This window comes from Gouania willdenowi, chromosome 5 (assembly GCF_900634775.1).
Source record: "Gouania willdenowi chromosome 5, fGouWil2.1, whole genome shotgun sequence".
NCBI lineage: Eukaryota > Metazoa > Chordata > Actinopteri > Blenniiformes > Gobiesocidae > Gouania > Gouania willdenowi.
In genome coordinates this window covers 18,558,325-18,813,961 of record NC_041048.1, presented here as the reverse complement: position 1 = coordinate 18,813,961, position 255,637 = coordinate 18,558,325, and the positions used below count along the sequence as shown (strand labels likewise).

Here is a 255,637-nt window from a genome sequence, read left to right as displayed (position 1 = left end):
GTTTGGATGCATGCAGAACTGTTGTTGGCTCTACGTGAATGGGTTCCATCGTGGGCATCCAGATTTCTCTGCAGAACAAAAGAACGACGCTGAATAGGATCAGAAAATCTACTCGAGTGCACTTCTGCAAACCAACTAAGAATCAAGGGCCATTTTAGAGCCGTCTAAGCATTGTAATTTGATTCTTGTCAAACACACTTAAAACCTACACTTTCTTGTTTTTCGTTCCTGTTACACATTAAATGTGAGGGACAGAATGTCCACTCTGTGTAATATATTCCACCCACAAACAGTGTCACTCAACCTGTCAGTGTGGTCATAATACTGTGGCTAATACTAGACGCTGTTTGTTGTAGTTCTCAACCTATATACTTAAAGATTGAATTTAAACTGGAGCTGCTTCACTTAGTTGCCCTTAACAGTTGTTCAGACTATGCTATATGCACCATTTAATGTATTCATGCAGTGACACAAGCTAAAAGCCTTTTTATTGCAACTCTTTGAAAGGCTGTGAGTAATAAAGCTGGGCTGACAGCAGCTGCTGACTCCTCTCCACTCTGCTGCTCTCACTTGGCACCAGTGCAAACATTACATTAATGTATCTGAATGAACGATAGAGCTAAATAATAACCATAGGCTGCACCCGTAAGACATTCAAGCGTCGCTTACAGACATATATCAAACATTGGCGCTCTTCTTTTTAAGTCACAGATTCAATTAGGCCCAACAGAGAAGCCTTTGTTGTTTTACATTTGTCACACATTCCTGAGGCCAGGAGGCTTTCAGGTCATGTGTTCAAATCAGAAGAGTCTGAAGATAGATTTGGAAGAAAATGTATAAACTTTAGATTGTTTTATCATATAAACCAGACATCGTGGTCCTCGGTCTAATTTTGTGCAGCTCTCTAAACAAATACACACAATGACAACAAAAACACAAAATGTAACTCCAAAAACAAACAAGACAACCATGAATATACACCACACGTGTCAGACTCAAGGGCCAGGGGCCAAGTTTGGTCCACTCAAGAAAGTAAAAATGATCCACAAAATTTGCACAGCTCAGTTTTCCACTTCTTATATCACATGACGGCTGTCATTTTTAATCTCAAATTGTTTGAAAAATAAAATTTTTCCAAAATCTGGCAAATTTTCCTCAAATTATTTCACAAAATTTCCCAAAAATCAGGGAAATTTAAGTGAAGTTTCTGCAGGGAGTGATATACTTTATATACGTTGCACTTTAACATTTATATGTGGAAGTGCAAACCAGGACATGTTAATGAATTTGTTCTTGTTATTCCCACATAAGGTCAAAATAGTCCGTATTTGGCCCCTGAACTAAATGAGTTTGACACCCCTGATATACACAAAGTGACCCCAAAAAACGGCAACAAAAATGCAGTTACTCCATGCATACAAAACTACAAACAAATGCAAAAAATGACTCCAGACAATAGACAAACTGACTTTAGAAAAAAAAAATACACAAATAACTCCAAAAACACACTATATTATCAAAAAATACAGAAAAATACAGAACAAAAATATTATAATAATGTAAATACACAAAACGACAGCAAATACAACCAACAAAACACACTAAAGTACACTTAATGATGGAAAAAAATACAAACAAAACAGGAAGTACACAAAACAGAAAAATTCACAAAAACCTTAGATCTTTCCCATGTTAATGGTGTTGGCAGCGTAGAAGTTTGTCCACTTCATGTGCATTATTAGGGAAATACTGTTGCATGTGAAATGAAAAGAAAACGCATATTATCAGTTTTGTCTTTTGTTTTAATCATTACAGTCTGACAAAACTCATGTGACCATTTACATGTATGACATATCTTTACAGTACAAGACAGAACTCCAGGGTAATCGATGCCAGTGGCATGGCCACAGCTGACCACTAAAATAAGGACATTCATCGTCATTAGATTGTTCCAACTTTCACATGTAGTTTCACAAATGTGTTTTGCTCTGGATTACCTAGTAAATTCTAAAGACCTTGATAAAAACAGCAGAGTAGAAAAAAAAAACATTGTATAACAAGCAAAGTTCCTGATTTTATCCAAATGAAAGATGTACAATATATTGCTTTTAGGTGCTCAACTCGACATGGGTAGTAGAGCACTTCTCCCATTGGAAAAAATGAAAATAACATTCTTCAGTATCGCCACCTGCACTCCTGCTATTCTTATCTCCTGCAGGTTAAAAAGGACCTATGAGTGTCTTGAACTACAAATGTTAGAGAAGCCACAGGTAGAGCTAGCTCAAAGTGCAGAGAGGCAAGGCCCATCATCAATCAACAGCCTCAAAGCCAGACTTTTTGCTTCCATTTGTAGAACTGAGACAGAATGAGTACGAAAAATAACCCAAAATCATTAATTGTCACAACTACCTTGAGCCTAAATCATGCTGTTACGTCAACACCATAGCTACGCAAAACCCTCCGACACAGACCACTTTGCCATAACGTGACGCGTGCCTCCCAAAAATTCTGACTACGAGTTGCAATGACGCAGATTGTGATTGTTCCGGTCTTGTCCAAACCTCATCCCCGCTCAACATAGCCGTTTCTCAACTCTTTGCTAAACAGTGTGAGTGTTGTTTCTACAATAGATCAAATGAAAAAGAGAACCGAGGCGACCAAAAAGTCTCAACATGATATTATTTCCTTCTAATCGCAGACAAACGGTGTGTTTTCTGTTATTGCTGCTACTCTGCCATGTCTCTGTACCTGTGTGTGTTGCCATAAAAACAGATATGAGTTTCATTCACAGCAAACAATGACAGAAAGCAAAACAAAGTCTGTGGCTCGAGCCACGACAGTGTTACGCTTTTATTCTTTGTTTGCATGTTGCATATATGTAATAACAATTAATCAAGCGTACTTCTTGAAGTTTGTTTCTAACACCACACACACATGGATAAGTAGATGTTCAAAATATGAGACATTGGGTAACACTTTACTTGAAGTTTTATACATAAAGACTGACATTATTATGACATGACACCTGCCATTAGCATGAATAAGGTTTTATGAAGGCTGTCACTAAGTGTCGTTCGTTACCCTAACCCCACTAAATACCTCTACCTAACCCAAAAAATGCCAACATAGCTTCAAAGGTGTCATCATTTAGCGAACGACACTTGATGACAGCCTTCGTGACACCTTATTCATGCTAATGACAGCGTAATGTCAGCCTTATGTATAAAAGTTCAAGTAAAGTGTTACCAAACATTGTTTACTGGGACCAGAAGATAAACAAGGGCTTTTTATGCTCCCCTGAAACCACACAAACACACCTCAATCGACATGGCAGTGAAATGCAGAACTTTTGTTGGTCAACCACTGGCATGATTCAGGCTCTAGAGGCAGTAGCCAGTGAGGGCAGTACATCTGAGGAGAGGACATGATCAAATACAACGAACATAGAAATGAGCATCAAAGGTTTCCACAATAAAAAAAAAAAAAAAAAAAAAATGTAAAAATTGCTGAGCAGGAGGAAAAACAAAATCTGGACATCAATTTGATCACCTGACTCCTTGAAGCAACGTGATGCTGGTGAATCATCACTTCACTACTTGGTAGGTGCATCTGCAAACCTAGGCTGCATTTACATACAAAAACACATTGTCAAAATAAAACCTGTGACTAAAAGATCAAACTCTACAGTTCAAATGGCCTTTGGAGGTAAAATGCTGTGTCAGGGGAACTTGTGGTTGCACCCAGAAACACATCCAACGATTTAACTACACAGACGATCAACTGTGTTCACCGGGACTGAATCTGACCTGCTACCAGCGTTTTTTGGCCATTTCACCCACGTGCCAGTCCTGCAGGCTGTGAAACCCGTGGCCTCATGTATGAAAATATCAGGATTCTTTTTCACCTTCCAGATCTCTCTTTATGTTTGCTTTCCATCGAACAAAAGCAAAGCTACTCAGTTCTATCATGGCTGTCTTCAGGATGCTGCTGCTAATGCTTCACCTTGACTCATGAAGGTGATCACCCCCCTGTCCACATTTCCATTATAGAAAACTAGGAAAAAGTGATTCTCTGATAACATCTAGGACAACATCAGGTCAATGTTTTCATCATTGCAGCCCTAGGTTGACGCGTACAGGTCAACATCACAGCTGAAGGTGTTTATGCAGACCGCTGGGTATAAAACAGAATGTAGGCCTGAGTGTTGCACACTTCCTCTACACTGCACACCTTCATATCAGAGTCATTACAGTGGACCCAGAAACCTGCAACAACAACAAGACAAGCGTGTTAAAGATCCAACTGACTGTGAGCGCAATAAATCCTAAAGATGCACGTCCTGTTTCTCCCTCACCTCCTTCAGTGTTGTAGCAGTATGCCGTGTAGTGCCCTGAGCCGAAGCCTTTGCCATGATGCATGACCACAGCAGACAGGTCGTAGGTGTAGCCTCCTCTGTGCACAGACTGACCTGAGCTTGTGCAGCAGTACGGTTTGATGTTCAGAATCTGGTCAAAGGCTACGTGGACGCCAATCTTCTCTCTATGGTTCCTCCCTGACCATCTGTCACATAACAGGGGTATGGTTACTGTTAGAAACTGATCATGAGAACATAAAACCCTGAGTGTGTGGTTCAATTTGAGCAAAAATTAAAAAAAACCACTGCAGGTTTTGAAAATTACTTGGTAAACCTTAATATCTCCACCATGAGAAACTTGCCTGAAGCGTTTGAGGTGCAGCCGTAGAACCTGAGGTAAACAGTAGATGAGAAGCTGCTTACGCGCCTCTGATAGGACTATGGGTTTGTGGGACGTCTTTCGTCTTCTTTCTGAAACATGAAAACAATGTAAACTTACAGATATCTGGATCAGTGATCCTAATCATTTTAAAGGCTTGGAAGAATTTTATATCACCATTAATAAAGATACAGTAGGTCTAAATGTACAGGCACCACAATTTTTTTTTAAAGTTTTGATGCACAATCCAGATACAATCTGTTGACTGAGGAACCAAAACAAAACTGAGTCAAATTTCAAAAAGATTGGTCAATTATATACTGAGATGATTTTTTTCAAATTGTAAAAAATTGAAGCGATAGGATCTTTTTTAAGCTAATCCAGAATCAATATATTGATCCGGATCACCTCCAAAATTTAATGGAGCCTTCCATGGTGTAAAGTCTATCTTTGGTTAGAACTTTGTCAAAATCCATTACAGTTTAATACACCCCAAAACTATTTTATATAGAAATGTGGCACATTTTGTTCTAAAATGTAAGAGTTATTGCCCTCTATGGGTTGAAACCCGCTATTACAATCAAATTTTGCTATTGGCTGAGAATGGTGGTTTGTGACATTTTGGTGGCTTCTGACCTCAATGTTAGCCCCACCCCTCCTATATAAACTACCACCTGTGGACTCTGCAGTGAGCAGGTTGGATTGAGAAAACTGTTCATAGAGAGATATAATGAGTATTGAGTAGCAAGTTAGCATAGCGTAGATTGTTCTTTGGAGATTTTATAGTATAAACTGAGCGTGTCTGAAATGCTCCAGGAGCCCCGGCCATAATCACGGTATTTTTTTAATAAATTTTTGGTGGCAGGTCAGAAGAAATGTGTACTTGCACTTTATCACTTTTGAGTGATAAAGTGTTTATTGATGATCAGGAAAAATTAAGATGTTTCAATGACCTTGTTGCCTTGTGTTAACTTCAGCATCTCTTTGACATGTCTGGCATTAAACGCAGTACTCACTGTTGCAGTGGTTGCAAGCGTAGATGCTGCCTTCAAGAGCCTCCATCTCTGTAAACTTGGACAACATCTCTGTGAGGGTGCAGCTCTGCTGGTATGCCGCAGAGCCTGAGCCTTTCTCTGTGCTATGATATCTCTCTGGAAACTCCAAAGACAAATCCCAGAATGGCTCAACTGTGTTGGACTTGTGCTTACAGGACAAACAAGTCACCTAGACACGGAAACAAAGACATCATATTAAGAAGGGAGATTGTTAATCATACTACAAATACATTTGTTTTTAATCTTATTCAAAAATTTGTATGAAACTTCAAGGTGCAAATTGCAGAAAACTAATCTTTGTTATATGAATTAATCAGGAAAGTCCTCAAATGTTGCAAAGACTTTTCACAGAATACATCAAAGTGCTTCACAATAAACCAAAAACAAATACAGTAGACTAACGCATTACAACTTAGAAATAAAAAGTTTAACAAAATAAAAAAGGGATCCTTTTCACATATTTTAATGCAGTTTACATTTTTTTTTATGAGATTATGTCCCACAGCCAAAAGTGATCAAATAAACAAAAAAGAAAAGCCATGCATTTATTGCCTGTAAACCTGCTAATGGGGAGAATTTAAATACACAAAATATTTTTGTTTCTAATGAATTTACTTGTCAATTGAATAATGTTGGGAACTTTCATTGTGAAAAACAGCCCACGTTTTAAAACCAATGACACCACTATTGAACGCTTTTGGTTTTTAATATGCGTGCAGAAAAGCTATTCCAGGAAAGCCTTAAACCTGCCAATATGTCTTTGTTCGACGTGTTCATACAAATTCACTTTGTGTGTCAAGTGAGCTCAAGAGGAGAAGGTCCAAATCATTTGATGATGTAGTGCTGTAGTACTCAGTATCACCTAGAGAGAGTTCCTGGTTTGACATTCTTTATACGCTGTCCTTCCCCCAAAACTATCCATACTCAAACAGATGCATACAAGCCTTAGAATACGTAGGTGTGTAACTGAGCAAAGCATTAACACTTATCCATGTACCAGCATGCACCGTCTTACCTGGCTGAGTAGCTGCCCATGAAAGATAGTGTTGAGAACTTTAAGCACTTGTTTGGAGAGCTTCCTTTTGGTGATGGGGATGACTATCCGCCGTTTGGAGCCCTCCGTGTCCAGCTCCTGCTGTACCTTGTCCAGCAGCTCACACAGGAACTCCTGTGCATCCTGCTGGTCATACCCACGAAAAGCTGGGATGAGATTCCAGACAGAGTGCAACATGGCAAAGGGAGAAACCAAAGACCACCGGCCAGACCACATGACCCTGAAGAGAGTGTGTAATTCATGGCACAAAGACATCTGCTGTCGGGTGGAGCAGCGAGGTTCTTTGGGTTGGACCAACTCAGCGGCTTGAGTGGAGGGCGGGACACTTTCTTTCTTGCCGACGGGCAGATTCCAACATCCGTCCTTGCCCACGCGTCTGAGGGGACAGCCTGACAGCACAGTGTTAGCAGTGGTCACTACACCTCCCGTCACCCCCTTCATCGCCTGCGAGTGATTGGTCTTGGCCAGTAGCTCCTCAGTCTCACACAGGTCCAAAGTGAGAAAGCACTCCCTGAATTTCTGTAGGTGACTCAACACCTGCAATATTGAGTTCATGTAGCACGTGTTCCCCAAGTTGCGAAGCCCGGTAACACCCGGAGCAGGTCTCCGTCGCGTTACAGACGGTGTTGAGTAATATTTCCGCAAATTAGCAGCTCGACCATTCTGAGACTTTCGGGCCAGTGTAAGAAGAGGAGACTTTTTGGGAGGATGGGGAGGAGGTAGGCGTTCAGGTGGGTCGCGAAATTTGCGAGGAATGAAAGTGATTGCAGAACGAGGTGCCTGAGTAAGAAGCCGTGCACTCTTTCTGGGAGGAACATTCACAAGCTCTTCCATTAGTCTTCTTTTGACCTCTTTCCTTTTCCTTCTGGCTTCCTCAAGTTTCTCTTTTCGCTGATTCTGAAGCTCCTGGTGTCTGTTGATCCACACCTGGAACATTTTACCAAGAAGGGCTTTCCTCCTGTGACGCAAGGCTAACTGCATGGCGTGCTGGTGTCCACTATCCCTGACCGAGGGGGTGCACTCGCCCCCTGTTGAAGACCGCAGTGAGCGTCTACCCGGGGTTCGAACCGTAGAAAGTGCCCCTCTGAGAAGTTTGAGGTCTCCCTCTGGGTTATCATTGAGCACATAGTCTCCACAGGCGAAGCAGAAGACATCCAGTTCACGAACCTCCATGGCTAGTGGGTGTTGGGACTCCTGAAAGTGTTTAAGCGAGTGCTCCTCTATGTAACGCCCACAGGCCACGTGGGAGCACTTGAGGCAGGCCCACACTGAATCGGTGGTGCTGCAGTCCACACAGTGCCATTTCTGTGGATTTAGGATGGAATGGTCCTGGCCCAGACGAAGGCGTCCCACGTGCTTACAACGATCCATCTCTCCACACACACATGTGGCCTCAGTGAAAGGACGCAAGTCCTGAAGCCAAGCAGCAACTCAGACTAAGGAAAAAGTTAAGAGAAATTAGATAAAGATTAGAAAATTAACAAACTAACACCTAAAAAGTTTCACTGTTTTAGAAAAAATTGGGAGCAATTATTGCATGTAGGAGTCATTGGTGAAGATATTGTCTTACATCATTATGGAAAAAATGATATTTTAACCTTAAACAGTAGGGATTAGAGATGGGCGATATGGACTAAAAAAAAAAAAAATCCTGATCATTTCTGGTATTTATCACGATAACGATAAACATCACGATAAATAAAAAAACTATAAATAAATAAAACAATTCCCAACTTAAAGAGTAAACAGGTTCCTTACAAACACAAATAAATTGAATACATCAACACTAGACAAAAAGGTTACAATAACTGCCGACTCAAAGAGCTCATGAGCTGATATTTCATGGAATATATTAGTGCAGGTGGATCACTATATTAGTGTTATTGTATGTAATTTATTTATTTCCTCACTTAAAATGGAATTATTTTCAAAAAAAAAAAGCACATGAAAAGGACAAATAACATCATTAGTGTTTTTACTGCTGCTGAATCTTGTTTAATTTATCTTATAAGTTACATAAAGTTATGATTGATAAATATTTCTCTGATTTCCTATAAATAAACAACAGATCAACCTGATGATTTAATCATTCAGTTAATTTTGGTGTAATAATCTCAATAGTTACATTAGTCTAATGGGACCAGCTTTGTCTGTGAACACGTGAAATATAATTAAAACATAGTAAATAGTGATATTAGTATTTATGCTAACATTTATTTCACACAACGTGTGACATGTTTAGCTTTTATCCTTCCATACGAGTGTTAAATCTGACCATAAACTAATTGGTGGCTCTCTGTGGCTTTATGACAGTAAGACGTGTTCTTTTTACTGGGTCTATTTCTTATATGGAGTGGTTAGCTTTAGCTCTTAGCCCAGTCTGTGTGTCGGTGGGTTAGCTTAGCATAGTTAGCTTTAGTTGAGTTTTCAGTTCATAATCAGTGCTGCGGGTTCATCTCTGTCAGCGTTTTTTTGTGGGAACTTTGGGTGAATCTGACGGAGGAACTTGAATCGGTTCACTTTGTTGGAGGGTTGTCTTGTAGCGGTCCATGATGTATCGCAGCTCAGCAGCTTCAGGTAGCCGAGACGACCACCGCCGTCTGTGTGTGTGTGAGGGCTGGGGGTGGAGGCTTCGCTGCGGAGCTACCGTGAACAGCACTCTGCTCCAGAGAACAAGTTATTGACAGCAAACTTGTGGGCAATTTTTGGCCCCTGGAACAAAGTTTTTATGGGCAAATTTGAAGGAGAAATGGCCCGTGGCCCTCGCTAATTTCCGACATGGGAATTTATCGTTTCTATCGTGGGATGACATTCTTACCGGCGAAAATGTTTTTGGCGATATATCTTGAATGCGGTTGTTAAGTTTTTCACTATTTTTTTTAATAGTGCATAAATAGCCTAGAATACATTTTTAGACATATTTTTGGTAAATGTTTATTGAACACTGACATTTTTTAAATATTGCAGTAGCCTTTGCTTTTCAAAAAACCACAACAAAGTTTTTAATTTATATTAGCCCTTCAAATAAAACAAAACATTCATTCCAAAAAAAAACTAAAGTGCATTAAAGGGGAGGTATGATGAAAAAAAAAAAAAAATCACTTTATAATGTGGCTTTTTTTTTGCAATATTCGGCCTAATGTATTTTGTTACCGAATGTTTGGTGCATCCTTAACAAACAGGCACAGTTTGATTTTTAACAGTAACACTTTGAAAGCTAACAGCACGATAGAGCAACTTGGAGTGAGAAGCAGTAACCCATTATCCTCAAGTTGCATTTATACATTAGTCTGTTAAATAGAAAATACTTAGAGCTGATTTAACTATTTACAGATTACTACATTACAAAATCAATTAATTTTGAATAATGTGTTGCACCATTTACTGTATGTTGGGTATAAAAAGTTCAATTTAGTATCGACTACCATCTTTTAATCACATGTTAAAAGTTGAGGATAAAAGAAAAATACCTAAAATGACAAGTTTCCTTTTGCTTTTGTGCTCCATTTGTACCAACAATGAACATGTTGTTACAATAGAATGGGACTTTTCAAAGTTTAAGTATGGTATACTTACAGCATAAGTAGGTTACTTGATCCAGTGTGGAGCAACACATCACAGCGTCCATGCAGAACTTTGCAGCATTCAGTTGTATCCACATGTCTGCGGTCAGCACAAAGGCTGACATAATATAGCTGTCGAAACATGCAAGAACAAATATTAAAAAGGACATTCAAATGAAGATTCAAAATGAAAAATTGGCTTCATGCATTTTTGCAGATGTCACAAAAAAACTCTAGACGTTGTCCTGAAAAATAATGCAAATTTTAAAAAGTATACTAAGTGTTGAACCTCAAAGAGAATAATTCACATTCACTTTCTCTTCTCTTAAATTTGTGTTGAAACATCTGTTGTATTTTAAGAGTCTTATTGACCATCAATGGCCAACATGGATGACAAAAACCACTGGGAATAATGGGCTTTCAACAGACCATTGTTTTGTACCCTTCCATGCAGGTTTGTCAGTTAAATAAAATTGTCTGTGGACTTTTTAAACACTAACTTTTGATATGATTTTTTTTTTTGTTGCCCAGTTGTCTGCAGGTTATTGATCTGTTTGTAGCTGCTGTCATACATTTAATGCTCCTTGTTGGTTACTAAAGTTTTTAAAATCTGAATTGAATTTAGACGATCCAAAACCTTGTATGTGGGTTAACGTACGGAAAGTACTAAATAGTCTCCTGAAACATACATACAATGTCATTATGTGGCCCAAAAGTGCTTTAAATATTGTAGTGAAAGCATTTTTTAATAGAAAATGAAAAGTTAGAAGGGCTAATGTGGGGCTCAGTGGAAGAGTGGGTTGTCCAATAGGGTTGGGGGTTCAAAACCAGCTCTAGCCAAGTCATTGTGTCCTTTGGCAAGGCACTTCACCCACATTGCCTAGTATGAATGTAAAGTGCGAGTGAGTGTTGGTGGTGGTCAGAGGGACTGATGGCGCACTATGGCAGCCTCGCTTCTGTCAGTCTGCCCCAGGGCAGCTGTGGCTACTATACTAGCTTACCACCAATGTGTGTGAAGTGAAAGAATAATGCACATCAATTAGTGCTTTGAGTGTCTATTAAAAAAGCACTACATAAAATCCAACGCATTATTATGATCATTATAACACTTTCCTAGTTGTGACCAATGGGTTTAATGACCACATCAACATGTGGCTGTAAGGTCTGTTCATTTGAGTTAAAATGGTATTTCTGTGATGTGACGTGCCTCTCCACCGAATTGTTTTTCTCAAATTCCTTTGTGTCATTCGTGTGTTATTTTAAAAATAATTGTGTACAAATTTAAGACACACTGTCCACTTTCTAGTCAGATTAACAGGTTTCCTTGTTAGTTGTCTGCATTGATCGCAGTGTTTATGTCTGCTGCACCTCCACCGTCTCTTATAACCTATGGACTCTATTGTTAATCCGTCTCCGTGTTCTGTCGGCGTGTTAAAGGAGATGTTGGGCTGAGGCTGACTGGCTCCTAACGCCATGCTGAGCAGCCCCTTCATCACCGTGTTGAGCCAGAACAAAGAGCAGTCAGAGCCCCTCACTCCTCCAACTTTGTTGCTCAGACACAGGGCTCTAAGTTAGCTCCCTCTGCTAACCCTGAGCTGTGGCAGCTCAGCACTGACTTAGCACCGCTGACCTAGTCTACTTAATGATAGTCTGCTGTTACACACTAATTAGACTTATTGTAACAGGCAGCTAACGGGGGAGTTATTAGCATACCGGGGTGGCTAATGTTAGCTTCACGGCTAACACGATGGTGGAGGACAATTGGAAGTTATCCTAGCGGCTGCAGTCGGTTGTTTTAGGATAACCAACACCGCGCAGCTCATTTCAAACTTAGCCATTCGTCGTTTATAAGCTCCTCTTTCACTAATGTAGCTAAAAGCCGGTTTATGGTCTTGTCCTGCAGGGCCTGCGCTGGTTCACAACAGGGACAGCTGATAAAGGAAAGGCTGGGTAACGTTACCGTGGGATGAAGCGTCCATCCGTCCGTCTCTCCGGTGCACCGGGAGGACTGTTGTTTCCGCACAGACTGAACAACCAAACCCTGATCCGCCAACATGGATCACGGACTCTGATTGGCTCAAAGCTGAGCACCAACAAGGCTCTGATTGGCTCAGAGCTGAGCGCCAACAATCACGGCTCTCACTGCGCTGCCATGACCAAAGGTTGGCCTCGCTTTGGGCTGATGGGCTGAGGTTTGTGCCACTAGAACCGGGGTTACACATACCCCAAATTTAACTACAACTGATTGTAAAAAATGATGATAAGCACCAAAATAAAACACTTTAAACCTTGTTTACACACAGAAATGTACCTGGGATTATTTACAGTAAAGTGTTAGTACATTTGCGCACTAGAAAACCACGTGTGGCTGATTTGACCAGGCTAACGCGAACCACGGCTGGGTTTGTGCGTAATTTTTGTACTTGTTTCCGTGTTGTGTTGCAGTAGTATGGCTGGCATGCTTAGGCATTGGAGTTGTTTCAGTTTAAGACACGTTTTCAAGTGAATTAGACGATCAAAATGGGAAAATTTTGTCTGTAATTTATCAGTTAAGTTGTACGTAGTCCAACTTACTGCTTACACGCTAAAATCAGTGCATGTCACATGCACACTGCTTATGAGCTATATGCAGCATGTGAGCTAATGATGCTAATGGTGGTGAACAGCTACAGTATAACAGTGTTTATTACACGCATAGTGTGAGGAAGTTTTTCTGTCCAGGCACGTAATTATACATTTATAGTTTAAATAGCCTTTTCATTCATATTATTTACAGTTAAAAAGCAGTCAGCTTTGTTCACTAAATTCCTGGAAACCATGGATTTACAATCATACAGCTTGTTTTTGGGCTTCACTCTTAAAGTTATATATGTTGTACAAATGTTAAGGAGGAATTAAATGTGTCTTTCTTATCTTTTTTTTAATTTTTTTATATTACAGATGTCATTGATTCACTGAAGCAGATGATGAATACTGTAACTTCCAGTGGGAGAAGTGCTCTCACGCCTGTGTGATACACAATGGATCAAAGTTTACTATGTTGTTCCTTTAAATAAATGACTTTGTCATCTGCCTTGGTTCAGTTAATTTGGGGCCATCATTGTTGAATTGATTATCACTTAGATTTGTCACTACATAGATATATGTATGACTGAAGTGCTTCGAGTAGAGAACGTCACATCTTCATGTAGGTTTTGGGTTCTAAGAAGAAAGATGCTGTGGTGGAAACAGAGCTGGACTCTCTGGTCTCAGAACCTGGAGAAGACTCCTTCCATCCTAAAGAACACACAGCACCCACTGCACCGGAACATGATCAGAGGAACATGTTCAGTCCCTGAACTGCTCCACAAACATTAAGATTATTATTTTTATTCCACTTGACATCAAACTACAACTGATCAATGTGTAACGGGGGGGCATAATCACATTCACTATTCACTGCACAATATCATCTTCTGCTGTATGTAACCTTAGAGAGAGAGATAGTTTATTGTCATTCATACATATACACCATAGGCGTATACAGAACAAAATTCTCCACACAAAGCTTGGCTGTTAGGCTTTAAAAAAAAAGCATAAAAAAACACATTTAAAACAGAGATAACAAGTTATAGATTGTTAGATTTCATTGCAGTTTAGAAGTCTTATAGCCTGAGGGATGAAACGGTGGCAGAACCTTGTTGTTCTACACTTCAGGCTACGGTACCAGTGGCCAGCAGAGAGTAATGCTCATGGTGTGGGTGTGTACTGTACTGGTTATAACACTGTCCCAGCTGGTTTATTATACTATCCTGCCTTTTTGCATATATGTAGCTGCTCAGATTTAATATTTACAAATTCCTATACAATTTCAGTTTTAAATATGTGTTCACTATGACTATGATGAGGCAGCTCTTTTGATCCACCAGTATTAAATTACACTGATGCAGTAACGCTGCCATGTTATCAACAACCTATGTTTTAAGAGGTCTTTGTAGCTCCTGTAGCTCTGTTCAGCAACAAGTTCAGGCTGCTGCGATGCAGAAAACAGGACGGAGACGTGTTTATCTTTCCTTCTTTTTTCTTTTTTTTTTTCACTTGTCTGCACATGCTGTCAAAGGTCAACACTACAAGAAGTGCAATCATTTTGAGACAGAAATGAGTGTTTTGTTATTGCAGTGAAATAAATTAATTTATTTTATTGCATAATTGTGACCATCACCAACCCTGCCCAAGGAAGGGTAAGAAACATTTTATTATAGGGAGGATATAAAAAGGAAGAGCAGTGTTACACCTGTGAGGGGATGGTGGGGGAGGGGGAAGGGAGCAGGGAGGAGAGACTCAATGCAGGAAATAGAGAGGGTGGGGAAGAATTGATTATTTTAAAGTGAAGTTGTAGTATGTGCAAAAACAGCTACTGCAAACCCAGGCCACCCCCAGCCCTTCAGAAGCACTTTTTTCAATCTGCCAATCCCAGATTGGCTGGAAAAGAACTGTCCATCTGCCAGGCCAATGTGTACACCGGAGCGGCAACATTTGAAGGAGCAGTCAGCCGGAGCTGATGCTCGGGGTTTTCACGGTGTGTGGCAGTGAAGAACAGCACACATGAGCCCGGAGGCGTCAAGTGGTGAAGTCTGGGAGCTCTGGACCTGTCGGTGCAGAGCTCGGAGCGGCTAACAGACACCATGAGTGAGAGAGCCGCTCGAGGACCAATGTGCGCCGAAGCGACAATGTTGGAGGGGAGTCGACAGCCGGAGCTGGGGCTCTAAATTTCACTTACCTGTGAAGGAGCAGCACTTACCGAAATCCTACTTTAAGCAGTGTTTGAATGCCTCATTTCACACAGTTTAGACAATCATATCCTTTACACAATAAAACCTTACTGCTTTGGTTACATTAGGCCTGGGTGATATGGACCAATATTCATATCTCTATATTTTTCCTCAAAATGGCAATAGGCGATATAAACCATTTATTTTTTATCAATAGTTTTACAAAAAAAAAAAAATAATGGGTCAAAGTCAGTGGAGCCACAAAGACCCTTTTATTAATCACTAGCAGCAAAATAACATTTTGTGTCACTTTTGACTTTTTCCTTCATTAAGGCTGAAATGTAATTAAATGATGTAGTGTTGCTTCTTTCAGGGTAGCTCTGAGTTGCTGAAAGCTGTTTTAAAGAAAATCACAATCAGGACACTGTCCCTTTAAGAATGTGAAAATAGCCCCGTTAGCTGCAGTAGCAGCAGCTCTCTGCTGAGGAGCGACAGAGAGTTAGTTAGAGAAGAGAAGGGAGTTTTTTTTATTTTTTGCATTTCTTCCTTACAGATATTAACCTAAACACGGGTTTGTATGTAGTAAAAAAAAAGTCATAATTATGAGATACGTCATAATTATAGATAGTGAGATATTTAGGTGACAGTGCATAACAGCTTGCGCACGTTCACAAGCTGTTTTGTGAACATGATTCACTGGGAATGTGTAGATGTTTTGGCACCCCACGGGAATCTAAAAGTGAGCTTCATGAGGGTAATGTTGTGTACTTGTGCATAATGCAGTGAAATAATGTGAATTTTTATACATGCTACAATCAGTCGCATCAGTTTATGCACAGTTTCTCTGTGAGTAATCCCGGCCATCCAACATTTTTTGTTGCATCCATAGGTAGCCAGACGTTTGCAACTGACAGTCTATTAAGCCCTATGTTACAAATCTAGATAATTATATCCTGGATTAATTTCCGTTAGCAGGCTTCAACTAACCAAACATTCCCTGTCAGAGAGAGCTGTCTTACGACAGTCGATTACAACACGCTAATTTAAGTCAAGTGTTTTCAGCCTCTTTTTGTGCTCGTTCACATGAAACGGGTGGAGATTGCAGCATCTGACCAGTCAATGGAGAAAACTGACAATGGAGGAACAGAAGATATTTGTCATCTTAGACAAATATCATGAATTTATATCCATGATGACAGCGAAGAGCAACAGTGGTGCTGCCACCAGGAGGCGGAGCTTTTATACTACCTCAGAGCTGATCCACTTCATAACGTGGTCCCGACTAGGTTAGGTGTTGCTTAAGTTTAAAATTATGAATAATTAAAATCCATAATTCAGACCAAAAACAACTATGTTGTTACAGAAAAGGCAGGAATAAAAGAACCCAGGCAGGAAGCTGCTGTGCTGACACTATTAATGCGTAAAAGCGTGATATTATTCATCATATTAATGATGGGATATCCCATCCAATAGATTTTTATCATAAATAATGTGACGCATTTACGCATTCACAGTCACCTGATGAAGCATGTGTCTCGATCCGTATGCGCAGATGAGTGAAGTCATATTAATTCATTCATTGAATTAATATATGACTTCACCCATCCGCACAAACAATCAAGACACAGGCTTCATCAGCAGATTGTAGATCAGTCCATCAGATATACAGTAAATCTATATATTTCCTATAGGATGTCATCAGTAAATGAAATGATGTGTGGATCATGAGATCCACACAGTGACATGTTCACACATCACCTTTTATTCGACAGCTCGCTTACTAAGAAAACTGATTAGTCAGAATCCAGGACTTTACCACTTGCTAAAATCCTAGCCAGAACAAAACCTGCTCTCGACCAGGCTAGGTGTTCAGCATAAGTTTCCATGGTGATTTAGTTCCATGAGACGTTAGTGAGCTTCGTAGTCCAGCACAAACTTATTAAGTCCTGGGAGTTAGCACGATAAGAGGTAATCTTGCTTCGTAACATATCCCCTAAAGGCTGCCACTTGAGCTTCATCTGTTTTATTTAATCTAGCTATAGTTGTAAGCAATGCTGTTGTTCCAGTGAGTGTCAATGTTATGCAGATGCAGCCGTTTTCCACAGGACTTTATAGAACACAAGTGCAATCCTTTTTGTGTTTTGTTTACACAGAGTGTTGATTTATAACAAGAAAGAGTACAATGTCTTTACTATAATAATAATAATAATAACAATTGAAACAAAACTATAGTTGATAAATGCACGTTGAACAAAAAGAGTGAACAACTGTTATTTTTCGTCAATGCAATTTTTAATACAAAATGTTTTTGCAGCATTAAAAAAATGTCAAAGTTAAAGATAATGGTGAGGCTCTTGCACAGATCCATGGGACCAGAAATAAAACAAAATCAATACAAACATTAAACAAACACATGTCCATTCCAAACTCAGCGCACATTACTTCCTGAGATTTGCAGCTTTCGGAGTTTGTTGAACAGCTCCAGATACTGAGTCATGGTGTCAACGCAGTCTGCCGGAGCGAAGAGCCCTTCAGGCTTGGCTGCAAACACAGACGGCAACTCTGGAACATTTGTGCCAAGAAATGACAGCATGAACTCTTTCATGAGGTTCCAGCAGTCTCCTGGGACAATGCAGGGACAGTACTCCACCTGAGGAGACACATAAGGGATTGTAGCAGTTAACCATTCTACCTTCTGCATCACCGATAGGATTTAACGTACCTCTACTGATATCCCTCTGGCACTGGAGCTCATTGTCACGGTGCCAACTTTGATCAGGAAGTCACAGTAGCGATATCTGGAGCCGCGACACTCTACTTTGTGGCCCTTGGCATTCTGGAAGTGACTCTTTAGCTTCACCATGAGGACGTCAAAGTTGGCGTCAGCAATCAGACAGGGTCCGCCCTCGAACAGCGCCATGCAGCTCAGGGGCGTCTCAGAGTTGTGCATCACATAGAGAAGCTTGGAGGGTTGGCCTGAAACAGACAAGATGAGTTCAATTAAGAATACAAAAATATAATTCCTCCATATTTAGAGTTTGGCCATGCAACCTTGTCAGCTTAATATAGTTACTGTAAACAGCAACAGAAAGTGTTAATATGTATCCCAAATCATGTGATGAATGGAAGAGATTAAGGAAACGTGATTAAAAAAAAAACGATTTATAGCACTGTATAAGTTATAACAGCAGCTGACTCAAAAATAGAACCCATTTAACTCAATTTCTTACCATTTCCTAAATACCTGATGAAGACACACTTATTGAAAGTTTCATGACATTAAAGGATTGATTATTATATTCCAAAAATCAGGACGTGCTACATTCTTGCTGCTTAATTCATATTTCTATTCAAAATAAAAAGTTACTCTTTATTTACTGTAAAATGTGTCAAATAATTTGAGACCCTTGAAGACAGACAGACCAACGAATGAATCAAATTGAGATGGTTGACAGGGTAATGATACAAGCCTGATGCATTGGGCAAAGCTTAAAGTTGAGGGGGGATAATGATATGGCCTGCTGAGATTTCATATTTGAATCCCATTAAAAAAAATAAAAAAAAATTCAAGATTTTTTAAAATAGGGCTTTCTTTTTCATAATGTATCGACCTCACAGACGCATGTAAGAATTTCCCAAAATATTTATTAAACAAACTCCTTACACTTGGAAAAAGCCTTCTCAGAAGAGTTTAGGCCTTTTGTATCTGTGACAGGTTGGCCAACTTTAAGATAAAATCCTAAAGTTGCTTTCATGACAATGTTACTTCTGTTAACACAAGCCAGAGAGACTCAAAAGCCACAATTAAGGAGATTGCAACTGTGGTGCTATCACTGAAAGATAGAAAGTGGAACCTACCAGAGAAAATAAACAGATCATTTTACAGTTGGGCCTAAGTATTAAGTAATTTTCTTCATTTTGTCACAATATATTTTCAGGGTAAGTAAGGTTCTCCAGATCATTTTTATTCTTTACTATGTAAAGCTTAACTGATACCACTGAACAGATGTAAACATACATTTAAGATCATTTGTAGTTCCAGATGATTATGTGATGCATAAGGAAGTTTCCACATTACCGCTGGCATTTCCTGTGGCATGGTACGTCTCACAGTCCACACAGAAGCTGCCGTGCTTCACAGCCCCCAGCTGCTCCAGTTTCTTATGCACGATGTCCACTGTCTGCTGGACACTCTTCCCCTCTGCCACAGGCACGTGGCACACACTGCATGACACAAAGTTAACATTAGAGCCAATGGAGGCATAACAAGCTTGTACTACAACGTAAATAATATTTACATCCCCAAGCCGTGTAAGTTAAAAAAAAGTAGTTAGTGGGATTATAATACAAAGTGGCTATTGATACGTTTCCGTATCAGTAGCCACACCCATAACAATATACTGATAGACTTTACTACTGCTTGCATGATGTTTTCCCCCCACTATTGTGTAACCAGTTGCCTAAGAAAAGGTTAGTGGATGAGTGTTACTGTTTTAGCAAACAAGGATATTATTTAATGAAATTTGTAAATATTGTCTTAGGTAACAAATTATTAGTACATGTATAAAAAACCTTTTCTACTTTTTGGTTATTAACTTAAAAAATAAAAAAAAAATTACTGCTTGTTTTGATCACGTTGAAAAAATGTTTTTTTTTTTTTTTTTAAGTGTTTATTTTCCATAGCCTCTAAGATAATTAAAAAAAATAGTTTAATACGGAACATACATGATAGCAATTACCGACTTCTCCATCAATGAATGACAAACAAACAAACAAATTAAACATGTGTATATATTATCTGTTAGTTTTAATGAAGTAATTTGTTTTAACTGTTAAACCATAAATATAATATATACAATCACGTTACATTATATGTACATATACTCATATAAGTACACAAAAAATTATAAATGGGCCACACATAAACCCAAAACATACAAAGAATACAAATATACATTCGATTTAACTGAAAAACACAACAATGATATACAATCTAGGAATAATTCTGAAAACGCATAACATTTAAATATGCCCTATATCATAAGTGTATATAGGCCTATATACAACAAAGAATAAAGAACAAAGTAAATTAATTCATTTGTTTTGAAATTAATTGAGGAAAACAATTGTTCCTGAGTTTACTTTAATGTCAAACAGACCAGTAAACCGTGGAGCTACACTGACAGGAGAACCAGCTGTTAGATGGTTTATCATACATACATGTTCTTGTTGGGGGTTTAAACCCATAATAAACGACAGTAGCCTCCAATGTTCAATAGAAGAACAAGGCTAAGCGTTTAAAGTAACATTTAAGATCCTTAAGGTAGTTTTTAGAAGTAAGAATTAACAAAGCAGAAATAAACTTACCATGTAACCCCCATTATAGATTTACATCAAGTTGTGATACAGTTCACAAGTTCTTCCGGGTGACAAATTTGTTTTCCGGTGCAGACAAAAAAAAGTCAAGTTATATGTATTATTATCATTTACCTTATTATCTATTGTATATTGTGTTTGTTTTTTATTTACGGTTATTTTGTTTATAAATGAACACTTCAGCTTTTTATTGAAAAGAAACGTAATAAATGTTTGGTTTTTTGTTTTCGTTGCAGACCAGTGGATATGACGTAACATCCTGTCGTCACTTCCTCTATCCGGTGCCTCCCCACGTGTGGAGCGTAGTGTTTACTGTCCTCTCCGGGCTGTAAAGTTCTTCATGTGATTACAAACCCTGATATAAGAGTCTCAGACGGTGTCCAGCCGCACTCATGCCCAAAGTGAAACGGTCCAAAGCAGGAGGAGGAGAGAGGAGCGGGCCGCTGGCTGACCAGATCCTGGAGGAGGACACGATCCGATCCCGAGGCCGAATGAAGAGTAGAGACAGCCGTGCAGAAAACGAGGATAAGTATGTGGACGAACGCCTGTCCAGGAAAATCCTGCTGCAGGCCCGCATCCAGCAGGAGGAGTTACAGACGGAGTATGGACTGGAACCGGAGAAAAAGAAGAAGCCCCCCGTCACTGTCCTCGGTAAGCCTGGGGTTCAGAGGAGGCTGATCAAAACATGCAAGATAGGGACATTAGTAGATTAGTCTACCCCTTTCCGCTCAGATAAATTGCAAAAATCGAGCAGGAAACAGAAAACAAAAGGAATTAAAAAAAAACAACTCTGTGTACAAGGAAACTCCAACAGAGAAAAACAATCAGATGTTCAAAATAATATATAAGATCCATCTACACTCATAATTGTACAATATCTGCTCTAAAAGGAGTGGGAAGAAGAAAGACTTATTGAATCCCAACCCCATTCCTTAATCTTACATTTTTCATCATATTACTTCTGTTTCAACTTCTAGAAATACACAATGAGTGCTAAATAGAATAGGGTAAAAAAAAAAAACCTGACTGACTAATAATCAGTAACTTAAGATATTCAATGCAAAATGCCAACAATAGTAATCAATTCACATTAAATTTGCATGTAAAGTGACGTGGATTATTCTGACTGCTCCTTTTTAATAATTTATATCTCATATAAAGATGTATGAGAGCAGCATTAATGTCATCGTATTTCAAATTCTCCTCAGGAATCAGTGGTTTACTGAATCTGATCAGGTTTATTGATTAAGTTTTGATGAACTTGATTTAAATTATGAAAATTTAAATGATGACACAATTCCAGACCGTAATTATTAAATAATAACAAATGGACGCAAGGATGCATCAGTTATTTCACCACTAGGGGCCAGAATATTTTACAGTATCAAAAGCTATAATTAACCTACGATGTTTCAGACTCTACAATCCCTGACATCGATGGTATCAACTTTTCTCATAGATCTGCTGTAGCTCTGATAAGATGTTGTTCAACACTCTGAGCAGATTAAGCTGGGTTTAGGAGTCACTGATGATTTGCGTAGTTTTTTTGCAGTTTAGACGGTGTTTCGGGTGGTTTAGGCTGTGTTTAATGCAGCCAGGATGGGAGGGGGGGCGGGCGGAGCACCTACTGAGCGGTCCCCGGAAACACGATGTCTCACGATCATGGCATTTCACACAGTTTTATTGGTCGATTCCGTGATTCCTTCCGCAATTCCATTAACGTCGATTTCATAGGGCCCTAAATAATAATGTATGGTTGTCACAAAACTAGGGGCGTACCGATCCGATATTGATATTAGATTTCGGTCCGATATCAGCCAGAAAACGAATTTCGGATTTTATCGGACTGCATCTAAAATCTCTAATATATATTATATTTATTCAATTGTAGAATACTGTAGATATTATGCTGAAGGTTAAAATGTATGTAACCAATTGGTTAATAATAAATGGGTCAGTTTTTCTCATACATACTGTTGCTGACTATTGTTCTCTGTTTGAGTAACATCACTTGATCAAGCCTTTTCTAACATTCCACACTACAAAATAAGTAATAAAAGTATGTATTTTCCATGCAGGTATCGAATCGATATCGGTATCGGCCAACACTCGAAGTGAAAAAGTTGTATCGGGACATCCCGACACAAAATCCCACTGCACACTGTTCTAACTGATGACATCATCACTGTAGAGCTAGGACTGATGACATCATCACTGAGTCATTTCGACTCAGGAGGTGGGGGTGGGGCATCCAAACAAATCTGACATTGCACACCCTTGAACCAAGCAGCAGCCATGTTGAAACTCTCGGGTCAGTCTGATCCTGATGCACAGAGATATTTGAGGAACATACAGACGCACAGACAGATTCCTTGCTTTTATAGAGATTAAACTTCAGATCATAACTGATTATCTGGGGAAAAAACAGAATTGTCATACATACATACTGTACACACACACACACACACACACACACACACACACACACACACACACACACACACACACACACACACACTAACTGTGTTGGCCTTAAACACTCCCTGAATTAAACAAAATGTTGCTATTTCATCATTGCAGCCCCAGTGTTAAGCTCCTGCAGGATTCTCTGTGCATGTTTTGTTCTTTCTTCTGTTGTATTTATTTGCTTCACTGTATTTTAGGCTCGGGCTCTCAGGATGCAGACTCAGATGAGGAATGGCCAGCACTGGGAGCAACAGCTGATGAAGAAGCAGAGTGTGATGCAGACATTGTCGTTGATCCTGAAGATGAAAAGGCCATAGAGATGTTCATGAATACCAATCCGCCAATGAGGCAAAGCAGAGCAGGAACTTTCCAATTTTCCAAAACATTCAGATTTAAGTAAATAATGATAGCGTTTCTGTTTGTACTTTCTACAGGCGAACATTAGCTGACATCATTATGGAGAAAATCACAGAGAAGCAGACAGAAGTAGGAACCATGATGTCTGAGTTGTCCGGGCGTCCAATGCCACAACTGGACCCGAGAATCATAGAAGTCTACAAAGGTGTGAATAAGGTAAACCATTATAAACAATATAGTCTATTTGTGAATGTATCTGTGGGTGCTTCTTCCTAATAGTCTGAGGTTAGATTTCCAGAAAGTACCAACAGCAATAGCCATGATATAACATCTTCATTATTGTAACTATCACTGGTTTTGAACAGAAGTAGTGACGTGACGTAACTATTGTTTTTTTTTTTTCTTTTTTTTTCTCGTATAGGTTCTGTCCAGATATCGCAGTGGTAAACTGCCAAAGGCTTTCAAAATAATTCCTGCTTTGTCAAACTGGGAGCAGGTTTTGTATTTGACTGAACCTGAGACGTGGACTGCGGCGGCCATGTACCAAGCAACCAGGTGACGACTTTCTTTCTAAATATTATGTTTCATGTTGATTGAAAAGCTCAACAACATGTGATTAGGTTAGTAATGTACTGGGGATGTTTGTGTTTATTTTTCATGTTTTGGTTCCAGAATATTTTCCTCTAATCTGAAAGAGCGAATGGCCCAGCGTTTTTACAACTTGGTGCTGCTTCCACGAATTCGAGACGACATCGCCGAGTATAAGCGGCTGAACTTTCACCTCTACAGCGCCTTGAAAAAGGCTCTGTTTAAACCAGGGGCTTGGTTTAAAGGTGGGTCCACAACCTGAACACAATGGTTTTCAGATAATGATGCATTAAGAGGAGTTCATATCAGAGCTTATTCAAAATTACCCAGACAGGGCACCAGCAACAAAATAAGAAAAAACTTATTTTGTGACGTATTGGACGCTATTTTTTTTCATTGAAAGTTGAGTGTGTGGCCAATGTGGCGGTGCGCTTTATGTGTGAATTTTTCAGTCAGTTGCACACGTGTCCAGTGAAAACGGGTGTCGGGACGCAGAATATTACTGACAGTCCCCTCTACAGCGGAATGAATTATTTGTAACAGACACTGAACATCACGGTGAACTGAACGTTCAAAAACGAGCTTAGGATAATGTGGGGAAAGTGATGCGCTCACTGCTTTGATAGGCCTGAGGCGTCATGGTCTGCAGGACTGCGTCCAATTGTGGAGGGAAGTTTCTTGGGAACGAGTGACAGCAGAAGTCATAAATCTGTTGAAAATTGTTTTTATTTATATATAAAATAAGGTTGCTGATTGTTAAAATAAAATTCAAATACCGGTAATACATTTAAGTTTGTGGAGCGGGGAGTGGTGCTGGCTTCTATGCATTTACGGTGAGAAGAGCTAATAAACAGTACAATAAGGTTTAAAATGTAAGATATCTCAGCCAGTTTATCAGGAACGATCGCACACATGACTCTCAGGCTGCCAGCTGACGTAACTGACACACACAGAGATAATAATAATAATTACTGCTTCCAGTAAAAAGTGATCATAAGAAGCTGTAAATGGACTGATAGGCAGACGCGGGGCAGTGAGGAGGAGACTTTATGTGGAGATAGAAACTGGTTCATTGAAACTGATCAAAATACGTAGAAATACACCAAAACCTCAATTTTCAGGAGTGCAGCAGCCCGCCTACCTGTCTATTCTGATCTGCCGAGTATTTTGAAGGGCACCCTCATCAGCCAATAGCGTACGGCCCAATTCATGGAGTGGCTTTTACGTGGATTTTTCTTGGAAAATTGCTAAATCATTGGAATGCGGCCAATACAGCTGTGCGTTCAATAGCCCGGAAAATACGGTACTTTGAAATCCTTGAGTTGAAGCTAGTAGGGCAAATATTCACTTATACACTTAGCTGCTGTTAAATAGCAGGCAGAGTCAAGGGTGACGTCATGCAAAAATATGCAATCACTGCTAATGAAAAGCATATTAAATTATGGCTGTTTTGCTTAGACTAATTCACCTGAATTTATGAAATCCACTATTAACCTATAAGAGATTTTTGGCAGCCATTTTTAACTACAAAATCAAATAAACAGTGTCAAATTATTGTCATATAGAATTACCAGTACTAAAAAATCTCACCGTCTGCTGTGTAAATGTGTAGGGTTGGTGCTGACTCATTAATAAAGCATACATTTTAACTAATTTATATAAGTTTTTTTTTTTTTTTAATAAATTGGTAAAATTTGTAAAGGTTTACTGCTATTTAACCACCCTTTGACCTACAGCAGGAGTGTCAAAGTCACTCAAACTGAAACTTGCATCAAACATTATTCTAGAAGTGTCAAGTTCCACCTGGTTTGATTATAATTGCAGGACGACAACAACAAAACTCCTGCTTAGGCTGGCCAACCAAACATGGAATACACACACATGCACAATGCTGCAACATCAATATCAACAATACAGTGTATATATGTAAAAAATTACCAATAGATCAAAGTGAACTTGCTCTAAAAGAAAAGTTTTAAAGTCACAGACATCTAAAACAGAAATTTGATGTTGTTTATGTGTTCCTAGTAATATCCACTCCATGTAAAATAATTGTTGATGCTATAATTCACTGCATTTTGCCTTTAGTTTAGTATCTGTTATAGTTGCAGGGTTATTTTTAAAATTAGTTTTATGTTTAAACATTTATTTATGATGTGATTAAAAAACAGCTTTACTTCATTCAGCCCTTTTTCAAGCCCTGTGCCTTTTTTTTTGGTTACATTTGTTGACAGTTGTTTTTGTTTGTTTGAAATGGATAAATAAATATAAACCATCAAGTTCTGCTCAGATATCAGTCTCTAAATATCTAGTCAGAAATCCTAACAGATTTATCTACAGTTTTTTTTATATGTGGTTAAATCAAAGGCACTAAAATGATACAATTGCACCATTTTTGTTGAAAGAAATGCTAGGATTTAAAAGCTAAGTGGGACATGGTCCCTGAAATGAAAATGAAATTGACAGCCCTGACCTACATGCAGTATGAGATATGACCGCTAAGGGGCAGTGTTGTACACAAAACACTGCACTGTGGTGCATGTGGAAAGAAAGTATTTTATTCAGTTTATGCAGTTATTTGAATTTGTTGTATGGAGTTAGATGAGTACTTAGGTAAACATCTCTGACATTTAAATAATTGCATCCATTTTAAGATGTTTTCACACTATTTTATTGACTGTTATGTTTATAATACTTGTAAATACATCCTAAAAAACTATGCTGGGCTTAATGTTACTATTGCATCTAATGGTTCTCATAAAGTGATCACTGATTTTTAAACTCCACATGCTCAGTGAATGTGTGTGCCTGCAGTTATTCCTTGTCCTGGGTATATCCTGCCTCCTGCCAGTTAAGGCTCAAACATAGTCGGGCGGACCCCACGCACAATGGACTCAGCGCGGACTGTCCGCTCTCCTCAGAGCTTACATACTTGGGCGCACCACCGCTTAATGATTTTCATTTAAAATCCTAAATGTCCCATGACTGTAGTCCTTGTACTCATCTGCAAGTCTCTCCTCTAAACTCGTGTTCATCTCTCCTGCTCTGTTTCGCCAGGCGATGAAATGCAGGTCTGTGTTTCATTTAATGCGGGTCGATACAATGCCGAGCAGTGTTTTGTGTGACAATAACGACGCAGAGAAGTCAGCGCGGTCGTAAAAACTGAGCTTTTAATTGGCCTGGTGAACTCCTCATTGACTCCGTTTTGTGGGTGTCCGCTCGAGTATGTTTGGGTTTTTAACTGTAATCAGGATCAGGGTTGGACGTGTCCTTTCTTGATGAACTCCATCAAAGTTTTACAGTATTCATACTTCTAAACTAAACGAGAGCAACGATAGAAAGTAAACTTTCCTAGTTTGAACACCGCCTGCTCTTTATGGTGGAATGACCATGTTTTGTGTCCATGTTTCATTAAATAATGACCTGCAGGTATACTGATTCCTCTGTGTGAGTCTGGGACGTGCACTCTCAGGGAAGCCGTTATCATTGGGAGCATCCTCACCAAGTGCTCAATTCCCGTTCTGCACTCCAGGTGAGATTTCCCGTCAGACGCTCTGACCAAAAGCCAAATTTCCACAGAAGACCAATTTGTTCTTGAATGATTCACATTGTGTAACATGTACGTGTCACAGGAAGTTCACGGTTGTATAATGTATTGTTTTTTTGTCTTTTTAGCGCTGCGATGCTTAAGTTGGCAGAGATGGAGTACAACGGTGCCAACAGCATTTTCCTGCGCCTGCTGCTTGACAAGAAGTACGCCCTGCCTTTCCGTGTTCTGGATGCCTTGGTGGCTCACTTCCTGTCCTTCCGCAATGAAAAACGTGTTCTTCCTGTGCTGTGGCATCAGAGCTTGCTCTCCCTGGCTCAGCTCTACAAGGCTGACCTGGCCTCTGAACAGAAGATGGCACTGATGGAGCTGCTGAAGATACAAACGCATTCAAAAATCTCTGCAGAGATACGCAGAGAGCTGCAAAACTCAGAGTCAAGGGACATTGAGATCGGACTGCCAGTGACACTGGAAATGGACTGAGTCAGCCAGGAGGACTCGTGTGCCTCCCTGTTATTCATGATGAGGACATTTTGAAATCTTTGTCTTCATCCTGGCCAAGGGAAGGGCTAAAAAAGCACCTGTTATTTAAACTTCCCTGTTTGTAACAGTTCACACATTTACACTGATACATCCTAGTTCTTTGAAGCTAGGTCTGTGCTATTGGGTATTTCAATTTACATGTTTCTAAAACTCCTCAAATAAAAATATATGGTTTATAAAAGTTAGTCCCTGCTCACCTTCTTGAGTTCCGTGTTCTGTAGCTGCTCTGACTTCAGGATCCACCATTGGCTTTTAGGCCACATCGTAAATCAAGCATGAAAGCAATGACTTTGATTCTTTTGTATTTTTACATGTTCTCTGTGTGTGTATGTATGTAGTTTTTCTCTGGATATATTGAACTTGATATTTATCCTCACTTATTGACATATTTATTTAATGACGCCTAGCTGAAAAAAACATATTTCACTAGTTAAGACTTCTTTTGTCCCAATGTCATGATTAAACTAACCAGGATCACAGCTGTGAGGGATTGCTCTAATTTGAGTTGACTTATTATTAACAGTCACTCAAATTAGGTTAAATGTCTGACTTGCCTTGGTTATGCATATTTTCTTAGAACAGCAACATTTATATTAGTGTAGAAAACAATGAAAAGTTTAATCATGATATGTTTAACTTGAATTTAAATATAGATAGTTTATTGTATTATTACAACCATGTTGAATGTGGATCGATTCTAGGACCGTAACTGTTTCTGTTGTACATAAATGACTTGATTGGTGTATCTACAAAGTAAAAATGTATATTATTCGCTGACGACGTCACAATACTGGGCTCTGGCAAAGATTTACAGGTACTCGCTACCATTTTCACAGCAGAATTATAAAAGCTTAAAGAACGGTTCGATAGAAGTAAGTTGCCGATAAACATTAGGAAAAAAAGATGTTTTTTAGTAGGCATAATAGTGATGTACAACTTCAAATAGGAGATATAATGGCTTAGATTTATATAGCGCTTTTTTCAAGGAGACTCAAAGCGTGCACAGAAACCATTATTTATTCATATCAGTCATACCGGTGGTGGTAAGCTATAATGTAGCCACAGCTTCCCTGGGGCATACTGACGGAAGCATAGCTGCCATTACGGCCCCTCTGACCACTACCAATATTCACAATTCATACGAAGCAATGTGGGTAAAGTGCTCAAGGACACAATGACAATGACTCGGCTAGAGCGGGTTTCAAATCTCTCGTCCTTCGGTTATTGGACGACCCACTCTACCACTGAGCCACGGTCGCCCAGATCACAAGTAAATAGTATTTGCTGTAAAGTAGCCAAAAATGTTGCTATAAATGCAAGGTGTAGATATTTGCTGAACCAAAAAGCTCTCTTTATCTTGTTCTGTTCTCTAATCCTACCTTATATCAACTATTGCTGGGAGGTCTGGGGCAATACCTATAGCAGTCATCTGCAAATCTTATATAGACTTCCAAAAAAGGCCATTCGAATTGTGCACAATGTAGGCTATAGGGACCATACAAACTCACTGTTCTTAAGATCTAACACTAAAACTTGATGAGGCCAGATTTAACCAACTTCCTCTAAACATTCAACAAAAGTTCACTAATAGAGAGAAGAGAAACTACCTAAGGGGAACGCTTAATCTGAAGGTACAGTATACTCGTACTAGCCTGAAGAGTCAATGTATCACACGATAAGGTGTCAACCTATTGAATAGCTTAGATGAAAACCTGAATAGTGCTGCTAATCTGCAGAAATTCAAATAATATTATAAGAGAAGTGTTTTGGAGAAATATGCAAATGACATTTGACCATAGCTCTTTTTTTTACCTGTAGATAACCCTGTAATATTTGGAATTAGTATAAATGTTATATCATGAACACCAAGATAATATATGTATAAATGTTTGTAGATTGTGATAGATCTGTGTGATTTCAAAATGCTTAAATGCTTTTCTCTTGTTTATATTGCTATTATTAGTATGTTTGTAATGATAATTGAATATGGGGTATGCGTCTATAAGCTTGTATTTCTTCAGCCTACTCCTTTTGAGCTTTCATTACCGTGTAATGATGTATCTTGTGTTTTGTAAATATTATGAATGTAAATTCCTCACATCAACCAAACTAAACTAAAATTAAATAAATTACCACATAACATTTGAACGTTTAACTGGTAGGGTTGAAACAAAGTTCATTTATTTCTGAAAAATGTTTACAAATGTTTAAAATAAATAAAAAAAAAAAAAAAAAAAAGTTATTTAGTGTAGTGGTTTAAAGGAGTGGAAGTTGAGAAAGTGTATCCTAATAGTGTTAGCTAACGCGGTGGTTAGCCGCTAATGTTAGCAGCTAATGTTAGCCCATGGTTAATTGCATTAGCTAGAGAACATGGACAGCTTTGCACCGGACTCAATAAGTTATGATCACAATGATAATGACCTAGACGTGATACATCGGTCGGGCAAAGACCCTGCATTGACCGGGGACCTCAGGGTGCTGCATAACCTGCGGGCCTCGGAGGGAAGGAGCACCCTGAGAGGGAAGCAGGGGGACATCCAGCCGATGTCGTTGGGGATACTGACAAGATGGATGTTTCAGGTGGCCATGTCTCATTTGACTCATTTATACAGGAGGACCTGGGCAATTTATCAAGATTTCTATTTTGACGATGAAGAAAATGACAATATTTTATTTTATAGCTTATTTTGTATTATAAACTACTAATTTTAGGAGTTGCTGCTTTAATTACTTCTCAAAACAGCATGAAAAGCATGGTTTACTCTGCCGAAATTAGTCAGAGAAACCATTAGGCATTTTCTAATGGTTCGGTTTGTTTTTCTAATGGATTCTTTTATCTCGTACAAAACTCCCTTTTAACAGGAAGAAATCTCCAGCAGAACCAGGCCCAGACTGGTTAAACAGTAATTACACCACAAAACCACTCTTGTAAACCATGTATTTGGATTTGAAGAAGTGTTGTTGATTGATTCTTGACCAACTCTGGATAATTTAGTCAAAGTATTTCAATTTGGCATGTTTGGTTGTAAAAATGTTAGAGTGACTGCCCTCTCTGGGTTGAAACCCAGCTGTTACAGTCGAATGTTGCTATTGGCTGAGAATGGAGGTTTGTGACGTTTTGGTGTCTTCTTATTTCACGAATCAGCACTGTTAGTCCCTGCCCTTCTATAAAAACTAGCATCTGTGGCGAGTATAGGTTGGGTTGAGAGAATTGTGAATAGAGAGGTTGTATAGTGAGTATTGAGTAGGTAGTTAGCAGCATAGATTGATCTTTGGAGATTTTATAATATAGAATGGGTGTGTCTTTAGTTCTCCAGGAGGCCCGCCCATAATCAAGGCATTTTTTAAAAATTTCCAGCCAAGACATAGGTCAGCTAAAAACTCAGGGTTTAGTTACTCTTTAAGTTTTCAAGCAACTCTAAAATCTTTCATAATCAAGGATTGAAATAAATTCCATGAAGCTATTTTTGTAGTCAAATAAACCTCTTATTCGATTCAATTCCATGAATTGTTCCATCCCTTGTGAAGTCATTATAGTGATTAGAGTTCATCTGAACTTTATTATATATGTCGTGACAATATGAAACTGTAAATATTTGCAACAATCAAAGATGTACAATAGTCAGACCATCTTTAAGATCAAATTCATTGACCTTTGGAGCTAACAATGATGCACTTGTGTGGCAGGTGTGTGAGGAGCAGAAATGTGAGAAAGAAGTATTTCCACAAGCCGTACAGTACCTGGACTTGTATCTGAACCAGTTTGCTGTGGAGAAGTCCAACATGCAGCTTCTGGGAGCAGTTTGTCTGTTTCTAGCCTCCAAAATGAGAGAAGTTGTTCCTTTGACCACCAGCAAGCTCTGCATCTACACAGACTACTCAGTCTCCATCTCAGATATTCTGGTAAGTCCATTTTCTCACAATAAACATTGAAACAAGGATAAATTAAGTGAAATGATCGGGGAGTAGTGATCTTTGGTTGTGTCTAGTAACACATTTGCATTATATTTCTGCTAGCACCTTGTAAACTGCAGAATGACATGTAGCGCCTTAGGAAGAGATAAGAATCAGACTCCAGAAAGCATAAGATCAGATGAGAAGGGATAGCCTTAAAGAATACAACCACGTGAAAATGTGTAGAACCTCAGCAGACAAAATGAGTTCTATTTTCATGTAAGTTTAACTTTTTATAACGTTCAGGTAACTTAAAGGCAGGGTAGGTAATTTTGAAAAGCTAGCTTGATTTTGAATGTAGCATCCTCCGAGGGCTCCGCCATTAAAGCTGATATCCGGAGTTTCTGAGAAACATCTCGATGTCCCGCCCTAAATAGCCTCGCTTCCTCCCACTGCCTCTCCCAATCTACCAGAAGCCACACCTCTACTTTTCTGCACGCGCATCGCGGAACATAACAAGGTTGCATCGGGTCACATTGATATATGTCTATGGGTCAGGTAAGAGGAAAAATCATATTTACCTGTTTGCTGTTGTGACGCGGCCTTGTTTCCATGCACAGTTCTACATTCACTTTGATTGACAGTCTCAAAAACAGGAAGTCGAAGCCTATTGGCTGGGCACACTTGGCGATTGTTTCCATTTGTATAGGGGTCTATAGAACGAAGGAGGGACTTATATACATTAATGTATATGAATGACCACTGGCAGTAGACCATAATAAAAGACTAGTTAGGTATTTTTTCGCATTTCAAAAGAATGATACATAAACATAGATTTCTCAGAAACTCCGGATATCAGCTTTAAGGTAAGGTTTGGTTAAAAAAAATTAAAAAATTTTTCATCGGTCAACGTTTTTACAGGTTTACAGCCGCTACAGATGACAGATTTTCTTCGTTTTTTTTTTTTTCAGAGCACACAATATCTTAATTTTTAGGACATAAAGACAATTTAAACAAAAAATGACCTACCCTACCTTTAATTGATTACAAACTAAATTACAATTTTCAGTTCTCCTCGGTCACTATTGAGTTGATTTTGTTGGAGATGTGAAGTAATCAGATCGCACAAAGGTTGTAAAGCAGATCTTCCCTCTGTGTATACTGTGTGATGACTGTTTAAGGAGCTATTGGTTATATGGTTAACCCTATCTATAATTTTAAAGAGCTTTAATTTACTACATAATGAGTGTTAACACATACTTAAGACATTCTTGCCATTTTTTGGATTCCTTTAAACCGGAGATGAACACAGGCAGAGAGCGCAAACCTCCGCCAAGTGCCACGTCTAATCTTTGACAAATATTCACACTTCTCTGTATCAATGATCCTGATCATGGTACTATGATCATTCACATTTTAAAGGCTTGGAAGTTTCTATCCCCATAAATATCAATTTTGTAGGTTCAAATGTATGGGCACCAACATTTATTGTTTTAAGATCGCAATGAAATGCAAGATCCAAATCTGATCTGGATGAAACTACGTGGGGGTAAAATTTCATCAATGATGAGAAACTGATCCAGGATCAGTATATTGATCCGGATCCCTTACAATATTCAGTGGAATTGTCCGTGGTGTAAGGTTTACCTTTTCTTAAAAAAAAAAAAATCTAAATCTGTTTACTACTTTTGATGTAATCCTGCTAGCAGACAATCAAGACATAATAAATAAACTTCATGTGCATTCTTAAAGGGTTCAATGAATTAAATGCAATGGCAGAACAAATGTTGTCTTTTAAAGCATCACCATATTGGTTAATTTATTACATGTATCTATTTTTCATCTATCTACGGTACATAGTGTACATGAAAGCAACATTTCCAAGAGACAATGCGGAGGAAGACTTGACTCAGAGTTGACTGCCATCAGTGAAAGGAGATGTTTAATGCATTAAATATTAATATTCATGAAGGAAGATCTCAATGATGCAGCCCAAATCTAAAGCAGCATGACTAAAATAAGTTTAAGTTTAGGATAATCTGAGCACGTCTTAACTATACGTCCTCTCATAAAGGATTTCATATAGTTTTAAAGCTTTTTCTATTCAGACTAAACAAGTACCGTACATTAAAGGTAGGGTAGGCCATTTTCAAAAGCTAGCATGATTTTGAATGTAGCCTCCCTGATGGCTCCGCCTTTACCCCTCCCCTCTGTGCTCCGTCTCACTCGCATGCACACGCACAGCTGCTGCAGAAGAGGAGCTCAGCTCATTGCTTGTATTGTGTAGAAACTCATGTCTCATTCAGCAGTAATTAAACAATAAACTTTACCATCATATATGTTAAAAAACATGACCAAAAACTCTGTTTTAACTCTGTCAGCGGTGACGCGCTTTCAGTGTGAGCTCGTGCATGCGTGGGGTCGAGAACGAGCAGGGAGACAGAGAGACGTGATTGGTTAAAAAAAAAAAAACGTTTCGTTATTACAGATTTACAGATTTTCTCCGTTCCTTTTTCAGAGCACATAACATCTTAATTTCTGTCAGGACATAAAGACAATTTCAACCAAAAACTTAAAAAGTGCATCTGGCGGAAATCGCCTAGCCTAGCTTTTACTCAACTCAAATTATTGGACATGTTGATGTCAGTGAATCAGTGAATCGTGATTTTGGCCATAGATGGTGCAAGTTAATGCTTTAAGTCATCATTTCCTCAATAAACTTTTATTGCTTTTCCTTAAAAATGTTGGATATGAATAGCACTCTCCTACCAAAAATATCTCAGGGTTTATCTTGGTATAAATAGCTTTCTTTAAATGCCAGTGTTTATGACTTTTCTCCAAAGTCATTGAGGAAGAACACATGCCTTTGTGCGGACCGTTTCAGATGAGGAATTCAGGTGTTTTCACAGCTTATTTGGTTTAGTCTCGGCCTCCCTAAGGCATGCTGGTATGCATGGCAAACAAGATTTAGACTCTCAGGAGGAACTCTATGTTGTTTCAGCCAAGGCTGAGAGTACCAGCACTCATGGCCACGTTGGTATGAGTGTCCCTGTGGTAGGATTTTGATGGTGGATTGGTTCTGAGGAATGTGTATGTTGTCTGTGTTACAGCACTGGGAGGTGATAGTGGTTTCTAGGTTGGACTGGTGTCTGGCCTCTGTGGTGCCTTCTGACTTCCTGGAGCCAATTCTTCATACCCTCCCCTTTGTTCAGTCCCAGCACCATCAAATTATACGACGGCATGTTCACGCCTACATTGTTGTGGCAGCTTTGGGTAAGTTATGTAATGGAGTTAACGACAAATGAATGGTTTTCTCAATTAAGTGGGAGATTTTTATTCAACTTTGAGTCATATTGATCCCTAAAGAATATACAAATAGTATTTCTAAACAAGAGACAGAATAATTGAAAGACACAAACATTTCTGTTATTATAGTATTATTACAGTGTCATACACTTGAGGTTCTTTTAAGTTTATTAAAACTTGCAAAAAATGTGTTTGTAGGTGTTAACTTTGTCCCATGCAAGCCCTATTTCTCAAACAATGATGGCAACATTTGATACCTCAATTGTAATAAATAGTTTAGATTTAGAATATAAATATAAATGAACACTATTTAATTGGAAATTCATAAATGTTGCGGTGTAGAATTTAGATCCAGAGGAGACACATTTGCATTAGACTAGAGTACACGTGACTTTATTACAGATATTAAAAATACATTTTATTGAAACAGATGAAAATAATAAGTGTAACTTGTGAACTACATAAATTTCCTAGTTTGTATTTCTTATTAATGTTTTCATCTGTAATAAATGTAATGATTTATGGACATGAAATGATGTTCTAAACGATGAACAAAGGGCACAAAGCAGCACTGACTTTCATCTCGATGTGTCAGCAGTTCATTTTGGAGACTGAGCTGAGTTTGTGTAATCCTGCTTTGTCTGCAGTGAAAGACTCACATTTGACCATTCAGCTGGCTCATTTCCCACGACTCTCTGTGATGTTTCCCGAGGCAACGTGTTACGTGGATACGAACGGCCAGTGTAGTCGCAAACACACTATAACATTACAGCTCTTAAAATTAAGATGGTTTCCAGTTCTCTAGTCTGTAACTCATCCAAAACAACATCAAATAGGGACTGAATGTCAGACTTTTGTGCCTCTCGAGCCTGAAGCCATTGACGTATCAGATGATCAGATTTTTTGAAGTGTGTGCCTTTCAGCACATGGCTTTGTCCATCAGGGTGTGTCTGCTTTGGTTGGGTCTATTATTCAACTTGCGTAGGCTTTCCATCTGTTGTCTGTGTTAAGTAATTATGAACACAGTACATGTCATCCTATCTTATCTGCAGGGGTGGGACACAGTGAAGTAAGTACACATATGGATTTCTTTTCAACATACCAGTGAGAACATTTTGCATATATTACAAACATATAACTCACCATTTTCAGGCTTTCTATACAATTAGACTGGTCCAACTGGTCATTGTGTTGGCCCTGCAACAGACTGGCATTCTCCCAGCTTTTGAATAGGCACCATGACTTGTTGTAGAGCATAATAAAGTCGGTAGAGAAGATAAATGGAATTAATTATAGGAGATAGAAAGATTTAGAGTATTTTTAAAGAAAATGGAGCAGACTGAAGTATAAATAGCAATGATAATATTAACATTATAGCTGCTGCACAGCAATGGTCAGGGCCAGGCCATTTTAGGCAAAAATAGGAGATTCTGAGCAACAAGCAGATTGTGGAATGACGAAAAAAGGTGGCATCCTTAAGTGGATTTGACCTCATTTGAGGCTCGAACTCACAATTTTTGGCAAGTCAACAAATTACGCAAACAAACAAAAAATCACACAAATCACACAAATCATCCAACAATTTCATGATGGAACATCGTCTATGTCACTTAGCTAATTAGCCCATGGAAATGTCACATGTAGCGTCACTACCTGTGGTCAAGACAGCAGCTGTTAGCATTTAATGAACATTGCAAATGTATTTAGCAAGAATCTGTAAGTGTATATAAACAAAACAAACATTTTGATGTAATGTAGACTCAGTTTTTGATGAATCCAAAATCTGTGTGGATCATTTGTGTAGGACAGTCTGAAGATGAGCTGGAGCAAGTTTAGTGTCAATGGGGTCGACCGTGGATCAATGGTAGAGTGGGACTTCCAATAACCGAAGGGTTGGGGGTTCGAATCTGGCTCTTTCCTGGACTTAGATAGACTAGTCATGGATAGACTATCATATCAATATCAAGTAATTGTCATTATGTTCTTGGTCAAGGCACTTTACCCACATTGCCTCGTATGAATGGGTATGAATTGTGCATGATGGTAGTGGTCAGAGGGGCTGTAGGTGTGAAATGGCAGCCACGCTTCTGTACCACCACTGGTATGACTGGTGTGAATAAATAATGGGTTCTGTAACTTCTGTAATGCTCTTTGAGTTTCCTCGAAAAAAAGGGCTTTAAAAATCCAAACAATTATTGTCAATTGAGCAGAATTTGTTGGAGGAGATAGGTTAATTATATTTTACACCAATATAAATGATAATGAATCAAAAACTATGGAAGGAGATGGATCACACAAGTGGGAATGTGACAGAAATGAGATCTAAGGCTGTTAATGTGAGTGATCCTTATGGCTGATCAGCCAACCACATGACTAAAAAGGAACCAGATTACACAAATGATGAGGAACATTCAGACTTCTCTTATTCTGACTAGCCTAAAGAGGAAACAAAGATTGTTTTATTTTCTTTGAATAAGTGAGGTTAATAGATAATCGTTTAAAGGTTGATCAGTATTTGTACTTCTGTTGAAGTGGGAAATGTATGTGCTTTTGTTTCTACCCAGAATGCAGTTTGTCCCTCTTCTTCCCTTCCACTGTTGCGTGTGCCTGTGTGAGCATCGCCGTGCAGAAGCTCAACTTGTTTGACTCGACCGTCTCCTCAGATTCAATCATCACTTTCTTAGGCAAACTTCTGGCCACCAATCCGGTAAGGGTAATGTTTAACTGATAAAGATAATATTTTGCCTGTTTGCCCTGTGGTTAACGAGAGCAACTCCCAATGTTTGTGATCCTTGTTTGGAAGCACCTTATCAAAGAGGCTCAAAGTACAACATGTTGAAAAAGCGTCTGACTATGGACTGATTTTTATCCCTCTCATATGAACCTGAACAGCACACGATTCTCCAGTGCCGCGATCAGCTCTGGAGTGCCGCGGAGCACACCCTGCCCTCCTGTTTGCAGCTGGAAACACTTCAGGGATCAGATCCAAGTCTGCTGACAAGCAGGATGTTGGACTGACATTGGTGGAACCACCCAGTAAAGAAGTCAAGCAGCTAAAGCACTCCACCCTGTCATAAATATGTCAGATATAATGTTACTGTGCTAGGAAACAAAAGTTAAAATGAAATCCTGTTACATTAATCTAAACTATAGTTGAATCACACTATATATACATTTAGCAGAACATATGTAGGTTTGTGCATTTACATTATACTGTAACATTAGTACATGCCTTTCTGTTGTGTTGTTTCAACACTACTCACTGTTTAAAAAAACAAGCATTAGTCTGTCATTGAGTTCTTTGCTTTTGTTTATTGTTGTCTCACAAACACATAATACAGTAACGTTGCACAAAATGGTTTTCCTTTGCTTTTATTGGGAAAATAAATTGAAGGTACATAGTTGCAGCATCAGGAATGAGTTGAGAGGCTTAAATTGAGCTTACTTTCCCAGTTGCTCATTAAATCATTCAAAGTGTCTTTTCCATTATGCTACACTTAGTAATAGCAAATAGCACCGAGTATAGTGAGCTGTACAAATAACCATTTTATTTGTACAGGTTCAATGATTCACTAGGAGGGTTGTAGTGTGTAAATAAGAGGACGCTCAAATCACCCTCCAGTTTTGGGCTCAGTGGAGGAAATCCTATGTTTTTAATCCAGTTCATTTCAAGAGCAACAAAAATTTCCAGTTGTTTGCATCAGAAACCTGTACAATGAAAGATTAGGAACTAAACAGTTACCTTTAACCTGGCTCAATAGCATCTATAAGCAAAATTTGTTGGGTTGCAAAAGTTTAATATGCAACTTATTTCTGATTAATTATATTGTGTTTTGCATTTTCTCTGTTTAATTTCAGCATGCAGCTCAAATACTCAGATTTTAATGAGTCAAATACTTAAGCAATTGCATGGATTCATCACTGTGTTCATTAATCATAATTACTGTGCAATTTAAGTAGCAAATAAAAAAAAAATAGATCTTTGTATTCAGCTTTACACGTGCTGCACCATCCCACATATGGTATTCATAACTCAGGTAGGGCACAGCAAATTCCAGTTAGCCACGTGCACACAAACAGACAAAAACAAGGCTTTTCTCTATATCGCATCAAAACAAACCGCTTCCTGAATAGAATCACCTGCTCCTGGATGAAGGCAACGTAACCCGGTTGAACAGGTAGCGCTCATTGTGAGTCATGGTCACGTTTATTATTCAAGTAATCATCTAAGCTGCAAACAAGTCACCGCAGAAATAAAAATAAAAAAACACTGCAACACTCGGTAAAGTCCCTTTCTTGGATTCATGTTGACTTGGCACAAAAACAACAATGACCCAAAACACAAGTTTGCTCTTTGGTATCAGTGAAATGTCACATTCGCCACAATATAAACATCAATACAGCCTTAGGTAAGATGGAAAAAAAGCAATTCTAACATTCATACAAAACCTGTGAGAACACAAAGTCATTAAGTTAACAAATTATTCCAAATCAGGACTAAATTATTTGCTGATTCTCCTATTATCTGTAAATATTTGTAACGTAATTTTTAAGTAATTTCCTGCAGTTGAAAAACAGAAAATGTTAAGCTACTGAGCGTTGCTGTCCCTGAACCTCTTTAAGGTCAAACTGGTTTTTTGGCTTCAAAATAAATTCCAGCAGCTTTTTGTCTTTTTCACCTAAGAATTATTAACTGCATTTTGTAACATGTTTTCATAAAAACAGGTCACCGGATGGTGAGTCCGACATTTTTTGACATCAGCATGGAAAAAAGAACAAATAGGTCATCCATTTACACATGACATCAAGTATCACCATTTAAAATGCAATTTGGTTGACATACAAAAAAAAAAAACTCCTATTACTGAACCTCAACATACAGTCTCTTATTGAAGCTTTTGGTGTAATCGTTTTACAGACAATAAGAAGCCATTGTGTGTACTTCAGCTCAGTGGTGAACCTCTGATGGCCTGTTTGTAGGACTCTGTGACATTATCACAGTCTGTGATAGAGAAGGCACTGTCAGCCATGCCTGCCCCGTAACAGTTCCAGGTTCTCAGCAGCCCGTCTCCCAGAATCCCATCCTCTTGGATGTCCAGTAGGTTGTCAGCAGAGACACAGCCTCTCATGGAAGCTTTGGCTGGTTTTCCCACCTGGGGTGGTGGTCCAACATGGTCTGGAAGGTCCAGCTGATCGAATGACTCTGAAGACAGAATGCTGTCTTCACTGATTGCCCCACTTGGTCTCGACTTGGTGCCTCCACATGGTAGAGATGCTGCCAGCTGGTCCAGAGAGCCAAACTCCTTTAACCCACCTGAGGAGAACTTCCCATTACGCTTCAGGATGCCCTTTCGCTGGGTGGGTGCAGAGGGATACTCTTCAGTTTGTGTTGCTAGTGCAGAGTCACTGTTCTCTGGTGAGGAAGAGTAGTATCCTGATTCTTGCTCTGATGGCTTCTTTAGGATACCTTTCCTAGGCAGCAGTGAGGCCGATGGGTAAGCAGTTGGTCCAGACAAAATGTTCTGTGGATCGACTGAGGCTGTAGCCGAAGTTTCACAGGTTGTCTTTTGTTTCCCACTGTTGCGTTTCTTCAGGATTCCCTTAAAAGGGAGAGAGTCTGAGCTGCCTTCATGAACTGTCTGGGAGACGTTATTCTCCTTCCGTGACCTTCTGAGGGAACGTTGCCGAACTACATCTCCTCCACTTGCCTGTGAACGGAGCAGGCAGCGCATCTTGGATCCGTTCTCCAGTAAAGGTCTCGATGTACGGCGCAGCCAGTTGGCGACACTGGAGAGCCCAGCAGGATGTGATGTTGATGGTGACACTGGAGCAGGGCTCTGCTCCATAGTGCTGCTCTTTCTCTCCGAAAGTAAAGGCTGTTGATAGCCCCAGTTAAGCCACCAGTGTCCAGCAATCTCCTCAATGGTAGCTCTGCGCTCAGGATTTACCATTAGCATCCAACGGATGAGTCCACATGCATCTGACAGAAAAGGTAAACAGTGTTAACCTTAGAGCCTAAACACAAAACAGAGTAGATGTGGTTTGTATTTGTTCAGTTAAAAAGAAAACAGAAACTAAAGATAACTTACCAGAGGGCTTGTTTGGTTTGCGGTAGTTGCCGGTGCTGATCTGCTGGACCAGTGCCTTGTGGTTGAATCCATCAAATGGCATGGTGCCGTGGACTAGTGTGTATAAGAGCACACCAAGAGACCAGGTGTCCACTTCCGGTCCATGGTAAGGCCGTCCATTGACAATCTCTGGGGAGGCATACAAAGGACTGCCACAGAAAGTCTGAAGGTACTCGTCCCCATGGTAGAGGTTCGACAGTCCAAAGTCAGCAATCTGCAAGATCATAATTACATCAGATGAGATTAGGGGAGGGATTTCCCAGTAAACTGAGAGCTAAGCGAACAAAGACTGACCAGGTTAGAAAATAACTGTAGTGTAGGGGATTCATTGATATACTAAGTCTTTTGTACATTTAAATAAGAACCAGTGCAGTAAAGAAGCTTGTGTGCATACCTTAACATTGCCGTCGCCATCAAGTAAAATATTCTCCAGTTTTAGGTCCCGGTGTACGATTCCATTCTAGAACACAATAAACAGAAAATGAAATAATGATGTGCATTCCGTGTGATCTGTGTTCACTTAAAGTTGTCCAGATGTGTTAAAACACTTGTTTTACTGGGTCCAGTGTTTTCTTCCCTTAGAAAACTATTTCCAGCCTGTTAGCTATGCTTCATTGTGCTCCACTCTGCAGGGGGGAATACCAGTGACTCAGGGGAGTTTACATTGGCCTCGTTTGCAGAAATGCAGGTCAAATATTTCTTAAGTGTAGGGACTTTGTACAGTCAATCCTGTTGTGTAGTAATTGTCTTTTATCCAGAAGCATTCATGATAAAATGATTGCCTACAAAACTAGACTTAGTCTCTGCTAACCGTAAGAAGTAAAACAAGTGCTTAGATAGCGGTTTCTCCTGAAAAACTATAAAAGCATAAACTTTTGAGAGACAGCACTCAATAAAAGTGAAACCAGGCTTGCAGTGCACGATGAGGTAATTTACTATGTAATTATTATCTAGAGAATGTACTTAACAGCCACTCTAAAACACAACATGCTTGAATAACTGCTTATGATTACACATCTCTGAGCTTTGGGAACATTTTTGTGTTTGTGTTGTTTGTTGACATTAGAATAGCTGGCCTTTAGCCCTGATGCTAGCTGTGAACAGGCTGTTCATCTCGCCCTGCATCTTTCTCACAAGCCCCTGTTCAGAGTAGATGGCCGGCCGTGAATAATGGCCATTATGTAACTTTGGAGGTGCCTGTGCTCTGGGGAAAAAAAGGAAAACCACTGAGTGGGGCTTTAGATCATCACCGGCACCACAGCAGACGAACAAAGACAATGTATTTCTATTGTGAGAAGCTGTAGAGAACAGAGCGGCCTCACCTGATGGCAATAGTGCACAGCTGATACAATCTGCCTGAAGAAGTGTCTGGCTTCACCCTCGCTGATGCTCCTCCGGTCACAAATGTAGTCGTATAGGTCGCCTTTGCTGGCATACTCCATCACAATCACTATTTTGTCCTTGTTTTCAAACACTGAAAAACGAAAAAGTTACTTTAGGCCAATGAATGAATCCCTTTGAAACACTTGTGTTGTGAGCACTTTCTCTCCCTCTGATTAGGATAATTGAGGAACTACAATAGATGGGCTCAGCAAACAAACACAAAATGTTGACCATCTCATCAGGCGTGATGGGCAGTGGGAGGCACGAGGCCCTGCACATTACTCCGCAGTGCTGCAGGCGTATGCCAGGATAACAAGACTTATGCAACCAAACCCACAGTAGTCTTTGGCACAAAGAATTGCGTGACCAAACCCTGAATCTCAAACAGAGGCTGAATTGAGATGCTGTTTTTGCCAGGTGTCATGTTTCAGTGCAGCGTGTGTTGATGAGTCTCTGTTGTCCCTGAGCTATAAACAAAGAAACCAAGTCTCTCACACACACACACACACACACACTCACACTCACACTCACACTCACACTCACACTCACACTCACACTCACACTCAAAGCTCAGACATTCTGTACCTTCATAGATTGTGATGATGTGCGGATGACACAGTGAGGACATGATCTCGATCTCCCTGCGAATATGAACCAGATCCTGCTCATCTTTGATCTTCTCCTTACGGATGGACTTCACAGCGACCTTGGAAGTAAAAAGAAAACATTACAAAACAACATTGTTATCACACCAAGACCTTTCAGATTAACTAGGTGTGAATTTACTTCCTGGGAAACAATCATGAACCTAAACAAAGTGAGAACTGGAAAATGGTGCGTGCTACTACTACTACTTTGACTTTAGCCCAGCCAACACACATCGTGGATAAAGAGTTCAATGATCAAACCAAAAGGTCATAAAACCAACTCAGAAACTTTATTATTTAATTGAAGGCTTAAAAGGGGAACCTGGATAAAAAGTTCACAAGTTATAAAAAAAAAGTTTGCAAAATAAATCTGCCATTCTTTTCAAGCCTGTATAATTGAAAGGGATGATCAGAGGAACCTCTGCTCGACAGGTTGTGACGATGCACATCATCGGAGTATTTTCAGTCTTTAAAGGGTAACAAAGCCTCCTCTTATTAGTAAAGTAGTAAATATCAATCTGGACAGCATCTTGTGCGTCTACGGTAACAGTGGTGCTTTTGTTAAGCTTGTTTTCTTTTCTTTATGAGGTGTTTTGTCTATTGGAGCTGCAGATGCCTGGAATTCCTTCCTGTGCTGCCGAGTGCGTCACTCGTCTCCCCCATGGAAGTTTGTCATGTATCAGATGGCAGGCCTGTCGGTGGTGGGGATGTCCTTGCTTCCTGCCATGTTTAAGCTGCCGACTACAGACACAGGAAAAGTGAGCAGTGACTCCTCCCATCAGTCACAGCACGGGCCTTAAAGCCTGTCATGAGTCACTGTCTGCCTGCACTAAAGCTCCCCGGTCAGCACTGTCTTCTTCACACCACACAGAGCTTTTCCTGATTCTGGGAACTGAGGTTTCCTGTGGTTGTTTGTATAGCTATCAGACGGGCTGACCCCACACTCATGATGACTTCACACCATGGTGAGGGTTATCAGTGTGTGCGCGCAGCCTACGTCAACGTTGGGCTGATCCAAGCAGAAAGTACCAGGAAGCTGAAAGATTGGATATTTTGTCTAGGGGTGTCCCGATCCGATATTGATATCAGCCAGAAAACATATCGGACTGCATCTAAAATCTCTGATATAAGCACGGCGATAAGTTTTTGTTGTTTTCCTCCCCGTCCTCAGTTGTTCCCACCATATACTGACAATAAAAAATGATTGAATTGAGTAACATCACTTGATCAAGCCTTTTCTAACATTCCACACTACAAAATAAGTAATAAAAGTGTGTATGATTCGCATGGATAACATGTCGGATTGATATCGCTATCGACCAACACTCAAGGCTGCAATATCGGTATCGTATCTGAAGTGAAAAAGTTGTATTGGGCCATCCCTTTTTGTCTCTAAAGCTATGTTCGTAATGCAGGTCAATTATGATTTTTTTTTTGCCCATATCTGATTTTTTCATGTTAATGTGAACAATACAATTCTGTTTAAACTTTTTCAAATCCGACCCAGGCCCAAGGATGTCCAGTAGCGTAGACGGCGGGCGGAGTCGCCTACTACCCTCCTGGCAATGCGACTACTGTATGAATGGCCAGGTCGCATTCTATACGACCTTTACATCATCAAAATGGTACAAGGAGAATGAGTTCTTAAAATTAATAAACAGTTATTACAAATTATTAGTGCCACACACACACACACTGAGACAAGATGCCTCCATAACAGAGTACCTCAGCCCCTCTTTTGCGCGTGCGGGAAACTTCAGGGTTGCATTCCGTTCATTCTCCAAAACTGATAGAGGACGCATTAAATGTGTAAATATGAACAAGCACACACAACAAAAATTCAGAGTCTTCCAAAAATATCTGGATCGAGCAATAAGACCTGCAGTGTGAACGTAGCCTAAGTGTCTGTCAATAACCAGCGCATCACTATTTACCTTTACGGCTGTTCACAAAAAAAAGGACTGGTTTTGTTGTGCATCTAAATATGCATCTAAAATAATTATATAGCTAATTTTGAGGAAACGCAAAAGCATAAAAACAGGAAGCAAGCAAATACAAAAAAACAAAAGAGTAGATGATTTAAAGATCTATAGTTGACACAATAACTGACTAAATCCACTGATGCTGGGTGAAAGTGTGTTTCTTACTGTGTGACCTGTTTGTGTGCACCTTCAGCAAACTGTAATATACTCCTGCACCATGTGAACCTAATCAGGAAAAGCAGGAACAACGCACAGGTGGAAGGATGATTGCATCATTTAGTGGCTATACAAATAAGTATGGTACACATTATAAAAGTGAATGTGGAGCTGCTTTTCAGCATTTGAAACTCTCCTTGAATCTACTTTTGAAGAAATTTGTCTTTTTCTGTCATTTTTGGGTAAAATTTACCTTGTGGATAGTTTGCAGCCCCGGGGGTTCAGGACACTGTGCTGTGTGTGACACTCATGTTTGAGGCAAGGATGCACCAATACTGATACCGGATGCAATACTGATGTGTGTACTCATTAAACATGCTCCGATACCGATGAGGAAATTATATCTTTAACCAATTAGCTTTGTTTTATCAGTAAAGGATTTTAGTAGGATTTTGCCTTGAAAATGGACTTAAAAATGACTGCAGACATCAGATATATTGTCAAAAGTGCTACTTTATTGCTGTGATTGTCCTCAAGAGTTAAAATGCATAGAATAATGCCAAAAAATAAAAAGTAAATGAGGCTCTGTTGTGCCATTATATCTGTAACTATTTCAAGCTTTAACCCAGGTTTAAGCAAAAGTGCAACAGTAACTTCACAGGAGCTTACATTTTCTGATTAAGAAATCAGATAACTACATATTCTATAACATATAACATTACAATTAAAAAAAAATAATAAACTCTTCCCATAGCATCTCAGCATAGTGCGAATAAGAAATTGAACATGCCTGTGGCACACATATAGCCTACTCAAAGGGTAAACAAAGATAGGGCGGGCTCACATTGGAACGTTAAGTCCGAAAAAACTGTGGTGGGAAAAATAAATAAATTTAAAACTCGAATTTGCAAAATAAAAATCGGTTATATCTACAAATTCGATCAAATCGATTTTTTTGCCCAGCCCTAGATTTTAGTTGTGAAAGAACACCGGCGTTATCCTGCCTTTGATCAATTTATTTTGTTTACATTAAAGACGTGACATATGTTAATCAGCCTTGGTGACCATTGATCAAATTACATGATCTACGGTAATAAGATGCACATTTTGAGCAGACAATGGGAACAGCAACACGTGCCGTACCATTGCATGTTTCCAATTACACATGCATCGGGCTGAAAAACATCTGCAATGATGATGTTGCTGCCTTCCATTCTCACTGCTATGAAAAGGTATTTTATTATTATTTGTTTGAGGCTCGTAGGCTCAGACTGTTGCCTGCAGGGATGGATTTCAGACGCTAACTGTCCTTCACATGTCTGTAGAACACTGAAGGAAAGTGTTGTCACGCAGTGAAACAGCAGCGTCGGGCGAGAGTGGACAGGAATGAACTTGTATCACAACATGTTTACTGCAGAGCGTAGATACCCACGGGGAATTCCTGGCTATTTTCTTTCTACTTCAGAAGACTTTCACTGCAGCTACGCATGACCTTAAACTACAGGTATTTCTAATAATAAACCAAAGTAGCTAAACCAGCTTTAATTATCAAAGAGTATAACCAACATCATTGTTCCAAGGAGTGGCAGGATTTTAATACACTACTTGGTTAATTTGACTCATTTGACAATAATTGTCCTTCCCTAATACGTTTGACGCTTTTCGATGATAAACACATACCAGAAGCTCATGTAATTTATTCCTATTGTTCACGAAAATTTATGGCAATGACATGGAGCGGCACTGAATTTTTCTATAAATCTTGATTATAGTGCTGTTTTTAAGATTCCAAACCAATTTCTATAATGAAGAAATTGGTTTTTAGATGAAATACAAAGCATCTAATGTGACTAAAACTGTTCTTTATAGAAAACAGGATATCACTTCTTATTTTTTGTGAATTATTAAATAAATCAGAGAAATATATTAATTTTTATTTAGGAAGCAGTAACCATCAGATAATAGAGTAGAGTAGGGCGACCGTGGCTCAGGTGGTAGTGGGTCGTCTTCTGATCGAGAGGTTGGGGGTTTGATCCCAGTACCTGACTATGTGTCGAAGTGTCCTTGGGCAAGACACTGAACCCAAAGTTGCTCCCAGTGGTCGACTAGCGCCTTGCATGGCAGTCCTGTCCCACTGGTGTGTGAATGTGAGAGTGAACTGATATGTAAAGCGCTTTGAGACTGCTTCAGTGTGGGGATAAAGCGCTATATAAAATCAAGTCCATTTACCATTTCATGTCCATTTACTAGATTTGTGTGAAACCAATAAACATTTACAGTAATATTTTATTTAGCCACTATAAACGTCACATTTACAAAAAGATTTAGATAAACGTGTTAAAACGCTGACAGTGCTGGAGTGTATGTACTCCTTTATAACCATTGCTTTCAAATGCTTATCTCTGACCAGTCTGCCTCAAATACCTCCCATTTCCCCCTTAGGTCATTGGGAGCTGGAATTCATCACAGAGGCTGGTTGGTGGTTTTCCATTTACCTTTAAGGTTTTTGTTATCACAAGTCCAGACTGAATGTTACCCAACTTTCCTGTCTGGAACTCCCACCTGAGACAGGGTCAGCCAGTCCTTCCATCAAAACACTTTCTCCTTCATCATGGATGTGACAAATCAAAGAGATCATGTAAAACTTCCTCTTGGAAATGCATTTTAACCTTTGATGAAGCAGAAATTACTGCAAAAACACTACAGCAGGTTAAGGCATCCAATCCACTAACATCTTAAAGCACACGTTGTGTATAAAAGTAACTTATCATATACAAATTAAAAGCCAGCACATTGTTTAACGATTCTAAATCGAAACCATCTCATTTCGGAGGGGGCGCTACTTCCTGATTATGGGTGCAACTTCCTCTCTGATAAAATAACACTATTTGGTTAAACTAATATGCTCTACACACATAGTCAGCTGCTGCGCACATGCACAAAAACTTCCACTAAAATAGTTAAACGCTCACTTTTATCGTAGAAAGTAAAGACACCTATAATTAGAATGTGTATTTTCCTAAACATCTGCATGCAGGAGTAACAGGAGCTCCATAACCAACAGGTGGCCTGCAGAGCAAACACTGAGCGCATGGCTGATCATGGAAGGAGGATGTAGGTTAGTATTAATCCTTACCAGTTTACCGGACCTCTCCTTGGCCTTCTTCACTTTGCCGTAGGTCCCTTTTCCCAGAGTCTCCAGGAACTCGTACCTGTGCTTCAGGTTGTGTTTGTGGTGGTGTCTCTTCACGGCTTGTCTCTTGACGCCCGCCTGGCTCGGAGCTCTCCCCGAAGGAGGGTGTCCATGTCCATCGGGGAAAGCTCCCCCAGCAGGCGGTCCGCGGTGTGCGGGCAGCTGGGCAGCGTGAGCAGGGTCCATGGCGACAAAACGCGTCGTCCGGCTCTTTGTCTCTTACCGACAGAAGCCAGAGCTAAAAACTCATTAACTGTTTGTCTTCACTTTCTCGTGTAAAGTTTGAACAAAAGTGGAACCGATAGCGGGATGATACAGTGTTGTCTAAGGACACGGAGCTGCTCTCCGGTCCCGCCGAGCTGAGCTGAGCCGCTGTGACTGTGAGCTGAGAACCGCAGGTAGGAGCGGAGGACCGGGAAGCCCCGCCCACTGGATGACACGTCACAGAGGTAGAGCGCGGAGCCAGGATTCACTTTGGTTCCAAGGCAAATGTATTTGTATAGCGCATTTCATACGCAAAGCAACGCATTGTGCTTTACATGATCAAAAAGTGCAACAGAAAACATTCAACTGCTTAAAATCAATAAGAACATTAAAGTCAGCAAAAAAACATTTAAAATCATCAGTAAAATCATTAACAAACAGATCATCAACAACATGACCAATAATCTCCCTCTCAATCATACGCAGTAGAGAAAAATAGTGAATTTAATTTTGATTTAAAAATGTTCACATGTGATGCTGACTTCAGCTCTGTTCTCAGTTTGTTCCACTTCTTTGCAGCATAACAACTAAAAACAGCATCGCCATGTTTACTGTGAGCTCTGGGCTCCACTATCTGACCTGTGTCCATAGATCTGAAAGACCTGCTCGGTTCATACCTGACTCACATGTCACTGATGTATTCTGGACCAAACCCATTCACACATTTATACACCAGCAGCAGAACTTTAAAGTCTATTCTGAGGCTGACTGGGAGCCAGTGTAAAGACACAAACTGGAGTAATGTGTTCTGACCGCATTGTTTCCAAGAAAGAAAGAAACTTTTTTGTGCTTTTATTACTTCATGAGTTCTATTTTTTTCAATGTCTTTTTCTCCCTATTTACTTTCTTTGATAGAATAATGTATTATTAGTTTACAACATCAAAAAACGAATAAGAAAGAATATTAAGATGACAAAAAAAAGCCTAAATTTTAATGCAATTTTCAGTATTTTTTTTAATATATATCTTAGAGGAGAAGAAAACCACTTTACTTCATTGTATCATTCATTCCATATTTTTACCCTTACGCCATACACATTCATTTAGTGCTAGTTCTTGCTTTACTATTTTAATAGATACAAAAACTCCAATTATATATTCCTGCTCGTCACTTAAATAACGTTGACTACAAACACAAAGACTTCCATTCTTTATTAATGTAATACGTTTTTTGCATACCACCATGCCATAAACATAATTGAATTAAAACTGTAAGATTATTCTTATTGTTTCATGAGAACTTGGCAATGACATGGAGCAGCACTGAATTTTTCTACAAATCTTGATTATAATACCTAAGTTGTTTTTAAGATTTCAAACCGATTTCTAGAATGAACAAATTGGTTTTTAGGTGAAGCATGTTGAAATTCACAAAACTAAAATAGCTCAAACAAAATCTTTAAAATACATTAATATGTTTTTTTCTCATTAAGAGTTTAGTAAGTACTGCAAAAAAAAAAGTTTTTCTATTTCTATTAAACCAAATTAGTACTCATTACTAGTGTGAATAAATGGTTTATTTTTATTAAAGAACAAAACAAAGAAAAAAAAATAGAAATGGGAAAACACTGTAAATAATGATTATATCCTGTTGCCCTGAATAATGCTCTCAATGATCCATTGAAACCATCTGTGACCTACTCACTGCTCTCCACCCACAAGTTGAAAACCTTTTCCTTTAACTGTCTTTTTTTAATATTTTTTTTTCAAATTTTTTAAAAATGTTTTTTTTTTTTTTTAGTAAAATAAAAGTACACTCAGCCCATCCTATCAAACTTAACATTTCTTTGCTTTTGGAAAAACCTCTGAGTCATTGCATCAGTAATCAGAACACAACAGGGCTTAAAGCACAATTAAGTTGAACTGATATCAGTTGATATCACAATGAGTAGCTCTGATGATGTTATGTAATCTTTTGATTACAAATGCACAGCCTATACTTAGCCTTTGAGTGTGCACTGCATTAGAGACATGACGTTGTATGTTGTATTTTATATGCCTTCTATCACACAAGAAGCAGCACCCACAGTCAAAAAAATGTGACCCTGGGAATAAAGTGAATTACATTTTAACTGGTATTTAATTTGATTTGTCTAACTGAGAGCAAAAAACTAAACACTAGATAACTGACAGACGTGTGGCTGAAATATGCACCTATTTTTATAAAAAAAATTACAGAGTGTGTTGCCAGATATTTATAAATATATATTCCTATCGCACCATTTTTTACTAATTTCTTCTGCAACTCTTTGAAAAACACAGAATACATCACTCTATGAAATATTAGGCCATTATAATGAAACTGTTACATTTCAAATCTGTTTTATTAATCTTTTGTAATCCCACCAAAGTTCATATGCAAATTCAGATCTTTTTCATTACCTAATCAAAGTGGACAATTGCTATGCCTTTATACAATGAAAAGATGGCACAAAGGTAAAAACCCACGATGACGTGAAGTATTGTTTATGTAATGCATAACTTATACCGGCAGATGGCAGTCTTGAGTCATCCTGCTTATGATTCTACTGCAGTGTTCACTGAGCCTGGGGTTAGAAATATCAAATTTCACGAATGAAAGGTTATTGAAAAAGCACAAAGTATGATAATTGATACTCTGGAGGTTGTTACTTAAACAATGCTGCAATCAAATCAATCTAATTATCCTTTTTTCTGTACCCATCTTATTCTGTACAATGTAAATTGAATTTATGAAAATCACACAGGCAAGGGCTAATTATTATACAGAAAAACTCATTTAATTGTTACTCTGGAATTTGTGGATTTGTGTTTTCATTATCTAATAGTATTTTTAAATTAATATTAATACATTAATTCAAGAAAATCCCTTCAATCAGGAAAAAAAACTTTATTAATCAAAGAAAAAAGTGTTCAAATGCAAAAAAAATATCAATATTTTTTATATTATTATTATTATTTTATTTATTTTTATGATTTATAATTGTTTTTTATTTAATTGATTGAAGTCATCTTTTTGTATTTGGGCCATATTATGGGTAGTACATTTGTCTTTATTATTCAATCAAAAAAAATAATAATTCAAATATATACATCATAGATATCATATATAAATTGTAGATATCTTTACTTCCTGTTATCAACTCCATCTAATAACATGACAGAAAAAAGTGTTCAAATGCAAAAAAAAACAACAATTATATATATATATGTATATCAAAAAAAAAAATTCTTTGATTGAAAATGTGTTTTTATTTAATTTATTGAAGTAATCTTTTTTGTATTTGGGCCGTATTTACTTCCTGTCATCAACTCCAACTAATAACATGACTTTATAGTATCTCCTTACATTATAGCTAGATGCTGCATGTACCTGTGCTCATATTGAGCGTATGTAAAGCCCGCATTACACCTAAAGTCAGACAGTGTGTGTGTGTGTGTGTGGGTAGTGGGTGTGAGTGCACGATAGGGTGAGAAATCTTATGTCTTTGTGTGAAAGCATGTGTGGAAACTCAACTGTTGTAAGTGTCTGCTGCAGTTATTGCTTGTTTTGTTGTATGCTGGTTTGTTTCTTTTGAATTGTTCATTTTACTTTAAAGTCTTTTAAACATCTTTTTTCATGTTTTGGGGTTCATTGAGTATAATGGCTTTAATGCAGTAGGCTAATGTTTTCTAAATGCCTTTTTCCAGCTGCTTTTATGTGTGTATTGTTAGACTTAAGTAGCCTGGACAAATATATCTATGATATCTCGCTGTTCGTGGGCTTCACTTAACCAAACATTCGCCGTCACAGAGACGGTACTACGAAGCTGGTTATTAACATGTGAATGTGATTTCAACCTGAATGTGTGCATACTCACATTAAAAAGGGTGACATTTGCAGCGTCTGATCAATAACAAACACAGAGAAACTGTGCAGAGCAACTTATGTCACCACAAGGAAGAATTCCTAAAAAATTTGAATAATTGAAATCCATTATTCAGACCAAAAACAACAATGTTGCTGCAGCAAAAGCGGAAAAGAAGAAATGCTGGCCAATAATTGATGACTCTTAATGCAGAAATCTGTGAGAACAACCTGTTTCTATTCAATATTCACATATCCGCCTCATTCTGGGTGCAGTCTGTGGCTCTGATGCTGTGTTCATACAGCATTGCCAACATTATAAGGTGGACAATATTTGTATTTTATACAGCCTGTATTATCTTATGAGACTGAGGCTCTCAGCGTCACCACAGAATACATGAATGAATGAACATCATAGTCAGAGAGCAGATAAAACTATATACCTCTCCCAGAGGATGTCATCGGGTGAATGAAAGGATTGCATCAATCCATTTGTTCTCTCCTGTCAGCTGTCTGATCAGATCACGCAGAGAATGACCCGCCCATTCTTGGGCAGATCATTTTCAAAGAGAACTGATTGGTCAGTATGCGCTGCTTTTATACTCGCTTATCTTATCATAGCACTTAGCCAGGTCCTGACCAGGTTAGCCATTCAGCTTAAGTCACCATGGTAAAATCCAGTTTAGTAGTACAGGCCCTAGATCATAATATAATATCTTTGGGGCCTGTACTACAAAGCTGGATTTCCTCTTATCAGGCTAACTTCCAGGATTTATTTGGTGTGTCCTGTACTATGAGGCAGGTTAACTTTTTACGAGGATAAATCATCGTGGTTACTTAGGCTGAACGCCTAACCCAGTCGGGACCATGATAAAATCTGAGTGACTACAAAAGTCCTGCTTCTTGACCAAATAATTCTCTTGGAAAATGACCTGGTCATTGTTAGAAGATCCTGGATCCTTTATGTAAAGTATAGATTTACATCTGATGGACTAATCTACAGTTAACTGATGAAGCCTACCGGGCGCTCTCCGCATCGAGGACGGATCAAGTAATTAATTTTTTCATTCATTCATACATATGCTATAGTGATGCTATCAGCCTTAGCAGGAACATACTACAGTGAACCAATGCACTCTCATCCCAGTGTGTGATAAATTGAGGACTACGTCAATAGAAACATGTCTGTGCTGTAATAATGTGAAACTGATCAGAGCGCTCTGTTTATCATCTGATGGATTAATATTGTGTCAGCAGCTCCCAGCGTGCATTCCTTTCTTCCTGCTTTTCTGCAACAACAGGGTTGGTTTTGCTCTGAATACTGGATTTGAATTCTTCATATTTTTAAAGAAATATTTCTCAACTGCGACGTAAATTGCTCTACACAGTTTCTCCGTGTTTGTGATTGGTCTGATGCTGCAATCTCCTCCCTGTCACTGGAGCGCGCACCTCACCACGCTGAATTCACCTAGGTTAAGTGAACGTGTTGATAAGCAGCTTCGTAGTACTGCTGTTCTGTGACAGAGAATGTTTGGTTAGGGTAAAGCCTGTTAATCAGTGTTGTGGAACAGGCCCTTGGAGTTTATTTGTGATGCATTTTGATGTTTTTGCTTTCCGTCATTTATAAAACATTGTTTGCCCTATTACGTATTGATTTTTAAAGAAAGTGTCTATACGTACGGTTGCTGTGCGGACAGCCCCCGGTGCTATTGGTACGTTTACCGAAGTACACGTACCTGGTTAGGGTTAGGATTATAACCCTATATCGCAACATTTTTTAGGGGTTAGGGTTTGTTTAGGTTTAGTCTTTATCTCGTGATCTAAACTGACCAATGAGAGGCGCTGCGTACGGATAGAATCGCAGTATATTGATACGGCAACCGTACGGATAGCCACTGCAATTTTTTAATGTTTGAGACAATGGCGATCCCAGAATGCCATCGTATTATTAGCCTTAATGTAGGTTTTTATGGGATGATTATAGTCATTTGTTTGCTTTTTATTTATTGTGTGTCTTTGGAACTTTATTTTGTTGAGTCATTAAGGCAATGATACTACATTTCCCAGGGTTCCCTTCCTGAGGGCCCCGCCCCTCTAACCGTGCCCAACTTTAGTGTCAGACCGAAGACGGACTTTCTGTTTAGCTGTGATTTCATTACGTCCCTTAGCTATGTGATCCAACCCGGACACACCGCGTCCTCCTGCACGGACCACCATCCCCACCACCACAGCCTGGGCCTCTCCACCGACTCCGTCAGTCCACGCTCTGAAAGCAGCCTGCCTTGTTTTCAGGCTTTGAAACGTCTCTGCGGGTTTAACCCGGACCGTAGCCGCTTGAGGAAGGGTTTACCACAGACGGTCGTACCTCGGTTTCCTGTGCCGTCACAGTCGGGTTTAGGTCGGGGTTGCATGGCAGCAGTCAGAGCCGCGATAGAGTGAGGCTCAGCGGGATGGACGTTGTTCCGGGCCGAGGTGGACACGGAACCGAGATGCCCTCTGGCTAACAGCGCTAAGGCTTTCTGGACCACAGCTAGGCTGAAAACACACGCACATGTGCACAACAGCACACAGAAACACTCCGTTTTTACTTCGCTTTTGGTTTAAAACCCAGTACTGACCCGACATAATGAAGTAAGGGTTGTTTTTTGGTCTTTTATCGAACCTTTTTCTTATCCTTGCTAGTGCAAACAGCTAGCTGTGTTATTGAATGCCATATAAACAAATGCCCACTTATTCACTCTCACAAGAGACAATGGATACTGTTCAGTTCCAGTGATGTTTAGTTTATACATTAATGGACAAGGCTGTCTCTTTTGGGGTTTTCAGTAACGGGGTACACAAACATGACAGCTAACTAACAAACCAACCAGTCACTACACGATAAGGGTTTGATCAGAGAACCAAGGGTTGCGTTTTTCAGGGCGTTTGCACACGGTTAACACGAGTCTCGAGTGGACAACAACCTAAACATGTTGACCATGGAGGGCAATGCACAGCAACAACAGAAGACCACTCCAATGGCCCGGGAACTGACCAAGATATTCAGCAACTACAACAGGCACTCGGTGCAGCAGAAGAAGAACCTGAAGGAGACCAATGCGTTCTTCAGAGAGATCAGGCAAAACTACAGCAATGCCTGTGCATCCACCATGAGCTCAGATTCAGCTTCTCTGGAGGCAGGTAGGTTTGACCACTCCAGAGCATCTCATCTACATCTACAGCACGTGTCAAACTCAAGGCGCGGGGGCCAAATCCGGCCCTTTACACCATCCAATTCGGCCTGCAGGAGAAAGTTGAAAAGACAGGAAAAAAAACCTAAATTATTGTCCAAGTTGCCAAATAATTCAGCCCTTCTAAATACACAAATTCAATGAAATTCCACCATATTTGGAGGATCACATATTTCCAATGCTTTTGTGCATACCATTTTAAATCTCAAATTGTTCAAAGAAATCAATTTTCCCCAAACTTATTTTACATAATTTCCCCACATAAAATGAAAAAAATCTTACAAAATCAATGAAATTTTAAAGAGACATTGATGCTGAAATGGTTTGTTGTCTGTGGCCCACTTGAGATCAGACTGATACGTATTTGGCCCCTGAACTACAATGAGTTTGACACCCCTGGTCTACAGCTCACTCAGCCTATAGGTGAGAACAGAGGAATTTTGGACTATTGTTCCTTCCAAATGATTGCCCCACAGCACACAGGCAGGATAAACCCACTCACCGAGGTCTAACTAAAGAGATTAAACCCCCTTTAGAAGTGAGTGCACCAAACATGCTGAGATTTTTGATTTTTCTTTTTTGCACCAACCTGATTACAAGTCAGACCTTAAAAAAAGTTGTTTTAAATGAGTTATTTCATTTTAAGCTTGCTTAATATTTGCAAACGACTCTGTAGGATTAGGTTCTCTGAGTTTTTTAAATCCCATTCACCAGCATTGATTAAACATGCTGCAGTGATTGTTTTGCTTTTTGAAATACCCCCTCGCATCATCTGACACTCAGCAGATGACAATCATTTTCCATCTGTCCTAAATAACAACGTTAAGCTGAAAATAAGCAATACTCATCAGGAAAAAGTGTACTCTAATGGTACTAAATAGGAGCAAAGCACATCTGCGATTACTGCCGTAAAGCTGCTGCACATTTTTCTCTTATCAGGACAGAGGTTTTCCTACAGAATAGGTTTTGATATGCACTGATATATGGAGGTTATTTAGAGGCCGATGCAGTAGGGGCTTAGTGGGGTATATTAGGGAAAGGAATCTGATCTGTAGAGAAACGTTGCAGAACAGAGCATTGTGCTATAAAACTAGCTTTGGAGATGCAATTTGAATCGTAGATGATTACTGCTCTCTTTATTGTTATATAACCGAGACTATGACTCAGCATCACTAAGGATTATGTTTGATCCCCACAATAATAAGGCTGATGTTCTGCAGTGCGATTCACAACTTTTAAAGCAAATAACAGACTGTGAAATTATATTAGATACAAGAGGATTTATGTCAAACAATGATCCACTCTCTTGTATGATGCTTCTATTAAAAAAAAAAAAACCCCCCCAAAAAAAACACCATCTGTCACAGGTTTACATGGCAAGAGGTTCACATGTTATCACTAATTCCAAGAATGAATGTGACTGCTTGCTCACACTAATGCTTGAGTTAATTACTTCATCTACAAGACCATTTACAAACACTTTTGAACGAACACTTTTTTACATTACACTCTGCTGTGACCACATGTTTCTGAGCATTCAAAGAATCCGCTTCAATTTTTTTAACCTCAGTGGTTAATACCTACTTTGCCAATTTTAGGAATTGGCAAATGTTTCAAAATAGATAAGTATCTGAACCAGGATAATACATTTTGACTTTTTGAGATGTCATGCTGGTAAATTATTATTCATGTCTTTGTGCCAAATATTCAAGCATCACCTTTTTTGTGTAGGAATGTGGAAGGAATTTCTTCATTTTAGAAATCAATATCTAAAACTATTTGTTTTAGTGCTGCAAGATGGTTTAAATAAAACATTATAGGATACTTTTAGAGAAAATACAAGCATTTGCAAACCCACTTTGTTGTCGTGGTAATGTTGTTACTGATGCTGGAACGGTCCCATAGCTTCGAGGCACAGTGTGGGCTATTAGGTTTCCAGTCAACCACAATGGTAACATAAACATGGTCATTTTTGACGCATCATGTACTGGTTTCATAGACACTTCACTGGAGGATCGTCCTGGAGTTGCGTCTGCTTTTCCTCATAATGGGACAGGTACACAAACTCGTCCCTGTGGCATTAACAACGTATAAAGTGAAAGGGAAAGTGTGATTGTGAATATTGTGCCACAACAGTTAGTTCGGACAAGTCCAGGCTGCTTTTTTAGGAGCTTTTTAATCTTTTATTTATTTATGTAATTATGAGTATGTGTGTGGAATGTATGGGACACTGTATGCTACTGGACACTTGAATTTCCCCTTCTGGGGATGAATGAAGTATATATCTGTCTATCTAAAGGGCGAATGGTAAAACAATAAAATAATAATAATAATGGTAAACTTGTGCTGCGTTTAAAGGAGTAGCAGGTGCAGTAGTTCATAAGGCAGACGTCCTCTGCCAGGCAAACGAACACAGATTGCAGCGTGAAACAGTCACGTTAAACAAGAGCCAGGCAATGGCAATTTTTTTTCTCTCTCAAATGTCACACACTCACTTTTATAAACAGCCAGCTGCACAATATCAACATGTTTACCCAATTTCCCTCATAAGGGACAGCACGTGTGAGTGAGCTCTGGAGCATGGCTTGTTTCAGGGCAGAAGCCTGGAAGGATTTCACTGTCTCGGTTCCAGCAACAGTTTAACATGCTCTTTGTGTTGCACCTTATGCCACTTTTGTAGATTGTAGTGGAACACTACCTTGTTTTTGGCTGCACATCGAACACAGACAGATGCTTTTCTTTCTACACACACTGTCCATCCGTATGCCAACATGTATTTGAAAAAGGTTTACGTTCTTAAACAAAGACATTACAGGTGGAAAAAGATATCGCTTCATGACATATTGCGTGTTTTGTGTAACAATATAAAATATTAACATAGATGTATTATTTAAAAAAAAAAAAAAAAATGTGACCATGTATGGCTGCATACATCATCATAGGTTAACAGTACATGTAATGTTGTCCAGTTTCGTGTGCAGTTGAAATAAATTTCAGAGCAAGTGATGTGCATTAAAAAAATAAGATGACTCCTATACTGTTTCTAAGGTGCATGATTTAACTTTTGTTGTTTTGATAAGGAAAATAGAAGATAAATTAGCAGTAATTATTTATATCAAATCAGCACCCAAGTACCGTGATGAAGGTTAATCAAGCCAAAAGCATACACTTCCAGACATATTTCTGTAATAATTGCTTATTATCTGACTTTTTAAATGGTTGTTTTCCCCAATACTTAATAACATTGAAATTCATATTTATGAGTTGTTCCTCCTGATAAAATCACGAGTTTTTTTTTAATTGTCCCTTTGTTTCCCTCAGGCCAACTGAGCTGCATTTCATTCCCAAGTCATGAGGAAGAGTTCCTTCGAAACACGGTGGGGGCTGCCGCACACATCTTGATTCTGGGTCAGGACTGTGCGGCTCGCTACCAGCTGCTAAACTGTCTTCTTGGTGAGAGGCTACTGCCGCTGGGCCCAGAGGCTGGAGAGGCATGTGAAGGAGTCCAGGGCACAGTTTGCAAGAGGCGGAAGCTATGTTTTACTCACGGGAAGCAGACACGTTTGAGCCTATCGCTGCCCGGTCAGTATGAGCTGGTGCACCAGTTGGCGGCCAACCGTGGGCGCTGGGATACGGTTCCCAGAGAAGACCTGGAGATCCAGGATGAATGTGAGGATCCTGCTCACAGGCTAGCAGAGCTGGAAATCACCCTGCACCATCCAATGCTTCAGGTACTCTCATTTCTTTCTGCAAAAAGTAAAACGATACTTTACGTCTTTTGGTACTTTTATTTTTGTTTTGTTTTTGTATTTCATCAAGCATCTCTCAGCCCAAATGCATTTCAGAGGCATTTTATTTTAGTTTGTTTTGTTGTTTTCATGTCTGTTATTTAACTCGTTCAACAATCCATATTATTCCCATATAGCACAAGTTTTATACATAAGGCTGACATTATGCTGTCGTTATTATGCCATGACACCTGTCATTAGCATGAATAAGGTGTCACGAAAGTTGTCTTTAAGTGCCATTCTTTACCCTAACCTTAACCCTACCTAGCCCTACTAGATCCCTCCAATTAACCCAAAAAATACCAACACAGCTCCAAAGGTGTGACTTAATGACATCCTTCATGACACCTTATTCATGCTAATGACAGATAATGTCAGCCTTTTATATAAAACATCAAATAAAGTGTTACCAAATGTTTCAACTATCCAGCACTATAAACTGTTTCCATAGAATGAGAATGCCAGAAAGGAGAGTGCTGCTTACAAGCCCACCGACACAGAGGCGCGTGAACCCATGATGGATTCACAAATCTTTCTTTGGGGTACATTTGCCATAGTGACATGTTAATATAATAGTAACTCACTGACATTTTTATTAGTGATGCACTGAAATTCTGGGCCCAAAAGTGCATTTTCAGCTTCTCACTAAAACAGGATGTTGATGACGCAAGCAAACACTGTGGTGAGCCCGCACACATGTCTAGAAACAGGCGAACTTGTCTTGGACTTGCGGAGCGTCTATTTCTATACATCTCAGCACTAAAGTGGGTTTTATGTTTTCAGTTTCAGTCTGTCAGCGCGTTTCTCAGAGATGCTCTTTACTACATCACAACGGTACTTGGTCCGCGTTATAAAGATCATTACTTGGATGGGATTAAACCAGCACAAAAAATGTTACACGCCGCAACCAGAGCGCGCACACAGCACACAGAGACGCACGCACTCTGTGACTTAAATGCACTTTGTGTTTTAATTAGAAAACATATCTATTTTGACTCTCTTCCAACAGCTCAGTCAGTTCTTGGCCTTTATAATAATATTTAATGTATGTTTTATTTTATATTGTGCATTGTTGGAATGTCAGTGCTAAATAAATATGTTCATATTTTGAGTTGATTTATTCTTTGAAGCATTAATATTCATTTATGCAATTGCAGTGTTTTAATTTTAGTGAGGTTAGTACACATTTAGAGGCATAAATGCAAATAGGTGATTTGATTTTTGGCCTTTGTTTTTTGGTTTTTGGCTTCAGACATTTTGGGGCATCCCTTTTTTTTTTACCGTTGATCATGGCAGGAAAGCCGAGGGAAAGTAATTTCAGAACGAGAAGGTGTTTTTTGAGAGATGGTGGACAGAAAAACAGTATTTTTTTTGGTGGTCACAGTTGTGGTATAAATGAAGTTGAAGTTATTTACAGCTGTCGTCACAGCTGTAATCAGTGTGATTTGTGGCAGAGATGAAAAGACGGTCTGAGCAGCATGGCACGGTCAGAGCATGTCTATAATCTGTTGCAGATACTGCCGTGCATCAGGATAAATGGACAATGAGTCGATGCCACCGTGGACCAAGTTTGTCCAATTGCAGATTGATTGCATGCACATTTTACGGTTCACATACCTGCATTCATTTTCATTCAGAGCCTTAATATGAACATATTAACTTTAAGTTCATGGACTGAATGTCGACTAAAAATGTTTGACCGAAAATGCACTTTTGGGCAATTTTTGGCCAAAAAACACCTGTAATGTAGCACGCTGGGGTATTTATCATTACATATTTCTATAACTCTGATATGTAAGGACTTCAAATATAAGATTATTTTGGTTTTAACTCACCACCTCGCCGCCACCACTTTTTCGCCACATCGTCAAAATGTTAATGCACCAGGGTCTGAGTTACCGTATCGTAATGAACGATTAACTTTAATTGCATCGATATTTATGTTTTCACTACTGCGATAACCTAACCTCAGATTCTGAGGTTTTTTTCTTCCGTCTCCATCATTTGAGTGATATATATGTGTTCACCAATCAGAATGGCCAAGAACCTCCTTCCTAGGCTGCTGAGCAATCAGAGATGGTTACAGGACACAAGCTTGTATGCGCTGCAGCGAGTCTCAGTTACCCCAGAGTTGAGTGCACAAAAAACAACTACACTAGGGCCCTATAAAATCTACGTTAACAGAATCGTGGACGGAATCACGGAATTGACCAATGAAAATGTTATCTACCGTTGAACACAGAAATGGACAGAATCGGGTTGAAACGCCGTCACCGTGAGGAAAAGGACGTTTTTTATGGGGAAATGTTTCGGGGACCGCATATTAGGTGCACCATCTGCCCCCCTCCCGTCCTGACCACTTCAAACACAGTCTAAACTGCCAAAAAACTATGCAAATCATCTCTGACTCCTAAATCGGAGTTGACCAGTGCCTGCTTAACTTAATGTGTCTGTGGAGCTCCGTCCGTTTCTCATGCAGTGCTGCTCATCAGAGCTACAGAAAATCTGTGGGAAAAGTTTTTCTGTTGTTCTGGATGAGACCATCGATCCCAGAGTCTGAAACATCGTAGGTTAATGATAACTACTAATACTTTAAAATATTATGGCCCCTAATTATGAAATCACTAATTTATTTTTGCTTCATCATTGCAGTCTGGAATGATGTCATCAGGATAAATTATATAAGGTTAATTTAAATTAAGTTGATCAAAACTTAATCAATAAACCTGCTCAGATTCAGTAAACCATTGATCCCTGATGGAGAATTGGGTGATATTAATGCTGCTTTCATGACATAAATAATTAAAAAGGAGCAGTCAGAATAGTCCATGTCTTATATCTAACTTTTAATTGTATCTTACTCATTATTTTAAATTACATTTTAATATGTGAGATACATTTTAGTTTATTTATAGTTTTATTTTCATTAGTATGCATTTTGTTTCCTCACAGTACAAGTGAGTTTTTTATTTATTAGTGTTTGTTTTGTTTCCACGAGTTTCCACATGAGTTAAAAACGAATATTTTCTGATAAAATGGATTAATATTTCTCTCCTCGGAGAGATTGGAAATAAATACAAGCCTCTGACGGAGCCAACTGACAGTTGGCAAGTAAAAACTACCATACATCATTAAAAACGCCTCGTATGGAGACGTGAAGCATTGAGGAGGGGCAGACGTGTGTGGATGTTTGACAAAACTCACAAGAATGACCAGGATTGAACATGTTAAGCGGGATGAAGACGACTATGACCTTTAACAGCTGGGAGTGTGCACACATGGCTCTTTGACTCGCTGAGGAGAAGCTACTGAGGGAGTCTCTGACTTGCTTTATCTTTACTGTACAACACCTTTGGCCTCAGCTTGCTTTCACAATTTCATAGTCTTGGACTAAGTAACTTTTGCTTTTGAGAATAAATAAAAATGATAATGTATTAGATTTTATATAGCACCATTCATAGACACTCACAGCACTTTTACATTGCATTATTCATTCAATCCACAATGCCTTTGGCAGTTGCAAGTTTCACATTTCCATCACATACCAACCAGCCTACTCTCTCTCACTATCTCTTGTGGTTAATTAAGAGATTACCATAAACTATTTGGAGGGTTGGAGTAAACGCGCCAATTGGTAGAAATTCAGTACACTTTAACGCAAAACCTTCAAACTCGGTGCAAAAAAATCAGTGTGCAAACCAAGACATTTGCCTACAAGATTTGAAAATGTTTGGGAGTAATTTTCTTGCTCAATAAACCTGCTTATTTTAAGTACATCTGAAATGTCATTGAAAAAACATTTATTCATTTATCCTGCATCATTACACAGTTTTTTCTTTTCATCTCTTTCTTTTCTTTGCTCTCTTGAACGTGCCTTTGCTCACATGGCTGAGCTCACCAACAGATTACAGAGCAGAGCTGATTATTATTAACTGTGTTGTTCAGTGATTTACTTTTACCGGATTTGTGCCTCTCTTTAGAGATGCTAGTTTTTCCACTCCTTTTTTACTTCCTGTTTGTTTTTTTATGGAGTCACAAGGTGACGTTAAACGAATTGCTGAGCCTGTTGCTGCTGCTCAGCTGGTGTGACCTAAAAATCCCAATATCTGGTGCGAGTGAAGTGATTGGTCACAGTCCAAGGATTGCAGTCAGTCCTTATCTTGTGTGACACACTGGAATCAGCCTCTAATCATTTAGACTAAAACGCCTTATAAAGCATCACATAGCCACAGAAACTAGGCCGACCTCTCCTCTCAGCCCACCCGCCCAACCCCCTTACGTAATGCCACTGGTCTGGTGCAATTCACATGACTTGGTCATTTAAAGAAAGGGAAAAAAAAACCTCTTTATCATGATCGAATCAACTGAGTCACAACTCGACTCTGGTACTCCGCTATTTAACACAGGCTTTCTATGAATATCTTGATGGATTAAAGACAGAATAATAAAATGTGACATTTTATCATTACACACAATACAAGGATTTTGTCTATTTTTCCAATAAGGAGTTGGGATTCTGTCCACTGGTATGTTAACCACTGGGATTATGTCAATTGGGATTTTGTTTGGATTTTATTCTATAATTGTTTTGGGAAAGGAGCCAAAGAAACGCTAATGCACGGGTGTCAGACCTGGTCTTTGAGCGCCACCAATGCAAAAGGTTGAACATCTGCCTGCTCCAACGCAGCTGGAAGGCTCGTTAGCAGACTTTCTGCAGAGCTTCATGATGACATGGTGCTTTGCTGAGATTAGGCAAATCCCCCAGTCCTTACAAAATCACTTGTTCTTTGGTAGAGGTAATTATTATTTTTTTTTAAGGAATAATTTGAACATGAGAACAATGGTGAAGTGATTTAGTCATGCCCAAACACTTATTTCTAGACAAAAAGGCTTATCACACATTATAGTTTTTTTGATCTCCTCTCTGACAGGGGAAAGAAAATGCTGCTTATGCCACTCATTAGCTAATGAGTTTCTTTTGTTGTTTCCATGTGTTTGGTAAATGAAGAACAGATCAACCTATTTGCATTTGGAGTAACTGAAGACATAGAATCTCTCTGTTCTCTGTGGTTTTCACACCCTCCTGCCATAATCACAGCAGCCTGCTTCAGAGGTCAGTGCATGAGAACTGACTTGTTTATTGGTCTTCTGTTCATCCTAGGGTTTACGTACTGGTATACCTCCTACTTCAACATAACCACAGTTGTGAGGATGAACAACCTGCAACTACCCAAACCTTGCCTTGGTTTTTTCAGGGCGTAACTAATTTTAATATGAGTGTTTGTTGACAAAGTACTGTGAGGTTAATGGTTACTCTCAAAATATGCTCAAAGTACTCATTTCTGACATGTCATTAGTCTACTCCTCACTGGGTTATAGGAGTGAGCCCCTTTCCAAACACAGTTGTAGTAAATGGGAAAACTTTGTTTGTTTTTTGAGATCAGGCAATTCCTCTGTTTCACTAGCGTGTGATTGGCTGTGAAGAAAATGCTTGCAGGCTATCTCTGCTCTGATGAGTCTGCTCAGGCGGCTCCGCCTCTTGTTTGTTGGCGATGGCACTGACTGTCGCTTTTGTATTGCAGTTGCTCATTTCTACTTATTTTTCTTTGACTGTGTGTCCGCTGGCTGTGCTTCCCCCTCCAGTTCCCTGCAGGGCTACTTTGGTTGATGGTTGTTATAAATAATATACATAACTTTTAGTTTACTACTTCGACACAGACATTCTCAAGACCGTCACAAATATTTATGTGCCATTTTGTACATGGTAGTGGAAGAAGCATGTGATACTCCATGTTGAGGTCTTGAAGCTGAGTTTTTTTTATTATCATACAGTGTTTGATTAAATTGAAGAGCCTATAAACCCTGCATGTCCAACTTTGTAGTAGGAAAGTTGCAAGTGCTGTTTTCTGGCTAGAGCACCAGAAACAGAAAGTGCCACTGATGCATCTTAAGAGGGTTTGGAAGCATTTAGTTGTGGTTGTAAACGTAACGCTCCTCATTAGTCTAGTTAAACACGAATGCTCTGTCATTGTTCTGTTAATGGGTGTCTTTACAATGTGCTTTTAATTTGTTCTGTAGTGTTTTTTCATTTGACTTTTAAGTTGAGGCTAAATCACCCTGATAAGCTGTGATATACAAGTACAACCCTCTGAATTAGGCACATATACTACTGACAGTATATTGGTAAAGGCGGTGTGAAGTGTTGCCGGTAGTGAAACTCAGGCTGTGAAACCACAGTAATGATTTGAATCACCTAAAAATGTCCACAGAGAAATGACAGAGATGCAGAGTTTCATTTCACGTTTTCATTCACAGGTGCCACTTCTAAAAACTATTTTCATTTTCATTTATGAAAAGCTTACCCCCCCCAAATAATAAGGTTGTCCATTAAAAACATATGTTTAGCTGATTGATACACTTTATAGTGTTTTTACATTTTTTTTTGTCATTGTGGTCCATTTTCAGGAAGCAAAGGTGGTGGTGGTTCCTTGCCCGAGTGTACAGCCAATCGAGGAGGCTTTGGAAGACTACACTCGTAACGTGACCCCTATCATACTGTACGCCATCAACACCGACTCCCTGAGCTCAGAGCAGGTGGCCGAGCTGTGGAAGGTCAAAGAAATGCTTTCCTTTCCCATCTGTTTCATCCGTATTCCTGACGTAATGCCAGCGGCCTCCCCGGAGCCCGGACGCCGTGTCGACAAAGAGAAGGAGAGAGAGAAGAGTGCTCTCTATAAGCAGCTTCTCACCCTGGGCTTCTTAAATAACATTACTGGAAATTGTTCCTGTGGGGCGCCCACACAGATGCCCTCCCCAGGTGCTAAACCCCAGAGCATGTTGGGAGAAACTTTTGAAAGACTACATCGGTTGCTTGTGCCATTCACTCGCCAGGTGCTCCAGAACCAGCAGGTGGAAGCAGCTAACTTGCTGAATGGTGTTCACTGTCGATGTTTAGATCTTTTCATCAACCAGGTTAGAGGATGTTGATCCTGAGCATGTTGATCTGTATTTCTACGTGTTTAAATGGATGTCAATTTACCCACTGGAACCACATCTGACTTTATACTTCTGTTTCACTCACTTTCAGGCTTTTGACATGCAGAGGGACTTGCAGATAACGCCTCGTCGGCTGGAGTACACCCGTGAGAAAGAGACTGAACTCTTCACCTCTCTTATGGCCATCGCTAACCGCAAGCAGGAAGAAATGAAGGACATGATTGTGGAGACACTCGATAGTATGAAGGAGCAGTTATTAGACGATGCCGCCAAACTAGAGTTTACAGGTTCGTATTCGTTACAACATGAAAAAAGTAATAAATCACCAAGATCAGTTAGTAAAGAAAGGTACATTTCATCCACGGCTATTTGCATGTATGTATTGCATTGTTGTGTTTGTCATGGACATTTGAGTTGATAGTTGATTTCAGCTAAATTAACTGTGCAGCTGACTTGTCTTCAATGACCAGGAATAGTTTTCTGTGGGTTGAATGAATTTGAAGGCAGTGCTTGTCTGTATTTTTGATTTTGACACCATTTGTCTTAATTGAATGTTTAAATTAGATAAGTCTTTCATCAGAAGTTACAGTATATACCTGTTTATGTGTAGAAGTGTCCTTGGGCAACCTAAGTTGGTCCCAGTGGTTGACCAGTGCCTTGCATGGCAGCTCAGTCTCATTGGTGTGTGAATGGGTGAAAGAGTTGATATTGTAAAGCGCTCTGGGACTACTTCAGTGTAGGTATAGAAGCGCTATATAAATCAAGTCCACTTACCGCTATTCCCTAGAGGAAGAATGTGTGTTATTGTGTTTAAACAGACAACAGTAAGCTGTGCCCACGGTTTGTCACGTGTTTATTCAACGCAAATGTTTTGTTATGTTTCTTAATGGACAAACTGTTTTTGTATACTTCAGATGTCATTGTAACAACCAACGGAGAACCTGTTACATCAAGGGAGATAAAATCATGCATCCACCAGATCCAGGAGCTCATTGTGGTGCGCTTGAACCAGGCCGTAGCCAATAAACTCATCAGCTCGGTGGACTATTTGAGGGAGAGCTTTGTAGGAACCCTGGAGCGATGTCTCAGCAGTCTGGAAAAGACCAACTTTGATTCAGTCCACAACATTACTTCTAATCACCTCAAACAGGTGATCGTCTCTGAAAGTTGTTGTGAAATCATAGAAGGAGTTAAAATCTGCTTAGAAAATGAAAGCTACTTTATTATTGTTGTACACTTTAAGGTAGAAACGTTATCTCTACATCTGTCAACATATTTTCTTTTAAAAAAATCACTAAATACAGCTCAGACATTCTTAGACTACAGTTACATATTGCTCAGAGTATTACTGTGTTTAAGGTATCAAAAGCTGCTAAAGTATGGTTACAGTGCACTGTTTACATTTTTACTGTTTTCTATTTGGTCTCAGTTATTAAATGCTGCCTATCACGTAGAGGTCACCTTCCATTCAGGATCTTCGGTCACGAGATTCGTCTGGGAGCAAATCAAACAGGTCAGGCTCATTAGAAACTGCATCACCTGTGGATCACCTGTGGGAGGATGGATAAGGATTCCTCATGTGCTGTCTCTTCCTGACAGATAATCCATAGGATAACGTTTGTTAACCCTCCGCAAATCACTCCAGAATGGAAGCGTAAAGTAGCCCAGGACGCCATAGAAAGCCTCAGTGCTGCCAAGCTGGCCCGAAGCATCTGCTCCCAGTTCAGGACCCGACTGAACAGCTCCCATGAGGCTTTCGCAGCTTCTCTGCGCCAGGTTAGTTATATCTTCTCCTTAAACCAGCACACATATATTTGGACCCAATCTAATTTCTGTCAGAGCTCCTTATCTTTCACATTCTCATTGAGTTCTTTTTGAAGGCCGTTAGTAGGGGTGTGTATTACCATGAATCTGACTATTTGATACGATTCACAATTTGCATGTCACATTACGATATATCCCGATACAAAACACTACAATATATATATCGCAATATCAATAATTACAAATTTCACCTATACAAGTACAAAATTTTATGAAATAAACTTGCGAGAACAAGTAAATGCTAACTAACTGTAAATCAAGAACAAGTGGTATGTTTATCAAACTGTCAACTTGTGTTTTTCAAAAAGGTTTCACTTTTGCTTCTACAACAGATTCTGGTTCTGTCAAGTTCTTTAATGCTTTTTTTTTTTAAAAAAAGTAACCAGATACATCTATAAAAAGACCCAGTATGTTTTATGAAAAAAAAGTGCAATCAACTTCCAAGCTAAAATGCATTCACTGACACCTAGTGAATGAGCATTTACATGCTATGCATATGTTAGCGCAATTACATTTTTTTTGTTTAAAAACATGATTCAAAAAATCAATTTGTATTTTTTTTGGATTGATACGATAATCGTGCGGTGAAATATTGCCAAATCGATTTTTTCTTACACTCTTAGCTTTGCTGTTAGTGTCCTGATCTTGTACAGTTCCAGTATCCATGTGCAGCACATTAAAGGTTCAGTATTATGCTATTTTTCACCCATCTCTATTTGTTCGAAGAACCCCAAAAACATAATATTTGAGGTTTATTTTCCCAAACTCGCCTTTTTTCCAAAGTTTTAGCCCTCTGAAAAGTCAATTTTGTGATGCTTCTAAAACCAGGCTATTTTGGGGCCTTCATGCCTATGCATGAGTGGGCGTGTCTGTAGACGCAGATATTATGCCACAGCTTTATTACAATAGTGATTTTTAGGCGTTAAACCAATCTGATTGGCTGTATTAGATCGGCTGATATTTTGCATTTTATGTAATTGTGATCCGATCAATTCCGTCATTGTCGTGATGAAACTTTGTGTAGATGCTCCCATTGCATTGTTTTTTTTGTCTTATTTAAAAAGAAGAGTTGTTTGCTTTACGTGACACTGCTTTATTTGCTTTATTTCACTCACATTTGTAGGTGACAACCTATGAGCAAACGGCAAAAATGTAGATTGGTTGGAGCAGAGCAGCTGAGTGCTGGATTTCTTCCCCAGTCTACTGGCTCCGAAAGTGCGGGCAGTGTCTGCTGTTAGCGTCTGTGTGTGTTTATGTGTGTGTGCGTCGTGCGCGCTTGTTTTGTTTATTCAGCCGAGCCTAGAGCGGCGTGATGCGCTCCCGTTTACTTCCGCTTTCATACCAGAGACTTCTGGTCGGAATTGACAAAGGATTCTAACTTCACTCTGGGGGCTGAAGCTATCCTCAGCTTCGGGTTTAATTCCCTTGCTTCACAGTCATTGAGTATGACATGGGACTCCGGTTTAATTCAACAGCTGCAACATTTATTTTACCAATCACTCAGAAAACGGCATACAGCTTATAATCAATCTGCTCCGGTCACACGCGCTCCCTCACTCCGCACAGTGGTCGAGCGACCAGCGTATTAATTCGCAGTTAAAGGGCCACGCACCCACACACACACACTGACAACAAATGTTATGTTCAGGTCCTGAAATTGAATGGAAATTCTTCAACTCTTCCACTCCCTCACAGTCACAAGGCTGATTTAGGTCCTGAAAAATGGTACCGTTTAATTTTCCATGAATCTGTATCAGGTAGTACTGAAGGATTATTTAAGCGGCTATTGTGATTGTGAGTCCAACAAACTCTGCTTTAGAGTGTGTTTATCACATCAGCAGCGGAGTCAGTTATCTGTTTCAAACACTCACTGGAGTGTTCAGCTGCTAAGTCACGTTCTTCTCCTCCTCACCTCTCCGAACAACAGGAATGGTGCATTGAAGGTGGCAATAATTTGTTCTGTCTAACCGCTGCGTCGCATTGGGTCACAAACACGTCAGATCATATCAAGTTGCCCACTGCTCCTCAGGGAGGGGTTGAATGCAGAGAACACATTTTGAGTATGTAGCTTTACATATATGACAATGAAGTATAATCTGTATTAAACCGCAGTGTTGGTTTCACCTGTGAGGTAGTTTGAGAGGGAGGAGCTCATATTCCTATAGGGTAGGAGAAGCCAGGATGGAGTTTCCACAATGTGATGTCACAACGCGAGAAAAATCCTACTTGCCCGTTTGGACCTGACTTTTTATAAAATGTGGAATAACAAGGGAGGGAGGAAACAGAACTTTCAGTCTGTAGTTATATTGATGGTTTCCTTTCTGTCCGTCTTTCATGATCACTCCACAGCAGTATAGTTAGCTTCTTCAGCCAGTAAGTATGGCTTTCTTCTTCCCCAGGAATCTACCACTGAGATGGTTACTGGTACTTGTGTAGGGAGGTTGCTGTGCTTAGCTTTTCATACCAGCTTTTTGTGTGTCTAACCTGCTGTTATTTACCTGTAAATAACAAAAACCTTTGGTCAGTTCTGTGGAGAACATCCTGTTTATTCTCCCGGTTTTCAGTTCTTATGCATATGGCTTCATTCAGGTGGTCAGATAAGTTTTGAGAGGAATGGGAGCTCGTTGTTACACTAATTTGCACAGAAAGACTTCATCCTTTTCATCATGTTCTGAGAAGAATTTGCTGAGTGAATTAAGAGCACTGTGCTCTGATTATAAGCTGGGTATTAGATCAGGTTGTTTGGAAGACGGACTCAGTAAAACATTTTTATTGTCATAACACTGCGTTTTGAACAATTGTTTCTAAGTAGGTTGGACATCTGATGTCCATGACTGTGTCAGTTGTGTGAGTCTTATGATCTTAGATTCCTTTGTCTTTGACAATTTCACGTTACTTTAAGTCTTTTTGTTCTTCGAGCAGTTTCCCTACTCGTGTGGCTCAGCTGGAGTGGTGGAAAACTTACATTAGTGTTGTCATGGTGGAATCATTAGAAACTATTCAATCTTTGTGTTTTTGTCTTTTTATCTACCGAATGCAAAGAGCAGCACTACCTCTGATCACATGACGCATGCCATCAGCAATCACATTCCCATGGTAACTACTACACAGCTCCTCCATGAATGCAGAGATGGGTTGTGACGGGCCTGAAGAAAACTATATTTGGGCTTAGATGAGCTGAGAGGAGTCAGGAGCTCAGCCCTAATATGAAAAGTGTGATTTTTAAAATGAATTATAGTGATTTTGTTGTGATGTGATATTGATGGGGTGTCTCATAGTCTCACACATTGCTCGGGCCATGTTTGTCCTTTTTGCCTTCAGAGGTCTTTGTTGCATTGATTTATTAAAGTGGTGGTAAACTTTCCTCTGAGATGTTTTTGTATATTGACATGAGAACATGATACTGCGGCTGCAGATTTGACGTTCCTGTGTACACGTAAAGGGAATGTGCTGCATTAGATTGGTTCTCATATGGGGTATACATAATTCAAGTAGTACAACTCTCACACCCTGGAATGTGTGAGAGTTGTTTATTTTTTTCAATGTACTGTGTATTTTAACAAATAGCATTGAATCCACTAAAATGGACATTGTATTCTTATTATTTGCAATTTTATTTATTATTTTTTCCTGTTAAATAATACCTGGACTGTTAAAATCCTTCATTGCCTTTTTTGTGTCCATACCTGCTGCTGTAAAATGTTTGGTATATTGGTAAAACATATATTTCATACATTGTTAAATTGGTTTTGGATTTTTTTTTTTCATCACTTTACTGTACAGTCTAATCTAAAATGTGAGTAAAATTACAGCAGAGCCTATTTTAGTAAAGAAAAAATAAGCAGAAATCAACTAGGATCACTTTTTGTTTTGCTACCCCAATTTTTTTATTTTTTATTATAAAACTGGTTCATGGCTAGAAATAACTGAAGTGACAGAATGCTTGTAGAAATGTGAAAAAATAGGTTATTGTGTTACTATAACAACAATATTTACACTGCTCAAAGCAAGGTGAAGGGGACAAAAGTTTAAAAGTACTCGTGAATAAGAATTTTCTTCAATCTTTTGTCAGACTTTAACTTATTCCACATAATTCACAGCGTTTTGCTGCTTGATTTATTTAGAGACGAGGGAGTGTTTATTTACATGCAGCTGATGGTGATTATTCACCTTTAACTCTGTGGGTTTGGAAAAACAAGACCACCGATGACCTCACCACAGAGGTTAAGGTCACTTTAGTCATCTTTAGGTCCGTTCACATGGGGCCCTATTCTCCCATGCGCATAAGTTTAAAAAAAAAAAAAAAAAAGCCGTACAACGGCGCAGTTTTTGGCTACATGCTATCCTCCCCCTGTGCTTAAGTCAGTCACTGCGCACCTCCATCCCAGTTAAGGAGTCTTGGTGGAGCGGCCCTGAAATGTGGGCATTCCCATTCAAATCTGGCCTTGCGCATATTCTCCCGTCTGCTTAACTGAACCTGGAATAAGCGCAACGCCCCGATAAGGTGAAACATTATATTACACTAGAAGTTTAGACTTGGTTACATTTGAAGCCACACCCACTCATAATATTGCAGAAGAGACTCCCAGAAAGAATCTATCCAAACTGACACTGTCATAGGGGTGGCAGGGGGAGTCACACAAGCACGCCAAAGGATTGACCATCAGCATTTCTACTATGTTCACATTTACCAATCTAGACAGAACAAAAAGTGTTACATTTAATTATATTTTATCCGTGCCGTCCACTCCTTGTCCTGGAAGGGTGTGTGTCGCGGAGCTGATCAGCTGCTACAGCTCAGTAAATGAAACAAGACGTCAGACTGATTAAACTATTTTAACAGTGTATAACGTAAAGCCACTTTTTGATTCACTACAGAGTAAATAACAAGTGAAACATTGATGACAGATGATGATGATGACTAATGCGCGCTGATCATTTCTGAATGTAAGAAGTTAATAAAATCAGGCTTTCCACACAAACAAACATTAATTTGGCGTTAATATTGAGGGAAAAAGAGATTTTAACTGTGGCTCAGACAGAAAAATGTGTCCGATCTTCACCCTGCAGTAATCTGATCAAAGCAACCTGTTACATTATTTATCAACGAAGGCATTTTAAATTAAGAGTGCACTTTATCATTTTCACGGATTGTTAGGAAAACTCCAAGTTCCGAGATTTGTAGACGGCCCAAAAAAATGACATCATGGTCCAGTCCGCCTCCTTTGCTTCAGACTGCCTTTATTCACAGACTACGCGCTTTTGGTTGATTTACGCACGGTGGGCATGTTAAGAGCCTGGACTGTAGAATACACTCAGGAGAGAGGCGCTTAACTGCAGGCACGCAAAAAAGCACTTAAGTCTAGACCGGAGAATAGTGGTGAGGCTGCCCTCTGACGCTTTAATAATGTTCAAACAGGTCAGACTGGCATAAAGATTCACGAAATAAAATGTGCGTTTCACACTGACTTTGATTGTTCAGGATTTCCTGTACAAAGTGGAACTTTTTGTTTAGACAAATTAAATTAAAATCCGATATCTCAATAATTTGAAGTATGACCTTTTTCTTGAATGTCTTGCCAAACGAGTTCTGTTGTGAAACCTGTTGTGTTCATTGTGCTGCAGCTGGAGGAAGGACACACGGGGCGTCTGGAGCGCACGGAGGATCTGTGGCTGCGTGTGAGGAAAGACCACGCCCCTCGGCTGGCTCGTCTCTCTCTGGAAAGCCGCTCCCTGAGAGACGTACTGCTGCATGGTGAGTCACCAGTGTTTGGGAAAAGTTTAACAAAGACGAGTTAAAAATTCACTTTTTTAGTCTAGACTCGAGTAGTGTTCCTTAAACTTTTTTGGCTTAAGTACCCCCTTTGTCTTATTTCTGAATCCAAGTACCTCCTTTGTCCAGCTACAACATTTTGCTTAGAAAACTATTTAAAAACAACTATAGAGCATAATGATGGAATAAACGAGTGAACACACATTTGAAAGAATCTAATTTTGTAAATAAGTGGAAAGAAACCGCATTTAGTGCCGTGGTTTCCAACCTAGATTTATATTTCACAAAGTGAAAAAACAGAAATACAGTTGTTTAAGATTGTGTGTTGTTTTAAGAAAAAAAAATTCAAAAACCTATTTAAATGTTTCAGAAATTTCAGGCGACTCCATTTAAACTCCAGGCGACCCCACATGGGGTCCCGACCTCAAGGTTGAAAATTCCTGATTTAGTGGCTTCTGATTAGATTTATTTCTATAGTTCTTATCATATCCGGTCATCTTGGGACCAAGACTGACACTGACATTTGTTAATTGTAGTGCCATTGCGTACGGGTACACGTACCCCCATTTTAGAAACACTTTTCTAGACTTACCTGTCTTAGACGTCTAAAAAAAAAATCAGTTGTCATTTTAATTGTGTGTGGTGCGTTCTCTGATTTAGAACGTGGTGACTCAGAGGTTCAGGTTTCAGACAAGTTTATGTAAATATTTACAATAAGCTTTTGTTCTGTGTATGAACATTTCCTTGTTTCTTAGTGTCTGCATCATTTACCACAGGCAAACCCAAGCTGGGGAAAGAGTTGGGGAGAGGGCAGTATGGAGTTGTGTACTTCTGTGACAGCTGGGGAGGACATTACCCATGTGCCCTGAAGTCTGTGGTGCCGCCTGATGACAAACACTGGAATGATTTGGCGTTGGAGTTTCACTACACAAGGTGCGTTTGATTAAGATGCCGTGACACAAACTCCTCCCTGCCCTGAGTGTGTTTTATAGAAATGGTATTAAAAGAATGAGGAACATTACATATGGAGACCTGTTGATTTATACGATGTGACACTGTGGCTACACTGCTCCCAGGTTATATCAAAGCAGTTTGGGCTGTTGGGATCACCTTAATATTGCTCAGTGGGTCCGACAATAAGGTTTTGACCCAATATGAAATTGATATTTAGGGATATGCTAATGGTGTTTCATATGTCCTGCCTCAGGTCTCTGCCCAAACACGAGCGTCTGGTCGACCTGCACGGCTCTGTGATTGATCACACGTATGGAGGAGGATCCAACATCGCTGTGCTGCTCATCATGGAGCGGCTGCACCGAGACCTCTACACAGGCCTTAAGGTGACCTGATGGAGTGAATAACAAAGGGAATGGTGTCATAGTGACCAATGAGCTGCATGTTTGTCTGATACAAATGAAAAGGTTGTTGGGGTTTCTCACCAGGAATTTTTCACTGCATAGGGGATCACGTGGCGTGCGACAGATGGAAAAATTTGACATTTTTAACTCTGAGTGCCAAATTTAGTGAAGTAAAGCTAAAGTTGGGTTTTTTGTTGTTTTTTGTTCTTTATTCCAGCCTTACTTCAAAGCTAAAAGTTATTTATTGAATTGGTGAAGGTGATGATGAATGTAGTTATGGAGTTACTCATGCTTAGTATTAGTCCTCCACTAATAAATACTCACAGATACACTCTGTCGAGACAAGAAATAAAATTTTATTCAAAAGACTGATTCCAAGATACGCTTTTCAAGTGTAAATGAGGTATTATGTGGGACCTGCAGTGATATTGGAACACACACACACAGAGGACGCAGGCACTCCTGTGCACGAAGGATACACACAGAAGAGCTTAATCACGCTGAATAAAGAAGACACTGCCCGAACCTGTCCAACCCGAATGAAGCCGATCTTTCTTTAAGGCTGAACTCGTCTCGATCGTATTCACATCCATGCGTGCATGTACAATGATCTGTTATGAGTTATAAACATGTCGAGCAGCTTCATGTGCTGCTGACGCTACATCCGGTTGAAGCTCTGTTTATATTGGATGGTGCATACAGGCAGCATTGGGGGCAGCTAAGTGGCGGTAGGGGTCCTCAGATGAAGACGGGGCATCCGAGCAAATCGCCTGTATTGAATATATGGTGCGGCTGATGTATGTGTTTTTCGGTTATGCAGATTAAAAAAGAGTTCAAACAACCCGTGCATGCCTGGAAGTCCCTTTTGTGTCTAAGTGTGCAACAATTATTACAACAGTACCAATTAAAAAAGGAAAAAAACAACAGAAAATCCCCCCACGTTGCTGGAAACTGAACAAAGAGGGCGTCATTACTTCGTAGGGGAGCAAAATTACAATGTCGGGGGCCCCTACGCTCAACAGCGCTGGCGAGAACCCTGTTGTTGCTAGATTTTAGCAGTGCAAGTTTTTTGCTCTTCGGTTAACTGATTAACCAATATTTTTTTGGAATATTGTTCTAATCCCCCTTTACTGCTTTGTGCCACATTTTGAATTTATTCATATCTCCATTTCCAACAGGCTGGTTTGTCGCTGAGGGAGCGGCTTCAGATCGCTCTAGATGTGGTGGAAGGGATCCGGTTCCTTCACGGTCAGGGTCTCCTACACAGAGACATCAAGCTGAAAAATGTTCTTGTAAGTTCAGATTAGTCGTTAGTAGCAGGTGCTGAGGTTTGATTATTTAAAGGTCCAGTAATATGTTATTTTTCACCAATATTTATTTGTTCTAAGAAGCCCAACATCATTGTATTTGAGGTTTATTTTCCCAAACTTGCCAGTTTTCCAGAGTTTTAGCCCTCTGAAAAGTGACTTTCTGAGCAGTTCTAAAAACAGCTGTTTTGGGGCCTACTTTTGCATATTAATGCATAAGTAGGCCCCTTATATCACACATACATAGCAGGCTTAGTAAAGCCGGCTATAGCACTATTCCCACGGGATTAGTTTTACCCAGGGACCACATGTAATAAATAAATGACCCCCCAACGTCTGCTTTTTATGTGGCGCATTCGCACGGGATAACCTAAGCCTGAGATTTTGCTGAAATTTACGGACATCTGAAAACGTGAAACTGTGTGTGAGTTGATGTTAAAACAACTTTGCAGGCTTTTGACCACAGCTCAGTGCTGTGTTACTGCTAGTGCTAGCCAATTGTATTAAATACAAAGCTACAAACAGAAAGAAAAAAATGATTCTTAGCGCTGGACCGAGACACAAAAGGTTTTGTAAACACTCCAATGTAGCCTCCATTCTTTGCCAAAAGTAAATAAACGTGTCCCGGTGTCACGGTTTGTTTACCTCGTACTGAGATCGATTATGAGCATATATGCGCACTACTGGAAAATGAATTTTTGCTAAATAATAATTATGTTTCAGTTTTGTTTATTTCTGTTTTCAAAGTGAACGGACATGTGTTTTATTAGTTTATTGGATTAGGTTAGGGTTAGGGTTGGATGCTCGCATATATGCTCATAATCAATCTCAAGTACGAGGTAAACACAGACACCGGAAACAAAACAACGCATAATCACACATCAGATCCCGCCCATTTTTGTCCAAGTCACAAAGAGATCTATTTTCATTGGATTAGTATTATCACAGGACCTCAGAGTTCAGAAAAATATAGAAGGTAATTTGCGGGGGAATTTTTACTTCACAAATTTATTGACACCGATTTGCATGGGATTAACATCAGACATTCTGTGGTCCCTGGGTAAAACTAATCCTGTGCAAATAGAGCTTATGTATTTGTGATATAAATGGACTAACTCAGTGGTAGATTTATTGCCTTCCATAAAAGAGACCCGAGTTCGCATCCCGTTGAATGAATTAAGCTTCTTTTTTTTGTGAATATCCCCTCTGGGAGATCAATAAAGGTCTATTCTATTCTATGATAAACTTAAAAAAAGTATATATCTATAATTTAACAAAAAAATTTAAACATAACTCCAATAATCAGTTTAAATCAAACCTCTGACAGCAATTCCACAAGCAGGATTTATTAGTATTACAAAATAGCTTGAGGCCTGACAGAAAAATAAATGAAAGGAGTTATTGTAAAGTTAAAAAGTGAAGTCAGAAAAATGTGAAACCCTTCAGATCCAGCAGTACAGTATTCATTTTCTTGTTTTTAGGGACATACTTGAAAAAATATCTTCTATTAGTTACATTGCAGTCATAATGAGTAAAGTCAGATTATTCTGTATCTTTTCAAAATTTTCAAACGTCAAAGGACAAATGAAATGACTATAATATTTGGGTGATGAAACATGTATAAAAACTGTAAAACTCTCATTTCTCACAGCACTGACAGCAGAGCCACAGCGGGGATAACTTTATCCTGGTTTTTAACCTGCTCTGCAGGAAGGTTAGTTGTAGAGGCTAAATCACCATGGTTACAGGTTAGCTGTAGAGGCTAACTCACCGTGGTTACAGGTTAGCTGTAGAGGCTAATTCACCGTGGTTACAGGTTAGCTGTAGAGGCTAACTCACCGTGGTTACAGGTGAGCTGTAGAGGCTAAATCACCATGGTTACAGATTGGCAGTAGAGGCTAACTCACCGTGGTTACAGGTGAGCTGTAGAGGCTAAATCACCATGGTTACAGATTAGCAGTAGAGGCTAAATGGTTACTGGTCCTGCATAAAACTGACTTGGGGATAAGTTTACCAAGGATAGCTGATTTTTTCACACTATCCTATCCTGGTTTTGTGCAACGCCCCCCAGGAGATGACCACTGCTAGTGATCTTTTACCGAGATTAGAAAACAAAACTAAAGCTGTAAAATTAAAATAAAGAGGTGTCAGAGTTGTTACATTTTTGTCCTCTAATTTGACTAAAACTGAAAAGAAAGTATTCCAGGAAGTAGCCACAGTTAAAGTGATCTGAATTCAACTTAATACATTATCTATTTCATGTGTCCTAAATGAATGCACAGCTTGAATTATGGCTTTGTGGATATAGGCCGTATCTTCACCCCTCCTTTATTCAACTGGTTATATTGCAAGGTATGTTTCTGCATGGTGGGTCCATGTGCCCCCTTTTAACTTTGAGCACTTGCCCCTCCAAAGGTCTCTGCACGGCCCTGATCATGTTCATCAAGTGAACAGTATTGTTCATGGATTCCATTACTTGTTTTTCAACTCAAATTGCTTATTTGTTCTATGCTTTCATTTCAGAGTGCAATACACTATAAGCTAAATAATTTTCAGTAAAAAAAATTGAAAAAGTGTGGTGTTCTAAAACTTTTGACCTGTAGTGTAAAGTCCTGAAGAGAATAAACCCCACCAGGTGAAAAAAGAAGGAAAACTACAAATTAACAATATCCTATATTTTAATAATATTTTAATCATTTAATAAATACATTAAATAAACATTTACATCAGCAGAAAACTGAGTCAGTGGCCTCTGCATTATTTATCAAGGAACCATTTTTTTTAGAATAAAGAGAATCTATTAACGTAGTCGCTTCTCCTGTCCTCTCATAATTTAATCCAGCTGTTTTCACTTTAAATTAAATATGATCCAAAAGTGCAGAGTCTGAAAACTGTAGCCACTGCCACCAATGTAAGATTCCAGCTATCAGATATTCTGGCAGTCGTGTATTCTATCAGTTAATTGAGTAATCAGATAAAATGTACTTTTGCTTATCTAAAGCTCAATTTTAATTGTACAATAGAAAATAAGAGGGATCACCAAATAATACTAACCATTTTTTTTTCTTTTTAAGAAAAAAAATACATTTAGTTATTACTACGTATTATGCAAAGTAGAAAACAAAAAAACATGTATGTTTGTCTCGAAAACATGGCACTGAATGAGACAAATGCGGGCATGGAAAAGAAAAAAATTACATTTAAAACCAAAAACTATTAAGATCTCTGAACAAACAGCTGCTGTATGTAGATGCTACATTTAAATACAGAGAACACAACTGGAAGAAAGTGTTCTAAGATATGGATCGACGCCCATTTTACCAGATTTTACAAATGCATTGATTTGCAACAGGACCTGATTAGCTCATAATTAAAAACAATTGTTGTACATTGATCAACATTCACTGGAAAAGAGTGTATAAAAATCTGTAGTAGTATTTAAAATGCACTGCATTTACACCAGTGTGGTAGAATTTAAGGAATCATAGCTTGGACTGGTACACACTTGTCGCTAAGGTGACTAAAGAGAAGTTTATTATTATTATTATTTATTGTTATTATTCCAAAACTGAAATAATTTAGTTCACAAACAAAGGATGATTTAATCCTGGCCTGTTTCTTTCAGCTGAGTAAACAACGTTCTCCCTTACTTTGATTTTCTTCTAGTTGGACAAACAGAATCGGGCAAAGATCACTGACCTCGGCTTCTGTAAACCAGAGGCTATGATGTCTGGCAGCATCGTGGGAACTCCCATCCACATGGCTCCAGAGCTCTTTACTGGTAGGATAACACTAAGTAAAACATCGGCTGGGCTCATTTTACGTCTACGTGTTATTGAACCCAATGCTCCACGTTTAGCTACTTCTAACTCTCCATCATTTGTGTTCACAGGAAAATATGATAATTCTGTTGACGTCTATGCCTTTGGAATCCTGTTCTGGTACCTTTGTACTGGTTCAGTGAAACTCCCAGAAGCCTTTGAGAAGTGCTCCAGCAAAGACCAGCTGTGGAACAATGTTAAAAAAGGTAAAGTGTCATGACTCCTAAAGAACTCAGTTTGGACTCATTTTATGCTCTACCTGAGTTTTTATAGAAAATGTACCTTTTAGTTGTTCCATCTTGGACGACTCCGTAAAAGATTATTTATGCACGGATGGGCCTTTAACTGAGGTCTGGATCAGGGGTTTTTGATCTTGGGGCCAGGACCCCATTTGGGGTCGCGAGACACTGGAAGGGGGTTGTCAGAAGCCTTCAAGAAACTAAGACTATTTACTATCATAACAATTTGAGACAATTTTTCCTTATTTTTACCCGTTTTCTACAGCTACACCAAACTTGCCAAATTTTAACCTATTTTCATCGCTTTTTCTTTTTTCGGGACTTGTAAAATCTTTCCACCAATTTTCCCACCTAATATCATTATATCATTATTGTCATTATTTTAACTTCTTTTCAACATATATCATGCTTATTTTTTGCCAATTTAACCAAATTCACGATCCGTCATGGCCATTATTTGCCAGTTTAAAGGTCCAGTATGATGCTATTTTTTCATTTGTTCTAAGAACCCCAACAACATAGTATTTGAGGTTTATTTTCCTAAACTTGCCTGTTTTCCTGAGTTTTAGCCGTTGAAAAGTCACTTCCAGAGTAATTTTCAAAACGGGCTGATTGGCGGCCTATTTATGTATATTCATGAGTGGGCGTGTCTGTAGACGCGAGCCACACACAACAGCTGATCACTAGTGATCATCTTTTTCTATGCACACACTCTTGCACATTACAGTAAAACACATGGCTATTGTGATTACGAGTCAGACAAACAATGTTTTATCATCCTGTCAGCGGCTGAACATCCTCTTCCTCCACAGGGTCACACACATCAATGTCCTTACTACAAAACAGCCAGACCCCCTCCTGTCCGCTTACAGCTCTCCGTCGTCCTGTCACCGCGTAAATATTGGAAGCCGTCCACAACCGAGTCCGGTGTTAGCGCTGTGAGCTTCTCATGCCGAGTTAGTGCCGCTTTAGTTTTGTCCATTTTATTGGAGATGGATCTAACATTCCACATGATGATGGACAGGAGGACAGGGGTTCCGGGTATTCTGCCGGCATTCCGAGGTAATTCCGAGGGTATAAATATGCATATGAACACATATTACTGGTATATTAACCCATATAAACCAAAAAATATGGAAATGGGACATTTTACTGCTGCAAATGTATAATATATTACTGGTATTTTGTGAACAGGACACATACGGAATTCCGAGCGATTGATTATAGTTGTGCAGGCATCCCAGGAACTCCACATACTCAAAACTGGTATTGCACGACCTAAGAAGAGAACTAAAATAGATTTTTTTAAAATAGTTGCAATGTTTTTGCAGTTTTTTTGCAGATTCTGCTGTCATAATATTCCCATCCTTGTCCTCCCAATGTTTAAATCTTGTTTTGTTTTTCAGGTTCATGTTAAATTTTGCAACGGGTTGCACTTTATTTTTGGCTTATTGATTTTTGTTTGGTTAAGTGTCACCCTCTCTTTCAGGCATTTCATTTATTTGGGCTTGTATTTGTGATGTTCTGTTTATGGTTACATTTGGATAAATAAATCAATACAGGACACTTTGCTCTCTAAGAGACCGTGTTTGTTTTTATTCCTACAGTTGGTGAGTATGTGTCCCAGAACACTTAAACACCATATAGACACATTAATACACATTATTTATACATATTTTCCATATTTTTCTGTGTTATCTAATATCCAACCACATCTGTCCTGTTCACAAAATACCAGTAATATGTTGTACATTTGCAGCAGTAAAATGTTCCATTTTCATATTTTTTGGTTTATATGGGTTAATATACCAGTAATATGTGTTTGTCTCAGAATTCCAGCGGAATTCCGAGATAAACACCGTTACCCCAGGACAGGCTGATATCTTCTCCTCCTTGCACGGAGTGCTAACAGCTGATGGGTGTAAACAATGGGTTTGTGGCTCCGAGCAGTGACTCCCAAAACGATCTCAGACACAAGCAGCAGAAAAAGAAGTGCAGTTTGGGCGTCCAGTCGTGCAGTTTGCATTTACATATACGGCAATAAAGTATTATATATATTCTATATTAAACTGCAGTGTTTGTTTTAGCTGAAAGGTAGTTTGAGAGGGAGGAGCTTACATTCTAGGAGGCGTGTATTATGTCCATGGTAGGAGGGGAGAGGATTGTCAGGAGGAGTTTCCGGCAGGTAACGTCACACGCCGGGCAAAATCTAACTTGCCCGTTTGGAGCTGACTTTTTACAAAATGTGGACTAACAAGGGAAGGAGAAAACAGAACTTTTTGAACTTTGACCCTCTGAATGAGGCTAAAGGGATGTATATCACTGTAGCAAATTCATTAGAAAGTGTTTTTTTTTTTTTTCATCATACCTCCCCTTTAAACTAATTGTTTCTACTAATTGTTCCAATATTGACTTCAAACCCTTTTTACCACTTTTCTGTCAGTTTTTGGCAAACTTATTTGCAACTTTTCATCAATTTAATCAATTATTTCACCACCTTTTCCAATCTTTTTTAAACCCATTTCTTTAAACCCATTTTATTTCTGATTAAAACAAGGGCGTACATCTTTAAGATGACTATTTATTATGGCGTAAATGATGATAAACTTCCTGGATAACAGTAGATATTATTCAGATCAATAATATAATAATGAATAAATGTTCATTGAACAATGGATCATTATTTTGCTGACTTTATAGATGGGCCCCAAAACTCTCTCCCCTTTATTCCCCCTTATAGATGGCTCTGTCTCTGTGTTCAACCACATTCAGGTACAGTGGGGGTCCCCTTTATTTTGGGGGTCGCAGGCTGAAGGTTGAGAACCACAGTGTTAGATTCCTGTGTTTGAGATGCACAATAAAACGGACCACATGGCTGCAAACCTTAATACAAAGGAAACATTGATCCAAAGTGAACTCCCTGACGTTAAACCTGGTTTCGTCCACAGGTTCCCGACCAGAGCGGTTGCCTATCTTTGATGAGGAATGCTGGCAGTTGATGGAGGCGTGCTGGAACGGCGACCCTTCCCTAAGACCCCTGCTCGGCATCGTGGAGCCCAGCCTGCAAAGCATCATGGTCCGTCTCTGCAACTGCGGCTCCGAAGAGAAGAGCAGTAGCCTCGAGGACTCAAACTGAAAACACTCCTGAAGAACTAACACACTGGGGACCGTTGAAAGTATATGTTTGTTGTATTTTATAAGGAACCAAGTTTAAATTACATTAAAAAAAAAAAAACAAAAGAAAAACTAAGAAGTTGCCGAGGGATTTTCTGGCTCCCTCACAGTCCTTGGATTGACACACGCACAATTCTGCCCCACGTGTGTTTTAATGTTTGTGTGCGAGCTCTACGACGTGTCTCTGTCCCAAGCTTGCAGTGTAATTGCTTCTTTGTCTTAGGAATGCTACTACATGAAAGTTGTTTTAAAAAACAGTTTGTTTGCAGTATTATGAAAATATAAGAGTAATTTTAGACTGTATTTAAGCTTAAAGTGTCTATAAAAAAAAAAAGTGTTTTTTTTTGTTTCTTTTTAAATAAAATGATCTGTTACAACAAAGGTGTGTCATCTTATTCCCATAGTTTGAGTTATTGTCTAATGGCTTCCTTCATCTTTCAATCACGTCCTTTGTGGTGAGACGGTGGGTTTAACTTTATCAAAAGAGATTATAAAAAATTCCCCAAAATTTCAGCAGAATAATGAAACACTAAAAAGACGAGCTGATTACAATTATGTTGTAAGTCTTTTATGTATAACACAACACATAACATTGGCTTGATTGTTTTAGTACTTTGGATTTAAATTGTTTGAGTTGTTTTTACAAATGGCCCAGGACGATGTTCACAGTCCCATGAAGTAAATAAATGACCACTTGTCCAATAAAGGTTTAAAAGGCAATATTTTATTTTCTGGTTTTTTGCTATCACATTTTTATGCCCCAATATTGCAGAATCATTGTTAATCTTCATCTCCTCCTCCTCTTTAGGACACAACAGCGCACACATTCCCCTGTCCATCACAGGAAACACATACATAGACTCCATTTAACAGTAACCCAACCTTCTTATGTTGTGATTGTGTGAGGAAACCAAAAAAAGGAAGAAAAAGGGAAATATATGGAAATTCCATAGGAACTTTAATCTGTCCCTCCCATTTACAAAAGCAGCACAACTTTAAATGTTGTGCTCTTGAAAAAATAATACGTTTTAATTAGTTTTATCCATGTCAGTGATAATTCTCGTTTATCTTTTTTTTTTTTTTTTTTTTTAAATAAAATAAAACGAAGTATAAATAAAGGTTAACCTAGGTTAAAAGGCGCCAATTAAATGCATGAGTATACTGACATCTGCTGGCCAATTGTATACATAACATGAGTATGAGCAAGCTCGATTCTTTTTTTAATGTTATTGATTTTAATGTAAATCAAAATGTTGTTGTTCAAAGTAATCTATATTTTGTTTTCCCATAGGATTAGTAGCCTATAATGTACACTATTTGGACAAGCTAAAGCTCATATCCGGAGTTTCTGAGAAATCTACGTTTATGTATCATTCTTTTGAAATGCGAAAAAATACCTAACTAGTCTTTTACTATGTCTATGGTCTACTGCCAGCTGTCATTCAGATATGACAATGTATATGAGTCCCGCCGTCGTCCTATAGTACGATGAAGCATTGTAGTACGTAAAAAAAAAAAAGAATTAAAAAATATTATTTTTAAACCCGTTTTCCGAATATATTTTTTAATTCGTTTTCCACATTAATTTAAATTAGTTTTCCGAATTAATTTAAAAAAAAAAAAAAATCAGAAATCCGTTTTCCGAATTAATTTTTTTTAAATCTGTTTCCGAATTTTTTTTTCAAAATATATTTTTTTCAAATCCTTTTTATGAATCAATTTAAATTTGTTTTCCAAATTATTATTTTTTTAATCCGTTTTCCGATTTACTTTGTTTAAAAAATCTGTTTTCCGAATGTATTTCTTGAATCCGTTCTCCGAATTTTTTTTTAATTTCCGGATTAATTTAAAAAAAAAATTTGAATAGGAATATTTGTTAATCTATGCTCATTAATTCCTAATACTTGAAGTTTGAAGTGCCAAACCTCAAACTGTTGCTTTGTTTTAGCTTTCTTCTGCTGGTAACACACATGGTGAGCAGCACCACCTAGTGGCTAGGAACTCCACTCCACAAACCTGAAAATAAATAAATAAATAAATAATGCATACCTACCTTTTTTTAGCTAGCTATAATATTAATATAAATAATAATAAATGTTAGCATTAATTTATAATGAAAAAAATCAAAGTGGTAGAAAAATGTTTATTAGGTAAAAAGAAAGCGGCAGAGCGAGAGAGAGACAGTTTGCATCTCTATGAGACAAAGATTTATACAACATATTCTTGTGGCAGGTAAAAATGGCTTCCACGTCGTCGCGTCCCTCTGCTTTTCGTGTCCATGTTTGACTAAAGTTTACATTAAAACAAATGCTCTTAATTCATTTACAAGCCACTGTACAGAAACAAAGTATTACAACTTAATTACATCACATTTGTGTATTGTTGCTTTCACTTAATAAACCAAAAAAGTCCCGTCACTGATCTAAAAACACAGCAGTTTAGTGACTGAGGAGAAATGAGCATCTCTAAAACAAGGAGATGAAAGATGAGAAGGGTTTTTTTTAATGTCTGTGATCCAAAGGGACTTTGGATCCTCTTCAGGTCTGCACACGCAGCTTTAAAGGCTGTGGATGTGTGGATCCTTCATAGCTTATGTGGAGCATTCAGTTCAGCCTCCCCAGGCTCATCCTCGCCACCCCGCCCCCCCAACAGCCACAACACAAAACAGTTCACACATGAAATGCGGCAATTCCCTGAATGTTTAAGTCTACAGCTACCTGGCCCACCCACAGAGCACCCCACCCCCCCATCCCCCCACCTACCCAAACACATCCCTTGACAAACAAACAGAACTACAAGATCAAGTCGGCAAACAAAAAAAAAAAAAAGTGCATTCCTTCAAGTATGTAAACAAAACCATTTGTTTTCAGGGGTAGTGACACTGTTGTGAGTGTGAGCAGGACTCATGAAGTTTGGCACACGCACACGCACGCGCACACGCACACTCAGTCCTTCTGAGGAACACGTTAACAGCATCCTTTCCCTTCTCTCCTGGTGATTGTTTCCTCCAGCGTTTGGTGTTTGTCCGTGTAGAAGCTCTAAGACCTGCAAAGACACAGCCCTCCATCAGCGAGGACACATGAAGGTGTAGCGGGGGCTGCTGGGAAAACAGGATAGAATGAAGGGAGGGGGTGATTCAAGATGGATGGAGACAAATGCTGAACACAAAATATACAAAAAAATAAAGAAAGAAAAGTGAAGCAATGACACACACGCACACACACACACACACACACACACACACACACACACACACACCCACTGGGAGGGCTGGTGAGCTGTGAAGAAGATCAGAGCTTCATGGGTCAAAATTAAAGAATAAAAATCTATGAGTTTTGGGAAGAGAAATGAAGGCAGAGACGGTCGATTAGTAAATGTTTCCACTAAGATTTCATTTTCTTTTAGATGCACAAGAGCACATGTTAGTCCTCACTGATCTGAGTCTTAAATCTAAAATACACATTTTGCATCTAGACAGCACGGAGATGTTGGTAATGTGTTTTAAACAATTATTTAATGTAATAAATAAATAAATATATAAACTAACAGAACAAAAAACGCTGAACATGCAATTTTTTGCATTGACTCAAATTGTTTGCATGAGAACAAAATTCAAAATGATGAAAAAAAAAAAGGTAAAAAAATCAGCTTTTGAGGATTTTTAAAAAAAAGATATTTAAACATTGAATTTGTGTTTAGAAATAATTTGCAAGTATGTTTACACCACCGTTTACAGGCAAACATTTTGAGGAAGTGTAGGCTCAATTTTTGTTAAATCAAAAATCTCTGAGTATCAGACTTAAGATGTGATTCAGCAAGTTTGGAATCAATGAGTGAAAATTGAGTGAGGTTTGTTTTAAAATATAAAAGCAGAATATTGGACTTCATAAATTGCAATAGGTAAATAGGTAAATGTACCAAAGTTTCTTCAGTATTGGGGCTACATTTTGGTGAAAGTTGCTCATCTGTAGCACATAGGGTTGACTTGTTGTGAATTTTTAAAATGTTAAAATTTAGAGGCTTGTCGTAGCTCCACATTTAAGTCGATTGGCCTGTTTTCCCAGCTGAGGCAATCTGGTATGGGACTGGACCATTGTGCAGAATTTGGTGATAGTTTGCGCATGGGAAGAAGAAGAGGAAGAACATGCAGGATAACAGTAGGTTCCTGGCAGCATAGTTCACACATGAACCCTTACTGATGCCTCCCACCCTAAACTACCACAAGTCCTACATAAAATCCTCATTAAATTACATCAAACCTATTTATCTAACACTGTTTTGTGGTCATAAAACACAAAACGACAATATTATTATTGCTGTTGATTGATAACCATTGATAAATCACTTTTCTCCTGGTTGTGTCTCACTTTTGTGTTTGGATGTATTAAAGCGTTAAAACAGGCTGCTAGTTTGCATAGATGTCCTTAATCAAGTGAAGTTTGGATCTCAAACCATCATGGATGACACTTTCTGTTTCTGAAGGTGTGTGTGTTAAACAGGACAAAGTGATGACAGTGGGAATCACGTAGGACACACAGTCAGCAAAACGCTGACAGACGTTAAACACAAACTATGGAACAAACAGCGCAGATGTTTCGCTGTCATTATAACCAACTGTTGATGTTACTCTGAGAAGCTTCGTCTACTCACTCTGAGTCTGACGAGTCACCATCCACCGTCCGCGCCTTGATGCTGAAAGCAACACCATTCAGCTGGTCCGGCTGATCGGACTTGCCCGACCCTTTGCTGGACGAGGATCCCTGGGGCGACGTGGTGCCCGGGTCGTGCTCACACAGCTTGTTGTGGATGCGGTTAACACAGTTTCTCTCTACGATTGGGGAAAGCTGCTTCTTCTTTAGGATCCCTGGATGAGAACAAATGCATGGTTTTTTAAAAAAAAATAATTTCATCAATTCATCTTTTTGCAAAATGAATCCATTAAAAAGTTTTTTTCTTTTTTAACGGTTTTTGAGCCCCAGCTTTAAATTTCAGCTTATCTGTTGTACATAAAGTGAGAGAAACAATACAACTTGTTTCTTTTTCATTAATTCCGTTCACTTTCACTTGATTGGATACATTTGTGAGGGTGGAAAGCACAGTATCTGAATGAAGTTATAGAGAAACGGGACATTGATGTGACACCTAAATATTGCGTCCAGTTGCATTTATAATAAATACCAAATATGTAGTAACTGAGTATATGCACTCACTTTGATTTTTTTTTAATATCACTTAATAACTTCTGTAATTCATTCTGTTATTCAAAGTGTCAAAATATCATGTGGTGCGACTGTTTGGCCATGACTGCTATTCTGAAAAAATCTTTAAAATAACTCTAAATCTATTCAAATTTCTTTTCTTTTCTTTTCTTTTTTATATCATAGTCCTGCATAAGATTTCAAAGCATTTCTATTTTTATTTCCATCATAATATTTATGCAAACTTTACCCGATGATGCAGGTTTTATGACATATCATGCAGATAAATCCTTATGCGTCATTGACCCAAATCTGACTTGACGTACTTAAAAAGAAATTGCCTTGAAATTCCCACATTTTAAGATGTACAGTAACACCAACGTGTGCATTTATTAATCTGCACGATGGAGTCTGCCCAATTTTTTGTATGTATTACTAATGTAAATGTGAAAAATCACATTTGTCTTAACCTTCACCTTTGTGTGGGTGTGTGCTGAAATTTGGAAGACTGGAGAACAACATGGTGTCCTGTACGCGCTCATCAGATGGGCTTAACCCTGGATCTGTCAACACTTCTGTCTTTACTCTGTCTCCAGCTGCGACCTCGCTGTCACTAGTCGCAGCTGCGTGATCTCCAGCCCAGTACATCTTAGCAGGACTCGTGTCTGGGAAACAGAGAATAACCAGTGAAAACAACACATACATTAAATTGCTATATTGAAGCCTGTGAATGTGCTTAAAGTCTCAGCACTTGAATCAGAAGACGACCCCTCAACCACCTGAGCCACTCCACTATATAAATGTAAATCAATAGTCACTCCACTATGATGAAGAAAACTATGATCTCAGACAGAACTAAAGCATTTAGGTGTGATCCTGACTCTCTGACTCTGACTATAGGGTCCCAAGCACCTTTTAAGTAACTTTTTTGTACACCTTACACAGCGTACTAACAAAGGAGGAAAAAGGAAACATTTCACTATTTCTAATATTTTGGTTAATGTAATCAACTTTCAAGATGAAAAAACATCATTTTGAGGGATTTGAGATTTTATTGATTTTTTTATTTTTTCAGTCCTGTAAAAAAAACATTGCAATTAATGCATAATAGATTACATGAAATAATGAAAAGCAACCCAAAGTCTTAAAACAATTTTGTATTGAAGCCTTAAAGATATGACTTCACAACCTAATATTACATTTTTATAGGAGTGTTTTTTCCCTCTGTGTGCAAAAAGGGGATTTAAAGTACAATCTAGTAATATAATTCTTGGATTGCATGCTTAATTAAATTGTATTGCAAAGATATGTTATGATTTTGTTTATTCAGACAAGGTTTTTAAATATAACTGAAGAACCTGAACAATTTTTGGGTTTCGTAGATCAGCTTTACCGTGAGGTGGAGGTCTTTTAGTAATGTTTGATGACAGGTTTTCCCAGCATTCCTCTGGTGGAAGAGGGCCCTCCTCATCCTCGCTGTCAGAGGAGTGGGTGGAGGCGTAGGAGCCGCTCTGGTCGTCTTCTAGCGAGAGGTCGCTGTCTGAGTCGCTGTCGTGATCTGCACAGCATCAGGAGCGGAGCAAAGATTCAGGTGAGTTTGATGAGTTGGCGTGACTGATCACAGGTGAGGAATGAACATGTTACCGTCCGGGTTTTCCTTCGTCTCATGGAAGAAAGAGGCGTGATCGGTCAGAGCGATGTGAGCCTGGCTGTTGTTTAACCCGTCGTCCCTGATCAAACAGAGGAAAAAGGACGTTTAGCTGCCGACAACAAAGCGTCACAAATCATTTGATCCAGTTTTTGTTTGCTCACCGCAGGACAAACGGTACGTAGCTCTGCTGGCTTTTGCTGCTCTGCATCGTGCCGTTCAAAGACACGCTGGAATCTCCAAAGGGAAGGTGATACAACTTTCCATCCATGTAGTTAGTGTTTCCTTTATAGCTCTAAATGTACAGAGAGAAGACAGTTTGATCAGCAGAGCTTAAAGATAGAGACAGAGTCAATGTTTAATCAAAGTGTCATCATTCATTTCTTCTTTTTTCTGTACTTTTTTTTTTAAGGTCCGCGTTTATCGCTTTAGGTTGTCACTACACGTGGCGCAATCTTTTCATGACAACTATGCATGTTTTTTTTCTTGCTAAATAATAAATAATTTTGTTTACGTTTTTGCACAATTGTGACCGTCACCAGCTCTCACTAAAAGAGAGTGAGCTAGACTTTATTAGAGGGATATGTGTAGAGAGGGCAGTGTTACACCTGGGCAAGGGGGGGAAATTCAAGGGTGAATGAGTTAGGGAGCACAGAGAAGGACAAAAGCATGCTGTTGGTATAACGAATTGCTACTATTGTGCAGAGGAGTAAAATCTGCTGTGTCAGTGTAGTGATATATGTAGAGAGAATATTAGGGGGAAACGATCCCATTGCTCAGATATTATATAAAGGTAAGAGTGAACAGAGGGAGTGAGTGTGTGCTTACAAATGTGACAGAGCTATCGTTTGGAAGCAAGAGATGACATTGAGAAAAATGAATAATGACATCAATCTGCCTGAAGAGATAAAAATAAAAATATTCTAAGAAGTCAAATATGATACAAAAATTAACAGATTTTTTAAATAGAAATTTAGAGCCATTTCGACATTATTGTATCATAGTTATCCAAGTCACCGGCTACAACAAACTAAATATAAAGGAATAAGTTGCAGACAGAGACATTTTAAGATTTGACTTGCAAGTAAGTTACAGGAATTCTGTACAATATTAGAAAATAGAAAATAGAAAATAACATGTACTTAAATGTTACTCAATCATGTAGGACACAGGAACAACAGATGATAGTTTTTTAGTTGAGCTGTCTTTGTAATTCAGTGTTGATTATAATTCATTGATCCTTATTAAACTTTTTCTAGGATTTTGGGACGTAGCCTATAAACCAGAAATGGACACATCCTGTAAGCGGTAATCAAAGTTTTCCACTGAATGCACTGATAAGTGGGACTCACCGGCGCTTTAGATTTGATCATGTGATCGGGGCGTTTGCGGCTGCAGCAGTATTTCATGGCATCCCTCGCTTCTTTGTTGAAGACGATGCGGAAGAAGAACACAAACGGACCCTGCAGCAGAGCAACACACGGGAGTGAGAACAAAGGCAGAGGCCAGTGTGTCGGGCGTGCTTCACCCGGAAACAATCAACTCACCTGCACGCAGTTAAAGCCAGCAAACAGGTAGTGGAAGATGATCATGTCACTGTTGACGGAAAGCAGCGCCAGGAAACATGTGACTGAAACCAAGCAGAGGACTCCACCTGCAGTCTTCAGACCTGAGCTGAAGCACACGGAGAAACTCCTGTTCATGTTTGTTCTGGAAAGACCTACACTTTCACTGTAGTTTACACTGAAAACATGAAGTGTCAAAGTCATTTTTAAATGTATTATGTATCAGTGCACATGCTCTGTGGATGCTGAGACACTCACACACGAGCCTCTTTCTTGCCAATGCTGAGGTGTCTCGCTGAGCAGGAAGCTCTCGATGACAGGATGTAAAGGAAGATGTTCATCTGTGGACAAACACACACAATCATCAGGGCCCCAGGCTTCAGATGAATTCATCTGAACCACACATGTCAAACTCCTGGCCCGGGGACCAAATCTGGTCATTTGGAGCATCCAATTTGGCCTGCAGCAGAGAGCAAATAAGACAGATAAACCTTGTATCATTGTGTAAATTACCAACTACTTTAGTTGTAGATAATACAAATTCACATGATGGCAGTCATTTTTAATCTCAAATTGTTAAAATAACTCTCAGGTAACTTTTCCTAAATCCTGCCGTTTTTATTATTATTTAATTAATCCACAAAATGTCCTCAAATTACAACAAAATTGGCCAAAAAATCAAGTAAATTAAAGTGAAGATTCTGCAGGGACTGAAATCTGTCACTTATTGCTTTAATATTATCAGTGCTGTACATAATTCATAATTTATTTATACATGGAAGTGCAAACTAGAGCACAATATTGATTAAATGACTAATTCTGACTAAATTCTGTGACCCACTGAAGATAAACTGCTCCTTATTTGGCCCATGAACTAAAATGAGTTTGACACCCCTGGTCTAAACAGTGTGGACAACTGTGTCTGATAAGATTTCAGGTGTAGCTTTGAGCGTGTTGTTAAGACACACATGTGGCTGTTATTATCAACGTAACAGGGACAGCCACAGAAACTCACAGATACTGCGAATGCGATTGGACCTGCAAAGCTCCAGATCAGAGTGTCGTACATGGACAGCCAGCAGAAGTCTGGGTTACCGTAGCCTTCAGGATCCAGTCCCACAGCCAAACCTGCAAACACGCACACACTCGTATGAGCGATGAGTGAATGAACAGTCTGTTCTTATTCTTTCTTTTTTTTTTTTTTTTTTAGGTGTTAAGTTGCCAACCACGGCTTTTATTACGCAACAAAATCAGCTCAGGTAAAAAAGTGTCTTTATGTATAAAGAGGGATTGTGGTGCCTAAAATCTAAGGATGGCACATCCAAACTTAAGCAATGAATATAATTATTGTATATTTGTATAAATTGGATATATATGTATATATTTGCCAAAGTTATTTTCACAACTTTTTCCAATTTCAAAGAAACTTTAAATAATTAGAAAAACAGACTCAACACTAAAACCAATGATCCAAAGAAGCAGTCATTGTCAAACAGGAAGTACACATTATATCATCTAATCACCTGTTTAGGTACTTCCTACACCTATTCACACCCTGAGTGAACAGATATGAGACACGACTCATCCATCATTATCTTAAAAACCAGGAAAAAAGTGAATGAACACCAAATCCATGCCTCTGTACATCCTACAAACTGTATTCTGTCATCTTAAATCACTGAACAACGGTAAACATGACCTAGACAAGCGTAAGTTGCATTATTTAACGCAGTAGTTCGCAACCCAAGATCTCTGAAGGCTCTGGAAGCCTTATCTCATCTCAAGCTATGAAGTCGTTAAAATCATATTGCCTATGCCTAAAAAAAAAATATATATATATGTGTGTGTGTGTGTGTAAAAAAAAGTCCCAACACATTGGCGTAGTCTAAATTAAGTAAAAGCCCATCTAGAATCTTTATGTCTACTTTAAACAACAAGAAGCTATTAAGTAAGCCACACCTCTGTGACGTCTGTTTGATGTTTTGATCTTCTCATCTTTTTAAAAGAGATATTTATCAGAAATGTCTAATTCTCCTTTCCATTATCATTGTAAATGAAATAATAAGAAAATGTATTTAAAACAAAAAGCGAAAAAAACATGTAATGATTGACTAAACACGTAAAAAGGGATAAAGAATAATAACCTACAATAGATCTTCATTTTTGTATTTACTTTGCAAGGAGTCAGTTTTTTCATTTCTGATATAACAAACCACTCCTCACACTGAGAGGGACTACACTAGCGTAGACCAGTGTTATTCCACCTCTTGAGGGCGTCACTGCTCATGGAAACCTACACATGTGAGTGCTCATCCCGACACCATCTAATCATATTTATTTAGTGTAGTTGGAACTGCATTTTCATCAAGCTGATGTCTTTGTTTGAGTGTTTGGACAGTAATAATCAAACAGAGTTCCAAACCTGTGATGAAGGCAGGGACTCCCCATCCAATCAGGTAGTAGAACCTCATGGGTCCGTAGTTAATATCCCGCACTTCACTGATCATTCTGTACACGTGCAGCCCCTCCAAGAAGAGCCAGGAGAAAGCGCAGAGGTAGAAGAAGTGCAGCAGGATGGCAATGACCGTGCACACAAACTGTGAGGGAGAGAGGTGGTGAATTTTAGTCCTCAATAGTCGCTGTCCTGCATGTTGGCGTTGTTTCTTACGGGGTTGTCTGCCTGGTTTATTCCAAATATGAAGATGAGCTCAGAGCAGAAGAGGGCAAGGGCTCCATTATTGATGATGCTGGTCTTGTTGCACTGCATGGCTCTGAGGCAGAGGAGGAAGACGCTGGTGAGGAGGAGGAAGCCCAGCGTCACACCCGTGGTGCTCCAGGTCAGGATTCTAATAGGAAGGATCTCTCCATTCTGACACAAAGCACAGACGTGAGAGTTAAAGAGCAGCTTCATGGGTTTCTATGCATTCAGACGCTTCACCAGGGTTGGGGTCAATTACATTTTTCAATTACAATTACGGTGACCAACGTCTTTTCCAATTGCAAATAAAATTACAATTATCATTTCCCCCTGAAAGTCAAATACAATTACATTCTCAATTACTAAAGTTGAATGACAATTAATTACTGAGCCTTTGATAAATAATCCTCTTATTTTTTTGTTTTCTTATGATAACAGGTCAGTTATGTCTTAATTCAGCTGTAAAATACACTAAAAATATTATCTATCATCTAATTTGTTTTTCATCTCTTGGTTACCTTGTTTGGCGTCCGACTCCTAATCAATGAAAATATTGGTATTAATATTTTTTGGTGTGGATGTATGAGCCTTTTTTCTGTCTGTATACCCCTATATTTATTTTTTAAATGGTATTATTGATCCTATAGAGAAGTAAACATGATATGAAACATAATTGAATAATTGTTAATTACATTTGTGTAAGCCATAGAACTATAACGTGGTTCCCCAGTTTTCCATTTAATTAAATTATCGACAGTTTTTATAGAATTACCATGCCAATTACAATTAGAAAGTCAATTATCTGAACTAAATCGCAATGAAATTGATTGACTTTTCCAGTTCCAATTACAATTATGCGATTACAATTGTAATTGACGCCACCCCTGGGCTTCACTGTGTCACACCTCTCTCCTGGACACGTCCATGAGCACTGCAAAGCTGGTCATGTGGTAGCACTGACAGCTGATGTGGGTGTCGTTCCTGAACACCACCTCACAGCCTTTCGCTGACCAGCCGCCGTTTCCACCTCTGACACACACACACACACACACACACACTCATCAGCTCCATGCTCGTCCCTGTGCTAATGTTGGTGTTGTTGCAGCACTCACAGAATGCCATGGTTCCAGAACACACAGATGGGCTTGGAGCGCTCCTCGGTGGTGACCAGACGGAACTGCACAGTGATGGGTTTGTCCAGCACGTGCTGCAGCAGTTCTTCGTTGTCGTACACTGTGATACTGACCACTGGTGTGTTGATGACAGGACGCTTTGGGACGCTGGGTGAAACATTGAAAGATTACATGAAAAACGTTTCAGTCACACCCAATCATTGTAATGGATGTAATAATACATGTTTTAGACGGAGGGAGGAAACCATTTGTACTGAAATATTGGTTATCGTTAATCAATTGTATTTGTTTATAAGTCTTAAGGAGAATTATTCATACCTTTGTTAATTTTTGTGTTTTTGTGATTAAACCAAATGCATTTTGTCAAGTTTGATTATGTGACTAACAAGTGATAGAACATCAACAGGATTTCTAGAGTTTTCTTGATGCATTTTTAAAATTCTCAAGGTTCTGAGTCCAATGTTCTACTTTAAAAATCATTAGTCCAGCCTTTGTTTTCATGACTGCTTCTTGATGATTCGACTTATTTCTTTCTTCACAGTTTGGTTGATCCAGTTGAAGCTGAGCTAGGGTTTCTTTGCAGATTTTATTTCTGTTGTCTTAAGATTCATAATTCCTTGGACCTTGACGAGGTTCCCTGTGCTACGAGAAGAGAAGCATCACCATAGCATTATGTTACCACCACCATGCTTAATGATAAGGACAGTGTTCTTTGGCTCCTATTCTTCTGATCCAGACCACGGCTCACAGAGATACATCTGGAGGCTCATCTGGCCTTTGCTGGAGGCCAATTGAAGGCGAGATCCAGCTTTTTGGTTAAACTCCTGTCTGATTAGATGAAGGTGGAGTTATTTGGCAATATGGATGCTGAGTACACCTGGATACGACTGAATATGTCTGAAAATGTGCTAATAAAAGTTCCCTGAGATGAAGTTGCTCTTGAATTACGTGCTGTGGTTATTCTTTCACTTGCAACTCACAAAGTTACTTGACAAAATGCATTAAAATCACAAACATGTACAAGGCTATGACGTTTTTTTTTATTGCAACTCCTTGTCCTATCGATAGCTATCCGTCTTTTCCCATCAGATAATATTTTATTTCCTGTCCTCACCGCAGACTCCTCTTGTCGGGGTCGTAGCTCTCTGGCAGCAGAGAAGCCAGGCTGTAGAAAATGATCACGCTGGCGATGGCGTCCTGCTGAGTGTCATCAGGGTGGCGTCGCTTCCGGTGAGATGATCGGTTCCTCTGCGAGGAGTCTGGAAAGACGTCCAGATGTCTGTGGCCCTTGGTTTCCACGGGAGGCTGAAAGACGGAGTCAGGGAGCAGGACAGTCGTGTCCAGGTCTGCAGGACGTGGACCCCTCAGGGACTGGTATCGTGGCAGCTTGGCTCCAGCAAAGTTCATCTTTTTGAGGCGGTCTACTGAGATAACTGCGTAAAGAAAGGAGCAGAGTCAGTATCGGTAAATGAAAAATTACAAATCTGTCAGGAGATACTGAGCTGAGGCTAACGCTGCATGGGATCCAGGTCTGAAACATTTTCAGCTGCCCAGTTGTAATACTTTGCATTAGCATTTATTTATTTTTATTTAGAGCTTTTCTCCACATTGTTCTTAAATATTATCACACACTGATATTATTTTTCATTGTAATAAAATACTTACACATGTGGCATGTCAATACCAGGTGCTATATTATTCAATTGTGTAATGACTGCACATTGTTACTTTTGTGCCTCATAGTCACTCACGATGAATGTAACACCATTAAATACACAGTAGTTTTAAAAAATGTCTTATTAAGAAAAAACAGAAATGTTCTGCTAAGAAGCCATGCAAATTGATTAGTTATTATCATTATTTTTTAAATACTTACTTTATATTTTTGTGGCTTCTAACAATAAAAGTAAGGGAAAACTTGGTTATTTGTTTCATTAATTTACTATTCTAACAGGTTTCTCAACAGAAAATGATTTTCAACAGTTAAAACATCACGTGAAAAATGCAGCAGCATTAGCAGAGGACGATAAAAGTAATTGATTGTTGCTTTTGTCCTTCTCTGCTAATGCTGCTGCAGTCACTACTGACATTGAGAACAGGATTGTTTGTAAACTGCAATATTTTATGCTACAAGACTAAATAAGCCGTACAATTATAATTAATATGACACATGAAACAATAAACATAACCTTTTATTAAAAAAAAAACTTGACCTCCCCAGTGAATTTCCTCGCCAAAGGCAAAAACCTTCTCCTAGATGCAACTGTGTGGGATTGTTACTTGTTATGGCAACACAAGATTTTTCCCGGGTCAGGAGACTGTTGCGTGCTTTACGTATTGTTATTAGACGTGAACGTTCAGCTGTGTCTGAGTAAATGGCAGTGATCATTTTCACGCTCTTCACAGGCCTCACCTATGTTTGGTGTGACGATGGTGAAGGGGCTGAGGTAGGTCTTCCTCATATTCTGTGCCAGCGTATTAGCGTAGTCTTCGTAGTGTCGGAGCAGTGCTGCCGTGCCTCCCTCCGTGTGCTGGATCAGCTCCCAGTGTGGACGAGTGTCTGACGACAGAATGGCGCTGCCCACACGGACCAGATTCTGTGAGGAAAACAACAAGAACTCAGCGTGACAGGAAGTGTCCGCGGGGAGAAACGTGAAGTGTGATGATTTCCTCTGCAGATACAAGCACACACACTATCTGAGGTCACTCACCTCTGTGAAGTGCACGTCCTGCGTGGCTGTGAGGTTGAAGCCTTGCTGGTTGCTCTCGTGCTGCAGCAGAGTCTGCGTGAGTCGATAGGCCACTTTCACATCGCTGCCGTAGTATTTCTCTGTCTGCATGGTGGCATTGGCCAACATGGCTGCAGTCTGCTGCACGTGGCCAGAGTCCAGCAGGGATGCATTATAGAAAAACTTCTCTGACTAAGGGTAGAGAGTGCGAAAGGAAACACTCAGTGCCTATTCCATATTTGTTCTTCGAGTTGGGCACAGGCAAATAAAACAACAATGGAACTAGGGGTGGGGAAAAAAATCGATTCACATAAGAATCACAATTCTGAATCAATTAATACATTTCAAAAATCGATTTAAAAAAATTAAATAAATAAAAATAAATATATATATATATATATATATATTTTTTTTTTTTTTGCAACATACAAGACAAAAGACAGGGACAAAGAACAATGTGATAACCCCACAGCATACACCCAGAGAACAATGGGATGAAGAGAGGAACAATGTATATTAATAACGAAATAAGATATAATAATAATAATAATAATAATAATAATAATAATAATAATAATAATAATAATAATAATAATAATAATAAATTCTAAATTGGCAGCCGGCAGCTCTCTTGAACATCTTATAATCACGTATTACATTTATTCCAGGATGACAAATGAATAACTGGCCAGTGACTGCAGATGAAAAAAGGCACCATCTTGGGCCGACTCTGGCTTATATACAATTTATTTCGGTTGATAAATGAGCGTCGTTCCTGATTTATTAAATTAATTAAAAATAAAAATAAAAATTCAAATTCAACACAGCTCTAAAGGTAATTGAGTCTGATGCATGTCTAGGGGTGCAATATTTCACAATACACCGCAAATGGTGGCAAACATTTTCTAAAGTCTTAGATATAATTTAAAATAAATGTAATTTCATTTCATTCTAATTTTGAATAAGGAATGTACTGTAAAAAAAAATAAAATAAAACAATTAAACAAACTAAAAGTCAGTTTCTCAAAATTAAACAAAAAGCATAAAAAAAAAATTGAATTTGTATCATGTACAGTCTGTTACACCACGAGTCCTGTTTGAGTTTACAAAGGTTTGCTCATTCTTCACTAATTCAGTCTCCACTACTCCATCGTGAACGTGTGTCTGTTTGAGTTGTATGCTGACGCTGAAGGAGACTACACACCAGAGCTTTGAGTGAGCTGAAGCTGACGGAGGTGCAGTTGAAGAGGTTTGGAGGCAGCCAGCCTTTGTGCTCATCACAGTGTCGGATAGCGGTGCCTGGAAAGCAGGACAAAGGTAGTTAGAGGATGTGTCTGAGAGAGGCTGGAGGCAGGTTTTATATCATTGCCATATCATTATAGTGATTGCTGAGCTGCCAAAAAGCCATCATACCTAACGTTCCCCTGGGGCAGGGAACTGCAGCAGGGAGGCCAAACTTCGTCCGAGGCCACCAAATCCCAGCCTCGATGGCCTGAGGGCAGCTGTCATAGATTACTGAGGGCGATGGTAGGAGAGGAAATACCCACGGTTCATCATCATTCTAGTCCATCTCTTTCTGTGTTGATTTACAAGCTTTTCATTCAAGTGACACATTCTGACCTTCACAGCCACTCGCTGAGACCTCAGCGAACGGGTTGTCACAGCGGTCGCACTGACGCCCGATGACGCCGGGTTTACACTGACACTGGCCACTCTCGCGATCGCAGGCCCTGGAGAAAGAGCCGACCGGGTAGCAGTCACACAGCTGGCAGATGTCGCTGCCATCAGGACGGTAGTGGTTGTCCTGGAAACAGCCAATGACAAATCATCTCACAGCTCATGAGCTACCTGAGAGGCTGCGTGCACAAGGCTTGCAGAACACAGGAACACACGAAAATGGAAAAAATATGACGTTATACATGAATTTTACTGCACAAGTCAAACATGGAAATCATCACTCCAGATGGGAAACGTTTCTGATTCAAGGGCCACATTATCAACATCTGTGTCAGTATTTACATTAATGACCAATCTGAGCATTAAAACAGAAAACAACAAATGATTTATTCAATTTTTGCTGTCATTCATTGTCTTTCGAGTCATTTGGTGTGTTTTTGGAGTCAAATTGTGGGTATTTGTTGACAGTTGTGTTTTTTGTGCTCATTATGTGTATTTCTCTGTCATTGTGTGTGTTTTGCTGAAATGTATGTGTTTAGAGTAAATTTGTGGATATTATGGATATTTCTCACTTTTTTGTGTGTTTTGGAATGATTTGTGGGTCTTTATTTACATTTTGTAAGTTTTTGAAGAAATATTGTGTGTTTTGGAGTCAAATTCTGGGTAATTGCTGACAATTTATGTGTTTTTCATGCTCATTATGTGTATTTCTCTGTCATTGTGCGTTTTATGCAGACATTTCTTGTGTGTTTATAGTCAATTTGTGGATATTTGTCAACTTTTTGTGTATTTTTTGGAATCATTTGTGAGTCTTTATTGACATATTGTAAGTTTTTGAAGCCATTTTGTGCTATGAAAATCTTGTGAATTTTTCTGTCCTTTAGCGTTTTTGTAGTTATTTTTGTATATTTGTGTTTGAGACGGCAAAGAATTACAATGAGGGCCATTGCTCACGTCTGCTAAAGACCATAGAGCTAGAAAGTTAGTGAATGTTAGGCTCACCTTACAACGACACTCCCCGCTTGTCTTGTTGCAGTCTGAATCAAACCCTTTGTCTGTCTGACAGTTACAGGGGCCGCAGGTCTTATGACCCCACCAACCTCTGGGACACGGCAAGTCAATCCTGTGCGCACACACACACACACACACACGCACACAGACATTTTAAAGAGTAAAGTTAGAATTTTCAGCTGAAATACGAAGCAGGAGAAAGGAAGAAGGGCCACACTTTTTTTCGCAGTAACGGCCAAAGTAGTGGTTTCGACAGTCACACGTGTAACCGCGAGAAGAGCCTGGCCTTCTGGTGCAGGGCGACTCATGCTCACATGGGTTCAATGTGCACACATCAGTGCAGTTTGTGCCGTGATAACCTGTAAACACAAGAATCTCCAGTAAGGTGTGGATAATCACAAATGAATGCATCCTTTCAAAGGACAAAACATTTGTATTCATTCTGATCCCTATGTGTGGTCACATGGTCCTAAAAGAGGAATAAAAGAAACTTCACACTACAGAGAAAAATGATGACTATTGCAACAGGTTAAGAACAAAACAACCAACCGTTGAGGCACGTGCAGGAGTAGCTGTCCCAGTCGTCGCTGCAGTAGCTGTGGGGGGGGCAGGGGTTGGAGCTGCAGGGGTCAGGCACGCTGCAGCCTGGCTGCACGTTCACCTTCCTCGCCTGAGACAGACTCAGAGCACCACCGACACGCAAACCCTGCACAGATACATGAAAAAAAGCAGTTCATACGAGACATAGACCTATCTGTCTTTTATACCTGCTTATCTTGTACAGGGTGACAACTCGACAACTAAACACCCCGGGACAGGAACCTACCTTTGTAATAATGACAACATTACAATAACCTTCACACATGCCTCACTTACGTATTATCATTAGGCTAAAAACTGTTGTTAGACAATAAGACAGCCTTCAGAACCGATACTATATGTGCAAATTATTCTCTTCACTTCTGCCCTTTTAAAACCCATCCCTTCCCATTTAAACTCCTGCTGACCCACTGCCTACATACAGTGAAATGCCAGTAGCTCAACTGGGCACTACTGCTGAAAACACTAATAACAAATAATAATGACATGGATTTACATACGAGCTTTTTTTCTATGAGACTTAAAGCGAGTGATAGAAGCCATTATTCATTCACACCAGTCATACTGGTGGTGGTAAGCTACATTGTAGCCACAGCTGCCCAGGGGTGTACTGACATATGATTTAGTGGCTTTGCTGTAACTCTCCCATCTCATTTCTGTCATATTCAGAAATGTCTCTGCCTCTTTCACAACTATCTTCATCTTTTCTGTTTTTTGCTTGTCCTGATCCGTACAGTTTATCACATACAGTATGTTCTGAGTAAAATCAATCCATCCATTGTTATGTCCAAATATTGTCTAATGCTGATTTTGTCCTTATTTCATGTCTCTACACATGCTTAGCTGCTTCTGCTTAGATTATGTTTTTCTTCCTAATTCCTTTTCTTCTATTTGTTCCTGTACTAATTTGACTGCTTCTGTGAAGCTGATTTCATTAAATGATTTAATTCTGTCGTCTTTATCTCACAGTCTCCACATGTCACGCTGTGCTCTCCTCCAGTTACAACATGTGAGCTACACAGTCATACGTGTGCTGTCTTTTTACACTTTTGTCTTCAATGCACACTGCTACAATGTGTCTATATCTAACACGTGGTTGATACCTCACTAATGCATTCAGTATGACTTCATATTCCTCTAAGTCTTGTTTATTTTCCTACTTGTTCCTCTCTTGGTTCCACGTTTTCTCTTTTCCTTTCCCTACATGAGTCGACCCTGTTCCAAGCACTGTGAATCTATCCGTGACGACTAAAATGTTCATTCTTCTGAAATTATAAATCTGATCCTGGCTTTTTAGAAACAATGGCTAAAGTTGAGCTTTTGCTTCCACAGAATGAATGCTTCTAAGTTAAAGGGTTAAATGGTTTGGATCAGCAAATTTAGTTTTAATCATAGAATAAAATACAATTCAGTTTTAGTCTAAATTTAGTTATCAGGACTATCTCAGTTATAGACTAGTTTTAGTCAATTAAATGACATTAATATTTTAGTTGACTAAACCTGTTACATACAGTATATAGTCAACTAAAACAATTTTGTGCATTTTTTTCTTTTCAAAAGATTGAATTACCATTTATCAACCTGATAAGGGATGGTATTATGGCATTTGAAGCTTTTCAGAAAAGCTTTCAGTTAATGGATTTTTAACTTTTGTTATTCTTTTTATGATGTCGCCCCTGTTTCACCTTTGTTTTGTACAGCACTTTATAAATAAAAATGTACGTACTATTAATTGATTTGCATGTGTACGTATATATGTTTTAAGTTTGTGTTCCTTTTTTGATCTTCAATTAATGTTTTGTTCAATATTTTCATTTGTCTTTTGAGATACATTTTTGTGAACTTTGTTTATATATTAGTTTTCCTCATATATCAAAGATAAATTGTGTTTGTTTGGTAGACTTTATTTTAAATTGTTTGTGTTTATTGAAAGGGGTGGAGCTCTTGTACAGTACAAGCCCTTTGATCATGCATTAAAAAAAAAATGCATGATCACATGAGTTCTGATTGAATGACGTCCCATGTGATGTGATGAAATTTTAGTTTAGTTTTTACTATTTAACAAAAATCTGAATTTATTTTGATTTTTTTAAAAATTAATCTTGGTGAAGTTATTGTCGCTTAAAAAAACATAGATGATAAAAACTATGATGAAAATGTTAACAAAATGAACACTGGTTTGGATCTCGTTTATTGAGGACAGACCTGTATGCAGCCACGGAAGCCATGTTGAACCTTCCCATCAAGTCTTGCCAGACCACCAACACTCACAGCCTTTATCTTGCTATCCCTTAGCTTTTTGTCCACCTCCATACTGGCCTGGGATGGGAAAACAGCAAGCAACACCAACTTGACGTCTGACAACTACGAAGATTCATCGTGATTTACAGCAGCAACAATCCAACTGCTCACCAGGTACAGCCCGTGGTCCAGAGACAAAACGGCCTTGTGTTGACTCGCCGTTCCACCAACGCTGCTGATATCCAGCTGCAGGTGATGCCAGTCGCCGTCGTTCACCAGCACCTCCTCTACACGGGACAGGGTGGAGTCTTCCCCCCTGTGCAGCGCCATAAACAGACTCCCACCACGCAGCTACGAGAGAGAGGAAACAGCAGAAGAGGACAAAAGGCAGCAGATAATAGACTTTTAGAGTTGTGTTACATCATAAAGTAATTTCTAAAACCATGAAAACAATTGTTACAAAGTGCTTTACATAACCAGGCTTGATACAACTAGGACGACAGCAAACTCAGAGGGTTGTGTTTGTGTGCATCAACACGCAGGCTGCTCTCACCTGCAGTGTGAGGTTGTGCTGAACAGACGAGACGTGAAGAAGAGTGGTGCTGGCTTGTCGAGTGCGAAACATGAGCTCCACATGCCAAGCAACAGAGGACGCCGCCGCCAGGTTGTTCCACTGCAACAAGCTGTTACCAAGGAAACGCTGGGGGTTCGCCATGACTGCAGAAAAAAAGAGACAATCACAGAAAATCACATAGAACAAGAAAGACGAAGAGTGAAGTCGAAAATTGTGTTTCATCACGGGCAAAAAAACCCCCAAAATGAGTCATTGCTGTGAAGCAGTTCATTGAGTTTTCTGAGAACCTGAGAATTATAATAAGGTCAGAGACAAAAGCTTTTATTCTCATAGGGTCTGATTGACTAAAGGTTTGAGTTTATAAAAATGTGCGCTGACTTGTCAGCACGAGCAAACACATGTCGCAGTTATGCTAACTAAGCAAAGCCCACTGCTTCTGTCAAATGCGCAAAATATCTATTTAGCGTGTTTGCCTCAAATAAAATGTAATTTGGGCGTCTTTGACATCACACGCACAATACTGGGAGGAGGAGATGCAAACATATCAATTTATCACCCACAATGTGATTTATCAATGGCTGTTTGTGTGTATCTCTTTAGCTTTGACGGGCAGGTGTTGACGGTCACAGCTTTACTCACAGATGGCTGCAGTTATTGTGGGAAGAGCAAGAACCAAAGGCCACAAAAAGGATGGGAAATTTTTTTCTGCTGAGTCAACATTTTGGGATTGAATAAGTATGGTGTTTCTCCTCCATTTGCTGCCAAGAAAATATTTTTTCACCTCTTCCCCTAACAATTTAAACATTTCATTTAGCATTTGCATCCTTTAAATAGGGCAGTCACCACCACTTTTGCACCTGTTGTCATCTGAGCAGACGATCATTGTACAATCTCTTTGAGTGTGCACCCAATTTTGTGTTCTTCATCTAAGATTTTAGCAAATCAGACCGACACCACTTTACCATCTGACCACACTGGTTAACATACTTTAAGATGTTCTCATACACGTGGAAACACATCCCTATGATGTGTGAATGTATAACCCTACCTGTTTATACCTTCTTCTCCCCCCTCCCCACTAAAAAAAAAAAAAAAAAAAAAAAAAAGATTTAAATTTAAATTTGTACCTTTTCTATATCTTATAAATAAATAAATAAAACATCTACACACTATCTATCCTAAAAGGTTAAAGACAAATACATTTTTCAACAGGTTTAACATCCTTAAAATAGTATATATTCACCATGTATTCGTTTTTTCACACATCAGCCATAAATAATGATTTACCCACAGTGTGATCATCATATTGTCATCTCTCTAGAATTAAACATCTGCTTGTGGAAAGGTGTTATCACTAACCTGACAGACAGCAGTAACCTAATGACAGGTATTTGTGTGAATACAAATTCATATTTATGATGTGACTCCATTGCTGTGGATGTCTCCAGTTATCTTATCTGAGAAGTTCAGCTGCAGGTCACAAAAACTTGATTAAACTTGATTAAAAAAAAAAATGTTTTAGCATTTTTTCTTCTTTACCTCTTTCACAGCTTTGGCCTCCAAATCCAAGCGGGCAGTGGCAGCTGAAGGAGCCCCACAGGTTCACACAGGTTCCTCCATTCAAACATGGGCTATTGTTGCAGAAATGCCTCTTGGCTGAACATCCTAAAAGGGTGAGAAAATAAATGAGAGGTGATGCACCTGTTTGATGTATTCACACCTCAATACTGCATCAAAGAATCGAATAAACTATTTATAGCAGGTGCGATGTTCATTTTATGTGCACTGTGCTTGTTACAATCAGTGTTTCTTCTTTTGCCTATTTGTTCCGACCAGAAACACAGCTTCACTGCATACCAGGGAGTGTGCCATTGTTCGCAATGAATCCGGCCATGTCTATGTGCTGGCTGTCAATGCGCAGGTTCTTCATACATCCCACAAACTGCTGGTTACGAACAGGAAAGTCTTCAGGTAGCTTTGGGACTCCACCGAGGAGCAGCGGGCCGGTCAGGTCCAGAGATCTGATGACATCACACCAACACGTGAACCAATGAAGAGACACAGTGTGCCTTAGCTAAACACTTCATTTACACGAGTAAAACACACAACAACATTTGTTACAGTAGTGGGTCTTAAACTGTGGGGCACACCCCCATTTGTTTGCGTGTTAGCAGAATTATGTCAAAAGTACTGAACGGATTTTAAGAAATTTTTAACCAAAGGAAGATTCCATACATTTTTGGAGGGGATCTGGATCAATATACTGATTCAGGATCAGTTTGAAAAATCCATACATTTGGAACTACTATATTGTTATTAATGGGGATATAAATTTCTTCCAAGACTTTAGAGTATGAATGAACATGGTACCATTATGAGTTTTGAAGAGGAATATTAACAATTTTTACCTTCATAACAAAACGTTATAATTTTGGCCCATTTTGTTGACATTAGGGGCTTTGTTATGTTGTTGAGGAACAGTTCGAAGCTAAGTGTGACACGTGACTAGGATCATCATCGTCTTCAGTCGAACAGGGCTGGATTGCCTATGGCAAGTTGGGGCAGAGTTCTCAAGTGGAAGAGCTTAAATATTTTGGGATCTTATTTATGAGCAAGGGTTTAATGGCTGTTAATCTCCTGCTGAAGAAAAAGGTGAAGCTCTCCTTTACTATCCAATCCTCACCAATGAATAATAAGAATCAGCTGTGTGTAATAGCTGAAACAACAAGAATTCAACCAGTTCAAATGAGCATTTTCCAGAGGCTGACCCTTCCTGGACCCGTTAGTCCTCAAACAGAACTCCAAGTCCTAATTTAATGCCACAGAAGCCAATAAATTCTCACATTTGGTCCTATAGAGTAACTCATACTTACTTTTTAGATCCTGATTGGCTGCCCTGAGCAGAACAGGTGTAGTTTCCGATCATGTGTCCAAACCTCAGAGCTACAGAGGTGTCACAGTTGTCCACTGTGACTACCACCATTTTCTGATCCGAGGGACCCTGTGGCAGGCCGGCCTGGCTGAAGATGGGCTGCAGGGACAACAAGATAAACACATTATAAAAAACGCCATCCTCCATATGTCAGGGCAACTTATTTAAAGCTATTGGTGATGCAGTATATTATGATTAACTTTATAATAGCACAAATTCCTCCTTGAAAGAAACTAAATACTATAGAGAGGAGTGCTTTATTTATGGTTCTGTTATTTCACAAAGATTTACAATAAAGCAGCACAGGGCTGTAGAAAGAGAGGCCATATTTTGGAATAAATGAAGTTATAGAAAATCTCTCAGAACATGAACATTCAAACTTGCTTAAAAAAATAAAATAAAAATAACACCAGTTTTTTCTGAATGAAAAGATTAATGTGTTTATAACATTATAAAAACTTCTGTGTAACTCTAGATGTAAGGCTTTTTTTTTCTTTTTTGTAGCTTTGGGAGTTTTGAAACAAAAAAAGCCTAACAAAGGATTTTTAGCTTCTCACACAGATCAGCCAACATTTAGCTCCAGTTTTCAGAAATGCAGCCACACACACACACATCACTGCATGCAGGACATCCTCACTGATAACAAAAGATACTGATTGTCTGTGAAATCAATGAGAGGTCACAAAAAGGGGAGGAGCCTTCAGGGGAGAGAATAATGATCCTGTCAATGAAAGGTCGTCAGCTCTTTTCACAGCGGTCAGTTCCTCAGAGGTCACAGAGAGCTCACATTAACCCCTAAGTATGGACAGCAGAGCGGCGAGGGCCCTCCTACACTCACAGCTGACTGAGCTGCTGAGCATTCAGATGGTCAGATGGGATTGGGCTGGAATGATCTCGTGTGGTGTGAGGAGATGCTGCAGAGAACTGCCTCACTGCTGATGGGCTGAAAACACACACTTTGGATGTCTAAATCTCTGTCATGTGATTGCTCCACTGTTCCTGCCTTTGTTGTCTGATCCCATCATTTTAAAGCTTCAATGGAATGTGTTGTCATTTATAGCAGTTTCTATTGTTGCAGGTTTATCATTGGAACAAAACAGTGATAAGTGACTTTTTTAGTCTCTAGATGAAGTCTATATTTAGCTCCTTATGTTAGGATGAAGTCACAAAACCACAGCAAGACCTCACAGTGTCTCTGCTCACACTTCAATGAACAAACAATCCATATTAGAAAGACTGAGGTTAGTTTTCAGTTGGAATGTGATGTGAAGCAGTAGTTCTCAACTGGTGGGCCGGGACCCAAAAGTGGGTCAGTATAGGCCTTGGATATGTTCCTGATGGAAAAAATTTATGATGAATTTTAAAACTTGTAATTTCATTTGAAAAGGAAATCAATTATGGGACAAATTGCTGACTAAGCATATTTAAAAAATACATGTATCCATACAATACAACTTTTTAAATTATAAACCTTAAAAAAATTATAATGAGAATCCCTTCTGTCCTATTTTCTTCTTTTCAATTGAACCTGATGGTTTCATTCAAAGAGTGGTTGGGGGTCTCGATGCCAGAGCAGTTGGTAACTTATCTAAAGTAAAGAAATTAGTCATTAATAAAATGCATTTCAATAAATACAGGCAATTTTTTTTAAACCTAATTATTGTTTTTAGAGAGCGATGTTGTGTCCTGAGGTCAGATGATTGAGAAGCACTGATTTAGGATGATTTTCATCCTTACTGTAATCACATGTTGTAATTATACAAGAGTTAATTATCTAATATGAAGAAACATTGAGTTAAAATTACAAATAAACTCTATATTCTTGCGAATGTCAGCTCCTTTCCTACAGGAAGTCCCAAAGCACAGGGAAAATCTTAATCAGATGGAGACAGAGGCTGAGGCTGGCGTCTACTTTGCTGTTTTTCCTCCTCAAAGACAATTTGTTACTAATTTACAGATGATGAAACAAGCAAACATGTTGTTCGACTTGCCAAAGGTGAAATTCTCCAGACATGCTCTTTTCCACGGTTTTGTCCCTCTGCTGTGAAAGCTCAGAAACAGGCAGCGCTCCAGCTTGGATGCTCCGTCACTGACCTTTGCTGTCATCAGTCACGCCTATTGACTCTCCAATAATGACTGTCTGTCAGGACGCCTTTCTGTCACAGCTGATTGGAATACACATATTTACTCTGTGCCACAATAAACAGCGCTCTCGCCTGCCGCTACAGGGGATCATGGGAATATGAGTTCCCTGTCACGGAGGCCAAAGCGAATTTGGGACGTGAGATTGACTAGAAAAACCATAGCAACATGAGGGGTTGGTCCTGAAGCGCAGCCTCTCTGTTCAAAGCCCGAGTCAATACGTCTCTCTGCCTTTCTTCACTCCTCTCCTGCGTGGACAGAAAAGCCGAGCAGAGCAACAGGGGCACCTTCCCCCCGGGCCGCATCATTCACTGCCCCTGGTCCCAAAGGAAGCACAGTGATTCACAAAGGCAGCGGTCATTGCCATTCTCCACAGTCCCCCACCATCCTGAAAGCCGCATTTCACTCTAAAATAACCCCCCCCCCCCAACCATGCCCCACCCCCTGTGGACAGGGACGGGTCAGAGTGAACCACCGTGGGATACCGAAGGAGGGACGAGCCAAGTTTCTACCTCAGCGACTCACAGGATGTGGAATATGAGTGACGGAGGAGGAATAGAGGATTAGTTCAGCTAACGCTGCAGGCCTGAACTCCAACACTAGCTGTCCTGAAAATATGCTGAATGTTGAATACGAGTGCATTTTCAGAATCAGAATCAATTTATTAATCCAGGGTGAAATTGCTTTTCTTACATCCACTTTATGAAAACTAAAATCACAAATAAAAGAATAAAACGTTTAACAAAGAAGAAAGAAAGAATAAACGTTAAATAAGTGTATAATTAAGTAAAAGGCTGTTAAAAATAAGGGTTAGATACACACACACATCACAGTAGTAAAAAATAAAGTAGGATAGATAATACTAACTTTCATCAAGCTTATACCACAAGATTGTTGCTACAATAAAGTAAAGATTTTATGCACTTTTCAAAATACAGAATTAGATGCATTGTTGGTAAATGGCAGTCAACAACATAACTTGTGTGCACAGCTCTGTCATAATGTGTGAACACAAGCTCTGTAAATGTCAAAGACGTCCTCTTAACAGTAAGGGCTGCGATTTCTGCAGTTTGCAGATCATTTTCCTTCCCCAACATGAGTCCTACCCACTGACACCCACTCTTGCCCTACTTGCATGAAGAGAGGTGAAGTAACTATTGTGTATTCAAATCAGACAAACCCAATGTACATGCACTGAATAAGAACACAGGAGCATTGCATTGTTTTTTCTGCACAGTGCAATGTAGGTTCAGTTATTAAAACAATATAGAAACAATCAGTCCTACAGAAAACTTTGTATTATCATCTCTACCTGATTATCCTGAACAGCTGATATTGGACACAAGGCAAGTAAAACCCATTGGACTCGTCTCAATGTCAGACCCTTCTGGGTAAACACTGCGAAAGTAATAGATGAAATCTTTGGCTATGTGATTCCCAATGTCTCCCAATCTATGTACCTTGGACTACTATCATACTCAGCTATACGATCTAAGCATTTGTACCTCTACAAAGTTATGTTGATGGACAGCAAGAAAACCATAACAAGAAACTGGCTGAAAAGTCTCACTTTAACTTTGTCACAATGGGAAGAAATCTATGCGATGGAAAAAAATCACTCACTACATAAGACTGAACTCTGCTAGTTTTGACCAGAAATGGAAGAAATGGACAATCTATAGGACCCAAGTGTGAATGCGAATCTTTGTAATAATAATACCCAGCTGTTTTGTTCTCTTTTGTTTGATGTTATTTGTAAATTGCATAAATAAAGAGTAAAACACAAAAACCATTGGATAGAACGCTAGTCTTATATCACTGAGAATGACAGAGAGAAGTTTACACTGAGAGGCAGCAATGGTCACCAGATTGTCTTCTAAACCTGCTCTGTTTATACTAAAGGCAGACTATAGTCATATGACATAAAAATACTGTGTAATAACAATGTAACACCCACAATCAAACATTAAGAACAAAGGTAAGTTCATCACAGAGGTCATGTGGCTTACTTCAACACTATGTAGCCTGAACCGGACTGATATATATATATATATATATATATACATATATTTTAACCACACTATTGTCATTTGATTGATTGTTTAGGATGTTGAGGTTTCAAAGTCGAATGAATAATCAATAATGTATCATAAAGTAGTATTAGCCAGTACACATATTATGTCTGGGCATTTGAATAACAAATCATAGTAATGGATCAACAGTTAATATATTAATAAATATTAGAAAGCGTTTAATGCATTCTCTAGATTATAAATGTTTGTCCAGCTTTCTGTGTATTTTCTGTCAAAATGTTTATATTTTTGAGGAATAAAATGTTCAGCGATAATTACATAAAATTACTTATTTCAAGCAAACCCTTTCTTTATCGCCACGTTACTAAAAACACACACAAACTAAATAAACAACACTGCTGCTCCCTCACAGCATTAGCATTTTTTGTGTTAACTGTAGTTATTAAAAACTGTTCTTAAATCTATTTGTCCCTAGAGTAAATTTATGTGGGTTGATAATCACTTTAAAGCAATAGAAACAAAGTAGCTGTAAAATGTCATGTAATTCAGACTGTGATGAATACAAACATAGTATGCTCCCTCAGCTAAAGGAAGGGGTGATAAATGGTACATTTATCATCAGTGCAGCATGCCAGATGTCATCTGCAGGTTCAAGCTGCCTTGCTAAAGAGCTCACTAAAATGAGGTATGAATCAATGACGTTGAAGATTTTCTGTGTGCAGGCAACAAGTGCAACCCCCCGTCCCATCCTGTTTGTGGGATAAAATCAGACACAGCCGTGTTAAAAATGTATTTGTGGTCGGGGTGTTGCCTAGCAACATCTTTAAAATGCAAAGTGACTTTCTGAATGGAGTAAAATGTGACATTCTGTGTGAGTGCTGGGTGGGAGAGCATTGAAGGCTCCATGCATTCCTGCATTGATTGAGTTCCTACAGAGAAAATGTCCCCATCAAACATTTTCAGTCCAATCAGAGAAGTTCAGCTTTGTTGCACTGCTCCTCCTCGTCCCCCCCCCTCCCCCCACCTCCACTGTCTGTGTCTCCATCAGTGTCTGGATGGCAGGTCGGCTCTCGTCCAGATCGTCAGCCTGTCATCAGAGACTCTTTAGTCCAACAGAGCAGCACTGGAGCTTTCAGTCTACGCTCCTGGTTACACCCACAACACTCAGCATTATGTGTGACTGCCCTGCAGCCCATGAACAACATGATCCTCTCACACTTTCATTCATTTTACTGTTCTCTGTAGCAAAAAACAATCAATGGACTAAAGCCTTGAATATACAATCATTATGTTATTGTTATCAATGATAGTCTTTACTGTAAATGGTACTTGATCATAACATAAATCATACTTTATATTAATTTTTCTCAAATGGGGGAATGCGATGGATACTTGAGAAAGAGAGAGTGGAAAATTAACAAATTAAAGCATAAAAAAATATGGGTTTTAAAATGTTTATTTTTTTAGTTAAAAACAATAATCATAACAATAATGATGGAAATTCTTTTGATTAAAACATGAACTGAAAATACAATGATCAGTCTTGGTCACACACCAGGTGGAAAAATTATTGGAAATGTTAAACACAGCAACAAATCTATTCAGGAGGCACTAAATATTGTTTTATTCCACTTATTTACATCATGAGATTCTTTAAAAGGTGTGTTATCACTTTTTTCATAGTATTCATAGTAAAATGTTATAGTTGGACAGAGAGGGTTCTTGGATTGGGAATAAGGGAAAGGGGGTACTTGAGACAGGATATTCTAGTGATTTCCAGGAGGAGAATTATGCTAGAGACTGCAGTTCCAAAACAATGACGTCTTACGGTTATAAAGCAGCAGTGCCTTCTTATGACAAATGTTACCTGACTAAACCTCCAGTATATTCAATTTTGTTTTTAATGGAACTTGCAATAAAAGTTGACTTACATGCACCATATAAGGTTGTTAACAGTGTTGTGATCACCTGACAGTATTAGTGCTTTGTTTCATTGTAAATTTTGCTAAAAACGAGAGGAAATATTTCACAGTGATCATAACTCTAGGATTCAACAGATTTATCATCATTCAGCTCAACACATAAAACCCATTAAGGTTTAAAAGTCAGTTTAAAGTAGAGCTGTATCCCATAATAATCTGAACCATTAACAAGCTGCTGCTCATACGACCGAATGCTTTATTATCTGTCGTGTTAACAGCTTTTCTCATATCTAACGTTTGGATGAACTACTGCCGGGTCCGCGGAATGTCTCCGCACCAAAAAGCACGTACCACGTTCCTGAGAATTCTGTCAAATGACTCGCTTCCAAAGAGTAAAAAATTGGCACATTCAGAGTAATGGACCCCAGTGTGTCAGTGACTCGGTACCACCAAATATGACAATATTTGACTCACAAATAAAGAAGAAAACAACTTTAATGAAAATTGCCAAAAAAGGGGGGCCCCTTATCAAATTGTGCGTGGCATGATCGTAAAATACGATGAATTACCTTTGAAACAATATCTCACATGACTATGTTCCTATAAATTTGAAAATTACCGGAAATGGGGGGCCCCATTTCAAAAAAAGGGCTACGAGCGTCCCATTATATTTATTCATAGCCCCTGGGCGCTAACATAATGGGCCGCATTTATATATTGGTATGTGCAAATGATTCGGTACCACCAACCGTCGTAATATTTGACTTGCAAATAAATGAGAAATCAACTTTAGTTTTTTTCTTTTGGGGCCCCAAATAGAAAATCGGGCTCCGAGCGTCTATGCGTACACATCCATAGATTATACCTACCATATTTCAGCTCAATCCGTTCACGAATAACAGAGGAGTAGCGATTACAACGAGTGTACAGAAGAAGAAGAAGAAGAAGAACAAGAACAAGAACAAGAAGAAGAAGAAGAAGAAGAAGAAGAAGAAGAAGAACAACAACAACAACAACAACAAAGTGAGTGGTGTTTTGAGTCCGGTAGCCCGGCCTAAAAATAGTGATTTATATCTTTATGATCCACATTTATTAATATTTATAGCAATAAATACATGTATAGTTATTTATGATTTATATCCTTATTATTGCTCAACAGAAAAAAATGGATGTAGTGGTTAAATATGGAAAAAGACCACCTAAATAATTTGACTTGACAGAGAACAGTTGTTATACTGGTTGGAAACAGACGTGCAGAGGTGGATCAAGGCACACGCAGGGAAAACATACCAACTCTGCCAATCCTCTTACAGTACTATGAACACTTGTTTACTCTGGGTGAACTGGAAAGAGCTTAAACATCATGCAAGACAAGCACCTGATGTGTTTTATAGGCTCGGCTTCAAGCGTTTAGACTATCAATTCAGTAAGGACGACAGGACAGTCTCAATAATGACTTTATATTTCATTCAATTATGGGGTAGGCTACATCTGTAGCCACAGCAGCACTAGGGCAGCCTGATTAGCATCGGCAGGCTAAAACATCCTGGCCAAGCACAATATTTGCACAACAACAGAAAGCCTTAAAGTGTGTCTGGCTCACCTTGTTGTTGTAGTGAACCTCCACCTCATGCCACTGCCCATCGCTGACCCCTCCCTGGATGTATGGGGACACTGTGGTCTTAGTCTCACCTGGTGAAGAGAACCATCAAGATGAGATGATACTGAAAGGTAAAATCATGACAGGGAAGCTGTTTCCAACCTGCTGAGAAGGTGAGCTGTATCTGCTCATTAATGATTTCCATGGCGAGGAAGTCGTGCTTCTCATTGAAGCGTCCGTTGTACAGAAGCAGCCCGTTTGGCTCTTTGGTGGCAAACCTAAACACAGACATTTCACTGTTAATTGTGCTTTTATTCAATAAAAAATATAAATTAACGTGTCATGTCCACTTTTTTATATTGATGTGGTTTTTAGTTATCGTCATCTTTGCATGTTTTTTTGCTGTCCCCTTTTTGCTTATTGGGAAGTTTTGGTATGTATGGTTTAAAAGCTCATTTCCATCTGTAGTCCTTGGGGGAGGGGTCAAGATGCAACATGTAGAGTGCTAGTTATGTACATGCTACTAGTTGTGTTTGTATATGTCTTGTTGATTTGCTCAGAGAAGTTTTTATTTAACTGTGGTGCAATTGTAAAATGTGTCCATTGACCCTTTTTTAAATCAACACTAAACTAAATGACTGTGTACCTTATGTCTTAGTGTGTGAGTGTTAAATCTTAAAAAGATTGGTATCATAATTTTATTTGACTTACAGTTAATAATATACAGCAGCAATTGATTTGGTGTAAATCTCAGTGTTTATAAGCTGCACATTTCTGTTCTTCATCGTATGCCTTAGTTTTCATCAACCTATCAGTTTGATATCAATTAAATCCAATGTTTATTAGGATGGAATGAATTGATACCATCTTTTCTTTTCTACTACCATCTGAATTAAAGATAGTTTAATCACATGTTTCCTGATAGAATGATGTCTGAGATGAAAACTAAATTTAGAGTTACGACATCTCTTAATTGCAATGTTTTAAAGAACAATACAACTTCAGATCTGATATTAACTCAATCACATCAGGTCATATCAAGTGTTATTAACAGTAGATATGTGAGGTTTTGTTCAAATAACAATGAACAAAATCTTAGTGATACTATTGTGTATTGTTTCCTAAATTCAACATGTGACCCTGTCATTAAAGTAGAGCTGGGCATATATATATATATATATATATATATATATATATATATATATATATATATATATGAATAACATTTAAAAAATTAAAAATGTTAAAAAATATGTTTTTATTTTTTTCCCACCACAGTTTTATCTGACTTTTTTGCGTTCCGTCCTTGTGGGTTACCGTAGCGCAATGTGAGCCAACCCCCTCTTTGTTTACATGTGTTTACCCTTTGAGTAGGCTACATGTGTGCATGTTTACACTATGCTGAGATGCTAAAGGAATACTTTATTATTTTTTAATTGTTTTATTTATTTATTTATTCAGTTTATTTCCGACATGGTTGCATTCACAGTTTTCTTTTTTTTTTTTTTTTTGTACATGCCGAAAAAGGAGCCGAGAGAAGCAGGTTATATGTAATTGTAATTGTAATGTTATATGTTAGAAAATATGCAGTTATCTGATTTCTTAATCAGAAAATTGAAGCTACTGTGATGCATGATGTGATACATGATGTCTGCAGTCATTTTTAAGTGCATTGAAAAAAATAGAATAATTGAATCGAAACTCGAATTTTTCTTTTAATAAATCAGAGATTTTTTTTTTTTTTGGTTTTTAGGCAAAATCGCTCAGCCCTACTTTAAAGTAATGTTTAGTAGGAATCAAGAAAGGGATTTTGAACCTAATATTTTGGAAAAGTATATAAAAAAGAATGGTGGCGATGCTGTAAAAAAGAGAAAGAAAAATCACAGCACAACCTTGAACAACCCCAGTTTTTAACATAAGAACACTAAACAGGAGAACTACTAATGGCTCCATTAAAAAGCCATGCTGGCAGCCATGTCTGAAGTCAGAGGTAAAAGACAACAGGAGAGAGAAAAGAAGGAGGACATTGAGTTTGACCTATTTAGAAATACTCACACAGACTCTTCACTATAACCCTACATTCATCACACACCACGGAAGACACTGAGGCGAGGGCAGCGTTAGAAATCTGACCAAGATGAGCTCGTTCTCTCCACACACACACACACACACACACTTGGTGCTACAAATAGATGCAGATAAATGTGGAAGTGTAACAGCGAGTGGGGACGATAATGACAGCTTCAGAATATATTTCCTCATGGTAAAGAGCACCAACAGCTGCCAGTGCTGTAATTACAGCCTCAGTGTCACATTACTGCAGGTATATTGATGGCGTAGCCTGTGTGAAGGGCCATTGTGTTGGATCATGCTGTCAACATAACACACATTTCATAGGAAATGAATAAATCAAGTCCAAATCCAGGAGACGAGCATTAATGGGGCTTTAATCAAAGACTAATAATCTGTAGTCGTAGAACTGCAAAGCTGTGATAATGAATAATCCTACAATGTAGAAATAGGTCAATGGGATGGTTTAAAGTGTGTTATTGTAGTGCTATACACATTTATTCATCATTCAGCCCACAGGGGACCCAACCGTGACTTTCAGAGCCCATCTGCCAGCCGAGACCCACATGTGACTGAACGACATCTTTCGCTGTTTAAACAAGCAGCTGAAAAAAAATACTTTTATTACACAAAAAAATCGAAATCTGAATCACACTGAAAGGCAATGAAAGGTTGTTTTTTGTACATAAATAAAAGAAGAAAAAAAACTGAAAGACGTTAATCAGCATTAGAATATCTTATATGCAAGTGTTTTGTTTTGTTTTACACATTAGCTTTAGACTATTTAAATGAACACAAAATAAAAAAGTAGAAAATAGTAATTATTGGAAAATGTAACTGATTTTAGTATAAACTTTATTCATATTGTATTTTTTACAGAATATCCTGCTGTGAACCAGCCTATTCATTTTTTTCCACTATAATAAATGTTTTTTTGTTTTTTTTAATTTATTTTTTGTCTGTCACTTTTAATTTCTTTGAGATACTGCATTCATTCATGATGAAATCTTAACCTTTTTAATTGTTAGGGTGGGATCAAGTTAAAGCTTTTCTAAAAAAAAACAAACAAAAAAAAAAAACAGTCAAATATTGTTGGGATACAGTTTTTTGGACAAATAGTAATCTTGTTTTTCAAACTCTGAACATATCAGATTTAATAATCTACTGATAGGTTAAACTTATCAATATCAATTATAACAGACATGGAACTGATTTATTAGGTTTAGCTTATCAATAACATTTTTTGCTGAGTAATAAAAAGTTTTAATTCGTTGGCGTTATCTATTAAAATGATTTATTTTAACATATAAAGACTTAAAGGGATACTTCGGTGTTTTTTTTTTGTTTTTTTTTTTACAAATGTTCTAATTGTTTTTGTCAAGATCTGTGCTGAAAAAAAAAGCAAATACCAAATAACAAACACAAAAAAAAAAAATACATTCAATATGTGCAGGAAGAGGCATAAAACCCACAAGGGCTTATTTGAAAGCATCCACCTAATAAATAAACACATATGACCCTTATGTATTATGTAAATTCAAGAAAAAGAATTTTGAATGGGACGCGCAAACAAATTGGGCCAAACTTGTAAAAACAGTTAATTTTGTACAGCGTTGAAGTGTTGCTATTATTAACCAATAAAAGTCCTCATAAATATATAAATATATATATATATATATATATATAAGAATATATAACATTTTGAACTGTAAGTAGGGCTTGGCGATTTGCCTAAAAAAAAAACTTCAATTCGATTCGAAAATTTGAGTTTCGATTCAATTTTTTTTTTCAATGCACTTAAAAATGACTGCAGACATCAGATATATTGTCATGAGTGCAACTTCACTGCTGTGATTGTCCTCAAGAGTTAAAATGCATAGAACAATTCCAAAATAAACAGTAAATGAGGCTCTGTCATTCAACTACTTCAAGCTTTAACCCAGGTTTAAGAAAAAGTGCAACAGCAACTTCACAGTAGCTTAAATTTTCTGGTTGAGAAATCAGATAACTACATATTCTATAACATATAACATTACAATTAAAATAATAATAATAAACTCTTCCCTTAGCATCTCAGCATAGTGCGAATAAAACAATAAACAGGTCTGTGGCTCACATATAGCCTATAGTGCTACGGTAACCCACAAGGACGGAATGTGAAAAAGTCCGAAAAAACTGTGATGGGAAATTTTTTTTTTTAAATGTTAAAAAAAAAAATTTTAAAAAATGTTTAGAAAAAAAACTCGAATTTGCAAATCAAAAATCGTTTTTATTTACAAATTCGATAAATCGATTAAATCAATTTTTTTGCCCAGCCCTAACTGTAAGTAGATGTTTAAGCTTTAAGCAGTCAGGAAATTAAAAAAAGTAAAATTAGGATGTATAGTAGGATGTATAGAATGTATGACATGAGTACAAAGGTGACAGTCGAGTGGAATCATGTTGATCATTTTATTCCCTCTAGGTTAGGCTCTGCCTAGGAATAAAATGAGAAATGAGATTTTTTTTTCTTTTCTCTCATTTAAAGGAGCAGAATTAGAGCATTTCCTGTCCTTATTCCAGATAGAGTCACATACTGTGAGACAACATGAGCAGCTGCATGCCCCCCCCCCCCCCCACTCACTCCTATCCTCCTGTGGTGCTCAGGGTTTCAGGGCAAAATATATGTGATGCTGTTATTCTTAAGTTAAAGCGCAGCCATAGGGCATGGCACCACTGACCTGCTCACTGAGAGGAACGATAATCACGACCTCAGTGAAAGGCCGATGCTCCAGCAGACAATAATTGAGAGCCAGGGTACAGACGGCGTGCACGGACTGCTTCTACACATGCCATAAAAACCACAGCACGCCAAGGAGCATCATCATTATCTCCAGTGCTCCTCTGCAGCCTTTCAGTCCTTGACGTATCGATTTAAGAGGCTGCTTTGCATTGCCCCCCTGAGCCCTCTAAACTATGAGGGTAATCAGTCAGAACTAAACACTGACTTAACTGGCATCACTGCATGTTACATTAGGCAGCCATCAGTAAAAATAACAACCAGTCTGCCCCTTATGTAGGGAACCATGTCACGCAAAGCTCGCACGCTGTACTGAGCAAGATGTGAGCATTAAGGGGAGAAAGTGATCCAGTCATGGATTTCACAGAGTGAGAAAGACACACAATCATTCCAGTTCCATTATAGAACTAGTTTTAATAAGATTTTAAAAAAAAAAAGAAGAAGAGATCTATAAAAGGCATTTCACCTCCCATACACAAGGCTCAATTTTCTAGTTTAATTAAGTACAGTAATAAAATTGTTGCCAAAGATTTCAGTTAACCTTTAGTCATTTGTATAGCATGTATTATTTTTATTTTTAAAAGGAGAAAATCAACAAGTTAATTAATTTTCTTGAACGTACAAATTTTGGTGAAACTAAAAAAAAAAAAAAAACATTAACATTAATGTTAATTTTAAAAGGACTTAATTTGCCAAATGTTTGTCATTCTCAAACATGATCGAAGCTCAGGTCACATATTTGTTTACATCAGAGATGTAAAAACGTTGAAATGATCGAGCCCAATGAGAACACTGGGGCCTGACAAAAGGGAAAAAATGAAGTCAGAGAAGCTCAAACTCTAAAAACTTTGTTACACTACCAAGTTTCTGCTTAATGGAAATGTCATCTCATTTCTAAATTCTTATCATGGTCTACTGTATGTCATTTTTCTGCAGCTATTTTAATAAATAATACGTTGTTCGTCACACTGATGTACAGAGAGGTTTTTTTTGTTATTTTATACATAAACTACATATATGGTGTGACTATACGTTATATATTTATTTATATATATATATATATATATATATATATATATATATATATATAGGCCGCTGTTGAAAAAATTTACTATTTTCTTGGAAACACTGAGGGGGGGATTCACTAAGATCTAAAATAAAAGGTGGTAAACCAGTTGCGGCCCTAAATCCTTTGGTCAAGTAGTTTCCTCACCTGCTGGGAGGAATTCACTAAGATTGCAGCAATGATTAGCGCACGTGCAGAAGTGGTGGAGACCGTCCTATTTAAATGAGCATTTTGCAGGAAACACACTAAATGGATTGAGGGCACATAGTGACGCGCAGAAGATGAGCCATCCTGATTCCCTGGGGTTTGTACCCCTTATTAGTAGTGTGTGGAGTGACGTTTGCACATGTTTTAATACCCCTAAACCTTTAGTGAATCCGCCCCTGAATGTGCTGGAGTAGATACTTTTTGCGAGTTTCTGTATTATTTTTAAATCCAATGTAACCAGACTTTTACCGGGTTCCCAGCTCAGTGAAACATTTATAGGTTTTCATTTACACACAAAGCCATTTCCATATTTCTTGATAGATTGTGCTGCCGACAGGCTAAAATAATATATTGAGAGGTCGCTCGACTGTATAAGTCGTTTCCTCAATTTAAAATAAGACAAAAATAGTGACCAACATATACCCCAGACAATACAATAGAAAGATGTGCACATCAAAAAACAATTCCCCAATAATAAGGGAACTACGTCTTTGAATTGCTGTTTGTTGATTTGCTGACAAAGCAATGTGGATACAAACAAAAAAGCTACTATATATGTAAGCTAAACCACCACATGCTCAAATATCTAAATCAAAAACATAAAAACATCCTAAAAAGAAAGTAAACACTGTAATTAACCAGATGCTGTCACAGCATTTTGTAAAGCACTTTAGATGTAAAACACATCTTGGCTCTGGGTGAATGAGATCCACATCCTGAGCCGTTTATCACAGCACAGTTTGGAGCTCAGGTAACACAGTTACTAGCTGACCTCACCTGCCTCGAGCGCTCTGCATCTTTCACACCACAGCTACTTTACAGCTTGTCCGACCTGCCACTGAAACTTACACCAGCTTCAAAACGGGTCTGAGCGGTTCTCCATCAAAAAGACTGTCATCTGAACCCTGCTTTAAGAAGGGCCAGGTCCATAAAGCTCACAGGGAATATTATTTCCACTGGCAGACTTTAAAGAACATTGACCTCTGCCAAGTACAGCACATGGTGACAGGAATCACCATAAGTTAAGGTAAGATTTCAGGAGATATTTAATGGAATATCATCCAAGATGTCAAACCAAATGTTATGACAGGAATGTAATGAGACTCACAGCTTTTATCTTTGCTTTCTTCATACTAAGGAATAATCTAACAGCTCCGGCTTTTTCTCACAGCTCATCTGCTCTCCTCTTAAGCCCCTCCCCCTTGAAATCCATCAACCACAACACATATTAAATGCTTTCATAACACCCCCGACACTTGCTGGTTAATAATTGTTAGAAAAACTCATTTCTTTTCATTTGTCTGATGTGACTTTGATTAACGACTACATGTTGTCTCCTGAGAATCGTTTAATTTTAGTTCAGTTGAACGCGGTCATTTTACATTATATTTCAATTATCATATCTTTATCATTTTTTAAAAATCATTATATTATTTTATTTTATTTTTTCTGCGAATATAGTTTTAGAAAACAACTGACTATCAGCTGCCAATGTCAGCGTCTTCATTATGTCTTAGCTTCCTGTTCAGAGTAGAAGTTTTCATGCAGCCATACAAGAACTACCAGATGACATGTTTGTGGACTGAGGAAAATCCATGCACACTGAGAGAGAAACTCCACCAGGAGATCGTGGATGAAAAATATATATATATGATTATGTAAATTGACGATTACAAAGAGCACTTTTTACATATTTCTTGTTCTGTTTAGAAGTAAAGGTCTGGGACACACTGGACAAGTGGACTATCTACCACAGCTCAAACTAATAATTAGGTAATATGACTGTAATGCACACATAAAAGAATCAACTGACTTACAATTTTTTTGTTCAGCTAGTGTCTATTTTATCTAGTGACTGAAATAAAAACAAATCCTGTGTTTGCAGGAACAGCTTAGCAATATTTTCCATAAACCTGCTGGAAGTTAATCAGTTCATCGGTTGGTCTGATCACCATTAGAACCAAAGCATTGCCTGCTGATATTTTGATCATATACATACCCTTTACAAAAATTTTAATAGCATGGAAAAGTTGTTTAATTTCCATAATTCCATTCAAAAAGTTAAACTTTCTTAGATTATAGATTCAGGGCCCACAATTTAAATGATTTCAAGTGTTTATTTTTACATAATTTGGGCTTCCAGCTCATAAAACCCACAAAAACAGGATTTCAAAAAATTAGAATACTGTGATGAAATCACCGTTTACTTCTCAGTTTTTGCACGAAAGAAATCCTGTTTTTGTGGGTTTTATGAGCTGAAAGCGCAAATTACATAAAAAATAAACAAATAAATACTTGAAATCGTTTAAATAGTGGACCCTGAATCTATAATCTATGAAAGTTTAACTTTTTAAATGGAATTATGGAAATTAAACAACTTTTCAATGATATTTTTTAGCACATTCGATTACAATCAAAAAAAAAAAACACATTTTTAGAAATCCAGCTTAAAAACACTAATTTTAGACTGTGAACAGCTTCTTAATTATTCACTTAATAATAAAAATCCCACAACACATTTTATTTGGAATCTTTTTTGCTATTTACCGTATTTTTTGGACTATAAGGCGCACTTAAAATCCTTTAATTTTCTCAAAAATCAACAGTGCGCCTTATAATCAGGTGCGCCTTATGTATGAAATTAACTACTGTGCTTCAACATACTGAACTGAAAAAGTGAGTGTATTGTTCCGTATTGTGTGTTAAACCTGAACAATGTTGAGAGTTATTGCTAATGAGTTGAATAAAGTTTGACTCATCTGACTATTTTATTTTGCTTAATGCGTCTTAATAATAATAATAATAATAACAAACCGGTGCGCCTTATAGTCCGGTACGCCTTAAGTATGAAAATAGACCCAGTCATTGATATTGCGCCTTATGGTAAATGGACTTGATTTTATATAGCGCTTTATCACCACACTGAAGCAGTCTCAAAGCGCTTTACACATCAGCTCATTCACCCATTCACTCTCACATTCACACACCAGTGGGACAGGACTGCCATGCAAGGCGCTAGTCGACCACTGGGAGCAACTTAGGGTTCAGTGTCTTGCCCAAGGACACTTCGACACATAGTCAGGTACTGGGATCGAACCCCCAACCTCTCGATCAGAAGACGACCCACTACCACCTGAGCCACGGTCGCCCCTTATAATCCGGTGCGCCTTATAGTCCGAAAAATACGGTACGTACGTATCAGAAATGGGCTCTCTTTTTGTGTTGTAGTGTTACTTTTTTACAACATTATGCATGTTTTTTCTTAGGTTAGGAAGGACAAAACAAGAAGGGGAGAGAGGGGTCGTTTTTGTCCATAACAGGTGTTGCTAATCGGGTGCATTTGTGTACACAGTAACCAGATGCTGTATTTTTTTAGACAGTTTTGTTGGACTAAATTTCACAAAGGGAGGCTTGAAATAAATGTCCACAGATTAATGGAGTAAAGTGATCAGTGTTTGTGATGATATCATTCTCACTGGAGTGTTACACTCTAAAACAACTACACTACACACCTCCATCATACTGCACACTTCAGTTGCGGGTCAGTTTTATTTAAAGCACAGGTGATATACTGTGAAGCTGGAGTGTCTCTTAGAAAGATAGATGCTAATGCTACTGTTCCCATTAAACACCATTATGCTTCCATAAACCAGAGCTCACGTTAGTAACAGTAGGTGTAGATGGGAGCTGTGGGGGTGGATGTAAATGACACACAGGTGAGCTGCAGCTTGTGACAGGAAGGTGAAGATGCTTACGTGAGCGAGAGGGTGAAGTGGAAGCGCTGGCGAAGGCCCTTAAAGGTCAGGAAGGAGTGCGGGGGGAAGTTGCGTGTGGTCATCTCACAGTAAGGCTTCTCGTAGACGCCAGGAGGACAATCACACTTAAACCCACCGACCAGCAGGTTCACACACGAGCCTCCATTCCTGCAGACTCCAGGAGCACAGCGGCCCGAGCGGGACGAGAGCTCACAGCGCTCTCCTGGGGATGCATGAAGAAAACATGAGGAGGGATGAAGATTAATATTGTGTGTGACAAGCTGCTTCACAGCTGAAAGGTGCAGCTGTCATTAATGTGACAATATCGAGGTGTAACCTACACTGTGCATGTGCCTGCTTTGCCCTTCCAGGTACAGAGCTAGGGCCCTTTTTTGTTTTTGTTTTAAGAGTGTCTATAGATATGTTAAACGTAGCCGGACCTTTTCTACATAAGCGTAATGTGCCTGTTTTTCACTGTGTTAGGATAGCCAAGTGGCCTAAAGCGCCTGACTCAAGGATTCTTCCTTCCGCTGCCGAGGGTTTGAATCCCACTGTTGACATATATATTTTTTCATTTTAACATATTTAACACGGCAAATTCCACCTTTAAAAATACACTTTTTAGGGTATTTCCTGGATTAGGGTTGGGGATAGGGTTAGGGCTAAAATAAAAGGGTTAGCGGAGTAGCTAAAAATAAATATGAGCTAAAATAAAACTGACGGAGCTTTAAGTCATGGAGTACACCTATCACGTGACCTAAACTGTCCAATGAGGGGCGCTCTGTATGAATCGACTGGCAGTCTATGGATACGTTTATCGTAGCCACGACCTTGTTTTAAAGTGTGATAGTGAAGGTCTGTCTGTGAGGCTCAAAATAAGATTAAAACAAACACAATAATAGTGCAGATCTACCCTCGTTCGGTCACATGATCCACGTAGCCTTCACTGTTAGACTAGAAACCAGAAACCTGAGTGAGTCCTTAGACAACTGATGGTCCAGTGTGTGCGTTTAGCAGCGGTATGTATTCCTGCATTAAGATGATTGATGAAGAATGCGTGTTCACATTCTACTGCAGTATAAATACAACACTAATAATCATAAGAATTTGAAATGGGATTTTTCTCAACCTCAGTACCTTTATATAACATTTGTAAACAGACACACAAATAGAAAGTAATAGGCATAAATAAATAGGTACATGGTTTCTATATCATTTAATAATTGCTTTTACTTAATGATTAGCACTATGAATAAAAAAGGGAATTCGTGGCTATAGAGTAGGGATGTGAATCTTTGGGCGTCTCACGATTCAATTCGATTCCGATTTTTAGGGTCACGATTCAACCGATTCTCGATTCAAACAACTGATACAATGCATAGTGTTTTAAGGCAAATTATGGCATCAAAACAATACAGTTTGTATGAGATAATTAATAAAAACAATGATTACAGTGATGTAATCACACAAAGGCAAACTTAAGACAAAAGGTAACATTTATTCATGCTAAACAAATAAAAACACTCCTTGTGCTGTCTATGTAATACATTGTAAGTTGGGGTCGATGTTTTCTGTTGACATCGTGTCATAGACTGTAAAGTTTGTGTGTTTAGACCTAACACTGATGCCGTAGTAGTCGGAGTCACCATCTTGAAGTTGTCTCTACTAAGTTCTTGCATTTTTGGCTTGAAAAAACATGTGCTTGTGAGTATGTTTAAGTGTACTGTGTGAAAACACTCCTAAGACTGTGTTTGTGAAAGTCAAGCATGTGTTATATAAATCACCACTGATCGCGGTAAATGTTAGCATGAGCATATACATGGGTTTTCCCATAGACGTTAGCATAAAGCTAGCAGACTTTTTGCATAGTGGTATTTCACCAAGACAAATTCCTCGTGTGTATTCATACACTCTTGGTCAATAAAGTTGATTCTGATTTTCTGTTTATGAGAACACTAATATTGATTTGTATGTTCAGTTTACAGTGTTTCCTCTTTTTTTTTAAGTTTATGAATTGATTCAGAATTGTGAATGAGCAGAATCGCAATTCTTATGTGAATCAATTATTTCCCCCACCCCTACTATAGAGTATATGAATTTAAAAAGTACAAGATGTCACTGTGTGTTTTATGTGCATCAGACTGGAGTTTATCAAAATTCCTTCTTCAGAAAAGAAGAGTAAGGAGAAGAACTTTGAACCCCTGCCCCTTCAAAGGTCTCTGCACGGCCCTGCAAAAGTTACAGTTCTAAAGTTTTAAAGTTTCACAGTTAAAATTCAGAGATTCTAAAGATACAGTTTAAATTCTTAAGTTCTAAAGTTAAAGTTTAAATTCTTAAGTTCTAAAGTTTTGAAGTTCTAAAGTTTTGAAGTTCTAAAGTTTTGAAGTTCTAAAGTTTTGAAGTTCTAAAGTTTTGAAGTTCTAAAGTTTTGAAGTTCTAAAGTTTTGAAGTTCTAAAGTTTTAAAGTTTCACAGTTAAAATTCAGAGATTCTAAAGTTACAGTTTAAATTCTTAAGTTCTAAAGTTAAAGTTTAAATTCTTAAGTTCTAAAGTTTTGAAGTTCTAAAGTTTTGAAGTTCTAAAGTTTTGAAGTTCTAAAGTTTTGAAGTTCTAAAGTTTTGAAGTTCTAAAGTTTTGAAGTTCTAAAGTTTTGAAGTTCTAAAGTTTTGAAGTTCTAAAGTTTTAAAGTTTCACAGTTAAAATTCAGAGATTCTAAAGTTACAGTTTAAATTCTTAAGTTCTAAAGTTAAAGTTTAAATTCTTAAGTTCTAAAGTTTTGAAGTTCTAAAGTTTTGAAGTTCTAAAGTTTTGAAGTTCTAAAGTTTTGAAGTTCTAAAGTTTTGAAGTTCTAAAGTTTTGAAGTTCTAAAGTTCTGAAGTTCTAAAAAGTTCTGCATAAAAAATACATGGACACTGTTGAGGAAGTCTGTCTACACATTAGAGTCTAAGGTTACCCTGCGACAGCAAGTGTTTTTTTGAATCATCTTTTTTTTTTTCCATTTCACAGCCAGCATGACTCCATCTCCTCTGTGTGTGAATGAGGCTACAGCTCATTCATATTAAAGAAAAACCACATGATTGCTCAGAGGCATTGAGCTGCAGTGTTCAGTCTGTGACACCACCGAGCAAAAATGATTGCTTCCTCTGCTGACGGCGGTTGCTCGAGATGATTGCTTTCTGATATTTCCCACACCTTACAGTGCCGTCAGGAGTTCATTTTTACATCATCTGGAATAATAAAAATAGTAGAACCCAACACAACCATCCCATACTGTCGGTCCTGAAAACTGACCAAAAACCTTTAGAAAATACACTCAAGATGGGTTTCTGTCACAAAGTCATTAAAAAGGTTCTATAATCTATCGCAAAATGTAGAAAAACAATAAAAATGCAGAACATCAGCAAAAAAATCTTACAACTATAGAGATTATTACTAAAGAGAAAATTTTCGAGACATATTTTTATTACTGAAGCATCTTATATGCTATTATAGATATCGTTATGGATACGATTCAACAGCCTCAGAGTCACAGCAGCTTTATATTTGATCTCATCACTACACGTGTCTGACAACACTGTTGATTAGAAAACCTCTCTGTCCAAATATAGAGTTTTGCACATTTTTATTGTCAACTTTATGTGACTTTAGACACAGAGACGTGAATGGTGACACGGCAAAGACACAATGAGACAGTGATGAGTGTGAGGAGATGAAGGAGCACCGACACAAACCTCCTCTCTCACTCTTATAGACGTGACACTATTTTCTCACGTCTTTATCTGCCACCATAGACTCACTCAATCGCAGTGAGAGGAAAAAAACTGAGCATTCATCAAGATCCTGTGGGATCATCATGGTCAAATCAAGGTCAATAATCAGGAAATAAACAACAAAGATGCAGAAGTTAATGTATTTTTAAAATGCTGCTTCTTTATCTGAATTGAAACAACTACATTTCCTCTTTAATGATGCTGGAGTTTCGTTTTAATGTCCTGCTGTGTGCAAACATGATATCAGTGTAGGTCTGGGCAAAAAAATCGATTTATCAAATTTGTAGATAAAAACGATTTTTAATTTGCAAATTCAAGTTTAAAAAAAAAAAAAAAAAAATTATTATTATCTTCTTTTTTCCCCACCACAGTTTTTTCTGACTTTTTTGCGTTTCCGTCCTTGTGACTTACCGTAGCGCGATGTGAGCCAGCCCCCTCTTTGTTTACATTTGTTTACCCTTTGAGTAGGCTATATGTGTGCCACAGGCATGTTTAATGTTTTATTCGCACTATGCTGAGATGCTAAGGGTAGAGTTTATTATTATTATTATTATTTTAATTGTAAAGTTATCTGATTTTTAATCAGAACATTTAAGCTACTGTGAAGTTGCTGTTGCCCTTTTGCTTAAACCTGGGTTAAAGCTTGAAATTGTTGAATGACAGAGCCTCATTTACTTTTTATTATGGGATTGTTCTGTGTATTTTTAACTCTTGGGGACAATCACAGCAATAAAGTTGCACTTTTGACAATATATCTGATGTCTGCAGTCACGTTTAAGTGCATTAAAAAAAAAAAAAAATCAAATCAAACTGAGATTTTTTTCTAGGCAAAATCGGCCAGCCCTACCTCAGTGTTTCTGTATACAACAAAGGACACACACAGCGAGAAGGAGTCACAAAGTGAGTGCACACGCTCAGCCATAGATAGACAGGTATACACAAACACAATCTGTATGTACACACACAACTTGATTAACCCTCTGATTTAGGCAGAATCAGCTCTTTATAGAAACACACAGAGGGAGCAGGCAGTAGAAGTTCGTGATGCAAGAAACCACCAAAACATCACAACCACGTTCTTAGCCAATGGCAAAATGTAATTGTTTCAACCTATAGAGGGCAGTCACTCTTATACTTTGACTAAAATATCAAGAGTTTGACTAGGATAAATCAACAGCACTACTTCAAACCCAAATACATTTAAATTCAGCAAAAAAGTTGTTTTGGCGTTTAGTTACTCTTTGACTCTCATATTGTTTAACACTGTATTTGGGACATTTTACATTAAGGTGTATGTGCCAACGACCAATTCCTTGTTTCAGCCAAAAAATAAAAAACTGACTCAAGTCAAAGGCACCAAATTATGAACAATGGGCTGTGATTGTCATAGAAATCCAAGGAATGGAGAAACTCGGCAATAAGAATTGTAACAAATGGCTTTTATATGCAAAGAAAAGACTATAAGGAAGTAAGGAGAGGCAACAGCCTGTGGTTGGTTATTTGTGACATCTACTTTATATGTTTTTAAATGATCTTCTTTGTGTTGTTGGAAAAAAATTATACATTTGGAGAAAAAAGACTTTTTTCTTTTTACAAATGTTGCTTTCAAATGCTTATTTTTAATATTTTCAAACGAGGTTGATATTTATATTTTCATTTCATTCATAAAATATTTTTAAACCTAAAATTTAAACCCTGCACCACTCTTGTTCTTTAATTTCACTGAATTAAGGGTGCAATGATGACTGTAAGAATGTTACAGTTACATCTGATTTTGTCCTGAATTCCATATCGATTAAAAAATATTAATGAATGAATTAATTGAAAAGTCCATCATCAATTTCAAATGTAAGGTTGCGCTTGTACCTTAAAATCCAAACTATTGGATCTCAGGGATATTACGATCTTTTTTTTCAGAAAAACACTGAAAAGTTTTGTATTTTTTATTGCAGCTATGGATTCAAGCTCAACATTTTTCTGACTTTTCAATAATCAAAGTTCTTGCTGTTAACATCTGTACAATCGTCGAAGTAAAAAAACAAGAAGTACATGTGTTGTTGCTGTTCATGCTACATGATAATGCAGCAAACAGATGCAGCTAGCTCGTCATCTTTAATACATCTGCAGAGATTCAGCATGACTTCAATTGAACAAAAAGAAGCACAAAAGTCTTCACAAACAGGGCAGTAAACTGAGGTCAATGCAGTGTGTCATCAGAGCTGCCTTTGGCGCTGAGACAGCAGACAAAAGACTGAGAGCGAGCGCTTTCTGAGATAGAAGCATGTCCGTCAAACTGCTCTGTAGACTCAGAAACTGGCACCGATTAATTAAATGGAGATAAATTCTAAAATTATCAACAGTTTTTAGTGAATGTTATGTGTAAAAATAAGTTGTTTTAATAGCTTTAATGACTACGTAGCCATACCATGCTGAAATTACTGCCTTTCATATGTGTTATTGTAATACTTGTTTAATACTTATGTACCAAATCATTCTGTGAATTAAACTACACCTTTTACTCCATGAGACTACTATGACCCAGACTTCATTGACATGGAGAATTATTGTCGCTAAAAAATCTTATTTGTTCTTTTCACAAACATGATATTTTTTCCTCTTGGGCGATATTATTTTTTTTACTAGGTTTGCGTCATACAAAAAAAATATTTTAGCACTAAATTGGGTGCACACAAATATAGATTGCACACAATGTTATGTTTGTGCTGGTGATTCACTAAGACTGCCTGTGCAAATGACATCAGGTGCAAAAGTAGTGAAGGCTGCACTGTTTAAAGCTGATATCTGGAGTTTCTGAGAAACGTATCGATGTCCCACTCTAGACAGTTTCACTTCCTCCCCCTGCCTCTGCCAATCTACCAGAAGCCACGCCTCTACTTTTCTGCACATGCATCGCGGACATAACAAGGTCACATTGGGTCGCATTGATATAGGTCTATGGGTCAGGTAAGAGCCAAAATCATATTTACCTGTTTGCTGTGTTTCCGTGCACAGTTCCACATTCACTTTGATTGACAGATTCAAAAACAGGAGGTTTTTGAATCTGTGGAAGTGTGGAAGTGTGGAAGTGTGCCCAGCATAGGGGTCTATAGGACGAAGGAGGGACTTATATACATTGACGTATATGAATGACCACCGCCAGTAGACCATAGTAAAAAACTAGTTAGGTATTTTTTTTGCATTTCAAAAGAATCATACATAAACATAGATTTCTCAGAAACTCCCGATATCAGCTTTAAATAATGGTTTTACGTTCATGTGCCAGAGGGAGAAACTCAACGTACTGTAGAAGGCTGTCTGTGTGGAAGTCAATGTTGTGGGGAAAACAAGAAGAACAGCGGATGAAGTCAAACAGAAGTGGATAGAACAAGAACAAATAACAAAAGCTCATTAGAAATGTTAAATTATTTTTCATTTCTTAATTCCAGAAATGTTGACAACACTCCTGTATTTTTGGCCTACGACTCCTCCTCTAACTATAACTGCTGCCATCTGTCGTTGAAGCTGTGACAGGTAACACATGCCTGTTAAACGTGCTAAAACTGCAACATGTGTTTGCACATGTGCTGTCAAGTTAGTGTACGTTTTTACGCACACAAACCTTTAGTAGTAAATCATGGCCCCGAGTTTTTCAACAGTTGTTTAGGAGTGTAAGCACAAGTGCTTTAAGATTCTTGTTTTACCAGAAGCACCAACATCAGTTCACTTATATTCAAATGAATCCTTCGTAATGATTAGTCAAAGTATAGTTTTGTATTAGTTCCTAATATGAAAGGTAAATGTAAAAAAATCAAAGCAGCAGTAGCTAGCTTAAAGACATGAGTATTAGATGCAGTTACAATATGACAATTTGCTACTTCTCTTTATTGCTGTGATCCAAATTGTGCCTCTCTGTCGCCTTGTTATGAATTTAGCATCTTGCTAAAGGCCATAAAGAACACACACTCAACAAAAATATAACCGCAACACTTTTGTTTTTGCTCCCATTTTTCATGAGCTGAACTCAAAGATCTAAAACATTTTCCATAAACACAAAAGACCCACTTCTCACAAATATTGTTCACAAGTGTTTAAATCTGTGTTAGTGAGCACTTCTCCTTTGCAAAGATAATCCATCCCACCTCATAGGTGTGCTTTAGGCTGGCCACAATAAAAGACCACTCTAAAAATGTTCCGTTTAATCACACAGCACAATGCCACAGATGTTGGAAGATCTGACGGAGCGTATAATGTGCATGCTGACTGCAGGAATGTCCACCAGAGCTGTTGCACAGGAATTGAATGTTCATTTCTCTACCATAAGCCGTCTCCAAAGGCGTTTCAGAGAATTTGGCAGTACATCCAACAGGAATCACAACTGCAGACCACGTGTAACTGCACCATCCCAGGACCTCCACATCCAGCATGTTCACCTCCATGATCGTCTGAGACCAGCCACCCAGACAGCTGCTGCAACAATCAGTTTGCACAACAAAAGAATTTCTGCACAAACTGTCGGAAAACGTCTCAGGGAAGCTCATCTCCATGATTGTCATCCTCATCGGGATCTTGACCTGAATGCAGTTTGTCATCGTAACCGACTTGAGTGGGCAAATGTTCACATTCACACATTTGATGGTGTCTGGCATGTTGGAGAGGTGTTCTCTTCATGGATGTTCGGCTTGATGTCCCAGCACAGAATAAACAGGTCCAAGAAAGTTAATAATTAATAATTTTGATTATTAATCCAAGTTAAAATGGAAAGAACTGATGTTGACGGGTAGAACCAAACTCAGCGACGTGATGGGAATGTACAACTCTGCCCGGCGGAAGGACCGAGAAGTTCATCTCCATCTGCTCTTCTGGAGGGACAACCTAGAGGACGCAATCGAAGTCATTCCTCAGGGAAACAGCTAACCTTCCCCAGGTTTCAGCCCCAGTGGGAGAGCACCGGGTCCTGATGGAAGACAGCTGCGTGGACAATGCCTGGACATCCCACGAGGACCTCAAGGAACCTCTGGAGCTTGAAAGAGCAAACCTTCCCCAGGTTTCAGCACCGTTGGGAGAGCACCAGGTCCTGCTGGAAAACTGCTGTGTGGATGACTCCTTGATGTCCTACAAGGACCTCAGGGAACGTCAGGGATTCACCAGAGAAGTAGGAAACCCCTCGAAAGCGGGAGGCTTCTCCCCTTAACAGTGGGTCCTATCGGACCAAAGTGGGAGGCCTGGAGTAGCAGCTGCAGCTACAACTAGTTTGCCCCCAGGAGGAATGGAAGACCTCCCGAAGGCGGGAGGCTTCTCCCTTAAACTGTGGGTCCAACACGCAATCAGAGGGAGAGCTCGAGACCCCACAGCACAACAAAAGTGAGGGCCGGCGCACGCTGGCTGACATGGGACCCCGGAAAGAGAGACATGCTTGGCACTGATGTCAAGGGTCACCCTTGGTGCAGGCTGAGAGCTTTCCGGGCTGAAGTCAACAAGCCCTCTACGGGGTGGAGCGAGCTGGCAGGACCAAACTCGTTCATCCGACAGGGGTGTCACCAAACAGAAGGAGGTCTCAAGGCTGAAGACATGGTCTGGATTTCAGACTGGATCCCTCTGAGAGGACAGTTCAACTTGATCGGGTACATGACGCATCCAGAAAAGAAAGGGGTAGTTCGAAACGTGGACGTGAGGACCTGCTCTGCCATTCCCGGCCCCTCAGTGGCCCATGGTGGCGGTGGGGTTATGTTATGGGCAGGCATATGTTATGGACAACAAACACAGGTGCATTTTATAGATAGCATTTTGAATGCACAGAGATAGCGTGACAAGATCCTGAGGCCCATTGTTGTGCTATTCATCCGCGACCATCACCTTGTGTTGCAGCATGATAATGCACAGCCCCATGTTGCAAGGATCTGTACACAATTCCTGGAAGCTGAAAACATCCCAGTTCTTGAATGGCCAACATACTCACCAAACATGTCACCCATTGAGCATGTTTGAGACGCTCTGGATAAGCGTATACAACAGCGTGTTCCAGTTCCTGACAATATCCAGCAACGTGGCACAGCCATTGAAGAGGAGTGGACCAACATTCCACAGGCCACAATCAACAACCTGATCAACTCTATGCGAAGGAGATGTGTTGCACTGGGTGAGGCAAATGGGGGTCACACCATATACAGACTGGTTTTCTGAGCCACATATCAGGGCTGTACAGTCCCAATCACACTGAGCGTCCTGATCAATAATTCAAACACGGCTCTATTTACGCAGCTCTGCAGGTCGTGCTGTGTGGCCACACCCTGAGAGCGCTGACAGCAGGAATCATTAGGCTGCAAATCACTGTGACGCCTCCGACATCTGGCTTTGTTTCGACAGGCAGACACAAAACAATGTTTACATCACAGTCTGACTGCATAAAACAGTCTTCTGTCTGTTAAAGTGGTTATCCAAGATGAATCAATGGATCCACAGTAAATGAGAGTAATACCAACAGTTGTGCATATGCTGCATCATTATTTACTTTATTTGTGATCTTCCTTCTCCTCCTTATTTATGTCACAGGCAGCAGTTCTATGTTGGCAATAGGGCTGGGCAATATATCAAGATTCAAGATGTATCAAGTTTTCCATTTTGGCGATATAGAAAATTACAATATCCCCTATATCGATATATTTTTTTAAAATTTTGCATTAAAATACTTGAGTCGCTGCTTTTGCTACTTCTCAGAACAGCATGAAAAGCACAGTTAGATGGATTTCTGAGTGCGTCCTAACCCAGACCTTCCCCTAAACAAGCCACACTACAGAACTCACTCACATGTGCTGTCCCTTATTGGAGAAATAAGCCAAAAGCGACACATATTGTGCAGCTGTTTGTTAATAAATGAGCCTGTGTGGCGTTCTGCATCAGCAAATTTAGCCAAAAAATAGTTTTTCTGGTCAGGTTTTATTTGAATTAAAAATATCAAGATTTATATTGGATATCGCTATTTTGAGAAAAAATATCGAGATGTGAGTTTTGGTCCATAACATTGCCCAGCCCTAGTTGCCAAATCTCTATAAAGAACAAAACAATGGGAGTATTTCCTCTGCTATAACGATGTACACGGTCCCTGCAGAAACGTTTCCTCAGAGATCCCAAACATGATGAGATGTTTCTAAGATACGAGGTTACACCTGAGAGTCACACACACACACACACACACACACACACACACACAACTCAAGGGGCTTGTTCCACGTTCACTATCACAGCAATTAAACAAGGAGGGCGGAGCAGGTGAGTCTGACTTTAAACTTCACCTCAAGCATGTCAACCTCTCATGATAATAAAGGAAAATAATGAGATCAGGTGATCAATACCAGCACAGAGAAATGACCTTCAGTCGCAGCTGTTGTCAGATCTTCTCATTGCATTAGAGGTCATTTGGAAACTAAAGATAACGAGTACATGAACATAAGATCTTTCACTTAAAGCTGGATATAACCATATGCTTTTGTGTCGTTATCCCTCATTTTCATCTTTTATCTCTCAACATTCTATTATAAATGAAGGTATACATATTGAAAATTCAGCAAAACAGCCTTAAACTGAGCATGATGCGGTTAAAGACACTTTTGAAAACATTCATTGTTAGGGAAGGTAGTATTTGTAGTTTAATAAATGACGCATAAGGTGGTCACATTTCTAGGTTCTTTGTGCCTTTTCTTACTCAGATTGTCAGTTTTCCTGTCACGTAAAGGAGATAACACACTGTAAACACAACCAGAGCCCAATATTTTCTCACTGTCACTCTCAATAAACCACTTACGGCAAAATAAAAATCAAATTGTCAAAGAATAAAAAACTGCGAATTAAATAAAGATTTAAATTAAGTGTAAACAGTGAGGAAAACCCTTAACCCTCAAACAGAAAGTGAGCAGTGGACTGAGGTAAAATAAAAAAAAAATTTGTTTAACTTGATGGATTTGCTATCAGTTTCATAAAAATGCTTATTTCCAAAATGATTTCTTAACAACTTAACAAGAATTTACAAAGAAAAACAATTAATCATCCCATGCAGAATAAAAAGTAAAGATTATGGCGCCAATTTTCATGGTGTTAACCACGTGGATTGATTTCCTGTCTGTGTGGGTGGCGTCTAAATAATGAAGTTTGATTCGGTGCATTCTTTGGCACAGTGCCGGGGGGACGCGGCTGCAATTTGCAAGAAAAGTGATCACGCTTTAGCCCTGCAAGGAGGAGGGAAATCAAAAATCATGTTCTCAGGATGCACAGAGATTTGCAAATCAATGTCCCAGTTTGTATTATTAACAATCACAAACTATCATTGATCTTCAATGCATGTTTGGCAGAGCAGATTATATCGTATTCGGCAAACTCAAAAGAAAAACACAGAAAATAAGATTTGGATGCATGACCTAAGAGTTTAAGGGAAACAAAGCATTTATTTACCAGCTGGAGTTACTGTGAACCGTTAAGTGTGCGTCAGATTGACCAAAGTGGGTGGTGTTAAAGAGCTGCTGGTCAGAGAATCTTTGGAGCAATCATACAGTATGTATCAGCAAAGCTCCCCCAGTGTGTCTGCAACAAGAATGTGACCGGACGCAACCTCACCAAGCTGTTGGAGTGGATGACAGCTGGGTTTCTGATCAAGTCCCTGTTCACGGAAATTACAGAAAACGCAACTTTGAATTAATGAGAGGATCTGATTTAGCAACAGTCACGACAAGCAACATCAACTCCCGGCAAATCAATTTTACCGGTTAAACAAGCAAAGTGGACAAATTTAAATTCTTTGTTTTTTTTGTGAAAAACAAAACTCTCTGCACTTGTAAGCGAGTGTGATAACATCTTGTTTCTGAACATCTCCAAGGAGACTGAGACAAATCTAAAAACTCACTTTGCACTGAGAGAGCAGGGATGGTGATAGCTGCCATCTGGAAAGGACTACGATCCAACAGTTTCCCAGCATGCACTCACTCACACACACACACACACACACACACACACACACACACACACACACACACACACACACACACACACACACACACACACACGCACACACACATAAAAGCACTAACATAAATGCACATGCATGTCTCTAACAACACATGGGTGCACACCAACAAATGCACATACAAAGTCGCTGATGCACCATTAACACAAATAGTCAAAAGATTGTCCCTGTACCTTTCACTGCACTTAACCACCCACCTGGAACACTGAGAGCAATTTAGCACTCTTCCACGCACGCACATGCACGCATACACACAACCACGCACGCACACATACATATACACACAAAAATAAAAACAGCTCAAGGCTGCTTTGTTAATCGGACAGCCTGATGTTTGAGTCACCCTCAAACATCTGCTACAGATATTCCGACTGTGCTCTGGCTCCTGAGTAGCTGATCTACCTGCAACTATGTCTAAATCTAGCCGACTGATGGAAGTGACTTTTAAAAAAAAAAAAGGAAATCCACCCACCTTATGTGCACTCGCTCATCTACTCTCTCGCTGCTGATTCAGGTTAAAAGTACCTTCAGTTTAACACCCACGACTCTGCAGGACTATGTAAGTGCCACACAAGCTAGACTCAGAACCCACACACTCAAAGGCTGACACTATTTCAGGTTTTATTAATGGCAGCACAAGTGACTGAAAAGACTTTTCTGTGCTTAACATCAAATGGGTCAAAGTCATTAATGGTTCCATTCTCTTTCTTTCACTAACTGTGAAAGCATTTTAAACAGCAACACCGTTTATGGTTTTACCTGTCAATCAATCAATCCATCAATCAATCAATCCATTTTTATTTGTATAGTGCTTTTCCTACAACGATGTAGCTCAAAGTGCTTTACATAGTTAAAAACACTCACAGATGCACACAGACACACAGGTTAAAATATAGATATATATGTAACGTACGGTAGTAATCAAAATTTAGAAATAAATTGGTCCTTAGCAGTCGGCCTTTCCCTGTTTCAGGTACATGCGCTAGTCATGCTTACAACATGAATTGTGTTTTCTTACCAATACACTAAAGATGTGCACATACAACTGATGCGGAGTAGCCATTATGCTGATTCAGGGGCAGTGTTAGCATTCGCATTAGCTTCCAACTTCTTTTTTTGATTTTTGTGCTTTTTTTAAAAAAGGTTTTTGAAGTGTTTTCCCCTCATATTTTCTATAATAAAGTTTAATTCAAACAGACAACACAATGATGCATGTTGTTGGAGAATTCTTTTCACACAGGACCTGCTGCAGATTGAGCAGTAAGGGTCCGGACATCCAGGGGGAAGAGCTGGAGAGGATATTCTAGTGATTCTGAGGACATTTCTGCCAGAGATGTGTGTGACGGTGGATCCGAATGGCCTCGCTTAACCTTGCACTTATCTAATAAATTCTAAAACATGTGATTATTATTCTTATGAGATTCGAAGAAGAATAGTGTTGCCATTTTCTTGCAATGGGAGTTTTTTGTTTTTTAAAGGAGGGTGCAGCATAAAAAGTGTGGGAGCCAATGATTTAGCATTATTAGTCTCGCTAATCCTACATATGAGGTTAAAAATGCTAAAGAAATTGGTAAACACAATAAACACAGTTAAAGTTATATTATGTAGACAGAAACCTATATTTATTTTTATTATAAAAAAGCGATCCCAGTAAAAGCTTCTAAAACTTTGGCTCAATTATGAATTATTCTATAGATATTTCACTGCAGTGTAAAACTTGTGTATATTTACTTTTTTGTAATAATAAACTGTGTGAGGGAAAAAGTACATACCATGGCACTTCAAAGACTGCATTAAGCAGTAAGGCCCTGACCCAATTAACCTCTCTGCAGAACCACAGGGCAACATCTCAATTATTCATTTCATACCGTATAAATTATCATATTTTAACACCCTTCCTATTTAAACTATCTCCTGTTCTCTGCACCACACACCAGATGAGCCAACGGTCTTTAACCCTTTGAGGATGGGAATATGTTTTGGGGCAAAGCAAATTTTTATTTTCTCTAACTTCACAATTTTGCTGGGGACAACCAAAAAAAAAAAAAAAAAAAAAAAAAAAACACTCCAAAATATTTTAATTCTTTTACTAAAAAACAAACAAACCTTCAGCTTCTGTCCTCTGCCATCGGTTTAATGTGTTTTTTTTACCAGGTGATTTATCACAGTTACGGGACACGCTCTATTTCTAGCTATCTATATTTCTTTATTTCCTTTCCTCGTTCCACTTATAAAAACACTCTGGACATAAAGATGCTCACATTTTGTTAAGCCGCAGCTGAATTTTTATTCTCTTACTGTCAAAGGCAGGCCTCAGAAACACATTAACGTTCTGCTCATTAGATATTAAAGCAATACACAACCCATGATCTTTAGATAATGGATCTAAAGGTGAATAATAAAACCTTCTTAATTCGTGTCAGAAGTGTCTTTGGAGTAATTTATTTGTCACTGCTGATACATCCATGCATACATTGTTTTTAACATTGGCTTATCTGAGCCATACGTGACGGATTTGTCCACCAAAAAACAAAACGTCACTTTCCATATATCAAATGTACAAATGAAAATGTTAAATCGCTTTCCATTGCTGGGTGAACTCTGTGTTGTGTGAAAATTTGAGCTTCTTTATGGTGTAACAATGCAAATATCTGCAGTTTCACGCCGACAGGACGTCGCTCCCACTCCTCGTGTTACAATTGTTACTCACGGTGACACATAATACAGCGGGATAGCAAGTGCAAGTATGACACTAAAGTGAAAATAATGTAAATTGTAATGAATGACCACAAGCAGTTAATGTTTTTTTGTTATCATCCTATTTAAAACTATGCTGGGAAAGGTGTAGGGCTGAAACGATTCACCGAGTTACTCGATGAACTCGTATACAAAAATTCCTTGAGGCAAAAATTGTGCCTCGAAGCATTGTTACTAGGGATTTAACGATTAATCGTAAGGCAGTTAAAAATCGATTCATAGGTATCACGGTTGATATCGATTTTCTGAAAATTGAATCGCAGTACTTTTTTAACCAGCAGAGGGCGCTATCCACAAGTGTAGGCGGCCCTGGCGGAGTCTGCTAATACTTTCTTTCTGGCTGCCTTCTACTCTTAAATATGTTAATAAATGATTCATTACCCCTTTAGCACCGAAAGAATATCTGTAATATTACTTTTTCTATTAGCTCTGTCTGCTAGCATAGCTTCTCTTCTTCACTGCAAGATATCTGCATGCCAGCCGACCACTGTGTTACCAGCGCCCTCTGCTGGTCCAAACAAATATGACGTAAATCAGTGCAATCGGTTTTTTTTTTTTCCCAATTGTTAAGGCACAAAATACATTTTCAGTTGCACTTTTAAAAGAAAAAGAACTATTATGCAGTTTTGCATTGTTTATTATAGAACCAGAATTTAAATTAATAGGCTTCATTTTCATTTGTATTATTCCTTTATTTATTTCATTCAAGATTTATTTTTAGTTAAATTGCATTATTTTGAATAGTTTATCAAGGAATTATTTTGACAATGAAAAATAAAAGGAAAATAGTACAGTATTTTATAGTTTTTTTCCCCCAAAAAAAATTTTGTCTACAGTCCCATTTTGTAAAATAAATCGTGAGAGAATTGTATCGTGAACCCAGTATCGTGAATCGAATCGTATCGGGAGTTGAGTGAATCGTTACATCCCTAATTGTTACATTCCCATGACACGCACTATACGTGCAGGGACCGCGCACCACTAGCGTCATCAATGCACGACAAACATTCTGCATTTAGTTGGCGCCATGGCGGAGAGTTAGCGAGAGAGAACGTCTAAAGTCTGGGATCATTACATCCTCAAAAATGAAGAAGACAAGGTGCCATCATGTGTTTACTGCAAACTATACCTGTCATACCACAGCAGTACGACTTCAATGATGCATCATCTGAACAGAAAGCATCCACAATGAAACAAGGTAATGTAGCGCTAATTTAGGCCTGGGCCGCTAATCAATAAATAAATTAATTAACCAAACCATAAATGAAAATGAACGTGGAAGTTTTTCCGGCCTCAATATATTGACATTTGCATGTGTATTTAGCTGCATGCCTGGAGAGCGTTAGCAACGGATATAAAACAGCAGATAACTCAGTCAGTTCTAATAATTTCTCTGTGAACCTGCAGCGTAATTACTCTAAAATAGCACACGACCACCAGACAATCTTAGATTTAAGTAAATCAAACAGTTATAGTCCGGTAGATGCGGCAACTCTAGTTTCAGATTGCTACAGCGGCGACACCCAGCGGCCTGTGTAGCAGCAGAGCCTCGTACCAGTGGTGTTCGCCAGCGGAGGAGACGTAAGCGGTGTGATCGGAAGCACGTGCGGCACGCGTGTACACACAAACCAGGGTAGATGGTCTTTAAATCCTTAAAAGGTAAAGTATTAAATTTGATGTAGCCAAATTTAAGGCCTTAAAAGCTTTACATTTGAGAAAAAGGGCATTCAATTTGAGAAATTGTAGCATTAAATATTGTGGTACGCCTCAGTGCGTGTGCTGTGGTGTTGCAGATTTTAAACACTGTCTCTGATCATCACTGTGACAATTCTAATGATGTCAGCAGCACATTATTTTGATATAGAATAGAAATACTTTATTAAGCCCGAGATAAATTAATTTTCTCAGCTGCTAAAAACATAATTCCAGTGTTTGTCAAACACATACACACACAGCTTCTAGGTTACCATAGCAAATAGGCTCCCCCCAGAAATGATATATTATTTGTTAGTAGTTAGTTAGTTGACTTAACTGTATTGTTATTTAATTGTTGGCACTGGCATTTATTAACACTACATGGTTAAATTGCAATAAATGGGCTCAGTTTTGGAGCCAAATGTAGTTTTTTTTGAGAAATAAAAGCCAAATGCTTGATCATTTTACAGCCACGTCATTTTCGTTAGGCATTATTTGTTTTGGTTGCTTAAAAACGCAAAAAAAAAAAAAGATATATCCGATCAATCAATCAATAAAGTGCAAGATAAATCGATTCCAAAAAGAATCGATAGCTGCAGCCCTCGAAAGGTGTGCTCCAGATATTATAAACACTAATTATTTTATTCATACAAAAAAAAAAAAAAAACCAATAAATGTAGAATAACTAAAATAACTAAAAAAAAAAAAAAAAAAAATCCATTAGCCAAAGTTATTTTCTTCTTTTTAAGCATAACGCTCAAGGTTGTATTATCTATATATTAAAGTAGAAGAAATCAAATACCATACAGGTATATTTTCTATAAAAACACAAATAACAGAAATGTAAAATAGTAGGAGACAGAAACACATCTGTGCACTCAGTGGGGATAAATCAAATTGATAGCTTATCACTCAGCCTTTTGTCTGGAGCCCCACAGTCATTAGTGGAGTGGACAGTCTGTGTCTACGAAGAGTCCGGCTCAATAAGGAGCTGAGGACGGGACAGATGTAGACGTTAGGAGCCCCGTGGGATCTTTGACAAGGAGAAAAATTAACATTTGGGAGCTGAACCGTGAACGGCTTGATATATATTGAGTCCCTCTGACTATGTAATGTCAAAATAGGGCTGCTCAATTCATCAAAACTCAATTACGATTTTGATTATTACACCAAACGATTACAAAAATAACAATCTCGAAAAAAAAAAAAATTTAAAAATTAAAACATTTTTTTTTTTTTACATATGTTTTATTTGCTAAATAAAACAAACGCACTATTTTGGACATCTACAAATAATAAAGCTTGGCACACGCATGTTTTTAATACTAACTTTGAGTTGTTTAATCCACACACATGCAAGCTCCTCCCCTTTGCCCCGCCCCTCTCAAAGCCAAAGCTCGTCTGCAGACCAACAATAAAAAAGTTGTTGCTAGTGGTCTGAAACATGGCAGGAGAAACGCAGCAAAAACACTTGGTAAACAAGTCAAAATCTCTTCTATTAGAACATTTTGGGTTTGATGATGAAGACTTAGAGCAAAGACATCACATGTAAGAAGTGTTTTGTTTTGTGCAAAAGTGAACATACTTGATTTTAGTGTTTGAAGGATTTTGTTAATGTTTAAAGAATATATTTAGTTTTTTTGTATAAAAAATAAATAACTTTTTGGTTGACAAATAATTGTTTGAATAATCGTGATTGAAATTATGCCTATAATAATCGTGATTATAATTTTTTCTATAATCGAGCATCCCTATGTCAAATGATAAAATATAAAAGAAAATCCAAAGCTAAAGCACTTATTCCTGAGGCTGCTGCTTCCTGATTTTGGTTGAAACTTCCTGTGTGACTAGTTAAATAAAAAAGAAGTCGTTTTTAAGTTAAAGTGATGGCTGAACTCCATTTTTTTCTTCCATTTTTAATGAAGAAAAATATTTTGAAAATACAAAGCACCCAAGGCAGCTGCTCACTTCATCAAAGACCAACAATAAAAAGCACATTTAGCGATGCCTGTCAGTAGCACAAAGAGCGTTTCAGTATTTGTTGCTCATTTTTTTCTTTAGAAGAACTTCAATCGCTTCCACACACGTAGGTTGTCTGAAGATGTTGCTGATAAATGTACCTGGCCGGGTCGGTGTGAGCGGGTGTGTGAGTGTCTTCAGGGCTGGAGGAGGGTCTTCTTCTACTGATTATTAGAGGTTGTAAATGACCACATTAATGCTCTAGCGCCCCCTCAAACTGAGGTCAAAAGCTAAATTGTTAGGTTTCATTTTTAGTATACTGTGCCCTTCTCAATTATTTATGAGGTCTTGCGGTCTGTGCACCCCTGGTTTACACCAACGTCAACTTCTGGTCTTTCACAGCAAGACTATTGAATCTCTGTTTTGTAATCAACAGATAACGTCACCTATTTTTTTTTTGTTTTGTCAAATCAGAGTACTGTCATCATTTGTTAATTTCATATTCACTTAGGTTGTTTAAATAAAGTTGCATCTCTATGGGATGTAACTTTCCTGTATTTTAGGTATATGTAAAAAACTCACTACCATGAACAAACATGCAACAATAAGCTAGCTCGGGGAGCACATGCAAACTTCACACACAAAAGCCACTTGCTATGCCAAATCCATGACTTTCTAACAGCAAGTGACCAATGACCTAACTTGACAAACTCACATACGTTCCTTGTTCACTACAGGAAGAAAGGAATGGTTTTGCATTGCTTACAGAAAAACCTAAAAATAATGGGAATAAGTGGACTGAAGCAGCTAATAAGTAGCTGAATGACGGATGGGACATGTGATAACGTGTGACTGATCCACAGACATGTTGTCACATGCTGACTGAAGCTTTGGTGACATCAGAGAAAGTGTGTAGACTATTGAAATGAGAGCTCTCACCTGTGTAATCCTCAAAGCACTCACAGGTGTAGCCTCCCTCTCTGCTGCGACACACCCCGTGAGGTCCACATGGTTTGGAGTAGCAGAGGTCAACCTCTGTCTCACAGTAGTCTCCGGTGAAGCCTGTGGGACAGCGGCAGCGAAGCCCCGCAATGGGGTGTATAGGTCTGAACAAGATGGTGTCCGATGTGACAAACGGTGCCAGGCTGTCAAACTTGAGCACCGACACACACTTCATGTAGTTCTCACAGGGCTCGCGGAGACAGATGTTGTCGTCAAAGGGAAGGACTTCCTGTGAGGATATCTGAGCGAGGAGACTGCGGTTCAGATACAGCCTCTCCTGCAGCTCTTCTGAGCCAAAATATTCTCCAGGTTCAAGCCCTCTGCCGGGCCGGTTGCTTCCGTGATCGAGCCCTGAGAGATGCTCATGGCCTTCACCAAACGCAGGCACGGCCACGGACAAGCTGACGTTGAGGATGCGAGCGCTGACGTCGGTGTCGTCCTGGATGTTGAAGATGACGACGTCCTCGGGAGCGGCGGATAGAACGCGAGCCACGCCGTCGAGAAACTGTGCCAGCAAGAGGGACAGGAAGTGCTCCTGGGAGGTGTTGGCCAGGCGTAAGGTGATGCTGTTGGACAACATTTCGTCTGTGATGATGGTGACCTGGAGAAGGCACTGAGCTGACACTGAGTGGACTCCATCTGAAAGACACGAAAAGAGAATCTACATTGAAACAACGACTACAAAGCTTTGCACTAGTAGACTAAAAGCTCTCAGTGACACTAAAGGTAACAGAGCAGCCATTAAAGACACTACCAGTAGTTCTGCTCCTGGACACTTGTTCACATCTCCAGCTGTAAATACCCTCATACCTTTGCTGAACAACAGAACGCAGTTTTTCATACAATCTCGGAGAGAGAGAGTGACGAGAAGCAACAGCAATTGAGATCTTTGGGCATTAACTGTGTCTCCTGCAGTTAAAAAGACATGCTCACTTTGGACAAATGTATCAGGGACTGAAAAGTATGCTTTAACCACCCAAGACCCCCAACTCCCTTTCAGAACATTGCAATACCACTAGTAGGCCTGAGAAACATATCGAGAGTCAAGATATATAAAGATTTCTGTTTTGGCCATACAGAAAATTACAATATCGCCTATATTGATATAATTTAAATTTATAGCTTATTTTTGTATTAAAATACTCATTTTAGGATTTTCAGCTTTCGTCACGTCTTAGAACAGCATGAAAAGCACAGAGTGATGGATTTCTGAGTGCGTTCTAACCCACGCCTTTTCCTAAACAAGCCACACTATAAAACTCACACGTTCTGTCCCTTATAGGAGAAAAAGCCAAAGGTGGAACATATTGTGCAGCTGTTTGTTTTATAAATGTGCCTGTGTGGCATTTTGCATCGGCAAATTTAATCCAGAATTGTCTTTCAAGTAAGACTTTACTGAGTCTTATGAAAAAAAATATCGAGATATGAATTTTGGTCCATGACGCCCAGCCCTAACTATTGGTATAGTCAACAATATATCTTGTTGCATATATTGTCTCACCCCTACGTATCTCTTTACAATTAGAATGAGAAGTACTTTCCTTTTTTGCTGCTGGAACAAAACCTGAATTTCTACACTGGAAAAAATAAGGTATCTATATCTGATCATATTTTAAAGACATTTTTCCCCGTGACGTGGATGTGGAGATGTATTTTAAATACTTAGGGATATTGACCAGTAGTTTTAATGACCGTGTGTTTTAGATCACACCATTTGGCTTAAAACAACATTAAAAAAATTGCCACGTTCACAAAAGTTACAGCAGTTTCATGCTGAATAAAGATCTGCTCTGATGATGCAGCAAGAACAACCTGCAAGAACTCCCAAACCAGCAGGGCTGCAACCTCATGCAACATGAGGTCAATACATGAAGAATCATAGAAATGGTAGAAAAGATTAGAGCCCACTTGGTTTAATACTCAAAATAAATCAACAGTTTTTGAGGTAACTAACTGTGATTGTTGAGTTGAGACAAATAAAGCATCAGATACAATATTTGCTTGAAAAGAATAAAAGTGAGTACAACAATGACACCACACCAGGTCAATTATTTAAGAGGATTGGCGTGTGTGATGCAGCATCTTAACAGCTATGAGCGTAAGAGTAACTCTGTGACGCTCTTAAGGTTTTTTTTTTTTTTCACAAGTTTAGCATCATTGAGTGAAAATACCTTTACGCTTTTGAGCCGAACAATAAACTTTCACACATGCTTTTGGCTCTGATATGTGTTTCTTTACAGAATGCGACGACAAAGCAGGAGCAAATTCATGTTTCCTTTCAGCACACTCCAACTTTCTAATCCGGGCTTTCACACCATTATTCACAGAACGTTCTCTGCTTTCAGGGATGATACTTCATTAGACACGCCACAGTGAACGCGTGAAGCTCAGCCTCTCAGATCTGCATCCCGTGTGATGCCAGGTTGTGTTTATGTTCAAACCTCAGTTTGCATCCTTCCACCTTTATGAACATGTAAGTCTGATGCGACACAGTAAGCTGGACTGTAAAAAGTCAGTGTTACAGAGATTTTAATAAAGAAGATACATTTTTATGAAAATCCCCTTCAGGCAAACCGAGCACAATCCATGTTTACATACTTATTTGAGCTTCTAAATAATAAAATAAAATGTAGCAATAGAATAGTGTGGATAATAAGTGCAAAACATTCTCTCTTTCTTCAAATTTTCCTCAGATTCCTGTCCTATAGCCACATTTTTTTTGCAAGTGTGATGGTGGGTGATACTCTGTGTGATTAGTTAAAACATTGTGTATGAGGCTACATGCCTTCTTGCTGCTCAAACTTCTCTCTAAATGGGACATTTTAAACTTCAGAAGCCTAAACTAAACATGCTCTGGTCATTTGCTTTTCACCCCTTCCATTCTGTTTGCTGCTCATCCGGGCCTCGGTTGCAGGGGAAAGATCCTCAACAGAGAACCTCAGATGGTCCTCCCCCCAGCCATTTCCACCAGCTTCTCTGGGGGAATGGAGGTGTCCCCAAATAAAATGTTTAGTGAACATAAAGCTCGGTGTCTCCCTCCAAATATAATCAATGGGCCGCTTTGATCGGGGCATCTGGACACCAGCCCGAGAGCACAACCTGTGAGCAGCACTCACACAAACACCACTTCCCCAAGTTACCAGATCCCTGATTTGGCACTGGGCAAGTTTAAACACAGAGCGCCAAGATGGGGCCCGTGGGAGGAGGATTAGGAGCGGGAGGGAGGGTGTTATGGAGGAAGTGAGACTGAGTAGCATGTTTGACACGGTTTTAATCGTCCTGTTTTCAGTCAGGCGTTTCCAGTAATGTAATTATGAGTGGGTTTAGCAGAGGAAGTAGAGAAAAATCAAAACATTGACAAAAGCAGGGTCGCCCCTACAATTAACACTTTACTGTAAACACACACATGACAAATACACAGCTGTGTACACAAGTAAACACTTGCATGGAAGCCGGTGCAACACAGCAACAACTACTTTCCCACAGGACAAAATATCCAGTGCAGCTGCACAAGTTCATTCACCTGCATACGTTACATTGTTCAATCTTAAAGCAGCAGTAAGTAACTTTTTCACCTTAATAAATCCTTCTCATAGTCCCTGTGAGGGTAATACATGTGTTTATGGGGTGATTGGGGGTCTTTCATCTCCACCCTGCTGTCTCTGGCCAGAACACCGCACTTGCAACTTTCCCTGCCTCCAACCCTGTGGCAAGACGTACTGCTTTACGGCAGCCCAATAAAAACTAATGCTAAATTATGACCAGCCCCGTGGCTGCACTCGGTTGTCTACAAATTCACTTTTCTCAAACTTATATCATGGCGGAGCCAGCAAAAAAGGCAGAGAAGACCGAAAGGAATGGAGCAACTCCATGCAGTGACAGCTCAGCAGCAACACACAGCAATCACAAACACTGTTGTCGCGGCGCCGCAACAACAGTGTGTGATTGCGCAACAGGCACGCACACACACTCGCAACCCAGGGCTCCATCAGGCAGCACACAAATATCCATCCATCTATCTATCTATCTATCTATCTATCTATCTATCTATCTATCTATCTATCTATCTATCTATCTATCCATCTATCTATCTATCTATCTATCTATCTATCTATTCATCCATCCATTTTCAGAGCCGCTTTGTCAGCACTCAAACAAACACATCACACACATTTCCACACTCCCTTCCGTATTACTCCCACATCATTTATTTATTTGACTTGTCTCTCTTCCTCATACTGTTCACATGGTCACATGGGATTATATGTGTGAAAGCACCCTGTATTAGGATTTTTCAGTGATCAGTTACTACCGTTTTGGGAGAGCAAAGGTGTGCATGTAGCTGTGGGGTGAGAAAGGCGGCAGGGAGGTGCAGAGTTTTTAAGACAGTGACATAAACAAAAGGGACCTTTAGGGGGAGAGCCAAGTTACTTAGTTCTGCTTTAAAGGTGCAGTCTGCAACTCTCATAAAAGTGACTTTTTGTCATATTTGCTAAAGCTGTCACAATGTAAGGACAGCTTTACATCAAACTAGTAGTTTGTGTGAAAAAAAAACAGACTCATTGAGTCTCATCTGCTGCTCCTGCAGCCTTTGGCAGATTGCCAGAATACACCGAGACCGAGCAAAAACAACCAATCAGAGGCAGGATTGTGTTTGATGGACTATTTGACAGTTGAGGCTCACAGGCCCCGCCCCTTTCCCGGGGCGGGAGCATGTGTTTTTTACCGTGTATGGTCTGGAGGAGTAGAAGATGGAATTGGTGACTTTTCTGCTTGAAAGGTAATTACTGCTGCTTGATTTACATTATGTTTGATTTGTAATTGCTACACTAGAACTCTGTGGTGCACATGTTCATGTGCGCACAGCAGCCACACGGTGACACTGTGTTGTTGCTGCTGCTGCTGAGGTTTGTGTACATTGAGAGAGAGAAGCGCTGCAGTAATATGCTTTTAACAGAGCATGTTATATTACTGTGATGTTGCTGTCGGACTAAAATTAGCTTGTTAGCTCCTCTGAGGGAGGGACTTTGGAAAGTTTGGAGCCAGGGCAAGAGAGAGGGGAGAAAGGGATCTGAGAGTTGCGGACTGCACCTTTATGGCATAAACTGCAGCAGCAAGACTTTGACTAATTTAATCTAATCTAATCTAATCTAATCTAATCTAATCTAATCTAATATCATCAAAGTTTACCTTAGCTAAAAAAATTCCTTGAATTATATTTTGTCACATATATTAAACTAATTCCATAAAAATTACCTAAATATTTTAAATATTCAGGTGTGTTTCTTAGTCCAGTCGAATCATGATACCAACAAACGGAGCACAGGAGTGATTGTGCTTTATAAACACTCAAAGGTAGTTTAGGTAGAACATTGTACTAGTCGGAGCATTTAAATGCTTTACAGCTTGAGAAAACTAAATAAGTGGTTTAGTCTGATAGCACTCGGTAGCTCGATCAGCACAACGAGATGATGTGATTTACATTGGAGCTAATAGTGCATGCAACAAAGCGTTTTGAGTATGCTCCGCTTTTCTCCTGTGATCATCCTCCGGAGGAAGAAAGAGATTGAATAAGCAATGGTGATAGATCACCTTTATTGTCACATATGTAAAGCAACATACCTGAAATTCGCTCTGTGTATTTAACCCATCCCTGAGGAGCAATGGCCTGCCACACTGTAGTGTCCGGGGAGCAGTTAGGGTTAAGGGACTTGTTCAACATCCCACAGCGATGGCCCAGGGAAGATTCAAAACCTTGACTCTCTGATTACATGCCCGCTTCTTTAACCAGTAAACCACCACAGCCCAAGTTGGGCGTGATGCCGAAGACACATTATTGGATGGGTGAGGAAACCAATTTCATGCTGCTACAGGTAAAGGATCTGAACATTTTTAAATACATGGACGAGAGAAAAACGTGGAACAATTATTTTTTATCCGCTTTAATCCTCCTGTTCAGGTCCACCTGAACTACGTCAATAAGTACTGTTTTGTAAAGGATACAGCGCCACCTACTGAGATGGAGTCAGATGGAGTTTGTCACCAGTGAAGTTTCCTCTTCTCCATGTTTACTCAGACAAGACGAAAACTCAGTCACCAACGTGTGAGGATAGCTCGATATCTTTGTAAACGCACTGAGTGAGCCTGAGGTTTCAAACATCAGGCCTGGAGGGTTGAATATTCTTTTGGGGAATGAGGAAGATCAGAAGGACTGCAGCCCTCCAGGAATCCAGCCACCTCACAGTCAATGGTATGTAGCAATTTATAAGGAAATAAATCTTGTGGCAGTTAAATTGAAAGTTGAAAATAATGTCTTCACATTTACCTATTTTATTTCCTCAGCCTTTTTCTCTTCAGCCAATAAGACACAATAAATGATGCTCTGCTACAACAGTAACTAGAGAAAACAGGGCACCCAGTGAACCGGAGGTTTGAAAGGTTAGGCCATGTATAAGGACAGACATCGCCTTAATTATCTCCTTTGCCAATTCACATTCCAGCAGGAGGGGCTCGGGCATCCAGAGGTAGACGCAGCGATGGGAAACTGAGTGCGAGGAGAATCTTGTCTGAAAGGAACCAGACCATCTTTCAAAGAGCTCTTTCTCCTTGGAGGGGATCCTCAGCAAAGCCAGCAGAGGGTTGAGAGTGGATATTTGGGCCATTACTGGAGCAGAAAAGGGTTGCTTGGTTGGTAGAAAAAGACAAGGTGCCAGTGCTGAAGTGTGACACTGCTTTGAGCTTACAGTGTGAGGCCTTCGGGGCCTCAAGGTGCCAGAAACCCTCTCTGCAAGGACGCGGCACCAAAGCACAGATTAAACACACACTGAGGCTGCAGGTCTGCCAAGGCTGTGTAAGGTCCTTGTTACAACAGTATCAGTGTTTTTTAAGTAAACTACATTAGTTGGTGGATTTTAGAGAGTCCCCAAATCCCAAATTACACATCCATAGGCATACAGATAAATGAAATAATCTATAAAAACACTGAAAATGTGTTTGATACTTTGAAATACTGCATGGATCAGCAGTTTCTAAAATGACAGCAGCTTTCACATAACTTAACTCTGCAAAGTTGGAGCCCTGAGAAGAAACAATACTATAGAAATATGAAAAGGGTCATTTGTGTAAAATGTTATACAAAAGAAAAAATGTGTGCAATTTGTCTAATGAACTTTGACAGAAGTCCTGACAAATACACGTTATATACATTTAAGGCTTGGTTTCATCTGGCTTATAGTTAGTTTTATAAACTTTTAGCAATTTGTACACATTGCCACTGGTGGAAAAACTGTCCAGGAACACACAGAGTAAACAAACTGCGTGTAAAACATTCCCTGAGCGAAGACAGACAACGCTTGTTTGACTGAAGCCTCCATGGAAGACATAAATTAACAGCTACGAGGTCACAGCGAGGTGATTTACTCTTTTTTACTCCGGATATATCATTGAAGCTCAGTCTCAGCTGTCAGCAAGGATATCAGTAACGAATACTCAACTGGCATGATGTCATGTGAAGACAAGGAACGTTCAGGGTACAAAACACGCACACGCACGCACACATACACACACGTGCATCGATGTTTTTCTGGCACAGATCTTATATGAGGTTGAGATGGAGCAAACAAATGACAACAAGGTGGCTCAGTTCTCCAATGGGATTTTAGAATATATAAACAAAGTCGCTGTAACAGATAATAGAGGTAGAAACTCGCAGTGTGAGAGAAACTAGTGATTGAATTGTTTATACAATAACACACACATAGTAAAAGTCTTGTTAAAGCAACTTCAGCCATTTAGGAGAAGCACACACATGAACCTGCAAAATAATACTGAAAGGCTTGAAAGTGGAAATCAAACTGTAATCAATGCTGGTATCTGCTCTGATGTGCAGTGACATACCCATCATAGGTTAGTGTAGTACAATGGTTCTCATACGTTTTTGGCCCAAGTACCCCCTTTCTATTATCTCTGAATCCAAGTACCCCCTTTATCACATCAACATTTTGCTCAGAATTCTATTAAAAAAACAATTATACGGCATAATGATGGAATGAATGAGTGATAACACACATTTTAAAGAATCCCATTGTAATGTAAATAGTTCCTCCTGAATATTTTTATTTCCATCATTTTTTTTATCATTTCCGGTCATCTCCCACCTTTTGTGGGACCAAGACTGACTCTTGTATTTTCAGTTCATGTTCTAATCAAGATCATTTCATCATCAATATTATAGTTATCATTTTTAACTAAAAATAAGCATTTTAAACCCCTATATTTTGACTGCTTTTGTTTGTTAATTTTCCACTTTCTCTCACTGTCAAGTACCCCCTGAGGTGCCATTGCGTACCTCCATTTGAGAAACACTGGTGTAGTACATTGGAGAGAATAAACTCAGACTTAAGAAATTGCAATAAATAAATACATAAATAATAAACACTTGTTTTGTTTTCAATAAATTCATTCTAAGAGACTACTGGGACTTAATTAGGCACACAGAGACAGAGATATTACCTCAAAGTCAGAGGATCCCAAGTTTGAATGAGTGGATGGATGGATGGATGGATGGATGGATGGATGGATGCATGGTGTGATGGTTGTAATTAAATGGATGATGTCAAGTCACCTGCTCTTAGTTGAATAGATGCCTTGCTAAAAAGGTACTTCACCAGTAGAGACGCTAACGGTTAAATGGTCTTAAACCTGCTCTGCCTTCAATGGAGGTTAAACACAGCACCAATGAAAACAATGGTGCATCATCATGATAAAGACAGAGGAGACCAGTAATCACGTTCAAACTGTGTTTTTATCAGCCAATAAGCAACATTACCCTAACTAAACACGAGTGTAGTTAATCTGTGATCTGGAGCAGCTGATGATCCCTCAGAGCGAGACGAGAATAAGATACGTGGGAAGGGAAACCTCGGGGTAAAAAGGTAATGAGGTTGTGCAGAGTATGTTTTAGTTGCTCTGCATCAGTGCACGACCATATGTGTCGCACGCACCGAGAACTCATAGCATCAAAGAGAATAAGCCCAGGGTCCCATTTCCAAGATCAATGGGGAGATGATGAATTAAACATCTCCTTGGAGGGATAAGACTCACAAGAGTCTTTGCAAATTCCAGGCGCGACAGCTCCAACCAGTGAGCTGCTCCGTAAACCAGCCATTAAAGTTTTAAAGGAGTTTATGGTTTGAAAGCAAGGCTGCAGATAGTCTGTTTGTTTAAAACAGATTTAATTATAGCGCTGCTAAAATTAACTTTCTATATAAAGACTGACAGACTTTTCAACAACAACTCAAAAATCACCAGTCTGAGTCAGCAGAATGAGCCTATTAGAATAACTGTACCCCATACCAGTAATCCACAGCCAAAGGGACTGGAAATGGAGAAGAGAGCAGGAAGAGGACGGTCTGTGTTTGGGTTTGTTTATTAAAGCTGATATCCAGAGTTTCTGAGAAACGTCTCGATGTCCCGCCCTGAACAGCCTCTCTTCCTCCAACTGCCTCTCCCAATCTACCAGAAGCCACACCTCTACTTTTCTGCACGCGCATCGCGGAACATAACAAGGTTGCATCGGTTTCCATTGATAAATGTCTATAGGTCAGGTAAGAGGAAAAATCATATTTAGCTGTTTGCTGTTGTGACGCACGGCCTTGTTTCCATGCACAGTTCTACATTCACTTTGATTGACAGTCTTAAAAACAGGAAGTCAAAGCTTATTGGCTGGGCACACACGGCGATCGTTTCCATTTATACAGGGGTCTATAGGACGAAGGAGGGACTTATATACATTAATGTATATGAATGACCACCAGCAGTAGACCATAGTAAAAGACTAGTTAGGTATTTTTTCGCAGTTCAAAAGAATGATACAAATGGTCAACATAGATTTCTCAGATATCAGCTTTAAAAGTATGAGTTTTCATGAGTTTAAATAGAAAAGCGCACTGTGAGAAAGGATGCTTCAGATAATAATCTATATAATGCATTGTCTTGTTCTAAAGCATTTGTTGTGCACACATTGGAAGCTATGAACATGTTTCTATATGACTGCACAGAATCAGCTATGGGTACAGATGTAGCTCACCCCCACAGGATGTTCATTTGTCCTTCTTTTGAGAAAATCTCTGTTTACTATTTCATCTAATTGTATATAATGAACAAATAAATATGCCTAAATGAAAAATTAATTAGTAAGAAATAGATAAACACGTCCTAATTCCCATTTACAAGGTAAATAAGACGAGAATGTAAGTGTGAGAAAAGTCAACAGAAGCTGCATTGCCAGGTTGGGTTTTGAGTGTGTGAAAAAAGGGATCTTTGACAATTTATGGGTGGAAATACCAGCTCTATCTGGCAACAAACTGCAGGTGGATTTTTGAATCAGACACATTGACACATTGTTGAATGGAAAAAATACAGAAGCAGAAAATGGAAAGGAAAGACAGAGGTGTTTAAAATGTTAGGTGCGTGAAATGCTGAATGAGCTCTTTCTATTTTGAGAGCTTCAGTAGCACAGGCTCTATTTAAATGATATTATTAAGGTGATGCAGATGAGCCAATGTGTTATTAGAGGTGGGAACCTCTGGGTACCTCACGATACGATACGCAATACAAAGCTCACGATAACAACTATCTCACGATATGACGATACAGCGATTATCGATATATTGGTCAGAAATTAATCTACAATAATTTATGACATGAGAAAAAAAAGATTAAGTGAAAAAATACCATTTTTATTTTCTATCTCTGAAAGACAATAAATTGAAAAAGTGTCCTATAAACAGTGACAATATTTTACTGCAACATTTCTGTAAATAAGTGTCAACATACCAATGTAAACAAATCAGTATCTCCAGTAGTTCTTTCTGTAAACAAAAAATAGGGTCTTTCTTACCAGTGACACCATTATAGTGCAATATTCCAGTAAACAATATATTGGCTCCTTCAACAAACAGTGACAACATTTTCTGTAAAGATGTACCTGCACATTTTAGTGAAAAAGCAGAAAAGATTTTGAAAAAAAATAATAAAATAAAATGAATGTAAAAAAAAAATTGATACTTAGCGGGAGCATATCTATAATCAATCGTGCAGAAAAATATCGCAATATATCGCCGTATCGAGATATCGTCACACTCCTAGTTAAGATATTAGCTTTGAGTGTTCTCTGACTGAAAACAGCAGCTGGTTTAACAGTAAATTTGGGCCAAAAATGTATTTGCATTTCTGTTAATGAAATGAAGCAAAGCAGATTAAATAATCACTCAAAAATGTTGTACCTGAGACACTGAGCGTAACTGAGCTGTATGAAACACTAAAACTACATTTGAAGACTGACTTTTCTGTGTTTTTTTTTTAAATACTTCTGTATACTCTCAATTCTCTTCTCTCGGCCACCCTTTTTCTGTAGGCTGACCATAGAATCCAAATATCAGGAATACTCCCTGTCTTCCATGCACAGAACAACTAATAGTATTTGTCACAGTGCAATTTTGTCTTGTTTTATGTGGAGCTGTGACCAGACAAAACAGCTGTTCCCAAGGTCTGCGGTGTGGGAATCACATGTACTGTGGTAAAAATAATTGTGTGGCACTGTTGACAGAAGAACCTTGCTTTTATATTGCTGACCCAACACCTCGGCGCTGAGAGGCCACACAAGGTCAAAAGCCGACAACACATGCAACAAAATCAATCAAGCAAACCAGAGTGTGTGAGGCCCCCGAGGGCCAAGAGCAGGACGCAGTTTAATTTGAATTAAACGCTGCGCCCTTGGAGCGTCCTCTAATCACCAGCATTAATTGCTCGGACTCAGCTGCTGCTGCTGTTTCCTGTTTATGGGTGGGGCACATTTATGATTTTACTTCATGTCACCGGTGCCTCTTTCAGCAGCTTACTCACGCTGTCACAGTGACGTGTTTATGGAGACAAAACCTAACGGGTGCTGCGACGACCTGTCAACCACAAGCCTGGCTAACTGTAAATCTGCTCAAAGGTAACACCAGACAAGAGAGAAGCATGTGGGAGGAATAACAGAAGACAGCTGGAGCCACAACTCTGACTGATTCCTTTTTTTTAAAGAAGGAATTGTACACAAAGTTACTGTGGCATCGTGCATGAAAAATGCAGAATGCTGGGGCACATGGGGGCACATGTGAACCCATTTTGATCAGATTTTTTATGCCCAACAAAAGCAAATAGATAAAAAAGAAACACAAAGGAAAAGACATTTACTGTATACACATTGGCAGAAAAATAAACACAAAATGACTCCTAAAATACACAAAAAAAGACAAAACCAAGAGCACTCAGGGAACGCAAACCTCTGCCAAGCCCCAAATATCCTCTATGGCAGATATACTGGCAGTTATCTGGATCAGTGATCCTGATCATGGTACCATGATCATTCACACTTTAGATATTCTTATATCCCCATTAATAACCATACACCCTGCGACTCTGAAAAAAGGAGCAAGCAGGTCAGAAAATGGATGGGTGGAATAACCATACAGTAGGTCCAAATGTCAGGGCACCTCCTTTTTTTTTTGTAAAATGCACAATCCAGATCTGATCCGGATGAAACTTGGTGGGGTAATTTAAGAACTAATCAGACATAACTGAAACAGATTTCATAAAAGATCAGTCAATTATGAACTGAGATACGAATTTTCTTAATTTCACCAATGACGAGAGAATGGGATTTTTTGATTTTTGAAACTTACCCAAAATCAGTATATTGATCTGAATCATTTCCAATCTTCCATGGTGCAAGGTCTATCTTTGGTTAAAAGATGTTTTAAATCCCTTCAGTACTTTTGACATAACCCTGGTAACAGCCAAACAAACAAATAGTGCTAGTAAAAATATTACCTCCTTAACGGAGCACAAAAAAAGGAGAGAAATCTGATTAGCTTATGGTGGTGATGGAGTTTTCTGGCTCAGTGTTCAGGTAAAGTTAAGGATTGTGTCATATCTCTTGACTAAAGCTTATCCAATGTCTCAATTAAAGTTAAGTGCACACACAGTTCAGCATCCGTTTAGTGTAGAAGCTGGAGTCTCAGGTTGAGCAGATCAAAAAACGAGCATTGAAACGCTCCCACAGAGCGGCTTGTTCGAATTAACCAGAGCTGAAAGGTGAAGAACACTCGACTGCAGCCTTAAAGGAGGCTGACGTCTGCTTCGGGGGCTGGAGGAGAAGAACTGTGCTTTGCAGGAGGGAGGGCAGGCTTTTCATTCCATTATCCCACAGCAGCAACCCTTTCCTGACCCCTACTTGACAAGCAATGACTGAAGCAGACACCCCTGCAATGACACCACCTCTTAGCAAAAAAAACCTCCTGCCAGACTCAGAAGCAGCAGAATGAAGCCACTGTAGGAATATTTAAAAAAAAAAAACAGGCTCAGCACAGCACAGCGAGCCAGTGCAGAGCTGCAGCCATGAAGCCAGAGTCCATCATCAATCAGTGAGCAAAGCTTCAGCCTACACCTTTCTGTTTCATTTATATACTGCTTTACTATAATACATCTGTTTAATTAACTGATAAACCACACAAACTACTACTAGACTAGATTAGCTGCAACTGAGACTAAAGATGGACTTTATTATCGAAACAAACTGTTTTTAATGTCTGAAAGAGACTTGTTGCTGCCACATTTCTACCATTGCTGAACTCTGGAGACATGGGAATGCCTCTATCCATAGTCTGGAAACATTAGACGCTCCATATGACTATCCTCTGAAGGTAATTACAAACCACTGACACATCACTGTGAGTTATACGCTGGGGTTGAATGGATGGCCTACTTCAGACACTCAAACGCTCGGCCTTTGGTATATATTTATTATTTATTATTATCAAGCAATTCTTGGAACGCTGGAATGTATTTCTGACCTAATCACACAGAGAAATGCTGGTCCTGTTTGTTTACTTGCACTGGATTATTGATTCTGCTCCTTCTTCCTTTAATACTTTGCAGAATGACGGGAATCTTGTATGTGCTTTTTTTTTACAAATCAATTTCAGCTTTTACACATTTTAAATATTGATTATGCATGGTATTTGATGAATCAATTGTGTGGTTTTAATTATGTATTGGTTATATTGTAATAATTTTTTGGGGTTACCCGACCAGGTAACCCCTAGGAAAAGAGGTTCTTAATCTCAATGAGATTTTCATGGTAAACTAACAAATTGATAAAAATAATAAACAATAAAATATATTGATTTCTTTATAATCAAATGATAAGTTGTTTGATTTTTATTTAATTTTAATTAAATATCTTTTTTGTTTTTGTTAAGGATATCTGAAAATGCCAAAACAACTTGTCATAAAACATTAACAAAAAAAGTATAACAGTGAAATGATATACCACAAAAAGAAAAATACATAAATTACAATAACAACAGCATAAAATAATGTAACTCAATACTCAGAGAGCCCTAACCTCTGCAAAGCACCAAATCTGCTCATTGCCAGATATTGGCAGTTATCTGGATCAGTGATTTCATAAAGATCAGCGATTTTGAACCAATACATAGAATTTTAGAAATGTTGCTAATAATAGGAGAAAGGGATTTTTCCATTTTTGAGAACAATCCAGAATCAGTATATTATACCCTCCAAAATGTAAATGGGATCTTTCATAACATTAGGTTCCCACATGTTGAGAGCTGGAGATGGGCAAAATGATGAAATACGTACAACATAGAACAGCTGCGTTATAAATAAATCATCAATCTAACAAATAAAATGTTTTCTTTTGAGGTCAACAACAAGGGAAAACGAGTGTGTACATAGATTAAATGTGTAACAGAGAAATCTATAATCTACATAAGTATGCAGTTGTGCTTTTTGGGTCATGTTCAGATTACAGGAACATATGTCACAATCACTGACTCTTGATTGTCATATTTATCTGTTGGCGCTTTACATTCTATTTTTTTTTACTGTTACTTTATTCGATCTTGACTTCTGCTACAGATGATTAACTTTCAGATTATAAACTTAAATGGTACCGGTAGTGAAACTAAATTGCAAACTCCTCCAAAAGATCACATCATATATAATAGTGAAGCTTTATTAAGGCCTAGGAGTACTAAACGACTGGTTGTCAGGGAGACACTGATAGCCATCAGGCCATTTTACCTCCTTTACAGGCTACTAGTGGCACAAAAAGCAGTATCTTGGATCTGCTGTCATGCACATGGGGTTTTCCTCCTGGTAATCACTAGAATATCCTCTTCACTGGGGTGTCTGGTCTCTCTCCTGCTCGCTCCTATTGTGCAGTGTCCTGGAGCTCGTCTCCTTTGTAAATAATGCGACTAACTGCAGCATTTGTCTGTTTTGTTGGGCAACAGAAATCAAAATAACAGCCTCAGAAAGGTCAAAAGCAGCTCCAACACACATCCTTGTGTTTTGGGTACTAAAGAATGTGTGGAGGAAAGAATTTAAAGAGGAAAAAGAAGAAAGGTGGAAGCTAATGGAAAACACTGCTTCTGATTGAAATATACTGCGTCACATTCGTTTTTCTAATGGTTGTATTTTAAGTATTAAAAATCTTTAGAAAAGTCCTTTTAAGGTGTTTTTAGGCTGGGTTACTGACTCAAAACGCCACTCGCTTTGTTCTTCTTCTTCTTCTTTTGTACACTAGTTAAAATCGCTACTCCTCTGTTATTCACGAACGGATCAAGCTGAAATATGGTAGGTATAATCTATGAATGTGTACGCATCGACACTCAGAGCCTGATTTTCATTTTGGGGCCCCAAAAGAAAAGAAAAAAACCAAAAGTTGATTTCTCATTTATTTGCATGTGTCAAATGTTACGGCGGTTGGTGGTACCGAATCATTGGCACATACCAATATATAAATGGGGCCCATTACCCTGTACATGTCACAGGGGCACCAGGGGGCCCATTTTTCAAATGACTACTCCTCTGTCAGTTCTCGTTAGATTGGAATGCAGTTTGGTATGAATACTCTATGAATAAATATGATGAGACACTCGTAGCCCCTTTTTTTTAAAAAATAGGGCCTGGGGGCCCACCCCCCATTTCTGGTTATTTCCAAATTTATGGGAACATAGTCGTGTGACATATTGTTTCAAAGGTAATTCAACGTAGATTATGATTATGCCTCACACAATTCAATTAGGGGCCGTTTTTTAGGCAATTTCCATTAATGTTGTTTTCTCATTTATTTGTGGATCAAATATTGTGACAGTTGTACCAAATCATTGACACATACCAATATATAAATGGGGTCCATTACTCCGTATGTGCTATGGGGGCATTTTTCAAATGACTACTCCTCCATGGATATTCTATGAGCGGATGTCAAGAGCCTCTCGGAGACCTCTTTTTACTCGGTGGAACTAAGTCATTTGACTGAATTCTCGGGAACATGGTACAAGCTATTGGGCGCAGAGACATTCCGGCCGTAGTTCATCCAAACTTGTTTTCTAAATACGGTGCACGCCTTTTATTTATTGGAAATACATTAAACATAAGTGGTGTTGTTAGCATGACTAGTGCAAAATTATAATTGTATTTATTAGGGGAAAAGGCAAATGCAACTTCTTGTGAAATTTAGAACTGTGGGGTTTTTTTCATTGAGTTGAGCTCAATATAAAAGTGTTTTTGTGCTTGTTTTGTCAATGGTTATTTAAAATTGTGAAGATTTCAAACATTTGCATGAAAAAAGAAATAAGAAAATATAAAAAATGATTAGGTGGGTGCATGATGACAGGGGTATGGAAGGGGGTTTAACTGTTTCCCTCCCCCTGAGTACCTTCTCTTCTATAAGTGGGTGGGCTAAGGATAATTAGCCCACCCAATTGAACAAATGTGCTTCTATGAAGAGTAAAAAAAACAGATAATGACTGTTTGAAGTGACAACAATGCTTGTCTTATCATAACACAGAATGTGCATCATAAGTCTCCAAATCAACTACAGAAACTGTGATTTACAACCATTGGAGTTCATTGTGGTTGAAAACGTAGTATCTTGGAAGCAGAACACTCTATGAGGGCTGAGACAGGCTAAAGCTTCCTTAATCAGCCAAAACACGAGCAGTCGACAAATATGATGGGTTGAGGATAACCCCATCTCCTCACCACCATCACACTATTATTGTCTGGAAACACAGAATGAGCTCTGACAGCACAACGTAAACTCCTACCTGGCATATTCACTGTGACGGTAACCTACAGTCACTATACAATGAGTCCATGTGTGAGTGTTTACGTATGATAATAAGCCCCAGAAAAGAAAAACAAAAACTCAGGATAATCAAATATTCACATCTCCAGCCTTGTTTTTGAAATAATTAGTGATCACCTGCGGAGAAGAAAGATCAGAGAGCAGCTGAAGGGATGCAAACAATAATCTCCTACAGAGCAGTCAGGGATAGAAGCTGCATGTGTAATTCAAAGTCAACCCAAGGAGAAGTCCAAAATCCTACAATCCTCAGCAGATTCCCCCAGAACTGGACACAGGCTCTGCTACAGCATCCCCTCGTCTGCTGTTTCTGACATTTTTCAAATACGTCATCGGTAGTGATGCAGCTTTAGAAAGCATCAGAGCTCTTTATCCTATTTGCATATCAAAAGAAAACCTCTGTCAGTGCATAAGTAAGAAGACTTTAGACTGCAGAGACGTGACCAAGAATGAGGCCAGTGTTTAAACATAGCAGCAGCCAACCATACAAACAGACTTACTGCAAATCCCGTTAGGCTATTGTAACAAATTAGGTCTGTAATATACAACGTGTCTGTGTTTAAAATTTCTGCAAAACAATCAATTTAAGTCTGCAAGAGAACCAAAACTAGTACACCCTGACATCAAATTACAGACTCATTCATCCTCTAGACTCAATCCGTAGATGGCAAAACGACTTTAAAGGCAGTTTATACGCTTTCAGTATTTCTGAGGTTACCTGCTGTACCAGTCACTCCACAACACTAATGGTAACAGGTTGAACTTCACAGCTGCGGCTTACAAAACCAGGTCAGTGTAAAATCTGCTTCAATCCTGAATGTGTTTAATGTAGCATTAATTAGCATTGTTAAATAAATGTGTTCTGTGTCTAAAACCGTGTTAGGAGAATGAGAGACTCCTCTTGAAACTGGTGTTTTCAATGTGGTACCATTGTTTCATCCAGTCTTATTACTTACAAAAACAAAAACGGTTTTCTGAAGTACGTTGGTCAGTTTGTTTGTGTGTGTGTTTATGTGTTTGTTCTGTAAACCATAATTTGAAAAGTTATGAACGGATTTTGATGAAATTTTCAGGAAATGTTGATAATGGGTCAAGGTACAGCTGATTACATTTTGGTGATGTTCTGGCTACCAAAGGAAAATATATAGATATATATCACATTCATTTTCCCATCCACACTGTGGAACTCCTGTTGAACATTGTTTAGAACACTGATGATGTCATCAACAGTGATGTCATCAGTGTACAAAGACACACAAACAGATACACACACACACTAACAAACACACACACACACAAACAGACTGACCGACATACTTCCGAAAACCGTTTTCGTTTTGGAACAGTGTCTGTGAACCCGCGCTAAACGAGAGCGAGTTCATTTTAGTGCTGTTTACTTCTTGTTAGAGGTGTTCCGATTCAATATTAATATTGGATATCGGCCAGAAAACTAATATCGGATTTTATCGGACTGCATCTAAAATCACTGATATAAGCTCTCCGATAAAATGTTCCGCTCCAGCACTTCTGTCCATAGGTGACTGTGGTTCACACTCCAACAAAGAAACCCACTGTTGTTGACTATTGTTCTCTGTTTGATTAACATCACTTGATCAAGCCTTTTCTAACATTCCACACTACAAAATAAGTAATAAATGATTTGTGCGAATATCGTATCGGTATCAGCCGATACGCCTGGCTGCAATATCGGTATCATATCGGAAGTGAAATAGTTGTATCGGGACATCCCTACTTCTTGTTGTACAACACAGCCAATATTCAAGAAGCAAGTAGTGGTTTATTGGTCGCCCAACCTTATGAATTGTTTCCATGTTTAAGTGCACGTTCACACCGGCTAATCCTAGCTCGGTTTAACCTCTCTACGCTTCTTTTCTACTTTGTTTCAGCCAATGTGAGCACACAACTGAAGAAGTGAATACATCTATGGCTTTAACAGCAGCTGGGAGAACACACGCTAAGCTCTGCAACTCACTGAGGAGACGTGACTGAGGGAGTCACAAGCTGTGTTTCCATCACCCATTTCAGACGTTTTGATATTGAAATGTGTCGCCAAAGCGCTATGGAAATATACACACAGAACGTGACGTACATGGTCACATGATGTGACGTACCTTGTCACATGACGCGGTACATGTAAACAGAAGAGAAGACCAGGACATTTCTTAGCATTATACTAAATTATTACTGCCACTTTAGGCAGCAAACAAAGGAATACAGACTTTTATGAGGAAGATTTGAGCGTCTGTCTTCCTGCAGCGAAGTTAATATGTTTTAATGTATAGAGAATACCTGCCTTTTTAGATTTCCAGAACATTTTGTTATTAAGAAATAAATTCAGCTTTGTATCATCGTAAGTTTAAATATATGTTCTAATCCTGACACTGACGTGTGAAATTCTGTTTCCTTCAGAGTCTACAGTACATTTGTTTTTGGTGGATAAGTAGCAAGTCTGGTGATCCTCGTCTAAAGCCAGTAACACCCGGACAAACAAGTGTCCACAAAGGCAGGGGGGGGGTTTGGGGGCAGCTCCAGACAGCAGCTTTCTCCCATTGTCTGCTAGGACAGCAGGACAATGCAGGACAATTATAAATTATATGCAAGCAGCACCAGGCCTCACCCCAGTGATGCTCCGGCCCTAATCCCAAACACGATCTCCTCTTTGAACACACAAATGATGTCATCCCAGGACCTCCTCACCCACAACTGAGCGTGGAGCCGCTGGACGACAGGAGGATGTTCTGCTGCTCAGGAAACAAGCACAACTGTGTCACAAGTCAGGCCCCGTTCACTCTGCACTCGACACTGTCGTATCACTGACAACTTCCAACTCACGGGACAGCCTTGATTAATTTTTATCCATGATTGATTAGACCAGGCGTGTCAAACTCATTTTAGTTCAGGGGCCAAATATGGGCCATTTTGATCACAAGTGAGTCAAAGATTACAAGTGGGGGGAAAATAACAATTTTGCCCTAATTTTCAATATCAGTTCAATTTAAAAAATGGTGTAATTAAAAGCACATTTGTGGAATTGTTTGGGAGAAATTGCAAGATTGTAGAAAAATGTTAGTGTTCTTTCCAATTTTTTGCAATTACAAATGACTGCATTTACGTGATATAGACAAAGTAAAAATACAAGCCCCTAGAAATATTGTGGAGTTCCATTAAATTGGTGAATTTGACATATCTACAACTGGATTATTTGGTAATTTACACAATAATTAATGTTTCTGCGGCACAAATTGGATGCTCTAAAGGGCCGGATATGGCCCCTGGGCCTTGAGTTTGACACATGGACTAGACGTTATCCTACAGAAACACAACAGATGAAAATGTGATATCTACAGTCAGGTGTCGGATGTTTTAAAAAAAAAGTGAAGTGAAAGCAGGTGAAAGGACAGGTCAGTGTGGTCTGAAACACTACAGGTTCATGTTAGGCTTTACATGCCTCAGTGGCAACAAGGGGGTGGGTGGGTGGGGGGGTGTAGCAGTTACTCTTTGGGACTTTATGGGCCCCTCTCCCCCCCCTCCATCTTCAATTCACAAAAGAGGCCTTACCCCTCCATCCTCACCCACAAGGAATTTCTCAAGCATTGCTGGGTTCACCATGACAACTGGGTGCTTAACAAAGCATTTCTCTTAGGCATTCTTCCTTTCACAGGCGGGAGCGGGAGGGGGGACAACAGTCAAAGGAGGGAAACACAGGGAGGGGGGAGGGGGGAGCGGGATAAAAAGTAAGGTGGAGGAGTTTGAATTGATGGGAGGAATCAGCAAAGGTTACAGGGGTGAGAGCCATAGACCCGGGGTAGATAGGAAAGAAACGAGGAATGGAGACAAATGAACAAAAAGCGAGAGGGAGGAGCAGCATCAAGGTGATAGGAGAGCTAAAGCCACTCCTTAGAGGAGAAAGTTCAGAAAAAGAATTCCGCACAAGTGTGAACAACAGCATCCTGGGAGGCAGGAGGAGTGAAAGGAGTGCATCACGGGTGACTCCTATAGAACACGGTCAACCGCAGCAAGCAGTGACTTCAGGTCGCGATGATCAAGTACGAAGAAATAAATCAGAGCTTAACAGACGTAAAGAGTGTGTGTGTGTGTGTGTGTGTGTGTAGCGCTCGACTGAAACAACTGCACAACAACTGCAAAGTTATCAGAGTGGTCCAGCTGTCGCACACACACACACACACACACGCACACGCACACGCACACGCACACGCACACGCACACGCACACACACACAGTCTAAGTTACAGGAGACGGTCCCCTGGGAAAGCCTCTCTTCGTGCACAGCTTAAGGGTTTCATGGATCCCAATTAAATTACTCTGTAAAATTTTCGCCTCTGACCTAAATAATGTGATTGAGCAGACATTTGAACCATTAAAATTCCAGCTGTCCAGTTTTATCTTACACTGGACCACAACACAAAAGCACACAAAGCTCATTTAACGTATGAGCTGAGAAGACTATTTAACTGTATTTATTGTGTCCCAGATTTTTGGACTGAATTCCAGCATGTTTGGTTGGCCCAGGCCTGGCGGTGAAGGAGTTTAACATCAAAGCATCTGCAAAATGAATCCAAACACACATAAAAACAACAACAAGAACACACACAACAACAAAATGACATCAAATACACAAAATGTGTGTGTTGTAAAAAAAATGACTTACTGTTTAAGGACAAAAAAGAGGATTTTGATAGAAAATGGAACAAATGGATTAGTTCAAGGGTGTCAAACTTATTTTAGGTCAAGGGCCAAATACGGACCAGTTTGATCACAAGTAGGCCGCAGGTTTAGGCCGGAAAATGAACAATTTCAACATTAATGTCCCCAAATTTGCACTTCCAGTTATGAATTAGACATAAAGTATAGAATGCATCAACATTATCTAAGCAATAAGTGACAGATACTTAAATGTCCTTTGATTTATTTATTTTTTGGCCAATTCTTATCAAATTTGGGGAGATTTTGTGGAATAATTTGAGAAAAATTGCAGGAGTTCTTTCAACAACAATTTACAACTGAAATATTTGGTAATTTACACAGTGTTTTCTCTGTCATTTTCACTTTGTCCTGCAGGCCGAATCGGATGCCCTGAAGGGCCAGATTTGGCCCCTGGTCCTTGAGTTTAACACATGTGAATTATATTTACAAAATCACCAGCATTTAAAGGATTAAGGCACCATTTTTTGTTTTCATTTATTTTTCTTCTCTCTTATAATGACTAATGTAAACTGAAAACTGTGAACTCCTGTGTACACTACAACCTGATACCATGCTTGTTGTTTGTTGTTCTATGTTCATGTATATATGTGGAAAAATAAAATGTAAATTTAGAGTGGGAAAAAAAACAAAAAACGACAGAAAAAACAACTCCAATAAACAAAAAACAACTACCAATAACTCCAAAAGTAAACAAAATGAGACAAAAACGCACACAAAATGTCTACATAAATTCACTACTTGAGACAGAATGTTAAAAACCCAAAAGGTTTACCCAAAAGCAGGAAGGACTGAAAATACCTGCTGCACACTATGATCACCTGTGTAGCCCGCAGTGTGGTGTGACCTGAATCAAACCACCATCATTAGTCTTAGAGGTGTGTCTGTCTGAGAAATGTCTTTACTGTTATCTGCACACAGACCGCCGGGGCAGGAAACAGGCTCAGACTGCAGAGTTTTATTCAAAAGTGCCCTGATGATAAAAGAGGCTAAAAGAAACATGTCGTTGTTATTCTGCAGCGTTCGACCCTGTGCCAGTCCTACAGGAGTCCACTCCATAAGACACAACAACAGTGACAAAGTACACGGAGAGAATAATTCTGTCCCTGCACAGGCGGGATAATCAATGATTAGCTCTACATCCAGTATGAAGATTAACAGGGCTTAACGGATGAACGAAAAAGCAGGAACCAAAAAATCCTGCCATTAAATGCAAACACCTACTTATGCAGGCTCACGCTTGCCCAGGAACAGTGGATGAGCCCTGGGTATGTCAACACACTACTGACACATCTCAGGATACAACAGAAGCAAATGTAATCTCAGCGACGGCAACCTGCTTCTCACCCCGTCTGACCCCAGTTCTCTTCAGAACAGTACAGGAGATGATATATAAGGCATGTGTCTTTGTCCTGAGCGTGGCGGAAATGTTAAATCAAAATCCATTCGATGGGTGTTTGAGAGAATAAAGCGCAGGGAGACACAGAGTGGCATAAAGACGCTGCAGTTGGTAATGCAATTTAAATATTTCTAGTTATTAATTAATGCACACACACAGCCAACGCACATTTAGTAAATGAGATCCCCAGGTGATATGATTCTCGTGAATGTAATCCACACTAGCAAAAGAAAGCTGTGATTCAATCATCAGTGAGAATTTTGAGCTCATCCTGGGGATGCATAGATAGAGGATAATAATAACATATTTACATATTTAGTTGATCATAAAGCTCTGGTTAGCCTCAATCATACATCTCTTTGATGTAGAGGGCATTATTATTGTTGTTACTAGTATTGTTGTATACATTAGTATTATATATAATGTATATATATATATATAATTATAAATGGCAAACAATCTAAACTTATAGCGCACTTTTGTTACCAACAAAGTAGTTCCAAAAGCTAATTACAATATCTGCTTATATTGTAATTATATGAGCGGATATAATTCTCACACCAGTTGGAAGGAACCAACAACCACTGACAGCAACTTCAGTTCAGTGTCTTGCCCAGAGACACTTCAACACATAGACAGGTACAGCCTTGCGAATGAACCCCCAACCTTTAATAAGACGCCTCCAACACCTGAAACACAGTCGCCCGTCAAACATACAAGTCAAACAGGGCTTTGTTACAATACTTTAAATGAATTTGGAATAAAACACACTTTTTCTTTTTAAAGATAACTCTTCAGACAGGCAAGAAATGTACAGTAATTATATTTATGTATATCCCACCTGTTCATTTCTGTCCACTGTAGTGAACATTAGACTTTGGTATTTGTCATCGAACTGTTGCCCCAGCACTGAAGAAACTTACACTTAAACCTATTGCAAATTATGAAGTATGTCACTCATAACTTTTTTACATGCACAAGTACTCGCAAATTCTTGCTAAATACATTGTCAATGTTTATTAAACAAGTGACAAAGTTTCGTGGCCAATGTAAATGATGTTTGGAAAATATCAGAACTTTATCTCAAAAACAGAATTTTATTTATAGCATTTCAAATTTCACTATCATTGGAGTCAATGCATTTTTTTTTTTTTACCTTATGGTATTTAAGATTATTGTCTCAATAACTGAATTTTTGATAGCCATTTGAAATCTGCCTTTAAATGCTAACGGCTGCTATCTTTCACACAGGTGACAGGCAATGTCACATGTCAATTAGTGAATCTCCATGTGACATTTCCATGTGCTAATCAGCTCCGTGACATAAAGGATGTTTGATCATGAAATAGTTGTGGACTTCTAATTTGTTTGACTTCTTGAAGAACTCTACAAGAATCTCTACCTCAGAATTTCCAATTTCTTGGCCCCAACCATTCCTGCACAGCAGCTATAATTGTTCAGTCAGTTATCTGAATATCTAATATCTGAGGATGTAAGGTTTTTTTTTAGCTTCAAATAGACAGGAAATCACAAAAAACTATTTACTTGCAGGACACTTTTTTCCCTGTTGTTCTCAGCAACTACAACATGGGTTTTTTTCCATTGAAAAAAATGTTTCAATGGAAAAAAACCCATAACATTTCCACTTGAGCTTTCATTAGTGACAATAGAGTGGAAAAACTTCTTTTTGACAAAAAGAAACCTCCAGTAGTGCCACACAATATACACAATATACTGTGTTTTGATTTGATAAAAAGAAAGTGAAGGTGAAGAAAAGACAAACTCTATCTTTGGGATAAATAAAATATCTTGCGATGAAAAGAAAAAACCAAAAAAACACATGAAGAGAGTATAACAAACTAGTATGTTATCATCCAACTGTGCAGAAGGTCTGATTATGTGCCACTTACTGCAATCAGACCTGTTGGAGCAGAGCATCATCATGACAGGGAAGGAAAACATTTGGCCTGAGGTTAAGGTCTGTGTGAGGATTTTACAGTGAACGTTAAGGCTGGAATACACTGTGAAATTTTTACAATCGTACTCAGCTCCAGCTCAAACCATGCAGGTTCTCACACTATACGGACCCACGAGCTGACTGCTCACACTGTACGTTCAGACACGACACGTCGGGGTCTTGTTCCTGGAAATGCAACATACAAATTAGAAGAAGAAGAAGAACTCTGAAGTGTCGCCATTAAAACAGACTAAGAAGAAGAACCCGGAAGTGGAGAGACACTCGCAAATCTCAGCAAAAATAGCTTTAAAAAAGAAAATATGGTGATGTGATGGACCAGGAACTGGCTGGACAGGCGTGGGCAGTACAGTCCGTCAATTTTACAGCGGTCCTACGGTGTGCGTGCATGCACAGTGTGAGAGTTTAAGGTAAGCCGGTCTGTGGCACTGCTTCAACTGTGAGATACTCTCATGAAGAGCGCCTGGATTTCAAAAATGTATGGTTTCCAAGATATTAACTTGGGAACAAATAGGAAATATTGCATTTTTTACCTTAAAGCTCATTAGATTTTATAGGAAATGTATTTTGGTTATAACTTAAGTTGTAAAAACATCTAGTGGGATATATGAGGCCACCCTCCAAAACCTGTAGCTCATAAGACTCTTTGCATCAAAATCACCACGTTGGTGATGAAAAGTAGAACTCAGAAAAGATGTTTATCACAGCCAAACAACATTAGAAAAAGCCCATAGAAATCGTCCATTATCAGGAGCCTGTTAAACAGCAATGATAAAGGGCAGACTGGGGAGGTCCCTGAAGGGGGAAGCCTTTGAAAATTGAGGTCAGCAGCCTCGAAAGTAGAAGCTCATCATTTTACCAATACTTCTCTAACAGCTCGTACCTAATGACTTCCCTTACTGTACTATCAACCGACTTTACACAACCACATCTTAAACCTTCACCCCAGTTCCCCGTCCCACTGCGGTCCTCCTGTCTCCCTCCACCTCCTATGGTCCCCTGCAGGGTGCTGACACATAAACCCCAGCAGGTGCTGGACGCGCAGAGCAAACCCTGCATCTAATTGGTCCACGGAGGAGTCACAGCTGTTGCTCCAAACCACAGCCTGGTGAGCTCCTACATCGACAACTCACTATTGTTCTATGGAGAGGAGAAGCCTCGCCTTAATCCATTATAACAACAACTTCTGTTAACCACAGGATCTGCTCAGTCTCACTAAATCAACTGCTACAAGTCATTTTACTGACATTTTCCTTGTATGTGTTAACGTACTTGGTGAATTTAAACAGATTCTGATATTAAAGTTTTCCTTAAAGGTTTACGGTGGGCTTAATCTCTGCTTACACTTTTGCCTCAGTAACTTCTTTTTCAGTTATCCTTGAACAAAAACTCAGTAATGTGTACTTGACTGGTTTTCTTTTCAAGCCAAGGCCAAAAAAGAGGAGGATTAGAAGCAAATCACACTGCATCAAATAAGCTTGACCATTTGGAAACTACACAACCCTCCCCCAAACTCTTTGTCAGTGCAGTTTAAGTTCAGCCTCATTTTAGGTTGAAATAGACTCTGTCATGTGTGCTAGCAGGCCAAACAAAAAGCGCCGAGAGCAAGTCCAGGACATGTACAAAGACAGGAAAACACACACCTTAAAGAACAATAGAGAGATCTCAAGAAAATAATAATAATAATGCATTGGACTTTATATAGCGCTTTATCATAGACACTCATAGTGCTTTACAGAATTAAGACATTATTCTTTCACTCCGCACTTAGTGGTGGTAAGCTACTATTATAGCCACAGCTGCCCTGGGGCAGACTGACAGAAGCGAGGCTGCCATCGTGCGCCATCACCCCCTCCAACCACCATCAACACTTACTCACACACTACATTCATACTAGGTAAATGGGTGAAGTGTGTTGCCCAAGGACACAATGACAGATAGCAATGGAGCGACTGCCACTCCACTGTGGCACCTGGAATTCTAACCTACAACTACTAACCAACCCCAGACCTGCTTAGCTTCCGAAATCTCACGAGATCGGGCAATGACAGGCTGGTTTTTCCACCAATAAGTACCTTATACACTGACTCACATCTCCTCTACATCCACTCTTGTATCCATCAAACAGTCCTGTGTTTATCACATGGGACTGCCTATAGAATTCAGCCTTTCTGTGACATTAAGGCTAAAAACAGAATGCCAAGCCCAGAATCGACACAGTCTCTCAACTAGCCGTAGACAGTGATTATAATCAAATTATTGCTGACATTGTATGAGAAAGTGGGGGCTGATGGGTGATTAAAGGACATGGTGGGTTTGCTCACAGGAGTGTGGCTCCCACAGGACACAGACATGCTCAGACAATCAGCTATTTAAAGCTGGACACTAAGGCTGAATCAGGCTGGTTTAAATGAGTGAGTGTGTTTATGACAGCGTCTAGAAATGATGCCCCAAAATCCCTCACCCTCAGAAATTAACCAAGAATAACAAGGATTAATATGCTCGTACATCTTTGGCATGTGTCACTGATAGGCTCTTTTAAAGAGAAGTGCTTTAAAAAGATCCTGCAGTGAATGTGAATGGCCTTTCGTGAATATTTTTATCATATTGAAATCCCTGTGGAATACTAAAGGCTGGAAAGGCTTACGACAGTCATCATCTCTTCCATTATCCAGTGAAGTGAGGCAGAAGAGTGAAAGAAATTAAAATGGGATTACACGATATCACACCTGCACTTTTTCTCTCTTTCTTTTTTGCCTGGTTGGAGGAAACAATTACAAAGAGTGAAATAACAAACTCACCTGACACCGAGATCCTCATGGAGGCCTCCAGGGGCCGGTTGTTATCCAGGGCCTGGCTCAGCTGGATCTCTCCTGTGCTTTGGTTTAGGAGGACGAGGTTCAGCTCGTTTCCCATCTCAAAGCTGTAATGGAGCTGATCGGAGACGTCAGGGTCGAAGGCCGGGATGCGACCGATCACCCCAGTGGGGAAGCTGCTGGACTTCTCCGTCACATAATTATTAAAGATGATCTGGAAGTTTTTGAGCACTGGCACGTTGTCGTTTTTATCCACGAGTTTCATGTGGACAGTGGCGCGGCTGACCAGAGGAGCGGAGGTGGCTTGGACTACTATGACATACTCAGACCTTGACTCATAGTCCAGATCTATGAGTGCAGTCAGTTCTCCAGAGAAAATATCCAGCTGAAAGGCCTCTGGGATGTTTCCCTCTACTATCTGATACATAATCTGAGCATTGCTACCTTCATCTGGATCTGTGGCTGATATATGTGCAACCACCAGACCTATGGGGCTGTTTTCTTCCACCATAATGTCAAACTCATCCTTTTCAAACACAGGTGGGTTGTCATTCACATCTAAGATTGTGACTTGAATGTTCACTGGTGTTTTCAGAGCAGGGACACCTTTATCTACGGCAAAAGCCTGCAGGTTGTAAACCGGCACGTTTTCTCTGTCTAATCGACGCAGCGTTCGAACAATCCCAGACGTGGACTCGATGATGAAGTCTCCATCGCCATCATCTCCACTCTGAAAGGTGTAGAAAACACGACCATTGAGACCAGAATCTCGATCGATGGCAGAGACCTGTACCACACTGGTGAACACTGAAACATCCTCCATGACAGAGCCCACATAGTGGTCTCTGAGGAAACGAGGGGAATTGTCATTGACATCGTTGACCAGAATCTCTAGGTAGGTGGTGTCGGACTTCTGTGGAATACCGTTATCTCGAGCAGTGATGGCGAGCGTGTACGAAACTTGGTCTTCATAATCCAGCTCCATCTGTGTGGTGACCGCCCCTGTGTCAGGGTCTATGTCAAACTGAGGGATGCTGTCCTCCATGAAATAGGTGATGCGTGCATTCTCACCCGTGTCCTCATCCGTGGCACTAATAACAACTACAGTGGTGCCCACGGGTCTGTCCTCATTGATGTTGACTGTGTAATGCGAGCTCTGAAACACTGGTCGGTGGGTGTTGGCGTCTGTGACATTAACAAACACTTTTGCTGTGTCAAAGCGAGTGCCGTCACTAGCGGTGACCGTGAGAACGTACTGACGTTCTAGTTTGTAATCCAGAGGAAGTGCCAGCGTGATGAGCCCGCCTCCGCTCTGACTAGTGATGGAAAACCTGTTGCGTGTGTTTCCGCTGGATATCTGATATGTCACCACACTGTTTATGTCCTGGTCCACAGCGGACACTGTCACTACACTCGTCCCCACTGCAGCATCCTCATTCAGGCGCATGAAATATGCTTTTTGAGTGAACTCTGGGTTATTGTCGTTGACATCCAGAATAGTCATACTGATGCTGGCTGAGGAGGACATGACAGGGTAGCCATGATCCCGGGCCTCCACTCCAAAGTTGTAAAAATCTACACTCTCTCGGTCCAAGTCAGCAGCCACTATGATCCAGCCTGTGCTGTTGTTGATGGTAAAAGGAAAGTTTGGTGTGGTTTCGATGAGGCGGTATTCCAGCCTGGAGTTTTCTCCAGAGTCTGCATCAACGGCTTGGATGTGAATGATGGAATAACCCAGAGGAACGTTCTCTAACACTGTGGCCTGGAATGGAGTGCTAACAAAAATTGGGGCGTTGTCATTAATGTCCAGCACTTGCACTGTAACCAGGCCACTAATGTTGGATAGTGGGGGGCGCCCTCCATCCTGAGCTCGAATCCTTAGTGTGTATTCCTTATTGGCCTCATAGTCCAGCTGGCTCACCAGGTCCATATTACCAGTCTGAGCATCAATATAAAACTGTCCACGGGTGTTTCCACTCATGATGCTGAAGTGAACAACAGCATTGCTGCCTCGGTCCTGGTCTGTGGCGGTCACATGCAGGATCTCTGTGTTAGGCGCCATGTCTTCTGGTACCTGGACAATGTAGCGTTTTTCACTGAACTGAGGAGCATTATCATTGTCATCTTCCACCACAATATGAACAGTTGCTGTGGTGCTGCGGGGCCCGGGGTCACGACCTTGGTCATTAGCCTCCACTATTAGCATATAAGCCTCCACCTCTTCTCTGTCCACCAGGCCTTTAGTACGAATCACTCCAGACCTTGAATCAATCTCAAACACATCATTGGTCCCATTACTGTTGAGAATGTGATAGAGGATGTTACCATTAACAGGAGCGTCCCCGTCTGTGGCCCTCACGGTTAACACCTCGTAGCCTATTTCTAAGTTCTCTCTGATGTTTTCTTTATAGTCCTGCTGCTCAAACACGGGGTTGTGATCATTTGTGTCGCTCACAGTGATGGTAAGAGTGGCCATGGCTGTGCGTCGAGGAGTGCCGTGGTCAACCGCGGTCACACGAAACACATGGGTGTCCTTTGTTTCCCTGTCCAGCACCTCTACGGTGGACACGGCACCGGTGGCAGGGTCTACAGCAAAAAGATTGTTGGAGCGGCTGTCAAAGAGCGCCTCAATAAAGTACTCCAGCCTGCCTGCCTCCCCCTCATCCACATCCACTGCTTTAAGAACAACTACAGGAGTCCCAGCAGGGTTATTCTCTGCCACAGACACTTGGTACATTGGAGGATGAAACTGAGGACTGCTGTTGGGACTTCTCCTTTTCCTGCTGATAATCCCTGACTCAGACTGAGCTGACTTTTGAAGTAGCTTCCTCAGGTGGGCCTGATTGAAGGGACCCTGACCCACACGCCAGTGGATAGACACATGTTTAACACTCAGCCCATCTTTATTTATAAGTGCATTACAGAGCAGGTCCAGCTCCAGGAGGGTGTCCCTCCTCCAGCACAGAGTCTCAGACACAAACAAGGCTCCATCAGAGTAATAAAAATGACGACTGTTGGTGACTTTGCAGCTGAGCAGAGGACTGGGTAACAGAGCTCCAACTGGGAACAGAGCAGTGTGTGCTTGGTGGCACTCTGAGTTGTGGCTGCTGTGGTGTGTGAACAGACTCAGGACCTCCATGTCCCACAGAGCTCTTCTTTTGTGCGTGTTTGAACAGTTCCTGCCATGCACGTGCACATCGTACCTGCTGGTGAGAAGGTGTCTGTAGGCAGAGACCGAGCAGTCCTCCACGGTGTACACAGTGAACGGGTTGGAGCTGAGAGACGCGCACTTTAAAGAGTTCGACACGAACACGAAACCGTCAGCAGCGTCCGTGTCCAGGAAGCGCTCCGTGAAGCGGGGCGCAACGACCTGGTCCAGAGCGCACCGTGCGCTCCGCGCCACTCCGGCCACCGCGGTCCTCGGCCCGGCATCCTCACTCAGGTGAACAGTGTAACAGCGCACCAACGAAACCAGTGCACACCAACACAATAACTTAAACAAATCCCATTTGTAGTGGTGCATCGCTCCTCGGGTTGTCTGCAGCCGCCGGACGCGCTCAAACTTTCCGCCTGTGAGTCTGTCCGTGGACCGGCAGGGCCATACTCCCCCCGGGGTGGTTCAGGAGGGAAACCCGCTGCAGCCTTTGCCGGTGTTGCTTCTCACATGGACGAACACACACCTTCAGATACTCTCTCTCTCTCACACACACACACACTCCTCCACCTCCGCTCGGTCCGCACAACTCCGCATGAATGACGAAACTGAACAGGCTCCTGGGGCTCCTCATTATCATAGACCCTGTGTGTGTGTGTGTGTGTGTGTGTGTGTGTGTGTGTGCCCCTGCCACAGGAGATAGATGAGGACTTCCTAAAGCTTCATTTATTAACATCAGAAAACAATAAATAGACACAGAGTCAAAGACAACCCTGTTAATCTGTTTTTTCCCACACTTACTTTGACACACACACACGCACACACACACACACACACGCACACACACACACACACACACACACTCTTGAAAAACACCACGAGCACAGAAAACACATGCTTTGAAGAGGTCTACTAGTTAATGGGTCACATATTACCCACATTCTGTAGCAGGCAGGGATGACTAACTGTCCCCTGTAAGTGATTGTCTGAGTCTCACACACACTTCATACAGAGTTAGAGCTGATTTTGGTGCAGAAATGAATTAAGTCATGAATTAATTAATCAAGAAATTTTCCCCTGGGACAAATAAAATATCTGATTCTGAGAATTCCAAGAAAACATGCCTTTATTCGTTGGCCCAGCAGCTTAGAATAAGTTTATAAGTGAGTGATCGGATGAACTTGAGGATTTCAATTACATTTAACTTATTGATCCTGACTTTATGTCCTTTGTTAACTTTAAGCAATAGGCTAACTGCTATCACTGAAAACCTATTTAATGTTTTTAATATTGTAAAAAAAAAAAGATTCATTTTGATTATCTGTTTTATTTGCAACTTATTAAGACTTGAACTGAATGTCTTTATTGCTAAACAAGGGTGAAATGTTCAAACACAAACTAAAGTAATTAATATTCTTGAAAGCAGTGGTTTCCAACATATGTGTCTGCAACCAGAGGGCCGCAAACTACTTTTCTGTTACCAAAAATTTCTAAATTATTTTTTTTTTAAAATTGAAACAATTCATAAAAAGCCAAATACTTGATATTAACCTTTAATCATAGAGGTCAAAGAAATGATATTCATTATCAGCTTAGCTTGGCACAAAGTCAAACCACACATGCAGCATTATTACATTTTAGTTTTGGATCTTATGTTTAAAAAGCTTTGAGAACTGCTGGTTTTAACCATGAAGCCAAATCTGAAGAGTTATTGGTTGCAGAGTGGGTTTTGTCCATTTATTGACCTTGTCATTACTTTGTGTACGAGACATCATGGCTGTAAAAACAAATTGTTTTCTGATGAGAAACGATTTTACCATTAGATAAAAGCATTAGGGACAGTATAAATAATACAGCATTAGAAAGAAGAAGAAGAAGAAGAAGAAGAAAGGATAGTGTGTTATGAGTAACTACTCAGTTGGCTGTTCCACAGAAACCTTGAGATGGTGGCTGTCTCTAGGAGTGAGTGCCCCCTGCTGGACAGTCTGCAAACACACAGTGGACAAGGCTGCACTCATCAGGCTCACTGGAGAGTGGATTACACTTCAACATCGATATTTGTAATAGCATGCATTCATATTGAACTTAAAAAGATAATTTCATTAATTTGTTTACAACTCAGAAATAATCTTTTAATTAGTTAAGGGTATGGTGGTAAACTTATTGTAATTTATAACATGTGGTCCAGTTTGCTCTACATGATGATGGATTTAGTGCCAATTTAAAAAAAAAAGCGTCAATTACTGCTTTTAAATTACTAGGAAATTTAAAGCATTTGGTCACAACTTGAATTATATTTTATACATAATTTCTCCTCTAACTTTTAGGGAGCAAACAGTCCCACGGGCCTTAAAGGTTGCACACCTGGTAAGGTGACCAGATTAAGCTTTGATAGAGTTGTATTAAAATGTGTTGCCACTGCATTCAGTGTATTCTTTTAGAAGTCTTACCTCAGAGGTCGAGTGTGCATGTACAAATAAGTGTTTATTCACATCAACAGTCATGCAACACCAGTCAAAACATTGTACATGACATAAAAATACTCAAATCTCTATGTACATGATAGAGAAAAATGTTTAAAAAGATGTTTACTTTGGCTCATTCTTACAGGAGAACTCAAAGCTTTGCAAGATGTTTTGGAAGCACGTTTTCTTTAAAAGTTTAACAATATATCATTGAGAAGCTTGACCATTTTCTATTAATAGTATGTTTAATGGTATGTTTACCACTTTGATGTGTGACCTGAACTTTCTGCATCCTCATAAACTCAAACATCACCCAACATGTATCAGATTTTCCAAGACAATGCGTCGTTTCTAGCATTTCTTTCCTCCCCTTGCACTGGATAGTTTCCTCAACATTTTTGGAAAATACATGTTTTTGTTTCAAATGCCAACATGGTACGAACAGAGAGAAGCTTTTTACTGTTTTTATTGTTGCTGGAGGCTCTAATACAATATTATTTGTAAGCTTTACAAAATAAAAACATAATACAACAAAAGGTTCTCCTCCAAATATGAAACCGATTATTCCCACTGAGACAGACAAATTGGGACCCCCAACAAGAAAGTAATAAATGAGACTAGAGAAGAGTCAAAGGGGCTAAACAGAGGGGAAATGACATCATGATATACACAGTGCGGGGGTGGGGGAGGGGGTGGTGATAAAAGTGGAGGTGGCCACAAGAGTCCATCGACACACTGGCTCCTACAGCTCTTTTGCTCCCATGGGTGCAGACGGTCAGAGAACGTGTAGAAGACTTCTCTCAAACACACACAGACTCACACACTCTCTCACACACATAGTGCAGGGAGGACGCCATTGTGTTTATTGTTTGTCCAGAATGACATTTATACACGGACAGTTATATTTCTATACAGATATATCAGGGGGTGTGTCCAAGACAAAAAAACAGGTGCAAGAAGTCATCGAATGAACAAATAAATGACATCAACCCCATCATAGTTCGTGTCAGCTTCCTCATCAGTGAAGAAGAAGAAGAAGAGCAGGGTCAGAGGCTGGTATCAAACAGACTAATGATGAGTCAGCAGTGAGAGCACTGACGGGTGTTACTTCAGTGGCTCTCACACTGTAAGCTGATTATTAACCGTGATAATACTATCATTTTATTCATGGGATGGGAGTAAAGAGTAAAAGGACAAACTGAGGGAGCGAATGGCTTTGTGCCTGAAAAAGAAAAATAATGAGAGAAAAACGTATTTTTTAAAAAAGCAATGCATTTTCTCCTTTTTTTGTTTTCCTCACAAATAAAAGTGCAGCACTGAAACAGGCATGGAGAAAGAAACTTAAAGAAAATGAGAAAAGTTGGCAGAGTGAGACAGATGGGAGAAGGAAAAAAAAAAAAAAAAAAAAAACAAAGACAACGGCACATCTCTATGACAGTTGTTTCTTCCTGAGTGCCTCCACCAGGTCCAACTTCAGAGCATCCTGTTTTGACTTGTCGGCCAGAATCTGAACACTCCTGTAGAGACAGAGGGAGCAAATCCCAAAGTGAACACGGCAGGAGATGGAAAAGCCTTTTGTTTCTCAAGTTAGTCAGCCTTATGTGTGCTTTTAGAAAAGGGAGTCATAACATACGTTAGTGCACATACAACACAAAGATCAGAATCATCCAAACAGTAAGAGCGACTCTTCTTCATGCAGGAGAAATCTGCTATTAAAGCCAACAACGCTTTAAGAGTAACTAAACCCTAAAACCACTTTTTCCTGCTGAATACAAATGTATTTGTGTATGAAGTAGTGCTGATTGATCCTGGTCCAACATTTTAGTCAAAGTATTTTAATTTAGCATATTTAGTAGTAAAATGTCAGAGTGACTGCCCTCTAGGGGTTGAAAGCAGTCTAGTTGAATTGATTTTTGCTATTTGCTGAGAATAAGATCATGTGATGTTTTTGGAGCAGCTTTTCACAAACAAGCACTGTTAGCCCCACCCTCTTTATAAAAACTAGCATCTGTGGGCTCCACAATCTGTGGTGAGTAGATTGGACTGAGATAAGAGTGAATAGAGAGCTATATTGAGTAGGGATGTCCAGATACAACTTTTTCACTTCCAATGCGATACCGATATTGCAGTCTTAAGTATTTGCCGATACCAATATCAAGCCGATATGCTATCAGCACGGACCATACATACTTTTATTACTTATTTTGTAGTATGGAATGTTAGAAAAGACTTGATCAAGTAATGTTACTCAAACAGAGAACAATAGTCAGTAACAGTAGGGATGAGAAAAACTGACCCATTTATTATTAACCAATTGGTTACATACATTTTAACCTTCAACATATTATCTCCAGTATTCTATATTTGAATAAATATTATATAATATGTATCAGATTTTAGATGCAGTCCGATATAATCTGATATTTGTTTTCTGGATGATATCGGACCGATATTCGATATCAATATCAGATTGGGACACCCCTAATATTGAGTATTGAGTAGCTAGTTAACATAGCATAGATTGTTCATTGGAGATTTTACAGTATAGACTGGGCATGTCCTAACTGCTCTAGGAGCCCCACCCATAATCAAGGTATTTTTTTAAATTTCCCTCCTAGTGGCAGGTCAGGAGAAAGCAGGGGTTTAGTTACTCTTTAAAGAAGCTTCATCTCATCATCACTAAAACACAACGACTGACTGACTGAATGAACAAATGGGCGCTCCGCGGTGGGCGATGTTTTAAGTTATCTGTTTGAGCTTCGTAAGTCCCCCCCTCACTTGTTTATCTGTGTCACTTCTGCTATCCTTGTGTAAACCTTATTGTTGCAAATGGCAGAAAGTGAGGTTCATACTGGACCTCACCCTCTGTAAAGAAAGGCGTGGAGCGTCCACATCTCATTGTTCAAATCAGCTAAGATTGAACCAAATAAATAAAATGTATATATTGAAATATATATAATAAATGGATCAAGGAGTTGAATTTTAAAAATATATCAATTAAAAACATAGTGAAAATTTCCATAATGAAATCAAATACAAAATGTGAAAATTTGTCTAAGTAATAACACAAGGGGCTTGAATGGTCACTGAATGGCCTCAGGTTGAATAAAAGGCATTGATGCTCAGTTTGAAGTTGTCACTAGTTGCCAATGAAGTAAAAGAATAACTGCTTTGATGTGAAGAACTTTAACTGTATGTAGTGGAAAAGAATGAGTAGCTGTGTAATAATCTCATATGCTGAAGGTATTTTAAAGATAAATCTGGTAATACGTGATAAATGAAAATAACTGTTAGAGGTTTCAGCAATCTGTTAACACACAATTTAACTAAATATTTCAACATTTGGTTTTCTCTACTGAGACACATATTAAACAAAATGCAACACTGCAACAACGTGCAACTTATCTAAACATCTTTAAAACAGCTACGTTAGTTGTTTCTAAAATAATGTCTGTTAGAGTTTTCCTACAATTCACAGCACATTGCATGTGGGACACATAAAAACAAAAACACACCACCACAGTTGATAACTTGCATCTCAGAACTCCCCAAAATCAAACCCTGAAGTCTCACATTGTCACTAATCTCAACTATAAGACGTGCAGTTAGGATGCATTGCACTCTGTCCACAGTGTCTTTACTTCCATAAACAGGTGTAGACTACATCCACAGCCCCATGCCAGGCTGTACCTCTGACCCTAGTCAATGAAGATCTGACGCTGGGTAAGGACCTGCGACAGCTCCTTCTGGAGCTGCCGGTACTTTTGGTTATCAGGCAAAGACTCAATGGATCTGCAGCATAGAGGCATAGAGGAGAGGCAGTGAGGGAGGGGACGTGATGGGGAGATCAACATGAAGAGACACATCCAGTGACAGTGGACATGTGAAACATTTAAAAATAAATAAGAGGGGAGCAGAGTACAGCTGTAAAGGAAGGGCTGAGATAACAATATATTATTATTACTCAATGTAGTTATTTAAAGAGAGGATAGGTATCAATAAGGAAAATGTTCAATAAAATGTCTAAATTTGTTTTTAATCCTTCCAAAAAAATACTGACATGATAACAGTCTGTTTTAAATCAGTCCATTCTGCATTGTTCTTAAAGAGCTTTGCACGTTAAACATGAGACAACCCTTTATGAAAGCATTAACAGTTCAACCACAGTCTTCTTCTGTTCACCTCTGTGATAAAAGCAAAGATAAACTTTAGTACTGAAGAACAGTGAAATGCTTTTTGTGATGACTCGTATGTAATTTGATTTCTTCCAGCAGCTGCTGAGAGGAAAGGCTAATAAAAGAGTTGGTAGTTGAACATCAGATGGAGTCTGTAAGCAGGCTGTCCCCACATCTTACCTTAGGCTGTTGACAATGTCCTTGGTTTTGCCAAAGTAGATTTCATTCAGTGTGGAGCGAATCTTGTTCTCCATATCCTGAAACAAAGAAAAAAACTATCTGAGCCCATAGCTTTCTTTGCATTTGGTTCATTTTAATCATGACTGCTTCAATGACGAAACATACCGCAACATTCTTTCTGTCTCTAGTGCTGCTGTGTGTGTAAAAAGTGATGGAAATTAGGCTTTACACCGATCTGATTGGCTATATGGGATCGACCAATATTTAGCATTTCATGTAATTAATGTGATCGGCTGTAATGTCGTAATTCACCGATCTAATGAATGTGCCATTGTCGTGTTGAAACTTTGTGTAGATGGTCCCATTGCATTGTTTTATCATCTCATTTACACCAAAGACTTGTTTGCTTTATGTGACACAGTTTTATTTCACTCGTATTTGTACACAAAGGTGAAAACCTATGAGCGAACGGGAAAAATGTCTCTCGGTTGGAGCGGAGAGGATGAGCGCCGGACTTCTTCCCCAGTTTACTGGCTCCAAAAGTGGGGACAGCATCTGCTGTTAGTGTGTGTGTGTTTGTATGTGTGTGCACGCTTGTTTTGTTTATTCAGCCGAGCCTAGAGCGATGCGGTCCGGTTTACTTTTGCTTTCGTACCGGAGACTTCTGTCCGTTTCAGGGTGATAGTGTGTGTGTGTGTGTGTGTGTGTGTGTGTGTGTGTGTGTGTGCGCCCCACCTCCGCTGTGCACCTGTGAATATGGACTATAAGCAACAGCAGGTTTTGTGATGCCACAGTCAGGAAATATGTTTTTGTTCCTAATGCTAATGCTGATTGAGGTTTCATGTAGTTTCAGTGTGTCTCGTCTTCAGACTGTGGCGGAATTGACGCTGGGGATTCTAACTTTGCTCTGGGGGCTGAAGCTATCCTCAGCTTCGGGTTAAACAACCTTGCTTCATAGTCATTGAGTATGACATGGGACTCCGGTTTAATTCAACAGCTGCAACATTTATTTTACCAATCACTCAAAAACGGCATACAGCTTATAATCAATCTGCTTCGGTCACACGCGCTCTCTCACTCCGCACAGTGGTCGAGCGACTAGCGTATTCATTCGCAGTTATAGGGCCACGCACCCACACACTGACAACAACGTTAGTGTGTGTGTGTGGTTCCGAAACATGGTACCGTTTGATTTTCCGTGAATCTGTATCAGGTAGTACTGAAGGAACTTGGTCGGTACCTAAAAATACTCCCCAAAAAACCAACCTGAAGTCATATGATTGGATCGGTGATTGTTTTTTTTTAAACTCACTGATCGGCTCAAAAATCCTGATCATGTAAAGCCTAATGAAAATGATAAAAAGTTGTGCCACTTTCACTGTGAGTTCATGTACGTTGTAGATACTGTAACTGTGGAACCGAATAAAGAACGGTTTGAACTGTTAAAGTTTTTAAAGGGGTTTCTACCGCACAGCTTCCTCTTGTGCATGTTCACACAGGGCTCTAATCTCCCATGCGCGTAAGTCCAAAAAGCCGCGCAGTGGCGCTGTTTTTGGCTGCGCGCTATTCTCCCAGTTACGCACTCTGGGTGCAGCGGCCCTGAAATTAGGGTGTTCCCATTTAAATCTGGCCTTGCGCGCATTCTCCCGTCTGCTTCAGTGCTTTTCCTCTTACGCGCTTCCAAACCTGGAAGTGCAGCACCCTGATAAGGTGAAACATTATACTGCACGAGAAATATGAACTTAGTTACATCGTGGAGCTGCAGCTGTGATCACCTGAGTTGCACCTCGGCTGCTGCTGCTCGATTAATTAAAACTCTGACAAACACAGACTTCTGTCCACGTTGGTCACAGTGATGTCCAACTATTTTCATACTATGTCCAACAAGAAGCCACAGTTTGATCCACTACAGAGTAAATAATAATGAAACAAGCTGTCTAATACAGAGGTTGGTGAAATGCGCCAGAGAGAATGGATACCAGAAACTGTTCCCACACATATTTAAATGAGGCTCATCTCGGACTCGCTCACATCCGCTCCATAAGGCATTAAACAATTTATATTTAAAACTGCGTATTATGTAGGAAGCCAATGGTTCTGTTTCACAGCAAACATCTCAGGATGTTCTGCGAGGTTATTTGCTCAAACCTGCAGCGCATCACGAATTTCAATTACATTTACAAGCGCTGGGAAAACTCGATGTTCCGTGATTTCTAGACAGCCCCCCCAAAAAATGACATCATGGCCCAATCTGCCTCCTTTGCTTCAGACAGCCTTAATTCACAGACTACACACTTTTGGTCTACTTACACGTGGTGGACGGGAGAATATGCGCAGAAGAGAGGTGCGCAACTGCAGCGCTTAAGTCCGGACGTGTGAATAGACCACACAGTCATTTATTGTATGCTGCTGTGTATTTTTCTGTGTGTAAGAATGCAATAAATGAACCAGCCTAAAGCCTGCAGCTATACTGACTTCAACCAGGCGTCCGATGTTTGCGATGTGTGGTGAGGACTCTCCAACTGTCTCGTCCTTTTCCATCTGCGAGGGGAAAAACAGTAAGTGTGCAGATTAGTGACCAGAGCATCTTACAGTTGCAGCATCAGCAGGTATTCGCCTCACCTGTCTTGTCAGGCTGCCGCCCAGGTTCATGGTACCAGAGCCAGACTTGGTTGTTTGAAGCCACAGCATGACGGTGGAGGTGAGTTTATAGTGAGCAGTGCGGCCGCTGGACTTTTCCTGCTCAGCAAACAAGTACGTGAAGGAATTAATGCAAGTTGTTCAACACAGTACAACAGTGTATTAAAAATCTAGAGAAAATACTCATGCAAACTACAAATACTGCAAATCAGACATTGAAAGATGCAGTTGAGGCTAATGTGTGAAAGCTGCTACACATTATTTTGATGAACTACTGAAATCTAAATGATTAAAATAGGAAATGATAAAAGGTTCTTCAGTTATATTTGTTTTTTAAATGCTCTTCTATAGATTGATTTTATTTAAGTGTCATGCACATACGTGCCAAGCCCACGTGGGCTCACAAGACACTGAAGAAAAATAAAGAACAAACAGATGGCTACAGGCCGGCTTCACAAACAAAAAGAGTGACAAAGAGCATCCAACCACAAACATCCTGCACAAAACTTCTCAGACTAGATACAAAACATGTTTCCCACACTTTACAAATAAAACAGACAAAAGCAAAAGTCTCTTTTCTTTACAGCCAACTCATAATTTTCCCCTCAGGCACCCCATCTGTGTTAAACAAATGTTCAAATAAAAGATTTCGTAAATCAAAATAAAGTGGACAATACAGGACAAAATGAGACTTGTCTTCCACCACATCCAGATCACACACAGTACAGTCGATTATGTAGTGCAGCCTTTTGTCCGTACAATAGCAGGTGGGATTCTCAGGAAGTGCTTTTCAACATATCTAGGTCATACTTAACAATAACTACTATACCTAATTACTATTAATAGTTGAGGGTATTTTCAATAAAGCAGGTTAAGTACAACTATTCCAGTTTCATTAAAAATTTTATCAAAAATAAAAATATATATATTTATTAAATAACTATACAACAAACAACAAGTTTTGGAAAAATATCACATATTTTTCCCAGTACAACAGGAGGTTGAATGTGTAGCAAATGGAAAAACATGTCAAATCTTGCACAATGAAATCTCATGTGATTAGAGCATGAAGTACTGTCCTACACTTAACCCTCATTAGGACCTCATTAAGTTCCTATTACAACCTAATTTTGTTAAAATAATAAAATACATGCAGTGTTGTGTTAAAATGTATTTTTGAGCAATAGAAGATTTTAAGAGTGTATACCAATACAAATGTGAAAAACGGTTTCCCAATACTGCCATGAGTAACTGTAATAAGAAATTGAACTGAATGAAGTTAAGATACTGAGACCAAAAGTGAAAATACTTCAGTGCTCCTCTCACCTGCACCTCCACCACGTGGATCGAGTCCCAGCACCCTTTGATTTTCTTTGAGCCATCTCCGGCCTTCTTGATGAGAATAACTCCAGCAAATCCATGATCCAAGTCCCAGAGATACACAGAGGAGACGCCGCCCTCAAAGTACCTGCATGGCACATATTTCACAGGTCACAAGAGGGCAGTGATGAACCTTTATAAGACTAGAAAATGTAATGCATTAAAGGGGTTCTAGGTGGTTTGAAACCTCATTGCTTTAATCTTTTACCAGATACCACACACACGCGGGCAACTAGATCTCCTCATGACTACAGCTATTGAAGTAAAAAACTTGTAGTTATTATAGACAATTAAAATAAATAAAGTCTAGCAGTGCCCCGTTGTACATTAAATCATCTGTTATTATGCATATAGATGATTTTATAACAACCCTCTGGTACTCACAAGTCTCTATATTGGTCAAAAGCATTATTGGCTTCAACTTCGAGTTTCCTCAGGCGAGCTGAAGGCATGGCACCATCTTCAATGGGTGGGTCGTACTTGTTACTCCATGGAGATCTAAGCAAAGAGATATCAACACAACTCCATATTACCACGTTATTACCTCTAGAGCTGTAGCTGCAACATCTTTAAAAAAGTACTTTTTAATCTACATCAGCACAAAATACTTTCTAAGAGGGTCTAAAAACTCTCTCTGGATATAAAACAGCTCTAATAATTTGTGCCTTTAAATGCACTACTTGGTATGAAAAAAATCCACTAACATCCTTCCTGCAGCTCATTTTCAAGCTTTTAAACATAACCAAACAAAGAGCAGAATAGATTCATAAAACAAGTTACCATGGCAACATAGCCAGGATTTCTATTAATCCAGGTACTTAGAATAGGACTCTGATGATGTACTGAGAGCACGTTTTCTTTTTTTTTTTTTTTTTTTTACAAAATATCAGACGCTAGGTGAATATCATAAAGTTTTGATAACTCATTAAGTTCATCTAGTTTAAACAACATCCTATAAATTATTTCATCTTATGTAAAAATAAATAAAAATTAAACTGTTTTAAGCAGAATTAGTTAAACGTTTGTTTTCACGTCAGACATGTAGTTATGAAGTCGACCTGTAGGAGTCGCCGTCTCGGTTGTAATCACAGAGCAGATAGTCTTTTCCCACAACTTTGTCCCGAGCAATCTTCAGGGGCTGGTCCACAGAGGAGAGCAGGTCCTCACACAGACTGGGCACCTGGACACAAAAACAGTTAAAAAAAAAAAAAAAGCTCAGCACATGAACACAATTAAACGTGAGATCATCCAACATGTGCCGGAAAAAACAAAAACCAACAAATATAACTCCGACTTCCTCTGACGCAATGCCAAATTTAAAATGACTCACAGGACTGCAAAGAGAATAATATAGACTATAAAACAATGAGGATACGGTCGGGTGATTGCTACATTTACAGTTTCTCTTTAAACCTTGGTGGTCTTGTCTTTCTCCCACATTCCCACTTATATTCCCATAAGCAGGGGCTACCAAGAGTAGTGGGATTGAAATATCAGTGTGGGAAACATGATATGGGCAGGATAAAGGGGGTACAAATTAGTTTTCACAGACTGACACGAATCTCTTTCATGAACCTGTATCATGGCACATGCACAAAGAAAGCCCTGTACACCTAGAAAAGCCCCTAAATTCCCATACACACACCTGGCGGGCCAGAACAGTAAAGCGGAGGAATCCACAACTTAATGAAACCCACACAAGCGTAGGCAAGTTGGAAGACATGACCAGAGGATTGTCAAATTGGAATCTGAAAAGACGCAATGCCAAAAATGCCCAGCTGTGGGGGTGATTGACGGATATGATGATAATCACTAACAACCCATTGGTTGAAAAGAAACCAGAGAGCAGATGACGGGAGGTAGCGGGAGGTTGGAGGGTTAAAGGTGAAAGAGGAAGAAGTCGAGCCAACGGTGATCTGTCTAAACGGAAACAGATATACCAACTAAATGTGCAACCAAGCTTAAAAACAACAGCAATTAGAGTTAACTCTGATTTAGCAACTTTATCATTCAACCTAAGCAGGAGGAGCTCAGAGCATCAGAGGAAATCTTACTGAAGACTGAAACTGTTATTGGTGTAAACTAAACGTTATTACGTTAATGGGCTGAAACACATTACTTTATACTTCAAGCTGAAAGAGGTAGTAGATGTACGAGGTAAAAAGGCAGTTGGCTTATACTCCAACAATAAATGGATTTAACAGATTAAACATCAGAAGCTGACAAAGGCAACCATAGAGTAATCATGTGAAACCCTCTCTGCAATATGGGCGGCTTTTAATTCATCTTCTATAACCATTTGTCATGTTCAGGCTTGTGGGAGGCTGTGTAAACTGGAGCCGATCTACACCTAATCAGGAAAGCATGAAACACCTGACAACTTCCCAGTGCATCACATGAAAAACGCACAATTACAGGCACATCGACTACATTCTATGAAGTTAGCATATATACACTAAACTCTACTGTGAACCCAGATAAAAAACACACAGCAATCACAAATTATTAGCGTTTGGCAGTGTGATTGTAACCCTAACCGTTCACGTCACAGAAAAACAATTACATTTACACTATATTTTTTTATTTGCTGTATTTTACAACAAATTTAAAAAGCCAATCGACCCCAGAAAAGTATTTCTCAATGCCGTTGGTATTTTCTGATGTATTATCACTTTAGGGTTAGTACAGCGAATCATCTGTTGCCATCATTTACTTTTGACTTTTTCTCTTAATAGGTTTTAGTGTCTTTTAATCTGTAATGTGCCTGAGTTTCATGAAAATGAATACATTAAATAAATGTATTATAATTATTCTGAATTATTATTTTAGGGTTCTGTGAGAGACTTAAAGTCATTAATATTTGTGTTTTACATTTTACCTCGGGTAATATGTTGACTTTAAACAGTCAAATAGGATAAAGGATATTATAAAGCTGGTGGTTCCCAGCTAGACAAAGTAGTCCTGGTACTAAAGGTGAGCGATCTGACGATATTAGATCGTTAAGGATTAAAACATGACGATCTCCCAAATCACGGAGAACCGTCTGTAGTTCACATTTTAACCCTTGCGGTGCCGTGTCTGCGTCATATGTCTGTGGTCCATACACAGGACATCCAAAGGTTTTATTCTCTGTGAAATCACACCATTTGCTAGTCAGCATGTTAGAATTACAGACACCAAATAATTATTAAGCGCTTAAAAAGCGCAGAAGTACGCTAGTGATACAAAATGTTGATATTGTGCTGCTAGTGACTAATAAAAGGGTCTTTGTGGCATTTTTCTCCACTGACTTTGACCCATTATTGTTTTTCTTGTAAAACTATCGAAAATAATGAAATAAATAAATGGCGGTTTATATCGCCTATTGCCTTTTTGAGGAAAAATATAGAGTTATGAGTATTGGTCCATATCACCCAGGCCTAATGTAACCAAAGCAGTAACGTTTTATCTTATAAAGGATATTATTGTCCAAATTGTGTGAAATGAGGCGTTCAAACACTGCTTAAAGTAGGATTTTATTAACACGAGTGTGTTACCTCAATAACAAATGGAAATCACTAGACTGATATGCTGCCTTGGTATGTAGCAAGTGTTGCTAATGCTAATGCTACACCACTTTAGTTAAACAAAATAAAAAGTCACTGTGACTAAAAGAACTTGTCAGCCCTTTTATTTGATGTTATTTATACTTACAACCAGTTTGATAAATTGCTTACATACATTTAAAAAATATTTGAAAATTACCTTGTCTTAAGTGACCTTTGATTCCTTTTTTCCATTGAGGGTGATGATTTTAAGTAGGTAAATTGTTTTGTTTTATTACTAAATAACTTTAAAATAGTCTAAATGATTTGAACAAAAAAAAAAAAAAAAAGTGATAAAATCGTGATCATGATTTTACAAAGAAAATTTTTTTTTCCCATATCGCCCACCCCTACCTGGTACCAGTAGAAGAAGACAAAAAGATTAACATGGTGTGTTTGTATGTGTTTTGTTGGGCAAGGACCCTGTAATAACGGCATGAATAGTAACTCACCAGGTCTATGAGGTCACTAAGGTTCTTCTCGATCTGCTGTGGAGGCAGACGCCTCATTAGGTCTAGAGCACAGTCTAGCTGCTGGTCACTCTGAAACACATAAGCAAAGAAGACAACAAGAATTACAACAATTGTTGGGGTACACACATTTGCAAATGACAAAAAAACTGGAGTTACTCTATCCCAAAAATATGCAACATGCAAAAAGGCTAAGCAAAAAGAGGCCATATTCACATGCATCCCCAACCTCACTCAGCTGTAGACCTGTAAACATGTCTGAACATATTCAGCTGATTTCTGTAACCTCAAATTACATGATGTAGATACACAATTACTAAAGTGTACCTTTAAATCAAGTCTCTTCTCGTGAAAGCTCCAAAGATGTCATAACCAGTGAGATTTGTTGAAATCCTAAATTGACAAAAGCCATCTTATTAGCTATCAACTTTTAATAATTTACTTTTTATTCTTATAAAGTCAGAGGAGGCTCTGCTTTATGCTTATACTATTAGAATAAATAAACAAAAGCACTGTACAGGGACAAAAACAGCAAAGTAACACGTCATTTTTCACGCATTAACATGCTGCTGTATGTACACATTTAAAACATTTACATCCTCACAGGCAAACCCAAAGAGTGAGATTACAGACAAGTCTTTCAAGCTCAGTAGAATACACAGATCTTATGAGCTGTCATGTGAGTTTTTTCTTCTAAGAGACAAAATGTATCATCAATATAAGCTTTGAAGTGTGAAATAATAAGCTTTTATACTATTTACTCAATACACCATCACACTAACAGTGTGATAAGACACGTTAGGGGTCAAAACCAATGAGTTCTGTTAACCCTTGCGTCATCAAGACGAATACATGGGAAATGTTTTACAACAATGTGAATATGAAATGCAATCAATCTCCCTTGGTCATATCAGACAGATGCTAATGCATGTCTGGAAAAATCTGTTAGCTAATGCTTGCACTGTAGCAACATGAACCCAAACAATAACCACAGGCGGGTTCTGTCGCACGATTTTTAAACCATGCGGAACTAAATGAAAACAATGAAAGAGCTGCACAAAATAATGAACTACGCCTGATAGCAGTTCCCTAAATACTAGACACAAAAGAGCATGACTACTAGTTTACATGTCTTGCAATGCTGCCTCCAGATTCTCCAGTTATTCCAAATATTTGCACAAAGACTAATTTGTTTTTGTAGACTACATTGTTTTGTGTAGTTCTTTTAAGAAATGTAATAAAATGACCGATTCTTCAAGCAAAGCACACAAGTTGTTTAGTGGAGAGTCCTATAAACTAACACATGAATTTATGTTTGCTATACTCTGTACAACAGACTACTTACTGAAGCCAACAAGGGGTGACGGTCAGATGTTCAATATTACATTTTAGGTTGGTTTTCGAATTTTAATTTATATAAATGTGGTTTATTTTTTTACCCACATTGATAAAAACAAGGTAACATCGTCCCACCCGCGTCCCTCTTTTAAATATGCAAGGAGGCAGAAGGATATAGTCAGAATGGTGAGAGAGCGAGCCAGAACATGAAAATCAGTAGGAATGTGTAGGTAGGAAAACATACAGAAGTGTGGACAAAAAGAGAAATAAGCAAAGTCGCTCATGCCTAAACATTCAGGCTTTGTTACACACATTTAAAGCATGAATACGTTGCAACATCAAAATTCACTTTGAGTAATTTCTGAACAAATATGGTAAGAAAACCACATAAAAACCTTTAAGAAAGGGAAAATACTACATATATATATATATATATATATATATAAGCACTGCATGCATATCCATCTGACTTTGTAACAAAAACATCCATCCATCCTTTTTCCGACTGACTTGCTGTTTTCAGGGTTGTGGGTTATAACTAAAATATGGAATGGACAACTCTCCTTTTTATAAACAGTTTTTGTCAGGATTTCTTCACCACTTCTGAGCTTGTCTTAAAACCTCTCTCAGCTAATCCATCATTGCTCCACATCACACAACCTGACGTTTTGTTTACCAGGGCTTGTGTCTCCATGTAAACATCAGCTCAGACCAACACCACCATATCCCAGGGGTCAGACAGGGGGGTGAGGCTAAGCCTGCAGGATAGATGATGCAAGTGGGGTAACTGCAGAGGAAAACCAGCTGCTCCACTATTTTCAAGCAAGAGAAGAACAATCCTGATCTTTTCAAAGTACAACTGAGCAGCAACATAACAGAGATTAAGTTTATGTATTCCTTAGGCCTTGTTGTGTGAAGCAGAGTAGACAGACAACCACTCATTCAAGTAGAGATAAAAAGGGTGCAGTGTTTGGTTTAAATAAAGATTGTTCATCCATTGCCATCTTTGTTGATGGTCCCTTGCACCAAACTTCTGTGGGTGCAGAACGTAAAAGATCTCTCAACTAGTCGTTCGACATAATATCTTGTCAAAAACCAACATTGTTTTTCACAGTGAAAACAAAGCATGTCAATAATGTACAAAAAAGAATCAGACACAAAAGTATGAAGCAGTAAGGATAAAGCTGCCGCCATAACAACCCAACCTTTCTAACCAAGACAGCAGGAACTTCCTTTCTGAGGATTCCTGGCTGTCATTCTTATCTGCTTTAAATACATGTTTAAGGAAGTATTTTTATCGTTAGTCGTCAGTTACCAAAAGGCAAGCTCAGCTGGAATGTAGTGCAGCAGCATGCAGGAAGAAGGGCAAGAACTCAAAAAAACAAGTGGTTCCCGACATGTTTGTCTTGTTGTGTAAGCCATGACCGCACCCCGTTACCATAGTACCCCATCATATCTGTTTGCCATTTAGATGAGACATTAGACTTCCCTCAATACTGTCCTATATCTAGAGCATACATTAGGTTAGGAAAAACTTTTAGATTGCGAAACATGGGGATAACCAAATACTCAAATCCTAAAATCAATCATGAGTCAAAGATTATAAAAAACGGGCATCACGACTTACAGTGGGAAAAATAATTATTGAGCACACTGACAGTTTTCACAGTAAATATATATTTTATTGAGACTATTAATGTGAAATTTTCCCTAAATGATAGTGACCAAATATTAAGATGTTTAATGAAATATAAACAAATAGATCCATAAATTAGATTATGTGTCAATATCCATGGTAACCTTAATTAACTTGATAATCTTAAGTGCATTCTTTGTTTTTGACAATAATTTTAAAAAAATAAATTATATTTGATAGAAAAAATATCAACAATTTCCAAGATGGAGTAGCACAAGTCATTCATGAAGACTATAACTGCTGCAAATAAACCTTTGCTGATTCTCATGTAGTGCTGAGCAATATTGACCAAAACTCATATTGATACTTTTTCTCAAAATGGCAATACATAATATTAATTTCGATATTTTTATCTCAAAGTCTTGCCAGAAAGACAATTCAGGGTTACATTTGCTGATGAAAAATGTCACATTTATTAAACAACTGCACAATATGAGCCACTTTTGGCTTTTTCTCCTCTAAAGGACAGCACGTGTGAGTGAGTTCTGTAATGTGGCTTGTTTAGTGGAAGGTCTAGTTTAGGACGCACTCAGTGATCCATCTAACTGTGCTTTTCATTAGGGCTGGGCGGTATACCATTTCATACCCAATACCGGTATATATTTTTGTTACGATATTAATTTTTAATATATCGCCATACTGGTGTATTTCATTACACAGCTTTCGGAATGCTACGCTGCGCCGCGTTTCAGACCGGACCCTTTTCAACATTGCACTTCTAAATAAGAAGGTAAATAGTTGTGCTCTGGTGTTAGTTGCGGTGTAAATCATATGTTTAAATTGATAAGACACAATTAAAAGCTCTGAAGCTGCATGTGAGCATGTGCCTGCGTGCACATTCCACTGCTACATGTCAACAGTAATACACAAATAACAGAGCAAAGGATCGTAATTACTATAATGCAGAAATAAGTCCTGCAAACGAAACACTACCTTATTCACCATAAGAAACCACCACACCACTGAGTATGCAGCATTTAAAGCTAGAAATCAAGCTAATGCTAAAGCTAAGCTAAGCTAAGCAAAGAGCCATTGGGCTGCTGTTGCAAACTTGTATTACTACTAGTGTGGAATTATTCTACAATATTCACTCATCATGACAGTAAAATAGACCATCCTAAGTCAATCTACTACAGTAATTCATCTCTCAACCAGTAGAAAATGCTGTGAACACCTGATTATGCATGAAAAAAAAAATGAAAAAAAAATACCGTCATATACCGTGAAACTGTTAGAATTTTAAAAAATACCGTGATATACATTTCTGGTTATACCGCTTAGCCCCACTTTTCATGCTGTTCTGGGAAGTAACAAAAGCAGCAACTCCTAAAACTAGTGTTTTAATACAAAATAAGCTATAAAATATATCTCTCAGAAATATGGAAAAATTGTAAAGGACACTGTTTGACTGTACTCTATAAATAATATTAAATATTTGTATGATGTGATTTGGACTGTATGATTATATAAATAAAAACAAGTTAAAGAAATATAGATATATCTCGATATAGGCAATATTATATTATGATATATCTTGAATCACGATATATTGCTCAGCTCTATTCCCATGTATGTTTAAGTCTCTGACGACAATATAATTTGAACTTTTACTCAGAAGCTTCACATACAGAGTGGAGAAGGATGGAAAAACATGGCACTGCTTACAACTTTTCCATAATATAATATAGCTGTAGATTTAACACAGTGGTCAGAGAATGCATGATTACAGTGACTTTAAGTTGTTTTGGAGACGTGCTACACAGAGGTCTACTCATAGTCTGTTCTCTTGCTGAGGTCGTGACCAATCCGATAGGGCAGGGCAGGCTGACAGCCAGTCATGATCGGGAATAGGAAGAACGAGCAGTCTTATTTTAGCCACAGGCACTCAAGAGCTTGACTATTTTAGTCATGAGAGTATGCAAGTGTTTGCGCACGGCGAAGGATTGTGCGTGCATGTGCACTATATTAGGAGGGCACTTCGTTACTATTCACAAACTTGTGTCAAATCCAAACATCCTGTGCTAACTCTGTGGGCTTGTAGCTTAGCTAGCCGCTAACTATGAGCAAACTAAGCAGAAATAAACCATGGTTAACTTTCCTTCGGGAGATTATTAGTGCTTTTCGAACAGCGAAGGGCACATTTAACTAAGTGACAGTTGGGCATCGGTGATTTACACTCTACAACACTGCTGCAGCTTTGTGCGGTTAGCAGCCACAGTTAGCATTAGCAGCTAGCCGCTGTGTTAGCAGCCCCCGCTGGAGCCCGTCTCCCCCAGCAGCTCTTACCATGTCTGCGGCGGTCTCGGCGGGGAAGGCGGGCACGGATTCTCTGACAGCTGTACACCCTAGCTCGGCTCTGTGTGGAATAAGTTCGCCCACGTTGTCTCTTGTCGTTGTGTTGATGTTTGTTTTTTTCCGTTCCCCCGCGGAAGATGTTTTGTTCGCCTCTCCCTCTCTGAACCCAGCCCTGTCAGCGAAATCCACTTCCTCAACCGGGTACAGGAAGGAGGCTGCGCTCAGCAAACAGGCCGCGGTTTCACTTCCGGGTCACTCTGGGATCCCTGCCCAGCAGCCAATAGCAGAGGAGCGAGAAAGGCATTGCCAAGTATGGAAAGAGAGGAGTGGCGCAGAACACATTAATAGAGATGCTGTACAAACCATAGCTAATTGATTGTAAACTGCTCAAAACAACAATCTGATGCAGGTGGGCGTGAAAAAACACGAGTGAGAGAAGAACAACTGAAGTAATGAGAGCATCGAGGGTTGCTTTCCCTTTGTCTCAGGAGGAGAGGGTGAGCTAGGCAGCAGGGAGATGCTGAGATTTCCACTGGAGGTGAATAGAATGAGCATGTTTAGAACTAATTATATCAGAGGAATAGTTAAAAAATAAAAAGGGTAGTTTGCAGATAAGTTTGGATTGAGATGCTTTGGACCAGTGCTATCAGACTATTTAATCAAAACATTGGTAGCCAATCCACTGCAAGTAAGCAATTTTATTGTGTATTTGTATATATTCTGTGTATATATTCTGTTTTTTGTCTTCCCTTGTCTACCCTCTTTCTCTCTGTAATGTCTACAGGCCCATGTGGGTATATTATATATATTCACTTTTCATTTTTTTTTTTTTTAATGCTGTTTTATTTATATGCTATTGAAACTGCAAAGTTCCCTTTTGTGGAACTAATAAAGGTTATCTTTATCTTTAAGTTGGCCAAATACATTTCCGCAGATTTGGCTTATGAAGCCTTTTAAGACATCTCACAATTTTCCCAAAAGGAACACAAGTCACAACTATATATTCAACTGTGTATGGTCAGGGATTGAAAAAGAAATTAAAAATAAGAGTGACTCTAAAAGTCAGGCCTCAGCGAAATCCATTTCCAGGAGGATTTCGCTGAAATATTAACTTAGTTGGATGTGAAAGCTGCATTATGATGGCTGATAACTGTTGTTTCAAAACTGTAAATTGTACTTTATTAAATCTGTTTCGTAGGCTATGCAAAAATCAGTGTTGTGACCTTGGATGACTTTTCATCTGGAAACTTCCACTGGAAAGCTGTCAATGAAAATGCATTGCTTTGTTTACATTTTAGCACTAACTGTGATTCCTAAAAATAAAGTCTGTTTTTAAAAAAGAAGAATGTCAATTCTTGTAATCATAGATATAAAATTTACAGCTCTATCAAAAACAAGAAACACATCATCACCCGAACATCTACTTGCACAGAACAAAATGTTATTCTATACTGCTGTTGTTAATGTGGCATAGAACTGGTGAGTGAAAATGTGTTCCACCTTGAATGTTTTTAAAACGTATTTATCAGTACTAGTTCAGCACTAGGGTTTCCCAACCAGGTCCAGGGGGGCTGCATTCCTAAAGGTTTGCTGTTCCAACACATGAATCCAATAAGAAGCTCGAAACACAGTAGGACATTTAAAGCATGTGTACACACAACTTGGACACTTGACATTTCACCAAATACAGACTATTGGTACTTATAAAGTCAGTGAGACAATTTTAATATAAAAGTTATGTTTAACAGTGTGAAATATCCAGTGTACACTTAAAAACAAACCACATCAGCATAAGAGGAAATTAAGTGCCACACTAATATATTTATGTTTTTATTTTGACGTATCTTTTTACACAGCAGTCACCAGGCCAGAAAAAAATCATTGAATTAATGCAAAATTACTGCATTTTACAGATAATTACAAAAAAACACAAAAAAAAAACAAACAGGCAATGCTTATTATTAGTATCAGGTTAACAAAAAAAAAAACAAAAAAAAAAGAGAGAGAAATATTAGTATACTAGTTTTTTTAGCAAGCAAAAGTGACGCGAAAACTACGATTTATTTAGAAAATGAACGCAGTGAAAAATGTAACGCGGAGTTCTCGCGAGATTTGGCAACGATCTCAGAGAACAGGAAACATGGCTGAGGATCACGGACGGAAATGGGACCGCTGTCTGGCTGATACAGTCGTCAAAACAGGTTGATTATAATTTGAATTCTTATTTTTACCCCCATGTGAATGTCAGCAAATATTCACCAGCAGAACACAGTTTGTAAATAAGGTGAAGCGTTAAGTTGAGGCTGATCCAGGACATCTAAACGTTGCCGAGGTCAAAGTAACCTGTCTATGAATTATAAAACAGTTATTGTAAAGTAAGACGTAAAACGACCTCATGTTAATAATAATCATTGTAATGGACTATAACTCAGTATGTATTTTTTTTTATTTTTTATTTTAAATAAGGTTAAATCAGGTACTTTTGAGCAGGGTTATCAAACATAGGGTAGGCAGACCTAAAACGGCCACTCAGAGTGTGAATTATGGATCAGATAAGAGATAAATGTTTCAACTTCTATACCTGCAGTGCTCAACCTGTGCATGTTTATGAAACATGCAGGAGTCTATTCATTTTGACTCAATTTACCACAACAAAGATAGAATGTTTTTGAGATTGTGAAGAACCCACACATACACCTTCAACTGGGTTCCAACTGTGATCTTCTTGTAACACAAACGTTGAGAGATAATGATAGATTAGTCAGATAACTACACTAGACTGATGTCCTGTACATGCAGCTGTGCATAACTATCAGTAACACTATTGTTGATGTGCCACTGTTTAAAAATTAAATCTGTCGAATATGTGCGGCACAAAAACTAACATTATTATTAAAATTAGTAACACCATCACTAATGCCGGGTGATTTTTATTCGATATAATATACCAAATAAAAAGCCATTATTGTCAAAATATGGCAATACATGACAAATTAGAGTTGTGTTTTTTTATTTTCAACTATGCCATGCCTAACACAATGAAAATATTAAAAAATGAAAAAAGTAAGAACAAAAAGTTCACCCAATGAAACTAGAAACTTGGTCCACCCATTTCTGAGGCATTTGAAGCTTTCCTGGTGAAGGCATAGGCTGCCTCTGAATAGTCCCTCCTATCTCCTTTCCTATCCACTTTTCCTTAACCCCCGGAAGTGTTTAAGTAGTGGCCATGATAAAGAGCGTTCACATTCTCTTTAAGCTGAGGAAAGGAGGCTCAATGCCTCATTTAGCCTAGGAAACACTGATGCATCCTTTACTAGAGGAGACCAGATAATGCTGACCCACAATTCCTTGCGGCGACAGGATTTAAAGGGACACGCACACCTGAGCGCTTGCAGAAACTCACAAAGACTGAAAAGGGATGGATATCATATAAGTTACCAATGCAAAAATATGGTTTGACTAACTTTGAATAATTTAAAACCCATATTTTATTATATGTAAGACATATTATCAGATTATAACTGACATAAAAAGTGATCAGAGACATGTTTAGCCACATTGTGTTTTATTCAACATAATTCATATTTCTGAGTGGAAGGATGAGTGTGAGCAACCAATGTGACGTTATTTTAGTTTCACTTTTGTTCCTCGTAGCCTGGTAGCCTCTTTTCCTTTGATTTACATTCAAACGGTGTGATTTATGACATTATATCAGCAGAAAGTGTTATAAATGTGCTTTTAGTAGTCCATTTTTCAGAAATGTGTAGTTTTAATTATGTCACCTAGTGAAAGTGCGTCTGGTCGTCAAAAGAAAAAAAAAAACATGATCGCCTTTTCCTAATTCCTCTCCTAACACCTTTCCTTAACCCCATGACATCATCCATGGGGTTATGAAAAAGTGGATAGGAAAGGAGATAGGAGGGACTATTCGGACGCAGCCATTGTCTATTTGACACACAAACAGCTTCAGGAGAGTGGAACAAAAAAGTGGCATTTTTCGATTGGGTAAAAAACTAAAAATGATCACCTGACTAAAACATTTTTTTATTACCGTATGAATTTCCTTGGAAATCGGAACTTTGTGATATTTATTTACAACTACTGGACTAAATAAAGGTAGACTGGAATTTTCAGGACAACTTTTATTTACTGTATTCGTTAGATGCAGTTCGTACATACAGGGTAGTAATGACGGGACACTAACACAGTGTCCACATCTTCTAAAACATCAGAGAAGATGCTTCCTCGGAACCCAAGACTCTCTGACAAACAACTTTACTTTTTTTTTTTTTGTGATGATAAGTTGTATCGATTTACATAGATATTTAGTATATATTAAAAACAAACACAACTTCATTAAAATTATGTAAATACATTTGCTCGGGTGAAAATCACTAATAGTGTTCTAGGGTTAAAGGTCATTTGAAAATCATTTCTACTCAGGACATTGGGAGGAAACTATGTATGTATATGTCTATACCTGTACCAACTCCTGCAGACTGGGTGGATTTGAATTCCCATCTTTTAGCTCTGAACAGAGATTCTACTCAGTGTGTGGAGACAGTGCAGTTTGAACTTAGGGCAGAGGGAGTGCTAAACCAGTAGCTATAGTTACCAAGATTAGACATAGTTCATTAGACGTCGTTTTAATCTGTGATTAGTTGGCGCTCATGTTTTTCATTGGTCATTGTCCTTTGTGGGTGTTGCAAAATATTACGTTTGTAGATAAAAACTATTTTTATTTTTGCATATTCAAGTTTAAAAAAAAAAAATACATGTATATATATATATATATATTTTTTTTTTTTTTTTTTCCCAGCACAGTTTTTTTTCAGACCGTAGTGCGATGTGAGCCAGCCCCCTCTTTGTTTACATGTGTTCACCGTTTGAGTAGGCTATATGTGTGCCACAGGCATGTTTAATGTTTTATTCGCACTATGCTGAGATGTTAAAAGAAGTGTTTATAATTTTTTAATTGTAATATTCTATGTTATAAAATATGTCGTTATCTGATTTCTTAATCAGAAAATTGAAGCTACTGTGAAGTTGCTGTTGCACTTTAGCTTAAACCTGGGTTAAAGCTTGAAATAGTTGAATGACAGAGCCTCATTTACTTTTTCTTATGGGATTGTTTTATGCATTTTAACTCTTTAGGACAATCACAGAAATAAAGTTGCACTTTTGACAATATATCTGACGTCTGCAGTCACTGTGAAGTGCATTGAAAAAAAAAAAAATCGAGAATCAAAACTCAAATTTGTTTTTAAAAAAACCAGAGATTTTTTTTTTTTCAGGCCAAATTGCCCAGCCCTACGTTTAGTCAATAAACATCATATCTAAAAAGCTTAAAATGTGTTCCTTTCCGTGAGTTACAGTCGGCATGTTTTACCTGTCAAAGCCATCAGTTAAGTTTCAACATTTATTAAAGTCAGGCCTCCTTTGTTAGATGGTTGTTAAATAGACCTTTTCTCTTTTTTTCTTCTCTCCATCTGCTCTGGCCCACAGCGCTGCTGAAACAATAGTGAGTGACTGCTTTGAGCATTGAGCCACCATTAAGTCGTCCCAGTGTTTTCCAGATGAGTTTATTTGATGCGTTTGCTCAGGGTTGGTCCATAACCCTTTTGGCTGCTTCACACGTGTGTCTTGAACGACATGAATGAATCAAGTCTTGGTACATTAATGGGGGTTTCTTGCTGTGAGGATAAACATCTGCATTGAGCTCAATGTAGTAAACCTCCTGCTGCTCCAAGGTAGGCCAAGAAAGTGTGCAGCATGTGGTCTGCCCAGGAGGCAGCGGAGAAAACTGTTTACTTTAGATTTCAAGCCCTCCATTGGATATTTAACACAAAGGTCAACAACAAACTGGTTTCATTTGTATCCTTATGTATAACATCAGTTACAAATGTATCCTTTTCTGTTGCCAACGTGAACATGCAGCAGTCATTTCAAAGGGTCATTAATATTTTCAGTCAGGATGAATCATAGTAAACTCATTATACTTAATGAAAGCAGCCAATCACTGAACAGTGTACTTCCCCAACAATATTTGTGTTGTTTTTGTGTAAAGTATTCATGTTTTGTCAAGTTTTTACAGATGAGTGTCACAAAACAATGAATAAAGGAAAGAAGGAGGAAAGGAAAACAAAAATCATGAAATACAATAAAAAAAAACTAAAATTGATTGAAGAAATAAAGATCAGGGAGCGTCACAAAAAAAAGAAAAAGAAGAAAAAAGGGAACTATCATGTGTATTTATTTACTGAAATAAATAATTAAATTACACTTCCACTGCCTTATACACAACTAGTCGTCTTCAACATCGAACAGGTTTAGGGGTTAAATCATAATTAATGAAAGCTTTACAAATGTCCCTGAATGTCTGCTGCCTACATTTCAAAATAAAAGTCTTCCCGATATGTGCAAGATATTTTTTTTGGCACAGTATATAAATATATACTAAGGCCCAGAAAGCCTTGCTCACTCTTACTATGACACTGTTTTAGTGGATAAAATGATACCAACTAAGAAAACCTTAGGATCCGATGATTGGCTGTTATGTTTTCACAGAACTGATTTGTGTGTCAGAGTGCCCCTTATTTTCAGCACATTTTGTGTATCTATTTGGTATATTGTTCTTGTAGTTCTAATGTCTCACATATTTACATAATCCAATTGTAATGTTTTAGCTTTAGTCATATGGTAATAGTTCTAGAGCATCTGCAACAGGCTTTGTCCCAGTCATTTTTTTTTTTTTACAGATCCTCAAGCCAGGCTCTCTACTTATATTGAAAGTATTTGTTGTTACTTTTTATTATTCTAGACATTATTTTTGGGGGTTAGAAAGTCACTGAGTTGATTATAAGAAGCCCTACAGCTTCACAATTTGATATTTTACACAATTTATTTGTGAGGACGTGTAGCATGTTGGGTTATTTAAAAGTGATCAAACATTTCCGTCAGAAGTCCTTTGGGTATGTCAGTGCAGTGATTTGTTGCAGAATGTGGTTGACCTTTTAAAAGACAGACGTATATGTAAACACCCTTTTTATTATGTGTTTTGTATCTAATAATCTGACTATTACTCCAACTAATTACATTGGTTAGGCTGCTACTCTCAGTTTTGTTGTTCGAAAGTTCTCTTTAGACCAAACTGGGAAGCCAACACATCTACTTTGCCGCAGCATAAACAGAAACATTAATCCTTCCTTTTCAACTCCATCTGTACAGTTAAAATGATTTAGAATGTTTTACAACAGTGACTTTCATCATCTGGTCACATTAAGTTCAGTCCTTCAAAGGCAGAAGCATGTGTTCTGGACAGATATCTGCAGTCACGTCAGCTCAGATTTAGCGTGTTAAAGTCATGACAATAAATGTACGACTCCAGTTAATTACATTTACCACACGATGTTTAACTTTGGCATTATTGATTCCATTTGTAGAAGTTCTGCAGAGAAAATGAATCCAAGGAATATAATCAGGCAGCTCTGGGCTTTATTTGGCTGATTATTTTCAGGCCGGACTGAGACGCATTTTATTCTGCTCCGTCACAAATGCCTTTGATATAATCCTCTGTCTGTTTTTCCCCGAGTCGTCCAGACAAAAGAGGGATGCCAGAATGAGATGCTGATCTATCGTCTGACTCTGCTCGTGCTTTTGCTGCATTACTGTTGGGAGGAAATGATACTTCAAAAAGACTTTAGCTGAAGAGCAGGGACGAAAACACTTGGAGAATCTTATGAATCTGTGCAGAATGGAGTGCGAGGAGGATTTATCCTGGATGTGTAGTGTTCTCACACTGGATGTGCCGTAGCTTTCTGTCTCTAGTTGTGTAATATCGTGGTTCTCAAACTGTTTTGGCTCTAGTACCCCCTTTCTTTTATTTTTGAATCCAAGTACCCCCTTTGTTTGACTACAACATTTTGCTCAGAAAACTATTTAAAAACAACTATAGAGCAGAATGATGGAACGAGTGATAACACACATTTTAATTTCATTTTGTAAATAAGTGGATAGACACAGTATTTATTTAAGTGGTTCCCAACCTTTTTTGGATTGTGACCATATTTTAATGATCAAGAATTTCTGGCGACCCCAAAGACATTTTTTTTTTTTTTTTTTTTTACTTTTAGATCATGTTTGAGCTCTTTTTATGTTTTGGTGCATTTTAGTTGAACTAGATTTATAGTTCATAAAGAGAAAGTATAGAAATACAGTTGTTTGAGATTGTGTGTTGTCTTAATTTTAAAAAAAAGAACAATTAAAAAAATTTAAAACTCTATTTTAATTTTTTTTAAATATCAGGCGACCCTATATGGGGTCCCAAACCCAAGGTTGGAAAACCCTGATTTAGTGTCTCCTGAATAGATGTATTTCTATAGTTTTTATCATTTTTGGTCATCTCACACCTGGGGTGGAACCAGGACTGACACTTTATTTGTTATTTTTCCTCTCTCTCTCTCTCTCTCTCTCTCTCTCTCTCTCTCTCTCTCTCTCTCTCTCTCTCTCTCAAGTACCCCCTGTAGTGCCATCACGTATCCCTAGGGGTACACATACCCCCATTTGAGAAACACTGCGATAGAGAATAGTTTGAGGGTAATAAGATGCATAGTTAAACGAACGTAAAGACTAATTATTCAGATTAACAGATTTTCACCAAGTTGGGAGCAAGTCTATATGAAATGACGGTACGTGAAGCTGGATCAGTTAATCAGAAGTAATCTCTGCGTAGGAAGCTGAAACGTACAGAAACATTCTTCATAAAACTAGAACTAAGACTCAAATTCGATTTGAGTTTAAAATTCCCCAGCAGGCATGCCAGTTATATTTCATTTTCTATCCTGGATGAGACACAAACATTACTTCACTACTTTGGTCAATGTTCTTGAACACTTGGCCTGCACTCACACTACATAGCCTAGCACGGTAACCTCTGACACATACTGTACATCATCTCGTTTATATACGACACACTCATTAGAATTTAGTTTGTATGTACAATGACTGTAGCAGTGTGATGGAGAACGAGCCTGAAACCACTGTTAACACTTTAATCACTGTTTTTTTAAAAAATTTTTTTAAATAAATACATTTAATCTCACACTTGGCATACCTAATCTTTGTTTTCTATCCGCAGCGACAGGCCTTGGTGTCGGTATCGTGTTCTCCGTCATTCTCTTTAAACGTAAGTGTTAAATACGTTGTTGAATGAACTCTTCTCTCAGAAACACGCATGACTAAGCGTTTTTCTCCACAGGTCGCACATGGCCGCTGTGGTTTGGCTCAGGTTTAGGACTTGGTATGGGGTACAACAATTGCCAGCATGACTTTAGGTCGCCCTATCTGGTTCATGGGCATATAGTCAAGGTGAGTACAGAGCGTAAGGTTTAAAAGCTATTGTTTACATAAATGGATTGTGCTTATGGGTGTGTACTGTGTTTGTGTTTCAGGATCAGTAATCTGATGAGCATCTGATGAAGAGTTTTTTTTCCCCTTTTTTTTTTTTGATATTCCAACTTATAAGTTCTCTGTTTTTTGTCCTGGCTCTAATATTCAACAAAGGGGGATACTAAATATTTAATAAACTCAATGGGCGTAACTCTGCCTCTGCTTTTTGTTTTTCTGTGTGAATGTTTTAAAAAAATGAAATGTGGCTTGGGAGTGGAAGGTAATATTGTGTGTTAATGAGCTGGGGGAGTCTGACTCCTGCTGTTTGGGAATGAAGGCCAGGTTTGGCATCTGCAGCCATCTGTGGGAAGTGAGGATGAAAAGTTCCACCGGAAAGATGGAATATAGAGAAAATACACTTGTGGGACTGTTTAGAATAAGAAAACATGTTTGAATTTATAAAACTGTAAGTGCGGTTGTACCAGAAATAAACTGTTGGTTTAGTCCAATTTTCTATAGCACACTTTGCGTTTCTGATTATTTTCACTATAAGCAAAGCTGCAAAACGACACCTCTACATATCAGTCTTTTTCATGTCTTTATTAATATTGTGATTGATCACTTATGTGTGGTATTATGGGCTGGGTTGGCAGACGGCAGGGCTTGTGTGCACATTCATCCAGCCCTCCGGTGAAGCTGATTCTGCGGAATGCAGAGAAAAGCCACTCCTGGACTTAGACTTCAATCTTATTACTAACAGGTGAGTTCTGCATTTTGCACATCGGAGCATAACATGTGTGCACTTCCACATCAAAGCAAACGCTGGTGCATGCACACTTTGCAATACACACTCAGAAAAATCATGGTTTTCCTCTTTGTCACAAAGAGTCTTTTAGCAACGTAATTGCATGCATTACTTCCACAGTGTGGACACTGACTGGTTTAACTGGAATAAAACTAACAGCATTGGGTATTTGGCTCTGAGCGACCCTGTCAGAACTTACGCCCCCGTCACTCGTCCCCTGTTCATTTAGATATTTGCAGCTGGAGCATGAAACTGATCCTGGTGTTCAAAGAAAGAAGCCCAGGTTTGAACACCTGTAGGTAAAGATGTGCTGTTAGCAGGAGGAGGATAATCAGGGTAAGATGTAGAGCAGTGCTTTTTTGGATCGTGACCCCATTTTGATATCAATAATTTCTGGTGACCCTGATTTTTTTTTTTCTAGAATTAGTTTTTGCTCATGTTTGCTATACTGTATTACAAATACGGAGAAGCCACGAAGTTATGCCAGCTCAGATATTTTTATTTTTTTTTATTTTTTTCTACTGCATTTTAGATTTATATTTGACAAAGTGGAAATATGTATATTTTTTTAAATAATTTAAAAAAAAAAAAAAAAAATCAAAAATCCATTTTATTTTTTTTTAGAAATTTCAGGCGACCCCATTTAAACTCCAAGCGATCCCACATGGGGTCCCGATCCCAAGGTTGAAACAAAGATGTAGAGCAACTGGCAACACGGCCGGCAACTTGTGAGACTGCATGAACCAAAAACACTGTCTGAAATCAACTGTAATGAATAATAAGAAATATTCCTAGGCCTAAAGTGTGTAGACTTAAACTTTGAGCCTATAATTGACCAACTCTATAATATGAAGATTAGATTTTTTATTTTATTTATTTTTTTAATAATCTTTAATTTGAACCAAAAAAAAAAAAAAAATGCACATTGTCACATCTGCTTTCTATTTGTACTGTATTAATGACTTTGTGGTGTTTTAAAGCTCCAAATAACTGAAAACACACAGTTAAAACAATGCCAGGTGTGATTGTAAATATGTCCAGTTTGTGTAATCTTGTTCTATCTGCACAGTGCACGGTCAGTGTGATCTGACCAACGCCGGGGACACGTTTTAAACTCTTCCCAGCCCTTTCTCTCCCTCTCTGCTTTCTGACATCCATAAACGGCACAGCGGGATCCTCTGCTGCTGCACCTACAACATACAGCCTACAAGATACAGCCTGCAGCTTACTGCCTACAACATACAGCCTACAAGATACAGCCTGCAGCTTACTGCCTACAACATACAGCCTACAAGATACAGCCTGCAGCTTACTGCCTACAACATACAGCCTACAAGATACAGCCTGCAGCATACTGCCTACAACATACAGCCTACAAGATACAGCCTGCAGCTTACTGCCTACAACATACAGCCTACAAGATACAGCCTGCAGCATACTGCCTACAACATACAGCCTACAAGATACAGCCTGCAGCATACTGCCTACAACATACAGCCTACAAGATACAGCCTGCAGCTTACTGCCTACAACATACAGCCTACAAGATACAGCCTGCAGCATACTGCCTACAACATACAGCCTACAAGATACAGCCTGCAGCATACTGCCTACAACATACAGCCTACAAGATACAGCCTGCAGCATACCGCCTACAACATACAGCCTGCAGCCTACTGCCTACAGCCTACAACATACAGCCTACAGCCTGCAGCCTACAACATACAGCCGGCAGCCTACAGCATATAGCCTACAGCTTACTGCCTACAACATACAGCCTACAACATACAACATACAGCCTACAACATACACCCTACTGCCTACAACATACAGCCTACAACATACACCCTACTGCCTACAACATACAGCCTACAACATACACCCTACTGCCTACAACATACAGCCTACTGCCTACAACATACAACATACAGCCTACTGCCTACAACATACACCATACTGCCTACAACATACAACATACAACATACAGCCTACTGCCTACAATATACAACATACACCCTACTGCCTACAACATACAACATACACCCTACTGCCTACAACATACAACATACAGCCTACTGCCTACAACATACTGCCTACAACATACAACATACAGCCTACTGCCTACAACATACAACATACACCATACTGCCTACAACATACAACATACAACATACAGCCTACTGCCTACAATATACAACATACACCCTACTGCCTACAACATACAACATACACCCTACTGCCTACAACATACTGCCTACAACATACAACATACAGCCTACTGCCTACAACATACAACATACACCCTACTGCCTACAACATACTGCCTACAACATACAACATACAACATACAGCCTACTGCCTACAACATACAACATACATCCTACACCGTACATTTAATATATAAGACGTCTTGAGTTTCGCATCACAAATAAGGAATTAAAACAAATGTACCAATCTAACTGTTTTTTTTTTTGGTTTTTTTTTTTTTTTTTTTTTTTAATTATCATTATTTCTTATTTCTGTAACTAGTTTCTAAAGCTGTATAACGCAAACTCCGCGTATGGCCCACAGCCTGCTCTCACTGAGCTTTACAACAACCTGGGAAGTGTTTCAGTGTGGAATTAGGTGGGAACTTTACTGTGGAGCAGGAGAGAAGAACATAGTGGGGAGGGTGGGTCAGTCTGCTGATACATCCGTAGATCTCACACACACATCTCTCTCTCTCTCTCACACACACACACACACACACACACACACACACACACACACACACACACACACACACACACACACACACACACACACACACACACACACACACACACACACACACACACACACACATCCTTTCTGCACTGGGGTCGGACAATCTTCCTCGATGATGTGACTGCGAGTGTTTGGATTAAGTGTTCACATTCCTGCAGTTATTCCAAGACCACATCACTATCCTCTGCTAGGATTTACCAGTCCTGGTCCAAGGTTGATCTGAGCTCAACTCACAAATGTTGCGCAGCGGTAAGTCAATCAGACTGTTATATTATTAACACGTTTTAAAGCCTTATTCTGCAAAAAAATAAATAAATAAAAGGCATGCTACTGTATTCTATAGATGTCCTCACTTTATGAATAAAAAGTTCACTTTCTCATTCCTGCGAACAGTATTTTGTTGACTAAATATTTTCCAATTTCGTCATAGTGAAACGTTTTTGTTTTTTTAAAGTGACAATAACTAGACAAAAAAGAAAGAAAGAAAGAAAGAAAGAAAAACAATACATGTGAACGAAATCTTTACCAAAATATATTGTTGATGTATTTGATAACCAATAAAAACGTAGCTATAATTTCCTCATGGGACGAAATCCAATCAAAACTCATTGCATTGATTGCATAGCATTGGTCACAACAAATGTGTCTATAATACATTCCATATCAGGTTAATAAATGGTAAAGGAATATTTAAAAAAAAAAAAAAAAAAAAAGAAGAAGAAGAAGAAGCATAAACTCGTATCTAGTATATCTTATTCGACTATATGTCTTGAAGTAATTAGTCGACTAATTTAAAAGATTTAGTCAACTAAATTCTTTGACATTTGACTAAAACTACAATGAAATAGTCCTGATGACTACATTTGGACTAAAGATGCATTTTAGTCAAAAGGCTATGACAAACTCTGTCAAAATTAACACTGCCCACGAGTTGTTATTTTGCTGAAGTTGTCATTTTTCGTTAAAAAACATGTGTTTAGTTTAAAGCTGTTTAAAGCTCCTTTTCTACGCCTCATGACATATTTTGTAGAACATGTTTTTCTCTCTCGCTCTCTCTCTACCAGTGATTTGACTAGAGATGTAAACAAATCTGTCTTTGCAACTAGAAAATAAATTCCCACAGTCATATTTGTGAGATAGCCTCAAAGTCACAATTTAGAAGAAGAAGAAAAAAAAAAACGTCAATATTAGCTTAGAAGTTATGAATGTGGAATAGAAAAAAAAAACAAAACATAATTCTGTTATAATTATGAGAGGAAAAATCCAAATTCTTGGATATAAGGTTTGAAGATATTACTAAACTGTCTTTTCTTGCATTGATACCTTATATTCATGAATATTCTCACTGTTGTTGAGGTTTGTAGACCTCTATCAGGTCAACCTATCAGGTTAAAAAAAAAAAAAAAAAGTATTCTGCAAATTTTAGAATAATATTGTTTTGTTGATAATTGGCAATACTGGAAAATATCAGTAATAACTTTAATGTTGCCAACAATGCCAGCTGGGAATCACTTTAGACCCTAATTTAGGGAAATATTGTTGTTTATTTATAGATTAAAAAACATCAACATATAAACATAATGATAATTTTAATTCATTTATTTTCTTTAACCAATAATAGCGACTGTAGTATATCAGCAGGGCTTTAAAAAGTTTGCAATGAACATACTTTTGCAACCTTCTCATGCTTCTGCCCCCTACTGACATAGAGGAGCAAGAAATGACACTGCCTATAAATAGTAAAAGCATTTGTTTATGATCATTTAATTGCAGTTAAAAAAAAAAGCATGACAATTAAAGGCACATTATAGTATAAAATATGTAGCCAAGAATTCCAATTGTGTTTCATTGCACATACTTATCCCAGTAGATGATTTCCATTCCTCTTGACCTCTTTTTCTGCCTCGTCTTCATTTGCCCTCGTGTGTTTCCTGAGTCATGTGGTTTGCCAGAGTCGTGTTATGCCTAAGTCAAATAACACTGTAATATCCGTTAGGATTGGATTTTGATTAAAATGTATATCTGTACGCCTATGCAGTATTTTGGAGTAATACTACATTTATTGTATCTACTCATTGCAAATGACAAACCCCAAGTCCTCCAGTAGCACCTAACGGCCCACATTTTCTGAGTCAATGGTTTTCATGGCTTGGAAAAATAAATAAGCGATACATAGCTTCACTCTCATAAAACCAGCACAAGAAATATTTGAGTCATTTTTGTACCACTGATGTACTTGTTACCAATAAACATAACTATAAGCGTTTGCATTTGTTTGTGTCTCTCTGTTGCTGAGATAAAACTGTGTAAAATTTCCATTGAATTTAAATGTTTTTGCTACGACTATATCCAATGTCATGAACTGTGTGTTTTAGATGTAACTCAGGTTAAAAGAGCGTTTCCAACAGTAATATTGTGACTTCATGATCCACAGGGTGCTAGGTTTACTTTTCAAGGAACTACCGTAGTGTTTTTTTTTTTTTAAACATCTCTTTTTCTTTACTTTTTGTGATTTTTAAGGCTCACAATTTAGGCCGAGACCATTTGACTAGATCTAAATAAAACTGAACCTCACCATAGGTTTGTACAGTAATTGCACAAATAAAATTCCACAAATTGTATTCTTCTTAGTGATATGTAATAGCTGAATATCTATTCCTAATATAGAAACTAGGGGTGTCTTGATCCGGTATCGGATATCGGTCCGATATTAGCCTGAAAACGAATATCGGATTCAAATTTTAGGATTTTTCGATTTTTTTTTTTCCAATTAAAATTTTTTTTCAAATTCATTTTTTTAATTTATTTCATTCAATTGTAGAATACTGCAGATATTATGTTGAAGGTTAAAATGTATGTAACCAATCTGTTAATAATAAATGGGTCAGTTTTTCTCATCCCTACTGTTGCTGACTATTGTTGTCTGTTTGAGTAACATCACTTGATCAAGCCTTTTCTAACATTCCACTCTACAAAATAAGTAATTATTATTTTTTATTAAAGATTTTTTTTTTTTTTTTAAATAAAAAAAAAAAAAAAGAAAAAAAAAACCATGTATGATTCATGCTGATATCGGATCAATGTCGGTATTGACCGATATGCAAGGCTGCAATATCGGTATCATATCGGAAATGAAAAAGTTGTATCGAGACAGCTCTAATAGAAACCATTCTGACACTATGATATAATGTCAGTGCATAAGCCTTGTTGACTGGTATTAACTGTGTTTGTCTTCTCCCACCTGAAATCACTACAAAGCAGGTTTCTTTGTACTGCATCAGGCCATTTAAACAAAGCTGAGCTGATTGTTTTCAGTGTTTCGAGCCATATGGAAGTGTTGAAAAGTGTGCAAAACTGTGAATGTTGGTGACCACCAGACGCTTTTTATAAGCAGCAGGAGAAAAGGAGTCTGCAGGTTGTAAATGACGTGGCTGGTTGAGGTATTTTTAAAGAAAAGAGTAAAAAGGAACCTAGTGGGGCTTTTGCTAGAGGATGTTTTGCTCTTTTGGAACAAAATAGATACAAGTTATTTCAGATAAATGTTGTTTCTACTGTTGAATTATTCACTCACTGTGATCAGCCTCTTCAAACTGCATGTCAACAGTGTTCATTTTTGTCATCACGACTAATTCAGTTATAGTCGACTACCTCCACAAACAATAGAATGACTTCCTATTGGATCACTTAGGGCAGTGCTTCCCTTTTTTAATTTCATATGCTTTTTTTATTTGTGGAAAAGTGGGCTCTCCTTAACTGTGTCTCGGACATTGATTCCCTCAGGCTTAATCTACAAATTTGAAACAATGAGTGGAATTTAAAGTGGAATTTATTTAAAAAAATCATACAAATACGTTGCAACTTTTATGTGATTACTTCAATAGTAAGTAAATCCAGTCTTCTTTGTAAAATGTAGCTAATAATTGTCTCTTATTGTCAGAAGTGAGAATAAAATGACATCTACAGCATAAAATAATCCTGTTTCAATAAAGTACAAGAAAATATAGTATTTTGATAATTGATAGTAGTTATTTTGTGGTAACTGTGTCCAAAAAGTAGCCTAAAAAGCAGAGTTGTAAAGAGTACTAATATATCCTACTCAAGTAGAAGTATTGTTACTCAACTGTAAATTGTGCTCACATACAAGTAAATCATACATAAAATACACAAGTACAAGTAAAAAGTAAATGAATTAAATAGTACTCAAAGCAAAGGTTACTAGTTACTTTCAAATCTTGCCACGGTTCCCTTACATACAAATGTATAAACTTAAAAAGGAAGAGATGAAATCTTGCACAATTGGAACTTAATTTATTTTCCACAAAGTAATCTGTATAAAATAAAAGGTTTGTCAAAATGTAAAATTTTTTTTTTTTAACAAAAATAACAACAATGAATTAAATTCGAAATAATAAGATTTTCAGGCTCCATGTATAGTTACATACTTTATATGAACTCTAAAACTGAGAAAATAACCAGCATTCAATGCTGTTTTAGCGCGGTGCATTGCGTTGGTTGTGATTATTTCATTTTTGTAGTTTCACAATGTCCGTTAATGATTTAAAAAAAAAAAAAAAAAAAATCAATTTACAGTAGGTTGGATGTAGAAATGTAACAAATTACTTCTTTTAAAAAGTATTTAAGTACAAGTAAAATTACTGATTTAGAAATATACAGTAACATGAGTAATCCATTACTTTCACCTCTGCTAAAAAGGAGCTAGGAACATTTCCTAATTATTTTTAAATTAATTGTTAAATCTTTCCACAGTCCACGCAACAAAAGTACTTTTGGTTGGACACATTCCAATAAAGAATATTGGTTATAAGCTATGACGAATATTTTTAGTCAACAAAAATAACAATGCACGTCAATAGAAAGCTGTCAATCTGCAGCAGCAGGAACATGTAAAGGTCCCTTCCTCTTGTAGTAAACATGAAAACAGACATGCAGACCCTTAAAGGTCACCCCAATGTAACCCAGTGTTTTTCACCTCCTGCTCTAGGTGCAGTCATGTGGCAGAGGATCCACATTTGCTGCGCACTGCTTGCACTGTACTCAGCAGCACCGCCTGCACACATCAACCGCCTGGCCCTGTTCCCTGACAAAAGTGCCTGGTGCGAAGCCAAGAACATCACGCAGATAGTCGGACACACGGGATGTCAGCCTCGCTCTATTCAAAACAGGTCAGGATGAAGGCCCTGTGTGTGCATGTGTGTTTCAACTAAAACAATAATGCAATAGGGGAGGACTCCAGACTCTGTGGCCACATCCTCGCCTCAGACCATGGGCTCATTCTGACGAAACACTGCTGTAAAACTAAGAAAGTACAAAAGATTTAATTACCGTGTCACACACTGAGCAGCTTGTGGCATGTTAAGTATTTATTGAAAAAAAAAAAAAAAAAGCCTGGATTCCCACGTTGAGCTTTTTTAACTCCTACCAGGCCTGTTTCTTCTTTTCCTTTACAGTTTGAAATGTCTACAATGATAAATAGGCTTATCGCATTTCCCCTCATTCAACAATGTTATTCCACACATTTATCTTTCTGACTGTGGTGGATTTTTACAACAAACACATTTATTAAATTCAGCAGAGTTTGAAAAATATTTTTACTGATCAAATTTCAATTTTAATAGCAGTTTGTGATTTACACTTCGAATGCTTTTTAATCCGAGTGTAGCTCCAGTTGGTTAAACTCAAAGTGATTTAGTCGACTAAAATGACTTTCGCCTACGCATTTTAAATTCTTCACAGTCACACAAAAAAAAGCATGGACTTTGTTCAGCGCTTTGAGATGACTATGTTGTATTTTGCGCTATATAAATAAAGTTGAATTGAATTGAATAATTAGCTCTGATTGCCTCATTTAACATCATGTCCCACCTTGACCTCAAATTCAGCCCCTTACTGAAGTAATTTTAAGAACAATTTCATCACGGTTTTTATTTCAAATGAAAATTACCAGTCAGCATACTTGACACTGGGCAAACTTAATGTTGTTCTTGTAGTGAGTTAGGGTTAGGTTAAGGAAATCTTTCTACATGAAACTCTTCCAGACACTAATGCAACTGCTCTATTAGGTTTTTAGATCAAAGGCATTGGAAGGCTTATTAGGGTTTGCTTACAGTGTTACATTTAAAAGTGGAAGAGACGTTCACGTTGGTTACGTGTACAAAGTCGGTAAATAGAAGAGTTAGCATAACTATTCCCAGCATCAAAAAATAGATTTAAGGGCACGTCTGCTTCGTTTGACCCTGTGTGAACACAGACCCAAATCCGGAGCTCATCAAAGAATCAAATTCTACCCCGGATGAAAATGGAGATTGCAAACGAGTTTGGCTTGTGTCACACCTCTGACTAAGAATTGAAGAAAAAGACCATCAGAAAAAAGAAATAAGCAGATTTGGTTTTGTGCAGGGAGGTTGACAGCTATGGCTTTTAGAGCTCAGGGAACACACAAATGTACATAAGGCTCTGTGACTCGCTGAGGAGAAGTGATTAGTCACTAATGCAAGCCCAGTCAAATCAAGGGGTTAATATTATCAGCTGTTCTTCCCCCATTCAAGCCAATTGCAGGACTATCGCTGGAAGTAGCCAAAGTATCTGCATCTGAGGTTACGGGTTGGGCTGAGCCACTAGGGCTTGAGTTTAGGGTTAGTTTGCATTAATACATAGTTGCCGTAGTTGTCTAGATCAGTGTTTCTACAATGGGTGTACGTGTACCCCTAGGACAGGGGTAGGCAATTCCAGTCCTCGAGGGCCTAATTCCTGAGACTTTTAGATGTCTCCCCGCTCCAACACACCTGCTTGAAACCAATGTGTTGTCATTAAGCTCTGCAGAAGCATGATAACGAACCATTCATTTGATTCAGGTGTGTTGGAGCAGGGACACATCTAAGTCCTTGTCCACTTGTTATAGCTTTGCACACCTGCCTTACAATGTTTGAGACCCGGTCCATGTAAGAGGTATGTCGGGTGTGATCCATACAGCGGGGTACCGGAGAGGGTAGATGGCGCAGATGACATGTGCTGAGCAGCACAGCGGAAACCCACTCCGCGGCAACCCCGAACCACACCGGCCCCATGGAGCACGGCGGCACCTCCCACTCCCCAGGCATAGTGGTGCACGAGCCACACCCCCCAGCGGTCCAGGGGGCTGCCCCCGCCACATGCCAGCCCCAAGCGGCCCACCCCGCAGCAACAGGGAGCAACCGCATAGCAGAGAAACCAGCACCCGCACCAGGATCAGCACAGGCCCACACAGCCCCATGATACAACACGATTGTTCTGTTTCAGTTGTCTTGATGTTAGAGCTGGCAGTTCCTGATTGATGGTTCACCTCTCAACTAGCCTGGAACACTCAAATGGTCTATCCTTCTATCCGATCATGTTTTCCTACTGTTCACTAACCCCAACCAGTCACAGCGGATGGCTGCCACCTCTGAACCTGGTTCCGCCAGAGATTTCTTCCTATAAAAAGAGGGAGTTTTTTCTTGCCACTGTCGCTAAATGCTTGTTCATGTGGATCTTGTTGGGTTCTTTCTATCTTTCTTACTATGGACCATATATTTTGTTAAGCACGCTGAGATGACTTTGTTGTAATTTGCGCTATACAAATAAAGTTCAGTTGAGTTGAGTCCACAGGGAGGTGGCCCCGGCTCCCCCGATGAGAGAGGCCACCCTGCCTGCCACAGACCAACAAGCAGGCGTACCCAAGCACCCCCAACAGGGAACCGCTACCCTACATCAATGCCACCAGCACAGTCCCGTGACATTTGGAAACTTAAAACTCCGGTTATCAAACGCAAAACCGGAGTTTTCCCAAATCTTCACTTTGGTCAGAGTTTTTCAAAAGCCTCGTTTTTAATTACCTTATCCTGCATTTTTGTGTGGCTGACAGGCAAAACCGTAGAAAAATATATTTATTTTAGCAGATACCCGGCTACGTGTGGACAGGATCTAAAAGTCTCAAGAATCCGGCCCTCGTGGACTGGAGTTGCCTACCCCCGCCTTAGGGGTACCCGATGGCACTACAGGGGCTACTAGAGAGAGAGAGAGAGAGAGAGAGAGAGAGGAAAATTAACAAATTTGAGCATGAAAAATATGGGGTTTATAATATTTGTTTTTAGTGAAAATGATAATCATAATAATGATGATGAAATTATCGTGATTAGAACATGAAATGAAAATACCAGGCAGGAGATTACCAGAAATGATAAAAACTATAGAAATAAATCTATTCTGGACTCACTTAATCAGTGTTTTTTAACCCTGGGGTCATGACCCCACATGGACTTGTCTGGAATTTAGATGGAGTCACCTGAAATGTCTAGTAATTGATAAAAAAAAAATAATAATAACTGATTAAACACAATCTTAACTGTATTCTATACTTTCACTTTCTCAAATATAAATCTATTTTAAATAAAATGCACTACAAATATATCTGAGCTGGCACAACTTGGGCCGCTTGAGATTTTTTTAAATCAAAATAGGGTCACGATCCAAAAAAGGATGGGAACCACTGTTTAAACTCTGTTTAATTAATAATAATAAATAAATAAATAAATAATAGTTATTTACAAAACAATATTATTTAAAAATGTTATCACTATTACTGCTATTCTGGGCAAAATGTTGTAGTTGGACAAAGGGGGTATTTGGATTCAGAAATAAGAGAAATGGGGTAATTGAGGCAAATAACTTTGAGAACCACTTTAATTTCTATATTTTTTAGAACCTTAATGTCTGATGAAGAGACACCGTTTTTAGAATGTGACTGTTTGGATGAATGACAAGGATAAATACACAAGTGTATTGATTTTACGGTTCTTCGTGTTCAAACCTGTAGCTGAAATATCAGTAAGTGGATGCTTGTGATGGAGCTGTGTCAAAACACACACTGTGTCACTGTTGGTCACCATGCCTGACTGATGGCATGAACGGCCATGGGAGCAATTAAGCTGAACCGTGAAGGAAGAAGGTGGACTGCTCTCCCCATCATGTAGAGACTGGTGCTGTTTGCAGCTGTGTTGCTTATCTGTTGAACATATGTCTCGGGGACGACGTCAAACCCACCGAGGCATGTGGGAGATTTAATTAATGGAAACGCTTCGGCTGTTCCTGTGACACATGCTGTAGCTAAGCTTGTGTCGGGGACTATTTGTGCACTCTATTGCAATAATAGGCTACCTCCTGATTATTGATTGTACTTCTGTTAGTTTTCCTGGTTCAGACTCCATATACAGTACTTTTTATTTACTTTTTCAATGCAGCTTTAAAGTAGAAAGTTTCTTGGTAAATCAGTTAAGATTACAAACTTTTTTTGTTTCCGTCCTCTCTGTAGGAACAATGAGAATAATGCACTCTCTCCTCCTTTCTGCAGAGCCTGTCTGGGCCAGTGCTTTAGTTACAGCGTCCCCAACACTTTCCCACAGTCTACCGAGTCTCTGGTGCACTGCGACTCCTGCATGCCTGCCCAAACACAGTGGGAAGTGGTAAGTTATTACACATTAGCTCATTTTGCAAGCACACACTTATCAAACTCTCACATAAGCCACATGTTTTCAATATGGAAGATGATGTGGCTAAGCTGCCTCGGAGCAAAGCAAGCAAAAAGAAGAAGAAGAAGAAGAAGAAGAAGAAGAAGAAGAAAAAGAAAAAGGGAAATCTGACTGGATGATTTTTGAAAAGGCCTCACAGTGTGACCTGTAGGCTGTATCTCATGCTCTCCTCAGAGTTCATTGTCACTCATGGCTGGAAGGATTCTCCACACTTGTGACAATAATGATTTTGTGTTGAGGTATGCTCTTTGGAAATCAGCCAGGTAGACATGGTGGGTGGGAGCACAGGTGAGGCCAGAGGGAAGCGTTGTATCTCTTGGAGCGGAGCTCTGTCACCAGATAGCTGAATGAAATCACCCTATGTTATTGTTGTGCAAGTCGGACCTTCAAAATGTATTGACACTCTCACTTTAGTCTTAATTATCTGGAAATGAGTGTTTATGTCTGTGGTTGTGACTGTTGTTTCAAGACTTTAAACATTAAAACACACTCGGCTCTCATGAAAGAGGATACGGCTCCCTGCTGCTCTGGCTCTTGATAAACTTGCTGAGCGATCATTTTCAGTGGACAGTGGAAACCGCGAGGGTGGAAGTTGTGTGAGGTCTGGCGAGCAGGCTGAGTTTGTGTAACACAAAGGGTTTACAGGGAGGTTTGTATATTCTCTGTTCATGTTAGATAACTGTTCAGCTTTTCCTTCTAATTCGCTAGTCCACTGATTTAGGTTTCATGGAGTAAAGCATGTCAAAGAATCCAAAATACAACACTGTAAAAAACAAGTTTCAGTCAGAAAATACACAGTAAGAGAGTAACTATGATTCAAACAGAGGATAAGACCAAGACGAAGCAAACATCCCTCAAATACTGTCTCTGCATTACTTGAAGTTAGTATTCATGTTGTCAATTGACTTGCTAATCACGAGCTTGTTTAAAGAAGGTGGATATATAGAGATGGTTTTCTCTTCTACTCAAATCGGGCTGTGGTGGTGTAATGGTTAAAAAAGCGATAGAATTAGGGATGTTCAATATGAGTTTTTTGCCGATATCTGATATGCCTATAATGTCCAACTCCAAATTTTCCATTTTCATTATTAACCGATACCGTTAAATACACAGATCCCCTCCTCACTTGGAAAATGTAAGGTCACACACACATATATATATATATATATATATATATATATATATATATATGCATGATATATTACCATGGAAATAACAGGTTAAGACTACTTTTAACGTGATACCCCATAGGATGTATTTCACAAAAAAAACTTCCTTGGTTAAAAATAAGAATTCTTATTCAACTTTAGTAATTGATGCAGTACCAAATTCATTTTTAAAATGTCGTCTCAAACAAAGCACATTGGTTTTTCCAATATCAGTGAAAAACCAATACAAATGTCAACCGATATCACGTTTTGTGGCTAATATCAGCTGATAATACGGAAGGCCGATAATAGTGACCATCACTTACAATATATTGTGGAACCATCATTAACGGCCCGTGAGCACAGCCCTGGCCTTAACCCAGTGTTTTTTAACCTTGGGGTTGGGACCCCATGTTGGGTTGCCTGGAGTTTAAATGAGGTCACCTGAAATGTTGAGTAATTGATAAATAATAAAATTTAAATATTATTATTTTCAAATTAAAACACAATTTTAAACAACTGTATTCATTTTTGTCACTGATCCTGGCTACTCTGTATTTGTAACACATTATAACAAACATGGTTAAACATTAATTCTAGAAAAAAAAGACTTTAGGGTCTCCAGAAATTCTTGATATCAAAATGCAAAATGGGGTCACGCCAAAAAAAAGTTAGGAACCACTGCCTCAACCCCAAATGCTTTTGTTTTTGTAGTTTTACGCATGTTCAACTAAATATTTCTCACTTATAAAGACTGTACTGCACTGACATGCACAATATGGTCTTTTAGCATTTTAACATGTAGATAAAATATCTGCTCTTGCATTTTCTTTGCACTAACATGATCATCTGTGTGTGTTTTCAGGTGACTCTGGACTGCACAGGCAGTGAGGACTCTCCACGGGTAGACAAACTAGTGGAGAGGATTTTCCACTGCAGCTGCCAGTCATGCAGTAAGGATGCCGCCCAGGAGGGAGCGGTGATGCAGCTGTATCCAGCAGACAACGGCCTGGACGCAGGCCCATCTTTACCTGACAGCCTGAGTGGAGTCCAGTCTCTGCCGCCTCTGATCCACTCAGACACACACTCCAACAAGCATGGCCAGTCGCACACACTCCATCACAAACTGCCCCACACATCAGACGGAGGATAGGCGTACATGTGCTTGCACTTTGCTCATCTCTGCTGCTCTCTGCTCTCCTATATGCCTGTGTCATTGTGTCGAGTTTTAAAGGCACCACAAAGACTTCCGTTGTGTTGTTCTTAAGTGCTCGAATGAACACAATCCCATGCTACCAGAACACATCCTGTACATAAACATTGCATGTGCACTTCTCTGTTTGCTGAGTGTAAAGAATCCATTTGTACATCAACATGTTCATTCATAGTCTGATAATAATCTGTTGTCTGATCTGCTTGAATGCAATAAATTTGGTTGTTTATTAATTGTTGTTTCAGTTGTAGCTCATCTTTTCTTACAAATGTAATCGTGTATGGTAGGAATCAGAATCAGAATCAACTTCATTGGCCATGTAATGTATGTTATACACACGAGGAATTTGACTTGGTGAACTGTGCTCTCTCTAACAATGTAAACATTAAATAATAACAATCAACTAGAAATATATATATTTAAACAGTAGTTAAAGACTAATATGTGCAAAACTAAATAAGATAATACGACAAGATAATAAGATAATAATAATAATAATAATAATAATAATAATAATAATAATAATAATAATAGGATAATAGTGCAGTAGTGCAGTGATGAGTAGTGCAGGTGAGCATTTAAATGAAATAGTATAAATATATGTACATGTACATTCAAGTGACAGTTTGTTCTAAGGTTATTTCACAGAATCAGGTCTGACACTCTTTGACTGTTTATCGTTGATCAGAGTGACAGCCTGTGGGAAGAAACTGTTCTAATGGCGGGTTGTTTTGGCGTCCAGTGATCTGTAACGTCTGCCGGAGGGGAGGAGTTTGAACAGATTGTGTCCAGGGTAGGGGGTTTACTTTGTTCCTACAACTTGTGCAACCATTATTTACTTCACCTTTTTATTTTTACCTGCATTTAATAAGATACATGTTAATACCAGTGGTCTGTTTTCTTAGTAGTTTTGGAAAAAAAAATTGGAAAGGTAACTTTTCAATGTGCCGCATGTTATAAAGCACATAGCTTATCTCTGTGGATATAAGGAAGAATAGAAGTGGACATAAACATGCACCTAGTTCAGGGGTTTGCAACCTGTGGCTCTGGAGCCTCATGTGGCTCTTTGACTCTTTTGCAATGGCTCCCTGTTGCTTTAAAAAAATATATTAAAATAATGAATTGTTATTTCTTACAGAGGGTATTGATGATTAATGACATTAACTTCAAATAAAATTCTGATTAATCAATTTGTTAACCTAAAAATAAATCACATTGTGAGATAACTCCTGCAACCTCTACAGACCATCAACCTTCCTTAGCACCTGTATAACCTTAAGTTTTAAATCCCTGGTCAGATAACTAAAAAGACAAAAACACTATTAATTGCCAACATGCTGACTTAATATGCCTGCTTGATATGTTGCAAGAAATTAGCATTATAGCATGTGTTGATGGACATGATCATGTGTTATCAAATTGAAGTTATTTTTGTAGCCCTTCAAATCCAGAACTCGTATTTTTTTCCAATGTTTAACTGTATAGAATTTTATACACTGTATTGTCTTCATTGAAAAGGTATTTTTTTGGCCCCGGAAGTACTTTAATCCAGGCGAGATGAGGCAAAATGGCTCGTTTGAGAGTAAAGGTTGCAGACCTAGTTGAACTCTGCCATATTGGAAGCTTTAAGTTTTAATCCTCACATTACATCAGGACATGTGATTTAAAGCCCTCCTATTCCTGACACACTCACAGCACTACTGTCAATCAGTCTGAAGTTAAAGAGTCTCTGATGACTACTTTGGCAGGTATAGGTCAAGAGACAGTCAACCCTTTTTTTCTGCTGTTCTTAACATCATTTATCAAGCTGGACATTGGACACAGCAGCCCATCCATGACAAATTAAAAGTAGACTAATAGAGGGATGGGTTAAAGTTTGTGAAGTAAGGCTTGTTAAAGTCCTGTTAGTAATACTGTATACCAGGGGACTGGATCTGGTTTTTATTTAACTGTATTTCACATATTCTAAAATCAATAAAGGCCTGTCAGTTATTTTCAGGATGGAAATCTTGTATTTAATGGTTTTGTTTTTTTTCTGCTTTAAACTCTGTGTAAGCTTTAAAACTTGTTTCTGTTCTTTCCTTTAAAAGCTCCTCTGCAAACCATGGAAGTACCCAATGGGGAGACATATCCATGTGTTTGAAAGAATGGCCTTAATGTTTCCTCCTGTTTGAAAATCCATATCTGAGTCATTATAAATGAATACATCTATAGATCTGTATGTTTGGCTGTGGAGTCGATGGATGGATGGATGGATGGATGGATGGATGGATGGATGGATAAAAGCAGATTTATTCATGTCTTTTTCATAGGATATATACTTTATGCTACTTCTAGTAGTGGAAGATAAATCACCATGGAAACCAGGATGTTGTTTGGTGAATGGAAGATGATTGGCACAGTGACAGCCTCTGAAGTACACACACACGCACACACGCACACGCACACACACACACTGCATTGTGTTCAATGATTACACCTACAGCCCAGCAGATGTCAGCAGCTGTTTGAACTAGAATCTATGGATGCTGCGCCTGCATTTCTCCTCACCTTTCACGTCTCCATCACTTTCCTCACATCCAGACATAATCTAAGTGATATTTCGTCTTCCAGAACGTGTTTTCTTGCTCGCTGTAATTAAGTTTGAGCTGTGAAAGGTCGACTGTCGTTCTGAGATGGAAACCAACCATGATCATCAACTTATCTTTCAACCTGAGTCAAAGCTGACATATTGAGCTGAGAGAGACAGGCTGCACAAGAGGAATTCACTGGGGCATAACATGACAGTGAATATTATATTACCAATCACCATGGATAAATGTTTTACTATGATAAAGCAAAGGTTTTACATGCACTGCTTTTATGCTCATAGTGACCTTGTGGTGGGTGGTGGAAACTAATACCTAACTGGAACCTTCCTAGTGTTATATAGGCAAAGTTATTAATGATTTTACTAATTATATTTAGATAAATTACGCAGAAAATGTTAAAGCTACTTCTAAAAAACGAACCTTTTACACCAAAAACAAAAACAAAAACAAAAAAAAAAAAACCAAAAAAAAAACGAACGAAATAAAAAATGCTCCAAAAATCAAATGAAATATAAAAAAATAAAATAAACCTGTAACACCCTTTGGACAGGTAACTTCATCCAATCGCACAACTGTCTTGTAATTTTGACTAACCTTTGTATTCATCACCTAATGCAGCATCAGGCTCAGTTATGGTCATGTGACACATTATCGATTCACATTCACTGAGCAATATCACCACTAAAAAAAAAAAGAAGACAATCTTTATTTTTGCACCATGTCAAAGATTAGGTTTGATAAAAACCTCCCTAAAGCTGTTCACTGATCGTGCGTAATATTGTGGTGGAACACGGGGTGGGGGGTAATTGGTCCCATAATTTAGCTTTACAGTTATATCTTTAGTTAAATGGACACCATCTTCACCAAAACACAGACTATAGCTCAACTTTATATATCCATCCATTTTCTGATTGTCTTTCATTGTCATCACGCACACACGCACGCTGGGAAGGGAAACAGGTGGGGCGCGCACTCACATGGAGCGCGCTGCTCGTGGTTGCTGGTTCCCGGACACGCGGAGGATCAGCATCAGAGCAGCAGCACAGGTTCAGCCAACAGGATGCTCCTTCTACACCTGCTGCTCCTCTGCGTGTTTCCCCGTTGAACACACTCTAAAGGAGGTTGCTTTATTTATCACCAGAGACTCTGGAATTCTGCATTAACAGGTAAAGAAAAATGTATATTTCTTAAATTCTTTTGTTTTTGTAAAGTTAAATTATCTCCTGTAATGCATTTTTACCTATAGCATGAGGTTGTTTCAGGCGAAATGTGTCAGAGGAGTATGAATTTCACAGAAGTGATGGTCAGGGTCTAACATCATGTTGGTGCTGCTCAGCAGCAGGTCATATGGGTTAGAAGGTTTTTGGGGTTTTTCTACCTTGTCTGCACATGCTGTCGAAGGTCAACACTACATGTAGTGCAATCTTTTCACGACAGAAATGTTTTGATGTTGCAATTAAATAAATACATTTATTTTATTGCATAACTGTGCCCATCACCAGCCCTCCCTAAGGAAGAGTATAAACACTTTACTAAAGGGGGGATATGAAAAGAGAGGGCAGTGTTACACATAGGTGAGGGGGAAGCGAACAGGGAAGAGGGAGTCAGGGTGGGGAAGAGTTGACTGTTTTAAGTTGAGAGTGCAATGCGGTGTTACAGTTGTCCATATTGTGCTTGGTGTGTTGTGTAATCAGTTCAGCCAGTCTGGTGACAAGTGTGGAGAAATTGAAGTGGGTGACACAGCACCTAGCTTAAGTATAATGATGGTAGGGCTGCACGATTATGGCCAAAATGATAATCACGATTATTTTGATCAATATTGTTATCACAACGATTATAATCGTAATTATTTGTCATATTCGGAAAAAATCTGTGTTTTTATTGCACAACTTTTAAACAATGTGTGAAGTTTACAGTACAAAATTAAGCTTTAAAATGTAATTACAATTAAAAAATAATAATTTCAAAAAATTAACCCAAGAATTTAAATTGCACCAAAGGCTAAATACACTTTTACAGAATGCAGAGCCCATATTTTAAATGTAAATAATGCAGACAATCAGGTTGATTTAATCGTGGCAACCGAAATCATGATCACGATTAAAATTTGATTAATTGTGCAGCCCTAAATGATGGCGGTCATGAACAGAGGGAAGGAGTGAGTCGTTATACCTAAAACTTGGGATCAACGTATCTAAGGTTAAGCCCAATACGAGCTTATCCCACAGCCCAGGGACAGTGCATCTACGACCAATGTGTGTGCAAGAGCCACAAGGTTAAAAAGTTTCAGATTCTCCAATGAAGCAAAAAGATGACCGTTACTTAGTGAACATTTTACTGACAGCAGCAAGAAAGGCCATTACTAGACGTTGGCTTAAACCTGAAGTTCCAAATTAACATTGATGGACCATAGTCCAGAACATTTATCTTATGGAGAAACTGACATACTCTCTAAGATTAAAGATACCAGACTTTATTAAAAAAAAATGTGGAACAATTGGTCTACTTTCATACTATTGGAAGAGTGCAATGAGTAGGCCTTATGTGTGTCCTTATTTCATTATTTTGAATTGTAACTGACATACTGCTAAGAGTCAGGTTATCCTGTGTGATATCTCTATTTACTCTAACAATTGTGTTACAACCTCCTCCTTTGCTCTTTTGTCTGAAAATACAAATAAAAATAAAGTTACAAAAAAATAAAAGGTTTCAGATTCAGGATTCAGGTCCATGTCTGTGAACGTAGAGATCAACTAGGAAACTGCTTTGCATATAATCTGGTGATTGATTGTCTCGTTGGTCAGAGGATTAAAGGTGCAGTCCGCAACTCTCAGATCTCTCTCTCCCCCTCCCTCCCCGCTGCTCTCTTGCCCTTCCTCCAAACTCTCCAAAGTCCCTCCCTCAGAGGAGCTAACAAGCTAACGTTAGCCAGAGAGCAACATCACAGTAATATAACAGTCTCTGTTAAAAGCATATTACTGCAGCGCTTCTCTCTTTCAATGTGCACAAACCTCAGCAGCAGCAGCAACAACACAGTGTCACTTACAGCAGCCACACGGAGGCTGCTGTGCGCACATGAACACGTGCACCACAGAGTTCTAGTGTAACAATTACAAATCAAACATAATGTAAATCAAGCAGCAGTAATTACCTTTCAAGCAGAAACGTCACCAATTCCATCTTCTACTCCTCCAGACCATACACTGTAAAAAAGACGGCACTACAGCTCCGGGAAAGGGGCGGGGCCTGTGAGCAACAGCTGTCAGACAGCCCAATCAGGCTCTGATTGGTTGTTTTTGCTCGGTCTCGGTGCATTCTGGCAATCTGCCAAAGGCTGCAGGAGCAGCAGATGAGACTCAATGAGCCTGTTTTTTTTTCACACAAACTACTAGTTTGATGTAAAGCTGTCCTTACATAGTGACAGCTTTAGCAAATATGACAAAAAGTCACTTTTATAAGAGTTGCAGACTGCTCCTTTAAAGCAGTGATTCTCAACTGGTGGGTCGGGACCCAAAAGTGGGTCGCGGATCTGTACTGGGTGGGTCGCGGAAAGCTAGTCAAAAGTAAATAAATACTTAATATGCCTTTTATTTTTAAGGAAACTTTTTTTTTGACAGGCATGCTGTGAAATGCATGTTGCACACGAAAGTATATAGATTTATATTTTAAAAAATATTACATATTTGTGTTTTTAACAGCTATTTTTGAAAAACGAAATTTTTCTAAAAAAAATTGGGTCACGATTTAATGACCGTGGCAAAATGTGGGTCTCAGGGCGAGACCAGTTGAGAATCCCTGCTTTAAAGAATGAAAAAGCCAATATCCAGAAGAATTGATCTTTTTATTTATTTATTTATTTGGTACACATATGTTTATTCCCATTTGTCAGACTGCTTTTCTCTTTTCCTCTCCTCAGGATGTGTGGTATGGATGTAGACCTGGATGATGGAGGCTCAGCTGATGAGGAGAAAGAGGAGGAGTTCCTGTTTGGGGAGGGAGTGAAGATGATGCCCCCTCCTATAGCCCACAGTGCAGGCAGTGCCTGGGGGAGCCGCAGGGGCAGGTGTGGCTGTGTGGTCCACGGGGCAGGGCTTGTGGCGTGGAACCTGTGCGTGGTCCTGGTCAGCATGTTGCTCCTGGCTGTGGTGTTTGCTGTGGTCCTGCTGCCTGCAGTGTTGCTGCTGTACGCTGGCTTCCTCTGCCACTCCAGGGTGAGATTATTTTACCTCATCAATGGGATTCTCTCTGGATTTTACTTGACTTTAGGCACAGTGTTACAGGAATCTAGTGGCAGGGGATCCAACATTGCAAATTAGTCACGCTCACAATGTGCAACATTTCCACAAATCCTTTTTTTGTTATTTTGTCCTCCGTCTTTCATCAAATGCTAAAGTGCTCCTGCTTTGGTTAAGGTCACCTTTGAAAAATACACACAAATAAAAAAAGAGAACAGACGTTGGGGCTGTCTGCTTTTAAAACCTGAGCGACTGATTTACTTCAAAGCTTTCCCGTCAGACTCATTGGAACAAGTAAAGATTCAGCATCAGAGGATATCTGCAGTGCAATAAATTGTAGGCTTTGGAGCCAATTGTAACACCCAACAATCAGACAGCTGTGTGCAAAACAGGAAGTGAAGCTAAATGATGCATAACAGATGAAGCCTTTGAACAGATATCAGAATGTGGACAGATTGAGACAGCATTAAGACTGGGAGCTAAAAGCATGTAAGATTTGGTCATTTTTTAAAAGTCTCGTGCAGGAAGGCTCAGGCTGAGGCTATCAGTGGATGTTATGTGACGTGTTGATGTACAAACAGGAGACATCACAAGTAACCTCACCTGTGATACTCCTACTAAAATCTACAAAATCAACAAATACACATGATGATAATTTTAAGGAAATTCAGCTCAAGTGGCCACATTTATCAAATGTTTCATGTAAATGAATACAATTTAACTCTACTCATGGTAAAACACAATATAACTGACCTAATAATGATTTATTACTTACATTATCTGGATTACTGTTGTCTTTATGGACATTTCCAAACACATATAGTAAATTATTTATGAATTCCTAGTGATCTGATCGGCTATATCGGATCAGCCGATATTTTGTATTTTATGCAATTAATGTGATCGTCTGTAAAGTCTTGCCAATCTGATCAATGACGTCATTGTCGTGATGAAACTTTCTGTAGATGCTCTTATTGCATTGTTTTATCGTCTCCTTTACACAGAAGAGTTGTTTTCTTTACATGACAGCTTCACGTAGTTCCAGTGTGGTCTGAGTATGACATGGGACTCCGGTTTAATTTAACAGCTGCAACGTTTATTTTGGCAATCACTCAAAAACGGCATAGAGCTTATAATCAATCTGCTACAGTCTCACACACTCCCTCGCTCCGCACAGTGGTTGAGCGACGAGGGCATTCAATCTCAGTTAAAGGGCCACACACACACACACACACACACACACACACACACACACACACACACACACTTTTTTTAAGCCCACTGATCGGTGATCGGCCCAAAAAGTGCTACAAAATAGACAGAAGAAAAGCCCCAAGTACACTAATATAATGCAAAAATCCTGACCATGTAAAGCCTGAAATCAATCCTCTAAGGTGGTAATTAAAAACGTGCACTGATAATACTTCCACAGATCCCATGAATTGTAACCCACTGTCTAACCTGCTCTGTGCCTGGTGTCATACTCAGTTTCAACTTGTAAATGCATCATGCAAACAAAAACTAGGTGAGAAAATACATCAGGCTAAGAAAAGTGCTACAAAATAGACAGAAGGAAAGCCCCAATTACACTAATATAATCCAAAAGTCCTGATCGTGTAAAGCCTGAAATCAATCTTCTAAGGTGGTAATTCAAAGCGTGCACTGATAATACTTCCACAGATCCCATGAAATGTAACCCACTGTCTAACCTGCTCTGTGCCTGGTGTCATACTCAGTGATGTCCACAAGCGTAGACGACAGGCGGAATCACCTACTATTCTTTTTCTGATCGCCTTCTACTCTCAAACATGTTCATAAATGATTTTGTACCCCTTTCGCACCGAAAGAATTGTTAAAATCCATGAAAGATTGAAGTTTTCCACACTTTGAGGAACTTTTGCAACGCTGTTTCGGTGACCATTTTCTAAATCTCGCGCAAAGTCTCATGAGCAGCTAGCCTGGTGAAGCCACACCCACTTCCTTACTTGTTGTAAGGAAGTAAATCTGGTGATGCTGCCGTTTCTCAAGCATAACTGGAAAAAACATCATATCCCCTGCGCCAAGCATTATCAAAACAAACGTGGCGGCCGACACGGAGAAGACGTTTGAAACTGCGCTCTTCTCTGTTTTAAAAGACTTTGATATACTGTTGAAACCACAACAAGAAGAGACTTTAAAACCACAAGTCTGTACCGTGCTACACGCTGTTTTCATCTGCTGGCTCCATTTAGGGAAAAAGAAAGGCGCTTGTTGCGCTATTGTCATCTGGTCCATTCATCGTTTGATTGGTTACTCTGTGCGTGTTTGTCCCGCCCTGTTCAGCAACCAGAACTCAAACGCCTGTTGAGCGCTTCCAGTCTAATCGCCTGTATAAATAATACAAGGAGATTAGGATGGATTCCAGGCTACCAAGCAGTAGCTTTACATGCCTCTCCCATCAACCATCATTAGCATAAACCCGACCCTGCTGCTGAAGGACACCAAACTTCTGCGGCCTCCAGCGGGCGCAATTCGGGCCCTAGCCAAAAACAATCCACATATTTGGACTTGGGGGAGTAAAACGTGTCCGCTGGTACTACATTATCCATGAAATGAGCACTTTTTTTGCATCACGATTGTGTGTTTCGCCTCTAACGGACGCAGTTCTGACTCTACCTGGGAGAGATGCATATATTCGGGCTCGAGCGGAGTAGACCTTTACACTGACACCTCAAACTCATAACACAAATTTATCTCTGCTTTACACGGACTTCAAACATCCATGATTAACTTTTGTGTTCCATTAAAATATGCTTGTTCGATACATTAATATGAATATTAATGTGCTTGTGTTAGATATATTATGAATATTTTTGTGCATTAATACAACTAAATATATTACCAAAACCAACTACGAGCAAACCACACAAAAATTATGTTAATCATGCAGATATGTTCTCGTGCCTGACAGCATTCTACGGAGGACTACTAAGAGACCAAGCGCCCATACTACTGCTATACTATGAGTTGGTACATTTTCAACAGGAAAGAGGTAAACTGATAATGATGCTCAATTCTTCATCATCATTGTCATGGATACCAGATTTCAACTTGTAAATGGATCATGCAAACAAAAACTAGGTGAGAAAATACATCAGGCTGAGAAAAGTGCTACAAAATAGACAGAAGAAAAGACCCAATTACACTAATATAATGCACCAAAAGCCACCATATATCATAATTTTGGCAAAATTTTCAGTCAATTACAAATCGAGATATCTTGCCGTGACGACGGTACGTGATTGCAGTGTGTTGCTGCTGAGCTGTCACTCCATGGAGTTGCTCCATTCCTCGGACAAAGGTCTCCTCTGTCTTTTTTTGCTGGCTCCGCCATGATATAAGTTGGAGGAAAATGAATTTGTAGACAACCGTGTGCAGCCACGGGGCTGGTCATAATCTAGCATTAGTGTATATTGGGCTGCCGTAAAGCAGTACGTCTTACCACAGGGTTGCAAGTGCTGTTTTCTGGCCAGAGACAACAGGGGGAGATGAAAGACCCCCCAATCACCCCATAAACACTTGTATTACCCTCACAGGGACTATAAGAAGGATTTATTAAGGTGAAAAAGTTACTTATTTCTGCTTTAAATATAAAAATGTTATATTATCTTCGAGCCTCCCATTCTCCACACAGTTATTATGTGGAACTATCCGCACCAAGCAGCTTTATTGTCATGTGTGCTTTACCTTTCAGGAAGTTTTGGCCAGTAAGCAATGAATAAAAATTAATTATTAGCCTACAGGACAAATAGTGACAGCCTTCAAGAAGCTGATACGTACTTTTTACAATGAGATAAAAAAGTGAATAAAATGCATGAAGCTATTAGAAACTGATCAATCAAAAGGAAATGTATACAGATTGTACATTAGCCTTGTTATAAAATATTGATGGGAAAGTCTGATTTCCTTTAGAGTTTGGATTGAGAAGCAACCAAAGAGTTGCTTAGCACACAAGGATGTTGTAGGTGTCTGCCAGCTATTTAGGGGCCAAAACCAAGTCTTATTCTATACCGGGGGTCGGCAACCTTTGTTTAATGAAGTGCCACTTTGGAATTTTCTTCTTAACGACTGTGGCATTATCAACAATAATTCAAAGTTACATTTTGATACAAAATACAAAAACATTTCCAACATACATGGAAATTTATTCCAGCCACATAGAGCCCCTCTAATCTTGCAACTGTACATTATCTGTTATTTCATAACAAAACAGCAATTATAGTACTATATTATACCGTTGCAGGGCTTTGTGGAGCCCGTCCAAGTTCAATTTGGGAGTAAAGCAGAGTAAAAAAGCCTTGCATAGCAAATACTTTAAACTGGAGACAGAATCTAACCAAAGACAGCTTGGGGAAGCTCACAATAATATCACGTAGAACCTCTTGGTTAGATATATCATGAACCATTGCAGGTGCAGCAAACAAATAAAGTGCAGCAGTCATAATCTATAAAGATATCATTTCAAATTTACATTATGGCACCATGTGATGAAGGTGAGCAGGATAAAGCAAGCTTTCTGGATTCAGAGACCCAATAATGAAGGTACTGGAGATACAAACAAGGAAAACCAGTCCAGCCCTTCACTAAGATTCCCTGCCATGTCCCCAGTCTCTCGATCAGGACACCATGGAAGATTGACATCTGATTAGAACAAATATATCCCAACCCATTATGAAATTTAAAGAATTTGATTCATTTCAGATTATTTTTATTTTTAAATCTAGATATTCTTGAACATTTAATTCAAGATGGGCAAAAAAAATGAGCCTATAGGCATCTGGATTCTTCTCCGGCTGTACGTTTACAGCACTTATCATAGACAGCTCCGCTTGCACTTACAAACCGTAACTAAATGATCCACTTACAAAGTTACTTAAAGATGAGTTTACTCAAAATATACCTAGAATTTAAAAGACTTTTTCAATGAGTATGACACTTTCATTTGGCCCCAGTAAGCAGAGGATGTGTACAACCCTCTTGCTATAGTGAAAGAGCTGCAACCTCGGCTCCAAAAAAGATGTCTTTTAGACGTCCCAAGAAGATGACCCAGGTTTGATTTAAACCCCTGACCCTATGCTTTCAGGTGTGCTTCCTTAGTGTTGCACCACCGCAGCATTCATAATGTATATCAGTTGTAATTATATTATAATTATGTAAATGTCGATGTTTTAATGCATAGCAACCTTTCTGATTGCTCTGCATACCGTGCCTTTTCCTAAATGCTCTGCATTCCCAAAGTTAAAAAGAAAACTTTAGGTTATTTACATAACCCCAGTTCTCTGAGTAATATGAGTGAGACTTTGGGATTTAAGCCTCCGTGTCATATCACAGAAGCCCTTTCTCATAAAGACAACCTGATTGGCTGGTTAAATGTATTCTTCCGCAACAGGTAGTCCCACCTACTATAACTAGAGTTTATGTTACCATGGTGACATACTCAGAGTAAAACTTACCTCGCTTTCAAGAATCGGAAACTCAGCATTTCCCCATATTTGAGCCCGAACACAACCCGCTTTCTAGAATACCCCCCTGCACTGGGGTTTTGAATGTTTGGCTAAGTGGAGCCCGCTAACGAAGAGATATCCCAGATATACTTATCCATGGCTTCACAGTACAGGCACCACATGTCCACATGAGTTCTGATTGGATGTGACCAAATTATAGTTTAGTTTTTATAATATGCCTAAAATATAAATATGTTTTGATATAGTGTCTGCTTACTTGCATTTTTAGAGTATAGTTTTTGTCGCCTAAGAAAATCTAGTTGACAAAAAGTATGACAAAAAAAAAAAAATACTGTGTCAGGGCAAAATTGTTAGTTATGTTTATTAACATATTTACTCATAGACCTTATTCTTTTTAAGGCTTTAAGTTGAGACTTTTCATTTCTGCTGACTCATGTTTTCTGCTCTCTTCTCGAGGTCAGCTTCCCAAAACACATCTTATCCCTCAGACACGGAGGCATCACACACTCACATGCCTACACACACTCACATAGTCACTCATACACACCCAATACACAGCCATTCATACACACAAACACCATACACGCGTACACCTCCAACACTCACGACAATCAGGAGATACCAGAGAACTGGTTGTTTTGATCTAAAGAAGAAACTGTCTCTTTTCACTCTCTTCTATCACCTCCACCCTGTCCTCTTTATCTCCTGGGGGGAGGAGGGAGGGGGACTGAGGGGGAATATACGTGATGAGTTAGAACTGTGGGCCACTCGATCATCGGACGTCCGCCCGGGGCGGTCACTAATTTTGTCCATCTTTGTACTCTTTTTTATTTAGTTTTATAATAAACCTTTTTTATAAAATCATCAATGCCTCGCCTGGACTCCATCACTCAACCAGAGCAATAAATCATGTCTCCAAATGAGGTCAACCGCAAATTTGCCGTGACAACTGATATCTAAATTAATAGTGTACACACACGTCTGATATTAGCATTACCGTGTCTTGTTTGTTTTTTCTTGTATATTTAATAAAAAAAATATGAAACACAAGAAACCATTGACTGAAAACAACACAGTTTTAAACATATGGACCTGTGTTGAACAGAGAGGTAGAGCAGCACTCTATGGCCCTCAGAATTGTTTGAGCTTCTCTTTTATAGGAGCCTCAGATTGGCACCACCTGCTCTTATCAACACACCTGAAATGAAAAAGCACAGAAACACATGAAGCGCAAAATAGAACGCAGGCATAATGACAAACAGTGACGTGCCGTGACTACTAATGTTGGGTTGGCACGTTGCAAATCGAGACCACCAATGACAATTTCATACGTTTCTGCTGGAAAGTGTTAATTAAACAAAATCAACGTCGTAAAAAACACCATTAAAGAAACAATTATTTAATATAGCCTCCATACTCTCCCAACAAGATATATCTCATGACACGGCAGTGCATCCTTTGTTTATGTTGGAAACACAGAAACACAAAGAAAATGACAACAACAACAACTCAGAACAGCCTCAGTGAGGAGCATCCACAAAGCCAATCCTTCCTTTTGTTCCTTTCACTGTAGAAAATACAAACACATTTTCTGACCTTTTCTTTGCTGAAGGTCTGGTAGCTCAGGTGTTGGTCTCCCATCTTTTAAAAGCTTTCATTTTTCCTCAAAAGAAAGTTTCTTTATCGTGCTTTAGCGCTGTCATCCTTCCTGTAGTGTTATAATCCCGCCCACTAGCTAGAGAACGTAGCAGAGGCCACATTGGATCAATTCACTAATGCACTGTGAACTTACGTATAGTATTTAGCATAGCACGGTTACGTCCAAAGGCAGCATAGAGAGCTGCCTTTTACGTAAATTGTTTTCATCTTGGGGAACTGACTGCGCATGCGCAAACACGCTATGGGAACAGAGGCAGAGCAGCAATGTGCTTTTGGGAGAGGGTGTGGCCTCCTCCTGCCTTACAGCGGAGTGAGACTGTGCTGCCGTACCAGGAAATAGCGATGTTTAGTCATTTAGTCTTTGAAAAGCACAAAAAGCTGACACTTTCAAACTTATAGGTACTATATTATAGGCTATCAGAAATTGCAAAACAAATCATTCATAACTATATTCTAATTAAAACAATTAATCAAAATGTAAATTCACCCTTGGGTAGGCCCTGCCTAATGCCTACCCTGACTGCACATCACTGATGACAAATAACAGCTGCAATCTGAGTTTGGTGGAATGTTCTTAACAGGAAAATCAGGCCTGTGTCTTCTAGTGTCTTTCAGTTAGTGATTAATTCTCTTCCTTTTCAGTCCCCTATCTTGTTTCTGCCCCCCAAAAGTAATTGGTAGCTCAGAGGCTTACTGGCTGCATTGAGTCAACTCTTCATGTGCACAGAGAAACTCTGTCACAGCCCGCTTCACACACACTCCCTCATCTGTGCAAACATCCACTCGCTAACTGTAAATAACAACCAACAGATGCTGCCTTTTAGTAGCTTTTCCCAGTTAATCTTACATCTTCTGATCCCTGTGTCTCCTCTTACACACCCCGCTGTGTTTATCACTGCAGGTGCTGAATGCCTCCTCTGCCATCTGCCATTACCTGGATGACAACAGCTGTTCAGCCCTCATCATTCTTGGCTTTGTGATGATGTCTCCTCTCGTCGTTGTGGCAGCAGCCATTTTCTGTGGCCTGCTGCGAAGGTTTCGACTGCTGCTCTATATTCAACCTATCAGCCGGGCCTGGTACCAGGGAAGGCTGCTGGACTGGGCTGGAAAGGTTAATGCCTGGGTCTGATTGATACGCTGGAGGAGGCGCTGAGGGAAAAAGAAAAGCCAAACCCCAAACATAAAGAGGGTCGTAAATGATTCATCGTGGTGCCATCACTTCTGCTTTTGTTTAGGTGTTTGACACCGTGTGGGAAATGTATTACGTTGGTGTCTTGTTGTTACCAGATCAGCATTACTCCACTTCATCTGAGATTAGTGCATCAGTTTAGACTCATCGGTAAAAGAGGAGGAGAAGCAGTGACCTTAATCTTAATTAATTCATCTTCTCTACGTTTGTTGGCTCTTTTCGTCAATAATTCAAGTCTTGTAGAACGTGGTTCCTGCAGTGTTGTCAGTGCTAATTGTGTGAATCTCATTTGCATTGGAAGAGTGTTTTGCATTCTTCAAACAATCTTCTACAATTCATGGAAAAGTATCAATCCAACTACAAAAGCGCACCAACCTGACCTGTTCTGGCACTTGTTAGATTTAGTATTAAAATAGATTTAAGACAGAAACAATTTGGTTGCTCTTAGTTGTCTTTTCAAATGTGCATTTTTTGTGTATGTGATTCTTTGATTCAATGGGTTGACTTTCAAGAAGCCTAAACAGATCATATACAGGTTGCATATGGGCAAAAAAGAATAGAATTGGAGGCAGCATTCGCCTAAAAATGACTGCCATCGTGCAACATAAGCCTGAGAAACTTGCAATATTCTGCTAAAAAAAATTTATGTATTTATGCAGCACTCATATGTGTGCGTATAGACGTGGTTGAGACCTCCCTATTTAAATGATCTCTGCGTATGTGTTTGCACCTGCCTGTGGGTCGTACTATTTTCCGGTGCTAAAACAATCACCGCAAACAGTTCCAGATTAGTTGAATTAGATTGCGCCCACTGCATTAATTTATTTGCATTTCCTCCTCCCATTTTTTTGCGCCCCTTATGAGATCCCCCTACTTAACGTATTAATCAGAGGGAAACATGCTAAATAGATTGTGGGCGCATTTTTATCCCTTATTAGTGCGTGGAGTGACGTTTGCACACGTTTTAATACCCCTAAACTTTTAGTGAATCTGCCCCTGAGTTTCCCCAGCAGTTGGGAAGCAGTTATTCACCTTGGAACAAAATGTGGAACAATTACTTGCACACATACCATTAAGAACAGTCCTATTAAACGACGCAGGCTGTGACATGAATTTCTCTTTATTTAGGTGGAGCCAGTTGTTATAGAAGGATTTTAATCTTTAGATCAGAGGCTCAGTCTGCAGCATTCAGTCATTTAAATTCAACAGTGAATCACTGGCGAGTTATCTCTGTCTGTCCTTGGTGTTTAAATGTTCAGCATTAGGCTTTAATGTTTCTGACTAAAGAGCTGTCAGTTTTACAGAAGGTCTTTTTTTTAATCACCTGGAGGAAACAAAATATATTCTAAAATATGTATTCGTGCAGGTCTGCCATCCATCTGTATGAAAATAGCTTTTTTGGGAAAGAGGATAAACATTATTAATGGCTGATAATAAGAAGTTTTTTGTTCAGCTGTGTCAGTCACAGATGAATAACATTTCAATGTGTGTCTGATGTGACCCTCGATAAGTGAATAAAATTCCTTTTTTTTTTGCTTAGTGTGTGGGTTTTGTGTTGTGTTGTCATTAAAGTGCATCTGAGGGTGACACTAAACACACAGGCACACACTAAACCTGAATGCAGAGTTTTTGCATTGCTGTGATGGTCATGTCTGCGAAGTGAGAGAAAGTAAATTGACCAATTAAAGGGAACAATCTAGTGATGTTGGATCTGACTGCATGTTTGTTCATCCTGTCCTGGTGATGTATGTAGTCTATTCATTCCCTGCTGTTACATAGACCAATATACATGCACGTCCTTTGGCCCAGTGTTTACACATCTCAGCTCACTGCAGGCAGGCTGTGTGTACCTTGCAAATTACGAACGGCTCCACTTGATGGAGGAAAGCCCTGAGAACATTATAGATGCAACAAAACAAAAGGTCAGTGCGTGTTACGAGCTGCCTCAGTGAGTGCTGCGAAATTGACGACAGTACCAACAGCTGTGGTCTATTGTTAGTTTCATGATTGCCAGCAAACAAAAGTAACCTACCTAAAGACATCACTTTATCACTCATAAAACATATTGTGCAGAAGAGTGTGGATAACGATGTGTTTAGATGACGTCCATCTGCAGGGAACGGTTTCAAACACAACTGTGTCGTTACTACGCAAATGAGACAAAATACGTTCTTACTTTTTCCTTTCTGTGTAGTGTTTGCATGTTCTCCCTGTGCGTGGTTAGGTTTCCTTCAGGTACTTTGTTTTTCTCCCACCATCCAAAAACTTGCATGTTAAATTGTACGTTAAGTTTGTTAAGGTTGAGAACTGAAGATAGGCAGCAGCAGACCTTCTAACCTCTAACAGGAACAAGATGCTAAGAAGATGATTATATGAAGAATAAACTCTATTAATCGTGGAAAATCTAAATCTGACAGAAACGCAAGATGCACAAAGTAAATAAAAAAGACCAGTTGCAGCACCACATAAGGCCATAAACACATGGGCTGCGTCCGAATATTCCCTCCTATCTCCTTTCCTATCCACTGTTCCTTCACCCCCGGAAGTGTTTAAGTGATGGCCATTATAAAGCGCGTCCGAATTGTCTTTAAGGTAAGGAAAAGACGCTCACTGCTTCCTTTTTTAAATCCTTTAGCCTAGGAAACACTGATGCACCCTTTACCAAAGGAGGCAAGATAATGCTGACCCACAATTCCTTGCGGCGACAACATTAAAGACGCACACCCGAGTGCTGACAAGTAACAGAGATCATGTAAGTTACCAATGCAATAATATGCCTTGAACAACTTTAAATAAATAATCAGATTATAACTGACATAAAACAGACATTCATATTTCTGAGTGGATGGTGAGTGTGAACAACCATTCTCAATGTGAGGTTCTTTTAGTTTCACCTTTGTTGAAGCCTCGTTTCCTTTGATTTACATTCAAACCTTGTGATTTTTTAGATTATATCAGCGGAAAGTGTGATAAATGCCCTTTTAGTCTATTTTCGGAAATTTGTAGTTTTTTCACCACGGCAGACGTCACTAACCTCCGTCAGATGATTACGTCACCTAGTTAAAGTGCGTCTGATTGTCAAAGCAAACGTGATGGCCATTTCCTAACTCCTCTCCTAACACCTTTCCTTAACCCTGTGACATCATCCACGGGGTTAAAGAACAGTGGATAAGAAAGTCGGTTAGGGTTAGGGACTATTAGGGTGCAGCCATGGTATCGCTCTTCAAAAAAATGTCTTTAATTTTTGCACATTTTTTAAATTATAACTACATTATTATTATTATTTTGGTACACTGATATCCTTCTATATAACCAAAGAACACGTGTTTGGCTTGTAAATGGCTGTAGGTGTGAATAAATGTCAAACAGATTTGTTTAGATGAGCCAGCATTTCTTTTTTTGTTTGAATTTTATTAATTGGGAAGGGGCAAGTGTTTAGAAATAATACATCTTACTATGCTTTTTCAAATAAGTATCATATATTGCTACGTTGTATATTCTCTATATGAAACACAAATCATATTTGCAAAAAAACGTAGTTTTCAAAACCTCCACCAGAAACATCTGTAAAGGATTTTGTGTGTTACTAAAAAAAGAAATATTACTTTGATCTTAAAACTTTTTATGTTGGCTATTTTAGAATAACCAATCCTGTTGAACACCAGAGAATGAGCTCACATCCCACAAGTATTACACTCTCTGCATGGGCTCTCTATGACTTTTAGAGTGGAGTTCAGTCTTTTTGCCACTTTTCAAATGTCTCAATTCCGTCAGAGGCCTGGTAAGAATTGCAGAAATTAATACATACGTTTTTGGTAAGGCAGCTTTCTCACAGCCCGCCAGAGAAACGCAATCCGGCAGTTAATGTTGAGACATTTAAATGTAAAACCTACTTCTAAACTTTGGATTTAATATGGCTTAGTGGGTGAAACAATGAGCTAAACAAAAAAACGTGTCTCATAGTCAAAACAGTTTGTCTTTGGAGTTTAGAAGGGAGTAATTTCCCAGTGAGTTACAATTTAGTTTGGACTTCATACATATTGGATGTTACAAATTGTCCCAGAAAGGATAAATATTGATTGTGCAAACACATTGGGCCTGAGAGAGCAGCTGTTGCAAGCAATTTTTGGAGGTGTCAATGGAAGAAGTGAACAAATACAACTGTTACGGCCTAGGTCACGCTCCTCCCTGGCCTACAGACTGACATCACCTCTGTTTGAGAAGTGCTTTATTAGTTGGGTAAATAAACTACTGTGTAAATTCTTCAGATTGTATGGTCTCCTATTACACACCTGGTGAAAGGGTTTGGGACACAACAGCCATGAGAAATGCAATATGGGAGGATCTCTGTGAGAAAGTCAGAGCTGTGGGAAAAATAAGAAGAACATAACTGCAGACATCAGTGAGTAAATCTGTGACAATTAACACCTACCTACGAAACAAGCTAAACATTCACACACAAAAACCCCCAAATCAGGTGCATTACTTTTAGTAACCCACATTTCTGTGCTAAATTGATCTATTTACCTCTCCTCGTCTTAAACTTGTACGTGTTATGGCAGAGTTGCCCAGATTACATATTCAAGAGAAACAAAAGGGCGGATGGTTCATTACTCACTTAATTAAAAAAGTAATCCATTAGAGAACAAGTTACAACCAAGGGAAATTGCAGTTCTGCTTAGCCGTTGCATTGCGGCAATATCTGTAGGAAATCTCAAGATTTTTGAAATTTCTATCTTTAAGACTCTTTGAGCCACAGTTTTTGGTCAAAATCTCAACATAGAAGCCTATGAGACTGAGGAGAAGATGTGTTTTTCCGGTTGCAGGGAGAAGCAGGAGGTTACGCAGCAAACCATCATAAGACACAACAAAAAACAAGAGCAAATTCCAATTCCTTAGTTCGACCATGCATTGATGTGAAAGATCAAAGCCTTAAACAGTGACTCATTATTGAAGAAGTTTGTCAACCAAGTTTCACTGAATAAGTCATAATCAACCATCCATCCTGTCACTATGCCCACTGATCTCCGTCTATTGAGTTCAAGTGAATAGATGGTCGTCCCTGGTCGAGGGGCTTTTGTCTGGTTTCTCCAAATTAATTGTTTGTATATTTGAGTTAAACATTAGTCAATAAACTATATTTTTAAACCAGTTTAAGTACACAATCAAAGCATATAATAAACAAAAATGTTGAGGTGTATTCAGACGCAACAGTAGAGCAGGAGATTGTCACATGGAGGTGCTAACCCAAAGGCAGGGACGGAGGCAGAGCTCAGGTGCATTACACCAATATTTATTGCTCTTTAAGGCAGTCAGGCAAGCAGGGATTCAGCACACAGGTGGTCAGTCCAGGGAGGCAGAGGTATTCAAAAACACAAAAGGCAAACCAAGAACACGAAGCAAGGGTAAACAAGACCAATGTCCAAATGCAGGGAAAAAAAACCACTGAAATACTAAATTCAAAAACACTTATTGTAGATCTAGGAATTACTGGCATGAACGCAAGCCCAGCTAACACGTGAGAACGTAATATATCCCAGCACTGAAATGAGGCCAAGCCTCCCCATTTATACACAGAGCAGTTAGTTAATCAATTGAAGCTGGTGACCAATCACTAGCAGCTGGTACCCAGCAGGAGAAAGCTGCTGGGAGGGAGGCCAAGAGTTCCTGCCTGCCCTACAAAATAAAACCCCATCCTGCTTGTCATTTAAGCAAAGGGGCGTTTCAGATTTTTCAGACAAATTTTATCAGGTTACTTAGTGGGGAAATCAGCTGGTAGACACCCTGAAATTGTACTTATGTATAAAGGTAAATCTCTCAGGAATCAGGAATTAGGGCGAGCTAACAGGGCATAAACTAAGACAAGCACAAAACGTTATGTTGACAAGAACCCAACTGTAGCATTAAAAGAAACTCTTTAGATACTCCTATAACTTTAAAGAGGTCACATATAAGTAATTAAAGCATTACTTTTCACAGTCACATATTCCCTTTTGATTTTGAGTAATTGTCATAACCAGGGTTGGGGTCAATTACATTTTTCAGTTACAATTATATTTTCAAATACCCAGCTTTGCGTTAAATCATCATTTTTTTTAATAGAATTTACAATGCAATTACAATTACAAAGTCAATTATCTAAACTAAATGATTACAATTATGACAGCAACAGATTTTTTATAATTATTATTATGCCATAATTGTAATTAATTATCAATTACGAGATTGAAACTATAATTGACCCTAACCTTGATTATAACTAGCAGGCAGACTGTGCAGAGACTCAGGTGGACTCACAGGTTGTAGTTAAGCAGTTATTTATGAACAGGTTATTTATCAGCATGGTTACTGGAGTCCAGGTGGTTTGATAGACAGATGAATAATCACAGGAAGACTGAAGGAAGATGACTGACCAGTTACAGGCTGGAGATTCCTGTCACACTCACTTTGATCCACATGTTTTGTACGGTGTTTAAGACCCAGGTAGCAGCAGCTTCCTTATCATTGACAGATGGAGGGCAAACTAAAACTAAGGAGAATCAATCCTTCAAATTGAAGAAACATCACACATGAGTGGTTTTTATTGAGTGGGTGTGGTGGGATATTTGTGTCACGTCTTAGTAAGAAATAAAGACAGGATATAATCTGCTCAGACAGGATTCGACTGGAGTGTAGTCAGAGGTAGCAGGGGTGTATGTTATTGGTGACAGCAGAGCTGACAGGGACTTTGTAACCTTCTCTTTATGTTGCCTCCGGTAAAGCAATTTTCTCCTGAATCGATCTTCTGCCTGAGAGTTTCAGCAAAAAAATTGTCCTCAATTTGGACCTGCTGGCTTTTGAAGGTATAAAAGCTTTTGCAGGACAAACACTGTGGACTTCATGTAAACCATGACAGCATATGTATGTGTCACGTGTGTTCATCATGATGAAAGCATGCCTGAGTCTGTTTCTGTGATGGATGTGTGTTTGAACTAGATTTTATGTTAGAAGGGAAGTATTAGCACTCTGAAGTTTAGCAGCACTGTGACAGATTCACCTGTGGAAATAAACTGCTGAATTAAAACATGGGAATATAGAGAATATATAGCTTTCAGTGTGGAGAATTGACGGGCTTTAATTGGTATAACAAAGCTTTTTCTCATGTGGAGAGAATGTGTGTACATCAAGCCAATTACTCTTGTGATACCCCTGGGAATCCACTGAAGCACCAGTAGGAGGTCAGTGGCTTCACTGACCAGTGACCTGCCAACTCCATTGTAAGTGCTTCGTGACCAGGGCCTGCCTGGCTACCAGCAGTGTCTCTGTGGCAGTTTAATTGGGTTGTCCTTTGAGAATAGAGTAACATAACTCCCATTGAGGATCCATGAAAGGATTTTCTACGTGTATATGAAAAATAAACACAAAACAAAGCTTTTCTTTACCTCTTGAACCTCATCCTACGTTCAAAACTGTTACAGTTTTGATTAAAGGCTGAGATGCCTAAAGAAAGCCTCAACATAATGATCATAAAAACATTGAACACTTTCTATAGTCATTGGATTCTGGCCTTCGGGGGGCCATTTTTGTCCAACAATGGATATGTTTTGACAGCCTATACTAACCTTCCATGCAGTTCCCATTTGAATATAGATGGGTTGTTCTGAAGAGCTCAGTGACTTCAAATCTGGTACTGTGATAAGACCTTCAGGGAATGGGTTTGCATGGCCGAGCTGCTGGACACAAGCCTCACAATACAAAGTCTATTACCAAGCGTGGGATTGAGTAACGTGAAGCCCACCTTGGCGTCTCCTACTATTTGAGAACCACCTATTTACTGCATTTGAAGTGGATCACATCAGCGCATCACACCAGCTACAAGCTTGTACTATGTTTGACTGCATTGTCCCAGTCAGATAAATAAATACAATACATATTTTGAATAGTGGGAGAAAGCAGGTACAGGGAGAACATGCAAACTCCACAAAGAATGTTTCAAGGTAAGCCCTCAGATTGATCGAAGGCTTTAAGGCTAAGCTACTACACCAACCCTGAATAGCTAAGAACGGCTAATCCAATGAGGAGAGCCTCCACCCTGCATTTTTCACATTTTTCTTGCTGCTCCAACAGCTTATTGTTCCCAATTTGAAATTTGCTCATCACTGCCCCCCTCCGCTCTGAAGTTGTCAGCAAAAATGATTTGCCATTTAAACCCATTAGACTTGGGTTGAAGCTGAAGTTCCTACAAATTATGCTAAAACTATGGTTTCAAAGTGTTCACCCTCCAAACAAGATGTTGTGAAATAAAAGCTACAGTTCCTCGTGAAGACTGTTGTCTCTCTTTCTTTCTAAATGCATCCATGTAATCAAGGCTAATCATCACGATCGCTGCCTTGCACCCAGTAATGTTTGTCAAACTGAGCTTACAATTACAGGCAATCACAACACTATTCATACAAGCACACAGCATATAGTGTTCATCATCTCTGCTTTTGAAACAGAAGTGAGGAGAAGCTTCAAAACACAAAAGCCTGTTTAAAGCAGAAGGATACGAGCTTAAATCTGAGCTTTTAAGGTACAAAAAACAACAAAAAGAACATGGGATTGACTTGTTAGCCTCCAAAGGACTTCCACCCCTTCACCTCTCTCTGTGTTGTTTTGTGTTTCCCTGCTTTCTGACTAAATAAAGCTGTCCTATGGGCCGTTTCCATTAAGCACTCTGGGTCTATTTCCACTCTTGCACACTCTCAGCCTCCTGCTGCTGCACAAGAAAATGAGAGCCCTGTCAGTATTTACCATCCCAGCTTCCATTTCTGTAATCACTCAATGTCCTCGGCCAGCTTTCTCATTTTATCACCTGAGACAGTAGAGCAGATAAATCGTCTTTCTTAAATCTCCCATCTTTAAAAAGAAAAAAAACACTGCCTCATTTACGTTGCATGTCATGCTATTTTCCACCCATCTCCATTTGTTCTCAGAACCTCAAAAACATAGTATTTGAGGTTTATTTTCTCAAACTCGCATGTTTCCAGAGTTTCAGCCTCTGAAAAGTCACTTTCTGAGCAACTCTACTCAAACGGGCTGATTTGCGGTCCACTTATGCATATTCATGAGTGGGCGTGTCTATAGACGGGACACTGACTTCCTCCTCCTCCAGGACGCTGAAATGCTCACCCTCGTGGGCGTGTCTGATTGCATGTCAATCACGGCAGAGAGCTTCCTGGAGGCGCGGCTTCTCCAGCTCAGTGCCGCGTCAAATTCGTCATCAAAGTGGGAACGTGTCATCAAATTACCCTGCAGTAAGAAAGGAGCAAATCACCCTCTAACTAACCATTGAGGGAATCAATGAAAAAACACTTTGGACATGTGTATGAAGCCCATATAGCACTTTATGATATTTAAAGCACAGAAAAGTTGATTTAGCTCAACATGAGCCCTTTAATATACATGCATTCATATAAATGTATCAACTATTCTGATGAGCATGTGGTGGCACTTCCTGATTGGACACAAATCTTTCTGTGTGAGGCTGAGTGTCCTCAGTTTGAATATGTGGGTTTGGATCTAATCTGGTATCTATCAGACATGCATGTCTACCAGACTACCATTAGACATTGAAGCAGGCATTTATCAGCGCTGAACATGAACTCATGACCCTGTTATATCATCATTTTTCTTCCATTCCCTCCCATCTATTCCTCTCTGCCTTCTATTGAGGGATAATCAAGAGCCTTAAAATGGAAATGTCTCAAAATGGAAGGCTGTGTATAATGAATGGTGAGGACAGTACCATAGTCATTAATATATATACTACCATTCTATGGTCTGAGGTTTGTGCCACTAGAAACTGAATTTGAATAGTTGGTATTGAATTTGAAAGTTTTTGTAGACGTAAACAGGAGTTCCATGAATCAGTGATTGACTACGTTTACATGGAAGCTTTAATTTGTCTTTAAAGCAGAATAAAAGTTAATTCCTCTTTAAACTGACCCTGTAAACACTTCATTCCTAATGCTAATTTAATTCCGAGTTAAGCCTAAATCCAAATTAGATGGCTGGTTTATTCAGATTTTAATTCTGAATTAAATAATTCCATATTAAGTTAATTCCGGTCACTCTGCGCATGCGCGACTTGCCGCAATGACGTGCTGGTGATGACATAAACCAGGATGGCCACCCGGACTCAGCTGAGACTATTTATTTAATAAGAGCATTAAAAGACATGGATATAATGAAAAGAGTGGATGGACGGAAGCAAAAACATATGCAAACATTTACGCGGGCACATGGACTTATTACATATTGACATTGGTAAACAGAACAGGCTTCATCAGTCAGCTGATTCAAGTTACTAATTCAGTTTCAAAACAGTAAATTCAATTTCACGTTGTTACTTCCAAATTCAATATTAACTATTCAAATTCAGTTTCTAGTGGCACAAATCTCAGCCCATACTACTCAGCCAACATATAGAACTTGAATGTTCATGTACATACGTATACGTATACTATTTAATTTAAATGTTCACCTGCACTACTCATCACTGCACTACTGCACTATTATCCTATTATTATTATTATTATTATTATTATTAGTCTGTAACTACTGTTTATGTTTTTTCTAGTTGATTGTTATTATTTAATGTTTACATTGTTAGAGAGAGCACAGTTCACCAAGTCAAATTCCTCGTGTGTATAACATACATTACATGGCCAATAAAGTTGATTCTGATTCTGATATAGCAAATAAGTTGAAGTACTAAAAGCTAAACTCCAAAGTAAAACTCCAAAACAACTAATGAAGAAATACAAATACATCCAATCCACCAAAATGTCAGGTTTATGTTGGAGGTCACAAATGCAGAATGAGAAAGGTGGCAGTTTTTGTGATTTAAAATTAAGAAGAAGAAAAAATCTATTTGATAATGAAAGTCAAATCCAAAAGACTAAACCAAACCAAAGTCCAGAATAGTAATCTCTATGAAAATCAATCTGTACAAATCAAGGGCATCTTAAAAAACAAAACGAACAGGGAAATATAAACCAAAAGGACTCAAAAGAAACAAACTACGAGACAATGGACAACGAAGGCAGGAATGAGGAACAGAACATCTAAGACAACCCATCAGCAAACACACAGAGCCTGATTTACTGTGAAATTTAAAGTGTATATAACTTACAGTAGGGACCCAACATGGACCCTCCCATGGTTTGTACCCAGGGCCCAAAATGTGGTGCTACACGCCCTTGATGACAGGCACCACCCTCTGTAAAAGACAACACCACACTCTCAAATGGTGGTGGTGTTAGTGGAAGAGGCTAAACATATTGATGAATATAAGTAGAAGAAAGACTCTATAGAAAGCATTCTGTTAGAAAGTCAAGTCTGTGGGGAAAACAAGAACAGCAGATGACGTCAAGAAAACAGAGACAGATAAACAAAAGAAAAAAATAGCAATAATAACGGCATCCATCTGTCAGTAAAGCTGTGACAGTTAAACCCGCCTGTTTAGCACTCTAAATAGATACACCCAAACAGCCACTGGCATAAGATTCAGCTTTAATGGATTACATTGCATGTGCTAAATTGATCTGTTTGCATCATCATGCCAATATTATGCGTGTTCTGGCGGAGACACAATGATTACATATTTATTAACTCGCTAAATACATTGCTCGTGTTATTTTCACATTTTACAGTGGCAGTCTTTGTTGCACAAGGTCAGTAAATTAACTGCAACACGATTTTGCGCGTCATCAAGTTAGCACGTTTTAAGATACACAAACTTTTAGGAAATCAGACCCACGTTGCATATGCCCTCCCTTAAAAGTGAGGGAAGGCAATCAGGGAGAAGAGCTTCACCTGTCTGGAGACAAGAGGGAAATCTACACAATCTCTCTCCATTTGTACTAAGAGAAGACAGGGGGTGCAATACACAAAAAGGAATCCTGGAGCCACTGACAATGAATAACTGAACAAAAACACAAGATCTAGTAAAAACTAAATAATATACTGTAAACAGCATTGATGCATACGAAAGAAAAAAGCAAAGGAAATGTCATTTCAGAAATGGCCGACAGGGGATTAACCACTTGACCATACAAAACTATAATAGCAAAAAGAAATCCTAACACAGTGTGCCGCTAAACACAGCACCCCCATCATTGACAAACATTAACCCAAAGACATCGAACGTGACACAAAAACCCCACATTTCTTTGTTTTCTCTAACTTGTTTAATCTAAGTTGAAGAAAATTTCAAAACCCCAAATCTCATAGCTTTTCTTTAAATTAACCACTACAACAACATGCGAAATGGCCATACCGTGTGATATAATAAAGTCACTATACGCTCATACACAACAGTTTATAACAGTTTACACAAGCAGAAAATTACCTAGGCTAATGTCCAAATGCTAAATAATGAGACACTAAGGTTTGTTTGAGGAGATATCGTTGTATGACAACAACTACAATGCATCATCATAATTATATAAAAGCATATATCACCAGGTTGAATGGCTACACTATTTGACAACACCTCAGGGGTCACATTTAGTAAAAATTAACGAACTTCCTTTGGAAAATCCATATTAAATTTGTCCTGCATTGTTATTCTGATTTACTCTAAAATATAAACTGTTGCTTTACATGGTCATCTTTTTTCATTTACAAAGAACACTTTTAACAGTATTTTATCTCTACCTATCTACAAGTTTTGCTTTTTCATCCAAACTTTATTGCTCAACATATCCCTTTCAGATCTAATCTCCATTCCCAGTTTTTTCCTTTCATCCTCTTCAATTAGCTCATAAGTCATAAGTCTCTGGTCTTTGGAGAGAGCAGACGTGTTTTCATTCGCTCCGATAACACGACCTTGGCTACAGCTGAACAGCCTGAAAAATTGGGCCCAAGACTGAAGGAAAATGGTAAAAAAACCGCAGGGAGGCCCTTCAGAACCCAATTCGGGTTTGGAAGAGGTCAAGGGTCTACGCGAGGGTCTACGAATCTGCCGAGATAAAGTCGTTGGAAAAGACGCTGGAAAACTCACTGGAAAACCTACAAAGCGAAGCAAGGATACTGAAAGAAAAGAATGAAAAAAATGCTGAAGAGATAAAATTGTTGAACGCCAGGGTTGAACAGCTGGAACAAAAGGAAAGAGAGAAAGATGTCATCATCACAGGCCTAAAGATAAAACCCAGACTGTGATTATTTTACGGAGACTGAATTAAATGTGGAAACCAAGAGTAAAAAAGGTCTGTCATTTATTCATTTCAATTGCTAGGTGGTGGGGTGATTAAGGATTGCATTAAATTTAAATTCAAAGTGTTTATTGTCATATGTGCAGTTAGAAACACGTTTTCCTGTACAATGAAATTACTACCTTGCTTATGAACTAAGATATAATAATGTGTTTATACAAGTTAAATCTAACAGTGGAAAATACAACACTGCCAATAGAACTAACAACAGCTGGATTAACCTTGATGTAGAGACAAAACAAGCTGCAAACTTGTGTGTCCAAAAGAGACATTCCCGAGTGGTGACACTATGGATGAAAAGGGAAAAAAACTTCCAAACACCTTCAAAAGAGGAACTATTCTTGCACTGGAGGAATGCTAACAACGTCTGGCAGGGAACAAGGCCAACACGAACAACGATAGAGAGGAGGAGGAATAAAAAAAAAGACAACACTGACTACAGATGAGAATACACAAAAAAGGACTGTTCAGAACAACTCAAGAATGTTTGACCAGAGAGACATGTAAACCCATGTAAATTTGCGATGGTAAAACAGGGGACGGGACCCAGATAAGCAAACTGCTTCTCTCGTCTCCTTTTTCGGCATGTACAAAAAAAAAAAAAAAAAAAAAAAAAAATGTAAAACAAAAAAAAAAAGTAAATGTAACCATGTCGGAAATAAACTGAATAAAATAAAATAATAATAAAAAAAAATAATAATAATCACAATGCTTTTAGTATCCATTTCTTTTCTGTTCAGGGCAGGCTGTAATTAACCCCTATCTAAGGATAAAAACGTGCTTCTCAGATTCTCCTCAGCGTTCCCCTGATTATTCTCCCTTTAGTTTGAGGTTTAGTATTTTAGCTTTTTCTGAAGGTCCCTTTTCTTCCTGATTTCAAAACATTTAATTCATTTGCTTCAGTTTGTCTCTTTCAGTTCATGTTCCTCCATCAGATGATGTTTTCTCCTGACAGCTCTTTCCTATTTCTCATGGATTCTGGATAAAAAGTCGACCATTGCATAGTTTTTGAGATCCTTTAATTCCATATCCTCATTTCCTGTAAAAGGGATACACTTCTTTTTATTTTTGATATGTGGCCACAAAAAGTAGATTTTTTAAAGCAATTTTAAAAATCAAAATTACATACAGTTGGTTGTTTAAATACATTTCATTTAAGAGACACTGCACTTCTGCAAACTACAAGATCACATATTGTTGACCCACAGAGCATGTTTTAACTAAAACAACTGATTTTATTATTATTATTATTATTATTATTTCAAATTGCTCCTTTTTATGCTGTTCACATGTCCATTGTGTTAGCATTGTGGTCAATGGTGAAAGCTCTCCAAACTGGGAATTACAGCCACTTGTTATGCTGATGTGATACTGATCCAGACAAAAGAAAAGCTCTCAAGCTTGGTCCCAGTTGACCAGATAAAATAAATGGTTTCATAAAAAATTGGTCCAGATACAAAAACGTACCCATTTTGTCCTTTTAATAAATCAACAATGCTGAGGTCTGGAAAAAAGAGATACGTGGTTATTTTTTTTTACCTGTCGACCCAATAATACTGACAAGTATACGACAGGTATGTTATGACTGCTGTAAACAGGTTGTTACCCTGTGCTGTAAATTTCTTATCTCCTTCTCAATATCCGCTCAGGATTTTAAGACTAACAATTTAAGATGGGCCAGATATTTTAATCAAACAGAGATAAATAATCTGTATTAATGACAACTTGCTGTAATAATAATAATAAAAAAGATAGAGCATTTGTTTTAGGTGATAGCTTTTTATTTTAAAAAGCCTTGAGAGAGTAAATAGGAACTAATGAAGAGAGCTTAGTGCTTCAATCTGGTTCGCTGAGAAGCTGCTGACTGTCTAAAACAGGACTAGAAAGGGAGATAAACATTACAAAATGTCCTTATAATAGGCACAGAGACACTGTTCATACTGTAAGAGGACAAAGACAAAGCAACTGTTATGACACTGGGGGCCACAAAAATGTGATTGTATCCAATTTGAGGGCCACATCATCAACATGACAGCATTCAGAATAATCTGAGCATTAACATAAGAACAAATGTGTTTTCCTGTTTTTGTTGTCTATTTGTCATTTTGTGTGTGCGTGTTATTGTTTTTGGATTTATTTATTTTTTTCTTGTCATTGTGTGTGTTTTCGGGGTCATTTTGCTAATTGTTACTGTTTTGTATATTTTTCCCTCGTTGTGCGTTTGTTGCGGTTATGTGCATTTCTTGAGTCATTTCAGGTATAGGAGTGAAAGTTCTTTTCTTGCTATATTATGAAAACATTTGCATCAGAAAAACTCCACGGGCTTTAGTTTTAATTCTGACGTCATGACCAGCGTATACTTGTGTTCAGATGGCTATTTAGTGGCATCACAAAGCTATAATCATCCCACACTGGCTGATGACAGATGTACTTCAACGCCCTCTACAATCAGCACTGGACATTATGGATGTGCAGCAGCTGAAGGCGTGTGGTAGTAGCACATGGCTCGTTTGACTTCCCTTAACATCTACAGAAATGTTTACTCTGACACAAACAAGGATTCTTCTCACTTTACTCTATACAATCCATGTATGTATGTATGTTTGTATTCGCATGTGTATAATACGGGCGTATGAATATATGTACGTATATGTATACAGTATATGTTTTCATTTTGTATTTAATTTTTGATTTTCAATTAATATTATGTTCAATACTTTCATTTTCTTTTGATATGAATTTTCAAAGATTAATTGTGTTTATTTGTTAGCCTTTCTTTTAGATTGTGTGTGTTTATTGAAAGGGGTGGAACTCAACTTAGTGTACTCCACTTAGCACTGATGCTCCTGTTGATCCCTCAGGTACACTACTATCAACACATCAACAGTTGTATAATTGTATTTCTACTCTGGTAAAATGGTGGAAACAAATAATTGATTGGATTTTTTATTAGGACTGAAACCAGGAGCCACCATTTGTCTTAAAGCGATATGCATGAATGCACCTTTGATAATGGGTCTAAAGCTGCGTACATTGTGACTAATTTGTTCCAAAAATCTTTTGATTAAGTCATTTATATCAACTTTTATCTCATTATGTGTGGCATTGCCATTTTGGAAATTTCAGCACCTCGTAATCTTGTTGTGGAGTATAATTAGCATAAGTGTAAGCTTATCTTTATGGTTATAGTGTTCAGAAAAACCTTCAGAAAAAGAAAGGCTCCTTTAAATGCATGAAGGGAAACTGTATATGAATAATTTTAAATAATGTAATAGGAATGTTTTTCAATCAATCAATCTTTTATTTGTATAGCGCCAAATCATAACCAATGGTATCTCAAGACACTTTACAGTAGAGCAGTCTTAAGGACGGACTCTTCATTTTACGAATACACACATACGCATATATACGTATATACACATACATATGTATCCCACACCCAACATGAATTCATCATGGCAGCAAGGAAAACCTTCTGTTAAGCAGCAGGAACCTTGTGTGGATCCCATTCCTATGATGAACAGCCATCCACGTTATGCTGTGTTGGGTGTGTGCAGAGGAAAGGGTGGAGACAGAGTTGTTGAGACTCTGTAACTCCACACTGAGGATCCCACGGACCTGCAAGACAAAAGCCAGAAGGAGTACAGGAGCAAACACACAAGGGAAGAAGCAGACATAGACGGAGTGTTAGAGAGAGGAATGGGACCCTCTCCGGTCCCTCTCTAGCCTAAATGACCTCTCTCTTAACGCCCTCTCCAACCTCTCTCCAACCGAGCATGCCAGTGAAACCATCAAAATAGGTTCAGGACCACATATTTGCCACAAGACTATCCAATCAATACCTTTTCATTGGTGCTTGAGTCCTCCTGTTGTTCACAGCTAATTAGTCATAGCGCGTGTTTCAGGTGTGACATTTGTACTGATTGGTTGCCAGCAGTGAAAATAATGCACTTCACGGTTACTTCACAGGATCACATACAGGTCCAGGTTACTTCTGACCAATGAGAGGGTGAAACAAACATCTAAGAATCTGTCCATACAGACCAAAGGCTTTCTGAATACCATGTACTTGTTCTCTCTAAATGAGTGTGGCTTTGCTTTTGGTACAATGGTATCCTCCCTCCGTTCAAAAACATGAATGGCTGTTGGCTAAATGTCCCCTGTAACCTGGTTGTCAATGAAAGAGGAAAGGAGGGGACCTATTTTGGATACGTCTATGTGTCATGTCTTTGAACCCTTACCTGGTCAGCATACCTACATTCCCTTTTTTCAGTTTGACCCAATCCTCTGGATGATTCAGAGATGTCTTTAGTAGTGTTGGAGTACTTAGACAGATCTTTGTCTCAAGACCACATTATAAAGGTGTTCGTCTTGTCTCAGACTCAAGAGTATTTTTACTCTGTCTTGTCTCGGTCTAGGACTGGCCACACTCTGGATTTTCCGCCAAACATTTTGTTGTTGTGCTTTAAAGTAGTTGCAGACACATTGTTTTTCTCAGCAATGTATTTAATAGAAAACTAAAATATATGAGAGAAAGCTCTTTATCCATTCAACCTTGTCACGTTTTTTTAAATTGATTTTTATGATTGTGGTCTTGAGTTTTTTTCAATCTTGAACTTGACTCTGCTCGACCCCCCAAAAGTCTTGGACTTGTCTTGGTCTCTGTGCATTCTGTCCTCAGGCCAGTCTTGGTCTCGAATAGTGTGGTCTTGA

The 255,637-nt window shown here is 38.9% G+C and overlaps 11 protein-coding genes across 16 annotated transcripts; 6 read left to right on the top strand and 5 right to left on the bottom strand.

Moving 5' to 3' along the window:
* Nucleotides 1–3,215: 3,215 nt before the first annotated feature.
* usp49 (ubiquitin specific peptidase 49) lies at nt 3,216–12,512 on the bottom strand. Its single transcript, XM_028447873.1, has 7 exons — nt 12,366–12,512; nt 10,419–10,537; nt 6,804–8,278; nt 5,750–5,957; nt 4,717–4,825; nt 4,355–4,560; nt 3,216–4,265 (listed from the first exon to the last, which is right to left on the bottom strand). Exons 3-7 carry the CDS (start codon nt 8,211–8,213, stop codon nt 4,162–4,164), a joined length of 2,037 nt encoding a protein of 678 aa, XP_028303674.1. The 5' UTR covers nt 8,214–8,278; nt 10,419–10,537; nt 12,366–12,512; the 3' UTR covers nt 3,216–4,161.
* Nucleotides 12,513–17,505: 4,993 nt separating this feature from the next.
* Nucleotides 17,506–20,769, bottom strand: med20 (mediator complex subunit 20). Its single transcript, XM_028448058.1, has 4 exons — nt 20,524–20,769; nt 19,235–19,380; nt 17,879–18,132; nt 17,506–17,806 (listed from the first exon to the last, which is right to left on the bottom strand). The coding sequence occupies exons 1-4, from the start codon at nt 20,535–20,537 to the stop codon at nt 17,585–17,587; spliced, it is 636 nt and encodes a 211-aa protein (XP_028303859.1). The 5' UTR covers nt 20,538–20,769; the 3' UTR covers nt 17,506–17,584.
* A 13-nt stretch (nt 20,770–20,782) lies between these two features.
* Nucleotides 20,783–28,218, top strand: bysl (bystin-like). The gene is made up of 7 exons (XM_028448057.1): nt 20,783–21,183; nt 23,196–23,346; nt 23,433–23,571; nt 23,777–23,910; nt 24,028–24,188; nt 27,373–27,475; nt 27,619–28,218. The coding sequence occupies exons 1-7, from the start codon at nt 20,925–20,927 to the stop codon at nt 27,971–27,973; spliced, it is 1,302 nt and encodes a 433-aa protein (XP_028303858.1). The 5' UTR covers nt 20,783–20,924; the 3' UTR covers nt 27,974–28,218.
* A 2,143-nt stretch (nt 28,219–30,361) lies between these two features.
* Nucleotides 30,362–38,338, top strand: ccnd3 (cyclin D3). Its single transcript, XM_028445866.1, has 5 exons — nt 30,362–30,613; nt 31,721–31,936; nt 35,038–35,200; nt 37,798–37,940; nt 38,126–38,338. Exons 1-5 carry the CDS (start codon nt 30,404–30,406, stop codon nt 38,249–38,251), a joined length of 858 nt encoding a protein of 285 aa, XP_028301667.1. The 5' UTR covers nt 30,362–30,403; the 3' UTR covers nt 38,252–38,338.
* A 187-nt stretch (nt 38,339–38,525) lies between these two features.
* On the bottom strand, nt 38,526–49,107 carry nuak2 (NUAK family, SNF1-like kinase, 2). The gene is made up of 6 exons (XM_028445865.1): nt 48,666–49,107; nt 43,330–43,450; nt 42,684–42,835; nt 41,756–41,821; nt 41,323–41,575; nt 38,526–41,213 (listed from the first exon to the last, which is right to left on the bottom strand). Exons 1-6 carry the CDS (start codon nt 48,906–48,908, stop codon nt 40,177–40,179), a joined length of 1,872 nt encoding a protein of 623 aa, XP_028301666.1. The 5' UTR covers nt 48,909–49,107; the 3' UTR covers nt 38,526–40,176.
* Nucleotides 49,108–54,891: 5,784 nt separating this feature from the next.
* On the top strand, nt 54,892–84,431 carry dstyk (dual serine/threonine and tyrosine protein kinase). Its single transcript, XM_028445864.1, has 14 exons — nt 54,892–55,992; nt 59,364–59,773; nt 66,296–66,802; nt 66,918–67,113; nt 67,741–67,976; nt 68,256–68,339; nt 68,426–68,602; nt 74,276–74,405; nt 75,200–75,356; nt 75,631–75,763; nt 76,960–77,073; nt 80,755–80,869; nt 80,981–81,115; nt 84,097–84,431. Exons 1-14 carry the CDS (start codon nt 55,782–55,784, stop codon nt 84,282–84,284), a joined length of 2,793 nt encoding a protein of 930 aa, XP_028301665.1. The 5' UTR covers nt 54,892–55,781; the 3' UTR covers nt 84,285–84,431.
* A 2,664-nt stretch (nt 84,432–87,095) lies between these two features.
* Nucleotides 87,096–178,027, bottom strand: celsr2 (cadherin, EGF LAG seven-pass G-type receptor 2). 4 transcript variants are annotated; one of them, XM_028446801.1, is made up of 34 exons: nt 174,235–178,027; nt 146,033–146,734; nt 125,903–126,125; nt 116,188–116,303; nt 116,029–116,117; nt 108,270–108,427; nt 107,254–107,417; nt 106,936–107,061; nt 105,376–105,539; nt 104,994–105,173; nt 104,787–104,900; nt 102,531–102,687; nt 102,199–102,340; nt 101,973–102,093; nt 100,914–101,097; nt 100,707–100,808; nt 100,498–100,592; nt 99,276–99,485; nt 98,978–99,161; nt 97,679–97,997; nt 96,544–96,711; nt 96,337–96,460; nt 95,402–95,602; nt 95,156–95,330; nt 93,749–93,861; nt 92,992–93,074; nt 92,716–92,911; nt 92,521–92,631; nt 91,333–91,463; nt 91,165–91,250; nt 90,914–91,078; nt 89,997–90,185; nt 88,973–89,186; nt 87,096–87,422 (listed from the first exon to the last, which is right to left on the bottom strand). In XM_028446801.1, the coding sequence occupies exons 1-34, from the start codon at nt 177,770–177,772 to the stop codon at nt 87,389–87,391; spliced, it is 9,078 nt and encodes a 3,025-aa protein (XP_028302602.1). In that variant the 5' UTR covers nt 177,773–178,027; the 3' UTR covers nt 87,096–87,388. The 4 variants fall into 4 exon arrangements, with proteins under 4 accessions (XP_028302602.1, XP_028302603.1, XP_028302604.1 ...); XM_028446802.1 differs by having other exon boundaries at nt 87,096–87,419; XM_028446803.1 differs by having other exon boundaries at nt 87,096–87,367.
* Nucleotides 178,028–180,318: 2,291 nt separating this feature from the next.
* capzb (capping actin protein of muscle Z-line subunit beta) lies at nt 180,319–197,871 on the bottom strand. Of its 3 annotated transcripts, none has more exons than XR_003674092.1 (10): nt 197,618–197,867; nt 192,280–192,369; nt 189,302–189,423; nt 188,628–188,741; nt 188,190–188,331; nt 186,846–186,962; nt 186,699–186,764; nt 184,224–184,300; nt 183,510–183,660; nt 180,319–181,385 (listed from the first exon to the last, which is right to left on the bottom strand). XR_003674092.1 is itself a non-coding variant. In XM_028446946.1 (10 exons), the coding sequence occupies exons 1-9, from the start codon at nt 197,618–197,620 to the stop codon at nt 183,567–183,569; spliced, it is 825 nt and encodes a 274-aa protein (XP_028302747.1). In that variant the 5' UTR covers nt 197,621–197,871; the 3' UTR covers nt 180,319–181,385; nt 183,559–183,566. The 3 variants fall into 3 exon arrangements, 2 of the variants coding, with proteins under 2 accessions (XP_028302747.1, XP_028302746.1); XM_028446946.1 differs by having other exon boundaries at nt 183,559–183,660; nt 197,618–197,871; XM_028446945.1 differs by lacking the exon at nt 183,510–183,660.
* Nucleotides 197,872–199,750: 1,879 nt separating this feature from the next.
* Nucleotides 199,751–207,229, top strand: LOC114463473 (MICOS complex subunit Mic10-like). The gene is made up of 4 exons (XM_028447034.1): nt 199,751–199,827; nt 206,763–206,810; nt 206,883–206,992; nt 207,076–207,229. The coding sequence occupies exons 1-4, from the start codon at nt 199,767–199,769 to the stop codon at nt 207,082–207,084; spliced, it is 228 nt and encodes a 75-aa protein (XP_028302835.1). The 5' UTR covers nt 199,751–199,766; the 3' UTR covers nt 207,085–207,229.
* A 3,417-nt stretch (nt 207,230–210,646) lies between these two features.
* nbl1 (NBL1, DAN family BMP antagonist) lies at nt 210,647–222,746 on the top strand. The gene is made up of 4 exons (XM_028446956.1): nt 210,647–210,833; nt 215,587–215,767; nt 219,970–220,081; nt 222,161–222,746. The coding sequence occupies exons 1-4, from the start codon at nt 210,821–210,823 to the stop codon at nt 222,446–222,448; spliced, it is 594 nt and encodes a 197-aa protein (XP_028302757.1). The 5' UTR covers nt 210,647–210,820; the 3' UTR covers nt 222,449–222,746.
* Nucleotides 222,747–226,128: 3,382 nt separating this feature from the next.
* On the top strand, nt 226,129–239,220 carry tmem88bl (transmembrane protein 88b-like). The gene is made up of 3 exons (XM_028447399.1): nt 226,129–226,265; nt 229,016–229,310; nt 237,399–239,220. The coding sequence occupies exons 2-3, from the start codon at nt 229,017–229,019 to the stop codon at nt 237,624–237,626; spliced, it is 522 nt and encodes a 173-aa protein (XP_028303200.1). The 5' UTR covers nt 226,129–226,265; nt 229,016; the 3' UTR covers nt 237,627–239,220.
* The last annotated feature ends 16,417 nt before the right edge of the window (nt 239,221–255,637 follow it).

Bases quoted from the DNA above. Each gene is read 5' to 3' on its own strand.
- usp49 (XM_028447873.1), bottom strand. From the start codon at position 8,213: ATGGATCGTTGTAAGCACGTGGGACGCCTTCGTCTGGGCCAGGACCAT. The intron at 4,561-4,716 runs GCAAGTTTCTCA...GTTATGTGACAG, and splicing joins CTGCACCTCAAACGCTTCAG to ATGGTCAGGGAGGAACCATA. The intron at 4,266-4,354 runs GTGAGGGAGAAA...TTGTTGTTGCAG, and splicing joins CTGCTACAACACTGAAGGAG to GTTTCTGGGTCCACTGTAAT.
- med20 (XM_028448058.1), bottom strand. The intron at 18,133-19,234 runs GTAATGTGGAAA...TGTCTGTTTCAG, and splicing joins TGCCACAGGAAATGCCAGCG to GCCAACCCTCCAAGCTTCTC. The intron at 17,807-17,878 runs GTACGTTAAATC...GTGTCTCCTCAG, and splicing joins CCAGAGGGATATCAGTAGAG to GTGGAGTACTGTCCCTGCAT.
- bysl (XM_028448057.1), top strand. From the start codon at position 20,925: ATGCCCAAAGTGAAACGGTCCAAAGCAGGAGGAGGAGAGAGGAGCGGG. The intron at 23,347-23,432 runs GCAAAGCAGAGC...TACTTTCTACAG, and splicing joins AATACCAATCCGCCAATGAG to GCGAACATTAGCTGACATCA. The intron at 27,476-27,618 runs GTGAGATTTCCC...TTGTCTTTTTAG, and splicing joins ATTCCCGTTCTGCACTCCAG to CGCTGCGATGCTTAAGTTGG.
- ccnd3 (XM_028445866.1), top strand. From the start codon at position 30,404: ATGGACAGCTTTGCACCGGACTCAATAAGTTATGATCACAATGATAAT. The intron at 30,614-31,720 runs GTGGCCATGTCT...CTTGTGTGGCAG, and splicing joins TGACAAGATGGATGTTTCAG to GTGTGTGAGGAGCAGAAATG. The intron at 37,941-38,125 runs GTAAGGGTAATG...GAACCTGAACAG, and splicing joins AACTTCTGGCCACCAATCCG to CACACGATTCTCCAGTGCCG.
- nuak2 (XM_028445865.1), bottom strand. From the start codon at position 48,908: ATGGACCCTGCTCACGCTGCCCAGCTGCCCGCACACCGCGGACCGCCT. The intron at 42,836-43,329 runs GTACAGAATGTC...TTCGTTTTTCAG, and splicing joins CATCATCACAATCTATGAAG to TGTTTGAAAACAAGGACAAA. The intron at 41,214-41,322 runs GTAAGTTATCTT...CTTTTCTGTCAG, and splicing joins CAAACCAAACAAGCCCTCTG to ATGCATGTGGACTCATCCGT.
- dstyk (XM_028445864.1), top strand. From the start codon at position 55,782: ATGTTGACCATGGAGGGCAATGCACAGCAACAACAGAAGACCACTCCA. The intron at 66,803-66,917 runs GTTAGAGGATGT...ACTCACTTTCAG, and splicing joins TAGATCTTTTCATCAACCAG to GCTTTTGACATGCAGAGGGA. The intron at 67,977-68,255 runs GTGATCGTCTCT...ATTTGGTCTCAG, and splicing joins CTTCTAATCACCTCAAACAG to TTATTAAATGCTGCCTATCA.
- celsr2 (XM_028446801.1), bottom strand. From the start codon at position 177,772: ATGCACCACTACAAATGGGATTTGTTTAAGTTATTGTGTTGGTGTGCA. The intron at 102,341-102,530 runs GTTGGTTGTTTT...TTGTGTTTACAG, and splicing joins CTCCTGCACGTGCCTCAACG to GTTATCACGGCACAAACTGC. The intron at 99,486-100,497 runs GTGTGTAGTCTC...CTCTACCCTTAG, and splicing joins TCAGCTCACTCAAAGCTCTG to TCAGAGAAGTTTTTCTATAA.
- capzb (XM_028446946.1), bottom strand. The intron at 189,424-192,279 runs GTGAGTTACTAT...TTTTGTGTCCAG, and splicing joins TTAGTGACCTCATAGACCTG to GTGCCCAGTCTGTGTGAGGA. The intron at 183,661-184,223 runs GTAAGATGTGGG...TCTATGCTGCAG, and splicing joins GACATTGTCAACAGCCTAAG to ATCCATTGAGTCTTTGCCTG.
- LOC114463473 (XM_028447034.1), top strand. From the start codon at position 199,767: ATGGCTGAGGATCACGGACGGAAATGGGACCGCTGTCTGGCTGATACA. The intron at 199,828-206,762 runs GTTGATTATAAT...TTCTATCCGCAG, and splicing joins TGATACAGTCGTCAAAACAG to CGACAGGCCTTGGTGTCGGT. The intron at 206,811-206,882 runs GTAAGTGTTAAA...TTTTCTCCACAG, and splicing joins CTCCGTCATTCTCTTTAAAC to GTCGCACATGGCCGCTGTGG.
- nbl1 (XM_028446956.1), top strand. The intron at 215,768-219,969 runs GTCAGGATGAAG...TCCTTTCTGCAG, and splicing joins CCTCGCTCTATTCAAAACAG to AGCCTGTCTGGGCCAGTGCT. The intron at 220,082-222,160 runs GTAAGTTATTAC...GTGTGTTTTCAG, and splicing joins CCCAAACACAGTGGGAAGTG to GTGACTCTGGACTGCACAGG.
- tmem88bl (XM_028447399.1), top strand. From the start codon at position 229,017: ATGTGTGGTATGGATGTAGACCTGGATGATGGAGGCTCAGCTGATGAG. The intron at 229,311-237,398 runs GTGAGATTATTT...TTATCACTGCAG, and splicing joins GCTTCCTCTGCCACTCCAGG to GTGCTGAATGCCTCCTCTGC.